The sequence below is a fragment of the Ornithodoros turicata genome, chromosome 4, assembly GCF_037126465.1.
Source record: "Ornithodoros turicata isolate Travis chromosome 4, ASM3712646v1, whole genome shotgun sequence".
NCBI classification, from domain to species: Eukaryota; Metazoa; Arthropoda; class Arachnida; order Ixodida; family Argasidae; genus Ornithodoros; species Ornithodoros turicata.
The window spans coordinates 40,586,323-40,874,680 of NC_088204.1; the positions used below are offsets into that span (position 1 = coordinate 40,586,323).

General features: G+C 45.4%; 5 protein-coding genes, 6 long non-coding RNA genes and 1 other non-coding gene across 16 annotated transcripts; 5 read left to right on the forward strand and 7 right to left on the reverse strand.

The window, feature by feature from the left end:
- Positions 1-18,110: 18,110 nt before the first annotated feature.
- LOC135392371 (uncharacterized) lies at positions 18,111-29,211 on the reverse strand. The gene is made up of 12 exons (XM_064623087.1): positions 29,138-29,211; positions 25,185-25,388; positions 24,946-25,104; positions 24,765-24,848; positions 24,597-24,653; positions 22,505-22,576; positions 20,990-21,076; positions 20,154-20,276; positions 19,990-20,052; positions 19,458-19,660; positions 18,652-18,811; positions 18,111-18,331 (listed from the first exon to the last, which is right to left on the reverse strand). Exons 2-12 carry the CDS (start codon positions 25,339-25,341, stop codon positions 18,111-18,113), a joined length of 1,386 nt encoding a protein of 461 aa, XP_064479157.1. The 5' UTR covers positions 25,342-25,388; positions 29,138-29,211.
- A 4,071-nt stretch (positions 29,212-33,282) lies between these two features.
- Trnaa-ggc (transfer RNA alanine (anticodon GGC)) lies at positions 33,283-33,355 on the reverse strand. The gene has a single exon. It is a non-coding gene; the product is annotated as a tRNA-Ala (tRNA).
- Positions 33,356-50,135: 16,780 nt separating this feature from the next.
- LOC135392372 (uncharacterized) lies at positions 50,136-50,821 on the forward strand. Its single transcript, XM_064623088.1, has 2 exons — positions 50,136-50,375; positions 50,531-50,821. Exons 1-2 carry the CDS (start codon positions 50,136-50,138, stop codon positions 50,819-50,821), a joined length of 531 nt encoding a protein of 176 aa, XP_064479158.1.
- A 5,442-nt stretch (positions 50,822-56,263) lies between these two features.
- LOC135393037 (uncharacterized) lies at positions 56,264-57,199 on the reverse strand. Its single transcript, XR_010422394.1, has 3 exons — positions 57,080-57,199; positions 56,465-56,622; positions 56,264-56,387 (listed from the first exon to the last, which is right to left on the reverse strand). It is a non-coding gene; the product is annotated as an uncharacterized LOC135393037 (long non-coding RNA).
- Positions 57,200-62,879: 5,680 nt separating this feature from the next.
- Positions 62,880-138,023, forward strand: LOC135393039 (probable peptidoglycan muropeptide transporter SLC46). 4 transcript variants are annotated; one of them, XM_064623625.1, is made up of 8 exons: positions 62,880-63,023; positions 94,599-94,744; positions 94,859-94,976; positions 112,765-113,296; positions 114,014-114,250; positions 114,843-114,926; positions 118,621-118,777; positions 137,599-138,023. In XM_064623625.1, exons 2-8 carry the CDS (start codon positions 94,599-94,601, stop codon positions 137,951-137,953), a joined length of 1,629 nt encoding a protein of 542 aa, XP_064479695.1. In that variant the 5' UTR covers positions 62,880-63,023; the 3' UTR covers positions 137,954-138,023. The 4 variants fall into 4 exon arrangements, with proteins under 4 accessions (XP_064479695.1, XP_064479694.1, XP_064479697.1 ...); XM_064623624.1 differs by having other exon boundaries at positions 62,880-63,019; XM_064623627.1 differs by having other exon boundaries at positions 62,880-63,019; positions 114,014-114,217.
- Positions 67,351-74,733, reverse strand: LOC135391452 (uncharacterized). Its single transcript, XR_010421952.1, has 2 exons — positions 74,687-74,733; positions 67,351-68,162 (listed from the first exon to the last, which is right to left on the reverse strand). It is a non-coding gene; the product is annotated as an uncharacterized LOC135391452 (long non-coding RNA).
- Positions 122,851-125,461, forward strand: LOC135393038 (uncharacterized). The gene is made up of 4 exons (XR_010422395.1): positions 122,851-123,001; positions 124,447-124,580; positions 124,675-124,739; positions 124,798-125,461. It is a non-coding gene; the product is annotated as an uncharacterized LOC135393038 (long non-coding RNA).
- A 14,990-nt stretch (positions 138,024-153,013) lies between the features above and the next one.
- On the reverse strand, positions 153,014-155,438 carry LOC135393040 (uncharacterized). Its single transcript, XR_010422396.1, has 3 exons — positions 155,013-155,438; positions 154,067-154,808; positions 153,014-153,225 (listed from the first exon to the last, which is right to left on the reverse strand). It is a non-coding gene; the product is annotated as an uncharacterized LOC135393040 (long non-coding RNA).
- Positions 155,439-186,692: 31,254 nt separating this feature from the next.
- On the reverse strand, positions 186,693-187,462 carry LOC135393041 (uncharacterized). The gene is made up of 2 exons (XR_010422397.1): positions 187,213-187,462; positions 186,693-186,868 (listed from the first exon to the last, which is right to left on the reverse strand). It is a non-coding gene; the product is annotated as an uncharacterized LOC135393041 (long non-coding RNA).
- Positions 187,463-192,365: 4,903 nt separating this feature from the next.
- LOC135392373 (uncharacterized) lies at positions 192,366-193,885 on the reverse strand. Its single transcript, XM_064623089.1, has 3 exons — positions 193,703-193,885; positions 192,448-193,437; positions 192,366-192,374 (listed from the first exon to the last, which is right to left on the reverse strand). The coding sequence occupies exons 1-3, from the start codon at positions 193,883-193,885 to the stop codon at positions 192,366-192,368; spliced, it is 1,182 nt and encodes a 393-aa protein (XP_064479159.1).
- A 46,326-nt stretch (positions 193,886-240,211) lies between these two features.
- LOC135392374 (uncharacterized) lies at positions 240,212-241,568 on the forward strand. Its single transcript, XM_064623090.1, has 2 exons — positions 240,212-240,298; positions 240,888-241,568. Exons 1-2 carry the CDS (start codon positions 240,212-240,214, stop codon positions 241,566-241,568), a joined length of 768 nt encoding a protein of 255 aa, XP_064479160.1.
- Positions 241,569-261,263: 19,695 nt separating this feature from the next.
- LOC135393042 (uncharacterized) lies at positions 261,264-262,080 on the forward strand. Of its 2 annotated transcripts, XR_010422399.1 has the most exons (6): positions 261,264-261,488; positions 261,600-261,624; positions 261,690-261,732; positions 261,801-261,849; positions 261,908-261,934; positions 262,029-262,080. It is a non-coding gene; the product is annotated as an uncharacterized LOC135393042 (long non-coding RNA). The 2 variants fall into 2 exon arrangements; XR_010422398.1 differs by having other exon boundaries at positions 261,908-262,074.
- The last annotated feature ends 26,278 nt before the right edge of the window (positions 262,081-288,358 follow it).

A 288,358-nucleotide genomic window follows, 5' to 3' on the forward strand; every position in this document is an offset into this window, starting at 1 on the left:
CAAAGGGTGCGGAGCACGACGGGGTGAAGTTGACGAGAAGTAGTGCGCTTTTATCTCTATTGATCTGTGCTTTAGAAACCCTACCGTAGCTTTCAATTACCTGGAGAACATTCCCGATAGCTTCCTCGTCGGTCAGAATGAGAGATAGGTCGTCTGCATACGCAAAGAGCGTGTACGCGGATTTCAAGAGATACCAGAGCGAGCATATACTGAAATACATATACCTGGAGTACGTCCGTCACGTGTAGCGTGGCGTATCACATTTGCAACGGTGACAACGTCTTTACAGTTAATTTGTGAGTCTGGAAACCACGTCAGCGTATATCTGCGAACGTTCCTGACACCCCATCCTAGCAACTATCGTGTTTTTAACTCAAGCTGCCGTCTATAATGTGATTACATGGTAAATAATGTAGTAAACCCCAAAATTTTCCCCGTTTGCTTACGTCATGCCACTAACGGTCACGTGGCCGGGATGTCTCCGAAAAATAACGCGCGATTGCTCCCTTCTTTTTACATCTACCAGATGCCCCAGGGATATACAAAGTAGGGCACTTTTCGAAGTCACATTGTGGACGTACAGGTAACGTCACATAGACGTGGCGGATTTGTGCGACGTGTGCGACCTTTGTGGGACGTACCTAGAATATTTCTGGTTTACTGGGCTGGTTGACATCTACTGTCCTGAACTGGAATCGCCTCGACATCAACCTCCTCCTAACCAACAAGAAGGAAACGACATACGAAGCCCTTTGCGAGGAACGTGCGAGCCACCCTACGAAGTCTATGAGGACATTAGTAGTGACAGTGATCATCAACCCCATGAACGGAGAAGTCCAATCGCAACGGTACGGCAGACACGTATACCGACTGTCACGGTACGGGGTTGAGTAATAAGTGAGCGTAGTGCGTGAGCACCGAGACATGCTTGACTTTTTTTAGTTTGCACAAATAACTCGAGTGCTTTTGAAATAATGAAATGTCGTTATTGAGTTAATATTGTGAAATACAATGTGCGTTTGCAATGCTTTGAAAGTGGTCGAGATACCGACCCTTCTACCCAGTAAACCAGAAATATCCCAGGTACGTCCCACAAAGGTCGCACACGTCGCATATGTCCGCCACGTCTATGCCACGTTATTTGTACGTCCACAATGGGACGTCGAAAAGTGTTTTACTTTCTATATCCCTGGGACATCTGATAGATGTAAAAAGAAAGGCGCAAGCGCGCTTTATTTTTCCGACACATTTAGGACACATCTTTAGTGGCGTGACGTAAGCAAACGGAGAAAAAATGTAGGTTTACTGCTTCATCTACCAAGTAATCACATTATAGACTGTAGCTTGAGTTAAAAACACTATGCTTGCCCGGATGGGGTGTAAGGAACGCTCGCAGCTATACGCTGACGTCGTTTGCAGACTCTCAAGTTAACTGCAAAGACGTTGTCACCGTTGCAAACGTGATACGCCACGATACACTTGATGAACCTACTCCAACAATTTATATTTCAGTATATGCTCGCTCTGGTATCTCTTGAAATCCGCGTACGCGCGGTCTGCATTGGTGTTGAATTATGGCCGAAAGTTGACCCCGCCCCAGGGTGTGCTGCCAAAAGTAGATGCCTTTTTGTTTAATTAGTGTGTGCAGCAGTCATGAGCTATAGCAATCAATCACTATCAATTTCAAATTCATTCAACACAAGAATAGCATAAATTTTTAAATATCCCAGGAAAATCCAAATATCCAAAATAGATGTCGGTTCTGGGATGCGAAAACAGTAGGAATCTGGCAGTCGCATGGATGTACTTTCTACGTAAACGGGCTCTCTGTGAAGCTCCCATGGATATCCTAATATCCAATTTGCGATATCGCCAGGATGTACCTGGGATGTATATGGTTTGCTGGGTAGGTGTTGCAGTGAGGCTTTGAGTGTGCAAACTTATTTTGTTCTCGCAAACTGTTCGGGAAGTGTAAGAATTTGATGAGGCATTGTAGATGATCAAGTGTTTGATGAAGCATTTGTATCAAGTATAATTCCTGCCTTCTTTAACTCTGGCTTCCTTAATTCTATTTGAAGGGGGATGTCGTGTTATGGCTTATCATGCATGTGTTTAATCACTATCAACGTGTGCTATATGTTGTCGTCGCACGTGGTTAGCTTTGAAGTTGTTTACTTGGGCGTGCTATACTTAAGCGGTGTATCACGGAAATAAAGGACTCCTTCCCCTGCTCACAGCTGGCAGTTACTCAGCCGGACACGCTGGCAGACACACACGCTACACCTGGGAGATACGACAGGACCATGACAATAATCATCTAGCAGTAAAATGCTAGTCTTTATGGAAACTGCAGCTGCTGTCTCAAATAATAAACAACACCACTGACGCTGAGAAGAAATACTATCTGAGCCAGATGCACCGAAAGTCATTCATAAGTGCGCCAAAACCGTCTTTTCATTTTCTGATTTTGGACTTAGATTACTACAAATCGAGCGCTCCAAGTTTTTCTCACTTCCCATTTCTGCCTGCGAGATACCGCGTCCTGTCATGTAGTGAAGCAGACTCATAGCCATAATAATTAATCAATTTAAAAATACTACTGAGTGAAAAGATGGAGACATGCTTTATAGGAATTTCTACCTTTATGTTAAGCACTCAGTTACCAACATTTCTTCTCAAATAGCAAAATAGCTATGACTGCAAACATTAAGCACCATCATCAACATAATAGTTGCACTGCATGGCATACCTCCGAGTAAAGTGCATACTGTCAAGCATGAAAAAACACTCTAAGAAACACACCATTTTCTACTGTCAGAAAATTATTGAACTACATTATACGGCAGACAAACGCAGATGCTATCAAACAACATCAATAACTGGCGATCAACTGGCAAACACACCTTTCATTTCTACTGATTGAATTGAATTTGCGCTAAAGGCATGAGCAACTCGATAAGACCCCAAGAACACTGTCGGTCCTCAGGATGTTCTCAAAGTGTCATCATGTCCTTGTCTGTGATGGGATGAACAGAGGAGGTCCATAGACTGTCATCATGGGAGCTTTCAGTGATTGTCATTGTGACCCTGCGGTCGTCAACTGGGAGACAAGCACAGAAGAAGAAAATTGTTTTAGTACTACGTTCCGCATTTTAATACCTGCTTACAGTAGTAAAGTCCCCGGCTTATTTCTGATTACCAAATGCAACCAAAGAAGGAGTGCTCATGCATAAATTGCACAACATTTACAAACAGAAAATATCAAATAAAAACAGATCTAGGGGTGCAAATACAGATTGTCGGATTGCAAAGGAATTGTACTGGGTACCATGTACTGGGTTTGATGTGCAGTAAAATGTAATTTGCTGGACCCTTCACTGCGGTGTTGTCGCATGAACGTCCACGAAGGGTCCCTGGCGGTACGTTGCATGGGACATTTGATTTCTGAAGAGACAAAAAGTGATAATGTTTCACTGCCCACACTTCACAAAGCACTTCACACACTTCACACACACTTCAAAGCATTCCTCAACCTGAATCTGTAACAAACACGAACACTACCATGATAGCGATTTCATCGTCCAAGAAATTCCTCACTTCATTGTTGGTTATGTGCAAAATAAAATTAAACCTAGATACCTCACCCTTCATTTTTACTGAGATGCGAAGAGGACTCCTGAATTTGCGGAAGCTCGAAAGACAAGTAATAAGTTGTATCTCTTCTGTTGTGGAAAGGAAATGCTGCTGCGCAGCATATGCCTTTCTAAGTGGGCTCACTGGTCTTAGTGGCCTAGGGACCTTTTATATACATCTATTTTTTGCTTTTAAACTGTTACACTCATTGTTCGTGAGGAGAAATACTCTGAACGAATAAAGATGAGAAACCATGAATGAGAAGCTGGTGACCGAGGTTGAAAATGTATTGGTTGAAAATATATTAACACACACACGCACATACTGGCTGGGTCTGCAAATGTGTGCTCCCTTGTCAAAATATATAAGTACTTCACGATAATGTATCCGGTTGTGCTCCTGAAACAACGCTAGCAGTGCCTTGGGAGATTTGCCGGGAAAGTACTGAGGATGATACGCGGAGTGTCATTCTAACACTTTTCTGACAAATTGAGGACCATTCGGAGACGTCCTAGGGATACCATTCCTATCCCTGAGATATGCCTGGGATAACTTGGTGGGGTCAGTGTGTTCTTGGGACAACAAAGCAGCCATGCGACACATCGTTTGCAGAAAGCCTAATAAGTGCAGCTCAATGCAGCCTCGCCGCAATAACCGCTTGGAGGGCCGCACGATCCACAAAAATCGCCTTTTCTTTCTGCTTTTGCTTTTAAAACGTTGCTTGCTAGCAATAAAGAGCTCCAAGTTTCTCACACTTCCTATTTTTTCCTGCAACATTCCGCGTCCTGTCATGCAGTGAAGCAGGGCAAGAATTACTAAATTTAGCAAATGAAACGCACTTTTAGCAAAGCGCCCAGATACCTGCATTTCTGCTCGAATAGAAAAATAGCTCGGACTGCAAAAGTTTAAGACAGCTTACCTCATCAACATAATAGTTACAATGCGTACCTTATCAAGCAAACTGCATGATGACACTGAACACGACAAAACACGCTGACAAACAACAGCTGTCGGGGGTTCGAAGACACACGCTTTATTGTAAGGACGATGGGGATGACGACGATGATGATGAAATCTGTCTCTAACAAACACATCCATTTCTACTGTTAGAAAATTATTAAAAGCGTATTATACGACATACTCTTAGTTTTACCGAGCCAACTAAGCTTGAACACAAGCACAACAAACGCACAAGAAGCAAAAACAATAAGTGATGGTTAACAAACAAACACACCCATTCACTTATACTCATATTATTGAAATCGCGCTCAAGGCGTGAGTGATTCGATAAGAACAAAGCGCAAATCTTGAGGAAAGCATATCAAGTGTAGCTAAACAAGAGTTGTGTCGAAAGCTCATAAAATAGCTACAAATCCCGGTATATTAGCGTGCCGAAAACAATGACTTCACCTTATCCGCATGGTACTCCACCACCAACTGTGTTAAAAACGCGACGAACTCTGTTTCTAAACGAGTATTTCACGCAAGCATTGTGCTGTGTCCTTACCGAATCGCTCATGCTCTTAGCGCGAGCTCAATTCCATCAGTAGAAGTGAATGAGTGTGTTTAACCGTCAGTTATAAACTGTTGTCGTTGTTGCTTGACAGAGTGTGCGCTTGTCGTGCTTGTATCTGTGTTCAAGCTTAGTTTTCCTGGTAAAGTTCGGGGTATGTAGTGTTATGCTGTTGGATAATTTTCTAGCAGTCGAAATGTGATTGTTTTTTGTTGTTTGTTTGCGTGTGTTTTGTCAGGCTCAATGTCAGTATGAACTTTGCTCCACATAGCATTACACGTATTATAACTATTATGTTGATCAAGCAAGCTGTGCCTATAATTTTTCCAGTCATAGCTATCTCGCACTTCAAGCAGAAATGCAGGCAAATGAATGCTTAACGCAGAGGGTAGAAACTCCCATCTCCCAGAGACGAATATGCATATGACTGGAATTTGTTTCATTTAAGTAGTATTATTGAAATTTCATAGCCAATGTGAACAAAAAAGGGACGGTTGGGTGCATGCTCACTGACGCAAATTGCAAAACGATATGGTAAAATTGCTTTTCATTTGCTGAATTGATTATTTTTCCCCCTGCTTCACTGCATGACAGGACACAGAATGCTGCTGGAGGCAATGAGATGTGTGAAATACTTGGAGCGCTTGATTGCTATTAAGCAACATTTTAAAAGCAAAAGCAGAAAGCAAACGGGATTTTTTGTGGATCGTTCGGTCCTCCACGCGGTTATTGTGGCGAGAGCTGCATTGAGCTACAATTGCTAGGCTTTCTTGAAGTGGTGTGCCACGTGGCTGCTTTGTTCATATCAAATCGCTCACACCTTTAGCGTGAATTCAATTCTATCAGTAGAAATGAATGGTATGTTTGTTAGTCGATCGCCACTTATTGTTCTTGTTGTTTGATAGCGTGTGCATTTGTCGTGCTTTTAGCTGTGTTCAAGCTTAGATTTCTCAGTGAAATTCAGAGCACCTGTGGTATGCTGTTCAATAATTTTCTGACAGTAAAAAAGGGTACGTTTCTTAGCGTGTGTTTTGTCATGCTTGTCGGTATGCACTTTGCTATTCAAGCAGAAATGTGGGTAATTTCTTATTTTTCACTGCTCACTGCATGTATGAGCCTTTGTTTTTCGCTTACTCTATGCAAAGTAAATCAGTGCTACTTGGTGCTGCTCAATACTGTAATGTCGGGAGAAAAGGCTTGTTTGTCAGTCGCTAGTTGTTGTTATTGTTGTGTTTTGTGATGCGTGTCAGTATGAGAAATACTTCACTTTGCTCGATAACTATGTAAACTGTGCTTAATTTTTGTAGTGATGGGTATTTGCTATTTGAGCGAAAATGCTGGTATCTGAGTGTAGGGTAGAAATTTCTAGAAGTAGTTCTAGTAGTAGAATTTCTAGTTCTAGTAGAAACATCTTTTCACCCTGTATTTGGTAACATGATTAATTTTTCTGGGTGTGAGTCTGCTTCACTGCATGACAGGATGCGGTATGTAGCTGGTGGAAATCAGAAGTGAGAAGAACTTGGGTGCTTGATTGCTAGTAATCTATGTAATAGCACAATTATTTTATAGAGTAGAGGCAGCAGTTTCCATAAAGAGTAGAATTTCACTGTTCCCAAAATTATAGTTGTGCTTCATAACGGTTGAGAGTAGTTCGGGCTTTTTATAATAGCTTTTCTGACCTGGAATGCAAGAATCGAAATCATTAATAGTAGGATAAATAAATTAATTCAACCGCATCATAAAGTGGATAGCAATCTATTCCTTTAAAGGCATTCTGTCTAGAGCGCATTCCTCGATCGTGCGAGACCTTTGGAATGACGACCGTCAGCTGGAAGCAGAGGTGCAGCCTCACACAATGAGAATGTGAGCAAAGAAAAGGTTGTGTCTTGCGCATTACGTAAGCCTAGTGATGACGCTTAGTGTTTCAGGGCCTCACTTATTATTTTTCTTCTATATTCTTGAGAGCAGTGGTAGCAGTTTTCATAAGGATTGAGGATTTTACTGCTAAATTATTGTTGTGGTTCTAACGATTGAAAGTAGCAAGGGTGCTTTTTTAAGTAGTAATAACAAGGTAAAAATGCCTAATTGCTAGAGTCAGTTGTTATTTTTCTCAGCTTTTATACATAGTGTTTTCTATAATGAGTGAATATAATATGTAGCCACTAAAATTATACTTACATATCCTAATGTCTTCAATAAAAGTGGCAACACTTTTTATAAATTTTAATGGAAGAGTGAATAATATTAATAGTAGAATAAAGGAAATGATCTTGTGATAGTGCTCAATAAATTATAGGAGGGTTTGTAAGACCTGCTGTCCAGTCCTACGCAACCTTGAACCATGCAGGTGCATCCTCAGACAGGAAGTTATGACGTCATGCAGTGGCGGCCACTGATCTCTATAGTAATAGGCTGGATAGCGGATTGAGGGTGCAACCGTACGGTCACCGGCCGCCATCTTGCGAAGCTCAAAACGTTGCCGTCCGCGACTCAGCTGCATATTCTGCATGCCCTTTTGCGTAGCATTTTTGTGGTGTCAGGCCCGCCTGCTGTGGTTATGGGTGTACTGCCCGTACTAGCAAGGCACCGGGGACGACACTTCACAAGTAAGTGACTTTGTTTTACAAATAAATGTGATTTATTTGTCCACGAGCGGGGCGACAAAACGGTACTGTTGAAGCATGTGCGCGGCATTTTGTGACTCGTATCTCAAGATGTAGACGTTAAACTTTATGCAGTACGTTATCTGGATAGAGTCATTGTGATAGTCCGGACTTCCTGCAGTTGGTCTCGGCACGCAACAGGCGTTCAAGTGCGCTTGTCAGGTGTGGGATCTACGGCTCAGTTTGTTGGTCACGGTATCGACGATTGCTTGCTTGGATCAGCCTGGTCATCCCTGCCGTAATTGATGGCATAAATTGTTCAATGCAGGTTCTCTCACAGCCGCCCGCAACATTTAAAGTGTGTGGTGAATGTCAGGCGAAAGGACTGGACGTCGTCGAGGACATCTCTCGTCTGCAGCGAACATTTTAAAGACAGGTGCTTCGACAGAACGGGGCAAACCGTTCGACTGAGGTCTGACGCTGTGACCAACAAGTTCGACTTCCCAGAACACCTCCAGAAAGTAATAATGCATACGCCATATGTAGGGGCCGGATTTATATGCACTAAAAGCTAGTTGAACACACATACATGAAAAATTCATTAATCTTGCTCAAAATATGCACCTCTAGAAATCCACTTGCATGCATTTAAAACACGCAACAAATTCACTGGGGCAAAAGTATCACACTTTATGCAGTGTACAAAAAGCATGCAGAGTTGAAAGCATAGATAGAGAAGTTACCCGTCAAAAGGAACTTTTTACGAAGTTACCGTGTCAGAAATGTAACTAAGTTAATAACGAAGTTATTCAGCCCGAAACGTCTCGCAGTTACAGAGTTACTTAAAAAAAGAACGAGTTACTCCAAAGTTTCTTCGGACACAAAATAGCACTACACAGGTGCAGCGCGTGTGAGCAGTTCAGTTCGCCTCTGGGTTGCCTGCGTTCAGTTTTCGTTTATGTCCAACAATGCGAACGCTTTGCATCTTATTCCCTATGGGCACACAATGGTTCAGCTTCATTTCAATAGCAGTGGTTCTTACTTCCTGAACAGAATACTGTCATTGACTGAACGTTTTATGACATAAAATGTCATGAAAGAACCGGAGAGAAAGCAAGAAAACAAGTGGACGTGAGTGAAAAGCGAATTAAAAGTAACTTGGAACTTAGCTTAAGTTACTTTGGCAAAGTTGCCTGAAAAAGAAACGAGTTCCTCTGAAAGTTACCACGGCGCAAAAGTAGCGAGTTAAGTTACCAAAAAAAGGAACTTAGTTACAGTAACGAGTTTCCTCGAACTCTGGTTGAAAGTGTGTACTTGCATGACAATCTAGCCTCTATGAATCATGTTCCCTAGTTAAGAGTTCCAAGCGATGGTTGATGATTGGAATCAGTACTGCATGAAGGGCTCCTTAAAGCGGCAACTAGTCCAATATATGAAAACACTCCTTAATTATGCATTCATATGCAGTTAAAAGTCACTCCAAATTGGATAGGACAGTACTAAGATGGGCAAAAGCATATAAAGAAAAAAGTATTGCGTGAAAAATTTGCCTAGCGTACAAACTCGTATTAGTGGGACATACAAACACACCGGCCACAAGTCCCTTTGGTGCGTTCCAGCATGTTTACTTTACTTAGACAATAAATAATTTTTCAACCTCGAATGTCTACTCTTTATTCTCCCTGCTTAAGTTTGCGACAACATATGTTTGAATGCAGCCCAAATGAAAACAATGTGATCCGTCTGGTCAAAGAAGTTTCCAGTGCTACTGCAGTATCGGACTGTACCACCTCGCCAAGGTATATACAGAAAAGGTGACAGCCAGGCCTCATCTCTGAAAGAAATTGTCAAGGTTGATCATATTCAACAACCAGTAATACACTCTGCCCACTTACCTGGTTGACTGCTTCAAACTTGCTGTTGCAACTGGTCTTGTGATACTTTGATGTTGAAGCTTTCACCACAAGACCTTGGTACTTAGCCTTTTTATGACATATTCACTCTACCACTAGTCATTTTGAACTGTCTTTACCACTTACCTCCCCAGTGCACATAGTTCTAGGGGATATATGTTTTTACCGTCATATAGCCTTTATATCACATACTTAATATCATTCTAGTGCTTTGGAAGTGCTTTAGTGCCATTCGGCATTTCGTGTCATAACTAGTCATATCTAAACTTCCTGTGGAAAGCATAATGTTTATACCCAAGCATATTAAGGTTGTTACATAAACAAACGTGCCAAACATTGCACAATGCCGAGAGTCAATTCTGAGAATACTACTCCCTGGCATTCCACACCCCCGAGCCGAAAGGAAATGGGAGAAACACGAGAAGCAACACGCTGACAGACGACAACGGAAACGTAACACAACAAATACAACACCACACAAAACCAGAAATCACATAATCGAAGTTCAAAGTACAAAATTGGAACTACACGATCTCACACGAGTAATGTAAGGAACCAGGTCACGACGGATTTCTGCAGCGATCCGTGGCGTCCGAATTCAATCCCCCAGCAATCCTAAAAACGTGCGAATGCAACACCGAAGTACACCACAGAGACGTTCAGCGGACGTAACTGCGCGATGCCGTTCGGACGTGTTTCAGCTCTCCATGGGACATATGCCGGGAAGCTCCTCCCACTTCCTTTTTTTTGTGTGTGTGCCTTCATCCATGTTATAGGGTGATTTCACGCCAAATCATGTAGGCTGGTCCGGTCCAACTCTCTATTTTTCTCTTTACAAACATACATTGCAGCCTCGCCCCTATGAAGCATATTGGCGCTGAAAGTAGTTGAAAATAATTGGTGGTTATTTTTTACTGAACTATCAATTCATTCAGATTTTGGCATTTCGACCATTGCGCTTCCTACGAAGTTTGACGCACCGTAACTTCATAACTATTTAACATATTCAGCTGATTTTTTATGTATTGTTAGTTCTGAGGATTCTAAGGTTTGCATTTTAGGAGATAAAAAGTCGCAAAGTTGGCTCATTTGTAAAATATGGTACGTTTTGGGAACCTCGCTAATCGTTTCGCAGTCGTCATGCCAGAAAGTTATCTGCACCGAAGAGAAATCGAATGCCCGAATCGAAGAATCTCGAAATGCCCCTTCTTCTCATAGCGAGTACATCGTATTGTGATTTGGGGCAACGCGCCCAACAGTCTTTTTATGAGGGGTGTCTACCGAAAATGCATAAATTCGACAGCGCGCACTCCACATCTTCCCACTCGTGACATGGTTCATTTTACCCACAAACGTTCTTCATGAAGACTCAAAACAGCAAATAAAAAAATTGCTTCAGAGATGGTCGAAGTTAAGTTGCGAATGACTTTGCGTTACGAACGTAACTTCGTCCATCTCTGAAGCAAATTTTTTAATGTGACATTTTGATCGTCATGAAGAACGTTTTTGAGTAATATGAAAGTTGTCACGAGTGGGGATGTATGGGATGCGCGCTGTCGAATTTACGCATTTTCGGTAGACATCCCTCACAAAAAAACAGTTGGAGGCGTTGCCCCAAATTACAATACAATGTACTCGCTATGAGAAGAAAGGGCATTTCGAGACGAACACAATCATGTAGATTAATATCGGGTATCACAATTGGGAGACGACTATAGTGAGGTTCCAAAACGTACCATATTTTACAAATGAGGCAACTTTGCGATTTTTATCTCGACAAAGGCAAAGCTTAGAATCTTCAGAAAGGATGCAAATCTACCCACCCCTGACAATATCTAAAAAGCAAATAAGCTGAATATGTTGAATAGCTATGAAGATACGCGGCGTCAAACTTCGTAGGAAGCGCAGTGCTCAAAATGCCCACATCTGAATCATAATTCAGCAAAAAATAACCACCAATTATTTTAAACTACTTTCAGTGCCAATCTGCCTCCTCGGGACAAGGCTTCAATATATGTTTGAAAGAAAAATATTGGAGAGGTCGACCGGGCCACCCTGCCTGATTCGGCATGAAATCACCCTACAGCACTTTACAGTAAAAAGACGAAAGCTCCCTAAATGCAGTTTGCGTTTTTGAGTTACCCGGTCTTATGCTGAACTTGTGCGAGAGTAGCGGCAGTAGCTTGCTTAGTCATTTAGAAAATAGATATCAGATCTGTAAGCCACCTTCTACGCCCATTCTGCACTTCAGAAATCATTGAGTACAATTCTGCACTGAATATAATTAACCTTCAATTATATTGCACAACAAAATTAAAAATAAACAAAGATTTATTCAATTCCAATTTACATATATCTCATCCACCAGTAAAACAGGGGGCTGTTGCTCTACTGTGACAGTACTTTGCAAAGAAGTTGCATTCAAAACTAAAGGCACGTTTCTGCATGAATGAAATGTGTACCATTTTACAATAAATGGCAATACTTTCGATCTCCCATTTGCTCTACTCCAGAAGCAGCACGGGGAGTTCGTGGCAGGTCCTAGCACACACTGGAACCTCACAAAGACAGGGAACCGTCCGTAATGGTTTCAAAAGTTTAGTTAAGTCCAAATGTGTAACGGTCGATTCGAGCGCCCAGGCTTTCAGTTGTTCTTCGAAGCTTGGGAGCGAACCAACGCTAGCTACTGCACAACTTTCCTCGCCCTCTTGAAATGAGAAAAGCCCAATTCCACTGCAATATCAAATGCAGAGCGATTGCCGCGGAAAGGTAAGGGCAGTAGCGTTCACACTCCAGAACCATACTGAGACGAAGCAATAGTGTCAACATCATCTATGGACGCAGGACGAGGTTCATCTTGAAGAGGTACACTGAGGGTGAAATCGTGTGGAAGACTTGATGACTGGTGAATACGAGATAGGCTTTCTTAAACTGCCCGCTTTACTTGACGATGAACTGTTTGCCTACACTTCTTGATGGCACTTATAGCAACTTCTTCTGGAGGAACGCGTGGGTGGTGTGTGGCACAGCCCACTTCAAGAAAAAACGTGTTGTATTCGCTTCATTTGAAGTGGCCAGTGTTCAACAATACAACGGTGTACAACGTAACGTATAGCAAAGGGCTCAACATATACACTTACTGCACATAGCTGGAACTTGCTGCACTTGCACATTGCTGAAACACAACCTCATGAGTCACGATAGCTCTCCGGTTCAAACGACTGGCGCGGAGCTAAGCAGCGTTTCCTTGCATACATATGCACAGCTCCACATAGATGGTGCTACCACCGCTTCACTCTCTCTCACACCCCCTCCTCCAAAAACCATTCCCGTACTCCCGTTTACGTGCCTACGGGGCCGCGTGCAGGACGGCTTACGAAGGCACGTCCGATGGGTGTGCTTTGAATGTCCCCAGTGGAACGAAGGACGCAGGGACGTTTTTGGGACATCCGTGCGACGATACGTGTTGCCTGAGAGGTAGGCACCTCTCACCCCAGGCAGAAATCTGGAATGGGACCATTTCAAAATGGTTTAACGAACTGGTCCCACTCTGGCCCCAGTGTGGTAATGGTCCCACTCTGGTAATAGTCCCACTCTGGTCCCACCCTGGTAATGGTCCCATTCTGGGTCCCACTTGCAAAGTGCTCCCATGGGGGACCAGTGCGTTAAACCACTTCAGAATGGGACCACTCCGGAGTGGGACCACTTCAAAGTGGTTTATTGGACAGGTCCCACTTTGAGTGTGTCCCACATAGTGACTGGGACCAGTTGAAAGTGGAACCAGCTTCACAATGGCTCCACTTGAAGTGGAACCAGTTGAATTGATCCAGTGGTCCCCTCTGCTAAGCGGTCCGGGATCCGGTCACTTAGCAGCTGGGACCACTGAATGCATGCCCGAAAATAATGTGTAGAAATGCACATATTGCTCAAGTAAATACCGTTTATTCTGCTAAAAGCATACACTGAGCAGAAAGAAATAATCAATACATCTCTACATGTTCATACTACGTAGTATAAGTCTGATCACTCACTGGGTCTCTAGACAAAGCATATTCCTGACTGTGCGATGCACTCACGGACCACAGGGAGCTTTCGTTCGTTGGCCATCTCACATCTTGTATTTTCTTAGAGAAGGTGACACATGACACTCTAGTTTTCCATGCAGGTCGCGACACCCCCTTGCTCTTCACCGTACGTTCGAAATCATCGAAGTTCCTCCTAAGTTTCTAAAATGAAACATCTATTTAATAGTAATCAAAACATCACGGTCATCACTCATACCTGCAAACATTCGCGACGTGCAGTCCGATTGGCGTTTCACAGTGCGTTTTGCCCCTACGCCATTTACGTCTCCTTGGCGTCAAAACTCTTCCGGGAAATCGACAATGTGTTGCACAGGAACCATTGTCATCGCATTGTCTTACAAAGCCCACTAAAACACACGTAAATACTGCACAAGAGATACACCATCCTTGCGACGGCAACTGAAGACAAAACCAACTTGCTGCGACGCGTCCAAGTTCCAACTGCCATGCCACCTGCCACTCTCGCCCTCTCGGCTCCCTCTCGGCTCTCGCCGTTTGAAGTTTGAATTTGTAGCCGCCGTAGCGTCTTCACATTGCATCAGCCTCTGCAGTTACCCCAAGAACACACTGACCTCCAGAGAGTATCCGAAGGATGTCCCCGCAGGACAGTGAGGACAGCCTTGGGATGTCCCGAAAAGATCCTCAATTAGTCAGAAAAGTGCTAGAATGAGACTCCGCAGTCAATCCTCCAGTGGTCCCTAGGATGTCCACTAGGTACTCGGCCAGTACGGTGTCAGGAGCAAAAGAGGATATCCTTATCCACCCTATTCAGCACTTTTATATGGACACCCATGCAGCTTTACGAGGCTGTATAGAAGCTGTGCTTGTATGCAGACCCATTCAATGAGATAGTACTCTCATGAACAGTATTTTATTGCATGTGAAACAGACGGAATCCTTACAAAGTAATGAAAGCTCTTCAGGAGGCAGGCAGTATCCAACACCAACCTGTATCACAGACATGCGGAGTATATATAGTACTGCAATTCAGCAATCTATTATATAAGTAGAATATCAACATATCAAAGAGCAGGATATGTCAAAGTTATCACAAGTAAAAATGAGCTACAGTTGCAGCACAGTGACTGAAATGCTTAAGAAGGCTAAAAATACAACGTAAGCCTATACAATGGGCACTTGCATGGTCGTCAGAAAACCCAAACAATGCAATGAAAGCTCTTCAAGAGGCAGGCGCTATAAACCAACAACCTGTATCACAAACATGTGCAGAATATATAGCACTGCAATTTAGCAATATATCATATTAGGAGAATATCGACACATACAAGGGCAGGACATGTTCCGCTATCAAAGTTATCACAGGTAAAAAAATGACCTAGTTACAGCTCAGTGACTGAAACGCTTAAAAAGCTAAAAATACAGCATAAGCTTATGCAATAGGCACTTGCATGTCCATCAGAAAACACACGACAATGCTTTTGTCTGAACAAACTGGGTGGGACACGATAAACAGTACCTATTTCTGTGAAAACACCTAGTAAAATCCAAAGATTTCTAACGTATCAAGAGCAATACCACCCATAGCAACTCACGATGAAAGCACTAATGCTGTGAAATGATACATGTGTTGCATTGAACTGTTGCAGACTCGTGACTGCCACTTGCGAAGAAAACAATGATCCATGCTCCCCGTAGTACTTGTGTTATTTCACATTTGCAGCAGTGTAACAAAACACTTTTGCTGTGCTGCAGCAAACATACTGACTAGATATGCAGTGTATGTCCTGTACTGCACTTGCCACTGTTAAACCAACGCTCTAATTCTGTGGCCTTTCTCCGAAAAGCAGCCGACTAGCAGGTGGCAGTATAAAGGACACATAAATTGTCCCATTGGGGTTGGAAAATGTTCTAGCACTGTAGAATTCCTTACTAATATAGCAAGAGAGGCTCGCACTAGCACAGAGAATTGAGTATCTTGCACCTCTCCTACACTGTACCAGCTCGCTGCCTGTACTAACACCTATTCTCAGAGTATGCCACATACAGTGGTGGACAAAAGTTTATGGAACACGCTCCAGCGCATTCCTTCCTCAGAGTGACATGCTAGGAGCAAATGGTACCCCTCAGACTTGCAGACATGTGCCTGGGTAACCCAGTCACCTGTTTGCAAGTCCATATACGATAGCATCAGCTGCTAGCGTGTCACTCTGAGGAAGGAATGCGCCTGAGCGTGTTCCATAAACTTTTGTCCACCGCTTTACAAGGAGATGCTCCAGATAGGAAGATCGCTGCACTTGTGCCAGCTAGGTTTTTTACGTGTGCCTGAAAAAAGCAGTACCGTGGCAGCACTTGTCTACCCCGACAGTGACAATCTAACTGTACACCCAGTTTCCAGTGTCGTATAGCAGTTGGATACTTTTTTGAAAAGAGGCCATAGAAATGACAGGTTGGTTAACAGTGGTAAGCACAGTACAGTCACCAAGAAATATTTAGGCTCTCAAACACCCTTCAAAACACTCGCCAACATTTAATAAATACTGAGTTGGTTGCGTTAGGTGAAAACCACATAATGTTGCTCAGAGTTGAGCAGCTTGACCATCAGTTTAACATAGCTCAGCATTTCAGGCCTCAACACTCATGATAACGATCATCTGGTAAGGCGGGAGTTCGACCACGGCTACGAACTCATGTGAAGGTCGATATGGCGTATCGATGACCTTGATGATACCACATATTAGTGCACTCACTGGATAACACCACAATTATAAACAGAGCGGGTGTATTTCTATGCGTGCCGTTGGTGTCTTTCTTTGGGACTGACTGTTACAGCAGTAATCTCACATTACTTACTTAGTTGGACAATATAGGTCAGCATTTCAGGCCCCATGATCACGATCATCTAATGAGGCGCGAGTTCAGCCACGGCTACAAACTCACATGAAGGTCGACATGGCGCATCGGTGAGCTCGATCATACCGCGTGTTAAATCACTCATCAGATGTCACACCCGCTCTGTTTATGATTTAACATGCGGTAGGATCGAGCTCACCGATGCGCCATGTCGACCTTCATGTGAGTTTGTAGCCGTGGCTGAACTCGCGCCTCATTAGATGATCGTGATCATGAGGCCTGAAATGCTGACCTGTATTGTCCAACTAAGTAAGTAATATGAAATTACTGCTGTAACAGTGAGTCCCAAAGAAAGACACCAACGGCACGCATAGAAATGCCCCTTGGAAGTACCTCTCAAGTGACCTGCATGTCGCCTCTCATGTAAAAAGTCTTAATGCACAATGTGACTGGTGACCTGCATGTCGCCTCTCATGTAAAAAGTCTAAATGCACAATGTGACTGGTGACCTGCATGTCGCCTCTCATGTAAAAAGTCTAAATGCACAATGTGACTGTTTCCCAATGGGGTCCTGCAGGAGAAAACATGAGCAGTCACCCACATGGAAATGGCCGTTGCATTGAATCCTTGGCTGCCTTGGCTGTGTGATTTCCTGTGGTTGACCTTTCACTCAAGGTCTACTGGCAGCTTGGCTGCTTTTTTCTGAAGTCTTTCTTGCCCATGTCGAAGCCAGGTTTGCACGACTTTCTCCACCTCGGCCGCCGTTGAAGTGCTAGGAGGGCTGGTAATAACACCCGTTCAACACAAGAACACAGACTTAGGAGCATGTATTAGGGGACTCACATAAGCCACGCAGCTCATAAAGTTAAACGCAAAAGCTGGAATCACACGTGTTTCTTGAGGAGGCGGCGCTGCACGCTCTGAGACTGTGAGACAGCAGTCGCGAAGTACTCCGTGCTGCATCTTACCAGCGCTGTTCCACAAACGCTTTTCAATCCAGCCAATCAGAGCGCTTGGATGGATGGAAGTGACTTAGTTTTGGCGCCGGCGTGCTTCCCGATACCGCGGTGGGATCTTTTGTCATGTGTGTGTGTGTTTGGTGCCACCGTGTGAGTACAGCCTTTGTCACTAATACCTGTTTGTGGTCTGAACTGTCAACGATGAGCTGGGAATTTGCGAAAACCATGGAATAGACAAAAATGAATGCAACTTCTATGTTTTTTTTTATCCGTTACAGAAGCTTTACAAATTAAGCATGAGAGCAGCTTAGATGTCATTTTTGCAATTGAATTCTATGGCCAGGCTGACATCCTCTCGAAGAAAGTATGCAACTACAAGATGACTAATTACCTAAAATTTATTAGTCTCTAGACTTTAAATCTTGCTTTCTATGTGACCGTAAATCTTCTATGTAAATCTTCTATGTGACCGTGTGTTTGTACTATGGCATAGTTAAGGTCCTTCCTTTTCTGCGATGCTGCAAAAGTTCGCAGAATGGTGGGACAGCTGCGGAATATGAGGCTCTGTGCAGAATTTTGCAGAAACCGCGTGCTTAACTCAGTTTATGCACGAGATGAACGGAGTTTGCTCGCACTGGGTCGGCTTCCGTTACAGCGTAGGTGTGCCAACCGGATAAGGCCACCAGGCCGTGGTATGGCCCCATCTGTGTGCTGGAACAGCCCTCTAACGTATTGGGATTCTGGAGTGGAATGCCAACACTGACCCCTGCTTTGGTCTCCATAGATGTCAAGTACCTCTGTGTGACAGTAAACTCTGTACATGCAGAGAGGTCACTTAGTACAATTTGACAGTCAGTGACAAATGTCACTCCCTCTCAGAAGAAAGTACAGTGTATCTTGTTATGCTAGGTCACAACAGTTTTTGGAGTTGTAACCGTGTTGCTCAGAACTAACAGAGGGTATTCTCTGTCTGAATTAGGGCTATTTTCCTTTTACCGTGGAAAAATGCAGAATTCATAGTTCCCTGCTGCGGAATTCAGGATTTGCCGCAGCAGAAAAAGAAGGGTCTAGGCATAGTAGTACAGTAAAATGCCTGCTGGCGTCACAAACATAGGTGTGACTGAACCAACTTACCCAGCATGACATTTGTGAATTCAAGGGTCTTGAATTTGCGTTTTCCTCCTGTTCCTGTCCAGTTGAAGCATACGGATACCTCATCGGGGATCAGGTGGTAAAGAATTCTTCGAACTCTGTCCCCTAGGTTGTTGCCTTCCAGTGAAGCCATGTATTTCCGCTGCAAATAAGTTGGTGAAGCCACATTCATTAGCGAAATACAGTGCATCAGTGTGATGATGGGTAACAATTCATACTTAAGGAACCAAAGAATGAACAAGACAAGACACAATGTCACAGTTACAACCCCACTGACCATTCAAGAAGCATATGATGTCAATCCTTTTTTTCTTCTTCCTGACTAAGCCAAGTACTGTTATCTATCTGAATTTCCACCACCCAGCCCAAGCTATACTATAGTCTTCTATCGACGGATAAAAATCCGCACTAAAAATTCACTGGTGCATTGCCTGATGACTGACGCCACCTAACAAAGCAGCCTCCCATGTCTCCCTCTTTAACCATGTCTTTATGTACTGATTGCTGCGGCCCCAGTACGGCAGCATTAATACTCAAAACAGAGGCTGCTCTAAAATGACCCATTCCTTAGCTCATAACCGTGTTAGTGATGCAACCCCTAACCAATTAATATCATGCGGCAGTGATAAGGCAGGCACCAGGATGAAGAACTTTCTCAGTCCCTGACGTATCTTATCCTGAAGGCACTCGTTCTTACTGACTACCTTTTAGTTTATTACGTGCAACCCATTGTACAGCACCAGCTATACCATGCTGTCATCATACAATGCATATGGTAACATACCAACATTTTTTTTTTCTGGTGACTGTTTGAGTTCCTCACTGAAGTTGACAAAACTTTCCAAGTCGGGAAACTGTCGTATGACCACACGCCCTTCTGAAGACTCCTCTCGCTGCTGCAGAGATGTAGAGATTGAATCGAGTTGCTCAGAGTGCTCTGAGAGGCGGAGTTGTATTAAGTTGAGGGAACGTAGGACTTTCTTCTCAAGTGCTGCGGTAAAAGGAGAAATAGTGGGAGTTGTAATTCACAACACAGAAGTAAGTACAAAGAGCTACAACCAGCTTTTAACCAGATGGCTCCAAAAATACAGCCTGGTGCAAAATGGCACACGAGTGGGCATTGCTGTGATTATTAGGTTAAAAATGTGCTATCACAACAGTAGAGGATGAAGCATGCAATATGATATTCCAATTTTACATGCCTACTTCTTGTGAGTGACATTTTATACCGTTACTAGTTACTTAATAGAATTATGATGCTCTCTGCCTTGAAAACATTGGCATTGTTCCAAAAATCAGGAACAGCGGGAAGCAACATACCACTGTTGAGCTGTATGCTTGCCAAATTGACAGGCTTCTTTGACTGTTTCTGTTGCCCCTCAGCTGTAAAAAAGCAGTAGCAGTCGGTCGTAATTAAAGAAACAAAACAAGTGACGAACGAAACGAATATGCGCTTGCCATAAAGCCACTGAATAAAACAATACCTGTAGTAATGCTTGGTTCGATCCCTTCTTCGTTATGACGAGTCTGCTGAGTGTTCCGCTGAAGTAAGGGTGCTGATGTCTCATAACAGTTGCCTGGCCAATAGCTGGTTCTTGATGGTAGTGCTAAATTAAATCATTCTTTATACATATTAGTTAGTCCATGAGATACGATTGGTGAGCTAAGAACAGCGGAAATCTGGTCAAGTTGGTATATACTTCAAAAGCAACACATTTACGTACACAGACGGGACAGGTACAGGAGGCACACACACCAAGCCTTGGTGTGTGTGCCTCATTTACATGTCCTGTCTATATGTGCATATTCCTTTTGTAATTGATATGCTGCCAGTCACTATACCAGCATTTGATTAATGTTACTCTATAGTTTGTAGCAATCACTGGCGCAACGCCATTTCACATTCTGTGACAAATTATACATCACGTATGTCATCATGCGTCATGTAACACTATTACATTCACCTATTCCTGTGCAAGATCTGAAGCATGCAACCACTGAGAGTTGCCCAAACTTATAAAATTATTCTTGCCTTCTTACCGGAGAGGCATCTGTTTGAGATAATGTGTTGCCTACCTTCAAGGAGGAAGTAGCACTAAATACAATCAAGTAGTCTGTGGCATGATCTCAAATTCTGATACAAATATGACAACCGTGCATGAATGTTTCATCATTGACTACAAAACTCCATAACTGTAACCTCCTGCATGTTGCTTGCACAGTATCACATTTGGAAACAGTGTGCATCTTTAAAAGTTCATTTGCAACTACACTGAATACAGCCTGTAATTGCAGTTGTACCATCAACCAGTGAACATACCGAGATGTGTTTCAGTTGCTGAAGGCGATGGCACTGAAACCGATGGCACTGAATGTGCATAATCCGAAGCTGAATGATGGAACGACTCTGAAATATGAGAGCCGTGACCACAAGAATCAGTACCCCTTGCTACGGCACCTATTTTACCTTATCATGCAGCAGTAAAATGTTGAATTAGGCTACATTAAAGATAACATACACTCTGTGTTTGGACATGACTACATTACTACTAATGACTACAAAACTCCACAATGGTCATGCCAGATGAGCGCAAAAAACGAGAACAAGAACAGACAAGGATGAGCACTTACGTCCAGTTCTCTCTCCGATAGTGCTACTTACGGGGTGCTGACATATGTGGGGTCCAATCTACTGATTTCTTGAGCCTCGGTAATTTCTCTGGTGCGTGTGTCATGATGCCTCCCTACTATACAGTTATCAGGCAGCACAGGTTGGCATTTCCATGCACTACAATGATGAGCCAGCCATCCCCGTTTTTGTTAACATTGTTTTGATGCTCACGTAATCTGTCATTGATGCATCTTCCTGTCTGTCAAATGTACATCTTGCCACACAAAAGAGGAATTTTATAAATGATGTCTTTGCACCGTATAGTCATTGAAAACATGACTCATACACTTGACCCCGCGCCCACACAAGAATTTTTCTCCGTGCACGAATGTAGTGCGACGTTGCCAAGTGGCGACTGGGGGCAGAGAGAGAGCCAGCACTACATCATGAAGCGGGGGTGTCCTGTAAAGGCTGATAGCTAATCACAGGAGCCTTCCACGGATTATTGAGTGTTACGAAAGCAAAAGTAAGCAATGCCTGATTTCACCAGTTTTGAGTGGCTAGAGCGATACGGGGGAAGAGGCTGGTTAGCTCGACGCAGGTACTCCCAACTGGTGTATTCCCTATGAAAGGTGAGTTGGCATCCAGAAATTCTATGCGACAGTCCTCCGGTGCTTCATGAGTCACCATTAGTGTTCCAAGGCAAGCATTAACCATGTCTAGGACATGGTTCACTTGTGGCTGCACACCATCACCCTTAAGAAAATTCTGTAATCATTGACAAAACGAAATGTCTTAACGACCCGACAAGTGACAAGTTTCTATCCAATCTGACCAATAAGAGACCACTTCTCTGGTGCGTGACACACAGTCAGAGAAGTTATCGAAGCTGAGGAAATTGGTAAACTGGTCACACATGTGTCAGCCCAAGTCAATAGTGCTATCGACTGGCTTTCGAATTTCTAATAAATGTTCAGTTGGAAGATAGCTCTCATCCTTTACTGGTTTTGTCCTCATCTCTTTGCATTCATCTGGTATAAATGTGTGCCAACTAGGCCAGTGATCCACCTTGCTATAATGGTAACTCCCTTCATGTTACTTGTTCAGTATCACGTTTGGAGACAGCAATGATGTAGTTGAAGAGCATCTTTAAAAGGTCAGATGCAACTACCCGAAAGTACAGCCTGCAGTAATAGTCATACAACCATCAACCCATGAACATACCGAGATGTCTTTCAGTTGCTGAAGGCCATGGCACTGAAGGCGCACAATCCGAAGCCGAATGACGGAATGAGCCTGAAATATAGGAGCAGCGACCACAACAATCAGGATTTCTTAGCCACAGCATCTATTTTACCTCATTATGTAGGAGTAAAATGATCAAGAATTGGGCAACATTAAAAATAATATACTCAGTGTTTCAACGTGACATTACTAGCCTTGTGACTAAAAAAAACTCCATAACTGTAACCCCTGAATGTTGCTTGTTCAGTATCACGTTTGGGAACAGCAATGATGTAGTTGAAGAGCATCTTTAAAAGGTCAGATGCAACTACCCTAAAGTACAGAGTGGGTGCTATAACCCTGTATTCACACGAGTAGTTTTCTGCCGGCTGACGCTCAGGCGGCAGGGAACGTCACCGCTCTTTGGTGCCACGTGACCGGCGTTCTTCGCCACGTCACCACTTTCTGATCTCCGGAGCGGCAGTCGGAGGCAGCCGGATATCTTGTCCTCCCGGCACAGATTCTGACGACCGACGGCGTCTGCTGCCGGAGTCTCTGCTGCCGGCGTCTGCTGAAGGAGAAGGTGACGCAACGGATGCTTATCGCGCTTGCTTTTTATTTCATCAGGATTGTTCTGTACGTGTCCCATACAACGGCATTCACTGTACTATGGCCAATTCTGAATTGGAACGCCAACGATGCTTGGCTTTACCGCGAAAGTGGTGCAACGACACACCGGCGCAGCAGCTTTGGAACAATTATGCAACGCATAGATAGATGCCTACAATGTAGTGTTGCATAGGAAGCTTTTTCTCTACGTCAGACGAAACAGACACGAAATACAAAGCATGCATTTTATAAACGTGGATATTTCTTTCGCTGGACAGACGTTGACTACACATAATCGTTCGCTTGCACCTTTCCAATACATGTATAAAAACATAATAATTGGAAGCTAGTCGTCCTACCGAAAATAAAATAAAAATTGATTTGATTTAATTTAATTTAATTAATTATTGACTACCTGTAGCTCGACATTACAGCTTCATCGCCAGTCCATCACTTGTCGGCACGCTGTAGCGCCTATATTCATGCTCAGTATCGAGATACGCCTCATTAGTGGAAAATAAAACCGAATGTGACAACCTCTATATCAAAATACTCCGACAGGCGTTTGGGTCGTCCACGCGGAGATTTGGGTTAATGCTGTTTTACATTCCATAGCGCTTCTTCGGAACTTATTCTTTGGCCCATATCTTGTCCCGTTTCTCACGTTAATGCACTGTGAACCATCCACAAGGAGCCCAAGCGCAAGAAGTTTTTTCTTTCATTGGTCCGTCCTACGCTAGACACGAAATTCAAGCGCGAATACAGAAGGGATCGGAAAACTGACAGCCGCCGGGAAAATGACTCATGCGAATGCTTGAGAACGAGCGGGCGTCTTCAGACGCGTAGTGACCTCGTTTATCTCGGATATCCTCTCACTCCTTCCCGACTTGCTGCCGGCAGAAAACTGACTCGTGTGAATACAGGGTAAAAGGGCAGTCACATTTTCACGCGCGGCGCGATACCTACTTCGTGGACAGACTTCCGCTACCACAGAGTGCATAGTTTGTGCCAGAAAAGCCCCCGAAAAAATCGTGGTTACCAGGCACTGCATAACAAATTAAATACGACCACGCAAACTTTTCCTCCTCATGTATTTCCTATGCGCTATACCGATGTAATTACAGCGGTCTGCCACTAGTTGAGTGCAGCTTCTGCCTAGGGGCGCAAAAGCGAAAACAAACTCTTGTCGGCTAGCGCCCTTAGGCGGATGCTCTACGCAACAATTTGCAGACCGCAGTGTTCACATCGGTATAGCGCATAGAAAATGTATGATGACGAAAGTTTGCGTGGTCGTATTTAATTTGTCATGCAGTGCCATGTAACCACGATTTTTTCGGATGCTTTTCTGGCACAAATTATGCACTGAAGTCTGTCCGTCAAGTAGGTATCGCGCCACGTGCGAAAATGTGACTGACCCTTTATAGCACCCACCCTGTATACAGCCTGCAATTGCAGTCCTACAACCACCAACTAGTGAGCATACCGAAATGTCTTTCAGTTGCTGAAGGCGCATAATCCGAAGCTGAATGACGGAACGAGCCTGAAATATAAGTGACCACAACAATCTGGACTCCTTGGCCATGGCATCTATTTTAACTAATTATGTACACGTAAAATATTAATGAATTGGGCTGCATTAAAAATAACATACGCTCTATGTTCGAACCTACAAAGATGGTGTCATCGTCCAGGGTGTGTGCAGTTGGCTGGCTGAAAGAACGATTCTTGACAGGCCCTAACAGAGAAAGAAAGCAAGCAACAGTATATGGAACAGTGTTGTGCTTTTGCACACAATCTATCTCTCCATAAAAATTCTGAGTCACTTAGCTTACGTTTTGCTTTGCGCATTAGGGGAGACGCTGGTGGAGAGGAGTCGTCGCTGTTCGACACGATAATCCACTTTCGCTTGCCCCGCCCATATTCGTCTTCTGCATTCAGATCGGATGTCTTCTCCGCTAGAGGGAGCATCTCCCTTGCTTCGCTGTATGTTTCTAAAAGAAAAAAAAAAGAAGAACAAGCAGCACATGTATTTGTTAGGTACTTCTTTGTCAGCACAAAATTACGTCCATACCATATTCAGCCACCTTGATGCAGGGTAAGTTCTGCCAGCCATACGTGGGGGTTTTCCGTTTGCGTATATACAAGCTGGCTTTTTTCTCGTCTTTGGATGGTGGCCAGTAGCACCTGTCATCGCCGGCCATCCAGTTACTTGGCACAACGGCAACCATGTTTTCCTCATCCGGAAACTTTACAGTGAAGAATGGGTGGGCCTCCGCTACATATTAGTTACAAACAAAATATTTGCATAAACCAAAAAAGCTAGAGAACATAATGTTTTGTCATTTCCTGTCACATTCATGTGATATGCAAGCAAACATTTTTACATAGACTGCCGTCTAACAGTCCAGACAAAAACTAGCATCTCTGTAACGGACTAAAGACTACAACATAATTTACAACTCTTCTGTATGTGCCAACGGAAAAACAGCATAGCTGTTGCTTCCATGAGGGAAACGGACGCATTTTAGATGAACGTCGGAAAGTGGGCACACAGTCACACGTCCCATTTGTGAAACAACATGAATATCTATTGCTGAGGAGCTGACAGGGTACACATAGAGGTCATCAATTTGTCTGAATTTTTTGCCTATGATACAGATTTGTCGTGTGGTGGAATTGCAGGCCACTCCTGTAACCCCAACAACACACTGTCATCCCAGGGATATCCTAAGACCGTCATGCATGGACGGGGTTGACATCCCCAGGACGGTGCATCTGATCCTCAAATCATCCTCAACATGTCATTTTGGCACTATATAGTATCCCCATAGTATTCTCAGATCATCCATAGATCCTACGTGAGGACAACTTGAGAACAGTGCTTGAGCATTTCTAGGATGAACCATTTTTTTAATATTCATATCCTTTTTTCCGCGTGCACACATATGAATAGCCCCAACTCGTCAGAGAACCCATATCAATGGTTTTTATTGCACACAAAACAGTTGCATACTGATTCCATACATCTTGGTTAACTGCCGCAATAAAGTCTTGCTGTTCGTTTCCAGCACATTCCATAACCGACAATAAGCACAGCGGTTTAAAAAGAAAGCAGAGAGAAATATAAAAGACACAGAAAAAGTCCGAGGAACCCACTCCGAAAGGTACTAGACTTCTCTTCCGAAGCACAAACAGTATTTATTGCTTATTACGCGACCTCTTCCCAAGAAACGTCATCATGACGTTGGTAGACACACCGAAACCAAAACAGATCGGAAGGGGAGAGCTGGGTTCCACTTCCACGAATGGGCAATAGACGAGTTCAGAAAATCCCAGTGCTCTTTTCGCACGCATTGCATCCTGGGCGCTTGCTGAGCGGGGGAAAGAAGAATAATCCTTTCACATTTCGCTTTCGCTGACCTTGACACGTCGTGGACAATGGACCGGTAGGGGAGAAATCGGAACAGTTTGGAGGCCCCTGTGGGAGTTTCGTATTAGCACGTGGTATTAGTAAACTCCCACTGTTCAAAGCGACGCTAAGCACTCTGGGATTTTCTGAACTCGTCTATTGTTCGCTAGCTGCCTCCTATTGAAAGAAAAGTAGGACCGAAGGTCGCGTCCCTTTCAGGGACCATCGGAATCCCCTCAAGACCGTGGCTTTCGGGCGCGACCTTGTTCGCCACTAGCATTGAACCACGACCTACTAGATCTAGTAGGTCGTGCATTGAACGTAGTTCAACTCTACCAAACTCGTGGCGCTGTCGAACATTATGACGTCATTTGTTTACAAACAGGTAGAGGTCTATTCGATAGCCATGCCCGTCTACGACACAAAACAAAGGGTGAGCTGTCGATGTTTCCTACGCTTACGCAAAGAAAAAAAATACTAAAAGCGAGTAATTGATTGAAGTATTAGTTCTGTATCACTGCAAAGTCTATGTTTCTTACTCCTTTTGGTTTGAGATATTCAGGTAGGACTTTTGAAAGTCAAAAGCAGTGCGACAGAATCGCGCGTTCCTGTCCTTTCCACAATGAAATTCTCCATGTATCATAGACAGTCATCCTTTTCGGAGGCAGATAATTTTACGTTGGAGCACCCTTTATATGAGAAAAATGTCAATTGGGTCCAAGGATGGGCCCAAAAACACAAAACAATATATTTAGGGAGTCTGAGCAGGTAAACTAAACAAAGTAATATTTCTCGTCCCGCTGTCTACCCACAGGGACGGGCACAGGACGTACTTGAATGACACTTCACGGACAGTCCTCCAGTGTCATCCTCAGGACGTTCTCGGATACACCTCGAAGGACGAGGACACGATGACACTGTGGGGACATCCTGAGGACCGTGTGTGTTCTTGGGGAACCTCCATAAAGGTGCCGTCATGCAACATACATGTACTGTCCCGTGAATTTGCCTGTATAGAGAGAAACGCCGTGGAATAGTTATTTTCCTGTACAGGGGTGGAACACACTGAGCAGGCAGAGCAGAGTTTCGGGTTTCCAAAGACAGTGTCGGTTCACTGGACGGAGATGCAGGCTTTAGTGGAACACACCGCTGTTCAAAGATGCGATTATATAACTGTTCGAGGGGCTTCTCCGGCTTGCGTAAGTACCGCTTCAACGTGCTCATAAAGTTCTCAAAAGGGAATGCGCTCCACAAATCAAGTGGTCCATGATTACGCGCATCGTTTGTTAAATGAAGCAGGGAATGCACATTATGTGACACAGACTCAGGCCCATATATTGCGATGTATTTAACAACAAACTTATGCAGAAGCGTTTCTGCAAGGTTGGTGTGCTGCCTTAAGAGACTGGGGCTCACTAGAATAGAAATTGCAACATGTAGTTGCAAGTAGTGCTTGTACATCGCACGTGGGAGAGCAGATGCCAGCACCAGGGGCCCAGTGTACAAGACGAACAGGCGGAACTCGGTGGCTTTCCACCTGTCAAGCTCAGATAACGACCTGGGCTTTCGGGAGAAGTCACTGGGCGCAAACGCCTCCAAAGAAACATACTTCACAGACACACTTTCACGCATACCCGGACCTAGTCTGTGTCCTCTTGCACCCTTAAACCAGGTAGAAAGCATTTTTTTCTGAACACCAAGGCACACGAGGTGCATGTAGTCCAGAGGCACCTGTTTGATAATGTCTATAGGAATTCTTTCTAAGATAGAAGTTCCTGTATGGTGGTCCTCTTGGTGACGATTTCGGAATGCCTCATCAGTGCGCTCAGCTGCGTCAGTTTCAGGAAAGCATACTCGATCCTTGATATAGTCACCTTCGGTTACACATTTCATGCAGCTGAAATATCCAGAATGCCCCTTCACTGCAAGGACATAGGACTTGGCTGGCGCGTCGCACACAATCGCCGATATTTGCACTTGTACATGTTTTTCATGAATTTCTATGCCAGTATCAAGGATGTCCAAAAGCTCAACAACAAATGCTTCAAGAAAAGTGTTCGCACACAAAGCTTTTGACGTGCCATAATAGACCCCAATCGGAAAGGAGGCAACGCATCTCCACAATTGATTACCTTGCAAAGTATTGGCCAAAATTGATTCTTTGTACTTTTACTTAGTGGAAGGCCATCAATGTTTATATTTACACGAACAATATCTGGCACTTCAGCACAGGCCCCAAGTGTATACTCGAGTCCACTCTCGAGTCCAAAGTGGCAATACTGCCCTTCGCACATCGGTGTTATGCCTTTCGTATTTCTAGGTGTGTTCAACAGCGTGTGTGCGCAGCCTGGCAGGTAAGCGTAACACGGTTGCGACTTAAGAATTTTCAAAATGCCGGTGACGTGCTTGTGTTTTACACCAGACAGTGCCCAGACCTTAAGCTGCTCCATGAATGAATCTGAACTGTCCATGTGGCTCCCAGCGCTCTCATGATATGCTGTCTCAACTTGTGCAAAACGATCTCCAACCGCATCATCAGAGAGCTCCTGCGAACTACCTGTGCTGCTGCGACCCTCAGCATAATAAACCTCATGCTGTAGGACACTCTCACTCACGTCTTGTTCGGGTTGTGGACTGACATTCGCTTCTCCATGAGCAGCTGATGCCCCAGAAATTATTCCCCTTCTGACTGCTCTGTCACCACAATGATACACTTCAGACGAGACCAGCTCCCAATTATGTAGAGCGTTGCGGCTGCAGCGTCTGTACAAAGTAGCCTTCGGTAACTTGGGCAGCGGCATTAGACTTCAGTAACGTCACACTTCCAAAACACACTATCAAAATGCTGAAGAAACTGCTGTCTTACGTGAGTCATCCATCGCTTCTGAAGCACGTTGAACGCACAAAACACACTGAAGCACACAAACGAGAACGAAGCGAGAACCGCCAGCGGCACAACAAAAGAAAATGGCCAGTTATACCGCGGGATCCGTTGATCGGAAGCGGAAGTTGGCGACTTCCTACAAAAATGTTTGTCGTATTGCATTTTTACACGTGCGAAGGCAAAGAAGGTGAATTTTTCGTTTCCTGTTTTCCTGGACAGTACAAGTCACTTGCACGCACACTTTTACTGCTTTTACCTTTGTAAACAACAATGCACCTAACTTGTCTTGTGACAACTTGTAACAAAGCGAAGAAGATGGCGGCAGTCAGTGCGTAGTGTGTTCAGTGTAGGTTCACGTTGGTTGTTTCTCGATTTCCCGTGTGTTTCCTAGCGGGTGGAGCTTTCGAACTTGGTGCACATGCATTCTTCATGTCGTGCGCTTGGCGCGTAGTGCGTTTTATGCAGCTCGCCTAAAATGCTATGTATTCTGGAGCAAAACTTGTATCGGGCACATGGCGTTTCGTTCACACAGGATTGCGGAGCTGTAATATTGTTATGTATATATTCACAGAAGATATGGGGTGTGTTATACAACTGCGAAAACTAAACTTGCATATATTGGTTCACGCGAACCTCTTCCAAGTCAAGTCGAATGCGAAAACGGCGGCGCAAATGCAATTTGTGCTTACCCATATGCTGTTTACATCTTGTAGTTTGTTCCTGGGGGAGTCGTGTTTCCCGTGCATTGTGTTTAGTACATATGCTTTCCTCAACTGAGGCTCTTGGTGACAGGTGAAGAAGGGACATAATGTATACCTTTCTTGAGGTGAGCCATCAGTACGCTGATCGGAGTGGCTTTCCCGTGCATACAACATAAAAGTCACTTGTCTTCTTCAGTTTGTATTTGGGATGCAAAATACTAACCACCACACCAAATAAAAGTCAGCGTTCTTGAAACCAACAAGAGTGAGACGAAAAAAGGTTAAAACAATTTTCTTGTCCTTCACGCATCCTCTCAGGATATCCGGAGGAAGTACGGAAATGACAACTTGGGGAAAGTCCCACACCAACGTCCTGTGGAAATCCTCAGGACGTCACTGTATGGACGAGGACGTGAGGACACTTTGAGGATGTCCTGAGGATCGCGTGTGTTCTTGGGGTACCTTTTCTTTTTTTTTTCGTTGTCTTTCTTCTGGTTATTTAGCTTAATTTTTGTTGTTGTTGAGATGTATTTTTTATATTTCTTTGGTACTTAATATGTTATGATATTCACCTTCAGATGAGGATATGTGCTCCAATTGGAGTTACAGGGATACAGCATATATTTGATCGCAGACGCGTGCACCTGGATAAACAGCAATAAAAAGAGATCATGCATGTGCTAAAATAGATCAGGGTAATAGATCAAACAAAACCAGAAGGATATATGGCAAGTGTGGACAAGATGAAACCTCAAAGTGGAAGCTGGGAAGCTGCCGAGCTTAGGGTCTGAAGTGACCATTCTGAGAAGAAAATGGTACCTGTGAGGCTCCAGCCGGAACTTCTGCAACCATCTGAGCCCAGAATGGAACCCGCTTAGAGCCAGAGTGCGACACACACACCTCTTTGGCACCCATCTGGTCCCAGAACGGAACCCACTTAAAGCCAGAGTGGGAACCACACACCACTTTGGCACCCATCTGGGCCCAGAATGGAACCCACTTAAAGCCAGAATGGGAACACTGCACCACTTTGGGACCCATCTGGGTCCAGAATGGAACCCGCTTAAAGCCAGAATGGGACCACTAACGCCACTTGGGGACCCATCTGGGACCAGAATGGAACCCGCTTAAAGCCAGAGTGGGACCATTAATACCACTTGGGGATCCATCTGAGACCATTCAACTGCAAATGCAAATGCAACTGCGGTCCGGACCGCTTTCTTCGAGGTCGCATCTTTGATTTTGAATTAAGTTATCTGTCTCCACGCTCTTTCTCTCATTTTTATGACCTCTAGTAGCCGGCAACATGCAGAGTGGTCTCGACACGTGTTAGAAGCTCCCCATTTAGTGTAGTGACTCATTGGATGGTCCCAATTACTGGAAGTCCTAATTTCTTCTAATTGCTAATTAATGGTGTCCAGACCATTTTATGTGTTTCCGGCTAGTCGAGGTCAGTAAGTACTACTTGTAACGCCCTATTTAGCTACTTCATTTAAAATGATGTTTTTGTGAGCACCGCTGCTCTGCAAGTCGAGGCCCGTTCTTACTTTGGATTAGGAGCTTCGTATGATACTGTGCTGCTGCAACAACAATGTGTGTTTTGGTGCCACTCTATGCCTGTTGTATTTAGCCTTTGTGTAACTTAGGATTTTTACTGCAGCTTGTCGTACTTATTTTCTGTTGTTACTGAATGAATATCATGAACCTTTATTCATTTCTGTTTGCGCACATGTTTCACAAAGTTTTCGTTGTGCGGTATACTATATAGCGGGTGTTTCACGAATACCCGTACTAGTACAAGCACGCGCCGCAAAAAGGGACGCAAACGCCAGGAAGGAGTGACAAACAACGGAAACTTCTATCCGTTGCAACGCAGTTTTCTTTTTTGCGTCACTTTCAGCTGCCATCGAATAACTTTCTTTTCGGTGAAGAAAGTTTCTTCTTCCTTGGGACATGGGACATGAACAAAGTGAGCAGCTCATTTGCATACGCTCACTAATTAAACGCATATCCTAGCTTTCAAATTTTACTTCACACGCTTATGGAACCACTGTTTTACGTAAGTTTCAACACCTAATGTTTTTTTCGAGTAATGTATCGGTTTTGGTTTCCATATTTCTTGCGCGGAGCAGCGCATCAATTGGCTCTTTAGATCAGCTATCCGGCTGTCAATTCGTGTTCATTCGCCTGGTGCACGCATTGTGGCGACGGAAGATTATGAACAGCTTTGAGACGCTTGGTATCCCTTCTCAGCGCGACGGGTAAACAGCGCTGGCGGTTCTCTCGTTCCGTTGGGAGATAGCGTGGTGTTATCATGAATGATGACGAATGCACGAGAGCGCTGTGTATTAGTTGAGTATAGGGTGCCTCAATACCAGCTCACTCTGCATAAACAGAGAAGGAGCTAGTATTCAGTCACCCTAGAGTAGTGATAGATATAGCACTTGTTAACAATGGGCCGCTCAGGTTACATGCGACACGCACACGCACGATAAGATATATCAGAAAACAATGGAAATCATGTATCGATAGTGTGAACAATGGGTTCCCAGGTTTCAATAACATGCGCCGCCACGATAAGGTATCGGTTAACTCAGGTAAACAATGGGAACTCACGTGTCGATAGTGTTTGATGGGCACCTGGATGCACGTTTAATGACATTTAATAACACGCAATGACATGTAATAACGCACAATGACATGTAATAACACGCAAATGACATGTAATAACACACAAATGACATTTAATAACAGGCAATAACATCTGATGACATTTAATAGTATTTTTCCGATCGGGTTGACGTCAGTCCGTCACGTAGTTTGGCTGCCGCGCCAGAGCGCTAGGTAGTTTCGGTTCCCACCAAGCGCCCTCTAGTTTTCAAGCTTTGGCCGTCTGTAGTTTCGGTTTCGGTTTGAAATGAATGGACGCCAAGCTTGGTTGCTCCACGTGTAGTTCTGGTTTCAGTTTCGAATTCCTAGGTGTTGCCAGATGTCCTCTGGTTTCAAGCTATTGACCGACTGTAATTTCGGTTTCAAACCGCAGCACGCTAGTTTCGCTGTGACAACGTCAACGCATTTTCTGGCGATATAAATTAAGCGTACGCGTAGAAATTTCATCAGAAAAAGAAAAAAAAAACATGGTTGACCATGAAAGATGAAAGTCACTGAAAAGGTTAGCCAGCTGTAGGGATCGAACCCACATCTTCTGGATTGCCGGTCCAGGGCTCTACCAATTGAGCTAAGCTAGCACGCCTCTCCAGCGACTTTCGGGGTGCGTCATCTGAAGGGACGACAAACCAGCCACTCACTCTCACTCACTCTCCTTTCACTCTTACATTTTTGCTCACTCATACACACATTCATACGACGGAAATCGACGCAAGCGGCACCTGTTGAACAAGAGATAAACTGATGTTCTGAGGCTGGAACAACATAGAGGGGACAGATACAAACAAGCCTCAAATTGCCTAAGAAATCAACGATGAAAGATGAAAGTCACTGAAAAGGTTAGCCAGCTGTAGGGATCGAACCCACATCTTCTGGATTGCCGGTCAGGGCTCTACCAATTGAGCTAAGCTAACACGCCTCTCCAGCGACTTTCGGGGTGCGTCATCTGAAGGGACGACAAACCAGCCACTCACTCTCACTCACTCTCCTTTCACTCTTACATTTTTGCTCACTCATACACACATTCATACGACGGAAATCGACGCAAGCGGCACCTGTTGAACAAGAGATAAACTGATGTTCTGAGGCTGCAACAACATAGAGGGGACAGATACAAACAAGCCTCAAATTGCCTAAAAAATCAACGATGAAAGATGAAAGTCACTGAAAAGGTTAGCCAGCTGTAGGGATCGAACCCGTGAGTGAGAGTGAGTGGCTGGTTTGTCGTCCCTTCAGATGACGCACCCCGAAAGTCGCTGGAGAGGCGTGTTAGCTTAGCTCAATTGGTAGAGCCCTGGACCGGCAATCCAGAAGATGTGGGTTCGATCCCTACAGCTGGCTAACCTTTTCAGTGACTTTCATCTTTCATCGTTGATTTCTTAGGCAATTTGAGGCTTGTTTGTATCTGTCCCCTCTATGTTGTTCCAGCCTCAGAACATCAGTTTATCTCTTGTTCAACAGGTGCCGCTTGCGTCGATTTCCGTCGTATGAATGTGTGTATGAGTGAGCAAAAATGTAAGAGTGAAAGGAGAGTGAGTGGCTGGTTTGTCGTCCCTTCAGATGACGCACCCCGAAAGTCGCTGGAGAGGCGTGTGAGCTTAGCTCAATTGGTAGAGCCCTGGACCGGCAATCCAGAAGATGTGGGTTCGATCCCTACAGCTGGCTAACCTTTTCAGTGACTTTCATCTTTCATCGTTGATTTCTTAGGCAATTTGAGGCTTGTTTGTATCTGTCCCCTCTATGTTGTTCCAGCCTCAGAACATCAGTTTATCTCATGGTTGACCAGTTCTATGTGAACCTGCTCTCAAATGCATCTTTGGATGTGTTTCCCGACAACACAATGAGCAAGTTCCGAGTAAAGCTAGCCCATCCACAGACGTTGGAGGGTAGGTGGGAGGCCGCTTTAACAGAAATCAACATCCCTTTTCCGATTAAAAATGTAACTGACACAGTCAATAGTATATCGGAAACGACATTCCTTGGTTCTACGATTGAAGCAACAGAGAAGGTCAAGTTCAACGCTAATGAAAACATTCTCTTGTCTTTGAGACAATTTTTAGCAAAACATTTGCAGTATAAGACAAGAATTATACGTGGTAGCGGTCATTATGAGATACAAGTTCCTCTGAACTATGGTTTGGAAATTAGCGCAACTCTTGCCGCTAAGCTTGGCATGGCTGAAAAGATAATCGGCTGTGGAGAGTTGGACAGAGGGTCACCCGTGAAGCTACTCAAATACCAGGTGGATACAGAAGAAACGATTAACATAGTTACCTATCGTTCACGAACGGTAAAGTATAAAGTTCCAGAAGGCTACTACGAATCGGGGAAGGACCTCGTTAATTCCATTAACCATGCCTATCGAACAAAACTTCATTTGTCGCAAGATGCTCGTCTCCTCGTATGTAACCCATACAACGGAATTTGTCACCTGGAACGCATGAACGATGGCTATGTGACCTTTCATCCTTATTTGGCTTTGATGTTGGGCTTCGGAAAGAGGGCAACTTTCTCAAGTTATGCAGTCGCTGAACGAGACGTTTGTCTATTCCCTGCTCAAAACTATATTTTCATATACTGCGATGTCATCGAGAACGAATTTGTGGGTGACGTGACAGCACCACTTCTTCTATCGATACCGTTCAGAGTCCAGGGTAGGAATGATGTGATGTCTTATTTATTCACAAACCTGTACTATAAATATGTATCTGCGAAGGAATTGACAACCATTCAAATCGAGTTGGCAAACGAGATAGGTGATTTCATTCTATTCATTTCTGGCTCTGGACGTGTCGGGTTGACGATCCACATACGTAAATGTATATAACAAACCCACAATGTTGCATAGCACATTTTGGTGCAGGAAAGCGAGAGCATCTACCACACTATACTGCTCCCGAGCTTTATCAGATTGGAGGAGGCATATTTGGTGACGTATTGAGGGGTTTCTTGCCCATACTGACCAAGAAGGTAGCGCCATACGTTGGAAGAAAGCTCCTTGATACTGGAAGACACATAGCCGAGGAAGTCCAGCAAGGAGCATCATTTCGAGAAGCCGTCAAGAAAGGAGTAGACCGCACAGTGCATAAAACTCGTGAGGAGTTACTTCAGAGACTCACAGGGAAAGGAAGAAAACGCAAGGCCGTTAAAAAAGCTCGACCTGCGGAGAAGCGGAGGAAATCTGACTTCTTTACTTGACAGAAAAAAAAATGTCTATTGCAGTAGTGCATAAAGATTCCTGTCTGTGTACTACAAACCAGCTGGAACTCTTCTCTCTTCCACCTACAAACTTTGCTTTGGAGAAGTCTGAATACGTCGAGTTTTTCCCAGTATCTGCTCCGACATCAAGCGGAGTGATCGAGTACAATGTTCCGGGACTCGGTGGGGGCTTCTTTGATCTTCAATCGAGCTTTTTGCATATTCAGTGCAAGATCATTCGAAAGAATGGAGATCCAGCGGTAACTACAACAAGCACTTCAACAACACCTGATGCAGTCATACCTGTCCAAGCGTTTGGTTCATCATTGTTTCAACACGTACATATCTACCTGAATTCAACCTTGGTTTCGAGTTTCGAACATTATGGCTACCGTTCCTACTTGGACATCATTACGAATGCCAACAATGTAACTCAGACACACACCCTTTCAGCAATGTTATACGAGCCAGACCCTTTAGGCACGAGTGAGGTATATGCTCCCACATCTGATTCAAAAGGAGTTTTCGCTCGTTACAAGCGAACCAAAGGATCGGCACTGTGTGACATGTACAGCCCAATCTTCAGCGACATATGTCAACAACAGAAGCTCATTCTTAACGGAACCGACATACGAGTTGTGTTACGTCAAGCGTCGGATGATTTTCGTCTCTTGCAAGCTCATGGTGCAACAGAAAAGCACACTGTGGAATTTTCACGTATCGTGCTCTATCTCTGACGTGTTCAGTTATCGCCGAGTATACTTGTTGGTATAGAACGAAGACTTCAAACAACACCTGCAGTATACCTTCTCCGAGGACTGGAAATTAAGAAACAGAACCATCGCCCCTAACCAATCTCAGGTGATATTTGACGACTTGTACAGCGAGCGAGTTCCCTCCAAGTTAACAGTATTGATGGTCAGGAGCGATGCCTACCAAGGTAGCAGACCACGAAACTCATTCAAGCTTGAGAACTTCAAACTAAAACGAGCACTACTGGACGTTGGTGGACAACAGTACACGGATGAGTTCGACTTCCAACGAGACATCTATTCCAAAGCCTATATACACCTGCTTCACAAACTAAAATGCAAGGATATACCAATAGCTCCAGCTGCGTATGCAAAAGAGACATTTATGCTTTATTACCATCTGACTCCAGATGCAGAAGTGAATGCTCTTTGTCCTGTTGTTCAAGCCAACGTTCGTCTGACCCTAACGTTTGCTGCCAATCTAACAGAAGCAGTTACGGTGTTGTTTGTATCCGAAACACCACGTGTGCTAGAAATCAACAAAGACAGACGAGTGAAATTTGTCTGAAAAATAAACATGGAGGAGTGGCAGTTCTATGCAGCATTCAGTAGACACTACTGCACCAGAGAACTGTTTCGGGGAACCTTTGCATGCAATGAAATCGCAAGACAGGAAGCCATACCCGGGATTTATGTGATTAACACAGCTCCAAGGAGCAGTAACGGTGAACACTGGACCTTGACTTATGTTTCCGGTGACAATGTGGTTACGTATTTTGATAGTTACGGCATTCAGCCCGTCTACAAAGAATTCTACCAATTCATTCATCCTACCAGGTCATTTTACTATAACAAGAAAAGAATTCAGGGCTATGGATCAGCTACATGTGGCCTCTACTGCCTGTATGTAGGCAGCATGCTCGCTTGTGGATTCTCGCTCCGAGAGTGCACTCAGAGATTTTCGTCAACGAACTTCACACTGAACGACAAGCTGGTACCCGTCCTTGTACGGAAGCAATTCCCAAGAAAGACAGACAACATGTCATGTTGCAGTGTACTTTGACACAATAAAATTGTATTTATTTCCATGTCGTTACAGGCACAATCTTCACACACACAATCACAAATGAAACGCTTTGTGTCTAGGGGATTTAAAGCTACTTTCGTAACACATACACTTTTATTTATATTTTCCTTGTGCACAATGAGGTTCTGACAAACTTTGTACCATTCACCAAGCTTAAGAGAGTCTATGTACATTGAATAATGCAACTTCTGGGCTTCACATTGTTTCACCCCCTTAGCACGATTGTATCGTCTTTTACTATGGAGGTCTAGTGCATAGAGCTTTGGTTTCAGGCAACAGAACCCTAGGATGTGGTCGTGGGGCATTTCGTTCTTAAATTTTCCTAGCACCATCTTGTTTTTCGTAGAATACATCGAGTCATCACAAGAATGACCAGATGTATCAAGGTGGGTATCGGCGAGCTCCGCAAGGGCCTTCTTATCGCTCAGCATCACGATATAAGAATCTGTGTCCATATACAAGAGCCTTGTGTCCGGGGCTACCCGAAGCAAGTTGTTATAATAAAAGTCATACATCATGACTTTAGACAGCTCGAGAATAGTGAACCCCAGGTACAGAGGCTGTCGCATACGGACTATCGATTGAGGAACTGAAACAAGACTACGTTAGAGCTTAGAGCCCTGAATTGTTTGAGGTTCGGTTTACACAAGAATCTCAACACTTGCTCCTCGGAAGTTGCTAAGCGACAGTCGACGAACTTTCGTACATTCATACATGTTTTCCCATATACGGAGTTAATTAAACACTTGTACAGGTTACGTTCGAAGGTATTGGTTGCCTGCTTGCGTAGTTCATGATGGAAGTCAACATAGGATCGCAGGAATGGTTTTTGTTTGAACCTGAGCACCCGGTGAATTTTCTCGAGCCGAAGACCCAACTGTAGGTACAACTTTGGACTGCGATAATGAAGAAAATACTTCTTCTTGTCAAGCAATGTAAGGAGTAATTTCGGTTCTATATCATGCTGTGGGAGGTTAAATTTTTTCATCAGGTCTTTCTGATAATTCGAAAGCAACTCATACGGGACGCTCATTTTTTCGGGCGCGAGCGGTTAGGCCAGGTCTACCTCTAAAAAATAACCAACGTCTGCATAATCTGCAACAAGGGTTACATCTAAACCTGCAACCTCTTCGGGTGACAGCCATTCAAAGTCTCCGAATGGGAGTGGTTCACGCATCACTGTGCCATAGAGTCCATTTATGTCCACGTAATGAATTATGGTCGTTGGTTTTTCGGGATCGTACTGATCTGTCCCTGGGACATTTGCAGTGGCCATTCGCGTTGAACACTGGGTCATACCACCACGCAGGCCCCGTTCAATTAACAGATAGCCATCGGGATCGTGGATTAAATCCAGATTAATCCGGCTCATTTTTAGTGCGCAAGACATGCTTAGTCCCGGGAGTGACACGAAATGAAGTGGTTCAATTTTGTGCGTCTCCAACGCCCATATTCGGAAGTTTTGAAACACGTCTGCCAGAAGCAATGCGTCCGTCAGAAGGTACAAATCCGAGTACTCGCCCAGGCTCTTCAGTTGAAATTTTTCAAACACATTTTGCGCATGGTGGTAATCTTCCTCGCTCACTTCTGATCCGTTCAGTTGGTTAAAGAACTGGTCACGTGATGGCAAACAGGGCTCGTCGTAACGTTCAAAAGAGGTAACGTAGTTATAACAGAAAATCCCTTTACGTACAACCAACCTGAAGTAGTCCTCCTCTGCGAAAAACTGACGCGGACACCTGAAGTTAGATTCACCTTTGTCACATAGATTTTTCGTCAATGTGTCGAGACTAGCATTGAGGAAGCTTAACGAGTCTATGAAGCGGAACACACCAATGTCTATAGCCTTAAACTTTTGACAACTGGAGGCTATCACTCTGATGTCTGTCTTCCGAAGCAGGTGCAGATGAGCTACTATGAATCCGAGGTCATAATTGGCATTATGTGCAATGATGGGCACTTTCCGTGGTATCCGCAGTTTCAGATTACATCCCTGACACAATGATTGGCGAAATTCTCCACTTACGTGATCATGGTCTCGCACTTTCTGCTTCTTAGCGAATGGTTCTTTACAGATGTTACAGTGAGTGGCTTCAGAATGTTCGAGTTCGTCTCCTGGGGTCATTTGCAAGGGCACAGTCTCGTGCAACATCGTATACAGCTCATCATGCAAATTACGCAATAGTTCCATGAAAACGGAAACGCAGTCTGCATCACGGTAAAATGTTTCTTCAAGACATACGAATCGCACGAGCGTATGACGAGGAGACAGAAGGATGAAGGGATGAGTTCCTCGTAGACATTCCCGCCTCCCGAACACAGTGATAGTACACTCTCAAAGTCGTATACACAGTAGAAGGGAACTTCCGACATCAAATCCTCTCCGGCAAACGACAGTGTCTCACCCTTCTTTGGCAAAATAGTCTTGGACACTTTTTGTTGTTTACACATTAGTAGATGATCGGCGAGTACACCCGGGGTGGTGAAACCCATCGTACACCGTTTGCAGTGAAAATAACCAGGTGGTGTGAACAAAGCATTGAAATTAGTAATGAGTACAAAATGGAAGTCAATCAGCAGTAGGTCGACATGCTTCCTACACTGGTCGTCGACAACCTTAATCGGGTAAACATATTTTTCATCTTTGTCATAACTGTACACGTTAATGCTCACATCGTTCTGCTTCTCAAACATTTCTACATCTTTCGGGAACACTACAGGAAACGTCTCTGGAAATACATATTGAGACAGGTATGACCTGTAGGATGAAGCTCTGCGTCTGTAAGAACCCTTTGCAGGATGTAGACCAGCAAGTATGCAAAATGCGAAACACATGTTCTGTTCACTATCCTCGTGAAGGTCGACACTCAGAAGACACCGACACTTTTTTTTCAATTCGTTTGGCAATTCAAAGTCGGTACATCCAATGAGCTGTGGTGCGAGACGACCGACATGAAGAATGCAGGCGTGAATTCGAAATAAGAAAAATCCCGATCCTTGCATTTCAAGCTTTTCTAAATTGTTGGTGACTTCAGTGCCTACTTCAATGACAGCACGTTCTACGTCTCGTTCCGACCACAGCGTATGCACACTCGAAGGAATAAATTGAGTGACAAATATGATCTCATCCTCAGGCGTATGTCGACCGAGTTCCGCCTTCAGCAAAACATAAAAGCGTAACGGAAATCCGAAATGTCGAAGTACACTGGCAAGGTAGCGTCCGTTTTCATGAAAGAATGTGCTGACATCCTGCCCGTCGTCGTCTCTGTCATGTAGATGAAGCTCATAGCGGTTGGTATAGTTGCGGAGCGTACAGAGTGTCTCACAAAATGGGATACAGGGTGTTGCAAGGTTATGAACGTTAGCCAGATGAACTTGAAGTCCCAGCGCTGTTGTGTAGTGCTGCCGATCGGCCGGAGGACAAAGGTGGCATGTCACCATTTATTTTTATTTTTTTACTCGGATTGACCGAACACGATGTCTGGCGAAAGAAGACGTTTCCCATCTTTTCCAACTCTCTCTTTCTTCTCCATCCAGAGTCCGCTCGTGTTCCTCATGTCATCGATGTCTTGAGTGCTTAGTTTATGAAACCGAGCTGGAAGGAACACCTTTACGTGCTCGTGATCCTTCATAATTTCTACGTAGACCGCCTCGCCATACCTCGTTTCAATTTTGTTAACATCAACCACCTCATACTTGATGTTTTTAGGAATTGTCGCCATTTTTTGAAACTCTCCACATATTTCTTTAACTTGTCAAGTTTATGCAAGATCGACGAAGACATGATGCTTACTTGTGCACTGATGCAATGATGACGACGATGATCCTTCAGACACGTTGGACCGGCTGAAAACAAAAGGAGCACATGTTAGAACACTGCAAAATATTTCATCATTCTGAACACCATACCTCCTCAGAAGGAGGTTCGAGAGTGAAGGAGCTGAGCGTCAGACAGTTCTTATATAAGAAGTTGCCAGCATGGCGACCTTGAGGAGTCTTTTTTTTACATCGTCAACTCTGCAGTCGAACCTACCTTTGCAGTTTGCTTTTTTTCCCTGCAGTTTGCAAGCACGGACTTGTTTATCTAACGAAACGTATCTTGACCAGACTTCATTCCCTTGCACGAAATGACAGTGATAGCACCTCTTAGGTTCGTGACGCCTGCCTCGGTGTCAATTTCAGGGGCTAGTCAAAGTGGGAAATCCACCTTCGTGGCACGACTAATTAATCACAGAGCTGTCCTCTTTGACAAACCGTTCAAGCAAATATGGTATATCTATCTTTATAAGCAGCCGGTATTCGATACTCTTCCTGAAGTAAATTTCAGTCAAGACATCCCTGCAGATCCGGAGAATTATAGCCGCTCATTATTTATATTTGACGACTGTTTAGCCGACCGGCAAAGACTCAAAGAAATCTGCAAATTTTATATCGCTGGGTGTCACCACCTGTCAATCACGGCTGTGTTCATCTCGCAATACCTGTTCGTCAACGACCCTTTGTATCGCACAATACAATTCAATAGCATGGCTCTCGTTTTATTTCGTTCACCACGCACTACAGACCAGCTGCGTATGCTGTCCAGGCAGATTTTCGGGCGAAATGATTTGTTGCCCACGATATATAAAGATGCCTGTCAGAAACCATACTCATACTTAGTTATCGACTTGTCTCAACAGAGCAACGATCACTATAAGGTGTGGACCAACATTTTCCCGGATAATCACAGACAGATCGTATACAGGTCATGAAAAGGCGTAACAAACACATTCGTTTCCTTCGTATGATTGCTGAAGCAAAGACAGGGGAAGATCGTTACAACCTGATTCAACATGCCAGCAGGGAACAGCTACGAACAATCAGGGAGATTTGTATGAACCTCTGCAAAGGAAACATCGACGTACCGCCGAAAGTTAAAAAGCAATTGAAGCCTTTTGCGACACCCATTAGGACACTGGCTTCCAGGCAAGACCGTGCAGATGTGAAGAAAGTTAAACGGATTCTTCATCAGTCCGGCGGGTTTTTGCAATTTTTGTTGCCCCCCTTGTTAGGTCTCGTTTCAAGTTTAGCGGGCAAAAGCATCGCAAAAGCAATCGGCATTTAAATAATGCAGAAATACGAGCTTGTTCCCTATCGGGAGAGCACTATTCCGGCGATATTGAATAAACAGGAGCCTGGTGATATCAAGGCCAAGGAGATCATCCAGTACTTGCACAAGCTATTGCATCCTCCCGCGAACACATTAAGACAGCCTAGTGCAGCAGGTGAGGAGACAAATCCTGTGGCGTCGACAAGAGAGCAGACACAGATTCAAGCGGACGAGGAGGAAGATGCCATCGTTAATTTTATGAGCAGCGGCTACAAGATGAGAGCAAGCCAATTACTGCGTTTACTAAAACCCGTGCTCAGCTGGAATAGTAAAACGTTTGAGCTCATTGTCAATGGTGAACAAATACCAACGTTGTAGACCTTGTTTATTATTTGGTCACAAGAGCGCGAAATGTGTGGCGACCCGCGTATTTCGAGAGGATCCTACCACTATTGGTCAAGCTAAATATACCGACACTTATCGTACATCCATCTCGACTTGAAAAGGAGACTGCAGAGCCATCAGCCAGTAGTCCTACGTTCACACCTGAGACACCTCGTCGACGCATTTCTCCGGTTATCACAAGAGCGGCTAAGAGACTTCGAGAATGGAACCAGTATTGAGCACGTTGGAACCGCAACAGGAATACTGTGGTTACCTTCGGGACGAAAACATTCTGGCGCATTTTCCTGCACGACACAGGAAGAAGGCCCTCGCCATTCTGCAGATGCTAAAGACCGTATTTGCGATAGATGAAGAGGGAAGGATTATCTGCCATTCTCGCGTTGTTCCAAGTAGTTCCGTCATCGAGCTTATAAAATACGAACTGCACAATCGATCGCCCTTTTGGTACAAAGGTGACGTTGCAGCCATTATAAATGCCTATCATTCGACGGACTTCGTGTTCGTGGAAGAAAATTGTGCTAATGGCTGCTTACGTGGACGTATACCATCCTGGTGCTCTAGGTGGTGATCAACGACTCGCACGAGCGATCGGTGAAAAGCCGGCGAAGGTTGCCAAGTTCCTGGAAACCAATGATGTGTACTCTCTCTTCAGAGAACTTAAGCGACCACGTCAGTTCCGGAAGACCATCGTTTTGGGTGTGAAGGATATATTCCAAATAGATTTGAAAGACCTTCAGAAACTGTCGAGATACAACAAGGGTTTTCGCTATCTTTTGTTTTGTATCGACGCATTTTCCCGTATGCTTGCTGTAGTGCCTGTGCAGAATAAACGAGCAGCGGAAATTATACGTGGACTGAGACTCGCTTTTAGACGTATTGGGACTCCGAGACTGATTCATTCAGACAGAGGTACAGAGTTCACCAATAAGTCAGTCGGAGCATTTTTAAAATCAAAAGGGATATCTCTCTTCCACTCTAATTCAAATACGAAAGCAAGTATTGCAGAACGATCTATTCGAAGTCTTATGACGCCACTTTATCGTGCTTTTGAATATCAGGGACATAAATCGTACTTGAAAATTTTACAACCTCTGGTCAAAGCATATAATCATCGTGTTCATAGAACTCTGTCGGCACGGCCTGTGGATGTCAACAAAGAAAATGAACATTTATTTAGGCAAAAGCTCTATCCTACTCCGAGCAAACCCCCAGAGAAGCCACGTTTTCGCGTTGGCCAGCTTGTAAGAATAGCAAAGTCTAGACACCAGTTAGTCAAAAGTTATCTTGGTTCGTTTACGCGTGAAATTTTTGTGGTGAGAGCAGTCAAGATTGGTTACCCGAATACCTATCTCTTACGTGACCGGCAGGAAGAACCTATTGAAGGTCAATTTTAAGCAAGCGAATTAACACGTGTGCAGCCTGGAAAGGGCCACCGCATTATAAACAGACGCGTTCGGAACGGAAAGGTGCAGTACCTGTTGCAACCTTCTGGAAGTCGTAGAAGGACTTGGGTTCCGGAGAACTACCTGCCACCACCGACGACGAAATGACTGGCGATCACTGGTCCGATGTCGAACAGCCAGCCAACGCTGGCGATTCCTGGTCCCAACCGGGTGATGATGTGTGTGGCATGCGGGACGTTACCCAGGATCATCAACTCCAAGGAAAATGTCGCCGTCCTCATACCTGTTGGAATGACATGTTAGAATGTGGTTCATCGAAGTCAACGGACGACACAGTGCTCGTCGCAGCATTTAAGATAACCAGAGACATTTTCTTGTTCCAGTCCCTGCCTCTGAACCTTCCCGCGAAAAAGACTGTGTGGGAGTCTTCAAAAACAATGTATGCCAGGGTACACAGGAAGTGTGAGCACCTATCCGACCACCCGTTCGACCTGGTCTCCGAATGGGGAAAACAGATGAGCTCAATATTCAGCTATTACGGTGATCGTGACGTCGACGTGATGCAACTGGTGGCCGAAAGTCTATGTATCATGTACTACGCAATGAAGACCGGCTACCATTACCTGGCTGTGTACATAAACGACATGACAATTGACCTGTTGCAAAATAGGTTGTCACCGAAAGACGCTTACCAATAAATATTGAAATCCATGACGAGTTGTCTCATTTTACTGTAGGTCGTCATGGTAAATAGATGTCCGGAGATGTTCTGCTACACCTTGTCCTTTCTGAGTGTTGTTTCCCTGTTCGTTTTCGTAGCTACAACAGAATTTACAAAACCAACACGGAAACAGGGAAAATGCACTACCGTGACTCAGATTGACCATAACATCTACGTCCATCGATGTCCAGCTGCAGTAACTGCCGTACGCCTTTGGCTCAGCAATGGTCATCCGACGAGATACGGAGTAAATCTGTCGCAAAATGATACACGTCAACTATGGCATTGCTTGAAAGAAGCAAATGTCGCGCACAATTATTATAACTTCGAGTGCTCGAAGCTATGTGAAATAAGCTTCGAACCCAGGCAAGTAATAGAACGATGTCCCGGCAATGTGTACAATATTGCAAGACTCATTGGGAATGGAAAGCACAGCGGTTACGGTATCACTCTTTCGAAATCGGCTACCATGTCTCTGCTGTCTCATCTGAGCGAAACAATAAAAAGAATTTAAAACAAATACATGCCTGCATTTCATTTAGCTATAAGATACACTGTAACACAAGAATGGTTTGAAATACTCACATCACTTGGCTCTTACGTGCCACACTCACTGCTGGAAGCTCGTACGTGGCAGACAGCCTATACCACCAGTCGAAAATGCATCTTGCGTGGAGTGGGCGATAACGGTTTCTTTTTGTGTGTGTGTGTGGTTGATGTTCCCAAAGAGCGTTTGGAAAAAGCCAGACGGGTGTTTCGCGGTTGTGTTATCATACCAAAAGAAGAAGAAAAAAGAGCGCGTCGGCAAGAGGTATCGCATTTCACATGCTGCTCCTGCGAAAGGAGAAGCTGTCCACGATGCATTCACGTGATCCTTCCTTCCCTTGAAATAAAACAAAAATGAAGGGTCTTATAAGCTAGCTGTCGACGACTGAGACCGATCAGACCTTCATCGACGACGCAACTTTGAAAGGATGTGAGTATACCTCTTGTCTTTATGCCTTTTTTTTGTTATTTTTATTTCGAAACCATCACAGCTGGTAACCGCAATACGTAGTCATGCAATGCTTCTCGATTCGTTGTATGCTGTTGTCGCAATGCGCAACACAAGTTTGGAAATGTGTGTGTATAGAACACCTCTATTTTATTGTGATTGTTGTCACTGGGTTATTTACTTCCAAACGTCGTACTCCAATGCAAATGCATGACACAGTAACAGAGGCATATCGGAAAGTGGAAAACGTTAACCGATTCTTTGATAATGCTGCTTGTTGTTGTTGCGTGACACCTGATCGAGATTTGAGTCGTCCTAGACTTTGTCCTGATTGAGAAGAGCATTCACAGGATGTTTCGTTTTCCCTTTGTTTTTGCAGATTGCTTCTGTACAAGGATGAAGTCAAGCAAGACTCTAACTGTAACATATCTTTCGTTAGTTGAATAAAAGAGTAGTAAAAAAATGTGCTGAAATAAAAAAGGAATATATACAGTGTTGTCTGGTCTCTGATATACATCATTATTTGAGTGTACTTATCAAATGGGGGGAAAAATCATGCTGTGACGCGGCATTTATTTTTTGTCAAATGAAACCGTAAGTACAGACGGTCAAAAGCTTGAAACTAGAGGGACATCTGGTAACCATTCAAAAACCTGCGTTGACGTTGTCACAGCGAAACTAGCGTGCTGCGGTTTGAAACCGAAATTACAGTCGGTCAATAGCTTGAAACCAGAGGACATCTGGCAACACCTAGGAATTCGAAACTGAAACCAGAACTACACGTGGAGCAACCAAGCTTGGCGTCCATTCATTTCAAACCGAAACCGAAACTACAGACGGCCAAAGCTTGAAAACTAGAGGGCGCTTGGTGGGAACCGAAACTACCTGGCGCTCTGGCGCGGCAGCCAAACTAGGTGACGGACTGACGTCAACCCGATCGGAAAAATACTATTAAATGTCATCAGATGTTATTGCCTGTTATTAAATGTCATTTGTGTGTTATTACATGTCATTTGCGTGTTATTACATGTCATTGTGCGTTATTACATGTCATTGCGTGTTATTAAATGTCATTAAACGTGCATCCAGGTGCCCATCAAACACTATCGACAGGTGAGTTCCCATTGTTTACCTGAGTTAACCGTTACCTTATCCTGGCGGCGCATGTTATTGAAACCTGGGAACCCATTGTTCACACTATCGATACATGATTTCCATTGATTTCTGATATATCTTATCGTGCGTGTGCGTGTCGCATGTAACCTGAGCGGCCGATTGTTAACAAGTGCTATATCTATCACTACTCCCTAGTCGTGTAGAGAAGGAACACGTAAGATGTCTCTTGCGGTCTTGGGGTTGCTCCATATCATTCGTCACCACCGGGTGCCAACCAGGCGGATGAACACGAAATTGATAGCCGGATAGCTGATCCAAAGAGCGCATTGGTGCTAGAACACCGCAAAGGCCTTCCCAGAAAATCCGAGCCCGGCACGGCCCGCTTGCCGAAATCGGGCCTCAAAGTCATTTTGACTGAGGGTTTGGGCCTTGCCCTGGTCCAGTCCGAGAGTTCTCGGGCCTGAGTCGTTGCCGAGCTTTTGTGACTCATTTTTCTGCATTATTTAATCCTCAACTATACCTCAACATTTCTTATGAAAACAATGTGTTGCTACATATGTTCCTACAGGAACAAACCGCATGAAAGGCTGCGCTTCCACGCTCCAGCTACGTGTGTGTGGTTTATGCTCTATTATGAGTCTCTATCATATGGACTGTATGCACCTGTCGAACGGATCGCGTTCAAATATGCCTATGCTACTGCGGGCCGGGCCTAGGTCGGGACAAGTATTCGACAACCGGGTCGGGCTAAGGTCGTGTAAAGGCAGGGCAGGGCCCAGTTTTCGGCAGCCTGATCGGGCAGGGGACGGGTTTAGGCTATCCATGGCTTTGAGTAAGGGGCCAGTAAATTCAGACCCGTGCAGAGCTCTAATTGGTGCACTGCTCCGCGCAAGAAATATGTGAACCGAAACCGATTAATTACTCGAAAAAAAAAATCACTAACTGTTCAGGCATTTTTTCTCTTAGAGCACAGTTTTCGCTGAAGGTTCCGATTCGTGAAACAGGGGTTCCGAAAGCGTGCGAAGTAAAATTTCAGAGTGGATGTTAGTGTGACCGTATGCAAATGAGCCGCTCGCACTCAGTTCATGGCCGATTCACCATGATCTTTACCAAAAACGAACGTTCTTCGATAGCGCCACCTGCTTACGAATTATTCAGCCGGGGGACCTTCGTGAAACAACTGGTGTACGGCTTGATGGGTACAACGAGAAGAATGGGAACACTGTAGCTGCATCAATGTGATATACTCTTCGCTGAAAATCTTTTTAAGCCTTAAAGGAGTACAGAAGGCCATCCAAAAAAATTCAGATTAAGAAGTCTGGTGAAAGCGTGTCTGTCAATCTACCGCATAGCACGAAAGCTTTTGATGTGTGCAATTTGTTTCCCAGGAAAAAAACTCACATGAACATAGCTCCGACTGTTGACCCTTAACTCGACAGTTCGGACATAAAGAGGGGGATACGCATGGTGCCACGTCACCGGTGACGTTACAGGGTCCACGCAGTCTGGTTAGCTGGTCAGTAGGGATCAGCGCCTTGTCCCTTTCACGCCGTAAACAAGTTTTGCCGGTTCCCCAAGAGAATTGGGGAATTCGGGAAGTAGCGAACGAATCATGACCAAACCAGGAGCGACATGAATCCGCCATCTTTGTAATTACCCTCAAGCGGGTGCTTCGTGCAAAACCGCCACCTTGTCCTGGTCGCACGTCATAGAAAACGTCATGATGAGGTCATGTGACTTTGTTTACATGTCGTTTTGCCACTTTCCGACATACTTCCCTCGTCATAAAGATGAACGTATTTTGCCAGCGTAAAGTATGCAGTAAGTATGCTTCCGCAACATGGTAGCTCATTTCTCCTTAGTGTAAAGGTACTGTAAAGTGAAGTGCAACCCAGGGTAACCTTATCTTATAACCTATAGTAACCTTATAGTACATCTCAGGCACAAAATATTTCGTTTGGAATCCCTTTTTACTTTGAGTAATCGAATTTCAAAGATTGCATTCGAATGTAAGGCTGAGTACTCCGAAAGCCACAACACTGTGTCGGCTCGTGTCGGCTATGGCTAGTCGAGCCTCTCTCATCCGCGTGCCGGTCTGTGGCGAAATCGTCATGGCCGAAATGAAATGTTTTGGGGTACAAGCCGTGTGATGTCGAATTTACCAAACCTGAATACCCTCGAGCTTCGGATAGTCCAGCAGTCAGGCCGGCAAAACTTTCGTTCTTAGGAGAGCACGCCAGGGACACAGCAGGACACGATGTCATCCGCAGCATGATCGACGGAGGATGAATTGCCGTCATCGCAGTCTCCTGGTAGCGTGGGAAACTGGCTTTATGTGTAATGAAAATGTTGAGAGCCTTACAGCGGAAATGCGGTATTGCTCCTTCAGTTCAGGTGTACTTACTGCAAACGCGTGCCGATGCCGACGGCAGGGGAATACCTTTGTTGCCGCAAAATGAGGAGCTACTGAAGCAGCGCAGCGGTTGCATGACAAGAAATTAGTACTTTGGAATACTGTGCCTGGACACTGAGGTGCTCCAGGTGTCCTACTGCTACGTGAGAGATTTTTTGTCCCCCAGTCTCGGGTTTTTAAGGTATGGACGCTAACTTGGTTGTGGACACAGGAGCAGACGTCTCAGTCGTCCCCGACACTGTGTATCGCGATGTTCTGCGACAGCCAGAGCGGGACAAGTCTCGACGTGTGCTCAAGGGCCCAAACCAACAAGAACTAGGAGTACTCGGGGTACTGCATGACGAACTGACATTCCAAGGAAGGAAAGTGAATGCAGAGCTGCATGTTGTGAAAGATCTGGAATGGCCACTGCTCTCCAGGAAGGTCAGTGAGGATTGGGCCTGGTCAAACGGCTGTTGACAGTGATTACCAACACACCAGGAACCCGAGAAAGGAGGGACATTGATCCAAAAACGGAATTCCCAGCGCCGTTCAGGGGATTGGGACATGTCAAGCAGGTGTAGACGATCACCTTGCAGCCGGACACGGTCCCGTTTGCATTGACTTCAGCTAGAAGAGTGCCAGTGGCACTACTCCCTAAGGTGAAGGCGAAGCTCCAAGCTGTGTCCAATGATGAGGTCATCGAACGAGGGGAGGAACCTACAGACTGGTGTTCGGGAATGGTCGTAGTTCCAAAAACAAATGGACATATACGCATATGCGTGGACTTAACTGAGCTGAACAAATACGTCAAGAGAGAAGTCCACCCACACCCGATCAATGAACACGTCTTCGCACAGATGTCAGGAGCGAAAGTGTTCAACAAATAGGAAGCCGACTCGGGTTTCTGGCAGTTTGAGCTGGCAGAAGAGTCTCAAACATTGACAACGTTCACCACACCATTTGGAAAGTACAAGTTTAAGCGTCTTCCTTGTGGAATTACGTCTGCGCCAGAATTTTTCAGCGAAAAATGTGTCAGCTACTACGCGACCAAGATGGTGTCGTGTGTAACATGGATGACATTCTGGTCTTCGGGTCTACTCACGACGCACACAATAGGCGTCTACGGGAAGTGTTAGAGAGACGCCAGAAGCACGGCCTCACACTCAACGATGGAAAGTGCAGGTTTGGAGTACGCACGGTAAAGTTTCTGGGTCACGTGTTACATGAGCAAGGGATAAGACCTGATGAAAGCAAGGTACTCGCTATTAAAGAGTTCAAGTGCCCTACATATGTACATGAATTGAGGATGTTCCTTGGCATTGTGAACTATTTGGGCAAATCTGTGCCTTATCTCGCACATGTGGCTCATCCTTTGAACACACTGTTAAGTTCGAAAAGTGAATGGTTATGGGGACATGAGTAGGGCAGAGCGTTTAAACAACTGAAGGCGATTTTGATGTGCAGTCCAGTGCTAGCTTTGTTCGACCCCAGGAATCCCTCCGTGTTGGACTCTGAGGCCTCATCTTTCGAGCTCGGAGCCGTTCTATGCCAGGAGCAAGATGAGGGACTGTACAGACCAGCATATGCCTAATGAACTCTTACAGAGGCTGAAAAACGGTACTGTCAAACAGAAAAGGAAGGACTAGCAATAGTTTGAGCATGTGACCGTTTCAAGGACTTCATCACGGGTATCAAGATCGGAATCGAGACTCACCACAGACCTATCATTACAATTTTTTTGTCAACATGCCTGGACGACCTTACATCGCAGTTGTAGCGCTTCAAGATAAGAATGACGAGGTATACCTCCGACATTCAGTATGCCCATGGCAAACTTCTCATAGCGGCACATGCGCTTTCAAGGCAACCACTTGCGCAGCAAGGCAGTGGCGATTTTGAGCAAGAGATAGCAGCATTTTTGCGAGCAATTATTGCAGGACTACCAACGTCAGACGGACGATTGGCAAAAATCAAAGAAGAGCAACAAAATGACCCAACTTGTCAGTTACTGACCAAATATTGTGAGCAAAGATGGCCAACAAAAGGCAGACTCAACGAACCGTGCGGGGATTACTGGCCAGGTCGTGCTGACATTACAGTAGAGGATGGTCTCCTTCTAAAAGGCTCAAAGATAATCATTCCTGGGGCCATGAGACTAGAAATACTGCAAAAGATCCACCAAGGTCATTAGGGAATACTTAAATGCAGAGCACGGCCAAAAGAATCGGTCTGGTGGCCGGGACTGGAAGAACGAATGGAAGTCCTGTAAGCAGAGTATCCAAGAAGCTGCAAACCGACACTAGCCACTAATGCCCTCTGCTTCCCCGCAGAGTGGTAAGTAAGGTAAGTAAGTAAGGCAAGTGGTACTCACTGGTAACTGACTACTTTTCAAGGTACCCGGAGCTAGCATATCTGAAGGACTTCTCAACGAAAAGTACTATTAGACACCTGAAGGCAATGTTTGCACGCCATGGTACACGAGAAATTGTGTTTAGTGACAATGGCCCTCAGTTTCAGAACATGGATGGGTCAGATTTCAACAGGTTTGCAAATGAATGAGGCTTCATGCATAAGACATCAAGCCAAAAGTTTCCCCAGAGTAACGGCTTTGTCGAGTCAGGAGTGCGTATCATAAAGAGCAGCTTGAAAAAGTCTAAAGACGTCTGCCAGGCTCTTCTGAGCTACCGCGCGACGCCACTCAGCAATGGATACAGCGCAGCTGAACTTTTGATGGGAAGGAGGATTAGTTCATCAGTGCGAGTGGTAGACCATCTACTAGAACCAAAAACTCCGAGCCGCAATGAACTACTCGACCAGGAACAAAAGAGGTGCGACCTGCAGAAGCAAAATTGTGACAGACGACACAGAGCACAAGCTCTAACAGAACTCAGTGTAGGAACAAAGGTATGGCTCACAGATCAAAGGGTAAGTGGTGTTGTAAAGGAAAAAGATAGCAGCCGAGGTTCGTACTGGGTGGAAAGCAACAAAGGCGCGGTGAGGCGCAATCGGTACCACCTGATACCGATAGAGAAAGCTATCACTACAGCTGCTCAGGCTGTTGAGTGTACGGACTTCCCTGACATTCGGCCGGCCGACGTGCCAGGAAAAACGGGCGACAGAGCCGTCTCAGTAGGATATTTGGAGTCACACCACGCCAAACATCCAAGTAACCAACTGACTCCCCAGGTGGAACACACAACGACACGGTTTGAAAAAGTTATGAAACCAGTACATCGTCTAGACCTTTGATGAAACAATAATGTCAGAGAGTTAAGAAGTGTGTTATGAAAAAAAAAACAGAAGGGGGAGATGTGTTGTAAGCCCTTTATGAGATGGCGCTGTATGTATCTGATTGCGCAAGAGTGTAAACGAATAAGGCACTACTAGAGCGCGATACACGGGTTCGACCGCTTCTTGATTGTCGCCATCCGAAACTATAGGCACATCTGCCACAACACAGAGGGCTCTCTGGTTCTGGCATTCGATCATTATACAGGGCGGAACTAACTTGTTCACAACACATTCTTTTGGGTTGGAGATATCAGAGATCCGATCAGATATATCACAAGGATGTCCCTCGTTAGGCAGGGGTCTGAAGGGTCTTTCCCTGCATACAGTTCAGAGCAATGTTGGTTCAGAACGCCTGGTCAACGGCGAACACTCAACACGAGTGGGATAGACCAAACCTTATCTCCCTTTATTTCTTCTAAGCGTCGCTAGGGTATCTGTCGCTCCACTTCGCATTAGCAGCTTTGAAGGGACTGTAAAGCGAAAAGTAACCACTATATTTTTGCCCAACATTCTGCACAACATCTTGTTTGAACACAGTGAGTCTCGGTCCATTTTTTGCGTATAAATATTTTGAAGATTGCCGGAACCTGGACGGTGCTGCCAACGAACGACAAAAAAAGTGCAAATAATGGTACCGTGATGTTACACGTAAGGTTTGTCTGCGGAGTGTGGCGACATGTTGCACGTGCCGCAGGGTAGGACTGCGGATAATTTGGACCACCTGGGGTTCTTTTGACGTGCGCCGAAATCTCCTACACACGGTGCTGGAAGCAATGCTTACAACGCTGCAGGTATGTACATGCATCACACATGTATAATATGATATAGCGATGACGTATCCCATTTGAATTATTGTGTTATCCTACCCCATTCTCCTCTATCATTGTCCACCATGTCGTAATAGCTGTAACTGCACCCTTCTTTATATCATGTTTCACATTGTGATTCCAGTGTTGTAGTTCTTTTTTTTTTTCAGTTGCAAGCCTTCGCACAGGACCCGAACCGCAGATTATGACAAGATGGCGTAGTCCAGGGCATAAAGAGGGACAAGCACAGAAGATTTTTTATATTTTTTTCGCTAAAGAAGGACACTTGGAACAAGGATATCATTGGCAAGAACGTGTATGTTCTGTCCGAAAGGCAAACCTGTGCATTGAGACGGCTACTTGCATCAATGTGAACCTGCATGGCAAATTCTCACTGCACAAATTTGACCTTCAATGGACATACTCAATGTCTCAAACAGAAAGCAGTTACAAACACATGCGTTATTTTGGTCGTAAGTTAATACTCCAAGCAATTCCTCACTTCAGTGTTTGATATGTGTGTAATCGAATTATGCTGAGGCACCTCACCCTTCATTCTGACTCAGAGGCAAGCAGGACACTCGAGTTTGCGGAAGCTCGCAAGAGAAGTAGCTACTATATCGTATAGTAGCTACTTTCTCGTGGTACGTGTGCCAATGACGGCTATGTGTTGCTTCTCAAAACTGGTAAAAAAAACATCAATACAGTTTCACACAATAGGAACTCAACAGAATTCGAAGACTTACGCGGTGGCCACTTTTCAACATCTGTCAATAATTTGCGAAAGCTCCGGCAATAGAAAATGTGTACCCTATATTAAGACATTCCTAAGAGGAGAGAAAAGGAAAATATTCGATAGATTTTCTTTCGAACAGATGTCTACGGAAAGTGGGTGCTGTGGGAGTAATCAAAAGAAAAGCCAATAACTGTCAATGGATGTTCACAAGGCACTACAAATGTGTGTCTGTGTGAAACAACGCTTCCCGATAGCCCACCATAAGAAGTATGTGATATAGGATAGCAGCCAAACTATAAATGACAGGTGACTTGAACGAAAATTAATCGCATAGGGTCAAATGGTAATAGTCTATAGCATTTCCAAAGACAACGTGTCTACAGCCGGTCAACAGAAAAAAGTATATACATTGTCTGCACCAAATAGCTAAAGGGAGGAAAAAGAAAAGAAAAACGTCTATCCAAATAAAGTCTATGGCCTGTTTGGACTTTTTGCTATAGAAATTCAATAGCACGTTCATAGATTTTACCATGAGGGTATGAAGGGTTATGAACTCAGTTCACCTGAATTACATTGATGAAATTACCTTATCTACTCTCCATTGTATAAGACAACATGTATATGTATTGTAAGACAATACGTAGAAATATACATAGATTGAGAAGTTACCCGTCAAAAAGAACTCGTTACAAGTTAAGTTACCGTGTGAAAAATGTAACTAAGTTAATAACAAAGTTCTTCAGCCTGAAATGTAACTCGCAGTTACTGAGTTACTTAAAAAAAGAACGAGTTACTTCCAAGTTACTTCGGACACAAAATAGCATTACGCAGGTGCAGCGCGCGTGAGCAGTTGAGTTAGACCTTGAGTTGCCTGCGGAGGGGTGCAACATGCTTAGATCCTTTTCGTTTATGTCCAACAATAGACCTCTCCCTCTTCGTAAACAAATGACGTCATAGTGTTCGACAGCGCCACAAATTTGGTAGAACTGAACTACGCTCGAAGCTAGAGGTGAACAAGGTCCCCCCCGAAAGCCACGGTCTTGAGGGGATTGCGATATGGCCGCTACCCTCGGTCCTGCTTCAATGGGAGGCAGCGAACAAGTGCCCGTTCGTGGAACCCAGCCCTCTCCTTCCGATTTGTTTCGGTTTCAGTCTGTCTACCAATGTCATGATAACGTTTCTCTGGTAGAGCTCTATTCGAACGCTAAGCATCTTACTTCCTGTGGGCGTACAATGGTTCAGCTTCATTTCAATGGCAGCAGTTCTTACTTCCTGAATAAAATACTGTCATTGATTGAATATCATGTTTTATGGAAAAAAAAATGCCACGACGGAACCGGAGAGAAAGCAAGAAAATATGAGGATGTGAGTGAAAAGCGAGTTAAAAGTAACTTGTACCTTAACTTAAGTTACTTTGGCAAAGTTACCTGAAAAAGGAACGAGTTCCTCTGAAAGTTACCACGGCGCAAAAGTACCGAGTTAAGTTACAAGTTACCAAAAAACAGGAACTTAGTTAAAGTAACGAGTTACCTCGAACTCTGCAAATATACAGATACATCTATGCCCCTACTTAACCGTCCAGGCGCAAAGTAATAACAATTTAAAATATTGTCTGACTATCTGAAAGGAAAAAGCAATGAGAAAATAAATTTGCAGCAATCAGGAATTAAAATCTGCTGGCATCAATATGTACTTACATTTCTTCACGTCTGGAGGTACAAAGCCCTTGCAGACATCTGATGGGAATGCATCCCTAATTGCATGACACAGGCAGGGGAGAATCTTTCTATGGTGTTTTCCCAGAGCACCCCATATCCATCTTGTGAATTGCCGATAGCAGATGTCACGGAATTTCCTGCAGAAGTAAGGTTTTCCCGTCAGCTTGCCTTTCAAAGAATCACTTGTTCACGGCGCTGCCACGTATGTTGTTATGCACCTCGGTTTCTCCGATATATGTGAACGACACATGCATGACTTCGGTGTCAAGTCAGAATATTTCGAAACATTTGTTGTTCGTGATGCAGTTGTCTGTCTGCTTTTTAAACGCATTCTCTACCTCCTGGCAGCACCAACATTGGTCCGCAGTACATTAGTTTGCATTTCCCGCATGAACACCTGCACGACGGAAAGACATTAAGGCGAGTTCCCACATATAGCGCTCCGCTCTATAGGGCTAGAAAATAGCGCTCGAAACCTAGCGCTGTTTTTCCGTTTGCCGTTCTCACATACAACCGAGCACATAGCGCTATCCTGCTGGGGTCACGGGATATCTCTTTGCGACGTGATGCACCGGTGCTACCGTGATTGCTTACTGTCGGCGTAGGGTATCCGCAGCATCAAGGGGGATGACACTTTCGATGCTGTGATCGCGATTCCAGACTTAGTAACCAAACACCCATGCATTGGCAGTTAAAGCTCGTGGCCATTTTCACGTCGTCGTCGTCGTCATCGCCTTCCCGCCTTGCTGTTTCGAGTGATCGGAAGCAAAACAAACCCCAGCTTACGCGACGTCACGGCTGAAAGAAGCTCACGATTGGTTAACGCAGACTCACCGCTCAGTATAGCGCTAGAAAAGTTGACCGGGGCTCTACTTCGGCAAGAGCGGTTTTATAGCGGTTCGTAGCAATGCGAGGAGGAAAATATAGCGCAATTTCCTAGTGCTATGTAGCAAAGCGCTATATGTGGGAACTGGCCTAAGTGCTTCTCTTCGATACATGTACGTTTCACTAACCAGTCCATGTTCCCGGCACGGTCAGCTCCTAGTGAGGACGGCGTTGACCCCGGTAATTCCGCGGAGGAATCTTCTGTTGCGACGCACACACTTTCTGGCATGCTATGTACGAACAGAAGTTCTGTGCGCGCGATAATTCCAGAATGCGGAGTTCTAGAGCACTCAGGTTCGGAAGGTTCGATATTCTCTACGCAGAAAGTGGTCGCAGGTGCCCTACCACTTTGGTTTCTCCCGATTAGCGAACGGAAGCGCGCGTATTCAGGTTCAGATTAAGATTCAGATTCGCTTAATCCCTGATTCTCTCAGACTTGCTTATTCAAGTTTAGGTTCACTTTCACCTGGTCCCTTTTTAACAAGGCAGGTGTACAGGGGACACCACAGGCGAAAGAAACTAGGCAGCTTGCCTAGTGTATAGGCACTAGGCAGTTATGTCCGTGATTGCCCGAGAGACTGTGTTCACTGTTCGCTTCTCACTTCACGAACTTCACCAACTTCACGTCACGAGGTGCCCACAAGGTATATTTAAACAGGTAGCGTAACTCCCATAGGCCCCTGTGTCTTCAGAATGACGCCATGATAGAGACGGTCAGCGCCATCCATCCGTTGCGCGGACTACTACGATTGTAAATAAATGACGTCAGAGACGACGTCACTAGTATGAATAATAAGTAGTGCATAATTATTCATGCACGTTTACATTGGCCCGGCCCACTTCGCTTGCCTTGTATTCCCTTTTCCGCGCCCAGTCAACAATACCAGACGGGAACACAGAAAAATAAAGCATATCAGATTTAATGAATCATATCAATTCCAAATACATAGTTATCGCAGATTTTGACAACTCCAAACAGAAACGCGTCGTGATGACCATAGGAAGGCTCAGGAAATTAGGAAGGCTCACATAAGGCCCATTTCTCACCTAGAGCTATACGTATACCTAGTGATTAGACGTTTGCATTTATTCAATAAGTGGCCGTTATAGGTCCATTGCAACAAAACACGACATCGTTGGTACACAGTTGGTTCCTGCTAACACTCACACCATAATGGCCGCTCGTCCCATGACGAAATCTTTCTTTCGCGGGCCCAGCAACATGGGATCATTGTATTCATCTGTTCACTCGTGTTAATCTTGGTTTACAGCACGGAGATGTGAACGTCGCTTCCTGCTTAATCCAAAGAGTGTACGAACTCCATATTACAATGCACGGACACACGGTACGGATACAGAGACGCACAGACCAAACAGACCAAACTGTGACACATGCGCAAAGGAGCAGGATACGGAAATGTACTGGAGTGGTAGATGATCTCGTATATGTGCACAAGCGGGGCAACAGAAAGCTTTTTCTACATTGAAATTATGAATAACCTATTAGTACACACACAAGCCACGCCCATGTTGTAAAGTTTTTCTATTTACAACCGTACCTCTACTGTCAACACCCAGGATCGCTCGCGCCTCTTGCTGGTGGCCTTGCCGATGGGTCTGATTTGGTATTTTCGCTACCAGTTTAGATATACCTTGGTGCCCATGCCCTGTTGGGTGTTCTTGTCTCGGTATCCGGAAGTGGGAGCCAGGCCGCTAGCAGTCTCTTGACTTACTTGATGGCTACTCTTGGCTGCTAGCTTCGCCGCGGCTTCGCGATGTCGTGGCGGCGTCTTAGCTTAGCCAAGGTATATCTAAACTGGTAGCGAAAACAAGCGAGAATACAAAATCAAACCCATCGACAAGGCTATTATCATAAGGCGCGAGCGATCCTGGATGTTGGTAGTAGAGGTACGATCGTAAACAAAAAACTTTACAACACGGGCATGCGGTGCGTGTGTACTAATAAGTTATTCATAATTTCAAATGTAGAAAAAAACTATCTAGCCTATGTAGCCCCACTCGTGCACATATACGAAATCATCTACCACCCGAGTACGTTTGCGTACCCTGCTCTCCCGCGCATGTGTCACAGTGGGCTTGTTTATTCGTGCATCCCTGTATCCGTGCCGTGTGCCCGTGCATTGTAATATGAAGTTACAATTTTTGGGTTAAACAGGAAGCGACGTTCACATCTCGGAGCTGTAGACCAAGATTAACACGTGTGAGCAGATAAATACAATGCATCGCCTGTTGCTGGCACCGCGAAAAAAAGAAGGATTTCGTCATGGCGCGACCGGCCATGGTGGCGTGAGTGCTAGCAGGAATCGGCTGTGCACCAACGATGTCATGTTCTGTTTTGTTTTTGTTTTGTTTTTTTTTGCAATGGACTCATTATGGCCACTCATTGAAGGAATCCAAACGTCTAATCACTACGTCTACATATTGCTCTACGTGAGAAATGGACCTTAAGTGAACCTTCCTAATTTCTGTGTGGTCATCACGATGCCCTTCTGCTTGGAGTTGTCAAAACCTATGATAACTATATGTATTTCGAATTGATATGTGTCATTAAACCTGATATGATTTATTTTTCTCTGTTCTCGTCTGGTATTGTTACCCTGTGTGACTAGTATGGTTCGGTCACGGAAAGGGAATACAACGCAATCGAAGTGCGCGGATGTACACGTGCTGTGTACATTATTCATACTGCTGACGTCATTCCTGACGTCATTTATTTACAATCGTAGTAGTCCGCGCAGCGGATGGATGGCGCTAACGGTCTCTACCATGGCGTCATTCTGAAGACGTAGGGGCCTATGGGAGTTACGCTACCTGTTTAGCTATACCTTGGCTTGGCCCTGAGGTTGGCGACCATTGCAGTTTGACTCGTTTGGTAGTTCGATGTCGGTTTGTAGCGCTCGCAGGGCGTTCTTCGTCTGCTTTTTCCAGTTGATCAGGTGGTAAGCACTGTGGCAATGGGGCAACAATAAAATTTGCCCTATGAAGCGGGCTGACCTCAATTTTACTTGCTCATTATTACATGCGTACACGACAGATGGAGCGTTTGTGACGAATCAAGGAAAAACCGCAATATCCAATTCAATCCAATTCAATCCATGCAATCGTTGCCAGACTGTCGGTTTCCTGCTACGAGTGTGGAAGAAACAGAAATTTGCCACCGACCTAAAACGGGACCCCGCAACACAATCACCACACGGGTTGTGGTATATCTGTAACCTGTGGGATATCGGGTACATGTGTACGAAATATCTCTGAACAAAACTGCGCAGATTTTACTCAAACGAATTATTTCGAAGCGAGCGCTTCACCTTTGTGAAGTGAGAGTGCGCTGAAAGCAACACACCGCTGACGTCCTCCGGCATCCGGCAAGGGAAATATAATGCAGGCTTGGAAGCAGACGACAATGCTGGGTGACGTCACGGAATCCTCCTCCGGACGAACCGCTGTAGTATGGAGCTCTGTTTTCTGCTCTTCGCATGTCGGTTTCGGTTTGTTTTTGTTATCATTTACGAATTCATTACTGGCGCAAAATGAATGCAAAGTTGTATTCGGCATCGAGGGGGTGGTTCGTGTTCGGTATGATGCTCACCTAGTTTGTTTCGGATCCTTCCGAAGTCTTCCTTTAACACGACATAGAATAGCAACATTTAACGGGAAGTTTCAGCTCGTATACAGGAGACATAATCAGTCCGCGGCATGGGACAGGAATGGGAAACGCACTGATTCCCGTCCCCATTCCGCTCCCTATTCCTGTTCCATTCCGCGGACTGATGATGTCTCTTGTATAGGAGAAGAAACGTCACATTAAATGTTGTTATTCTATTCTGTTTGTTGGTGGCAATTTTTTTTTCCTTCCGTGTAATGACGCCCGGCTTTTGGAACATCTTTACATGAGTAGGTCACTGGACATGCAATGTTCGAAAGTCGACTGAAGAAAAACTATAGCGATTTCAGCAGAGCTTTTTCTTTTCTTTTTACATTTGAACTTTAGAAGATTCAAACTTTCCGCTGAATATAAAGTTGTTATAGGTACGTTGCAGCAAGCTGTACATGTGCTGCGTGTGTATCCGGTTTATACGTCTATTCGCTTTGTGTTCGACTCGGTTTTCTATCTATCCGCTTCGTATTCGCTCAGACATGTAGGTCTTATGAAGCATTGCATGACAAGCATCCTGATAAAATATTTACGCCCAAAGTTTTTTCACTGCGACGCGATTTCATTTAAAAAATCGCTGCTGCGACGGGTGCGTCGAGCGCTCGAACTGTAGACCACACCCCTCTTGTTTGACATTTGTGACTGAGAGCCCTCTCATTCGTTGGTAAAAAAAAGTCGTCCGCTACGAGCTGCTTTACGAGCATGGCGAGTTGTTCCTTGTTCACTGCTATTCATTTCGTCACGTTTTCTAAAAAAACGAAGCATACATGCAGCCGGACAAAATTAGTAGTACGATCACTACAGTAATTTTCGTGGCTTCTGTGCAATCATTCGTTGCACATCTCAAACTTGGGAGCGACGTACGCGTCAATCGTGTGATACGGCGTTGAAAGCGAGAATGCTTCCGAGGCGTTTGCTATGGTGCGTCTCTCCGTCTTGTTCGCTAAACCAGTCACGGCGAAATCTGTCCCCACATCAGCTAAGTGTGTCTGATTACCGCTTGCACAAGGTTCCGCCGAACGAGCCAGGGAGAAACGAGACGCTGGCTTTATTCATTCGATGTCGGGATACCAAGCCTGATACAAACCTTCGAATATGCAGTCTGCACTTCCGCGTGAGCAATAATCAATCACCACCGAGCGTTTTTGTCGTACGTCAACGATGGAACAGCAGCAGATATTTTCCCGCTCGGTCGGCAAAGACTTCCTCTTACAGTTTGCCTCATATGTCGATGTCTACACCAGTTGTCACGTCCCTGTTCCCGGTGGCGTCACCGAAAACCTTTCTGATGTGATAACTCCCACTCTATAGAGCCGCACACTGTCGAGAAGAACTGGGGTGTCGCTGTACAAAGCACAGTTCGAATTCGTGCTGCACTATTCGTTCCTCCCATAGTGTCAGCGGTCCCAAAAAGTCCAAAATGTCGAGGTCGTTGGCGGCCTTCAAGTCCTTCATTTCGGACATCACGTAACCGAAGAACGTCTAGAGTCTCCGAAACGGTAATAGATGCTCCGGTCTGAATGGCGTTCCTGGCCGATGGTGGCCTGACGTCACCGCGATCATGTGATCCCAGATCCAAAGAGGAGCATCCCCTCCCGGCGCTCATCACGTGTGTATCGTGAAGGCGAAGGAGGGTATTCCGCGCACGGGAGATTCGGGGGCTGCTGTAGGCGTCGCAAGTTCACCACGGTTCTAATAATTGTGCAAAAACGGTTTCGGGCGCCTAGCATTGCATACCGACCGGAAACAGAAACAAAGTTGTGTGCCTTTAGACTGCTCCTTTAACCACTGAAGAAGAAGAAGCAGTATTCTTCTGAAACATTCACAGAAACCAGGCAGGTAGTACTGGCCATTCTCCCTTGCGGGTACGGAGGCGGAAGAAGAAGAAACCAGGCACGTATCACACGTTCACCTTCTGAACCCTGCAGCGCAACTTTAGTACAGTCATGACTCGGCTGATTTTCACATGCACGGCAAGTATGGACATCGTTGAATGCTAACGACAGTTTTAGTAAATATGCAGAGTGCTCAATATCAAAAGTTAGACATTATCGCGATGCATATTATCCAATGATCTCACGCTGTGTTAGGGCAGTCTTGTGAAAGTCTATATCGGAGCACGTGTATGGAAGAACAAATCGCGTATCGTCTGTGTTATCTGTGTTCTAGTATAGCATAGGGGGTGGGGCAAGGCTGCCTCCCGCACCGCTTGAAGTGAGGGTGGCCGCCACTTTGCGTGTCTTAGAATATTTTTTTTTCAGCTGGTTGCCAGTGGAACGTGTCTTCGAATGGGTTGGGGTATTTCCTATACATGGGCTCTCTATTTGTGCCAAGGAAATGTTGCCTTCACTTCGCAAACTTTCGAGTTCTATTCTAGAAATTAAACTTCCCACAGAAAAAGCTAATCAAAACCGACGCAAGTCGTGGCAAATGCTTCCAGAAAATGAATACTGTTGACCACATATTTTTCGGACAAGTAAATTGTTTCACAGGAATTAATAACACGAAGTGAAACACCCTGTATATTCCATGCTGGCGTACCAACGAGCATTTCGCAGCAAAATGCGCCTCTTCTTGTGTCGTCCGACCACCCTGTTGCGGGTTAACAACGCACCCGGCGTAACAGTGGTTGACGTTCAACAACCTCTACCACAAACAACCTGTGTGTAACAGATCCAACTATCGACCTGCTTCTCTAGGATACCATGGGCTTAGGTGGCACACATGAGTTAGTTATGAATGGAACATGCCAGCAACCAAAGCTGCATTACAAATTGAACTGCGCAGGCGATGCTTGAAGGTACACTATTTGTGTTGCGTTTAAATTATAGCATTGACAGTTGACACATATCGACAGCATAGTATCTGTTATACTACAAGTCCGGGCCCAGTGGTGCAAGCTTTCGATTGAAAGGTCCAGTAATTTAGCGTATATAATGCGCATAATAACGACTTCATCAGGCATTTTCTAGCCTAAGAACAAAGCTCGCCAAACACAAACACACACACACGCACGCACGCACGCACGCACGCACGCGCGCACACACATACACACACACCCACACCCACACCCACACCCACACCCACACACACACACACGAGGGAGCTTTAGTATAGCGCCTATAGACTATCGCATATGCTGAGCGTTAGCAGTTAGCGCCAGACTGCACTTTCGTGGCGCATGCGCAGTTTTAGTACGGTGCAGTGCACAGTCACGCCAACCTTTGTGGCACCATCTATCGTATAAACTAGAACATATACAACGTCGTTATTGGAGAACGGAGCAAGTGTTTACGTCCTATATCGCATGCCGCAGGAGCAGAACGCAAGCGGCCCTGTGTCTGCACACTAAATTCAAGAAATAGTGTACACACGCTGGGCGCAAATTTGCGTTGCTTTTGACACAAGCACAGTGTAAATAAACCTATTTCCTTGCGTACGCAAGGCCTTTGCGTATGGTTGCGTACGCCAAAGGAGCCAATGCAGCATTGTCACGTCGCATTTATTCGTTTCGCCGACTTTCCTTTTAAAGGGATAGTTCGCTTCCCAAGTTAACTAAAAGAAATGCATGTGGCAGGAGCATTTGACTCCAAACGACTCTCCAGCTAGGCATTTCGGTCACAATGGTTGTATTTCCATAGTTATCTGTATTTTGCCGTGAGAGCTTGTAGCGCGGACAGATCCACAGGCAGGAGAAAACTAGATGTCTACTCGCGTCACGTTCATGACGTTCACTCTGCGGTTGTCGGGCGAGAGCGACGTTGACTGCCAGCAGGAGGCCGATATGCCGGCCCTGACATAACCTGGCCTTGCCATTGGTGGGAACGCCCTCGTCACATCACATTGATGTCACATCACGTCGCGCAGGAATTTCAAATCACCTGGATTGCAGTGCTTTGCGATACCGATACTGAATTGTACCGTACAACTTCACCCAAAGTAACGCAGAAACTTGGTACGTAGTAGTAGGAAATCCACCTGTGCAACAAAAATGTACGATTTGATCCGTCACGAGCTAACTATCGCTCTAAGCAGAAAAAAGCCGCACAAAATGCAACACCTCCGGTGGGTGTTATTAGTTTCCTCTTACGGCATCGTGAGTACTGAAGTAACAGGACTATGTAGGTACACTGTGTATTACACGGAGGCCAGAACCCGAATGCCAGCTGCCGAGCAGCTGCTCACGACACTTGCCCTTCTTGATTCTCAATATCACTCCCGGTGGAACAGCAGCGCCACTACAATTCCCCCCTCTTTAGAATATCCGTAGCGCTCCGGTTTACAACGCGTGCGCGTCGGATATCGAGCTCCGAAACTCCTTAGAGGAACAGTAGAGTCTTCTAGAGAAACTGCAGAGTCTGCTGTCGCTGGATCAGGGCACTGGTCGCTGTCAGACACTGTCGCTTCAGGTTCAGTCGCCTCAGGAAGCCTTCAGAAATGCTTTTTTTTTTCTTTTTTTCTGGAGACTGCAATGGAGCTCTGTCGTCTTGTGGGCCCTGCGAAAGCCATGTAGTCGTAGATGCTCGTCGTTTCAAATGATCCCTCTGGACTCTCTGTTCTTTGCCGAACTCGTCTTTCGCAATATAGATTGTGGATCATTGCTTGTTGACGATTCTCCCAATTTTACAATGGCCTTTTTTTTATTCGGTCGATCATTCACACTTTCTGGCCGATTACGAAGCTGCGGTCGCAGGTTCGGACGTCGTGGTTCCTCTTCTGTCTAGCACGGGCTTTCCTAGATGAGTGCGACGTGCTCAAGTCCTGAGCCTTCTCAGGACACACCAGATCCAGCACCCATCGGTAGTGTCTGCCATTTAGAAGATCACATGGTGAACGACCAGCCGTTGCATGAGGAGTAACGCGATACTTGAAGACGAAATCGCGAACTCGATCGCGTTCTCCTCCCTCCGACGTAGAACGACGAACGGTTGTCTTGAACATGCGTACAAAGTCTTCCGTGAGGCCATTCGATTTTGTGTGGTATGGAGGAGCGAACACATGACGGATCCCCTTTGCTCGTAGATTGTTTTCGAGAACCTCGCAGGTAAACGGAGCTCCGTTATCGGTAACAAGGGCGTGAGGAAACCCGTTCTGGGCAAATACATCAGCAAATGCGTCCACTGTCTAGCTGGATCTTGGATGTGCAGTTAACGTCAGGCCATTTGCTAAATCCGTCGATGACGACTAGGTACTGGACTCCTTGCAGTTCAGCAAAATCCGCGTGAAGCCGGTCCCAAGGCCTGTCTGGAGGTTTCCATTGGTGTAAGTGTACCGGTGCTTCTTGAGCGCCCACTGCTGCACACGAATCGCAGTGCTTCACCTTAATCTCGATAGCCTTGTCCAACCCACGCCACCAGACGTAAGAACGTGCTAGCACCTTCATCTTAGTCTGTCCAACGTGACAATCATGGAGATGTCTAGCATCGCTTCTCTGAATGTAGAAGAATAACAGTACGGAAGCCTCATACGACACAACTATTGTGCACTACCAGTTCTTTTTTGCCGCTGAAAGTATGGAACCAACTCAGCAGGAACGCTTGCGCGCCAACCCTTCTCGATGTTGTCTACCACCAAGGAGGGGGACAAATCGCTGACCGTAGCTTTTGCGATGTCTTCAGCGGAATATGGGAAGGATAGACATGCTCTCATCGAGGATGGCATCGATATATTTACAATGAACGTTGAAGATTTCCTGGTGTCCTGAATGATCGAATTCTGCATCCGGGCCTTCCAAAAGACGAGATAGACCATCTGCATTAGCGATGTCTTTCGTTCCTTTGAATACGATATTGTAGGTGTAGCTCATCATAATAAATGCCCAGCACTGTAGACCACTCGCTGTTGAGACTGATATCTCTTTTCTTAACCCGAAAATGGTGGTCAAGGGCTTGTGGTCGATGTAGAGGACAAATTTCCTCCCCCATGGGTATTTATGAAATTTTCTCACACCCAAAGATGAGGGCAAGTGCCTCTCGCTCTATCTGAGCGTACTTCGTCTCTACTGACGTGAGGGTCTTTGATGCGCGAGCTACCGGTCTGTCTTTGCCGTTGATACGATGCTAGATGACTGCGCCGAGTCCTTTTGAAGAAGCATCAACCGCTAAAAAGATGGGCTTCCCCGGGTCGTAGTGACTCAGGACCACCGCGCATGTCAACATTCTCTTCACCGTCTCGAAAACTTCCACACATGCGGATGACCACTTCCACGCCATACCTTGTAGGATTCTGCCCCCCTGAATCCCACGCGGGGTTGAGTCCAACCCGTCTTTTGCCAAACCGCCACACCGGAAGACACGAACAGAAGTAGAACGAACATACTCTTTATTGCCTGACAAAGAGTTACACAAATTGGGCACTCACATCGTGTACAAGCTGAAGTCCAAGGCCCAACAGGAATTCCGTGTTGTCTCCTCTTGTCTCCCCCGCGAAATGCCACTTATCTTCCTTTTATCGCGGTAATCCTTCCGCGGATCCACCCTCTACCCCGGTGCGGCCTGTCTGTCTCGACAGTAGCGCCACCCCACATTCTTCCCCCCCTTAACACAGGCACCACCACTGAGTCAAAGTTCCGGGAGGTCCGGCAGGTCCAGTATGCGTTCATCTGCAGGGCGAACGGGGGTGTGGCGACCAACCAATAGCTGCGGTTGGTACCTTTGTATCAGCTCCAGGGCAGCCCGGACGTCCGACGGGCCCAGGAACGCTGGGGCAGGAGTAGCAAGCTGGTGTTGAACACGGGCGAGGTGTAGTGCGCCGGCACGATGAGTTTCCTGGTGAAGCTGGAGGGTGCCACAGATGGGGCACAGCTGTGACCTCTCCTCTGGCGTGTAGACGGCAGGAGGTTCAATCGGGTGTCGGTCGGCTAGTGTTAGACCTCTGAAGGGTTCAGGGAGCGAGGATGATGGGTCGGTTCGTAGAGGGCGAGTCTGGTCTCGCCAACGGCGTCGAGACACGAACCCGACGCTTGTGTCGCCGGACAACACCGTCCAGGTTGCCACATGCTGGGCTGGGCGCGAGGGCAGCCATCTTGGGTTAGGCAGGGAACGATCGTCACGTCCGGGGGGTTGCCCTTGCCATGTCGTGGAGGGGCCCCTGGGGGTCCGGGACCTCGGTCGAGGCCTGCATTGAAAAAAAATGGGAAAACGTCACCTCGGTTGCTTTCGTGGGCGAAGGTCATAGCGGGTACTCCCGGGAACCCCGCCCTGGGCAGTAGTCTCTTGGGGGGATGGTTGACCGGCCCTAGGGGGACTTGAGGGAGAGCGGGCTTGCGATGCTAGATCGTGGTCCTCCTCCCACCTGCCGCTGTCCGAGATGCGCTGGCTGAAGGTCTTGAGGTCTTGTACGTGGACGGGGCCAGTTTCCTCGTTGTCGCTGCAACGCTCGAGCCTGTAAGTGACCGGAGTTAGCTGTGCGCTTACCCGATAAGGACCGTCCCATCGACCAGCGAGAGAGGCAGCAAAGCCTTTCGCTGCATCGCTAAGGGGATGTGTTCGCCTTAGTACCAGATCTCCAACGCGGTAAATGACCTGGCGCCGACCTTTATTGTACTGGAGAGACTGCTCCAGTCTTGCGACCTCAAGACTCTCTCGTGCCAAACGAATGGCAGTCGAAATTCTATCGCGAAGATCATTAGCATACTTCGCGTACGAACGACTAGGCTGTGTGTGCCGTGTTCGCAACGTGTTTTCGAGGGGGAACACAATTTCCCGTCCGAAATTCAAATAAGCCGGGGTAAATCCTGTCGACCTATTTTCCGTAGTACGGGTGGCAAAGCCAAGCTCCGTAAGACGGGCGTTCCAATCTTTATGCCTTTCGGTAAAAGATACCAACATCATCTTGATGTTGCGATTAACCCGCTCAGTTATGTTCGCCTGAGGGTGATAAGGGGACGTCTTTACGTGACGTATGCTCAATGCAGAGCAACTATCGACAAACACCTTACTTGTAAAGTACGAGGCGTTATCCGTGATGAGCTGGTCCGGCAATCCAAACCGGGAAAAAACGTCCAGCAGTCTGTCCCAGATCCGAGCGGACACCAACTTCCGCAGCGGGTAAAGCTCAACCCACTTCGTGAAGTGATCTGTAACAACCCACAGAACCAGTAACCGCCCCTGGACAGCCGACAAGGGTCCGAGCATCCGCAGCCTAAAATGAACATCCATTGAACGTCTCCTGGACGCGTTAGTTGGGATGCTCCAATGAATATACAGCAGCAGACGTCCCACATATCTCACCCTGTGGACACCGTGCGCACCCCATCCGCACTGTGTCCACAAAGAGCCGTTCGAGCACTCCTTTTCGCTCTTGACCCTCCGCCTCCTTCTTCTCTCCCGCTCTGTCGTCTGACTGCGTCGCCGCCAAAGGAGAAATCTGCGCAGAAGGCTTTTTGTTTCGCAACGCGCAGAAGATAGAGTCACGTGATGTCATAGCCCGTTGTGCGGATGATTTCAAACGCCGCTGGAGAGGCTGGAGAAACATGGCGGCGTCTGCAATGACTTGGAGTGATATGCTAATTTTCAACGCGAACAGCACCAGTACAGCTTGAATTTTGTGAAGAGTTAGGTGCATATGCCTTGTAGGCAACGGATTTTCCATTGGATGCCACTGTCTATGACCGAAATACAGGTAAACGTCCGTTGTGTCTTCGTTTGTTAGCGCTGGCGTTTTGGACTTATTTGTTCTTCAAGTTGCTGTAGCCCACTGCCTAGTGAAAAAAAATGCAATCGATCCTGGCTGAGCTTGTAATAGAGGCATATTAGGACGTGTCTGATATTTTATTTTGCGTTCCACTCACTGTGTTCTTGATGTTCTTTCAGGCATAAACGGCTATACCGCTCAGCATCAGCCATTCATTGCTGTGTGTGTTTCAGCGTCTCCCAGAGAGTGTGGGATGTTTTCTCTATGAGCAGTCTTGGAATTACTGACTGTCTTATGCGTTACAGGTAAGAATACTAGGTAAACGGGAAGCATGGCCAAACGCTGGTATGCGTATGTGCCATAGGCAGAGACGGATGATGCCCGTATTATGTCTGTGGTTTTTATCAGTGTGCCTCGGCGGCAGAACTTGGCCAGTGAATTCCAGAGGCCGGAAGACACAGAAAGGAACAATATAGAGAGACTGGTAGTCATTGATAAGGCGTGAAGGAGCGTGAAGATACACTTGCGTCGATTCCATACAAGATGCCAACTAATTATACGGCAAGTAATATGGATGTTTTTTTTTCTTGTGTACATAACTTTGCGATGTTGTGATCACGATCTGTATGAACGGGAATGATCTGGATATAGCACCTTGTCACGTTCTTTCATTATTTGTACTGCTCATGGGCCGGCAGGCATGTACGAATGCATATGTAAATAAAGTATACATAGAATAAAGTATTTTGGGTGCACACTTGCGTCGTTGTGTTTATCTCATGATTAAAGTTACGATATTTTCATAGGCGCGCGATACCTATGGACCCGGAATACAGAACCCCCACAGGTCCCTCGACGATCCGCATCGGCGGTCCTACGACGTCCATTTCGCATAATTTTCTCTTGATTAGCACGGTAGTACGGGCGTAGTTAAAACGTAGCCGGGAGCAAATGTGTACGTTCGTGAGACGTACCCAGCATCCACAACTCGACGTTCGCTGGATGTTGATGGGCGGTTACTGGTTCTGTGGGAACTAACAGATACTGGTTACCACGGGGACTTCTGGGATAAGGACCGATTACGTCACATGCGACTATCTGCCAAGGTTTCTGGCTAACAATCGGTTGCAGCAAGCCGGGAGGCTGCCCTCCACGCGGCTTAGACATCTGACATATCGAACAGCTGCGTGTATACCGCAAAACATCCTGTCTCATGCCTGGCCAAGTCGCGATACGACACAACTTAGAATAAGTCTTGCTGCCGCTACCGTGACCCGACAATGCAGAATCATGGAAGTATTTGAGGAATGACTTACGTAACTTCCTTGGAACTACGATCCGAAAGGGGCTATCACCAACCTCCTCGTCGTCCGCCTGGGGAATGTACCGGACCAGGAGACCATCCTCGCTCAGCCGATAGGAGTCGTACCTCTCCTCAGCGTCTTCCGTGCCTTGCAGGTTTGCTGTTTCCAGCCACCTTGACACACGCTGACAAAGGCCGTCGGTCCTCTGCGCTTCCAGGATGTCGTTCCTGCTTACAATCTGTCCCCACGAGAGCTCCTCCTCCGTGACGGTCTGGTTAACCGCGGCCACAAGCTCCTGCGGAATAACGACGTCCTCAAGGGGCAACGGTGCTCGAGATAGCGCGTCTGCCACCTTATTTGAGGTTCCCTTCCGGTATTCCACCGAGAAGTCATATCGCTGCAACGTTAAACTCCAACGTGCGAGCCGTGCGGCTGGGTTTTTCAACCGCTTTAACCAGGACAGTGGCTGATGGTCAGTTTGAATAGTGAATTTCGCACCATCCAAATACATGTCGAACTTATGTAGTGCGAACATGATTGCTAGGCACTCCTTCCCCGTCACGCTATAATTGCGTTCGGGAGGCGTCAGCGTACGGCTTGCAAATGCTACGGGCTGGAGTTCACGGTGATGCTCTTGTAACAAGACTGCACCAAGGCCGTAATCGCTCGCATCTGTTTGAAGTACAAATGGGCGATTGAGGTCCGGGAGATACAAGCGGGTAGTGTCCGCAATCGCTTTAGCGAGAGAGGTAAACGCCTGTTCCTGCGCTTGTCCCCACGACCATCGTGCTCCCGTCCGCAAAAGCCAAGTTAGCGGTTACGTTAGGTCTGCGCATCGCGGTATAAACTGTCTATAAAAGCCAATCATACCGAGGAAGCGCTGCAAGCTTTTCACATCCGTCGGGCGGGGGTACTCAAGGATAGCCTTCAGCTTGTCCTCGTTCGGCCTGACCGTGCCGGACTCCACCTTGAACCCGAGGAGATCGATGCTGTTGGTAGCCAACTGCATCTTCCGGGGATTGACAGTCAATCCTGCAGCTTGCATGCGTTCTAACACCACTTTCAAATGAGAAAGGTGTTCCTGGAATGTACGTGAAAAAATTACTACGTCATCCATGTACGCCATAGCGAAATTGTATTTCGCATCGCCAAGCACCTCGTCCATCACTCGCTGAAAACTAGCGGGAGAATTAGACAGTCCAAAGGGCAGTCGTACAAATTCAAATAATCCCCTGTGACAGGTAAATGCTGTTTTCTCAACATCATCCGGTGCTATCGGAATCTGCAGGAATCCTCTACTGCAGTCCAAAGTTGTAAACACGTGGGCGGATTCCAACGAATACATGATCGAGTCTATCGAGGGAAAAGGGTATGAATCTCTTACCGTCACCTCGTTCAGTCGGCGGTAATCCACGCACAACCTTGCGGTTCCATCCTTTTTCGGCGCAAGAACCACCGGAAAAGCCCAAGGCTGCGAGAAGGTCTCACAGCACCGGTCTCGATCATTTCTTCCAGCGCAGCGTCGAGGAGCTTGCGCTTATGCACACTCAAAGGCCGAGGATTACATCGCCAGGGCCTTGCGTCGCCGGTTTCTATCCGGTGCTCCAATGCATGGGTTAGACCTGGTCTCTCTGTGAACATACAGGAGAATGGGCGCAATGCTTTAGCGAGCATGCGTCGCTGGTCTGGGCTTCCTGGAAATCGTTTCAGAACGTCCTCGAAAACAGCGGGTACGACCGTCGCTGTTAGGTGTTCTGCTCCGGAAAATAGCTCAACGGACGTAGATTGTCCAGCTCCGGGATCCTGGGTCTCCTCACCAGTCCGGTTCTGCTCAGTTTCCGGCGTCGTCCACTCCATGAAGGGGTAGAAGGTAGTACCGCTTGCATGCTGGTAGCCTCCGCGACGTAAGTCCAGGACGAGTCCCATCCGGATAATGAAGTCGCGTCCCAGGATCATCAGTCCCGCCAATCCGGGCAGGTAGATGAAGCGTTGTCTGACACGTTGTCCGTCGACGGTCAAAGTGAGACGTACTGCTCCTCCGGCTGGTACCACTGCATCTGATGCGAGCCGTAGGCAGGTCCTGGTCGTCCGTACGGAAATGTTCCGCTCCCGGCACCAATCGTGGATGGTGTCACCTATCAGGGATACAGCCGCTCCAGTGTCCACCAAAGCCGCAACGTCCTTACTCAGAACGCGCGCCACGATAAACGGTCCGATGTTGCATATGTCATCCTGCGCTCGACATGCGAGCGGGACCAAGGCCACTACGTTATCAGACAAGATAGCATGGTTAGAATTGGCTTGCTTCTTATCGACATTTTCAGCAGCCGACGACAGAACTGAGTCATTCCCAATTACCGCCGCCGGCGTCCCGGGTTTCCCTGCGGGGGTTGTCTGGGGGTAGTAGTGGTCTGCTGCGGGCAGTTACGACGAAAATGACCGCGTTCACCGCAACCGTAACAACGGGGTTGTGTTCCTGCGTTATTACTTGCTCTAGAGTCGCGCCTGTCCTGCCGTGGTGCATGACGTGCATCACCGACTTCGCGCTCGCGCGGCTCTGCTCGTGCCGACCTCGCTCGGTTCCTTTGCTCATATGCAAAGGGATCCAAAGAACGGTAAACTGGCTCGGCGGACGAACCGCCGTGTGTTCCAACAGTCCCACGGGGGTTTAATTCCGCGTCTAACGACTGTCTCGGCCCGTTCCATGCGCAGCTAGGCTCCAGCGTTTGTTCCGGCCTAGGCGGTGGGCGGTACTGTAATTCCGCCAACAAATCTGCTTGGATGACGCGGGCTTCTTTAGCAAGGTCATCGAGCGAAGAAAAGCTTCGCCCCCGCAAATAAGGCTTAAAACGAGGGTGACATTGGCGAATAGCGCGGGCCACCTTCTCGCTTTCCGTCGCGAGCGGTTCAGCTCTGCGGTACAGCTCTTGGATTGCCCGGGTATATTCCAACAGGCTCTCCTCCGCGTGCTGCGTTCGAGTCATGAGTTCCTCGCGCATACGCATTGCATAATCCGGGGGCAAAAATTCCTCCCGAAACAGCCGCTGAAATTCGGTCATAGACGGAAATGCGGGTTGAGACCGGCGCCACAAAGCAGCTGAGCTTACCAATGCAGCGGGTAGTATCCGGCGCAGGACGGCTTCGTCGGTTGCTCCAACGGCTGTCTGGTAAGCCTCCAGGTCCGCGAGAAAATCTTCGACGGACTTGGCGTCGCTGTAGCCCGAAAATGTCGGTATCGTCAGGTTCAGGCGTAGCGGGGGTTCAGAGGACGGCTGGGCGGCGGACGTGCTACTGGGGAGCTGCTGCGACAATAAAGCGCAGAGAGCTGTCATCTGCCGAAGCAGGTCCTCCGCTACTGGCGGGTCGTCCTCGTAGACGGGCTCGAGAGGGTGCTTCTTGGGCGGCATGGCCAGCAAATGCAAACTCCCGAACTACGAATATACAGCAAAAGCGACAGCGAGCGAAGGGCACGGGCGACAAATGCTACTAACTACACTCGCTGTCAGTGCCTCCCGGGCGTGCGGCAAGACGGGTCGGGCCCCACGTTCGGCGCCAATTTGTAGGATTCTGCCCCCCTGAATCCCACGCGGGGTTGAGTCCAACCCGTCCTTTGCCAAACCGCCACACCGGAAGACACGAACAGAAGTAGAACGAACATACTCTTTATTGCCTGACAAAGAGTTACACAAATTGGGCACTCACATCGTGTACAAGCTGAAGTCCAAGGCCCAACAGGAATTCCGTGTTGTCTCCTCTTGTCTCCCCCGCGAAATGCCACTTATCTTCCTTTTATCGCGGTAATCCTTCCGCGGATCCACCCTCTACCCCGGTGCGGCCTGTCTGTCCCGACAGTAGCGCCACCCCACAACCTTTTTCATTCATCGGTGCGCAAACATCGGACAAGCCCCTCAAATACTTGCCATTCCTACATCAAATAAATACCATTCCTAAGAATGAACTCTGTTATATGAGTGGGCGGAGGTATATTAAGGATTGCTGAAACCTTCTTGGGTGATGGTCTAAAACCCTCAGCATCCACAGTAAGGCCTAAGTACTCCACCTGCGGCTGTAGGAACGCGCACCTCTCTTTTTTCAGAGTGAAGCCGAATTCCTGTAGTCGAACGAAGACCTTGTTCACGTTTGTGAGGTGATCTGCATCATTTGCTAAACGCGACGAGTTTCTGTACAAGGCAAGGAGGATACAGCTAACAACTGTAGAACTTGGTCATAGTGTACGACATCCTGTATTCATAAATGAGCATTTATGTCCAACCTTGAAAAAGCTGTTGGGCCAAACTGTCGCAAAGAAGAAGGAAATTAACTGGAAATATGTTTGGAGCCGGGAAGGCAAAATATTTGCCCGAAAGGAGGACGGATCCCCCGTAATACAAATAAGGGACGAACTGGATCTTGCTAGAGTCTGTTAGCATGTCTCTGTGATGCCTGCGTTTTTCTGCGACCATGACACGGCTTGTGCCACCTGCCCGCCTTTCTTATCATCTGCAGAGCCTTAAAACTCCCCATCTAAACTGCCTCCATCTAAACGCCAGGTCTCTTTTAAACAAGAAAGATGAATTAGATTGCCTCTTTGACTACTTCCTAGACCAGCTAGATGTCATTATGTTCACAGAGACCTGGTGTTCTGGTGAGGATCACTATCTCTTGCAAGGATACACCCTATTCCCTCTTAACAGGATCGGAAGGAAAGGAGGAGGTGTCGCAATTCTTGTCAGAAACTCGTTTCATTGCCAAATTGTAGATGACTTTACCTGTTCTACAAGCGATTTTGAAATATTGACAGTACAAAGTGACAAACATTTATTCACAGTTACATATAGACCGCCGGATGGCCATATTCAACCTATGTTAGATTTTCTTGAGCGACTGTTTTCCTTTGTGACTCACAGTAATTATACCCTTGTCATGGGAGGCGATTTCAACATTGACATGCTCACTAAAACCACTCATCAGTTACGCTTTCAAACACTTTTGGATGCAAATGGTTTCAGTAATGTCATTGAGATTGCTACCCGGGTCACCAGTGTCTCGGCGACATCACTAGACCTGTTCATTACAAACGAACTCGATCCCACAGCCTTTGTCATCAGCGCGGATATAAGCGATCATATGCCTATTTTTGTAGCAATACCGTCACTTAGCAAACGACCAAAGGTTCAGACATATGTGTCACACCGATCCATTCAGCAGTCGTCGCTTGAGGCATTTCGGAATGACCTGTTACTAACATCCTGGGAACACATTTTTAAAGAGAAGGATTCGGAGAGAGCGTATGAAAGCTTCCTTGATGAGTTTCGTAAACTATACGATAAGCATTTTCCGGTTAAGGTTTTCAGGGTTTCCGCAAAAATTCGTAAGTAGTAGTGTATCAGCTCAACTGGCCCACAACTCACACAGTGGCCTGGACGCCATTAATGAGCAATTAGAGCTAATTGGGACCCCCCACATTAATCAGGATCATTCAGGGAGTCATTACACTAATTGGGGCGCATCTAGGACGTGTCCAGACCACTGTGTGAGTTGTGGGCTAGTTGAGCTGATAAAAAATAAAAAAATAGGTAGAAAATAAAATAAAAAGATAGAGATAGAGTGGAGAGAAGGAGTTTAGTTGAAGATCAACGACGTCATCTTGAAGAAAGCGGCCCGGAACGGCCGCTGACCGTCGCTGGGCGACGGAGCACAGAGGCAGGTTGCAAAGCATCGCAGCACCAGTTCCGCACATCCTGTGACTTCATCATGGCATGTCTGGGCAAGTTAGGACAGCTCTGGACATGCAAGGAGAAAAACAGAGGCTGGGAAAGCAAGAGTATGCAAACCATCAATAGCTATCAAGAAAAAACAATTAGTTACACAACAAATGAGCCCACCAGAACAGGAGCGCAGAACCATGCGACTGCTCCATCCGAGAGGCAGGCAGAAACTGACTCGTAATGCTTTTTTGTCCTGTATAAAGCCCCGCAGCTGCACCCCCTAGCGGTTACTTTCTCAACTAATCTCACAACAAAAGTATTAAGAATCACGCCAGCGCTACTCCCGGTCCCAAGGCAGAAGATGATAGAAAATGGCGGGAATGCCCGGACAACAGCAACCAGCACCCGACGTGCACGGGCACGAAAATCGCAAACAAAGCGGGAACAAAGTTGGCGAAATCATTAGTTACACAACAAATCACCTCACCACAGTAGGAGCGCAGACCGATGCGACTGCTCTCGTCGACAGCCAGGGATCAAGTGACGACGGAGCGAACGACCGCACGTCTTCTCCCAACGAGAGCCAGAGCTGGACTGACGTAAGCGCCACTCTACGGGTGCTACGCATGCGCGCGCTCGTAGCGCCCTCTGCGCGCTCCTACCGCCACCTGCGAGAGGCTAAGAGAGAAGAGCATTCCTGCGCCCCCTGCTGGCCGTTCTCATTGGTCGTGAGGCTAAGTGAGAAGAGCATTCCTGCGCCCCCTGCTGGCAGTTCTCATTGGTCCAGACATCATCCTATTGTCTCAGGGCTACACTGTTTTTTTCCACTAATGCTCCTTTGGTCAATCTGCAGTGAAGCCACGGTATGACGTCATCATGCACCTGCGTGGCTCAAGGACGCGTGCGCTCTAGGCAGGGGACCTATTATTTATTGAATCACTATCCCAAGATTATTTCCTTTATTCTTCTATAACGATTGCATAGGAAACTATTGCAGAAGAGCACCATGCATGAAAACTGATCGTAGGAATTCCAAAGTCTTACTAAATGAGACTTGCAAAAGAACAAAACATCCTAACATGTAACTCCATCAATGGCTAATAAGAGGACTAGGCACTCAACAAATCAACGCGCGCAGAACTCGGGGCAGCACTATCGTCAAGACGACAATGTTCCTTGTCAAAAAAGAAAAAAATACTAAGCGTCAACAAAGGAAAGCATGCATATCGGGGCATATCAGGACACGTCAGGACAAATCGTACGACTGCTGGGCAACAGAGGAAAACAAACACTTGAACAGAGTGAAAAAGGCACTCACCATCATTTTTCCCGTTCACAGCATTCCCCCATTTTAAATCCGCTCGTCACAAAATCCACCTGCATCGTCGAACACCATTCACCAGTGACGAACCACACATCCGCACCCCATCAGAGGCAGACAGAACCCCACCGAAGCTACGCTCTTCCACTGACGGCCAACGCCAGGAGCAGAATTTGCGTGTCGAGACCCGTCAGTGTCCAAGAGAGAAGTGAATCCTTGCGCCCCCTGCAGGCCGTTCTCATTGGTCGTAACGTCATCCTATTGTCTCAGGGCTACACAGTTTTTTTCCACTAATGCTCCTCTAGACAAGGTCAACCTGAAACAATAGTCTCTCGGTATGCGGTCATCATGCAGGTGCGTGGCTCAAGGACGCGTACGCTCTAGACAGGGCACCTGTTATTTATTGAATCACTATCCCTAGATTATTTCCTTTATTCTACTATAATGATTGCGTAGGGAACTATTGCAGAAAAACACCATAGACAAGAGGAGATTGTAGCATTTCATTCCCAAAGTCTTACTGTACAGGAAAAAAAAAAAAAAGGTTCAGCAAGACATAAACTCCCACACCTGTCCCCCTCGCGGTTACTCTCTGAACTAAATGAATCGCAAAATTATTAAGAATAGCTCTACTCCCATTCAAGGCAGCACTATCGTCAAGAATATGCCTTGTACAAAAAGAAAAAAACTACATGCAGAAGGAAAGCATGTCAGAACAAGCCCAGGCATGTCAGCACATGTTTGTCAGACAAGGGGGGAAAAAGCGAAAAGAAACAAAGAAGGAAACCAGCATCAAACTATTTCTAAGCACACGCACTCCTCTTATTCAAAAACAGTGCTCATCATAAATCTGTCCAGGGGAATACACACCATTTTGCTACACTTTTTTCAGTAACAGTCAACGCATTGCTACAGACTGCGTGACGTCACCTCATCCTGTCTGAAGAAGAAGACACCGGCAAAGACTCCTATTATTTATTGAATCGCAAGATTATTTCCTTTGTCCTACTCTTAATGACATTGATTCTCTCATTAAAATACAACAAAAAAGCACCCCGCATATTAACGATTTTCACCCCAAAGGCTCATCATGGTCATTAGAATTACAGTAAACTGCCACTGCTCTTTTAAAATAATAAGTGAGACCACTCAACGTCACCTCCAGGCTTATGTAATACATGACCCTTTCTATGCTCATACATTCGTTGTCTGAGGCTACACCTGCGAGCAAAAAAGGCGCGGAAGCCGGGTGGGCAAAGTTCCATTCGCGCATTGCGAGCATAAAGGCGGGAAAGCCTGGGAGCAAAGTTCTATTCGCGCATTCCAAAGCACAAGACAGAACGCCTTTACGGGAACACGATAGCATTCCTATACTATATTAATGATTATTGCATTGCAGTTTAGAAAAACTACAACTAAACTATAATTTTAGGAGCCCATTAAAATTCTACTTTCTATGAAAACTATAATTGCCCTATTACTTGGATCGCTACTAATGAAGCGCTCCAATTTTTTTCTCTCTTCCCATTTCAGCCTTGTCATGCAGGGAAGCAGACTCATATCCAAAATAATTAATTTACACTGAGGGTGCCGTGCTTCAGGAATTCCTATCCTGCGCTGAGATGCAAGCATTTCTTCACGGATACCTTTAACAGCTGACTTCCTCAACATATCGAACACCCAACAAAATCAAACAAACAATCAGAGAAACCCTCTTCTCAGCTGTACCATGCGACTGTCTTCTTCGTAAAATCGGTGATCTGAGGAAGAGAGCAGCGAAAAATTGCGCGCACTTGTGCTTGATTTAAAAAGCCTGAAGCATATGCCAATAAACCAAGAAAAAGAAACTCATGTCTGGTATCTGATAGTGCCACATACACAGACGCATTGTCGCAAAGAAAGCACAGGATAGGGATACACAAATTTCCTTAGGTGAGCAGGGAAAAGGCTTAAGACCTCAGGAATAATAGCAGAGTCACCGGACATCGCTACGCGGCTAACACAAGATAACAACAAAATTGCAACACTGCTAAACAAGCCCCAACATGCCATCATGACGTCGCAAACCAGGAAAAAGAAGCACGCGCGCACACACACAGCAGCTCAGGAATGCACAAGGAGAGGTGCTTTATAGGAATTTCTACTCCACACTCAGATACCAGCATTTCTGCACAAATGCCTATAACGGCTGACTTCCTCAACATATCGAGGAAAGCGAATACCGACACTCAACATATAACAAAAAACAAACAAATTCCATTCTCATGAACTCTCTCCTCTGCCGAGCGGCTTTCTCCTGCTCTACCTGGATGCTGACTGTTTCCCCTCATCTACATTCATTCTGAGTAAAAGCCGTGAAAGGAGAAAAGAACCGCGAAAAATTACACGCATTTGTGGTCCAATAGCTGTAACCGCAAGAAACCGTAGCGCACACCAATACACTGAGAAAAAGACACCCGTTTCTGCCACCAGATAATTCTTGCATAAAGCCACATACGCAGCCGCATTGCCCTTGCGTAAAGAAAGCACAGGACAGGGATACACAAATTTCCTTAGGTGAGCAGGGAAAAGGCTGAAGACCTCAGGTCACCACACATCGCCACGCGGCTAGCACAACATGACAGCAACAACATACTAGCAGCGGGAAGAACTGCAACACTGCTAAACAAGTCCAGACATGCCACGATGACGTCACAAATCAGGGGAAAAAAAGCACACGCATGCACGCACAGAGGACAACGCATTAAACACACGGAGCGCTCAGGAATAATCGTAGCGTTACCGCACATCGCTACGAAGCTCAACGTCTAACGCAAGACGGCAGCAACAAGATATTAGCGAAGGGTAAAAATTGCAACACTACTGAACAAGTCTAGACATGCGGCATCGAATGCGAAAACACTGGTGATCGGGGAAAAGGCCTAAGCCTGCGGCGGATCATCATAGAGCATACACAACTTCATTTTTCTATTTTGCGTAAACTAAACGCGGTCTGCTTCGAAAACGACGTACAAATTTTCTTAGGGAGCAGAGAAATATAGAAATTTGTACTCCGTGCTCAGATACCAGCATTTCTGCTCAAAAACCTGCAAAATTAAGCTCTGCTTACTTCGTTAAGATATCGAACACCCAACAAAATCAAACAAACAACCCCACTTCCACTGGTAGAACACTATTCAGCTTTTACGCAGGAGGCTTTCTTCTACATAAAAAGTAGAGAAAATAAGAAAAGAGCAGCGAAATATTACACGCACTTTTGCTCGCATAGCTATAAGAGAAAAAAATAAATAAAATAACGACGCACACGCTAATAAACTGTGACAAAGACACCCATTTCTGCTATCAGATAATTATTGCATAATGCTAAATACTCATTTGCTTTGGCCCTGCGTGAAGAAACCACAGGACAGGGATACACAATCTATCTTAAGCGAGCACGGAAAGTCACTTCTACTCGAACAGCTTAATACCATAAAGTCTGAATTTTTGCAAAGAAAATAAAGCCTGAACAGCGCTACGAAGGTGACAGACACATACTAACAAACAAACAAACACTTCTTCGAGTCTGTATTATCTTTTAAAAAATAACGAAAGCTTTCGTTATTTTTAAAAAAATCAAATCGGCTAGGTAGCCTACCAGACGTTGTGCCTTAAAGTTGGCTGCACGCAATGTGCGGAAGCATGCTGTGAAGCCAACTTGCGGTTTTGCTGGATGCACATGAAGTCCGATTCCAATTGGAAATCGCGCTAAGGACGTGCCAAACGTGGAATTTTCGCAAGATTAATCCCAATACCTGGAATTCTGTTCATTTTAGCGGGAATGCTGGCGCTTGTGCTCCATTATTCGAAATTTTCGAATATTCGAATTTCTCGATTATCAAATTTTCGAATACGAATAGGGTTCGAATATCAACAATATTCGAACAATATTCGAAATTTCGAATATTCGCACACCTCTAGTGAATACTGACACTCAACGATATATAACAAAAAACAAACAAATTCCATTCTCATGAACTCTCCTCTGCCGAGCGGCTTTCTCCTGCTCTACCTGGATGCTGACTTTTTCCCCCCTCACCTACATTCTGAGTAAAAACAGTGACAGAAGAAAAGAACCGCGAAAAATTACACGCATTTGTGTCACAGGACAGGGATACACAAATTTCCTTAAGTGAGCAGGGAAAAGGCTTAAGTCGGTACCGCTCAGGAATAATCGGAGAATCACCGCGTATCGCTACGCGGCTAGCGCTTGAACAGCGCTACGAACGTGACAGATACATACTAACAAACAAACAACAGCAGGACCGGCGTCGGGCACTCATAAAATACCCTGGCCAAAACAAAGACTTCGCCAGGTTCGCGAGGCAATTCCATTAAAAACGCTCGTCCTATCCTACAGATAGCAATGCAAACGCGACTGCCCTTATTTTTTAAACCACTATTTCACGCAATAGTACATAAATGTATCACTCGTGCCACACGAAAAGGCAAACACTTACTTGTCAAGTGGGGTCCCAGCGCGTGCGCGCGCGCACACACACAGGCACACACACACACACACTAACATTTTCACACTCACAAACACAAAGTCTATTTTCACAACCACATAAATCCATATTATTCCTCAGGTCAATAATTATCCTGCCATCGTCAAAAGACGGCACAGACATGTATGCTTACGCAAGACAATCGGTCCTCGTTCCGGATGTAATGGGATATCGTCACTCGGCCGGCGCGAACCAATAAAGAAAGAAAGGAATGCATGTTCGCTATACGAAGAAAACGGTGCCGTGCTTCTACGCAGCGATCATTATACAGACGCGTAAATGTGAACATCATTCGCTACACACTGTAGCTCTTATCATTTTTAAACCAAACCGTGTTCATAGGTCTTCACTAAATTGGTGAGCCGATAATGACTCCAAATAAAATAAAATAAAATAATCATTCCAGCATCGCTGGCTGCAAGCTTGGGTACCCAACAGAGCAGCGCGCTCCTATCAACACGCCTTGGGCTGACCTTACACACCCGAAGCCTTTTCTGAATGCATTCTGCCGGCGCTGGAATAAAAGATTTATCGCGAGGGTACTACGATGTCAGCTCTGTTGCTGTTTAAGTGATAAAACAGTGCGCTTACTCGGGCAATCGCGCGCGTCCAAACCGCGAGAACGGGTCCGCGTTGCGCTCGCGCCGCGGGGAATCGCACGCGTCGCGAGTCCAAACCGCGAGATCGGGTCCGCGCGCGCGCTTCGCGGTTCGGGCGCACTGTTTTATCACTTAAACAGCAACAGAGCTGACATCGTAGTACCCTCGCGATAAATCTTTTATTCCAGCGCCGGCAGAATGCATTCAGAAAAGGCTTCGGGTGTGTAAGGTCAGCCCAAGGCGTGTTGATAGGAGCGCGCTGCTCTGTTGGGTACCCAAGCTTGCAGCCAGCGATGCTGGAATGATTATTTTATTTTATTTTATTTGGAGTCATTATCGGCTCACCAATTTAGTGAAGACCTATGAACACGGTTTGGTTTAAAAATGATAAGAGCTACAGTGTGTAGCGAATGATGTTCACATTTACGCGTCTGTATAATGATCGCTGCGTAGAAGCACGGCACCGTTTTCTTCGTATAGCGAACATGCATTCCTTTCTTTCTTTATTGGTTCGCGCCGGCCGAGTGACGATATCCTATTACATCCGGAACGAGGACCGATTGTCTTGCGTAAGCATACATGTCTGTGCCGTCTTTTGACGATGGCAGGATAATTATTGACCTGAGGAATAATATGGATTTATGTGGTTGTGAAAATAGACTTTGTGTTTGTGAGTGTGAAAATGTTAGTGTGTGTGTGTGTGTGCCTGTGTGTGTGCGCGCGCGCACGCGCTGGGACCCCACTTGACAAGTAAGTGTTTGCCTTTTCGTGTGGCACGAGTGATACATTTATGTACTATTGCGTGAAATAGTGGTTTAAAAAATAAGGGCAGTCGCGTTTGCATTGCTATCTGTAGGATAGGACGAGCGTTTTTAATGGAATTGCCTCGCGAACCTGGCGAAGTCTTTGTTTTGGCCAGGGTATTTTATGAGTGCCCGACGCCGGTCCTGCTGTTGTTTGTTTGTTAGTATGTATCTGTCACGTTCGTAGCGCTGTTCAAGCGCTAGCCGCGTAGCGATACGCGGTGATTCTCCGATTATCCCTGAGCGGTACCGACTTAAGCCTTTTCCCTGCTCACTTAAGGAAATTTGTGTATCCCTGTCCTGTGACACAAATGCGTGTAATTTTTCGCGGTTCTTTTCTTCTGTCACTGTTTTTACTCAGAATGTAGGTGAGGGGGGAAAAAGTCAGCATCCAGGTAGAGCAGGAGAAAGCCGCTCGGCAGAGGAGAGTTCATGAGAATGGAATTTGTTTGTTTTTTGTTATATATCGTTGAGTGTCAGTATTCACTAGAGGTGTGCGAATATTCGAAATTTCGAATATTGTTCGAATATTGTTGATATTCGAACCCTATTCGTATTCGAAAATTTGATAATCGAGAAATTCGAATATTCGAAAATTTCGAATAATGGAGCACAAGCGCCAGCATTCCCGCTAAAATGAACAGAATTCCAGGTATTGGGATTAATCTTGCGAAAATTCCACGTTTGGCACGTCCTTAGCGCGATTTCCAATTGGAATCGGACTTCATGTGCATCCAGCAAAACCGCAAGTTGGCTTCACAGCATGCTTCCGCACATTGCGTGCAGCCAACTTTAAGGCACAACGTCTGGTAGGCTACCTAGCCGATTTGATTTTTTTAAAAATAACGAAAGCTTTCGTTATTTTTTAAAAGATAATACAGACTCGAAGAAGTGTTTGTTTGTTTGTTAGTATGTGTCTGTCACCTTCGTAGCGCTGTTCAGGCTTTATTTTCTTTGCAAAAATTCAGACTTTATGGTATTAAGCTGTTCGAGTAGAAGTGACTTTCCGTGCTCGCTTAAGATAGATTGTGTATCCCTGTCCTGTGGTTTCTTCACGCAGGGCCAAAGCAAATGAGTATTTAGCATTATGCAATAATTATCTGATAGCAGAAATGGGTGTCTTTGTCACAGTTTATTAGCGTGTGCGTCGTTATTTTATTTATTTTTTTCTCTTATAGCTATGCGAGCAAAAGTGCGTGTAATATTTCGCTGCTCTTTTCTTATTTTCTCTACTTTTTATGTAGAAGAAAGCCTCCTGCGTAAAAGCTGAATAGTGTTCTACCAGTGGAAGTGGGGTTGTTTGTTTGATTTTGTTGGGTGTTCGATATCTTAACGAAGTAAGCAGAGCTTAATTTTGCAGGTTTTTGAGCAGAAATGCTGGTATCTGAGCACGGAGTACAAATTTCTATATTTCTCTGCTCCCTAAGAAAATTTGTACGTCGTTTTCGAAGCAGACCGCGTTTAGTTTACGCAAAATAGAAAAATGAAGTTGTGTATGCTCTATGATGATCCGCCGCAGGCTTAGGCCTTTTCCCCGATCACCAGTGTTTTCGCATTCGATGCCGCATGTCTAGACTTGTTCAGTAGTGTTGCAATTTTTACCCTTCGCTAATATCTTGTTGCTGCCGTCTTGCGTTAGACGTTGAGCTTCGTAGCGATGTGCGGTAACGCTACGATTATTCCTGAGCGCTCCGTGTGTTTAATGCGTTGTCCTCTGTGCGTGCATGCGTGTGCTTTTTCCCCTGATTTGTGACGTCATCGTGGCATGTCTGGACTTGTTTAGCAGTGTTGCAGTTCTTCCCGCTGCTAGTATGTTGTTGCTGTCATGTTGTGCTAGCCGCGTGGCGATGTGTGGTGACCTGAGGTCTTCAGCCTTTTCCCTGCTCACCTAAGGAAATTTGTGTATCCCTGTCCTGTGCTTTCTTTACGCAAGGGCAATGCGGCTGCGTATGTGGCTTTATGCAAGAATTATCTGGTGGCAGAAACGGGTGTCTTTTTCTCAGTGTATTGGTGTGCGCTACGGTTTCTTGCGGTTACAGCTATTGGACCACAAATGCGTGTAATTTTTCGCGGTTCTTTTCTCCTTTCACGGCTTTTACTCAGAATGAATGTAGATGAGGGGAAACAGTCAGCATCCAGGTAGAGCAGGAGAAAGCCGCTCGGCAGAGGAGAGAGTTCATGAGAATGGAATTTGTTTGTTTTTTGTTATATGTTGAGTGTCGGTATTCGCTTTCCTCGATATGTTGAGGAAGTCAGCCGTTATAGGTATTTGTGCAGAAATGCTGGTATCTGAGTGTGGAGTAGAAATTCCTATAAAGCACCTCTCCTTGTGCATTCCTGAGCTGCTGTGTGTGTGCGCGCGTGCTTCTTTTTCCTGGTTTGCGACGTCATGATGGCATGTTGGGGCTTGTTTAGCAGTGTTGCAATTTTGTTGTTATCTTGTGTTAGCCGCGTAGCGATGTCCGGTGACTCTGCTATTATTCCTGAGGTCTTAAGCCTTTTCCCTGCTCACCTAAGGAAATTTGTGTATCCCTATCCTGTGCTTTCTTTGCGACAATGCGTCTGTGTATGTGGCACTATCAGATACCAGACATGAGTTTCTTTTTCTTGGTTTATTGGCATATGCTTCAGGCTTTTTAAATCAAGCACAAGTGCGCGCAATTTTTCGCTGCTCTCTTCCTCAGATCACCGATTTTACGAAGAAGACAGTCGCATGGTACAGCTGAGAAGAGGGTTTCTCTGATTGTTTGTTTGATTTTGTTGGGTGTTCGATATGTTGAGGAAGTCAGCTGTTAAAGGTATCCGTGAAGAAATGCTTGCATCTCAGCGCAGGATAGGAATTCCTGAAGCACGGCACCCTCAGTGTAAATTAATTATTTTGGATATGAGTCTGCTTCCCTGCATGACAAGGCTGAAATGGGAAGAGAGAAAAAAATTGGAGCGCTTCATTAGTAGCGATCCAAGTAATAGGGCAATTATAGTTTTCATAGAAAGTAGAATTTTAATGGGCTCCTAAAATTATAGTTTAGTTGTAGTTTTTCTAAACTGCAATGCAATAATCATTAATATAGTATAGGAATGCTATCGTGTTCCCGTAAAGGCGTTCTGTCTTGTGCTTTGGAATGCGCGAATAGAACTTTGCTCCCAGGCTTTCCCGCCTTTATGCTCGCAATGCGCGAATGGAACTTTGCCCACCCGGCTTCCGCGCCTTTTTTGCTCGCAGGTGTAGCCTCAGACAACGAATGTATGAGCATAGAAAGGGTCATGTATTACATAAGCCTGGAGGTGACGTTGAGTGGTCTCACTTATTATTTTAAAAGAGCAGTGGCAGTTTACTGTAATTCTAATGACCATGATGAGCCTTTGGGGTGAAAATCGTTAATATGCGGGGTGCTTTTTTGTTGTATTTTAATGAGAGAATCAATGTCATTAAGAGTAGGACAAAGGAAATAATCTTGCGATTCAATAAATAATAGGAGTCTTTGCCGGTGTCTTCTTCTTCAGACAGGATGAGGTGACGTCACGCAGTCTGTAGCAATGCGTTGACTGTTACTGAAAAAAGTGTAGCAAAATGGTGTGTATTCCCCTGGACAGATTTATGATGAGCACTGTTTTTGAATAAGAGGAGTGCGTGTGCTTAGAAATAGTTTGATGCTGGTTTCCTTCTTTGTTTCTTTTCGCTTTTTCCCCCCTTGTCTGACAAACATGTGCTGACATGCCTGGGCTTGTTCTGACATGCTTTCCTTCTGCATGTAGTTTTTTTCTTTTTGTACAAGGCATATTCTTGACGATAGTGCTGCCTTGAATGGGAGTAGAGCTATTCTTAATAATTTTGCGATTCATTTAGTTCAGAGAGTAACCGCGAGGGGGACAGGTGTGGGACTTTATGTCTTGCTGAACCTTTTTTTTTTTTCCTGTACAGTAAGACTTTGGGAATGAAATGCTACAATCTCCTCTTGTCTATGGTGTTTTTCTGCAATAGTTCCCTACGCAATCATTATAGTAGAATAAAGGAAATAATCTAGGGATAGTGATTCAATAAATAACAGGTGCCCTGTCTAGAGCGTACGCGTCCTTGAGCCACGCACCTGCATGATGACCGCATACCGAGAGACTATTGTTTCAGGTTGACCTTGTCTAGAGGAGCATTAGTGGAAAAAAACTGTGTAGCCCTGAGACAATAGGATGACGTTACGACCAATGAGAACGGCCTGCAGGGGGCGCAAGGATTCACTTCTCTCTTGGACACTGACGGGTCTCGACACGCAAATTCTGCTCCTGGCGTTGGCCGTCAGTGGAAGAGCGTAGCTTCGGTGGGGTTCTGTCTGCCTCTGATGGGGTGCGGATGTGTGGTTCGTCACTGGTGAATGGTGTTCGACGATGCAGGTGGATTTTGTGACGAGCGGATTTAAAATGAGGGAATGCTGTGAACGGGAAAAATGATGGTGAGTGCCTTTTTCACTCTGTTCAAGTGTTTGTTTTCCTCTGTTGCCCAGCAGTCGTACGATTTGTCCTGACGTGTCCTGATATGCCGCGATATGCATGCTTTCCTTTGTTGACGCTTAGTATTTTTTTCTTTTTTGACAAGGAACATTGTCGTCTTGACGATAGTGCTGCCCCGAGTTCTGCGCGCGTTGATTTGTTGAGTGCCTAGTCCTCTTATTAGCCATTGATGGAGTTACATGTTAGGATGTTTTGTTCTTTTGCAAGTCTCATTTAGTAAGACTTTGGAATTCCTACGATCAGTTTTCATGCATGGTGCTCTTCTGCAATAGTTTCCTATGCAATCGTTATAGAAGAATAAAGGAAATAATCTTGGGATAGTGATTCAATAAATAATAGGTCCCCTGTCTAGAGCGCACGCGTCCTTGAGCCACGCAGGTGCATGATGACGTCATACCGTGGCTTCACTGCAGATTGACCAAAGGAGCATTAGTGGAAAAAAACAGTGTAGCCCTGAGACAATAGGATGATGTCTGGACCAATGAGAACTGCCAGCAGGGGGCGCAGGAATGCTCTTCTCACTTAGCCTCACGACCAATGAGAACGGCCAGCAGGGGGCGCAGGAATGCTCTTCTCTCTTAGCCTCTCGCAGGTGGCGGTAGGAGCGCGCAGAGGGCGCTACGAGCGCGCGCATGCGTAGCACCCGTAGAGTGGCGCTTACGTCAGTCCAGCTCTGGCTCTCGTTGGGAGAAGACGTGCGGTCGTTCGCTCCGTCGTCACTTGATCCCTGGCTGTCGACGAGAGCAGTCGCATCGGTCTGCGCTCCTACTGTGGTGAGGTGATTTGTTGTGTAACTAATGATTTCGCCAACTTTGTTCCCGCTTTGTTTGCGATTTTCGTGCCCGTGCACGTCGGGTGCTGGTTGCTGTTGTCCGGGCATTCCCACCATTTTCTATCATCTTCTGCCTTGGGACCGGGAGTAGCGCTGGCGTGATTCTTAATACTTTTGTTGTGAGATTAGTTGAGAAAGTAACCGCTAGGGGGGGGCAGCTGCGGGGCTTTATACAGGACAAAAAAGCATTACGAGTCAGTTTCTGCCTGCCTCTCGGATGGAGCAGTCGCATGGTTCTGCGCTCCTGTTCTGGTGGGCTCATTTGTTGTGTAACTAATTGTTTTTTCTTGTTAGCTAATGATGGTTTGCATACTCTTGCTTTCCCAGCCTCTGTTTTTCTCCTTGCATGTCCAGAGCTGTCCTAACTTGCCCAGACATGCCATGATGACGTCACAGGATGTGCGGAACTGGTGCTGCGATGCTTTGCAACCTGCCTCTGTGCTCCGTCGCCCAGCGACGGTCAGCGGCCGTTCCGGGCCGCTTTCTTCAAGATGACGTCGTTGATCTTCAACTAAACTCCTTCTCTCCACTCTATCTCTATCTTTTTATTTTATTTTCTACCTATTTTTTTTATTTTTTATCAGCTCAACTAGCCCACAACTCACACAGTGGTCTGGACACGTCCTAGATGCGCCCCAATTAGTGTAATGACTCCCTGAATGATCCTGATTAATGTGGGGGGTCCCAATTAGCTCTAATTGCTCATTAATGGCGTCCAGGCCACTGTGTGAGTTGTGGGCCAGTTGAGCTGATACACTACTACTTTCGTAAACCTTGGGTAACAAAGGAACTGAGACAAATGTTAAATATTAGAAATAAGCTCTATAGAAAGTTCATAAAAAATAGGTCACCCGAAGATCTAATTATTTTTAAAAAATACCGAAACAATGTAAACTCGAAGTTACGTCGCGCAAAAAAGCTGTACTACAATTCAGTTTTCGAGAATGTTTCTGCTAAGCCAAATATTGCATGGAAGCGTCTTAAATCAATTTACAGTCGGGAAAACAGCCCTGTCGAGGAGTTGGCCGTAGGTGGAACGGTTCTAACTGGTGCACGGTTAGCTGGAGAGTTTAACACTTTTTTTGCATCCCTGTCAAACTCACACAATTCCGCAGGTACAAGTTCACATTATCCTGGCATACACTCCGTTCCACGCCAAGACCACGGTTTATTTCTGTTTCCAACAGATTCACAGGAGGTCATTTCAATTTTTAAAAACTTCAAGAATACTAGTAGTTGTGATAAAGACGGGTTTCAGATCCGCCCAATTAAATTTGTTCTCGATATAATTGCTCCTGTATTAGCTTTTATTTTTAACGAAATGATTTATTCCGGTGTGTTTCCGAAGGACATGCAAATTGCAAAAGTGGTCGTTTTACATAAAGGTGGGGACCCTATGTTCTCAGTAACTATAGGCCCATATCAATCCTACCAGTGTTTTCAAAGGGTTTAGAGAAATTAATCCATAGCCGTCTTTTATCATTTTTAACAAAGAACTCCATACTTTCCGATTCTCAGTTTGGATTTAAAAAGCAACGCTCCGCAGAACTAGCTCTTCTATCCCAGAAAGAATATATCCTTTCCGGGTTCGAAGAAAAACTCATTACTCTAGGTCTATTCATCGATTTCACCAAGGCTTTCGACTTACTGAATCACGGTGTTCTCTTCTTAAAGCTTGAGCACTACGGTATCCGTGGTGTTCCATTAAATTTAATACGCACTTATCTTCAGCATCGCAAACAGTTTGTTGATATTCAAGGGCAGTGTTCGGGAATACACCACATCACAACCGGTGTACCACAAGGGAGCATTCTTGGGCCACTGCTTTTCATTATCTATGTGAATGACATGTTTGCCTTATCAAACCACATTAAGATAGTAGCTTATGCTGATGACACCGCCCTATTCCTGCAAGGAAAGTGTCTCACAGATTTAACAACAAAGATGAACAACTTCTTATCAACCTTCTACACCTGGTCTACTAAAAATTATTTGATAATTAACCCCCTTAAAACCAAGGCTGTTGTTTTCCACCCACCGCATACGGCTACTTCCTGTTCCGAATCTATTGTTGTCGGTACAAGCACGATATCTTTTGTCAAGGACCCAAGCAGCACAATGTACTGAAAGTCGAGTGCAATAGGGGTGGACGGTATGTGTCTTATCAATGTTCCTTGGTGTCACGAGTCCGTTCAAGGCCTTCCACCTACCCGTCCACCCCTATTGCACTCGACTTTCAGTACATTTTGCTGCTTGGGGAGGTGAAGTCACTGGGCGTCTGGTTCACTGATACGATGTCCTGGGATAAGCACGTCGGTTACATCACTAACAAAATATCGCGCGTGATCGGCATTCTAGGTCGACACAGAAACGTCCTTCCAACTAAGGCAAAAATTATGACCTATAACGCACTGGTTTACCCTCACCTCACATACTGTCACCTAGTTTGGGGAACCACAACGCAAACAAATCTTGAAAGGTTAGTTTTGTGTCAGAAGAAGGTACTTCGTCACATAGCAAACGTTCCCTTTTTACATCCAACAGGATCCCTCTTCGGGAAATTTAGCATAATCAGAATTATGAATCTCTATAAGTACCGTATGTCCATTACATATGCAAGTTCAGTAAAGCAAAATAATCACATCTTTCTAGCCCTAGCCAATTTAACCAAACCATAAAACTGACCTCTTATTCACTACGCTACAATGAGCCCTACTTCACACCGTGTGCACGAACTAACTATGGCATACAGTTGGTTTCATATAATCTTCCACGACATATTAATTCCCATATCCAAAACAACATTAACATCAGCTGTCTTTCAATTCGCTCAATAAAGGCCATGTATGTTCACTAGGATAGTCATATTATTTCGTGTGTTCTCATAGCTTTTTGTTTTTATGCATCTTAATGCATTGTGTTCATTACCATTGTCTAACTCCGTGATTCATCTGGTTTGCTATTTGTCATTGCTGTTCCCTTTGCATTGTCTGGTTTGCTGTTTTGTCATTGCTTTATATGTCGAGTGTACAAAGGGGGGTCAGACCTCGTCAAGCTGCAGTTTTTGCAGCTTTTTGTCTGCATCCCCCCACCAAGTGTCATTGGTGAAATAAAATTATTATTATTATTATATTATTATTTCTTCCGGTAATGATAATGTCGTCAAGATAGCAAGCCACCGATTACAGTCCAGCAATGACCTGTTCCATCGTGCGTTGAGAAACAGCTGGCGCTGAGGCGATACCGAAGGGCATCCTGTTGAACTGGAACAGCCCTCTGTGTGTGTTTATGACAAGCATCTTCTTGGCCTCTTCATCAAGTTCCGCTTGTACATAAGCCTCAGACAGATCTTACTTCGTAAACTTCTGACCACCGCTGAGGACTGTCAGTAGCTCTTCTGGTCGTGGCAGTGGATACCGTGTAATTGCCAGTTGCGGGTTGACGGTAGCGCTCAAGTCGCCCCATACCCTTACGGCTCCATTTGGCTTAGGCACTACAACGATAGGCGTCGGCCATTCCGAGACCTCAATTGGTTGCAGTACTCCATTATCCACTTGCTTCTGCGGATCCTTCTCAACGGCTGACCTTGTAGCGAACCAAATGGGGCGAGGCTTGAAAGATTTCGGTTGTGCCCCTTCCTTGATGTGCAAGTGAACCAAACTTTTCGTACACCTTCCCAGGTCTGGACAAACAAATCTTCGTACTTCTCTAGGATATCGGTCAGAGACGCTTCCGTAGAGCATACAGTTCCAGCAAAGAGCGAATTCATGTCGATGCGAAGCGCTGGAATCCAGACCCTTCCTAATGTTTTGTGTGCTTCGTTCTTGTGAACAAAACTTTCAGCTTCTCGTTGCGTTCTCCCAAGCATATCTGATGATGTGTCTGTCCGAAGTTGGCCTTGTTGAAGCAACGGAAGTGGTATCTTGGAGGACGTAACTTAGGACTTCCCAGTTTGAGAAAAGTCCGCTCATCAAGCAGGGTTGCGCGAGATCCAGTATCAACTCTAAGTAGGACATCTTCTCCTTGGATCCGGCAAGTCAAAAACTATCCATCTTGTTCTTCCTCTATGTATACATCAGTCACGAGCTTGACCTTGCGGGAGCGCCTTCCTCTCCTCGAACGGCCTCCTGACGTCGCTGAGGAGTTTCCACTGCGGCACATCTTCGCTATGTGGCCCTTCTTCCTGCAAGAACGGCAGTCTTCGGATCGGAAACGGCAGTCGTCTGCACTATGGTTGGTGTTTCCACATCGAAAGCACCGAATGTTTCTGTCAGGCCTCAGTAGGTACACCGCGTTCTTTGAGCACAGCTGCTGAGATTCAGTCGCCCCAGCCAAACAACTTTCCGCCAACCGGAGTGCAGAATCCAAGGTAAGGTCCTTTTCAAGCACAAGCCGTTCCCGGAGTCGTTCGTCTCGCAGTCCAACGATGAACGCTGTTAGCAACGAGCAGGTCTGAAGATCCGTGTCGGCTTCGTACTCTCAGCGACCGAGGATAGCAGATAGACGTTTCATGTAGTCCCTCACTGTTTCTTGCTCGTCTTGACGGGGGGAGAACAACTTGAGCCACTCGAATTCTTTGAATTTCTTCGGCGTATAGTGCTCTGACATCTTGTTCAGCGAGCTTCTCGCAGGCTCGCAGCCTGCAACTTGGCAGGCATCTTCTCTCTCACATCTGAAGCTCTGCTGATGTTCCTTTCTGCGCTCATTGCCATCTTAGCTGGGCCATGGTGCGACACGTGTGGACACAAGGGACCTGGGCAACGTTGCCTGGCTGCAATGAATGGTATAGTCGCTTGAAGACTTCTGAACTCAATGACGATATAAGTAGGCTGCTCTTGTCTTGGTCGGTAGAAATCCTGGCCACACGCAAGGCAGCTTCGAACCTCACGTGGTAGAGGTTCCATCCCTCTTTGGCTTGGTCTAAGGTTCCCGGACTCCGCAAATGACGTATGCCCTCATCGGGCCTCGCGGCAGCAGTTGGCGGAGGCGCCTCCGGGAGAGACATCACTGTAACAGCTCGTCGCCAGTTGAACTGACCGGACTACATGGGTACACTGTTTATTACAGAACCCGAACCAGAACCCGAATGCCAGCTGCCACTGCAGCTGTAGCTACTCACGAGACTCTCCAGTCTTCATTTTCAACATCGCTGCCGGTGGAACTGCAGCGGCACTACAAGGACTAGCAATTAAAAAAAATCTAATTAAAGCCCAATCTGCGTTACACCCGAATTGGTATCATTCATTGCTCTGACTGAGAGAGTTTCCTCTTCTCGTAATTTACAGATATTTTCGCCCACAGATGGAGCTCTTGTTCCTGTTCTACATGTTTAGCACATCCCTTCCACAACCGGGCATCCTTTCGGCGTTACGAGCCAAGGCTTGCCTCCATCATCTGCGATATGGTCCGGTCGTATGCAGCCGACTCAGGGAGCTTCCAGAACCAAGGTAACGTAAAATTAAAGAAGTGGAGACCAGGGGAGCTTGAAAAATCAACAGATGTGCAAGTGAAACGCTGACCTTCGGTTCGTTACTGTATGCTTGAAACACATTATACTGCAGGAACGCTGTATACCGCTTGGCAGGCATCTTCTCTCTCACATCTGAAGCTCTGCTGATATTCCTTTCTGCGCTCATTGCCATCTTAGCTGGGCCGTGGTGCGATACGTATGGACACAAGGTATGTCTTATTATGATGTAGTGAATGCCTGCTGATACGAGAGGCGCGTAAGGGACGAAGTTGAATATTAGGGTTTGATCTCCATGCGATTAGTCCGTGTACTACTCAGCGATACACTCACAGTTGAGCTCTATTTCGAGACGTACGTATTGAAACACGTAATTTTCTTTTGTATTTCTATTCTTGTGTTGCATGTATTTTTTTTTTCATTTCCTAGACATTGAAATGAGGGGCCCACACGCAAAATACGTGAGCCCGATGACGCGCCTAAATCTGCTACAGTTCGCGGGGTTTTCAAATTACGAGAAATTCAATTCGCAACCAAACCACAGAGAATATTCACGTACGTGCATAATTTTATGCTAGAAATATACCAATACAGGCTGTGAATCACGTCGTACACAAAAGAAAATATAGACAGACAAATTTCAGTCAGACTGGTTAACTAATGTTACCAATATGTGGAAAAAGTGTTTTCTTGAAATTGTTGTCGAAGCATTCCTTATGAAGGCACCAAGGTTGTTCAGAAATGATGAAACAATGAATGCTGTTGACAGAGCTCCATAGTTGGTGCTTATTAACGCCATTTTGAAGTTTGCGTTATTTCTGATCATGCTTTATAACAGACTATTTGCAGTAACATCTAGTGGGCCAGATTTCATAAGATTGTATACCTAAAAATCTAAATTCAAAGGGAATGTTTTATAAATTTTTAGTATTTGGGTGTCCTGAAAGAGACTAAATGTGTGTGCATTTGCGCTTGCTTTGGTGATAATGCGAACAACCTTTTTTTTTTTTGAACACACGAATCTTAGCATAATTTCTGTGCGTATAGTGTTACCCGAGATCAGCCAGCAGTAGTACAGTTTGAGATAAATGTCACCTCTGCAGAACGCCGCAAAAACACTTAAATCACAAAAGGGGCTGCCAGAACAACTTCATAACGCTGATGGTAGGTCGCGCGTCCTGTAACTCATGTTCCGGGAGCCACACTCCGTCCCGCATTACTTACATTGGGTAGGACGAGCACAGAACGATCATTTACCGTTGTAAAGTATTTAGCAAGGTATGCAATCAATCAGATGTGCTAGTGCATACTATTTCTAAACTTTTCCATGTTGCTAGTGCACATCACTGGGTGGAAGCCCCTGGAAATAATTTGACCCAAGAAGGCACACTTGAAACAAACGGCGACCGAAGGCAAGGGATCGAGATTGTGCATTTCCCTGCACTTCGCAGTGCCTTGACACATCACAGGCTTTGCACAACAAGAATGAAATGGTCCTGTGTTTTGTGTCTTCGTTGTGTGTGTGTTGTGTCAATGTTTAGCAATATCAAAAAGGTTAAACGTAAAAACCTGGAATGACGCACGTGAGGCTTCCAGTCGCTCCCCAAACACTACATCGTGAAATAGTAGGATACTTGCAGCGAAAACTGAAAGGAACACTGTAACAGAGCAATAAAATCATATCACCTGATCACATCCAAACAGTTTGTCCCGCTGCGTCTTGCAGTGCCAGACGTGTATGGGTAATTTCGAGATTGATATTTCAAGTATCGGTGTATATAAGAGTAGTTCAGGCTTAACAACATTCGGACAGCAGTGCAGTTCGTACAGTATCATATCTTTCAGACACGAAAGCTTTTTTACTGATGTGTCATTTTTTTCTTTCCCATTACAAATTGGATGCTTAATGGAGAAATGCTGAAACGCACTTGCAGTACACTACAAAGCACGCAATTTCAAATGTACTTGTAGTAGTACAGGGTGTGTGCAGGCAGAGTACTCCCACGTTTGCGCACGTAACGCGTTGTCTGCTTACCGGATGAACTTCCTGGAGTGAGCGCCTACGACGATCAAAACTACCGAAGAAATTATGTTTACCGAACTCTGCGTAAGAAGTCACGTAGACTTTGCAAACTCTCCGTGCATGTCGAATGACCTATATCGATGTCAAAATCGCAATTGTCGGATAGTTGTGTGCTAGTACGGCTAGAAGCACTAACGGTACATAAACCGAATAACAGAAATAACTGTGAGACTGCAAAAGGGCGCTGGCGAGCTGGTACATGGCAAAGGCGAGTCACCCGAGACAGGGAGGGAAGAAAGAGGACACGTTCTCAAACACTGATAAACATTCCATGACGGAAACCTACACTCCCAACAACCTCCTCACAGGCAACAAGGAGGGCATCGAGGGAACACTAACACCATTCCCCCTGTATATTATCTCCCTGAACTCCACCAGAAGCCGGGCAACTAGGTCACGCATCATGTCGAGCACAATGGTTTCTTCCAACAGTGAAACACAATTGTTCCGGGCCTTTTTGGTTGGCCACCATTTCGGTACCCCGTTATATAGGGAATGAGCATTGCTCCTGTGCTCTTGATGTCTGGTATTCAAGCATCGGCCTGTTTGCCCAACATGACTGCACGCCAGAGGAATACGGTACACAACACCAGTAACAAAGCAATATTGTGGAATATATTGCATCCACAACTTTTTGAAAGAAAAAGCAGCTTGACCGTGCTACGTAACAAAAGAATACCTGAATTAGAAACCTTTTTGTAGCTGCTAAGATATTATGCAAAACTGTATGAAACTATGGAATAGAGATTCGCGTGCTATTTTCCTTGGAGCTACGTAATTCTGCACTTCCCAGAATACTGACACGCCCTAACAACTTCGTGTACATAAGGTTTAAGGTGTGGGACTTCATTTTGGTTCCTGCGCCGGTGGCACACTTAGCGGTAGCTGGACGCTACTGGATCCGTTGGAAATGCACCGAGAGCAAAGATGTTGGGCTATAATTTTTCTTACGCACATTTTGGTTATCGTGATTTTTTTGCTGCAGGGGTCGGCTGAAAAGTGCACAATTGCACGTGGCGCGAGACCAAAATATGAGCGGCGCGTGCTGTAATCTTAAACCTGCACGCACCCTCTACAAACATACCAGGAATAGTCCTTCAAATATTCTTTATCACCAGCTGCGAAGGGGCCGAGTGTGCCTGCTATGTTACCCCGTTGAAGACAAATCCCGGTGATTGTATTTCTGACGGCTGAAAAGAGAATCCTAGTGCCGTTAATCGTCATTTAGGAGCTGTTTAGGCAGATGAAACTGTCGATCGAAGCTCTGCCCATAGGTGGGCAATGAAATTTGGTGCATCGGAAGCACATGAAGCACATGAAAGCACATGAAAATCTTATCTGCACTGATATGCGTCGGTTGTTCCGTCCACGTTTTTTCTGCGAACTGCTGCTATAAAAAGACGAGCCAGCTCCTTTACCACCGCAGTCTTGTGGGGCTATTACACGACGCTAACGTTTGCTCTGCTCGTTAGGTGAGAAGTGTTTTGTAAAACCATTGTTGTTGTTGCTTTTGCTGTCTACATTCCCCACGAGACTGCACTTTTGGTAATTTTGTTACATTTCATGATGTCGTCCTCAAAAGATACGAGTTTATGTCTCGCTTGCCATCAACCTGTTATTGAGACTGATACCGCTATTCTGTGTAATAGCTGTGATAATCTTTATCATGCTCTCCCAAAATGTTGCGGAACATCTGCAAGGTCCATGCCTTCGGCTGAAAAGCAGTCCTGGACCTGCAGTACATGTATTGCGTATAAGAAACAGAGTAAAGGTCAGAATCAGGAACCGTCACTTGCTACTGTGCTGAAGGAAATCAGGAAGAATGGCAAACAGAATGAGGAACTTCGGTGTAAAATGTCCAAACTGCTTTCTGAAATGACTTCCTTGAAAGAGACTATAGAGAAGTTAAGCACCCGCTGTCGCGACCTTGACATTAGAGCTGAGAGGAATGAACAGCAAATAACAAAATTGCAGATTAGCAATGCCGAATTTCAGAAAGAGGTACTTTCGAAGGATAAGAAAATCGCTGATTTAGCTACTGAGGTTGACAAATGGGAGAAGTACTCTCGACGCACTAATTTAGAGATACGGGAAATACCGCACAAACATGGTGAGGATCGGGTTACCGTCATGAATAACTTTGCAAGTAAACTTAATGTTCCTGTATTAAACGAAGGTAACATGGAATTTTTGCATAGACTTCCCGCAGCATCTGGCAAAGTCCCAGCAGTTTTGATACGCTTTAAGGACAGAAACACACGTGATTTGTGGTTGAGATCTCAGACCAGTGTTAAGCAACTTGCAACTACTGAGTACCCCGGTCTGTTCGTTTGCGAAAATCTTACAGCGAGAACCAAATCCTTTTTGTGGGAGACTAGAGTTGTTGCTAAACAGATGGCGTATGCGCACGTGTGGGTTAGTAATCACAGAATTTACGTAAAGAAAACTGACGAAGCGAAACCGGTGTGCATTGACTCGAAAAATGATTTAGGCAGACTGTGATTGTGAGCTGCTGACTCATTCCTTTTGCATCTTTGTATTTAATTTTCTCTGTGTGTTTTCCTTTGAATATCATTTTTGTTCATGGCAGGAGAACGCGTACTATTATCAAACTCGCGTACATCCTTTGTACACCTTAAAGGGACACTGACCAGAAACTGTGGGAGCTCTTTCTTACTTGTAGTCGATAAAGCACCCAACAAGGACTCTCCATGCGAAAATTCACGCATTAAAACCCCACAGTTTCTCTAAACTCGAATTTTAAACATTCGGCTTCATCCGAGTGCAGCACGCCTAGCGTCAAACCGAGAAAACATACGTTTATATAGAATATCCACCCCGGCCCACCATCAAGATGACGTCAACACGGGGGCCACTCGCAACACCCACAATTGGCTCAAACGCGTCACGTGGTCACGCAATATCTGTCAATTTCCTTCATAAAATGGCATTTCTACGTTAATATGTTTTTGTTACAGAGCCTCAAAAAGAAAAATATACCCTGCGTTTATCACCTGCAACAGTTTCTACGATTTTCTTTTCAATCTGTACACGGCGTTCGATATATGCTTCCGTATCCGGTCAGCTGTAATGGATGCCGTATGCCGAGCTTGCGAACTGCGAACTTGTGTGACTCCCGGTTCATCCTTTTTATTCGGGTCATTGGGTTGGTGTTGGAGTTGGTCACCATATTCTGAACGTTTCACCTATCGTTGCGGTGTACTGTTCTTGATTTGCTGCGAAGCTACGAACCGCAACGGCAGTCACTCGCCTCAGCGAACTTCTGTCTGCTGCATCTCAAAGGAGCATGGGGACCTGATGATAACTTCAACTAAAGAAACCAAATGTGCTCTCGTGTGGTCCTGACGGAAAAGTAGTATCAACAAGGTTAGCACATTTATTTTTCAGTTCCAAGTCTAGGTACTGACAACGATGCAGGTGCAGTCGATCATTCTCGTAGCTGTTGTGTAACGCGTATGCTTTCTTACATATCCCACAGAACCCTCCACTTTTTCAACCAAGTTATCTTTATGAGATCCTTCTGATGGCTTCTTACTAGGCTATGCCGCTCCGAAGCATTGAGATGACGAAGCGTCGTGGTAGCTGCACCTCTGCCTTCGAAAGATGAATCAGTTATTCCACACTGTGCTTACTGGCCTTGTATAGAGTCTGGCAAATCCGACAGACTTGGACTGCCTTTTTCAAGAAAGTTTGAAATGTAAGTATGTGTATATTGGTTTCACATATCCACCACATATTGAGCGTGTGTATGATTGTACTTTATATGCTACAGCGTATCAGCATACATTATTATTCAACACGTAGTGTGGCAAACTCGACATCAGTCACACAAAGCCAACAATTGCCTTTTCTACAATTGCTTATTTGTATCATATCATGTTTTTGTCTATATCTCAATTGACCAACCAACAAAGTATATTATTTTAGTATAATCGTCTTGATATTTAACACGTCACAGTTTTATCATGGTTTTGGCGCACTATAGCCCGAGTTGCTTATGCGTCATTAAATTGAATCATCATCATCTTCAACTGCCATTATTCAATTGAAGTGCCAGGTGGATATAATGATATGGCGAGATATATTTTTTGCTGTCATCCTGGAATTGCTCATTTCATAGTCACCGTGAAGTTTGTTTTCGTTTTCAGAAACATTAAGAGGACTAAAACCAAACACTTTTCTTTCAGAGCATCCCTTATGCACCTGCATTTCAATTCCAATCTGTATTACAAGAATGACAGACCACTCAACAGAGATGAACATCTGAAAGTGAAATAGCTGGAATGAAGATACGTTAATCTGTGTCAAAGGTTCTTAGTATGTGTACTAGTCGAGGACATTAATTCTCAAGCTTATTCCTGTCTTCAGAAGAGGTGACAACTATGCTCCTTCTATCTATTAACCAGCTCCACTTTTTAGGGTTCCCTGTAAACTAATGGAGGACATCATGTACTACCATGTCGATTCCTTTTTTAAAATTCCAGCATGGCTTTAGAAAAGGGTATTCAGGCAAAACTAACGTAGTGGAATTCGTTCACATCATTTCAAACTGTCTTGATTTCTGGGTCCACGTAGATGTAGTATTCTTTTTATTTTGTAAGGGCTTTTGACACTATGCTCTATGCTCGCGTGTTCGCCAAAGTAGCCTAATTAAAATTTGATCCTGCTACCTGGATATGCAGTTTCTAACCGTAACCGTGGCGACAACTCGTGAGGAGAACCTATCATATCGCCACCATGCAGCATTTGTTATGTTACAATCGCTTCACATTTTAATCTAGTCAAAAGCAAGGACTTTTGGTGATCGGTCTTGCATGATTACGTGCCCCTCCGTTATGTAACACTGGGTTCATCAACCTATGACAGATAAATAAATATATTGCCAAGTAAATTGTCTACAAGGCTCGTTATTCCATTTCGCCACACTACCACAAGCAATTGTTAGAGTAGTGGCCCAGGGTATGAAGCTCGCCACTAATCATCATTCAAACAAAGTTCATAATGTAAAATCCTTTAATCAGAACACTGGCTTAACACAACAATTAAGAATAAAGAGAGTAAACATTTCATTGCCTATCCAGGTGGCATCATCCCTCCAACAGAGAACAATCAAAAACAACATCAAAGGAGTCAAATCGGTGGTCCGCATTCCTTTCATCCAACGTATTTCATACGCTATTTGGAGGGCACTGTGCCCATCAGGCATTTTGACTGTGCATATCAAGTTGAGTGCATAGAACGTGATGCAACCTACATTGGCGAGATAGACAAAAGACGTGGGACAAGACTAAAAGAGCCAGTTGCCAGGGCTACTAATGCTTAGCTTAACTAAACAGGACCGAATCAGTGTACCACTGCTGTCCTAAGGGACATATATTTTGATAGTGCAGTAACCTTTGCTCATGACTAGCGATGGGGCCCTAGAAAGTTCTTAGAATCCTGCTTTATCAGGTGTGATGCTTCAGCCTGTAATACATACCGTGGCCCCCTATCGGATGTGTAAGATTCCCTCTTAGATAGGCTGATGTGCTCATCTTTGGCCTCTGTTGTACTGATGATGCCACCCGGATAGGTGACAAAACGTTTACGCTCTGTTTTTATTCGTTGTGTTGAGCGGTGTTTGCGGTAAAGGACGCTACATTATGAGGTTGTCACCCGGCTTTTGGAATATATTTTCAAATAAAGTTGTTGTTTTCAAAGCTCAATACATTGCAGAAATCATTCTTGCTGCCTATTGTTTTGGGGGTGACATACTTGCAGTCACATGAAGCACTGAAGGGCCAACTTAAAAAGTAAAGGCAATCTGATTTATGTTCTTGCCGACATGGCACAGCGTATGTACGAGGTAGCTCCATTTCAGAAGCCTGAGAACACTCAAAGCAATTAGTGTGCTAGCATCAGATATGGTGTACAGCATTACATATTTGCTTTTGCTAGGGCAACTAAGAAGGGTGGATAGAAAGGCAGTTACAACCTGTTTCCACAAAAGACACTCAGATTCATTAGCAATTTCCTCCAAGAGAGCCAAGGCTTTTTCTAGATTACTAGAACATGGGTACCTGGTTATAAATAACAAGCATTCATCTACCAGAAGTCAGTGTTTCACACACCCTGCTTTCCATCAACACTATTAAAAGCTGTGTCCCTCAAACCTGCACAAAATTCCTGGAGAGTCTTTACTGGACACTGTTGCTGTCCCTCTCACCAGGTGCTCTCTATGAACCCGATTCACAGTTCTGGATGCACTGCCTGAGCTAACTTCAGCATGCTTTCCCAACACAAATGGTAACTGCTATGAGTTGTACTTACTGAAAGCAACATAAAATGCTGTACCTTGACAGGTAATGTTGATATCCTTCTTAAGACCGTAGAGAGATGTTCCTTGCTCCCTTTCTTCCAAATCTTACTATCAGACGCAAGCCCACTTGCCACCAAGCCAATGAGTTGTGCCTCACAGTCAGTGCAATCAAGGGAATCTATCACTGAGGCTCAGAAAAGCTGTTTTCCATCGGGATCTGATCCAGCACTGAGCCGTGAGTAGCCCCGTGAAAGTACCAGGGTTTCTTCGAATTTTAGATGTGCCAGCGTTTGTTTTCCTCCCCTCCTTCTTTTTATGTAGTAGCTGATTACTTTAGCCTTGTACTGCTTTGGAGATTGAAGATGTGGAGATGATGTAAGAGGTGGAACTAGGCTTTATGCAAAATGAGGCAAAGTGTGACTACGTACAAATCTTATGAGAATGTTTATCTATCATTCACACAAAGAGAGGATACGTGTTACATCTTTTCCCGGTTTTTGATATTTATTTATTTATGAATATATCTCAAAGACCATTGCAGGCATTACATGAGGGGGGAACATCAACATGGGTCACTTAACAAATACGGAAGTTACAAGGAACATACATATTTGGAAGACAAGACTATTTTTCGTTCGTTCATCAGTCTTGCTCAAGAAATTGTTCACAGTAGCAATGGTACACAATGTCACGAAAGGAGTGCTCATCTATCGTTCCGCAAGACTCATTAAAAAGCACTAGTGCTGTGTTTCAACACAAGATGTTGAACTCATGGACCATGCATCATCCTGAGAGCTATAGATCATCCTAAATACAGATGCTGAATTATTTTAAATGTGATAGACGAGCTGTGCGAAGAGGTACCCCCAGTTAGGATCTTGGGTACTTGAAGCCTGTGGCATTTACTGTGGGAAAGGCTTGCCAGACCCTCTTCACTGCACAGGCTGGGATGACCATGATCTTGTTTTTCCCAAGCTTGTGCCATACTCACCTTGCAAACTGGCGATGCGCAGTGTATCTGCATGTACACAGATGTACATAAAATATAGTTTAGGCAAATAGGTAACCGGTTACAGTACAGTGTGTGTGCAATGTCATTTCTAAATGTACCTGAGAGCAACTGCAGTTTACCTGCCCACACCTTGTACATTACTACACATGCTGTGTTCTTTTAGAACCCAACATTGTTTTACTTTTCACTGAATCGACAATCAAGAACACTCAATATCGCAAAAAACCTACGCTAAAACCTTATGTACAGGGCAATACATAAAAACGTGACTCAGGACACAGCACAGTGACAATTACAAAATTGCCTACATTGGTTTTCTCCAGTTCAGAGTCGTGTACTGTATAGCCTTTTTATGTGCTGCGCCCTGTACTGGAGTTTTTAACGACTTTATTGCAGGACCAAACCAGTTTTGGGCGCCCAAATTTTAACATCGTTCGCAAAGGACACATGTGACTTACTTGTGAATATAGTCGCTCATAGGTTCGCGCTGCCCACGGAGTTCAATATGCGACCTTCAGGACAGTCATATTGAAGAATAGAAGTTGGAAATCTTTGTGGGTTGTAATGCACTCATACTGCAGTCATTCGGCAGTGTTTTCGAGCTCCTTGCAGCACAAGCATTCGATCTCCTTCGGCATTATGACACACCAGCCACACCGGCACCATGAACAGCAAGTGCGCATTAGATATCAGAACACGAAATTTCTGAGAACGTTTACATGTTCGATCACAGTGTGCGTTAAAAAGCTCATCGCTTACCTGAAGACAGGCGACTCATGCTGTTTGCTTCATCTGTGACTGATGTTCGTAGAGCTCTAACTTCGTCTCGCATTCGCGGCATCGGCGACGTTTCGAAAGCCTACCGAGCTGTTCAGCACGCAGAATTTTCCTCTCGATCGCAGAAAAGTCAGAAAGAAGTTCCGGGCTCGAAGTCTCCGCATTTCTTCCTTCGACGTCCATATTGAAGATCGCTTTCCGGACGGATGCCGGCGCTCTCACAAACTCACTAACAACAGAACTTCCGGTCCGGGCGCCCAATGAAACGTGGCCCTCGTGATTTCGTCACGCACACGGAAATTGGCGGATGTCCACTGCAAAGAGGCTAGATTTCGGCCCCGATTACGCGCGTTGAGGGGGAAAAGCGAAGCCAATTTTCAGCTCCCCGTTTGGCAAACTTTGCCTCCGCGCACAGCCAAAATATTTCGCGTGTGGCTTGGAGGCATATTATACCTTCGTAATAGATGCAAACGAAATATTTGTCGAACTTCTGGTCAGAGTCCCTTTAATATTCGGAGTATTAATAAACATTTTGATGAGTTAACACATATAATCTTGGCGATAGTGTCTCAATTGTTGCACTGTCGGAAACATGGTTGCAGGACGGCCGAGAAAGTCATTTTCATGTTAATGGCTATAATGCGGAATTTTCGCACAGAGACGTTGGTATTCATGGTGGTGTTTCTATTTACATTAATGACGGTGTGTCGTACTCTGTTAGACGTGATGTTTCTTTTCATACCCCATTCTGTGAGAGCTTGTTCCTTGAGGTACCTCATGGTAATCTGCAATCAGCTTATTCCAATGCTAGGAAACCTCTTATTATTATTAAACATATAAATCATACCGGAACATGGTTACTCGTGAACTAAGAAGCGCAAAATCCTGCTATTATAATAAATTATTCGAGAATGCGCTAGCGAAATCACAACGGGAAGTATGGAGATCAATAAATGAAATCATTAAGCCTTCTCCGCAGAGCTCTATTAAAGAGCTATGTATAGGCGGGAACTCTATATCAGGACGAGAACTTGCAGATAAATTTAATGAGCATTTTATATCGGTGGGTGCCATAACACAACCGTTGGAAATGCCACAAATAAATATCGCCAGAAATGTACATTCTATATTTTTGACGCCTACTAGTGAAGCCGAGATAATAAATATATTTGCCGGTTTAAGAAATAATAAGAGTAGAGGCATTAATAGTATGAATGTAAAGCTAATTAAATTTGTGATTGATCTCCTCGCCCATGCCTAGAATTTATTTTCAATATGTCACTCTCACAGGGAAAATTTCCGGAACTGATGAAGTGTACTAAGGTGTCTGTTATCTTTAAATGGGGAGATATGAATGAAATGACGAATTATAGACCAATATCAGTATTGCCAGTGTTCTCGAAGGGCCTAGAAAATATTATAGAAACTAGACTAATGAGCTTTCTGTCTATGCATAATATAATCACAACATGGTTTCTGCAAAGGGAAGTCGACGGAAAGTGCTCTGCTTGTGCAAAAGGAAACAATTCTGCATAATTTAGAAAACAGAATACTCACACTTGCAGTGTACGTAGATTTTTCCAAGGCTTTCGATACCTTATGCCATGACATTCTTCTGTACAAATTGGACCACTATGGATTCAGGGGCGTTTGTCAATCTCTTATAACATCATATCTTTTGAACCAGACACAGTCAGTAATCATTGATGGCCACTTGTCTCTCCCACTGCAATTAATTTCCGGTGTACCACAAGGTAGTATTCTAGGTCCTCTACTATTTAACGTTTACATCAACGATATAACGACTATTGGCATAGAACCAACATGTTACTTATGCTGATGACACAACACTGCTCTTCAGCTCCACGGACGCAGATGAACTGATCTCTGTAGCTAACTCAGTTTTAAATAACCTTGCTAACTGGACATCCGCAAACAAGTTAACTATAAATTGCTCCAAGACTAAGGCAGTTCTGTTTCATCCCAAAAATAAAAACGTGAATACTACCATACAGCTGACGCTATGTGGCACGGTTTTGCCATTGTCCCATCGTTCAAAACGCTGGGAGTTCATTTTTCAGAAAATGACATGGAACGCACATGTCGATCATCTCACGTCACAGTTATCAAAAATCGTTGGTATTGTCGCAAGAACTCACTCGTTCCTGCCGACTCACATTAAAAAGCAAACATACTACGCCTTATTTCACTCACATCTTACATATTGCGTGCTAGTCTGGGGAACCACAACTAAAAGTAACCTAGGAAAGATTTTACTTTTGCAAAAGAAAACAGTTCGCCATGTACCGTACCATACCGTACTTACACACAACGGATAGGAAAAAAATAGCCGAAGCTCTTTGGCTGCACGTATAGCATATGTCTGTAACTCAAACATCGCCATGCCAGTACTGGACAGCTGTTTCGGCCTTCTTGGACCTCATCAGCAGTACGCAGGCAGGCAACGTTTGAGTGCCTCAAACTCAAACGTTGCCTGCCTGCGTACTGCTGATGAGGTCCAAGAAGACCGAAACAGCTGTCCAGTACTGGCATGGCGATGTTTGAGTTACAGACTTACACACAACTGAAGGTGTTTTTGAGGAACTTGGTATAACCAAAGCGCACAACGTTTTCCCTTACATGTTACTTTGTGCATACAAATTTAGAAATGACACATACAAGAAGTTCCTCGAAACACTATCAGAGATCCAACAAAACTGTTCTAGTGGCCTCATCTGCCTCCGTGATGCTAATCAACGGAAAGTCTCCTTTTGCCGTACAAACTACGGCAAGCAAACACTGCGTTTCAATCTGCCATCTGTTCTCAACACATACTTAAATATTGCACATGATCAGAACGCAACAACAAACACACTAAACAAAAGCTATTTTCGAACCTTCTTCGTCAATCATTAGTGCACTGATATGGTTAATTCTCTTCTTCACATTTTGTGTCAGCCACTAAAGGTTTTTAAGTACCTGCAAGTAGCGCCATTCTATTGTGGTTTAGTGTTGTACAAGGACGTTTGTGGGTTTTTAATTATTTCAAGTGTTGGTAGTTTGTTGAACAATGTCTGTATAAACACATGCTGCTGGTGCTGAAACTAGGGCGTCGGGGCCTTGCCAAGTTGCTTAAGCAACTTTTTGCCCTGCCGCCTTCCATGTACATAATAGTTCATGGGAAATAAAATTTCCATTCAATTCAATTGGGGTAATTTATCGCTCCTCTCAAAGCACAGTATACGACTTCATTGATGAATTTAATGCAAAACTTCAAGGGTTTATGAATGAAGGGATAAATATTGTTATGTTAGGTGATATAAATATTGATTTGCTTCAGAATGAGAGAGTAACTGTTTCCTATATCGAATCAATTTATGGAAATGGCTGCAAGCAGTTAATCTAGAAACCTACTCGTACTGCGGAGGGCCATGAGTCTCTTCTTGATCATGTTATTACAAATCTTTGTGATTCGTCAGTTCTATGTGGTACCATACCCCGTGATATGAGTGACCATGATATTATATATATTGCTGAAAAACATTTGAGGGAAAGCAGCCCTTCTAGCACCACAGTGTCGCGAATTGAATATGCTACATTTGTGCAGGCTCTGTCCGAGATAGACTGGTCTTGTTTAGATAGAGTAGAAGGTGCGCTACAGAAGTACACGTTATTTTCAAATATGTTATACCTGATCCTGGAGCGCTCTAGACAAGTTAAGGCTGTTACCAGAAGGAATACAGCAAGGCAACCCTGGGTTACAAGAGGACTTTTGAGGAGTATATTGCATAAAGTGAATCTTTACAAAAAGTGTCGTCATAGTCCAGGAAATGATGCTTTAAAAGCTCGCTACAACAAATATAAGAATATTTTGAAGGACCTGTTACGCAAAGCCAAAGCTAATCATTACGAGGAGCAAGTTTTGGCTTCTAATGGCAATACACAAAAGCTGTGGAAAGTTGTGGACATTGCTCTGAACAAAAAGGGTAAAAGAAATCGGATTGATGCCATGAGGGACTCCCAGGGTAACATTTTAACTGATAAGTCCAGGATTGCCGAAAACTTTAACAACTACTTTATAGAGGTTGCTGGAAGTGTCAGTCGTTTTGCTACTGTAGATGAACCTGTAGCAATGCCCCCTTTTAATTCCAGTACTTTTTTTCTAGCGCCTACATGTCCAGAGGAGATTGATGGTATCATTCGTGGTTGAAAAAATTCGAATAGTTGCGGATGTGATGGTATATCTACGTCCTTACTAAAAAAATGTAGTAACGGTCTATCACACCCGCTTAATTGTGTTATCAATGCGATATTTGAAGATGGTGTGTTTCCTGCGGAACTGAAGATGGCAAAAATTGTTCCTGTTTTTAAGAAAGGGGACAGGCTTGAAGTACAAAATTATCGACCTATAGCAATTTTGTCGGTTTTTAGCAAGGTTATTGAAAAGCTTCTATTAAAGAGACTGGAACATTTCTTTAACTCATCTAGGCTACTTTCGCCTGTGGCTCAGTATCGTTATACGAAGGGAAAGTCTACTGCACTTGCCCTTGCTGATATACCTGAGCAAATAAGAAATGATATTGAACGCAATATCTTAACTATGGGCATCTTTGTTGACCTGTCAAAGGCATTTGACATTGTTGATCATGAGATTTTATTGAGTAAACTCGGAAGATACGGGGTTAGAGGACTACCGTTAAAGTTAATTAGGAGCTATTTAACTGATAGGCAGCAGTATGTTTCTATTGATGGCTCATGCTCTAGTATAAAACAGAACATAGTCGGAGTACCACAGGGCTCTGCGTTGGGACCTTTTTTTTAGCATTTATAAACGATTTGCCAATTCTTTGTCTGGGAAAAGCATTCTTGATGCAGATGATATAAACATATTTGTTTCTGCAACAAATGAGGTTGATTTATACATAAGGGCAAATTCATACATTGGAATTCTTGGAAACTGGTTAGCATCCAACAAGCTTATTCCAACTATAAATAAGTCATCCTATATTGTGTTTCACTCTGCACAACGAAGATTTGTCATCCCAAACGAGGAATTGGTATTCTGTGGCGTAACTTTACGTGAGGCAACTTCTACCAAGTTCCTTGGTCTAGTATTTGACAAGCACTTAAAGTGGGATCTACATGTGCTTGCTGTAAGGAAAAAGATGTCACTGGGAATTTTTGCGCTCACTAAAATTAGGAACTTATTGCCACTAAACACATTACTGTCCGTTTATTATGCGCTAGTTCATTCCCACCTCACGTATGCTGTTGAGGTGTATGGATTAGCTTATGGTAGAACCCTGACCCCTGTCTACTTGTTGCAAAAAAGAGCCCTTAGGATTATATTGCATCTGCCTCAGAGAGATTCTGTCACATTTGCATTTACGCACCAACGTGGCTTGTTGGCAACCATATTGGCTTGAGTTTGACTAGCCAAAGTTAGGCCTAATAAATGGCCTAAGCAAGGCCAGAGAGTTTGGTTCCTTTTGCCAAAAGGGCCAAACTCTTGGCATGTATTTGGTTGGCCAACAACTGCCCAAAACACTGCTTTCTTATTGCTTTTTGTTCTTATTACGCTATTTACTTTCCTTGACGTGGGAAGCCAGGTGAGTGGTTGACTACAAGCACTTACGCGCCACTGGCACTGGCACCCGTCTTTAGCTGTGTGGCCAGCATGAGTGTAAAGCTGCCTCACATATAGGCAGCGAGGGTGAGGGGTATATGTGCCTCAGCATCCCACATGGCCACAGTTCGCGAACTGGATGGAACGTATACTGAAACAAACTGTGGGGGCACGTTTATCAAGTGTATAGCAGTGCTGCGTATGCCAAAGGGAGTACCCTGAATACCTGAGGCTCCACCCACTTTTTGAGGTATCTAGCCAATCACAGGTGGAAATACAGTTGTCTATTATTACATCCATCCAGTACTTATACCTCACCGTTATTTATTGGGTGCCACCATTTTGGAGAAACTCGATTGATTCGGATTGAAACGGATATCACTGGTGAGAGACCGAAACGACGGATTTTGCGCCCACTGAAGTGGACGCCCAAGTGAATCTTAGCAACTGCTCACCAGGTGTTTTTTCTTCATCAGATATATTTTAGGAATTGGTACGAGTTTGGCCACTGTATGCCTACCATACATGGTTGCCAAGCTTTTACAATCATTGGCTGGCAAAAGGTTGATAAATCGAAAAAGCTGTTTTGTTGGCCAAGCAACCTGCTGCTACACATTTGCCATACGCTTGCCAAGCAATGGCCATTGGTGAGTGTGGGACATTGCCCTGTATTTCTCAACTTTCATTTACTTTTATTTACTATTTCAATTTAATTTAATTTTAATGTTATATTTTCCACTGAATGTCGACGTTGTTTGCCAACCACAGCAAATGCATTTCTCACGATGCGTTATGCACCTTTGAAAACTTCAAGGTGCACTTTGTCCGAGAACATCAACTTGAATTACTTAAACATAGGCAGAAATATGGCCAACCTGTTTGTACCATACATGGCATCGAATCATTTCCCAAAATTTGGTGCACCAATCTTTGGCCAACCCCAAATTTTACTTTGTTGGCCGAAGAACCTGTCGGCCAAAGTCCTGCCACGCCCCGGCCAACCTCTGGCCATTGGCCACTGTTTGCTTGGGATATTGTACCGGTGTCACCAATGCCCAGCCAATATTGGTCCAATATTGTGTGCTGCCTGGGCAACCTCTTTCTGCGTGAGACGGAGAACTTACGGGACGTCCGTCACATATTTTTCTCTATTAGGCTTCATTGCTCCTTCCCACCCCAATTGCTATACAGGGTATTCACCTAAATTGATAAAAAATTCCAACTGACGACGTGCTCGCCGGAGGATTGTGGGACTTTCGAAAATTACCTTCTGGAAACTTTTGCGACCATTGGGGAAGGCTTTGGACAATTTTTAAATGCGAGATTTTTTTTTTTTCAATTCTGCTTTGAAAATTACCAAGCGAAGCTCACATTTTTTACAGAGATATGAAGTCTCCACGGATAATCGCAGGCCCAAGAAAAACTATGCACGGTATCGTAAGAGAAATAGTCGAAGAAAAATTAGTAAAAATTACTCTTTAGCCCGGCCTGAAGAAGCGTGCGCGACATGTGCGTCTAGGGGAGGAAGTGTCCCCGCCTTTTTTTGTTTTACCTTCTTTGTGATAAGACGGTTGTCACCAGCATCAAGGTCAAAGCGGGGGAAAGAATGGTAAACCAAGAGGCGGGAACACTTCCTGCTGTCCCCGCAAGCGGGATGGGCTAAAGCAGAATTTTTACTAATTTTTTAGACTATTTCTCTTGCGACATTGTGCATAGTTTTTGTTGGGTCTGCGGTTAACGGTGGAGGACTTCATATTTCTGCAAAAAAGAGAGATAGGTTCGTTTGGCAATTTCAAAGTTCAACTGAAAAAATAAATTTCCCTAAATTAAAACTTGTCCAAAGCCTTCCTAAATGGCGGCAAAAGTTCTCAGGAGGTAATTGCCGAAAGTCTCAGAATCCTCCACCGAGTACGTCAACAGTTTGAATTTCTTATCAGTTCAGGTGAAACACCCTGCATAAGTGATGCTGCATGCACACACTCTCGAATTGTAGCACATCGTCACTTTCACATTTCCATAATTCCGAATTCGCTTCACGACTCGTTCTTTCTTTTTAGCAATAGTGCCATAGTTCGAACTATTTTTGTTTTTGTTTTTTCCGCGGCAGAAGAGGTTGCAGCCTGGCAAGGCCTTTCATCCACAAAGCAGAGTGAAATAAAATTAAAATAAAGTTACAAACGCAGGGACCACTCGTCATCACGGTAGTGGGTGCATTTATGACCACGCTATGCAGTCTCCTAGTTGCCTTCATGAGTTCGGACTCGTCCATGTGGTTCAACGTCCTGTCCGTCCTTCCACAAGGTTTCAGTGGCGGCGCTGTGCTGATGCGTGCATGTTGCTATCACTCGATCACGAAAGCGGTGGACCTCCAGTTGCTTCGCACAATGCGATTCTTTGCCCTGGACATGTTTGGTATGCTGGGCAAGTTCGGCGGCATCGTCCTAGGCTGGCTTCTAAGCCACTCAATAGGTTCCGTAGTGACGCTCGCAACCGCTGGACTGTGTCAAGCCGCGCTCTTGATTTTCGTTGGCCATAAGACGTACGTGACGGACTCAACAGCGTTTGACAGGGGAATCCTTAGGAGGCTTCCGCACTTGTTCTCCAAGGCGAACGTTATTGCTGCCTGTGACATCTTCAGCGGAAGCAGAGAAAATGTCGCAGCAACACTCAAGAGGTTGTTCTGGTTGCTTGCCCTGATTACCATCATGAATACGGGTAAGAAATATCGATTGTTCCTTAGCAAATGAAGCACCCTCTGTATGTGATGCATTTCCATGATTCCGAGTAGAAAACATGCAGTGCCTTCTAGACTTTCGTAAATGACGCTGGAAATACTGCAGCTTTGTATCGGAGGTGAAATGTACATGTCATTGGAACACATCGCCATTTTCTTCATGAATACGAGGCACCAAAAAGCAAGCACGAAAACAGATGACAGTACAGCACCTCATCTGTTGAGCATATTATTTGTCCTTTGTCTTCATCCTTCTTTTTGGCGACCCTTATGTAAGATGTATTTTACCAGCTACCCCGATTGTTATGAAACGGAGCTCACGGTACGGTTCACTAACCAGAACCGCCAATTCTTCGGAGCCCACATAATATTTGTCTAAAGCTGAGCCATCTCAGAAAAGCTTGATACACCGCATGCACATAGTTGTCTCTGCTGATTTCTTGAATGAGTTTTGTGAGACTTTGCATTTATGTTAAGGGTCACAAAGGAGACGTTCTTCCACTCTCTCTCTTGAAATAAAAAAAAATTTACAACCATTGAGTGCAGTTCTTTTGCCCTGAGCGTGTTATGTGGTGAAACTCTCTTCTTACATGTGTGCAGTTTCCAACAGAGTACGGAACAACGTGATGTGCTTGGATATGTTTCAATCCTACGGAAAAGCCTATTATGTACGTCTTCGTGTTTGTGCTTCTGTTCAGGTCCGGAGGATATATTGCAGCGGTATACGAAAATCCGGTTCGGCTGGTCGTTTTCTACGTATATTTGGATATCGGGATTCTCCAACATGGTCACAGCTGTAGGAGGCATCCTGGTGGTAATCTGCTTTAAGTTGGTCTGCTGTTCCGCGATCCAACTCATATGGATCGGAGTAACTTCAGCTGCGCTCCGGAATATCATCATCGGTGTGTCTACTTTTCCAGCACTGTTTTTCATTAGTAAGTCGTTGTTTTTCTATCGAAGGGCTGGAATGCGATGTGTGCTGCCTCGGCAAATGTTAACTGTCCATACTCTTGTCTTGTAACCTAGTCTACACACCGAGTAAAATAGCCCGAATTTAACTCTTCTGCCAATGTCGAATTATCATAACGGCAGTCACTCTGTACAGATTATGCAGGCTCTCCAGGGATCAACGTTGCAGTTTGTTTACGTGTTTGTTTTTTCGCACTTATTGCAATTTTTGCGCCCTACTAGTTTGTAAGTTAGGATGCACGCCGAGTCTGGGAGGTGACGCGGGTTCCAATTACCGCACCGGCTGTGCTGTCTGGGGTTTTCCCTAGGTTTTCCGGCAGACTATATATGGCGAATGTCGGCACAGTTCCCCCTGAAGTCGGCCCGGAACGCATACTAACGCATATAAGCTTATATCCCGCATTTTTTTTTATATTGTTTGCCTGTGTTGACACGAAATGTAAGTGGATTTTGCCTGATAAACCTGAATGGTGTGAACAAACGTTATGTGCGTTGCTTGCAGTGATGCCGTCAACGAACTCTAAACGGACGTCATCACATTTATCTATCTGTACGCAGATTACCTGCCTGCCATACCACAGGGTGTTGGACCTGCTGGAGTAAAAGCATCTTTCGCTAAATTGGCACCTGCGGACGAAACTGGTGAGTAAAGAGGGTTTTTCAACCGTTCGCTCGACAAGGATGGATAACTGTCATAACTAGAGTCCTAATTTTTAGGCACGAAAAAACCTTGTTTTAGGCGCGTATATAAGGCTCGAAAAATCCCGATTTAGGCACTAAAAACGGCATTATAGGCACTGTCAATTGTCTTTTTTTCTTCATCTCCAGTACTGAAAGTGCAAAAACAAAGTGAATAAATCATTTCCATCCGTAAGAATAATACCGTAAATGGGAGTCGTGACTGTTTCGCTAATCTCTTTGCTGCACGAAATACAAATCTTAACCACCCTACTACGGCCGCAAGGCTTCTAGCCATTGCCACCGCTCCACGACACTTCTCAGAAGAACTTGTCGCGCCAACATACTCGCGATATGCGAGATATGGGCTTCGAGCATGGAAAGCTTGGAAAATTTCTTAATTTGAATTTTTTAAGCGCCGGCTTCTTGATTTCGTTTTCGGCATTACCACAAGGCTCGCAACATTTACCAAATATGGGTGATCAAGTCTCCTCGCACTGTATGGGATGTCATTTTCCCTCGTGTGCCTTGCTGGCACTGACTGCACGAAAGAGGGGCAGCATCCCTAAAGGTTGCCAAACTGCAGGGATTGTACCTACCTGCGTACGTCACATCAACAACACGTCAACAAACGAAAGGGAAGGATATCATTTTGAACGACGGTTGCTTCTTATCACATTCTGCGGTGAAATATCTGTTTTCATGTTTAGCGAATAAGGGCGAACCACCCCGCCCTGTGTTGAATAACGTGAATAACCCTTGGAAATGAAGACAGGGGTGTTTGACTCGCCAACGCCGAACCTTCGCGGTAGGCGGAGAGAAGAACTTTGTGAACTTCAAGAGAAAGGCGTTCTTTCTCGTTTCCTTTTTGTCTGGGTACAAAGTTGACCTTCTCGTGATAAAATATAATAATGACAATTTTGATAAAATCTTGAAAAAAAAACATTGATAAAACTTCGCGCTCGCAGCCCGCCCACTGATAGAATGAAAGACATGAAAAAATGCGCATTTCCTGCGCGGGGCGAGACTGAGGCAGCTAACGACGAGAATGGCGGAACATTCGCAATGTCTTCCGGAAAAGCGCAGGAAGGCTTTGGGTCCGCGCGCCTCCAGCGCTCGGTTAGAGCTGCTGCTGAGTTACATGGAACACCACCATTGCCTTGCTACACCCTGCTCCGAGCACGGTTCCCTCTTCACACGGGAGCAGAAATGTGCTCTGTGGGAGCAGCTAGTGAGTTTAGTGAACGCTGCTGGGCAGGCACTAAAGAGTAAAGATGAGTGGCAGCACCTTTTGAATGGTACGGTCCGAAAAGCAAGACAGAAGACGGCCAAAATCTGTAGTGACCGCCTAGGGACAGGCGGGCGTCCCTCGGGGAATCAGTACACGGGTTGTCACCTATAATAAGCATGAATAGACAATAGCGTTTGTTGAATTATGTATTAATGCTACTTCTGCATCTACTCACTACGAACTAACGGATCTCCGGCTACTGTGAAACCAACAGCCGGGCCATCGACTGACCTGGAATATCTGTATTTGATTCATTCCATGTGGCTGCTCCGATGCGACCTGAGGGCCTGAGCCAGTGGCAGGATATCTGGAAAATTTTAATCCAAGTGATACGAACATTCAGTACTGTACAGCTGAGCTGGCTTCATTCGCACAATCGTGTACAAGCAAAAAGTGGCTGATTGCAAGCTCTAATTGCTCATTTACATTCCCACTAATGGCCATAATGATTCTGTACTTACTAATCATAGCGTGTGAAACTGGCGAGTGGCCGCAGTATTGGCACCACCCTCGAGGGAACGGTCCGAAACGCCACACCTCTACACTCCTGGTGAATTCTGAACACTCGCACGTCGAACATGGCCCTCGGAGGGTGCCCTGCCTTGTTTGGGCTTAACTGTGCTCACATGGGACGCTTGCAACCGAATGCGCGCCCCGTGCAGTTGGCGAAAAGTGATCCTACTTTGCGAGACACGAAAACGAGAAAGCGTTTAGAATTCAGAAATAATGATATACTTACCTTACAATCTTACTCGAGCAAGAATTTCATTGTACCAGCAAATGTGAAGATAAGCGGACCGTCAGAACGCCGTAGAACCAAAACAGCCATCGACAGGCATAACATGTGCGTCAGAATGTGCGGGGAAAGCTGGTGCATGCTGTATTAACTCAACTGAAGCACGTATAACGCTAGGAAAATACAAAAATGACGCCAAACTTTTTGTGTGTATAAAGGGTAACACTAAAAGTTAGACATTTCGAGGCCAGGACCGCAGTCGTTGCATCATTGCATTCATGCGAAACGAAACCGAAAACTTTTGTTTTGTTATGTTTTGTTCTTCGCGGCCACCGAATGACGAGCTGATAATAAAAATTAATAGGTTTCGCCAGCAGGTACACCAAATCGATTTGTGCGGAACCGATGGTGTTACTGTAATTCCTCCGAAATGTAACTTGACGTCTCCAATTTGCGTTCCATTGCGGATACAAAAGCATAAGGAACGAGCACGGCTTGTGCCGAATGTCGAGAACGCCACAGTGACCGAAAGATCTCGACGAGCATACATAACACAGCCCTAATACATCGTTGCCTGTAATGTGTGCTCTTCGTTTTAAAATTGCGCAGTGACATCGTTTGCCGAAAGTATCCTGCATGATGGCTCGTGGTGGGCCGGTGAATGAATGAAGGAAGGAGGCAACGCTAAATGTCATCTGATTGTTTCTTTAATCGGCACAGAAAGCTTTGTGCAGATAATTTCCCACGTGGAATGAGCGTATTGTTGTGCTAAGCTTAACCACCAGTACCTTATTATTCTTCTCTCCTTCCTAGAATTACTACCACTTTGTGTTGATGGGCTTCTTACGTAACGATCTGGAGAACGACATGAGCTTATTCACATTTCACCTTTCCTTTGTTTACGGTGCCGTCAACGTTGCTTTTAGCTGGATTATGAAGTTGTCTGATTCATACACTTTATGTACTTTTACGTCTTTGTTTGCGATATGGCGATGATCACGATGTAAGAACAGAGAGCTGTCCGAACGCACCGCATACTCCGCACGCCGACGGTGTCGAGTCTTTCGCATGGTTCGGAGAGAGCCCACTAGGCGCAGCACCCGTCTTGGGGCTACTCCTCGTTGTGACCGTCAAACAACAACAACAACTTTATTTGTGATCATGAATGTGGAGTTTCATCGCCCGAGACGATACTTTACCCATTGTTGGTGGTGATGTCGGGAATGAAATAATGAGCCCCTTCACAATAAGGATCGAAGTCCTATGGTGACCGTGAATATGTACGTAGCGGTTCGGCACGTTTCGTGGCTGTTGCATATGATTTGCGAAAAATGAGGTGCAATAGAGTTGCCTGTCTAATCGCAATTAAATCCCGCTGCGCGTTGGCCCCCTTTCGCTCAGCGCCATCTATCGGCTAGATGCAGAAGCTCGAGCAGTAATTCGACCGACGGAGAGGCGCGGTTCGGACACCTCTTTCTTCTCAAACGGTGATTTTGATCGGTAGGCAAAGACAACACACAGCGACACACACGAACAGCATCTGAACAAATTACATCTTCATCCGCACCATCGTCGCATCAATGTTCAATGATGGTTTGGCCATAACTTGTTCCACGGCCTTTTTCGTCCAGGAAAATTTTTGGTGCTTGTGACGTCATGTGAATCTATGATGGAAGCGGTAACTCGAGTCGTCGGCTCCAGCATGTACGAAACAAGTGCGGCAATTTACCCAGGACTTATGTTCATCGTCTTCGCATTCTTTGCATTTCCGGCATTTGCCATCATAAGGTAGGTGTTATCACATTTGAATCGAGTGATCATATCAAATTGAGTTGAATTCGCATCTAAGGCGAACCTATCCCGAATCATTCGTTGCTTAGAAACTACGAATTCGCACCGTTCTGCAAACGAGAGTAGATTCGTCATGTAGTAGTCAACAGTTTCATTGGGTTGCTGTTTGCAAAGGCTAAATCTCGCTGTTTCATGCACACCGTTATTCGTATGAACGAAGTGTGCCTGGAAGTTCACTTTTAAACTTCGTATTTCTTGGCCGCTTCTTCGGTTAAAGTGAACGACCGAAAGATTTCGAGCTTTCCCGCCGGTTGAATAGAGTAGAGTTCTAACTTGCGTGTCCTCCTCCTCTCAACTAGTCCCTGAAGAGTGCATACAGTCATCGAACTCATCGTACGTTATCAAAGTTGAACGGCGTAATTTGCTTCAAGTTCGCCACGACTCACAAACGCTGTCATGCAGTGAGGGCTCGTTTCTGTTGAGGGCTTTCGCGGGCGTTTTCTTCTGCTTTAGGGAATCCCTCAAGGAGTATGGGCGTAATCCAAACTAAGGCGCAAACTCCTGACACCATGTCTTGTTATTCATGGAAGAGGCCACAATCTGAAGTAATTGTCTGATGACTGTCAGGCTTAAGGCAAAAGAAAAACGTTTATTTCTGCCAGTCTTATCGGTATCAGATGAGAGAATGCCACGTGTGCGGCTAACACTACACTTAGGATCAGTAGTAGAGCACGCTACCAACTGAGCCACCGAGGCTGGTCTCACACAAAAAGTGCATGAGTACCCGCAGGTGTTGTGACTTCCCTCTCCAATTGCTCTCCCTACTGGAGATGCGAAACAGGTTCGTGTGAAGGGCCGAGAGTCTGAAGCACTGAGGCGTCTACATGGTCATATAATGCGTTCTGAATATGAGACGTTAGTCAGTAGTAGTAGTAAAGGAGCGCCGGTATTTATACCTGGGTACTAGCTTGAATGCAGGGCCGCAGCATTAAAATTTTACTTAACTGCATCACTTAGGCAAAGACATCAAGGCCTATTAGAAAAAACCATATGAAAGCCCGTTCTCAGAAGAACGCCGTAAGCTTGTTGTGGTGGATGGTGAGCCCCTTCTTACAACAGCTGAGCTGTCGGTCTACAGTGTGTTTCAATAACCATGCAAAAAATAAAGAAAAGTAATAGAAAAAGCACACTGCAGAAACTGTAGGGAACTTTTGGCACCTACTACAATGAGTTTATCAAAGATTAATTTAATCAAATAAAAATACATTTAGTGTCTCGTATTGAACTATGAAATTTGCCGAACCAGCGACACATTGTTTTGTGAGAAAGCGCATGTCACATTTACCCCAGCTCCACTACAAAATAGATTCCATACTAGTATGATAATAGCCGTTAAAAAATCCCGAAAACCATCGTTTTCGGCCGGAAAACGTCTGCGCATGGTGACTCGCCTATTCCCGTTTCCCTTTCATTGTTTCTTCATATAACTGTGGCGTTCTGACCTTGCTGTTGCAATCAGCAGAATCATTGAAAAGGAATCGATAGGGGACAGCCCGTGTCGTCACCTGGCTTCTTGAAAGGGAAGTGAAAGCCGCCGACAATTTGCGCGTCTGGAAATGATGGCTTTCGCAACTGTAGCCGCGTTTAGATGAATACGACGCAAGCGTATCGAATCGAGTCGAAGCCGGGGAGAAGATGATACGCCACCATTTACATGGATGTGCATGGAGTCCAGACCGAAGACGGCGCCACGCCGTGTCATATCGGAAAGTTAGAAGAGTACTTTCCACAAATACTGCCGTATCCTGTGTCCCGCTACCTTCGTACCGAACTTGAAAACGTCGAAAACGTAGCATCTACGCTCCGTTTCCAAGCGTACATCAGAATGAACTCAACTCAACTGGCTGCAAGCCCTGCTGCCTCTCTCTGAGTGTAGTCTAACCTACATAACCCAAATGAAGCGTGGCTAAGAACTCCCTAATATCACCATCTTATCATTCAGTCTAGGAGTAGCAGACGACGCAACTAGCCCGCAGCCGAACTTTGCTTCCCATAATCCTCTCTTCTTCCGTCGATGCGCATCGTCTGTTTACATACACAATCTGAATTTGCATCGTGTGTCACGATTGTCACGTGTGTCACGATTGTGTCGTGTAAACGCAGTTTGTTTTAGCTATTCAGCAGTTTAGTACACCGTTAATAAAGTTATCGTGCTTATCGGAGCCAATCTCAGTCGTGTGTGACTCAGGAGGCCGGGAGAGGGGGCGGAGTCACGGGAGGGGGGCGTGGTCGCTCCAAAATGAGCCAATGAGAGCGCGCCATGGGGAGCGGGCGTTCCGGCGGCGGCTAGAGGAGGAAAACGATGTAGTGGGCGAAGTCTCGCGCGGGGCTTTGGACACTTGACTTCCGGAAGTGTGGTGGCGCTGGGGGATGATATGCAATGCCAAGAGAAGTCGCGGTGGCGCTGTAGGCGAGCGTGGTGTTGAACGAAGGATCGTGGTTGATTTACCTGTCAAGATCGCGTGCGCCTGCTTGGTGTCGCCATCGGAGAGGTCGTTTCTCTGGATCGTTTTGACCGTGCGCGTAATTTACTAATTTACGGACTACTGTGACTTGTTTTTGACTTTTCCCCTTTGACCGTGATATCCGTGCCTGTAATTCACGAGGGTACGGTTTCATGAAGTGAAGACTGCTGGTCGTTGTGATTTGTGATTACATTTTTTATTTCTTTGACCGTGATATCCGCGCGTGTTTTTTGCGGAAGCACGCGTCATGAAATCAAGCGTTTGACGACTTTTTCGCGTTGTTCATAGTTACACAAAGAGATGCAATGTCGTTGCGGAACTTGTGCTATTTGCTCGCGCGAAGGTGTAGCAGAGTGCAGTGCAGTGTAACTATGCAAGCAAGGACAAAGAAACAGGCTCGAAGTGTATCAAACGGTTTATTGGGAGTCAAATACGGAGATTCCGTAAAGTTGGTGTCATCTCTCAAAACATCTTCTTTACTTATGAACCCCTCAATACCTCCAGTCTTTCAACCTAGTACCTGCATATACTTGTTGAGGAAGATATAGATATATTTAATAAACATGATCACGCCGTAAGAACATAAGGCACCGTAATTCGAACTTTATTTCTGGTTTTCATCTGAATCACCTTGGAGACCAAAGAAAACGATTTTTGACCCCAGCCACGTGTGCGCCTTGGAGTCTGGGATAATCTTATTGTCCCGCCTGTCTCTTTGGTGTACTCTTGAGTGACCTTGCCCTTTGTGGTGTGGGGTTCTGTAGCACAGATATACCAAAGTTCATTGTAAGGAAGAGCTCCAGAATCTGCGCTGGCACAATCTCCCTTCCTCCCCCCTTTTTTTTTTCTTTTGCCTGCAAAACGCACGATAAGGCAATGGGCATGCCTTGTGAAATTGAGTACTAAATTTATTCTTCGGTTATCTCGGAACGGCCGTTAATAGGATTTTTTTTTAAATTTCGATTTGTTCCAGATGTATTCACATTACCCCCTAAAAACAGTCTCGAAGCAAATTTCCACTTTTAGCAAAGGAAACACCATTAGTGACCATCATTAAGCAGGCTCTCCGTTCCTTGGCCTATCCGCTATAGGCACCGCACGCTAGCTTGAGGGCGCCCTGTTCGTTTGCCTGAGCGCGCCCTCTGTGGTGACTCCGCGCATTTTGACTTTGTACCAACGAGCCAGCCATTGCTTTGAGAAGGCTTTCAGAGCGTGCGGACCGATGGCCACGCGAGTTTTATACGGTGGGTTTCCTCCCATTGATCCCGGAATCCACCTCCGTGGAAGTAATGTCAAGAAAGGAAATCTGCGGAACGCAAACCACGTGAAAGCTGTACGCGAGGAAGTGTTTAGCGACGGAAGGTCGACACTGACGGCTCAATGCCTGGCGCAAACGAGTACACGTACGTACGGCGTTACGCTTCAGGTGAGTTGCCGTTGCATGCGTTAAATGCAGCACATTAACGTTAAATTATTATTATCCAGCTTCAACCCTCTACTCCTCGTGTGATCGACTCCGCGCATTGCACGTGCAAGGGTGGTGTTGACGGCCGCTGCAAACATGTTGCGGCTGTTGTTGCGACGGTGAACTGCCCTGAAGATGATTCGTGCACTGGACTACCGCAGGCGTGGGGTCGACCTGGGTACAGGGCAGCGGACAGCGGCTTGCGGCGACCATTTGAAGAGGTTTACCCGAGTAAGTTTCTCCGCACTTTGGAATGAGCTGCTTTGTAAACTTAGCTAAACGTCAAATGCGAAACACAGATATCATGCAGCATGCTTTAATTTAATGCCCACGGAAAGCAGTGTCTACGTGAACTAGTTTACATGTGGAGCTCTCAGGGCCATTAAGCCAGGTGTATTATGTTCCAGTACTTTCATCTGTTTCAAGAGCCTACCCTGTGATTGCATGTTGTAAGATTTAATCTATTCTCTCAACGTTCAAGAACCACCTGGATCATCCAAAGCAAGCTGCAGACCAGTGTCCCCAACGTACGTCCTCATGGCGATTTCGGGTGATGCACCTGGTAATCCGAGCGAGAGCGCCCAGGTCCAGTGCACGCTCTACACGAGAGTCGCTCTGGGGCAGTCATCACCCGAATTTGTCGGACGCTCTACCGCTCTTCTACGAGGGTCGCTGCGCTCGCTAGCATTGTGCGTTCGTCGTGTTCGTGAACTTCCGGCAGCGTCGTTGGCGTCGTCGCGCACTTTCACCTGAGCACAAGCATAGCTTGCGAGAAGCAGGTCACATCATCCTCTTTGTCATTCACATTATCGGTGTCAATTGAACTTTCATCGCTACTACTTTCGTAAAGATCCGTGCCGTCAATGGTGAACGCAACAAAGAGACAGATGACAAGACATGTGACAGGCAGACAGCCGCAGGAGCAATACGTAGCAGACGACACTCGTGAGGCGCATATATGCGCATGCTCGCCGTCGAGAGCGGAAGAAGAGAGTTGAGGGCGGTTTTGGCTCGGCCTCTCGCAGCAAGAGCCAAAAAAGTGCTCTTGGGGCGAGCAAACTGCTCCGTAGTGCATCACCCGAACACGCGGCTCTTGCTCGGACCGCACCGCCCGAATTTACCGCTCGGGTTCGGGGCAGAAAAAAGTGCCCCCAATGCATCACCCGAAATCGCCATCAGGCACTTTCCAGGCATGTGCACTTCAGTGAGCCAAAACGCGGAATTCGAGTACCAAGATCCAGACGAAAAGGCGTGCAGAAGCGTTTTAGCTTCCCTTGTTGACAGTGCTGTTGACATGCATGACGGGGGGCTATTGACCGAGCTGCTTTCGAGCAGTAATGCAGGGAGACCACAGTTCCATGCAATGACGGCTGTAAGGCTTTACCCGGAAAACAAGTTCCTCTTTGTGAGGAAAAATTGGTTGGAAGAAATATCTAGAGAGAGAGCCATATTTTACAGAGGTATTGTAGCCGCTGATAACCCAGTTACTGTGGGCATGAACACACGTGGGCAGAGGACAAATGGAAGGTGAACTATGTGTGCATGATGTCGTCTTTTCATGTATTTGCTGCTCATCTCTGATGAAGTACAGTGATATTGCTGTGTACGTGTTAGGTTTAGTGTATACAGCTGTACAGCCTCAAATTACACTAAGGGAGCAACGCTTACATGCGCAGGTGGTTTCAGGAGAGGTTGACACGTCTCACCAGCACGGAATGCCATAGGGTCCGCACAAGAGTAGCAGATTTCGAGAAACTTGCCGCAAGCTTGAAAACTGCTCGGCCACTGAAAACGGCAGCCACTGCGTACGGTAAGTGAATCCGACTGTGGACATTGGGTACTTGAATGGATAGTATTGATGGTGACTGTCATTGTGACTACCTTGTGTTTGGAATCTTTTAAAGGCACGCAGATGGAAAGCAGTGCAGTGAGAGAATTTCAGAAGAAGTTTCCTGCAATTGTATATCAGGTATGAACGTCACGCACCTTAATAATGGAGAGTACATAAGATTCATCAAATATTTCAGGCTGGGCTTCTGATTCATCCTGGACAGCAATGGCTCTGCGCAAGCCCAGATGGCGTAGTGCGACTGGACGACGGGCTGTACCTTCTGGAAGTGAAATGCCCGTTTGGTCGGAAGGGACAGTCAATTATCGACCACACGAGTGCCACCAGCTACGTCCAGTATCTGTACTACGATGATGGCAAGCTCTGCTTGAAGAAGTCTCATCAGTATTACACCCAGATACAGATAGGAATGTATGTCATGAATGTAGCAGAAACTTTCTTTTTTGTATATTCCGAGGCACAGTCCATTAACGTGATGGTTGAACGAGATGATGAATTCCTCAGTGAACTGATTCCCAAGCTAGAGACATTCTACTTCACATATATGTTACCACAGATTGTGCAGAGGTGTAAAAACAAAATTTAGCTGTATCAGGCATTTGTCTGTGCACACAAGTTACTCCTGTATATCCCTGAATCTGTTTTCCTGAATTTTCACAGACTGTTGTACATAGTAGAATGTGAATAGACTTGTCGTCTGATCATGTAAATATACTGTTCCCTGCATAATTTGTTAGCGTCAACTGAAACTCCTTTCAAACTTCTTGAGTGCAGTCATTAATGAACACTGATAACAAGAACTTTTACTTCACAACACCAGTACACAGACTGTACAACCTTCAGCAAAGTTAACAATACCACACGTCACCACTGTCTTGTCCCTGAGCAGGATCACAACTATCCCAGCATTCTTTGGTAACTGTTCACCTCGATCCGATCACAAAGCAACCACCATTAAAATTTTCACGAGCTTACATGTCAAATATGGAAATGGTAATGCTAATTGCTTTCATGTTTAAAAACTGGTGGCTGCAAATTAACAAGCACCGCACAGATGCGGAAAATGTCAGGCATGTACGGGACAAGGTCTGCAGGCACAGTACGGTTAAGAATATTGTAAATTTTTAACCTCTGAATAACACGCTCCACATGGACTCTGACTTGGGCAATGTGATATGTGGTATCCATTTCCGAGCTACTGAACTGTGCACTTCCCGATGAGAATGGGGGCATTACAAGAATTGCACCTTTATCACCTAGGTGTGAGTTTATGCCAGGGAATCCCTTGTCAGCTAGAACGAGGTCCCCTGATTCAATAAGGTCCGGAAAGCCAGACTGCACGGTTATTGTATTTCACGTCCTCCGTATGCCCCCGAAACAAATGCGATTTGTCCATTGGGAACAATAGCAACAAGAAACTTGAGAGTCATGCCCCCCTTGTAGTTGGAGTAGAGGGTTCGCTGTTTTTCTACTGAAGCTGGAGTCTCGGTCCTGACTTCTGTGCAGTCAATAATGTACCTACACGTATGATAGTGTTCCAAGAAGCACTGGGGAAGCGTTGCTCGGATCGTGTCTCTTGAAGGTGCAAATATCAGTTTCCTTGTAGCTTCTACCAAGTTTGCCAGGATGAGGAAAAATATCCTTGCTGCTGTGTAGCGTCGGACACCAAGCAGTGCACCAAGGCTGGTAAATGTTATCCCCAGCTTCAGTTTCATAAGAAATAGCAGCAGCTTGTTGGGTACAGTCACGTCAACTTCCCTTACACGGAGGTTGCTGAGGAGACTGAGGAGCAGGGCGAATGCCTGTGGGCTTGTGCCACATAAGTCCTGCAGTGTAGTGGAGTCCTCATGAACTGTCTCATAGCCCTGAAATAGGCAAGTGCGCTGAGAGGGTCCAGCGAAACTTGACTTCATGTCGGGGACAGCTTGAACTTCTTTGTCAGTCTGGGTACGGTGGCTGATCTGTGTGCAGCTGGTGCCGTTGCTAGTTGTACAGATGAAAACTGTGAAGTCACTCCTGGCATCATCACTGGCCACCTCTGTCTGTGTTCCCTGCAAAACATAAGAAAAAAAAATCTTTATTGTTGTTCCTGTTACTCTTGCAAAATAAAAAATAAAGATGTCATCTCTCTGTTAAATCGATTAGGGAGCATACTTACCACTGATAATATGCCAGACATCCATCACCATCGGGCAACAGAGGAGCAGTGTCACCACTGCTGTTATCTTGCATGCTATCGGACAGATCATCACAGCCAAAGTCACCCGTGTTCGCGTACACCGCATTTCTATCCATGTGCTGTGACCGCCTCTTGGACCTGTAATTTATGGCTAACATCAGGGCACTACAAGGTGACAAGTGACAGCGAAAGCAAACGCAACGAACCCCAGTTAATACGGCGACAGCTGCCTACCTATCGTAGCGGTCGACGGACGTTGAGCACACAGCCATTGACTGCTTCTTGTAGACGGCAGGAAATATTGTGGGAATGTACGATGGGTGAGCTTGTTCAGAACTTTTGGCATTTCCCACGAAGTGCGCGCTGCATATGACCGTGCTGGATGTCGGCTCCCACGGGGTGCCATCTTCGCTGCACAAATATGTCATTTGATGAGACGAGCAGCAAAACGAAAAGGAAGGGAATGACATGTAATTGGAAATTTCACTTACTTCACCCGACGTACAGCAGCTATCCACAACCGACGGCGTTCTTGTTCATACCACTTCGTAGGGAAAGTATAAAACTTCAAGGCAGGTTGCTTTCCCTTGGCGGCAGCCCAGTTGTTGTGGCAGCCTACTACGCAGCAATAACTGCCGTTCTTCCGTTTTCGCCTAGAATCCACTCACAGTATGTGAAGACAAAACTCCCTGGGCCACCTGACTGTTATTGCGTCCTGCCTTGGTATCGCAACCAGCTTTAAGCGTTTCGTGCAACGATCCAAATGGCTGCAGCTGTACAAGCCTGCACAGCAGGTACCGGGAGATTACGCCACTTTCCGCCTGGTGGGGGCGTGGGCGTCGGCCGAAAACTTTAGCGTGCGGTGCCTATAAGAATTTGGAGATGTGAAAGTAATCGCAAATGCTATGAGCTCGATAGAGAGAATGTGCCACGAAATGAAAGCAAGATATGTATAGAGGATAGCTGAAGTTTTTCAGATGCATGTAGACTGTGACTTTCGTGTGATTCGTTCAGAGTAACCATGTAACGCATGTGACATGCGACTGCTACATTCTTGTCATTTTCCCTCCTCAGCCATCGTTTTCTTTAGTTCACTGGATAGGTAATTGCACTGGAACAGCTGGGTCTATTCATGGAGCGCCGTATTATCCATTTTATTTCCCCCTATACTTTAACAGAAGTGTCATTGGAAGTGTGCGGGCAATTGATCACGTTCAAAGCGCTGCAACTTTCACAAATGCAAGTCTTTTACGGGTCACATGGTGACGTGTTGAGTGAAGCAGCATGTGATGAAACGGCACTCGATGAAACTGTGTTCGATGAGATGGACGGACACCAAAGTAATTCGCTCAGGTGGGCAGGGATCGGAACCGTTATTTTTTCGGTTCGGGTATATTGGTTCGGTTCAGGTTGAGTTCCGCAATAGCGCAAGGTACAGATTCGAATCGATTCAGGAAAGTGCATTTTGAGCAGATCGCCAAGGGTAACTGGGTCTTAAAAGCAGGCACATCCTACGGTTCTGAAACAACACAAGTGTGCTTTTTTGTTGCCGACACAGCACTCGTTCACCTCAACACTGCGCGTTTCAGATCTGCATTTCAGGTGCAACGTTACGGTACATACTGTTCTCCCTATGTTCACTCATCGTATGCACCCTGTTACAACCTGCTCAGCGACTGACCGTTATTTTCAGGTTTTCGGGGCGACAAAATTCGCGTAAATAGTGATGGTGATGATGACGGAACGAAGCCTACAACTGCCAAAAAAAAAAAAAAAAAGAAAGACGCAACTAAAGTCACCAACTCGTCCTTTTGTCTCAGTGTCGAGTTCAGCCATTTCATTGAACAGTCATTCTTTTTTTTCTGTCTCATATGCTTTTGGAATTTGGTTTGGTAAACGTCTGCTAGTCAGCTTAATATAGCTAAAGCAGTGAAGGAAGAGAGAGAGGAAAGAAAGAGAGGCCAGATTCATAATCGAGATCACGCACCTGAAATGCGATTTTACTTTGCGGAGAATTATATCTAACGTCTGCAGATGCAATTATGAGAGCCGTGAATCTGAGAACACAAATATACATAATAAACATATGACTCTGAGAACATAAATCGGAGCAGTTGCGAGATAGGAAAGTGTATTTCACTTTTTAATTAGTAACTAACTTGAACAAGTGAAAGGGACAGCATATGAGTCATTATTTTGTAAGGCCTGCATCACTGGATATCGAAACCGATACTTCAGCCATTGCGCTCCACTGACCCATCGCCACTGCTATCAGGCTGCTCACGTATTCGATGGGGCCTGTTTCCGCCGGGTGGAGTCTGTCGCCTTTCAGTGTGTGTATGAAATGTGCGCCAAGATTTATATTCACAACGCTACAAAGCGGTAGAAAGCGTGTCGCTTTAAGTCACAAAATTGTTTCCACAAAGTATCAACCACATATGGCTGCTTCCAATCATCATGCCCTGTTTTGCACTGAGTCTGTCGCTTTTCAGTGTGTGTATCTAATGTGTGCCAAGATTTATATTCGCAACGGCACACCGCGGTAGACAGCGTATCGCATTCACTGAAAGCCACAAAATTGTTTCAACAAAGTCTCAACCACATATATGACTGCTTCCAATCATCATGTCCTGTTGTGCACTGAGTCTGTCGCTTTTCAATGTGTTTATCAAATGCGTGCCAAGATTTATCGCAACAGCATACAGCGGTAGAAAACGTATCGCTTACACCCACAAGGCAGGGTTTTACGCAGGAGCAGAGTGTATGTACATACACACGGAAATGAGTAGAATGAAATGAAAGATGACTCCTGAGTGGCACTCAACACGATTCATTCATGATTTCCAACAGTGCATTTGGTTTATTTACCTGTAGGCAGTTTTGGTTATTGTTGTTATATACAGTGTCGACTTATTGTGCTTGCATTCTCTGCCTTGCCATAAATCATGTTACCTGTACATAAGCAAAAACTCACAATCACTGACACTTCGTTCATGCCTGCTTATTGTCGAGCGGTCAGAGAGCTCATGAATATTACAATATAAACAAGGCGAAAAAGTCGCCACAACACGTCATACGCTTTTTGTGAATGCGTTCGCCCGTAGAGTAAATTACACGCGCCGATATCGTGGTTAAAAAAGAGAGAGAAATCACAACGACCAACAGTCGTCACTTCATGGAACCGTACCTCCGTGAATTACAGGCACGGATATCACGGTCAAAGGGGAAAAGTCATCACAAGTCACAGCAGTTTTCACATCAGCAGTCATCGCAACGACATCGTATCTCTTTGTGTAACTATGAACAACGCGAAAAAGTCGTCAAACGCTTGATTTCATGAAGGCGTGCTTCCGTAAAATACACGCGCGGATATCACGGTTAAAAATGTAATCACAAATCACAACGACCAGCAGTCTTCACTTCATGAAACCGTACCCTCGTGAATTACAGGCACGGATATCACGGTCAAAGGGGAAAAGTCAAAAACAAGTCACAGCAGTCCGTAAATTAGTAAATTACGCGCACGGTCAAAACGATCCAGAGAAACGACCTCTCCGATGGCGACACCGAGCAGGCGCACGCGATCTTGACAGGTAAATCAACCACGATCCTTCGTTCAACACCACGCTCGCCTACAGCGCGAGGGGAAGAGGGGGGGGGGGGAAGAGGAGTGTCGTTGGGAGGAACCGAGAGGTCTGCCTGCCTGATTAGGCGGCATGTTTCTCGGGAAGGGAAAGGTGGTGGAGAGGAGGAGAGGAAAGGGTGAAGTGGAAGACCGAGCGGAATCCGCTCGGGGGGAGGATAGCTGCGTCCATGGGCCGACTTCAGGGGAACTGTGCCGGCATACGCCTATTACACATCTGAGGGAAACCCAGGAAAAACCCCAGACGGCACAGCCGGCCCGCGGATTCGAACCGCGGACCTCCCAGTCTCCAAGCGCACGCGTTACCGCTGCGCCACCGGAGCTGGTCCCCTACAGCGGCGTCGGGAAAGTGGCGCCCCCATCGCCCGGCAGTAGCCGCAGTAGCCCCCTCCCGCATTACGGTTGGGTCGCCGCGGGAGGGAGACCCCCACGCCTAGCTGTGCGTGGCTCTCCCGTGTCTGGGGAAAAGGGGACCCTGGCGGTTGAGTGGCCCCGGAGGATGTTTAGGACCCTTAAGGCCCCTCCGGGAAAGCAACACACCGCTTTGGCCCCAGCTTCCCATAGTCGGGTGGTCCTGGAAGGCCCGACCAGGGCTATCCAGCTTAGTCGCTGCGGCGGCAAGGGTCAACCTCGTGCAGAGCTACGCGCCTGCGCCTGGGTATAGTGTGAGGGCACGTGCCACCGTGCGGAGCACGGTCCCCTGGTTGGGCTCGGTGGTGGGCGGCACGGCCTCCGCACTGAATCACACACACAACACATATGGCGAACAAACCCCTTAAAAACCCCCATGATCGGCGCCTGAAGAGGCGCTGCACCGAAGATAATCCAGCAACCGAGTTTTCCTACCAGAAACAGCCAGCATGGTTCCCTAGAATCCTTGTCATACACGCAGATGAATCGATCAAGTCACTGTCAAAGCTGTCTCCATTTGCAACTGCTAAAGTTCTGGAACAGACGATAGGCAAAAATTACACTGCTCGAAAGCTCCGCTCTGGTGACATCCAGGTGGAGGTCCAAGAAAAGGAACAGAGCGTATCCCTCCAATCCCTGAAGGCAATTGCCGACATACCTGTCACGGTCACTCCGCACAAGACACTCAACATCGTAAAAGGCGTCATTTCAGAGGAAGAGCTCCTGATGTGCTCTGACTCTGAAATTGAGGAGGGTCTCAGAGAGCATGGAGTGGTCAGTGCACGGAGAATAATTATGCGTAGAGACGGCAACGAAATACCAACAAAACATGTCGTACTATCATTCCAACTTCACACTCTTCCATCTACAATACATGCTGGCTACCTCAACTGTAATGTACGGCACTACGTTCCAAACCCAAGGCGCTGTTTTAAATGCCAGCGCTTTGGGCATGGCTCACAGACATGCCGTGGACAAACAACATGTGCAAAGTGTGCGGGAAAAGACCATGAGTCGCCAACATGTGAAAATACCGTGAAATGCATCAACTGTAGTGGCAGCCACCCAGCATACTCCAGGTCCTGCCCACAGTGGAAGGACGAAAAGGAAATCCTGAAAGTTAAAGTTGAGCAGAATCTTTCTTATACTGCAGCGAAGGCACAGGTGGCATTTTCTAGAAAGGGCTCGTACTCCGAGGTTATGCGCAGGGGAGTGGCGCCACCTCGGAAATCTGTGGAGACTCAGACTGAGTCCCCACACAACACTCCCAACACAAACGTTGGGGACACAGCTCATGTGTCTCCCAAGGGAAACGTGGCCTGCCCAAGGGCTGGCCACAAGGAGGTCGCCAGCCCCAATCAGGCTGGCAATACCTCTTCCGAAGGGAATGGGGGCGGTGAGGGCTCGGTCCAAACCGTACCCCAGTCGATGGATGTCGATGACTGCTGCACGCCGCAGAAGTCATCGCCAACCCCTCAGAATTCCCCAGATCAACAGAAGGGGAAACAGCCGGGTCGAGGTAGAGGACATTTGCAGAAGGTGTCACCGAAGGCACCTCCAGCCAGGGTGCAAGCGCCCTAAGTACACCAAGCATGCTGAATACGCAAAAGATTTTCATGCAGTGGAACTGCAGGGGAGTGCTTCCAAATGTTGATGATGTGCATGACCTCCTGGAGGCGCACAGGCCAATTGGCGTCTGCCTCCAAGAGACGTATTTGAACTCTGGACACACAAATCCGTTCCAACAATACCAAATGTTTAGAAGGGATCGCCCGGTGGTTACGCGATCCTCAGGTGGAGTGGCGATTCTAGCATCCCGGTCTGTTGCTGCAGTTGAGGTGCCGTTGATAACAACATTGGAAGCTGTGACTGTTCGATTGAATCTCTCTACACCACTTACGCTCTGCTCAATATATCTTCCTCCTGCAGCAGATGTGCAGCGACAGGATATCGAAGATCTCTTGGACCAGCTGGCAGCCCCATTCCTCATTATGGGGGATTTTAATGCACACAGCCGTTTGTGGGGATGTTCAGATTTGGACTCGAGGGGCAGACTTCTTGAGGATTTACTCCTCCGCCACTCCATCACACTCCTGAACACAACACAACCAACATACTGCAGCACATCAACACGGACATTCTCTGCATTGGACCTTTCCATCTGTAGTGCGACCATTGCACAAGATCTGCAGTGGCACGTGATCCAAAACCCCTATGGCAGTGACCATTTTCCAACTTGGGTCGAGTATCAGTGTGATGATGCTGTGCTGTGTACGCGAAAACCCCGCTGGAGGCTGCAGGATGCGAACTGGGCGGTGTTCAGCGTGCTGGCTGACCTGACCCTACACAACACTGACAACATGAGTATCGACGAGGCCAACGAATTCATAACAAACACGATAATACATGCTGCTACACAATCCATATCCAAGACGTCGTCCTCTCTGCCCAAGCGTTCAAAGCCTTGGTGGAACGACGACTGTAAACGGACGCGCAAGGAACAACAAAAGGCGTGGGCTCGTTTGCGTCGATACCCGACAGTTGACAACATGATCCAATACAAAAGGAAGCGTGCTGCAGCCAAACGCACAAGGGAGGAGGCCAAGCACAACTCGTGGAAGGAGTTTGTGGGTACATTGAACTCGCGAACTCCAGCCAAGGTTGTGTGGGACCGTATCAATAAGATCTCCGGGAAATACAAAGGGTTTACAGTGCCTTGTCTTTCGCAGAATGGCGTTCCCTGTACGTCCTTGGAGGAACAGGCTAACGTACTTGGCGGACACTTTGAACACGTGTCTAGCTCCTCGCATTACAGCCAGCGTTTCCTGTCACACAAAACCGCTGCTGAAAAACGCATCATTAAACAACCTAAACAAGATACAGCACCTTACAATGTACCCTTCAACGCACATGAACTTCAGAGAGCCCTACAGGCAAGAAAGAACACTGCACCTGGCCCTGACGGCATACACTATGACATGTTGCGGCATTTAACACCCCAGTCGCAACAAATCTTACTCCACTTTTTTAACCGTGTGTGGAGAGAAGGAACTCTTCCGTTGTCCTGGAAGCTAGCCGAAGTGGTTCCGGTTCTCAAGCCAGGGAAAGACCCGTCTGCTGCTATTAGTTATCGCCCCATCGCATTAACCAGCTGCCTTGGGAAGACTTTCGAGCGCATGGTAAATGCAAGGCTCGTATATGTTTTGGAAGAGGCAGGCATCTTTGACAAACACCAAAGCGGTTTTCGTTCCGGCCGGAGCACCCAGGACAACCTACTCCACCTAGAATCACAAATCAGAGAGGCTTTTGTTCGAGGGCAGTTCTGCGTATCCGTGTTTTTTGATCTCGAAAAGGCGTACGATACCACATGGCGCTTCGGGATTCTGCAAGATCTACACGCATGTGGTATCACAGGGTGCATGTACAGGTGCATCGATAATTTCCTCAGAGATAGAAAGTTTCGTGTCAGTCTGGGCTCAACTTTATCTAACGTCTTTGTACAAGAGAACGGGGTTCCACAGGGGTCTGTGCTGAGCGTTACGCTATTCGTTGTGAAAATGAACTCGATAGCCAGAGCCATCCCACCTGGCGTCCAGTACTCCCTGTACGTAGACGATGTCCAGGTTTCCTACTCGGCATCAAATCTTTCAACAGCTGAGAGGCAGGTGCAGCTCACGATCAACCGTCTATCTAAGTGGGCTGATGAAAACGGCTTCAGGTTTTCCGCGCAAAAGACAGCGTGTGTTGTCTTTACTAGGAAGCGAGGCACATTTGCTGAGCCCTCGCTGCTCCTCGGTGGCAACACACTACCAGTTTCTGATGAGCAAAAATTTCTGGGGGTGGTGTTTGACAAGAAGCTGTCTTTTGTGCCACACATAAACTATATAAAACAGAAGTGCCTGAAATCCTCCAACATACTCAAAGTTTTATCCCATCGATCGTGGGGAGCCGACAAAGTCACACTGTTGCGGGTCTATGACTCGGTTGTGCGATCAGTAATTGAGTACGGGAGTGTCGTGTATGGCTCGGCGCGGCCTTCGGCATTGAAGGTGTTGGACCCCATCCACCACGAAGGCATCCGACTCGCCACCGGTGCCTTCCGGACGTCCCCTGTGAAGAGTTTGTATGTTGAGGGCAATGAATGGTCGCTCGAGAGACGGAGACAATTTGAACATGTGAAGGCTGCGCTAAGGTACAGATGCCAGGGCGATGACCCAGTTGTACACTCTAGTGTGAACCCCGCTCTGGAGCGACTCTTCCTTGCAAAGCCCTCTGTTGTACCCTCGTTCCCGCTTCGTGTGGAGGCGGCGAGTTCCCGTGTGGGATTCAGCCCCTCTGGCGTTCCCTTGCAGCCGGCAGTCCTCGATGCTGCGCCTTGGCAGAGACATCTAATACAATCCAATTTAAAAATGACACAGTTTGACAAACAATCCACTGCACACACTGTCATTCTCCAGGAATTCCTGGAGATTCACCATAACTTCGGGAACCACCATGCAATCTACACTGATGGGACTAAAGTAAGCAATGGTGTGGCGGCCGTTGCCCTTGAAGGTGATTCTATTATGACGGCACGCCTGAACCGCAGAGCTTTACGCGATTCTCCTGGCTCTGCGGCACATTCAACAAAACGACCTTCAAAATTCAGTGATTTATTCCGATTCGCTAAGCTCTGTGCGTGCGCTGCTTTCATGCTATGACAGCAAGAATCACCTCGTCAAGCGAGTACGAGCGCTTGCGACCCAACTTTGTTCCCGAGGCTTTTCAATCTGTCTCTGCTGGGTCCCCAGCCACACTGGGATCCCGGGGAATGAACGAGCCGACCGTGAGGCTTGGCGAGCGTTGGCACAAGAGGAGTCAGCTCTAGGACTACCCTACCAAGACATCCTGCCAGTGTTAAAGAGAGCTGTCTGCACACAGTGGTAGCAGGAGTGGGACATGGAAGAAAATAACAAGCTACACCTCACACAGCCACACGTTTCTCCCCCGCATCGGACTGAACACATCAACAGATCATCCGAAGTTCTTTACGCGAGATTGAGGATTGGACACACATGGCTCACGCATCACCACCTACTCAGAGGTCAGGATCCGCCAGCTTGTGCGCACTGCGGTGACAGCTTGACTGTCTTGCACGTACTGGCATCCTGCCCTCACTTCGAACACCAACGCCAACAGTATTTCACCGCATTCTACAGATACCATGTCCCACTCCACCCAGCCCTTCTACTGGGTGACACCCCTCTTGTGCCGTTTGATAACGTAATCAAATTTTTGACCACGTGTGGGTTTCTTAGTCAGATGTAGATGATAAGCATTGCTCCGCTTTTATCCATTATCACCGAACTCCTCATGTAAATATCTCATTGTCACACTTGTAGATAGCTTTTAACTGCCATGCTCGCTTGCTATCGTCATCCCCCTCTCTCTTATCCTGGTCAATCAATCATCGCTCATACCTGTAGATAGGTTTTAACTACCACACTCTCTCTCACATCATCTTTCCCATAATCGTCTCCGACACACTCAGCATAGTTTTGGCGCTCTATGGCCTTTGTTGCCTTTGTGCCATTAAACACATAATCAATCAATCAATCAATCAACCCCTACAGCGCCACCGCGACTTCTCTTGGCATTGCATATCATCCCCCAGCGCCACCACACTTCCGGAAGTCAAGTGTCCAAAGCCCCGCGCGAGACTTCGCCCACTACATCGTTTTCCTCCTCTAGCTGCCGCCGGAACGCCCGCTCCCCATAGCGCGCTCTCATTGGCTCATTTTGGAGCGACCACGCCCCCCTCCCGTGACTCGCCCCCCTCTCCCGTGACTCGCCCCCTCTCCCGTGACTCGCCCCCTCTCCCGGCCCCGCCCCCCTTGGGTGCCGCGCGCCTTCACGCCCAAATCTAACATGGGCTCTCTGTTTCTGGCAAAATAACAATTTTACGTTGACTGTATAGGCAGATTTCGGAGTTGAGTTCAGGAAGTTAGACTCATTAAAATGTGATGAAATTACATGCAGTGTGTTGCCAAAGTTCCCTACAGATAAAATGACGTATTTTTTTCGTAGCGTGCTTTTTTCATTCAAATTTTTCGACGTGGTTACTGAACACCCTCTATGTAATATTATGAAATCTACTTAATTATACTTTATATACACCTTGGCTACAAGGTTAAAGGCAAAGTTCGTTCCCGTTGAGATTAATATATCTTGGAGGAGGGTTCCACTCTCCTGAGAACCCTTTCGCTCGAATTGGACGTATTTACATAGTTATTCACATTTTGTCGTGACAGTCCGCAGCAGTTACGAGGAGGAACAAACGGTGAACCTCCTAATGGACGCGCGCGACCTTTTCGTCAGCGTTCCTCTTCCACAATTCCTCACGTGACGGGAAGGAAGTGACGCAAGAATGCCGCTGGCCAGCAACGGGACGACGGGCATACCTCCTTCTGCGCGAATGTTGAACCGTGTGCACTGGACTGCAATGATTTAAAATGCGGACAATAATTTATAGAGCTTGAGTCGGCGAAAAATGAAGCAGCGATTCGTTATATCAGGGAATACGCTGCCTGTGGAAACATATATCATTGATGCTTATAGAGTGAATTATCCCTTTAACGGAAACGGAATATTGTTGCAATGCACTGACCTCCTTGCACAACCGAGCCATAAATTACCTAAATATGTACACTAAGTAAGTGTACGGACTGGCTAGGGCTTAATCACATTAAATGTACTCGCCGTTGCAGACTTGTCACGCCAGAAGCGGAGAGTGAAGAGGATGAAACACACGACGGCTCCAGCTCGAGTTCGCGCGGTAGTTCGGTATCTGTTCAACGAGATATCGACGCGGACGAGGGCGTCGTCGGACAACCACCTGCCGAGCAAGGCCATACCGTACAGAAGCTAGAAGAAAGAAATTCTGCTAGTAACGTCGTAAAATCAGCATTGGCCTTGCTTGCACCCCTCGGCCAAACGTCCACATCCTTTTCGCCCGACAAGCCAGCGTCTGCCAATAAGTCTTCAGTACTCGGGATTACACCAAGCCTCCCATCAGCTGAGCACAGCGAAGAACACCCTGCTGGCGGTGCAGTACCCGTATGATGCACGAGAAAGATAACGCGAATTATAATGTCAGTTCTGCCTCATATAATATATGCTATATGGATATATGACATAACTTGTATGTTTTTGAAGTAGCAAATTGGTTTTCTACCGCATTTAAGCTGTTACGCCGAAGTATTTGGAATGCCAGGCGTTATGTTCGTGTGTGATGAAAGTGTGCTCTCTCTCCCTCAAAGTAGGAGCTCAAACTTCGGTATTGCACACCTGATGATTATGTGCCCGTTCTCGACAGTGTGGACTCCACTTACAGCAAGTCCCTATGAAAAAAAGCGACGTTAGGTCTGATGCGATTTGGGACATTGTCTTGACGCTAACATCAGCTGATGTTAACATCAAAGCTGCTCTGATGCTGACGTTAACATCAGAGCTGTCCGCGCTGATGCTAACATCAGAGCTGCTTTGATGCTGATGTTAACATTAGAGCTGCTCTGATGCTGATGCTAACGTCAGAGCTGCCCTGGCTGATACCTACATCAGAGCTGCCTTGGTGCTGATGTTGACATGAGAGCTGCATTGATGATGGTTATGACAATCTTGAAAATGCTGTAGTCCATTGCCCGTATTCACCAGTCCCACTTAGCCACTGGTTTAGTGACATCTGGTTTAAGTTGATCACGCGAGTACTTCGTCCGCCAATCACGAACAACCACCTCGCTGGTCTAACCCGGCTGCCGTGAGGCCCATGGCGGCCTCCGTGGAGTTTATGTGCCCAGCGCATAGGCCTAATCTACGCTTCGCCGGAAATTTTTCGGCGAAATACAGGTAAGTTTTGACTTGTAAAGCTACTAGAAGCGTTCGTGAGGCGAATGTTGTTGCACTCCAATCAATATTTGCCCTCAACGTCTCATTTCGTTCGCCGTTCACAGGACGTAAACCCGGCGCTCTAGCGATGGTCTAACTCCCATGTATTTCCATAGGACTAATTTAAACTAGGGGTGGGGGTAGTTTAAAGCCGGTCTACCGCGGAGCAGCTGTGAATGAGCGCCTTTCGAGAAACAATCCAGAAAGAGTTTTTGCTGGACGCTGTTGCCTAGTTTTCAAGTCGAAATTTCACAAATTAAGCAAAAACAACGTTGTGAGGAACCGGTGAGCGAAGTAAGAAGTAATAAACCCGCCGCCGATAAAAAGTTAACGATCGGTATGAAGTGGAATTTTGAAAACCGCTCTCCTAATTTAGGACCAACATCGTTGAAGTTAGTGATGTCAACATTGGCAGATAGACACAAGTCACTTTCCGATCCAAAGCTGACAGGAGGTCGTGCACAAACAGCTGTTACCTCCAGCAACAAAAACGACACTGATTATGCGCGGTACTTTTAATACAGCCCCTAGTGCCTCTGTTATACATCACTAACAATAGTTTGTGCTGTGCTGCCGTTGCTCGTTCTGATTGATAGATTGATACATTTAACGACTTGCTGCACACTACAGTGATCACCGGTACTTAATTGTGAACGAGCTTTGTGTTCCTATATAGATTACTGTTAAGTGTTTCCTGTTAAAAAATGCATCCGTCGTGTTTGTCTTCTAAGCTAAACGGAGGTCACAAGAGGGAGGGTAGGTTCAATGGAGCTGTTATACCTCCATGTGCTGTACAGTTGTACAGCGGAGTATGGTACATGTTACCCAGCATGTGAAGGCACAAGTATCAAGCACGTAGCTCGCTTTTGAAATGCTATGAGTGACATTCCAAAATAGTAGCATTGAGAGGGTACCTGGACTTATATGTTGGATGTCCCAGTGCATTAACAAGGTACAATATTTCAGATCTGACTATGGAAAGGGCACCATATGGAGGATGCTCTTGATCCCCTTGGAAGCTTAATTTGTTGCCCAGAAAGAAGCAAGCCCCATAGGAAAGCACTATTGTGTTCTGTCATTATGAAAGCACTAATGTTTTTTGGAAATCGTTATGAGCATGTTTCTTGGCACAATTTTGTGCTGGTGAGATCCGGCTATGCTTATCGGCTTCAATGCAGGGTGCTGCCGTATATGTCGACTAGGAGGATTTTGACAAAAAAGCGTGTCTTATCAGACTTGGTTATTCGATAAAAGTACAGGTAGAAATATCCCGCAGAGGCTACAAGGAAATATTGCGAGCAGTGTTTTGTGCCAACGAATTTGTATGGACAAATGAGAGCCTTCACGATGGCATATAAACACAACACTAGAGTGTCAAGCAGCCCATGTAGTCATGATGTCAATACCACTGTCAGGAGTGTGCAGATGCTGCGTGCAAAATTGTGAGCAGGTTTCGCGTTGCCGGTTCAGGAGAAAATCCACAGAGAAGTGAAGGTCTCAAAAATTTTATAAGGACGCACATGTAAGTACATGTGTAGCTAAAATGTGTGCTCTATTGCTTCCAGCACACCACACCAGAAGGGGAGGGCAAATATGCCAACAACCAACATTTCTGCAATGATGATGTACCGTAATATTAGAAAATATTCAAGGTGACAGCTACTTGCTTTTATGCTCATTTATCATCTGCTGACAGTAGATGTGGCTTTGTAGACTGCCACCGCAAGAGACAAAACACAAGGAACCTGGCTGCAGACTTTATCAAAGCAACATATTTCTGGGATGCGATTACTGCCAATACAAGCCCACACTCTAAACTCTGTACCTCTTAAAACCTCCTGTTATGAGGCACATTTTTGCAGAAACGTATCCTTTATTTTATGCGGTACGAAAGCGCCTAAAAGGTACAGCACTTTTAAGGTACTGCCGTCTAGCAGGTACCCCCGTATAAAGGGTACAGTCGTCTAACAGGTACACGCGTATAAGAGATACAGCCCTGTAAGAGGTAGTGCCGTCTAACAGGTGCGTGCGGCCAAGAGGTACTGCCGTCTAACAGGTACAGCCATTTTAGAGGTATCGTCGTCTAAAGGGTACAACCGTCTAAGAGGTACAGCAGTCTAACAGGTACGCCCGTCTAAGAGGTACGCCCGTCTAAGGGGTACAGTTGTCCAAGAAGTATACAGTCCACACAGAACGGAGAGGAACATGTTTGTGGTGACATAATCTGTACGTGACGTATCGCACGCACAGCAAAATGCACATCATGTATTGCGCGTTTACGCTTTGGTATCAGTAGTGGTAATACACACACACACTCGCCGAAGTGTGCATCTGTAACATACGCGAAGGTGACCAACGTGTTGCAAGCACATGCGGGACAAAGACAAAAGGCGATCTAAATACTGAACCGCTCTTCATTTGACCTTCAGCGATTTTAGCAGCTGCGAAAGCCGTGACTTTCTGTACGGCTTCGAGAATTCGTTGTCGCTCACAATATATATTTGCAGAAGGCCTAACAACTGGCCAAAAGCAGCAGGGATGTCACGTTTTTTTACGTAGTAAACTGTCAAGCAGCAGAGCAGCGCAAACTCAAGCATGCCTGACGGTTCCGGCTGCACAGCCTCTGCATCACTACACCAAACAAGGCTTTCCTGTCCGAAAAAGAGTTCGGTCACGGAGAGACTACCTCTTCGAGGACGATCTGGAGAGGAACGCCGCAATTAGTTCGTGTTTGTGCCTTCCAAAAGGATTGTCTCAAACAAAGGAAGCAGTCCACATACCGTTGATATCAGGTCATACTTCGAACTTTTTTGGACGTAAGAATACGTCCACATCGACGAACGTCGGTGATTCTTTTACCTTCATGGCTGAAAAAGCCGCCAGGATGTTGGTCATCTCCGCCATTGCTTGATCAAAGCTTTTGCGGAATCTGACGTCGAATTCCAGTAATAGCTGAGATACAAATGAAGTGCAGATGTTAGAGATAAAACTGCACTGTCGGCTTGACCACTAACAGCACAGCAAAGCCGATCACTTCGCTTGATTTATTTCGATCCTATGAATAATTAGTGTTGACAAACTACATTACTAACATGACAACCTACATCGCTACACCGTTAGGTGAAGACGTCATTCTGACCCATGGGTGTCTTGCCGACTGGCTACTCTTGGTGCCTGACGTTCCAGCAAAGCAATGTATCAAGGCGATCAGATTTCGCTCCAGTACAGAATTATAATTTTATTCCTTAGCCGGAGCGCTGGATTCGAAAGAATTCATTGGAGGTGGTCATGCCATGGGGTAGTAGTGTTCGTTAATTGACTGACGGGAGGTACAGTGCCGCGCTGACTTGTCTTAACCAGCGGAGCGCATGTCATTGGGCGCTGATAGGTAGCTGGAAGAGAGGTTGGAGTGATCAACTATCCCCTTGAAGGGAGGGTCGGTACGCACAGCGGATGAGTTCGCGTTTCGACATCTCCGTTGTGCGTACCGACCCTCCCTTCAACGGGATAGTGAATCATCCCAATTTTGTTTCCAGCTGTCTATCAGCGCCCGATGACACGCGCTCCGCTGGTTAAGGCAAGTGTACACCCCCCCACCCCCACTGTACCTACATCGAAAAATACTTCGGCGCTACAGCTGGGACGATAACCTTCAACACTAGACAAGCCAGAAATAATACACTGACGTAGAACGCTTCTAGGTTGTTACAACCCTCAATACAATCGCATACGCAGTCTGACAAACTACCGTTCACTACGCTCATCCCACACATGCACGTTTTGGGAAACGGCATGCACGTAGTTGTTCCCTTCCCAGCCTTTCCATGTCCCTTAACCGGTCAACTTAACAAGACGAGCGAAGACGGCGGCTTCCTGATCACAAATAACCTTCACACGCGGACGCAGCTGCACTTATAACGCATGTTTCTTCCGTAGGTATAAAAGGTTCGATTCGCTAGATATCAGGTAAGATAAACAAAAAATAAGAAACTGACCCGCCTGACCTCATGAAACCACTGGAAGGTGTGGCTTATCGGTTCGTCGACAGCTTATCTGTTCCGGAATCTTCTTTTTCTTTTAGTTTTCATGTTGGCCAAAAGAAAACCTGCCTCCTTCACGAACACGGAGAGAGTTCAATCTCTATTCTATCCCAATAAGCAATAAACATCACATATACAGAACGGCATTTCCCTTGCTCACTGTCTAGCCTGTGTGCGTCATATACTTGAAACAAACGCAGACAATTTAAACAAAAGTTCCAGGGTTGAGGCTCTTCAGCTGACGACATTGACAGGAAATGTTTTATCATCTGCCGTGAATGAAACAATCATACACTCTTAACTTGGTACTCTTTATTGTAACTTTTAGCAATGTGTAACCTTTATATAGACGTAGATTTCCAAATATCGTAGAGGTTACACGTTCGATACCTCTATTTAGAGGTTAAACACGACTTGTAACGTGACACTGGAGGAGCAATAGAGGTTACTTCAGTGTTCAACAGAAATTCAATCGTCGTAACTTATAAATGTACCCTTTATAGGAATGTTGTAACTTCTAAACGAATTCCGCGTTTGAATTTCCTTCGTTTGTTTTTCTTGTTTCTTTGCAAGGTAACCTGTATAAAAGGTACTGCTCAAAAGTCACTGCGTTCTCGTTCAAGCCGCACATTCAATCATTCAGTACGAGAGTGTCGGATCAGTGTGCGTTACGTTATTGTGTCTCTGCGTCTGTGCGAACTGCGGATCGTGTTCAGAATTGTGAAGAATGCAAATGCGTCAAGTGACGGGAATTGATCAGGGTATCTCTACGGTATGTTCACTACAAAGTTTACGTGGTTACGTGTTTGCTGGACAATCTAGGAACTCTAATCACAGCACAGTCTGTCTCTCTAACACGGTTCAACGGTTCCACACAGTGTGTACGTGTGTGTCTTACGTCCGTCATTTGCTTAGTCCTTTGACATCCTTGTGTTTTAGTTCTTCGTGTGCTTCTGATAAACCATAGCCGCGTCGCTGATGTGTCATTCAGACGTACCAGAAAGGAATAGAAATGTTTTCGGCGTACTGGAGAGGACGTTGCAACAACGTGAGGACTGCAAAGAGTATACACTCCTTGAAACTGAATGTCGTTCATCACAGCTGAAGTATTGGTATTGTGACGTCCTCGCGCCCTTGCCTCAGCTGTAGTTCCAGGTTTGCCAATTATATAATACATATGCTCCAGTTGCAATTATTTCTTTCTTTCATTTGTTGTGCATGTGAATCTGTACATGTAGTGATCACTCACTTTTCGTCACTGAAAGCCCTTAGATGAATTACGTATATTATAACTATATGTTCCGAATGATAGTACGCGTTCTGCACTGATTTTCTCCTCGGTGCGACACCCTGGCGGCGTGCGGAAGCGGGCTCGTTCATTCGTTCAGAGGGAGGAAAGGAGTGCGCCGGTAGCGACACCAATCCAAAACACTTCGCCAGCACGTGTTCAAGTGATACCGAAACTACCGCAGTCTGTCGCAACCAGCGCACTCGCCCATTCCTCTGAACGAGTGAACTGGCCCGCTTCCAGCACTGTACATGCACTATGTGACTGCATCGAACTCTTTGGGGCGTTACTTGAACGCAAGAAGTGCTGAAAGCAGCGGAAAGCACAATAGAGAGTTTTAGCAGACCGTTGATAAGGTGGCTTGCGTCGAACCGTATCAACCGGAACGAGTCAGTGGATAACATTCTGAGTCATGCACGACTGCGATTGGTTCCGATAGGCACGATAACTTTGTCCACGGTTTACTAAACTCACTAATAAGATTTTGCGCAAGAGGTACTGCTTTACACGGTACAAGTCACGGTACGTCATAAACTGACCGTGTACCCCATAAATATGCTTGTACCTCATACATACAAAGCGAGATCCTTTGTCTAGCCCAGTACCTCTTAAGGCAACTGCGGAAAAGCACTGATGTACCTGATATTTACCAGGTACAGCTCGATATAAGGTACGTTATAAGGTACCGATTTTAGAGTGCATGACCATGATTCACACAGTGTTCTCCTTCATTGTGTGAGCAGCTGTTTCTTTTCTTCCAAATTATCTGTTATGGGCACAGCTGTGCTTGTACCTCATGCTTTTGAGTTGTTTCTTTGCATTAAATCAATAAAACTTGTTACGCATTTCGACAAGCATTATTATTATTAAGGATCAACTATTAGTTGTGAAGGGCAGATGTTTGTCCCATGCCACATGCTATGGAAAAAAGAAATATTTACTACATTCTGCATGGAGACACAACTCCAATGCATTGATAGTGCAACAGAGCGGAATTCTATTGGGCAGTTTAGCATGAAAAGCAGAACCCCTAGCTGACACTCTTACTGGCACGGGAAGTACCAACAATGAACAGTTGAAATTACTGCTGTACATTGGACATGAAGAGTGATTGAAGACCGGAAATGCTATCTGTTACACATAACGAACAAATAGAGATCATGAAAAAGGGAACTGTGACGGAAGGACATGTAGGGTGTGTCTGAGCCGGTGCAAAGAGAACCAGTAACACAGTTACCAGTACCGTAAAATATATGTAGATCAAAGGGACCTGTTGTTATTGGTAATGCTGTTTTTCCACCTTGTACTGCGGCGCACAAGTACATCGATCTGTCTGAAACGCAGACACTATGCTGAGGACAGTCACCACGTGGCAGATTGACATTTGTATCGTCTGTGCTAAATCATGGCTATCATTACGATGTGACTGCAGATGTATGACAGATTACGTGGTCTGAGAACACAGGCATGCTCATTTTTTGCAAGATTTCCTGGCAAATCTCACATGCTATGCATTGTTGACAGCTGTCATGCCACTGATGTCATGACATGGTGGCGACACAGATGTCAACGACACTCCAGCTTTACACTGGTGTGATCTGTGCACTTCTTGTGTAGTCTCATATGCTGTAAGGCAAATCTTAATAATAGAAAAACACGCCTCTGTGTAATCAGGTCACAAGATTTATTATATACATCTGCATTCACATTCACATTGCAACCATGCCTCTATTTATCATGAATACCCAAATGCCTGTAATTTCGTTCTGTTGTGTCTGTCCTCAATGTGTTCTAAATAGCTGGTTTCGAGCAATAAGTATAGAATAGTAGAAATTGTAGTAATACTGCATGGACCAAACCAATGGCCACTTCTAATACACACTTCCCTTCACTGTACTTTCAATTATGTTACAACTTCGTTCTCCTTACACCAGTACAGGTACGTGCTAAGTGCTCACAGTTCTTCCTTTTTCACATGTCCTGTATATTACCTGATAGGAACAGGTACTCCCATTTCGCACTAGCTCACCTCTGCCTTGACTCCCACTCCACCCCTAAATGAACAGCAGTGAATGAAGGATGAACGCAATATGGGCATACTACCGTCACAAAATTCTGATGTAATTAAGAGTGTTGTTATCCACATCATTACAAATGATTCTAATATTTATGAATCTGTTACTCGAAACCCGACAGGAAAGGGTGCCTAGATGCTGTTACAATGCAAGACATCACGACACTCATTTACATTTCGAAAGATTAAAGCTTCCTTCCTTCACATCATCACCAGGAGAATATGTGGCGCCTCAAGCGTACCAGTTTTACTGCAGAACCGGCACAAAATGCCTGTGACATATGTTACACCTTCTTATTTAGTTTGTTTCAGGAAAGCAGTTCTTCAATGCAATACGTGAAGAAAACTAATTGTTGTACAGATATGTGGCCGGAATGTGACTAACCCTGCTTAAATGCATGAAAAACGTGTCATTGTAAGAGTAGAAGCCATTGCTTCAAGAATATTGTGGTTGTGTGTGTGGAATTTTTTCTTTCTTTTAAAGAGGAGTTTTTCACTACCTCTACCTCTGTTTCTTTTTGCAACCCTGCCCCCTCCCACTTTTCTTTTTTTTTTTTTTTTGTAATGCACCCTTATGGGTGCATAAAGTCCAATGAAGTGGAATGAAATAACTATATGCCCTTCATGGGTGTGCCAACATAGATGTGTTTGCCCAAAATCTGTGAAACTGCTGTTGCTGTTGGGTGCTGTTAACTTGCAAACCATCGCCCCACCCCATACATCACCTATTAGTTTCCAGAATACACCAGCTGAACACATCGCATGTTCATCACTGGCTATTGAAGTTAGGTGGTCAGCCATGCAAAGGCATCAATGTTATTTTGCTGCATATTAAACAATGTCCCACATTTCTGCTCCCAGACTTTGTCCTTGATGATGCAGTACACCGCGTTCAGTACACTAATATACTGTTTGGTTGTGCAGCTTTGTGCTGACACAGCTGAATGAATATGTCGGCTTTTGCAAAGTTACAACTGCCAAAGTGTCTCAAAGGATAACAGAAAATGTGGAAGAAAGGTATACAATCCTGTATTTCCTAAAAAATCATAGCAGCACATTGTAGATAAGACGCATCTGATTTCAAGTTTCATTCTTTTCTTTATATGAGCTTATTTGCATTGCATTCATTTGTCCATTGCAGACTTCCACTTACTGTCCATTACATATCAATACAGAAAGCTAGACAATGATCAGTGCTGCTGTTTGCTGTGACACCGAGAATTCATGCTATAGAATGAGCACCTCTAGGTGTGCCTTGCTTTGATATTCAGCGGTGTTGTTTCTCAAGAAATAGCACAATCTCTCAGCACACAGCTGTGCAGTTTATAACTGCATAACTACGCAGTGCACAAATGCATGAGGCACATGCACACATTTTTCAGAGCTTTACCATCTGTATTTCAGGTTGTCTGCAATACAAGACAGTGTAGAAAACTGGGAACAGTCAGAGCACTATAGCATGACTGAAAAGCTAAAAAAGAAAATTCTCAAGAACGCTGTATAGAGCTGCTGATGTAATCATGCAATAACTTAATTTGCACAATTGGACAGTGACAGTTCTCAGAGTAGCCTTGCCAAAGGAGAAGCAGAGGTCACACGGACCTCTCATGTGATTTTACTGTCAGAGTTGAGCTATTTGTGTCAGAGTGAAGTGGTAACTACAACTGCATCACCATAGAAATTCTTTCTGAACAAGAAGCCTAAGGTAAAAGCCTCCGCTGGCATATTATAGCATGGCATCAGTTGTGGGGAGTTTTTAGGCATTGGTGGTGGTGATTGTTTGGCATGAATGGTGCAATGATAATGTAAGTGAGATTGTTTACAATTGCCAGTATGAAGTACGAAGTGAAAAATACATAAGTCCCTGCCCATGCAGGTATGTAAAAGTGTTTCCTCAATAATATATGACTCTGAACAAGCAAGCACAATGCAAATAGCAGCACGGACCTGCCTGTACCTGATGTTGCAGCTGTTGCTGTATGTGTTTGCCATTGTCCATTGTATGTTTGCTCCACCCTTGAAACACCATTACTGAGACAATTAAGACCTTCGTTACGAGATATTCGATCCATTTTAACAGCAAAGAGAAGATTGTTTCTATTTTGTGTATGTGGTCTCAATAGACAACAAACCCTGAATGGCTCGGATATATTGTAACAACACAAAGTGTGCCCTTTTATTTTTGCAGTTATGGCGAGTGTGATATCAAGTGTGCTCAGTATATGACTGTAGGACAAGTGTATACATTGCCATTATATTAAGTTCCAGCAAGTGACAGTCACAGCACAGCCAGTCTTTTTTAGCTGAACAGAATAAATCAATTCAGTGCTTGATGATTTGTATAAGAATGTTATATGCAGTGATACGCAGATAAAGGAGGTCATAATTCACCATAGCACCGCACTGATAGAACGACAGGAGGTCATGAAACTGGCAACTTCCACAGAACTCACAGGCAGGGGCACCCTGGGTAACATAACGAAAACAGCGCTAGTACACACACACACACAGGACGCGGATGTAAACAGGACTACACAGTTCGTTTTCCGTCGTGCGCCCGAACAAACGCAGCCAGCGAAGCGATGCTTTAACCCAGGGAACACATGGTAGTCAACTAGACGTCCAGACCTGTTCTAGCCCTAGACTTTAGGGATAGTGCCCAAACTAGAAGTTGACTAGACGTCTAAAAGTCTTACCATTATTTAGATGTCTAAAATTAGTGATTTACTAGACATCTTGTAGACATTTAGTAATTGACGTCTAATTGTAGACGTCTTGTAGCTGGCCTTGTATATACCACATATTAGAAATCATCAAGATTTTGTTTTATTAGCATTTTAAGAGGTGTGAACACATTCACACATCAAATACAGTCACTATATTTTAAGAGGTGGTTCTAAGCTTAGCTTTCAGGCTTACAAAACTGAAGTTCAATTGCTACGAAACATATGCAGGAAACTGAATTACTTGATGGCAGAGTTAACATAATTGTGGTGTTCAAGTTGTCCGTGAACCGGCCCTGGTGACTGAGTCTGTTCGCCTTCTGATCCCGAGATCGCTGGTTCGAACCCGGCCAAAAACACCAGCAACTTAGTGCCAGGATACAGGTTGCTTGGACATGCCATCTTCCACAAGGGACATTAAATACGGTGTGTTGTGTGGTGAGCTTTCATTGCGTGGGCAATCCACAGACCGACTGCTGTGGCGTCGCTCATGATCTCAGTTGTCTCGCAATGTAAACCCCAATCGTTATTAAGTCTTCCATGCTGGTATCTGTCCACAAGAGTCGTCACAAGAAGTCTAAAAAATGTAGCCAAATGCAGAAAGGGAACTGGAATTAGGAGGGTCATCCAAAAATAAGTTTCCCCGATATTTGTTATTCAAAGGAAACACCACTAGGACAAACTGAATGGTGTAGTAGTTGGGTGTGACATCCCGGCACTGCAGATGTTGGTTAATGGAGTGCCGTTCACCTATGTGTCAGGCATTCAAGCATGGATGTAATATTTCCGAGTACGTCTGACTATCCTAGTAAGGAAGAGTTATCCTATTTTTCGTTAAAGAAAAAAAGAGTGCTTTAGAGAATATCCACTGACAGTTAACACCTGTTTATACAAAACACTTTACAGGCATTGAAATGGTGTGTCCTCTATATAGGGTCGTGAAAATCTGCACAATGAACAGTACAGTGGGAGATCAGCTATAACACCACGAAACGACGTTTCTTTTCTGAAATTCCGAGAATTGTTAACGGAGACTCGCGGGTCACTGGTACTGCACTCTGATACTAATGGGAACAAATTTCCTTCAGCTTGGTCAACGAAAATTATGCGCGATGGGGGCCACATTTGCTCGGTAACGTTCGTAAAGAGCAACGAATGAATGCAGCTTGCATTTTCCTTCAATGGTATCAAGACGGTCAAGATGAATTTCTTGGAACAATTATCATTAATGAAATGTGGGTGCATTATGCAAGTGCTGAGACAGAATACCATAGGAAGCCATGATGGGTGCCCGGTGAAAGCATTCTGAAGGAGGTCAAACTCGCGTTTTCGTCTGGAAAGGCTATGCCGACAGTGTTTTAGGACTATCGTTGTCTGCAACTTGTAGATTACCTCACGTGCAAAACCACAGTAAATGCAAAGATGTACTGCGAGATCCTGGGAAAGCGTCAAACTACAATGAAAGAAAAACGCACAGGACTTGGAAGGGTGTAGTACAACCACGTCAACGCTGTCTGCACTCGTCTTGAAAGACTCGGGATTTGTTCCAGAAATTCATTTGGAAATTTGCCAAAGAGAGAAAAAGTACACAAGCGAGCTGGTACAACGTTGAAGTAGGAAGCATCACCTTGAGCATGAGGAGAATGAAGTATACAGGAGACACACAAACGTGAGTTTCCTTTTCGTGAGCTTCCTGTATACTTCGTTCTCCTCGTGCTCAAGGTGATGATTCCTACTTCAATGAAAATTTGCCCAATCTGCTGTTCCATCTTCCTCTCAAAGCACCCCTCGGCAGTCACCAATTCGCAAGTGATCATGAAACACAAATTGATCAGGTGAAATGCAAAGTGAATGCCTCACTTTGTAAACAGGGCATAGCATGGCACAGACAACGTATTGAATACTTGGTATCACAGTATCAAAAATGTTCAGCTAAATAAGGTGACTATATTAGGGAGTAACGTTGAGCTCTAATCTGTACATAAATTTTTTCAATGTTGTGCTATAGGTTTATTATTTTGTTCACAGCAGAGGAACTTTTGTTGGATGATCCTCATACATGAAGGAAATTCCTTATTTTCTTACTTTCCATCACACGTGTGTGGAGCAGCAAGTACAATCTGTTTGCAAATGATCATACTGAGGTAATAAAACTGGACTCTGCAACAACCTTCAGAAACTATGCATGAATGGACCACATTAACTTTGTCCAATTATATTATGACCAAATGGATAGTATGTATGCTATGTGAGTTGTATGCCCATATATTGTAACAAAAGATCAGTCAGATGAAGGCAGTCTGACTGAGGTACGTAGATAATTTAAATAATGTCCATACATATGATGATCCGAGTGTTTTTGGCTCACTGACATGCATATACACTGACAGCATCCACAACTAGAAGACATTACCAGAATCTAAGTGCTGTGAAGTAATATTTTATTTTTCTGAATGTATATCTTTTTTTCTTAACGAAAGCCCGCATTTGTTCGGGGCAATGTCTCTTGAACTAGCGTTCCTGATGGCGTTACCGTTGCTGGTAAATGTAAATTTTGTACGTTAGTGATTCCCATGCACAATACTACGTTACACCAATTTAAAGAAATCAGCAACTAAATTATTGAATCACTGAAACGTCAATAAAAAAAGTCGACGACTCCGACGAATCGTGCAGCTAAGCACTATAAACCATAGCTCCACAAACACAGAAGCACTTTGCACGTACTGTGGGCAGCAGATAGCTGATGTTTGTTTACTGCACATAACATTTTCCCACAAGCTACACAGCAGCAGTAAAATGGAATCTGACGTGACTCAGGGATTTCAGGACACTTCAAAAAATCTTGAAACTGCCCATGGTATCTCTTTGAAACCGCTGAACAGGCAATGCGCTACATATTAGGCACACCTGTAGCTCAGTAGCAAAGGCACTGATAAAATGTTTGCAAAAAGAACAGCGATTTTCAACACACACATCACAAAATACGACACTCGTCGCTGCAACAACGATGGCGATGGCATGATGATGATGATGTTGGTGTCACTTCCGCTGGATTGGCATATGTGCTATTTAACATTTAACCTCCACCACCCAATTATAATGAACGGCCACGGAAATTAAAGTATTACAAAAAATAAGTATTCAAAAAGCACGAGCTAAAGCAATGGCAATGACGTCTGCCCGTCTACCCAATCACCATCCATCATCCATCCATCCAACCAGTTCGAACCAGTTCAGTTTCAACGGTTGAAACATCAAACTTTCCGGACGCGCAACGGGTAGCAGTTGGGGTCTTCGCGGCTGCATTCCACTGGTTGTTATACGAAAATCTTTCGAAGTTCTAATCTCCCGCGCGTTTTGTCTTGCAATTTTTGAGCATAGCGAGAACGTACGCCGTGCTGTCCAGTGATAAAAGCTGTTGAGCGCAGCAGAGCTCGCAGAGTACTGTGGTGGACAACGTTTCTTTGTTCTCTGGCTTTCAAGTTTAAGGGGTGAGTTTACTCTTCATTAAAGTATGTGCCTGTTTCTGTACACCAAATCGCATGTAGTAGATATGCGTGGCATAATATCGGAATATCGTTTCCTCTATTTCGGCTTCGTATCACCGATTGAAGCATACTGGAAGTGTGGGTTGACCTGACTGCACTTGCATTCAATTAGTGATTAACGTTGTATGTTCCCAGGGAGCACATGGTGGGCTAGTAAACGTCTAAATGACGTCTAAAAAAAGAGATAAGGAATGTCTATAGAATGTCTACGCAATTAGACCAAATGTCTAGTATCCCTCCACTAGACGTCAAATAACACGTCTAACGTTACGCCACCTAGCCATCTAGCCCTAGACATCCGATGTCTATGTACCTAGCCATGATTTAGACACTCTTTTGACCTGGATGTCTGGAACAGGGTCAGACACTTAACCATGTATTAGACATGAAGTCTACAGCTAGACCAATTTTATCCCTCCATTCAGGCGACAGGTCTAGGGTTATACATTTCCTGTACCCTACTTTAGCCACCTTTAGACCTACTTTAGACCATGACTAGTCCTGCTACCGTCCTGGCATGCATTCATGCAGAAATATGATATAATTGATAGCAACACGGATCTCAGCATAAACATTTATTCGCAGTAAGCCACACACGAAGTCTACGGTACAAAACTCTTGTCTAAAACTGGATTGACTTTGCCGCCAAGCAGGCGTCTTGTGTTTTGACTGAGGAGTGTTGAACTGGCAGCAGGGTGTTGATGGCCACCTCATTCCTTTCTTCCAACGAGTGATTGTTGGTGCTGTAGCACTGCCTCCAATGACTCACTGTGGCTAGAAAATAGAACAAAACATGTCAGAAAGCATTATGTAGCCTGCTAGTTCTAACTAGTTTGTTTAGTGGCTATGCACACTCTTTCACGGGATGCTTGTCTGGCCACATAAGAGCAAAAGCTGTATCAACACTGATCTGAGAGACACAAAGAAAAGAAGCCGCACGTACAAAAATCACAGAACTGTTACAGCTACACAACACAAATTACAGCAACAGCTGAAAATCTGTTTGCGCGTCACTACCTGATGTGGACGCTAGAGCCCTGCACCATCCGCGGATGGAAGCAGATATCCGTAAGATACTTGCGGATTCGGATGAGAATTTATCACTTTCTGCGGTGTGCGGATCGGATGGCTCGAGGTCGGATGCAGATATACCGCATGCTATAATTTTTCTACTAGCAATTTATTTGCATTGCGCACCGACAGCGAGCGCATGTCCGGGTTCACCTTTGACCATGCACGGCCAAGACGGGAGAGAAGGCATTTTGGCGTCCACACGAGCACCGGTGAGGAAGCGTTCCAGAAGTCTCTCCATATCGCGTTTGTTGAAAGGTTTACCTTTGCTTGTCGCCATGAGTCCTTCCATGAGAGCATGGAGGCATCCGAAATTATACCAACATTCTTCCGGCTGTGTTTACGCGTCCTTCGAAACTTGCGGATCTAAACGGTTGTGTATGCAATGGTGCGGATCGGATAACGTGTACGCGGATGCTAAAAATCTTATCTGCACAGGGCTCTAGCGGACGCTGCCAGGATCTCAGGGAAATGAGGATGTAACAGCTTTCGCTGTGAAAGTACATCAATGTGACAGGCGTTTTCTCGTGACACACGACCTTACCTGGTCGAGCAGGCGACTGCTAAGCACTCCATGATTGGTGCAGCACTTCCATCACTCCATTACGCTAAAACAACATCTGTGCTGCTCTCATAACTTTGGTGCAAAGCTTCTGTACAGGATAAAAATAAACACTGTGTATATTATAAAAGACAATACAAAGCAAGGGCTGTATCACCACGTCAAATATTATAAGTACGTACAAGTAGTATACAAGTTTATTCACATGACGTCATCCGCAGGAGACCGCCACTGTCGCTAGCAGGCAGATTTGCTGCCATCGGCCCTATTGTAGATTTCAGTCAAGCTGTTACCCATATTATACTCACCGTATATCTGGTGTTTAAAACTTGTTGCTCTGTGATTTGTAGAATGTCTGAGCAATTTCCATATTTTTGGTGTTAATAGTCACCTAAAAAGCATAATGCAGCAAACAAATGCAAGGACTAAACATTGCGGGACCTATAGTATGGCGCTGAGGTGACTTCAGTGAATAAACCTTTTAGGAACTCAAATCTTGCACTACTACCAGATAGCTGTTTGGGTGAAGTAAGACGGAATGACATAGTCACGCTGTTCTCCATACAATACCAAGGATGTCTCAAAACGACAAAGCACAAAAATACTAGTTTTGTACCGTTTGATGAATATTTTGTCTGCTGCCCACACAGGTTGTGCGGTTCCTTAGCAAGCTTCTGGCAGTCGTTTCTTCTACATCGCACTTCCCTGCTGACTTTCACAGCATCTGAAAAAAAGTTCGATTTCGTTAACCACAAGACAACCATGTAAATGGAAAGCAGTTAGAGTCTTCCACCAACTATATTTGCAATACTTTGTTGTCAAAAAATTTAAAGAGGCACCCTCCAGAGTAAGATTAGGGGGCACATCGAACATCAGGAACATTGGAGGACAACACAGTCACACGTCAGTGACAACTGCTTCCCCTCACCTCACAGGGAACTGTTAAGCTTATGTGCAAACAGCTGTTTCGTAGGGTAGGTTACCACTATTTTCATATCCACCGATGCAAGATAGTCCAAGCACCTATAAAAAGAAAAACCCAGTTGCTATGAAACCATGATATGCAAACAAAAGTACTTGCGCAAAATTTTCGGTGTGTAGTTTCACTACCAGCGAAAAATGCAACAACCGAAGTCGGGCTGACATGACAATGAACTAACCAGCATTTATGTTCCGGCATGTCCGCCCTGCAAACCGTAACTGTCGACTTTCGTTTACTCAAGACTTCAACAGTCATCGAAAACTCGTTAATCTCGATGGTTAATTAGTGATACCGTATTTGTTTTAGCACAAAGACGAACCAAGGCACTTAATGAAACGTTGTACTGCCGAACATACAACGTTAATCACTACTTTGAATGCAAGTGTGAAGTTACACCAACATCATCATCATTATGCAATCGCCATCGTTGTTGCAGCGACGAGTGTCGTATTTTGTGATGTATGTGTTGAAAATCGCTGTTCTTTTTGCAAACATTTTATCAGTGCCTTTGCTACTGAGCTACAGGTGTGCCTAATATGTAGCGCATTGCTTGTTCAGTGGTTTCAAAGAGATACCATGGGCAGTTTCAAGATTTTTTGAAGGGTTCTGAAATCCCTGAGTCACGTCAGATTCCATTTTACTGCTGCAGCTGTGTAGCTTGTGGGAAAATGTTGTGTGCAGTAAACAAACATCAGCTATCTGCTGCCCACAGTACGTGCAAAGTGCTTCTGTGTTTATGGAGCTATGGTTTATAGTGCTGCGCTGCACGATTCGTCGGCGTCGTCGACTTTTTTATTGACGTTTCAGTGATTCAATAATTTAGTTGCTGATTTCTTTAAGTTGGTGTAGCAGTTGGTGCTAAGGCGTTGGTGCAGGGGAGTTACGTCTTACAAAATTTACATTTACCAGCAACGGTAACGCCATCAGGAACGCTAGTTCAAAAAACATTGCCCCGAACAAATGCGGGCTTCCGTTTAGAAAAAAAGATATATATTCAGTAAAATAAAATATTACTTCACAGCACTTAGATTCTGGTAATGTCTTCTAGTTGTGGATGCTGTCAGTGTATATGCATGTCAGTGAGCCAAAAACACAAATATTTAAATTATCTACGTACCTCAGTCAGACTGCCTTCATTTGACTGATCTTTTGTTACAATATATGGGCATACAACTCACATAACATGAAAGACTACATACTATCCATTTGGTCATAATATAATTGGACAAAGTTAATGTGGTCCATTCCTTGCATAGTTTCTGAAGGTTGTTGCAGAGTCCAGTTTTATTACCTCAGTATGATCATTTGCAAACAGATTGTACTTGCTGCTCCACACACGTGTGATGGAAAGTAAGAGAATAAGGAATTTCATTCATGTATGAGGATCATCCAACAAAAGTTCCTCTGCTGTGATCAAAATAATAAACCTATAGCACAACATTGAAAAAATTTATGTACAGATTAGAGCTCAACGTTACTCCCTAACACAGTCACCTTATTTAGCTGAACATTTTTGATACTGTGATACCAAGTATTCAATACGTTGTCTGTGCCATGCTATGCCCTGTTTACAAAGTGAGGCATTCACTTTGCATTTCACCTGATCAATTTGTGTTTCATGATCACTTGCGAATTGGTGACTGCCGAGGGGTGCTTTGAGAGGAAGATGGAACAGCAGATTGGGCAAATTTTCATTGAAGTAGGAATCATCACCTTGAGCACGAGGAGAACGAAGTATACAGGAAGCCCACGAAAAGGAAACTCACGTTTGTGTGTCTCCTGTATACTTCATTCTCCTCATGCTCAAGGTGATGCTTCCTATTTCAACGTTGTACCAGCTCGCTTGTGTACTTTTTCTCTCTTTGGCAAATTTCCAGATGAATTTCTGGAACAAATCCCGAGTCTTTCAAGACAGGTGCAGACAGCGTTGACATGGTTGTACTACACCCTTCCAAGTCCTGTGCGTTTTGGTTTCATCGTAGTTTGACGCTTTCCCAGGATCTCGCAGTACATCTGCATTTACTGTCATTGTGCATGTGAGATAATCTACAAGTTGCACACAATGATAGTCCTAAAACATTGTCGGCATAGCCTTTCCAGACGAAAATGCGAGTTTGACCTCCTTCAGAATGCTTTCACCGGGCACCCACCATGACTTCCTATGGTATTTTGTCTCAGCACTTGCATAATGCATCCAGGTTTCATTAATAAAAATTGTCATTGCATCCAGGTTTCATTAAGTAAAATTGTCTTGATACCATTGAAGGAAAATGCAAGCTGCATTCATTCGTTGCTGTTTACAAACGTTACCGAGCAAATGTGGCCCCCATCTCGCATAGCTTTCGTTGACCATGCTGAAGGAAATTTGTTCTCATTAGTATCAGAGTGCAGTACCAGTGACCCGCCAGTCTCCGTTAACAATTCTCGGAATTTCAGAAAAGAAACGTCGTTTCGTGGTGTTATAGCTGATCTCCCACTGTACTGTTCATTGTGCAGATTTTCACGACCCTGTATAGAGGACACACCATTTCAATGCCTGTAAAGTGTTTTATATAAACAGGTGTTAACTGTCAGTGGATATTCTCTAAAGTACTCTTTCACTCTTTTATTCTTTAACGAAAAATAGGATAACTCTTCCGTACTAGGATAGTCAGACGTACTCGGAAATATTACATCCATGCTTGAATGCCTGACACATTAGGTGAACGGCACTTCATTAACCAACATCTGCAGTGCCGGGATGTCACACCCAACTACTACACCATTCAGTTTGTCCTAGTGGTGTTTTCTTTGAATAACAAATATCGGGAAACTTATTTTTGGATGGCCCTCCTAATTCCAGTTCTCTTTCTGCATTTGGCTACATTTTTTAGATTTCTTGTGACGACTCTTGTGGACAAATAGCAGCATGGAAGACTTAATAACAATTGGGGTTTACATTGCGCGACAACTGAGATCATGAGCGGCACCACAGCAGTCGGTCTGTGGATTGCCCACCTGAGTGTCCTTAAATGTGCAATGAAAGCTCACCACACAACACACCGTATTTAATGTCCCTTGTGGAAGATGGCATGTCTAAGCAACCTGTATCCTGGCACTAAGTTGCTGCTGTTTTTGGCCGGGTTCGAACCAGCGATCTCGGGATCAGAAGGCGAACAGACTCACTCACCAGGGCCGGTTCACGGACAACTTGAACACCACAATTATGTTAACTCTGCCATCAAGTAATTCAGTTTCCTGCATATGTTTTGTAACAATTGAACTTCAGTTTTGTAAGCCTGAAAGCTAAGCTTAGAACCACCTCTTATAATATAGTGACTGTATTTGATGTGTGAATGTGTTCACACCTCTTAAAAAGCTAATAAAACAAAAATCTTGATGATTTCTAATATGTGGTACATACAAGGCCAGCTACAAGACGTCTACAATTAGACGTCAATTACTAAATGTCTACAAGATGTCTAGTAAATCACTAATTTTAGACGTCTAAATAATGGTAAGACTTTTAGACGTCTAGTCAACGTCTAGTTTGGGCACTATCCCTAAAGTCTAGGGCTAGAACAGGTCTGGACGTCTAGTTGACTACCATGTGTTCCCTGGGTTCGGCAGTACAACGTTTCATTAAGTGCCTTGGTTCGTCTTGGTGCTAAAACAAATGCGGTATCACTAATTAATCATCGAGATTCACGAGTTTTCGATGACTGTTGAAGTCTTGAGTAAACGAAAGTCGACAGTTACGGTTTGCAGGGCGGACATGCCGGAACATAAATGTTGGTTAGTTCATTGTCATGTCAACCCGACTTCGGTTGTTGCATTTTTCGCTGGTAGTGAAACTACACACTGAAAATTTTGCGCAAGTACTTTTGTTTGCATATCATGGTTTCATAGCAACTGAATTTTTCTCTTTATAGGTGCTTGGACTATCTTGCATCGGTGGATATAAAAATAGTGGTAACCTACCCTACGAAACAGCTATTTGCACATAAGCTTAACAGTTCCCTGCGAGGTGAGGGGAAGCAGTTGTCTCTGACGTGTGACTGGTGTTGTCCTCCAATGTTCCTGATGTTCGATGTGCCCCCGAATCTTACTCTGGAGGGAGCCTCTTTAAATTTTTTGCAAATACAGTTGGTGGAAGACTCTAACTGCTTTCCATTCACATGGTTTCGAACTTTTTTTCAGATGCTGTGAAAGTCAGCAGGGAAGTGCGATGTAGAAGAAACGACTGCCAGAAGCTTGCTAAAGAACCGCACAACATGTGTGAGCAGCAGACAAAATATTCATCAAACGGTACAAAATAGTATTTTTGTGCTTTGTCGTTTTGAGACATCCTTGGTATTGTATGGAGAACAGCGTGACTATGTCATTCCGTCTTACTTCACCCTAACAGCTATCTGGTAGTAGTGCAAGATTTGAGTTCCTAAAAGGTTTATTCACTGAAGTCACCTCAGCGCCATACTATAGGTCCCTCAATGTTTAGTCCTTGCATTTGTTCGCTGCATTATGCTTTTTAGGTGACTATTAACACCAAAAAATATGGAAATTGCTTGGATATTCTACAAATCACAGAGCAACAAGTTTTAAACACCAGATATGCGGTGAGTATAATATGGGTAACAACTTGACTGAAATCTACAATAGGGCCGAGATCTACCAAGGCCGATGGCAGCAAATCTGCCTGCTAGCGACAGTGGCGGTCTCCTACAGGTTGACGTCATGTGAATAAACTTGTATACTACTTGTACGTACTTATAATATTTGACATGGTGATACAGGTTTTGCTTTGTATTGTCTTTTATAATATACACAGTGTTTATTTTTATCCTGTACAGAATTTTTGCACCAAAGTTGTGAGAGCAGCACAGATGTTGTTTTAGCGTAATGCAGTGATGGAAGTGCTGCGCCAATCATGGAGTGCTTAGCAGTCGCCTGCTCGACCAGGTAAGGTTGTGTGTCACGAGAAAACGCCTGTCACATTGATGTACTTTAACAGCGATAGCTGTTACATCCTCATTTCCCTGAGATCCTGGCAGCGTCCGCTAGAGCCCTGCGCAGATAAGATTTTTAGCATCTGCGTGCACATTATCCGATCCGCACCGTTGCATACGCAACCGTTTAGATCCGCAAGTTTCGAAGGACGCGTAAACACAGCCGGAAGAATGTTGGTATAATTTCGGATGCCTCCATGCTCTCATGGAAGGACTCACGCCAAAATGCCTTCTCTCCTGTCTTAGCCGTGCATGGTCAAAGGTGAACCCGGGCATGCGCTCGCTGTCGGTGCGCAATACAAATAAATTGCTAGTAGAAAAATTACAGCATGCGGTATATCCGCATCTGACCTCGAGCCATCCGATCCGCACACTGCAGAAAGTGATAAATTCTTGTCCGAATCCGCAAGTATCTTACGGATATCCGCTTCCATCCGCAGATGGTGCAGGGCTCTAGCGTCCACATCAGGTAGTGACGCGCAAACGGATTTTCAGCTGTTGCTGCAATTTGTGTTGTGTAGCTGTAACAGTTCTGTGATTTTTGTACGTGCAGTTTCTTTTCTTTGTGTCTCTCAGATCAGTGTTGATACAGCTTTTGCTCTTATGTGGCCAGACAAGCATCCCGTGAAAGAGTGTGCATAGCCACTAAACAAACTAGTTAGAACTAGCAGGCTACATGATGCTTTCTGACATGTTTTGTTCTATTTTCTAGCCACAGTGAGTCATTGGAGGCAGTGCTGCAGCGCCAACAATCACTCATTGGAAGAAAGGAATGAGGTGGCCATCAATACCCTGCTGCCAGTTCAACACTCCTCAGTCAAAACACAAGACGCCTGCTTGGCGGCAAAGTCAATCCAGTTTTAGACAGAGTTTTGTACCGTAGATTTCGTGTGCGGTTTACTGCAAATAAATGTTTATGCTGAGATCCGTGTTGCTATCAATTATATCACATTTCTGCATGAATGCATGCCAAGACGGTAGCAGGACTAGTCATGGTCTAAAATAGGTCTAAAGGTGGCTAAAGTAAGGTACAGGAAATGTATAACCCTAGACCTGTCGCCTGAATGGAGGGATAAAATTGGTCTAGCTGTAGACTTCATGTCCAATACATGGTTAAGTGTCTGACCCTGTTCCAGACATCCAGGTCAAAAGAATGTCTAAATCACGGCTAGGTACATAGACATCGGATGTCTAGGGCTAGATGGCTAGGTGGCGTAACGTTAGACGTGTTATTTGACGTCTAGTGGACGGATACTAGACATTTGGTCTAATTGCCTAGACATTCTATAGACATTCCTTATCTCTCTTTTTAGACGTCATTTAGACGTTTACTAGCCCACCATGTGCTCCCTGGGAAGCGTTGCAGATTTGTGGCACCTTGTGAAGTACCACGTCAATTTCTTGAAACCATAAAACTATAAAAGTTATGCGTGTGGGAGTCCGATATGGCCACCCTTGCATCAATGCTATTTCTGTTTACTTACAGACAGCCTATCGTGATGATGCGCCTGCCCACACGCTGCGCACATGACACCAGACTTGAAAGCGTAAAAACACGCTGCTGACATGCTCCAGCGATCGAAAGGTTATCTTGATCGCTGCAATTCACCACACAGACCGCACAACAAACGATAAACAAGCGATGGTCTATGGAGGTGCAGTTATTATACGCAACCACAATCGACGACCGAACACTGACAAAAGCACAACGATCGCCTCTACGAGAATATGTACTGCTGCCTCTTCAATAACATGGCAAACGCGCTCTTTGTACATTGCTTTAGCGATCATATTAACAAACACGAAGGCAGGTTTAGCCACCGGCTACCCACACACCATCCCGCAACCACCTGTAGCAGCGCCAGCGCCGCCTGAACTTTTCTTTATCAACCTCACAACAAAAAAAAAAAAAAAAAAAAAAACGAGAGACTTCTCTTTCGCGGTCTTTCCGTCGTCTGCTGCTTTCTCCCTCCCCTCAACCATCTCGTGACAATGTTAATAATGCGCATGCGTTGTGGTCAAAGGGCTTCAGAGCCGGAGAGATAACGTGATCAACTTAAACCGGACGTCACTAAACCAGTGGCTAAGTGAGACTGGTGAATACGGGCACATGTTTTACAAAAAAAGCCCCTCATGTCTGCGGTAGTTGAGTACCCGCAAGCACCAAAACAAAACAGTAAATAGCAGCACCAAATCACTTTATTCACCACTCACGAGTACGTACCTTTCAAAGAATATCTATTTATCACCAACACACCTCAGCGTTGAGCTCATGGGGCAAAAAACAACAAAAAGCACACCTAGGTCCTCATTTCCAGTCCAACTTGTCTTTCTTGTCATGCGACGTGCATGAGTCTACACTACATTGAACACGATGCTTGCGTCTCTCTTGCTGGTGGCCGCTGCGTCATACACGCTTAATCGCAAGAAGTATCATTTCAGAAGCAGCATACCCATGCAGAGTAGTGTCTAGACATATGACATACTGTCTGCACAGAGCATACAGTCGCTAACGGTTTCCTCTGGCGTTGTTCAGACTGCCTGCAAATAGAGTAAAATGGACAATGAGAATGCAATTACACACATGAAACGACAAAAATCCTGAAGAGCGAAGAACGATTTGGCTTCAGATCCAGGGCCGCGTCCTCACCCTGACATTTCAAACGAGACTGAATGGTCTGCTGGTGGTTGGAGGAAACGATTCCACTTACGGACAGTTGCAATGTCAGTCGGGTTGCTAGAACGACAGCATCAAGTGAGAACAACAGTACAATGCCTCTAATACGCTGCAGACTTAGTGGAACAAGGATTTAACGCTCGAAACTATGCGGCGACAAGAAACGTTCGTTGCAGCCAAAACGAACCGCACGAAACCGCGCATGCACGGCACCGCTGGCTGGTGGCATGGCGAACAAGCAGGGACGCGCGCGCGAGCCTGTTTTGGCATGCAGGCATCGTGGCACAATGGCTGGGCGGACGAAATACTATCGGAACGAAAAACAGGATGTTTCGGGAAATTCTGTTTTCATCAGAACCACTGAATGTTGTGTTTGAAGCGTAACTGGAACTCGTCTGTCGCTTGCGCAATTCGGTCCCCCTTCCATATGCGCTATACTAAAGCGCTACACGATTCAGAGTAGTATAAGGTGTTTTCACATGACGTCAAACGAACCCGTTTGGCTGCCATGGTGGTGGTCACTTTTTCGGCGCAGCTGCCGAGATTATCTAGCATATGCTCGAAAACGAAGCTGTGAATGGTGTTTTGAAATCCGGTCGCGTCCGTACCCTTCGTTTATCCCGAAGACAATTAGTCATTGTCGTTGTCACATTTTCTTTTATGAAAACTGTGGAACTGTGGTTGTGGCATTGAAAAAAAAAAAGCGCAGTTTATCATCTTTCAAGGCCGCTAGCATGAAAGGTGACCACCAATGGGGGGAGCTTACGAGCGTGCCACGTCACAATGTGACGTAGGTGAAAACTTCTTATAGCACTTGCACATCAGCACGAGGATATAAACCATAACAGCATGTATATGCGTGAGATATATACACGGACACGCCGTGACACGGACCTTCATGCAGGCAGCACTCACTTCTTCCACCTCAGACGCTGGCCGTTACCCACCAATGGAAATTGGCCAAGGATAAGCTATTAGTTACTAGCTATGATGAATTTGTGTCAACAGAACGGCAGTGCAATGTGAGAGCGAGATACCGATGGAATACAAAAAAGAGCACTCACTGTGTTGCAGATGCTTTCATTGTCGTTTTCTCTTTTTTTATGTTCAAAGAAAGCTGGGTTAACTGCAAAATTGTTTCTAGACGTGTGCGATCGTGTACATCGCATATTCCTAATGTACCATCAAGCTATTTAAAACCTGCTGATGCTGTTAATGGGCATCACATCTTGCTGATGTGACATCACAGGACATGGTTTTCGCCTGATGCTGGCATCAGAACATATCTGAGACACCTGATGACACTAAGAGCATGAAGAAATCTTGATGTGACACGAGAAACTTCAGATTCTTCTTGATGTCACATCAAGAAACATCAGAATTATCTTATGTTCATTTTCAATAGGGGTGTCAGAAATAGCTTGCGAACGTTGGCAGTGAGCCTGTTGACGTTTTGTTGACGTTCGTTGAGAAAAAGAGTTTTTCTCCACAACACTGAAGATTTCGTGTTAGTTACACGCTCAGCGTTGTGAACACGCCTTGCCTACGTACTATGTTCATTTTCACTTAACGTCTGCTTCTGAGGGCTTTCCTTTCATTTGCACGTGAAAATGATAAGTGCATATGACGTAAACCGGACGATACCCCATTTCATTTGAAACATCCATTTGAAAGGTTGCGGCAGTCTGCAGTGTACTCTGTTTTTGTTTCCTATATACGACCGATGAAAGGAGAATAATGGAAAACGCGCGTGTGGGAAAGTACTTGATTTGTGCAAATAGCAAAAAAAAGAACAATGAAAACAAGCCGCTTGTCATGACACTCAAGACGACCGTTAGTTTGCGAGAACGAAAACCAGAATGTGTCTCGTGCTATGCTAACATCATGCGCCAGCCCTCACGTCGAAGCAAGGACAGTATAAGAACTTTCGGTTTTATTTACTTTTTGTACCTTACAGCGGTGACGAACCTTAAGCCGAATCACCCCCTCTTACTCAACGGCCACCCACACTCTTAAAACAGAGCTTCACCGCATAGCAAGATCCCAGCCAACCGTCATCCCGAATGACATCGTTCTCTTCCCTGGTTTGTTGAAAACGAGGGATGTACGCCTTTTTGTGACAATTATCACGCCGTATTATTTATTATTTATTTATTTATTTACCCTCAGGGCTTCGAGCATTGAGGAGGGGAGGGACAGAAGTTACAGTGTAAAGTAGCTATGACATAAATATTCATTAACAGTGCAGTTTATAAACGCGATAAAAATACACACGGCGTACACAACGAACTAAAATTAACAACAGACATTGACGTTTCGGAGCCTATGCAGACCCCCTCATCGGAATGAAGCAGGAGACGGTTACCCGGTAGTGCTTATGTAGCAAGGGGGCGTAGCAGTCGGGTAGTGGTCTGGGGTGCTTGTTCAAAACATTATTAGTTCTTTCGGTGAACCAGGATTCAAGTTGTTTGCGCACTCCCCAACGACTTTCACGTGCCAAAATAACAGGGTTGTCTAAATTCACGTGGTGGCCTGTCTTGTGGGCATGTTCACATAGTTTGGTGTGTGTATCCGTGGTCCTGTAGATATCAGCGTAGTGTTCCTTCATCCTCGTGCCCGTCTTCCTCCCCGACTCGCCTACATACACGTTCTGGCAATCGCTGCACAAGACCTGATATACGACGCCACGTTCGTCGCCAATTGTGGTCCTGTCTTTGAGGTGACATAAAAGATTTCTAATTGTAGACTGGAGGCGGAAGGCTGTTCGTATTCCAACTTGTATCAAGGCCGCCTTATCTGTTCCGAGATACCTTTGATGTACGGAAGTGTCACAAACGGTTGTTCCTGATATCTTTGAGTCGCTTCCCAAGCAGCACAATGTACTGAAAGTCGAGTGCAATAGGGGTGGACGGGTGGGTGGAAGACCTTGAACGAACTGGTGAAACTAAAGACCATTGATAAGACACATACCGTCCACCCCTATTGCACTCGACTTTCGGTACATTGTGCTGCTTGGGAATTGTTTCTTCGTCCTCATACGGCGGCAAGTGTCATCAATAAAGTTCTGCGGATACGATCTGGCCATCAGACGCTTCCTGGTAATATCCGTCTCCTTCTGTCTCGAGCTGGGGCTTAAAGGAATGTCAAGCGAACGTGACGCTAAGGAACGAACCACTGCCCTTTTGTGCTCCGTAGAGAGTGCGCTCCGTGCGCTGAGTCGAAATGCAGCACCTGTCCAGTTTCGCATGACTTCCCATAGACCGATGTCGATACGACTCCACTGGCGTCCCTCTTGACCAGAACGTCGAGAAATGGGATTTCACCGCAGGACTCTTCTTCCGATGTGTAGCGGATGTTCTGATGGACACTGTTTAGGATATCTGAGAGAGTCTCTGCACAATCCCTCCTTATAACCACAAAGGTATCATCGACATATCTCCTATAGAAAGATGCAGGTGATCCAATTCGTTGAAGGGCATGGTCTTCTGCGTACTCCATTACCAAAGTGGCTACGGCCATGGAGATTGGACTGCCCATCGGACAACCGTCGATCTGTTTGTACGCTTTTTCCTTGAATAGAAAGAAGAATTGTTCCAAACACATTTTGAGTAGGCTAATAATGTTGTCCACGGAAAGAGCAGTACGTTCTTCCAGAGTGCAGTCTTCTTCAAGTTTCCTTCGGGCGATGGTAAAGTGAGTTCGATAGGCACAATGGTAAGTAGGGACACCATGTCGTATGATACCATAATTTCGTTGTCTGATATCTACAAGAGCAGCGAAACACACCGAACTGTGTCGACATGCCCACAAGACAGACCGCCACGTGGATTTAGACAGCCCTGTTATTTTGGCACGTGAAAGTCGTTGAGGAGTGCGCAAACAACTTGAATCCTGGTTCATCAAAAGAACTAATAATGTTTTGAACAAACACCCCGGACCACTATCCGACTGCTACGCCCCCTTGGTACATAAATAGCACCGGGTAACCGCCTCATGCTTCATTCCGATGAGGGGGTCTGCATAGGCTCCGAAACGTCAATATCTGTTGTTAATTTTAGTTCGTTGTGTACGCCGTGTATATTTTTATCGCTTTCATAAACATGTGTGTTCCCGGCGTTTGGTCAGTCTTCAGTCACAGTGCAGTTGTAAGTGAAGAACTATACAAGCCTACAAACAACATGTATAAGTGATTTGGTATTATCAGCATGTTAATATATATAGATGTAACCAAAGTATGACCATGACATTAATTAACAACGACGTGAATGATTATTGCAAGTGAAGGTGATCATATAAGGCCTTTTTGAAGTTAGAGCTCTCTGAAATCGAGGTTATAGAATCGGGGAGGCCGTTCCATTTTTGGGAAGTTTTAGCAAGAAGAAGTCAAAACATGATTTGGGACGACAAAATGGAACTTGCACCTTCTGCCTATGGTCAACTCGAGACGAGATGTAAGATGAGCGTGATAATAAAGAAGAATGCAGTACTTGATTATGGTAGTAAATTTTATGAAACAAGGAGAGCCGTGCTGCCTTGCGGCACAGTGATAAAGGCGGTAACTTAAAGGTCAGCTACGCCGATATCTCGATGTGTTGAAACGGTTGTGATATTCAGAACGAGCCAATCCAACTGCCCCCGAAACGCACCTTCGTTTCTCAATTTTGTCTTCGTATTACGAAAATTAATTCATCAAAGAAACCAAAACAAGCCATGGGCGCAGCCATTTTTGTGACGTAGATGGGATAAATCTGCTCTGTCTACGTAGGTAGAGACTCGTGCATCTGATTGGATGAAAGCTGAGGCTTTCTCTGACTTCCCTGGCGTCTTCTCCCGTTTGCGAGGAAATCCAGTTATGGCCGCCGGCTACGATGAGCGTTTCGTCCGAGGTAATCCCGAGAACTATTGAACGATGGAAACAACAACCGCGAACTCACCTCAACATCATTTTCGGCGTCAAATTGTGATTATGTGCTCGAGAACTTCGCAGTTCAACCGTTCAGCTGCCATTCACGTCAACCCGTTTGCTGCTTTTACTACAAGTGCAGGAATGGGAGCGATTGAGCCACAAACGTGACACGTCGGTTATATGAAAGTGCTCACTAGAGTTGCCCCGCACAAAAAGTGTTGGATGTAGTTTTGTAGTGTGTTGTTTATCTCGTAGAGCGCATCGCGGCATGTAGGTCGAGAGCTCTTATGCGTATTTTTTGCATGTTTACTTGAGTGTGCGCATTGTTCTATACCACAAAGGCCATATTTCATTCATAATAGTTTCGCAAATAAACACGTACGGGTCGATCTCATATTGCTTTTGAGTTAAGCATAGTGTCTTCAGATCAGGGTATGTGTATCCTGTTTGCTGGGCCCAACATATGTTATTAAGGGTAGTGCAACATTTCCCACTTCTTGAACCATGCTAACATTGCCACAATAAGGAACATTATACTGTGCTGTGTATTCCACACACAGTTGTCTCGCGACGTAAACCCCCAATTATTATATTGGGTACTTCACATGTTCAACCAGTCAGCACTATCTTTTTTTAAACATGTGCTTAAAATTGCACAACTGCCACTCAAGTAACTTTGCCACCAAATTAGTCAGTGACAAAAGGTATATGTACTTTATCACAAATTTAATAACCTTCGTGGAAATGTCTGATGGTGTCCTCTGCCTTGTACGGTGCACTTCATAGCAAAATACACAATAGTCCAAATGTTTTCCTTGTCCACAAATGCCCTGCCAAAGCTGAAAGACTCTGATCAAAATGGGGAAGCGGGCTTGCTTGTCCAGCAAAACAAATATGAAACCGCAGTGCTCACCGTAAATAACTGCATTCTCAGCAACTGAGGCTGGTGATGCCGAAGACCTAATATTTCTAGGTTAAAAGGAGAAAAGACCACTGCAGTGTATTAATGTTGTTTCAAAAGTATAACACCACAAAATTTGTGAGAGTCAGTTGGTGTATTTAGTTATGTTGGTCACCTCCTGCACCAATTTTTAATAAGATTCAAATGCGTTGCTACCAACCAGGACCTAAGCCTGACCTATGATCTAATAATAATAATAGTATCTATCTATGACCTATATGAACCTTCACCACTAGTTTGGTCTAGGTTTCACACGTGGCTTCTAGTGAAATTCGAAGCTGCTCTGTAGAGCTGACAGGAGACTTGCAGAGTAGAGAAATTTTTTATTTATATTTTCCAAAAAACAATGTGCTGTACCAACTGTATTCAAAGAAATACAAATATACTTTGTTTTAGCTATGTGCATATTAGCAGATTACAGGTGACCGATGACACACAATGGGTGTCAAGGGTGAGAACACAAGAATACTACCACCGCAGGCACTGTCCTGAAATTCTAAGTCACCATTTGTCAGAAAGCAATGACCACGCACAGCCTAAGGATCATATTGAGCTCCTTCCATTATTCTTTTTATTGACAGCACGTTGGCTGCCATCCAGTCCATGAAAGTGACCCTTATCGTTGAAAGAACGGTTCAACAGCAAGCGAGCTGGTGATAGTGTCCATGATGGCGAGACCTGAAGAGGAGATACAAGAAGGGACATAAACACGCTATGTTGAGACATTGTGTATGTCCTTTCCTATCCCTTGTCTCAGGGTTTTTCGCTATGGACCTTCATGATGTTTCCTTCGGCAAACTTTACATATTTTTATGTAGAATTGTGAAGGCACAGCCAGGCGCTGTTAGCAAATCACACAGTACTTTTCTTGAATCAAGAATCCATAGAAGGTACACAGTCATCTTCAGCATTGCACACATCTATGGGACATGTTAATCACTTTGGAATGTCACAGACATGTCATGGAGGCCGGCACATGATTAGTGGTGCTGAACAGACAACTATTTGTCATAGTTTAGGCATAAAAAGCAGTTTTGTCACCTGCATGTTGAGACAGATGTATCTCTACATACTTTGCCATGACACCTACACTCTTCAAAATAACCTTCACACACGACACATTGTAGGTCAACGAGACTCCTGAATGATGTCCTCTCCCTCCCCATTAGCTGAAAACATTTTTCTACAACCTTGCATAAGGGGAAGTTAGTACAAGAGACGCACACATTCCTTTTTTGAGCAAATCAGTAGTAGAGCGTTACCATACTGTGGTAGGCCTGCAGTGCATTACGTGGACAGCACACACTGTAAAAAATTTCACCGTAGAACATGTCCCCCATTCTAATGACAGTCTTCTCCAGTTTTTCAAACTGCCATTTCCCATAGTGCTTTATGGTATGACACAGTATTTCTAAATCTTTACTGTAGTTTACTGGTTGTAGCAGAAAAAAGACACCACTGTTTAAGATCACAGGACGCAAGCCATAAGTGCTATACGGAAACAGTACATGCTGCTCTCTAGCAGTTGTTCGTGTTTGGACATGGTATGGTGCATGCAAGGTAAATTCTATGGTTAAAATATCCAAACGTGAACAACTGTTAGATTACATGATGTAGAATGCTCTATAGTACAGTAAAACCTCCAAAGTTGGACACCTCCCTACCTCGGACAACTCCCCATGATTTCATTGCACGGGCAGGCTCCCATTGAAACTACATGGGGACGAAATTCTCTATGTCGGACAGCTCCCTATCTTGGAAGTAGGATAGGGTTTTCCCTGCAAAGTCGGACAAAGCCCTGGCCAAATTACCTCAATATCGGCCCACCTAAAGACCCAAAATGAGCCAGTGGCCTTGAATTTTGCCCCTTTTTTCCCCTATACTGGTCTCAGCATTTTGTTGCTTTAGTTTTTAGAGTCCAAAAACAAGTGCTGTCAGTCTACATTGTAATTCTTTATGTGAGCACTTGTCTTCAGTTTGTCTAGAGCCTTTGAACGAGCACTGCACCAAAGCTATGAGAAGTGGGCTGACGCTTCAGAGACAAGTCCTTGCTGCTCGAAAAGCTCCAGAGGTAATGCCATTGAGTAGAATCTGAACGGAATTGAATATACTAAAATCAGTAATAATTATCAGTGAAGAGTGGGTAGAGGTACCACTACCAGGCACCACCACCAGGTACCACTAAGGACCTTAAATTGAAGAAGGGGGACATTTCTCACAGCTGTGATCTCCTCCATTTTTTGTTGCCGTCATGTTCTGTACCTCGGACACCTATATAAGTAGGAGACGCTTCGGCTGCACCGCGGGTGTCCAACATAGGAAAGTTTCACTGTATTTATGTTCCGTGTCATGTGACCACAAACAATACATGCTTTTGCTCATGCTGCACAGGACAGGCGAATTGAGCTGCACGTGAGGATTATAACATGAAACCCGAGGCGCGGAGGAAAAGGCATGATTTTACGGTCTCGGTGTCAGTTGTTTCATGTTGTAATTGCGTACCAGCTGGCCTGTACCTGAGAATAGGTTTGATGCATTGCTCGGATATGTTCTGCAGGAATTTCTCTGTACTCACAATATTAGTACAGCAGCTACAGAAAGGCATAAAACATGTTTTTGTATACATGATACCACTTGAATGCAACACAAGCTTCTGCTGCACTGCCAGAACACCACAGCGGACAGATTTACCTTACTTCACCTGAGAAAAAGTATGTACTGTTGCACACATGATGCTGTTTGAATGCCTCGAAACACATAATTTATGACTGAAAGACATCAACTGGAAGATTTCGATTTACCTTAGTCAAAACTGAGAAAAAGTATGTGCTGTTGCACACATGAAACTGCTTGAACTGCCCTTGAGCGCTCTGGAAGAACACCTTATTTGTGACAAAATACAACGGCTGAGCCAACATTGAATTTATACCTTACTCAAAATACACAAGATGTGCTGCCGTGCATATGATACGATGATACTGCTTAAATGTACTCTGAAAGCGCTGGCACCTCAGGCATGGTTGCTCTAAGCTAGCGAGCAACAGCAAGGGTATACGAACACAAGAAGTCGAGCACAAGTGATGGAATGCACTTGATTAATCAGAAAATGAAATGTCTCAGTACCAGGTGTCACTGTTCCGTCAACAAAAACAGATGAACTTTGAAGGGGCGTCAGGTTGGCACTGGTGACAGCCTTCAGCTTGAAACCCTGACGGTGATAGTTGAGACGTGAAGTGCAAGCGTTTCGGTGGTGCCAGAATGCCTGCGAAATCATTTAGCAAATAAGGCAATTACAAATCTGTACTGAGAATACACCCGCTGGGGCGTAATCTCTAAAAATGAAGCAGTAACTGACAGATAGCGTATTTTTCTCTTCTACGTGATGCAATTTGCACCGCATGACTGACTTGTCTAACAGTACGCATCTTACCTTTATCTGCTGCCTAGTCCTGCCCCTGCAATCCCCTGCTGCAGATAAGGTTGGCACAGCATCCCGGACGAGACATCTTCGGCTTCTTGTGAAACAAGTTGCGCATTGCTTCCGTAACATTCGTATGAGCCAGATGAACGGATCAAATCGCTGCTTTCGAAGGTGGCACCCAGTCGGAGTTGTAACCGATTGTTGCAGTCAATAGATTTCTCTTTCGCCTTTCGGAAGATTGTGGTTTGACACATTGGAACTGCATGCTGAATTGTTCTTGCAGACGGGAGCAAAATGCTCACGCATTCTCGGCACGCAGCACAGAACACGAATCACAACAGGAAGTCTGTACTGGCCTAGCAAATGCTTTGCAGTCGAAGGAAGCAAAACTCACGTTCCTCGCGGGTTTAGTGAAGTCCTGAAATATAATGGCTCCCTAATAGCGAACTGTTTATCACTTCCCCAATGTGAATCGGTGAATCTGCGCAGCAGACGGCTCGGCAGAAGAAACTGGCCGGCTTGGCGGAAGAAACCAAGCCAAAAGTCATGCCAAGCCGGAGCGCGGGCAGACCACGAATGTGTCGTCGACACAGGGTTTGCAGGCCACAAGACGGGATGTCAGTGAAACTAAAAATTCACTTTTTCGGGAAACCGCGAGGAGTTTGGGATAACTATTTTGCATACATAATCAGTGTTCCCTTATGAATACATCGTGTGAGTACCATTCCATTCTGTAACACTCGAAAATCGGCGTAGCTGAGCTTTGAAGGGACAGTCCGGGAAAACCGGAAGTTGATTTTTTCCAACTGTCACGGAAGCTTACATGCTGGGTGGAAAGTTTCAGCTCACAAAACTGCGTGGTTTTCGAGATATCGAATAAAAAAGACTCCTCTGAAGACATCCGGTTTCGTTTTTCTCCCTTGCATACTCCTTGCCCCAAGGATCCTCTATGTACGTCAGCCGTCACGTGAGTATGACGTCCCCAATGGACGGAGTGGAGCGGAGGACTGCGCCGTTGCTGGGAATGCAGAGAGGTGTTTTTGTCTATGAGTGTACTGAACAGAATGCTACGTCGTGATACCTGTGTTTACATTGACGCTACTGTGCATTTTAGTCTACATAACGCGTGATTGCTACTCAAAAACATCATAATGGACAAATGCTAGCACGCAACAATCAACTATCGCGCAAACAGGCATGCGCAAGTCACGTGCGGCATTGCTCTTATGCACGTCACGCGAGAGCTCGCTGCGGCCTTTACTCGGGACCAACTGCGGCATAGAAAAATGTCGATTATAAATCGTGCGATACGATTTCTTCTGAAATATTTTGCACAGTTGTTGTGAGGAGTATTAGAAATCATAAGGCGGTGTTTCCAAGACCTATGTTTTCGACCGGACTGTCACTTTAAGGGCCGATTTCATAGATGTTACTCTTGCTATACGATTATAATTACCCAAAGTGAAGCGAGCGGCGCAGTTCTGAATACTTTCAAGATTCCGAATAAGTGACTAATGTCCCGGGTCTCATATAGAAGCTGCGTACTCAAGCGTTGGTATTACAAGTGGTCGTTATAGCGTGACTTTGAGATTGACTGGCGAAAGACCAAAGTTACGCCTAATGTAACCTAGGGTGCGTGTAGCATTGTTAGAGATGTACTCGATGTGTGGGCACCAGGAAATGTTAGAGGATATGTAAACACTAAGATAGTTATGCACTGGAACTGTTTCAAGCTCCGTATTGCCCATCAGATAGCAAGTGCTTGTACCGTTATTGCGTGATATCCTCATGCGTTTTCATTTAGATAGATTTACCTCCATGCGCCACGTTGAGCACCAGGTTAATAATGAATGCAGATCTAACTGAAGGGCGTCAATGTTGGATGCATTGGTTATTTCGCGGTAAATTAAACAATCATCAGCATATAAACGAACATTACTGGAAAGAGTGCTAGGAAGATCGTTAATATAGATTAGGAAAAGTAAAGGCCCAAGAACAGATCCCTGTGGAACACCCGACAAAACAGACGCGGTGCGTGACCCGATGCTGTTAGCGATGACAAACTTAGAGCGATTAGATAAGAACGATTCGATCCCCAAGCAGCACAATGTACTGAAAGTCGAGTGCAATAGGGGTGGACGGTATGTGTCTTATCGATGTTCCTTAGTTTCACGAGTCTGTTCAAGGCCTTCCACCTACCCGCCCACCCCTATTGCACCCGACTTTCAGTACATTTTGCTGCTTGGGTCCAAGCGAAAACGTTTTTATCAGTATGGAGCATGTTTATAGTTTGTGTAATAAAAGGGTGTGATCGACCTTATTAAATGCTTTAGATGAGTCGATAAATATACAGTAAGTTTCGGTACCGCGATCAAGAGACACGTGAAGGACATTCACAAAGGAGACAAGTTGAGTTTCGCACGAAAAGTGCTTTCTGAACGCATCTTGACTGTTATGAAAGAACGAGTGAAATTTAGGATGTTGGACAAACTTAGACAAATTGAGAAATTTGGAGTTGATGTTGTCATGCCCAGCACTGGATGAAAGTTTAAGATTGTCAATCTTTATGACGCCAAAAGGGTCAATGGTGATGGGATTTATCACAGAATAATCGTATGGTATTAGTCCGGGCAATGTACTGGATGAAGTGGGGGAAAAGGTTTTAACAAATACAGCATTTATAACATCGGCACACTCAGCTGCTGGAATAACATCACCATCCGCAGTACATAACGAAATTGAAGGGTCGTGCTTGGGTTTGGCAGTATTCCAAAACTGTTTTGGATTTCTTTTTAGCATGTCAGGGAGGGTCTTATTATAAAAGGTATTCTTTGCATCACTCAAGGCTGATTTGTACACTTATGACGCCTACGAAAGGCCTCAAGTCTTGATGGGCTAGGCGATAACGTTGTCGCTCTGAATAACCGTTTTTTACGATTACGTAATCTTTTAAGTGTATTATTAAACCATGGTGATTGTGCCCGAACAGAAACAACAGCCTTAGGAATGTGTTTCTCAATGAGCTGTATTACTGTACGCTTGTAAACGTTCCAGTAATCGCAAGTGATCGCGACGAGAAGTCGGTTAGGAACTGGTCAAGGTGTGCACAAAGCTCGCTGCTTATTGTTGCGAAGTTTGCCTTGTTGTAACTTGTAATTATTTTCTTGGTTTCACAGCGTTCTGTAGCAACGTTAATGTAGTAGTGGAGCACAGAATGATCGTTCAGCCCTTCGAAAATTGAGAGATTACTGACAAGGTCAGCGGCATTGGTTATTAATAAATCCAGTACGTTAGAAGTACTTCGGGTAACTCTGGTTGGACATTTCACGAACTGTGACAAATTGAACGTTTTACACACATCTAAAAAGCAATGCATTCGCCGGAGGATGATATCGCATGAATGTCGAGGGCAAGCCAGTTTATCGAGGGGTAATTAAAGTCTCCAGTGAGAAAAATAGGCATACCAGGGAAAAGGAGTACAACAAAATTCAGCGCGTCATGCAATTGAGTAACGAACGTAGTGCTACATGAAGGCGTAGTGCTACATTATCATCCTTGTGCTTACATTTCACAACAACCCAAGACATTTCTAACGAACACTGGACATCAATGAGCTGAGACTGCATATGGCTGGACACAGCAATGAGTACACCGCCTCCTGTTCGTTGCACACAATCACTTCGATAGATGGCATAATTCTTGGAACAGTGAAACAATTCTTAATTACTGATTTTAGATGACAGCCAAGTTTCCGTCCAAACAACTATGTCAGCATCACATGAGTCAACAAGAGTACATAGCTCATCGCGATGCCTTATAAAGCTACGGATGTTAGTATAAAAAACAGACACACATTGTTGAACTGTGCTTGATTGCTATGCATGTGTGCGCCAGGTGCCGCGGATGCTGACATCTCAACGTTTGAGCTCTGGCTCTCAGTCGTGTCTGAACCAGGTAATTTTGAACCCTGAGACTGAAGTTCACTAACCGTACCGGAAGAAGTGTCATAAGCGTAACACTTCCTGTTTACATGAAGTTTATTATGACGTAACTTAAAGGGCGAATTTAGTCTTTCCGAACTCGATTAATTTTTTACGGGCAGTACGCGTAGCCGTTGGAAAGTCAGCTCCGACAGACACTCCTCCCATGTCTGATTGCGGCTTAGTTTGAAGAATAAGGTCACGCGACTTAAATGAAGCAAATTTGGCTACAATAGGTCGAACCCTGTTCGAACGAAATGGACCGATCCTGTGCGCGCGTTCAATAGCGTCACTTGTCAGACTTATGCCTTAGCTATTCTGAATAATGGTGAGCACCTATTTCTCCGATTCAGCCCAGGTCTCGCTATTACTATCTTCGATACCGTGGAACATTAAATTATTTCTTCTTGACCGGTCTTCAAAGTCAGTGAGACTTTGACAGCGACAGATCGCATTATTCTCCGAACGAAGGCGAACTATTTCTGACCTAAGATTGACAATGTCAGAAGTACTGGACTCAACAACGTTTAGCCTTGAGCTAATGCTCCAGGTCTAACCCGCACCCCTAAAAATTAGCGAAAATTGAAAAAAAAGTGTGGTGTATAACGCGAACCGATGGATAACGCGCACCACACTCCTAAAAATGAACTTCATCGCATAGCACGCCAAGCCAAGCATAATCTCAAATGATATCGTTATCTACCCTGATTTGTTGAAAACGACAGACGTACGCCTTTTTCGTGACACTTATGTTGTTCATAATTGTCACAAAAAACGCGTACGCCTCCCGTTTTCAACAAATCAGGCGTCTTAATCGTTTCACACGTTCAACTTAACGGCACGAGACAGCTAACGAAACGAGCAACTTTATCGATGCTTTGCTGTGGTCACAATCTGTGCTCGTCGTGAAGCTTCTTGTATGTGTGTATGTATGTATGTGTGTATGTGCGTGTGTATGTGCGTATGTATGTATGTATGTATGTATGTATGTATGTATGTATGTATGTATGTATGTATGTATGTATGTATGTATGTATGTATGTATGTATGTATGTATGTATGTATGTATGTATGTATGTATGTATGTATGTATGTATGTATGTATGTATGTATGTATGTATGTATGTATGTATGTATGTATGTATGTATGTATGTATGTATGTATGTATGTATGTATGTATGTATGTATGTATGTATGTGTGTGTGTGTGTGTGTGTGTGTGTATGTATGTATGTATGTATGTATGTATGTATGTCTTTTATTTCATTTCAATTGGAAACGAGGATCAGGTACAAAAGGGAGAAACCCTGGCGAGGTACATGACCCTATACAGAGCAGTCATGGCGGCATTTACAGTAATACAATATACACAACAGATTCAATAGATGGTATCGAGTTACATATTATATCATTATCCCAGTTATATTTCTAACATGATAATGTCAACATAAAATAAAATACACCCTCAGTCATTGATCGACGATACTGATAAGCAGCTCATTCGTTAACTTTTTCTTATAGGCACGTGGATTCAAAAGGCCGCAAAAAGGTGCCTCCAGTTATTTAGAAAGCTTGGGACAAGGTACCTAGTAGTCTGTGAGCCATAATTTGTTCTGCTGAATAGAAGAGTAAACGGATACGGATTTCGGAGTGAATATCGGCTACTTAGAGATTGCACTGATACATTACCTGAGTAAAACGTTGTATATGTATGTACGCCCAGCTTTAATGTGAATAACTGTTGTATTGGTAAAATAGCTAATTGCTGAAAAGTTGCTGGTACAACATCTGAAGTGTTCGTGACGAGGCTCTGTAGAAGCGAGTACTAAACTCGCTTCTACAGAGCATAAATTCTGTTATAGTTACTGGAACTGGTTAGGCCCCATACTAATAGACAATAGTACAGGGACGGGTAAATTAGGGCGAAATAGAGTGATCTCTTTAACCAGGCAGGTAGTAAATCCCTGATGCGGTACAATGCTCCTATTTTCCTGGCAACTTCTGATGTGATACTGCTAACGTGAACATTCCATATTCTCTTGGAACCAAACACCCAGGAACTTAATGTGAGGTACTCTTTCAATTCCATTCTGATCAATGCATAAATTCAGAGAGTCGTCAGTGGTCGGCTTATTCTTTGCAGTGAATACCATATATTTAGTTTTCTTCACGTTCAACTTCAATCTGTTTTTTCTAGCCAAACAGATAGTTCATCGAGATACTTGTTTACTACGCTATTTAAGTGTAACAAAGAATTGTGACTGAAAAACACGCTAGCGTCATCCGCATAGAGCACCGTATCGTTTGCGCCGGGAACTGCAATGATATCGTTGATGTAGATAAGGAACAGAGTAGGACCGAGGATCGAACCTTGAGGAACACCATATTTTATCAACTGCTTTGAGGAATTGTGACCGTGGGTTGAAACGTACTGATATCTAGATGTAAGGTAACTGGAAAATAGGTTATGGGCTATTCCGCGAAAACCGCAAAGTTTGCCTAACAGGATATTATGGCTAATGCTGTCGAAAGCTTTTCTGAGATCTAGAAACAATCCGACTGTGTAAAGACGGTTCTCGATATTCTCGATGATTTGATCTTTTATTCCCAGTAATGCAGTTTCTATAGATTTTCCTTTCTGAAAGCCAAATTGGGATTCTGTAATTAGTTTATTTTCCTGTAGAAAGGAAGATAGCCTGTTATTTAAAAGCTTCTTGACTACTTTAAAGAATACAGGTAAAATAGAGATTGGTGTATAGTTATCTATATCATTTTTATTTCCACCTTTGCTTAAGAGGACGTACCACCCCCTGTTTTCTATGTGAACTTCACATAGGTTTTGTCGCCGAACTATGAGACAGATCGGAATGCGGAAACTTTAATTGGAAAGGTGACGTCAAGATCTCTTAACTCTGGGAACTGAAATATCGCTCTAGCGTTGTAAGTTTTTTTAAAAAAGAAAAAGAAACAAATTTTGTCGCTACAGCTTCAAAAAATCCAAATAAACAAATGAAAGCAAATAAAAACAATCCGCTTCTGAGGTTAACCGGGGACATGTTTCAGGATTCAAATGACCCGTCTTTTGTGTGTTTTTAGCATTCTGTTTTTCCGAAAAAGAATTAAAAGTGAGTACAGGCATGCATCCAAGGCGCGTTTACCACTGATTCCGGAAGATGGCGCCGTCCGCTCGCAGCGCCCGAACGTACTCCGCTTGTAAACCTCCGCGTATTGCGCAGCAGCTGATCGGCGTCCGTGGTTTTTCTGTTCGTCCTGAAGTAACCAATTCGTGGCTAAGTTACGCGTTTTTTTCACTTTCTTGTCCTGTTCATTTGCTCTCTGTCCTTGTGTGTTTTCTGCGTGTTCATAGTATTTACCCATTATGGCTCGAAGTCACGTCTACGGACAACGGAAACGTAAGAAGAAGTGCTTTGCGAATTTACGTGGTAGAGGCAGGCATGTGACGGAACCTGCGGATTTGAGAGATTTTGGTAATGCAGGATGCTCCAGCCGTGCTGTTCCGAGTGATCGTTGCACTTCGACGACTCCACATCGCGCAGATACCCTTGTAGGCTCAACCTTTGGTGGTAGTGTTGTTCCTCAAACTGTAAGTGATGCGGGTCGGAATGCTTGTTTCGCTTCGAGCACAAGCGAAATTCGTCCTTCAAATTCGCCATTTGCTGATTCAGCTGGGGTAGATAATGTAGTCCCCTGCAGTTCAGGTTGTGACGAGCTTGCCGGTTCCAGAGCAACTCCCGTTCCAACCACTGCCGCTGTTACACCCAGTCGATCTCCATCTTTCTATACTGGCAATGTTCATCAGACACAGAGTCAGCGCACAAGCAGTGTGAATGGTCGGCGTATAGTGGAGATTGATCACTTCTTCTCGTCTTTGCAAAGTTTGTCGGTACATAGTCCGTTTGGTTGCGGCCTGGCTGACATGGAAATTGTATCAGAACATCGGCATAGGTCTGTGTAGCTCTTTCAGTTTGAAGTGCAGGATGTGTCTGAGGAAAGATGTAGTCACAACGGAGGCACCAGTTGATCAACTTGTTCAACAACGCATGGACGTCTATTCCTCAGCAGTGAACGGTATCGTGTCTATAGGTTCTGGTTTCTCAGGCCTTCTCGAGCTCCTAGGTGCTCTGGACATACCCGGCATGGCTAGTAGCACGTACAGTAAGTATCAGGATATTGTTGCTAAAGGAATCGACAAAACAGCTTCGGAAGAAATAAGAAAAGCAGGCATTGAGGAAGCTTGGTTAGCTAGGGAGGCTGGGGACGTCGATGCTGACGGTTTTCCTATAATTACGGTCGTTGCCGATGGTGCTTGGTGCAAACGTTCATACAAGAACAAGCACGACGCTCTTTCTGGCTTGGTAAGTAAATATTGTTATCTACACTAAATAAAGGTGCCCGAAAAAGAAGGATTTATCTTGCACACCGCTTGGCAGACGGGATATACAGGAAGTATGTGCCCACCATTTGCGGAAAGAACACTATGAGCATTTATTTGGAGGAAAAAGTTGACCCCTCTGGTGCTATTAGTGGCACTGCTGTCTTTTGGTAAACACACTTACTAGAGTGGTATACATCCTGTGGCATGAGTTTGTACGATACGCATTCAGATGCTTAATTCCTGGAAACATTGTCATTGCGGGTAGAGTTTTGTGGAATACAATCCTGACATTTTTTCGTTTTTGCAGGCTGTAATTGTTGGGTACTGCACAAAGAAAGTACTGTTCCTAGGCGTCCGGGACAAATTTTGTACACTGTGCGCAAATTGCAAGGCAGGGTCGTGCCAAAAAAAAGCATCTGTGCTTAGAGAACTGGGACAGCAGCTCTACCAGTATGGAGAAGGATATCGTCGTTGAAGGCTTCAGGCGAAGCATTGAGTTGCACGGGGTAAAGTACTTGCAGTTAATCGCTGACGGTGATTCGAGCACATACAAGTCAATTCTTGAAGCTGCACCGTACCAGCATCAGGTAGTTCAGAAGATAGAATGTCGCAACCACCTTCTTCGAAACTATGTATGTCGTCTTCGAGATATTGCTTTGGCAAAGAGAACAACCCCCATTCCCCCATCGCTGAAGAAGCTACTTCTGGATAATGCTGTTCGGCTAAGAGTTGGAGTTGCTAGGGCTATTCACTATCGCAAAGAGCTGGCTGAGTTCAGCAAACAAGATCAGATTCGGAACCTGGTGGCTGATATCCGTAATGGGCCACTCCATGTGTTAGGCGACCACGCAAAATGTGCGGGTTACTTTTGCAGTGGTCCAAAAGAAGGGGATGTCAATCACGTCCCAGAGCTCAGGAAACGCGGGCTTTTCAATGAAATCCTTGTAGCGATGAGTCGTTTGGCAAACAATGGTAGCAGCTTGATCCTTGACGTTAACAATAATGCTGCAGAACATTTCAATTCTCTCGTTGCAAAGTTTTCTGGCGGGAAAAGTATAAACTTCTCCCAGAGGGGATCATTCGGAATTCGGGCTTCAGGGGCTCTCGTGTCTTTCAACTCTAAGCAGTACCATCGTGCTGTACATAAGGCAGTGTACAACACCAGCCCTGGGAAGTGTGCAAAAATTATGCTGAAGCGTAAAGCAGCTGTTCGTGCTGCTTGCATAAGGCATCGGAGTTCTGGGGCTGCTCGCTGTAAGCGTTCACTTGAAGGTGCGCCGTGCAAGCGTGCTTCCAGCGACAACCGCTATCGTTCCATAGTGGATGCCCCAGACATGAACCACGATGACTATGTTGAAGCTGCTGCGGCGTACAAGGGTTCCCTTATGCTCTCCCAACCAGATGCAGAGCAGCTCGAGGCTGATACTCGAGGTCAAGAAGGGAGAACAGTGGATGCAGGAGAGGCGAAAGCGACCCACCGCTTCTAATTTTGGCAAGGTATGCAAGATGCGAGATGCAACGAGCAGTGCAAGTACTGTTTGTTCCTTGCTCTATGGTCATTTTAACACTGAGGCTCTCCGATATGGTCGCGACACTGAGCCCATTGCAATTGCTAACCTGCAGGATGAGTTAGGGGTGACTGTTTCACCATGCGGCCTTGTTGTTGATCGGGAGTTTGCATACCTTGCTGCAACACCTGATGGGCTTGTCGCTGACGACACTGCCGTGGAAGTGAAGTCCCCTTATTCGGCTCTGTCCCTTACCCCTGTGTAGGGAGTGCGGGCAAAAAAAAAATCACCTTTTGCACTATTGATAACTCTGGTAATATTTCGTTGAAGGAAAACCATGACTACCACTATCAGGTGCAGGGACAGCTCCACATCACTCGACGTCAGTTTTGTCTTTTTGTGGTATATTCTGGTGAGGAAATTTTTGTCCAGAAGATCGAGAGAAATGATGGCTTCTGGAGCAAAGTGATTGGCCACCTTCAACTGTTCTACACGCATAGCCTTCTACCGGAATTGGTTGACCCTCGTCAGTCCTGCGGGCTGCAGCTCAGAGATAACAAGAAGAGTGACCATCAGGTTGCCTCGCTCTGTGATGTCGCCAAAACAACTTCTAATCAGGGCGATTCATCCAGAAAGAGACGGAAGACTGGTACAAATAACTAACTTGCCGCTGTTCTGTAATTATGGCTAGACTGTGGATTTACGTGTCATTCAGTTTGTGCGGCTCCACCTTTGCCAAGTGTTTCAGTGCATGTTCATCCATTTTGCTTCATAAATTACTGAGTGTTTTTCCATATACATATCTTCGACTTTTGCTCAGGCTGCATATCTTCACGTTTGTGTTTCATATTTACCTTTACATAACCTTTTAAGTTACCTTTTTCCATTTTTACTGTACATATCTGTGCATATTTTTCAATTTTCCTAAATATTTATATTCATATATTAATATATATGTATAAATCCACAGACTAGTCGTGGGATGCTTGTCATATTTTAAACATGGCGTAAGAGTGTGAAATCTGAATCCAGCCATCAGCACGTGAGGATCTAAGTATGAGAATGGTGCACAATCGCCCAACCGTAGAACCGTCTTCCCCGGCTTTGTTGAAACACGTCCACACGTTGATGCTATATGTGTGAGGCCATCATGGTATTCTACCTTGGCTTGAGTGTATGAAAATATAGCAAAGCTGTCCCCAAACCGTCGTTCTTCCCAGGCATGGTTGAAACACGTCCACACCTTGATGCTATATGTGTGAGGCCGTCATGGTATTCTACCTTGGCTTGAGTGTATGAAAATATTGCAAAGCTGTCCCCAAACCGTCGTTCTTCCCAGGCATTGTTGAAACACGTTAATACGTTGATGCTATATGTGTGAGGCCATCATGGTATTCTACCTTGGCTTGAGTGTATGAAAATATTGCAAAGCTGTCCCCAAACCGTCGCTCTTCCCAGGCATTGTTGAAACACGTCCACACGTTGATGCTATATGTGTGAGGCCATCATAGTATTCTACCTTGGCTTGAGTGTATGAAAATTGTGGAAAGAAACATGAATGTGTGTCCTGATGTTCATGATGGTGTTCCTAGCACTTTTGAAGCTCCACCAGCCTGTTCAGATGTCGACATCCTGAGTATGAATCCATTTTGATATTTTGACAAGGTCGGTAAGTATCATAATTGTGCAGAGCTGTCTCCCAACTGTCGCCAGTTCCCCGCATTGTTGAGCACGAGCAACATCCCAACATGTCGCTCTGCGTTACGTCCTCTTGCCATCTTGCCTTTACTTGGGTGTCATTTCAACATATGAAAATTGCCTTTTCAGATTCAGGTTTCCAGTACTTCTGTAGATATGATGGCCAGACGTCCAAAGGTCAAACTTCCTAAGTGTTACTGTCTTTATCTGTCATTTGAAATTTTCCCACTCTCTCCCTGATTATGAAGCACCTGCCCTTGCCAGTGTTGTACCTGGTTCAGCATTATGTGGCCAATGATGAATGGTGCCCTGTTGGACTTTTTTTTTTCATAAACACATACTCTGAGGCCTTAGCTGCCAACTGACAAGCATGGCAAAAGCAACTATCAGTTGCTACTTCATTGCTCAAAAAGGAAACTCGTTGCTGAGTAACACGTTCCAAGCTTTTACTATTCCCTTATTATGAATCTGGCTCTGTCCACCAGCATGCTATATGTTGATGCCGTATGTGCGAGACCTTCATGTCCAAGTGCGCCTACATGCAGCGGACTGTATGGTACTTCATTATGTGTTTATGCCACATCGCCAATGATGAAATGTGCTCTGTTGGATACTGTATCCACGAATGAACATTCTGAGGCTACAAGCATGAGCTGATACGCATAAGTAATGCAGAAAACGTGACGATGTATACATGCTGCGTTCTTCAATAAAATATCTCCAATCTACCAATAGTGAGCACATGCTACTGATTTCTTTTTAATCTTTCGGGTGCTGGCTGTCTAGGATTTTCTGCTTGCAGGAATATGTGAACCAGTGGTTACTAACAATGGCTATTGGTCACCTTGACCAGATTTCATCTGAAGAAAAAATTGCGTCCGGGGGAACACTGCAAACACATCTGTACGGACCACAATACGAATTTGAGGAGAAATACATTTTTTCCATTGAAAAGCTTGCTATGAAGCATAATATATTTTATTAACCAAAACATATCGCACGAGTTGCACCCGTAGGAAAATACCCAGCCATCTCATTCAGGCTACAGTGGGCATCAGTGACTCGCACTCATAGTGGCAAGCAACGCAGTTGTCTTTCAATTTCAAATTTCACACGCATTATCATGCACCACCTCGCTGTGTTTAGAGTTTCTGCTCCAGGAAATATCACGGGGAGGGGGGCATATGTGCCCTGGACCAACTTCTAAGGCAACTACTGGTCTCAGGGTGCCTAGGGTAACGAGCAGACAGCCCAGCCGGAAGCTGGCAGACGGCATGGAGCCATTACAAAATCGCCATTGGAATGATGATAGTTGTTTACAAAATTTTATCGGGCAGGTCTTGCGTAAGATGTGGGCCATTTGTACACTAATCATGGGGCAAAGCTTTGGCTACGTTGCTGCTGCTGACAGAAGTGAGCATAGGATTGGGGATCAGATGAGGTGGTTGTTATAATACAGCAGGTAATGGTGGTAACATCGTTCTGTGTCGTCATGACATGGCGGCTAAAATGGTGAGCCTTCACCACGGTGAGCGCACAGGCTTCACACGACTCCATTGGCTTAAGTACGATGCCACGACGCGGACCCGGTGCTTTCAGCCATGGTCCATAGCGTTTCCACGTGCCTGCTAGGCACGATAACCCCCGTCCCCTCGAAATGTGATAGCCATCTTGTGAAAGCATCCCCTCTTTCACCTCCTTGTTCCTGGTAAAGACCTTGAGCTGGAAAAGATATTTGAACATATATACGGAATGTTTTTGCAAACATCACTTCACAAAGACAGCAATACAAATAAACCGGAATTCCTGGTAGGCATGTGCCCGTACTTCGTACGCATTTTATTTTCGGAAAAATTGCGCGATAAAAAGCAACTGGAAACTAGCTTTGTGATACTTGAATTACAAACAGGTACCGCATCAAGACCAGCACCTGTTTGTAATTCAAGCACCACAAAGGTAGCCCCAGTTACTTTTTGTTGCACTGTTTTTTCAAAACTAACGAGCATACTGTATAAAATACCTGCCATGACCACCAGGAAGTTCCAGAGTTAGCATTCGAGACGCGACTACTCACGTCAATGTTCAACACCGTAGCGCCACCGGCACGGACAGCTGGAATCGTGCGCAGCATCGCGTTATATCCCTGAATTGTGCCAGAAAGTTCAGGCCGCCTTGTCTGTGGCATCAGCTTATACAGGAATATATGCTCCGCGTAGCCTTTCGCCACCTCAACGGTATCCTGTGAAAGAAGACAATTCATGGAAATGAATCTTCCCTGGCGTGTCAGAGGAAATGGGTTTTAGCAGCACAGAGATTGAAATAGTTGCAATCTGTACTTACTGAGACTTCCCGCAAAACAGCTGCGGCACTCTTCCCATCCTGGATATCGTTGCTACCGATATATATGACGATCCAGTCTAGTGCTAGGTGCAGTCAATGGATTTTTTCTCTCAGACGGGCCGCTGTAGCTCCGGGATAGCTAAAAGTGACGATTTCCACGTCAGCGTCCACGAACAACCTGTCGCGCGTCATAAACTTCACCTAGCTACTGCCAACCAACGCGCCTTTCATCGTTTACGTTTCTCTGGGATCACAATGCGTGATGCGGCGAACTGCAAAGTCAGCTGAACGCTAAACAAGTAAATCTCCGAAGAAGCTGCAAGGGAGAACCATGCGTGCGTCTGTGCCGTGCGCGAGACGCAGTTGGCGCCGTTGCGCAGTCCTCCTCTCCACGGCTGTCTGGTCGTCTGCTCGCTGAGGTCGACGCGACGACCAAACCTTTGGCCATCCGCCGGAAGCTGCCGTTTACACAATGGTCCAGGGAAAATGGCGGGCGCCCAAACCACGTGATCTCGAGGAGCCACTCACAGCGTCCCCGAGCTGCAGCGCGGGAAAAAAGTTGGGGCCCAGTGCGCATGAGCAGACCGACCTCCTTTCCTAACCTCCTTCCCCTTCTCTCCTCGGGTTTTTCGTCTCTCCTCTCGTCCCCCCTACCCCCCCCCCCCCCAGACTCGTCCGTTTGTCTTCGGCGCTTGTTGTCTTGCTGTAGAGCAACGATCATGCTGTCCCGAAGCAGACAATCAAAAAGCAATGGTGTATGACAAATCAACTTTATTTGTCCTCGGGAACTGCCTCGAAAAAGCTACAGTACATATCTTTTTACGTCTTGTAACAGGCTTCACTGGAGCTTTAGGTACTTCGACATCCAAGGGCCGTTCAAAAGCCAATGCTGAGCTATGTGCGTCGTTGTTGCCGATGGTTGCGGGAGAACTAAAACAAAACAAAAAATATATTGATGATCAGTAACTCTGCACGAAAATCACTGCTATGATAGGCAATCTATCTTGATTTCGTATTTGAACACCAAGGCATTTGTCACGAATGTTCGGAGATCACAGTGAATGAACGGCTGAGACGCGCATGAGGGGCAACTAGCATAACCACACATATTTTGATTAACGGCATATCAGAAACGTACAAGTTACGGCAATGCACTGCACAATGAAACGCCGCTAACGTACCGAGTGACTCGTAAATGCTGTACGTAATACACTTAACGTGATAAACCTGCATTACTTCCTTCAGTCACAAAAAAGTAATCAAACTTGTCTTACCGTTCACCTGCAGTACGTCGGAAGGAGTGCAGACTTCCTCTCTGACGATTTCTGCGTCCTTTGGATGTGCAGGCGGATTCCATGTCATGTTCGTCTTCCCGCTGTTGTGATGATGGGGTGGATGTGCCATTCCGTTCTCACATTAGCAGTTCGCCACAATCTAAATCTAAAGCATTCAAAGCCCTCAAACTACCCCGTAGCGTCAGCATGCACAACGGTTGCAGTCCAAGAGAACACGCATGGCCGGACAGACGCGGTGTCTCCCTCTGTCTTCTCCTTTATTCTTTCTCCTCCGTTCGACTGCTTCCGTTGAGCGGTTCGCGCGTTCGGATGCTCGCTCCTCAGTCAAATGATTCTCGCCCAATCAGCGCGAAGGAAACTGACGCCAGTTTTTTAGACCAATGAGCATCCAAATATTTATACATATAATGCGCAGCCATTGAGAGATCTTCCGAGGTGGCACGCCGGTGGCGGTAATATTGTCGAAACCGGCGCCGGTAATATTGTCGCCACCGGCGCCAGCCGGTAATATTGTCGAAATATTGTCGAAAATATTGTCGCTTTAGAGCCGGCGGCTGCTTTGGCAGCCCGCTCGTGCAGACGCGGATGTTCTGTGACGGGGCCCACACAACAAACCCACCGCATGTAAAAATATAAATAAAATCAAATGCGTTTGTGGTGTTTTGCACATTGGTTTAGGGCCTTATGGACCAACCAAACCAAATATATTGCGATGACCGTGAGGGTGGGGACGTTTGCCACAAGATTTTGCGGCACGCTACCCAAACACGGATTTATTTGTCATGAGCATTCTGCATTTATTCCAAAGAATCCTTCATTGTAGTAGGACGATCATATGTTTAAACACTAAAAACAACAAATTATTTATTGAGTGGTCAAAAGCTTCCTTTTATGAACTGTATATGCACCGCGGAAAGGATGGAAATTCGTCTGCAATATCTGACGGTGAAAATGAAATCGTAGTTCGACTGCCGCGGAAATAAACACTTTCTTTTATTTTTGAATCGGATAGTCCGCAATTGATGCAAACTACACTATGATAAACAGTCGCGTCCGAAATATCGAATATTCAGACAAACAATTAAACACGGCAGCCTGAACAGACTGGAAGACAGGTTGCTTTATCTTGGAATTATGAAATTTTTATCGTGGTTGAGGTCGGCCCGGCTAGCATTAAACCCCATAAAAAAGTAACAATAATACAGTGAAGGAAGTAACAAATTGACACCTGCCGTCTGCACGCACACTGTACCACGAAATTGGCCAAATCCGGCGGCCATTTACTCAAAATCGCCGCCAAAATTTTGGCACGATTTTCGGGTACCTTATGGAGCTATCCTTCCCGAGAACACAGAAAGAAAATTGGAATGGACAAATGGGACTGGCCATCGGGCCCGCTGCGAGCCTGGGTAACACTTAGAGCAGAGGTGGGTTTGGATAGGGCCTCAGTATGGAAATATTGGAGTATGGGCAGGGCACGGGCCTGAAAATCCGGCCCATGCAGTGCTCTACCCCTTGTCAAGAGGCGACTACAGTGCCAAAATGCGGATGACCTGTGCATACGTGCACTGTTTGGTTTGTTTGATAGCTGAAGAAACTCGGGACGGGGGACAAGACAGCGGTTTCTATAGAAAAGCGCTATCACGCATTTTGTTTTCCCAAATGTTCGCGTAAGCCAGACGGACACTTGGTAGTTGGACAAAATGGGCATTTGGACCGTATGACGTGCAACCCATTATTTGACGGTGAAATCCATACCCGACCCCTACCTCCTCTGACAAGACCCGCCACCCGCACTCTACCAGAAAATGAAATCCGCACCCAACCGGACTCGACCAGCAGGGGCTGCGGCGCCTTTGTTTACTTATTATTTGGTATTATCTTTTCTCTTCGTTGTTGCTGCTGTAGCCGTTGCTTGTTCGTGGCCGACCCGCCAGCAGTGCTTGTGCCAAAAACGCTGCCCGCAGCAGTCTCGCAACCCGCGCGGGTGTCAATAATATCACCCGCAACCGACCCCCTACCCGCGGGAAATTCCAAACCGGTATCCGCACCGCAGGATAGAGCGGGTCCTGCAGAACCCTGCACTACGCCTGAAAACTCCGCACTTCGGCTTTCCTCTTGATCAGCGTCTCACTCTGCTTCACGGAGAGAGCGGTGTCGTGTGTACGCGGTTGCTCCTCTCTGGCTTTGTTGAAGGACGCTCCTTCTGCTGTCCAAACGCGCCCACCACGCCTGTGGGCCCCAACGTGTGTGAGTGCATGTGTGTGGAATCTGGAGTAGCAAGCCGTAGCCATCTGGCTGACATCTCCTAACCCCTATGAAGAAGAAGAACCGAGACCCGTTACACGAAATAGGCATGGAAATGGACACAAAAATTCAGCTGTCGAGTCTCATGAAATCTGTTGACGTACATGCCCTTACGAAAATGAAAATTGACTTTTAATGTATAATTGATTGATTTTTTATTTACTCTATTGACTTTCTGTATTCTTTGACTTCTGATTGACAGTGGTCGATTAAAGTCAATTGACTTATGGTTGATAATATTTTGACAGCATTTCTGTTGACAAATGTCAGTAAACTGTAAATAGAATTTTATATGCATATTTATGTTCTTTTTCCACACTGTTCAATTTGGGACCCAATTAATTTGACACAAAATGTTTCCTATTAGGTTGCATTGGCTCAACTTTACCAGCACAGTTACCTTTATTTCTATTCATTCATGCAGAGAAAGAACAACAATTTCATGTCCTATTTTTAGCAACTCTTTCGTTGTGTTAATTTCTCAAACATGACATATAATAGGAACTGTAGTGTTCCAGTGAAAAGCATTAGCTGGGTGAAAGCGTTTAAAGAATATTAAACCTAAGATGACATAGAACATGCAAGGAAGACAAGAATTCTTCTTAATCTGTTAGCAGCAATCAAACCATCTTGAAGCGCAAGCAGACGAAGTAATATGATCAATAACACGGCATAACCAGATATTTTAATGTCAGTTATCTCTAGCAATAACCGTGCACTGACCATGACATGTAAGGCATCCATGCCATGATACATTGCAGTTATAGTGTTCTGAAGGCTGCACTGTCATCACCCAGCACAAAGCATCTTTTTTATAGAAAGATACAAAATTGTTTTGCAAGCATACAAGATTTGCTGAAGAACAGAAAGCTTTGTTATGTGTGACATGGTATGTGCACATTTTTTACAAGAACCGTGCACTCATCATGACATGTAAGGCATGTGTGCTGTAATATATTGTGGTTATTTTTGAAGACTGCACTGTCAAACATTTTTCATGGAAAGATGTAAACACTTTTTGCAAGAAAACAAGGTTTGCTAAAGAACAGAAAGTTTTGTTAAGGACATGGAATGTATACATTTAGCACAGCAGCAGTGCCACACCCACAAATGTCTGGTAGCAACAGAACAATGGAAAAGTCACTTACGTGTGCATAAAATATATGTAACAGTGTTATTTACAGTGTGAAATGAAGTGGCCCATTCTATGTAGCAAGATTTTTGAAGCTACAACTAAGCAAAGGACACCGGACAAATTTCCCTCCTCCTGAGAGTTCCCGGTATTTTACCCGGAAGCACTGATAGATGCGCACTGGTAATCCTCTCTAGACTCAGTGAAAATACTGATACACTAATAATCATCAAAATGAGTACTGGCTCGCTGGATTTCTACCCGTCTTAATTCATAGAGGCTTTTACATGAATTAACCTCTGCACTCCAAATGTGTGCGATAAATAGGAAGAACCCCAATGGATGGAAAATGAGTAGTAGTAGTCAATAATAACAGCTAAAGAAACAAAAATGTAAAATAATGTACACATGTTGAAACCAAAAACGTAGAAAAAACAACTCCTTAGTGCAAAATCAGAATTTTCTGTGGCATCGAATCAGTCAACTGTGCAATGACCACAACACTTTTCCTATGTTCACTATAGCCTGTTCTTGTTCTTCACACATGATGAATGTCAGCATCTCAGCACTTGTGTTAACACATGAAAGAAATGAAAGAACAACCTCTATGAACACTCAAGCACGCAGTGTGGATGCAGCGTACAAAGATACAGTTTCCCGTTGGACTGAAGCGCAAGACACTTCTTTGCTCCACTTGCTGAAATGCGCACAATATTATTTGTGGCTTCAACATGCACAAAACTCTTGACCATTTGTGACAGATCCGCACCACAAAACACAGAGCTTTTCGCTTCATGTTGGACAACATCAAAGAACAAAGGTTTTGGGCAATTGCAACTTGTCGTTTCACAATCCATGCAAATACTAGCAGCAAATATAGCTTTTATCTGCCCAAAGACACCTGCTGAGGATCGAACATATGAATTCGTCCTCTTTGACTTGTCAGAGGTGCTTACACAAAATGCAATAGATATCTTCCTGTACAGCACACCCCCATCTGCACTTAGCGCTTTGCCATGGAATACTACGCCGACATCTAAAGATCCTGACTTCACCCTGAGCTTATACCCCTTCAGAAGTGTGTTCATGTGTGTGGCCACAGGATCGTGCAATGTTCGGGATGCAGAGTGTACGTGCCAAAGCTGTGGCATTCTTGAAAACAGGGAATATTTGAAAACTATCTGTGTCTGGATGTACCTTGTGCCATTAATGAGCTTTAGAAGCTGTCCATTGAGATTCTCGAAAGGGTATGCAGAATAGCTCCACAAGGGACCCCATTCCTTTACACAGTCAACAATGTGGGTAAGCATGTGGGAATTGTACGTCATATGTTCATGGCCATATAATTGTTCGTACTCGAAAAGAAATGAAGACATTTGTTCTTTGAGCATACTAAGTGAGTCGAGTGGTACACACTCCCCCACAAGAACATGCATGACTTTAACAAACTTCAGCCAGTTCACAAAATACTTCTTTCTCAAAATTCCCTTCAATACAATGGGTGAGTAGTAGAGAAGCCAATTGCGCCACTCTGAGGACTTCCAGTATTCTCGCTGGTGTAAGGAACGTGGCAGCCTTGACATCTCCCGGACTGGCTGAAACCCTGTCAATAGAACATCTATGTCGTCTATCCTGTCCCCCAAGCTGTATGGATATGATTGTTTCTGCTTGAACCACATGCATGCTGTGTACTTTACAAAACCTGAACAAACAGCATGCATGTAGTCCACTACAAAGCTTACAGGAAATGTGAAGAAGGACAATAAAAAGAGTACGCTGGGACCCTTTACACCACGGCACGGTTCGCCAGACACCTGGGCTCTTTGTGCATATTTCCTGAACGTCTTATCTGTTCGACACTTTGCAGGTGCAGCTTGATGAGGGTACACGCGTGCAGAGCCTCTCCCCTTTTCCACAACAATCCCCTCGTGTTCGCACCATACACATCCAAATGCACCATTGAACTGTGTGGTGTTCGTGACGGCACAACGGGCGACGGTGTCCACACAGCAGGCACCAGGAAATACTCTACATGTATGTTCTCTGCCGCTAGCATCCACCCAAGTCATTCCGTCAGATGACAGCATATTCATTTCCTTCACAAAAGGACGCAGAAAACAGTTCATCTCAGGCTTTGATGAACTAAACCAGAGGCCACCTAGAATAATGTTGTCAAAGCGTTGTCTCTGTGGCAACTCGTTCACCATCAGTTGCAGTGGCCAAATGGAGAACTTTGACGATACGAACACTGGTACTCCATCCGTGTTCCAGGTCAGTGACAAGTCTCCATCCTCCAATGGTAGCGTATGGTATGCTTTGCTCTCTGTGATATCCTTCACATCAAGTGACATCCTACGGTCTGTAAACTTGAAGTTCAAGTCTGGTCGCTGAAGGAGATGTTGCAGCTGCTGTTTGATGTCGAGCATAACGAAGTATGAGCCAGTTTTCACGAGCGTATCTGTGCTATGTGATGTCTCGCAGTTTGTGCAGTAGCAGTCAGGTGTAACGTGATTTATTTCTCCTATGTAGGAGTGACAGGAGGGGCAGTACATGTGAAGACATGTAGCACAACTTGATCCACAAAACTCCTTGAAGAATAAGTATTTTGAAACAGGAAAGTTTGTATCCTTCGGTAGGTGGGCTTCAATCACCTTGAGAAGGCTTTCTGTTGCCTCTTTCGTAGAGTGGTGTCGCAGACTGTGCCCCATTATTAGCAAAAGGCTTTCTGCTCGGCTAATTCTGCAGCCTGGATATAGTTTCTCACTCTGAAATCAGAAACAAAGGTGTATATTACTTGTAAAGTTCCTGAAACAACTGTAATATGCATGAGGAAATAGCAGTTTGCAAAGGTTCCAGAGAAACCCCATGATGCTGCAAGTAATTAATTGGAAAACCACACCACCAATCTATGTTCTTAATACTAGGCAATAGTACCTAATAACAATTTGATTTAACAATAACAGAAAATGCAACACTACCCCTTGATACTTAAAACACTAGCCCAGTAGGAAGAAAAAATAAATTAATTACCAGCTCTTGACTTGAATCATTCGTCCCAGTTTGTAGGTGCCGTTGCGGACTTCCTGGTTGCGTTGGATCTTGTGCGGAAGAGTGCAAAAGTGTACCTGCTTCACCTTCAGAAGCTGTATCATCACTCTGTTCCCCATCGCTTTCGCTACTTTCACATTCACTTATAACCGAACTACTCGTCATCGCTTGTGCTGGCGTATTTCGATCTTCATGAGAAGGCCCTTCATCCACATCAGAATCGTTCGTTTCGACATTATTCACGATTTTCGTTCCAGAACGAAGTAGCTCGGTGTCCCGCAAATCGCCGTCAGGTGGGGAATCGGAACTGGAAGAATCAAATCTTGCCCTCTTCCTGGCTCTGTGGCGACTTCGCGTCGGCATAGGGCAACTTGAATCCCACCGAAAACGACCGTACTCGCCTCGCAACATGCTTTAAGTCAATCCACCCGACTTTCAGTTCAGTCAGTACTTTCGTTACCCTAGCGCACGACTACCCACGTTGCTCTGATACTTCCGGGCATTCGCTGAAGAGCACCACACAGTTCCCGTTGCATGTGCTAACTCACGAGGACTACATCTTCACTGTAGTGCTTCCAACGGCTCAGAAAACTAGAGAAATTCACACTAATACTGAACGTTCAGTGCTTGCACAAGAAAGAATGAATAGCGCATTACATAACACAAAGCAAAATGTCAACAGAGATGGCGATGACGGTAGAAATGACGTTCGTATAGTAAACAAATTGTACCAGAGGCATACACGAGCTTTTTGCTATGCGTTATCTCTCTGAACTTTGCAACTCAATAAATAGTGTTGATGGGATAAAAGCATACAGTGTCACGATGCACGATGTTGTGCACGATGGGCTGTACACACCAATACACACATCACACTTCTTTAGGGACGAAACAGAAACTAAAAATTGCGCAGTTCCACAAGACGATAAATAGCTAATAAGTTTGCAGACATGCTTTTATAGATTATGTGGTATATATGAATAGTTTTGCGCCCCCGTAATTCATTATATAAGTGGTAAATTTTGCGATGAGGTAGTTTTAGTGAAATCGAAGCCCGGCTGTACCGATAACAAGAATATTGAAATAAAATATGTGAATGTAAGGCTCAAGATGACGAAGCCACAACTCACTCTATGGAATTTATTTATAGGTATTCTGATTAATTGTAGGTTATTCTTCAGAACTAGTGAAAATGAAGTGAACAAACGGCGTGTAGCTAATAAGTTTGCAGACATGCTTTTATGCTACCTCATGCATTATGCGAAATTTTTCAATAGTTTTCCGTACCCGTAATTTATTATATAGGTGATAAATTTTGCGATGAGCTAATTTTAGTGAAATCGAAGCCTGGCTGTACCGATAACAAGAACATTGAAATAAAATATGTAAATGTAAGGCTCAAGATGACAAAGCCACAACTCACTGTATGGAATTTATTTATAGGTATTCCGATTAATTAGGTTATTCTCCGGAACTAGTGAAAATGAAGTGAACAAACGGGGTATAGTTAATAAGTTTGCAGACATACTTTTATACTACTTTATGCATTATGCGAAATTTTTCAATAGTTTTCCGTACCCGTAATTTATTATATAGGTGATAAATTTTGCGATGAGCTCATTTTAGTGAAATCGAAGCTTGGCTGTACCGATAACAAGAACATTGAAATAAAATATGTAAATGTAAGGCTCAAGATGACAAAGCCACAACTCACTGTATGGAATTTATTTATAGGTATTCCGATTAATTAGGTTATTCTCCGGAACTAGTGAAAATGAAGTGAACAAACGGGGTATAGTTAATAAGTTTGCAGACATACTTTTATACTACTTTATGCATTATGCGGAATATTTCAATAGTTTTGCGCACCCGTAATTCGTTATATAGGTGGTAAATTTTGCGATGACGTAATTTTAGTGAAATCGAAGCCTGGCTGTACCGATAACAAAAATATTGAAATAAAATATGTAAATGTAAGGCTCAAGATGACGAAGCCATAACTCACTGTATGGAATTTATTTAGGTATTCCGATTAATTTTGTTCTCCTGAGCCAGTAAAAATGAAGTGAACAAATGAGGTATTTGGCTTTATTTGAATATTCCTCGCGTATCTCAGCCTCGCGTTATTCGAGTATAAAATACTTTTGTGCGGGCGTTAACGGACCTGAAATAGAGTGATAAATATTCAACACCCGAAATTTATCGCCAATACGGCACTTAGTTTTTCTACACGGTATGACGTATGACTTAGTTTCTACACGGTAAAGCGTCCTTGTCACGATGTCAACTTTCCCCATTTCTGGCCCCCGACCCGTGACCTTCAACAAAAGGGTTTGTCTGCTGCCCACAGTGGCGCAAAAATAGGTCGCACCGGTGGGGACGAACCACGTGATCTCAACTTTGTGGTACTTAGCCATTGCAGTTACTCGATTCACTTGTCTAACGCTGTAATAAGGGAGGACAGCCGATTCCCGTTCAAGTGACGACTCTCTTCATACGTGCTCAGGATGTCTCATATTTTGGTGAAGTGGGCGATAGAGGAAAAATGGGATGTCTACTCTATTCGCGCAATTAAGGACGGCAGTGTGGCCGCAAGGCTATCTGCAGATCCGACATTCCTGGACCTCCTACATGGGAAAGCATTGCCAATACAGTGGGAAGACGGCAAAGAAGATGGAGGGTTCGTTGTGGCTGTGGGTAAGTTTCATTGCACACAGATTTCTTGCAAGTATAGCAGCGTTTATTCTGAATTAATTTACATTTGTAACATAGGTTCTGAAAAAGCCATGGAAAAGAAAAGGAACACCATCGTTCACAAGCACATGGAGCTGGGTTCAGTTGAATCGGTAAGGAAGTTGCTTTACTCAATCATTGTGTATGAGAGCCGCATTGCGGATGATCCAAACTGATTGATATAGCCGGATGCAGCAGTCTCACTTAAAACGCTTCATGTCAATCTCAGTTTCCCAACAAAGGGCCACCGCCATTACATATCATCATGGCTAATGAGGGGAATATTAATGGCTGCCATGTTTCGCCTTGCCAGTTCAGTATTTCTGGTATGTATTCTAATTCAGACATGTTTTCTACCTCATAGATATCGCAATGTTGCGAGCATCGGAGGGAGCTGAAAAGACTGCAAAAGCGCGTGAAGCGGCAAGATGCCGCGATAGGGCAGCTCGAAAAGGAGCTCACAGAATCTCGTTCTTTGTTAGGTGGGTTCTAGCAAAACTTCAGACGAGAAGGTTACGGGACATAAGATGCCGTGCACGATGAACAGAACAGTCGTGCGCTTGGCACTTAGACATGTTCTATTTCTTTTTTCGTTTTCAAATTTTTTGCAGTAATTTTGCATTACCTTGCAGATGCTGGTCGTATGGCGAAAGATCTTCGCAAGCTCCTGTCAAAGGGAACATGCTCAGCGGCTCCACAAGAAGAACAGGTAATTAGCACAGGTTATTCCATATTCTGCTCTGCCATATTGTGACTTACGTCAGATGGGTCAGTACTTCGCCTTTTTGTCAGTCTAAGCTATATGGGCTGCAACAGCCTTTTTATGTTGGCACACTCTTGATTTTTATTTCATTTTCCCTCGTGTCCTTACTCTACTGTATCCCGTTCATAAAGTATTGGTTTTCCCTTCATCACTGTATACTGGTTCTTAGCCGTCGCCTCCCACCCAATAGTTTTGTGCAACGTTTGGGGTGTAGCTTATTTGTGTCTCTGCTGGTCCCTTGACGTGACATAATTGGCAAGACACGCACAAGTCGGTGATATATTATTTTGTTTTGTTCAGGTCAATATCGGCGGTGGTGTGTTGGTGGAGACCAGCACGCTAGCGCGCCTCGGAGTTCACCACAACGGGAACCCACGTCGGTTTGCCAGAGACCTGCTAAGGACAGTTTTCAGCGAGGATGAGCTGCGGGGCAGGTCCTTAACTGGGCGAAAAAGCAACGCCCATGCTGGAAGGGAGGCAAAGGAGGCCCTGGACCCCCTCAAACTGAATGCTGTAATTGGTACGGCGCCCATTTTCCTTCTGTCTCTTTTGATTTTAGAACAATAATACCCAGGGTACAGTATACAACTTAATCAAAGTTTTCTGCAGCGGCATAATATTGTTTCGTCTCTGTATTCCTTTCTAGGCTACACCTGCACCAAGTTCCAGGTGCCGCCAAGCGCCATTAAAAACAGCCTCAGTAACATGCTGATTAAGAAATACCAATAATGTACATCTGGTGTGTATTTATTCAATAAAAGCTTCCTTCTTAGTTTTATGCGTTCGGCCAGTTATATGATGCAGGAGGGGGTATAGTGATACGATGGAAATAATGCCTTCTCATACGCAGAAGGTCGAACATCAACCTGCTATGGGCAATAGCCGACCAATAAAAAAAACATTGTCAGCAATGAAAAGTCATATGCGAGGCGTTAAAAGTCAATCTTTTGAGGTCAATAGAAAGCACAGCCTTCCACGGAAACCAGTGAAAAATCCACAAAAAGGAAGTCAAAAGTCAATCTCCTGAGGTCAATAGCCGGTCAATTAAAAAGCACCGGCCAAATTTCAATAGAAATTTAGTGAAAAGTCAATCATTGCTCAATTGACTCTCGATTGACCCCTCACCGTCTATGATTGACTGTAGTCAATTGAATTTCAATTGACTGCACATATATATTTTTGCAAGGGTGCCGCACCATTATATGTGTTGTCGAGTCCGAACCTGGCACGGGCACGTGCGAAAAACGTAAAGCCCGGCCCGACAAGGCCCGCGCAATGCTCTAAAGGGGAGTGCGAAACCCTATCGAAATTTGCTAGCAGTCCTGTGCGAGCGCGCCGGCCTTGAGTTCTACTATGAAATAATGCGAGCCGATTGAGGGAGCGCTTTCACGACACCAATCGACAGCAACGAACGTCATGGTTCAACAGCGTAAATGTCACTGGCAAGAAAAGCAGGTGTTTTGCAACGGGATGTTGCACTGTCATATGACCGTCGACAACCCCGCGTCCTTTCTGGATACCGTTGCCTCTGACAAAAATCGCTATTCAGCTCAACTGGAGTCCCCCGATACTCTCAGGGACACGTGATCCTGTGACACCACGAAAACTGAAAACTACGATCACCATATCACGAATAGACACCTCCACGGACAGTCTCTGCGTATCGGGTGAAAAGTTTTAGCCCGCTGCTACCGGTCAGAGCAATCTTCATCCACGAGGGCATCTTCATCCACGAGCAATCTTCATCCACGAGGGCAAGCTCACGCTTGTCCCATCCTACAGTTGGCGATACAATCTTCATCCACGAGAAAGCGAGGTGGTAACGGCGGTACGCGACAGGCACACGGCATGTTCGAGAAATGCCAGTAAAATGTACACACCAAACAGCAAACGCGAGACAACCAAAATCCACCGCGCAAAAGCAAATCGGTGAAAGGAGGAAATCTAAAAATAAAGGAAACACAACCCAGCTCATAGGTCTTCGCCTCTCACGTGGGCTTGTCGTGTCCTCCAATCAGAGACGCGATGGACTTCTTACAAAATCGGAGGAGTAAGAAGGCCGCGCGTGTGGCGCCATCTATCGCAGAAAAAAGTTCATTTTTGAGTTGAGACCTATGTGATACGTCTTCTTAACAGCAACCCTAAAAGCTTTTTTTCTCTTGAGGGGACCAGTTGCGCATTTCCTCTTCTGTGTCCATCCCCACTTCGGGAACTTGCTTCAGGCCCTCCGCTGCTCCAACATCAAGCTGTTTAAGTTCTGCACCAGTCATTGTAGCGTACACCTCATGCCTTATGAAGCGGCTCAGCAGCTTCTTGGTTAGGCAAAGCGATTCTGAGTGCACGATGTGGATGAGCGGTTTTTGTTTCTGGAAGAGTGCCTGGAACAAAGCAAACAGTTCAGCTGTGTTCCTAAGGAAGAGCATCTTGGCTAGCATCGTCTTGCCTGCAAGTGCAGTTGCCAACCGCTTTTGAAGAGCAGAGCTTGTTGGTCGGGCATCCACGTCGGTATGAAAGTAAGCTTTCAGGGCAGTGTACTGCTCTAGCACTCGCTCGAGGCTGTCTTGAAAGGTTAGCCACCTGTTGCTAACGTGCCGAAGAAAGGCATGCTCCGGGATACCAAGAATCTTCTGCTGCTCCTGCAGATGGGATGATCGAACAGCATACTTGAAAAAGTAATAAATGTCGATGACTAGTTGCTCAACATAACTGCCAAATCCATACGCCCATCACTGCTCAATGCCACAGTGTTCCACTCGATCCATGAGTATCTGTTTCTCTACGTGCAGCCATAGAAGCCATCTTAATCTGTAAGTTTGAATTTCAAACGCGTCTAGCGTCATTTATTTATTTTTAATGGCTTTTCCCCTCTTTATAATTCACTGGCTTGCACTGTGGCATTGAGGAGTGCTCAGTCACCCTCCCAGGTGTATATCGCTCGCAGAGTGACCCCTGGTTTGCCAATCCCGAACGATGCGCAGCTACCCAGGGCTGACGAGCCGCAAACACGGCGAAACACGTGTCCTCTGGTGCTGTCGCATCGTTCCATCAGTATCTGTCTCTCTACGTGCAGCCATAGAAGCCATCTTAATCTGTAAGTTTGAATTTCAAACACGTCTAGCTTCATTTATTTATTTCGTTAATGGCTTTTCCCCCTGTTTATATATATATATATATATATATTGTGGGGTGGCCCTACTGTCGAGACGGACAGGCCGCACCGGGGTGGAGGGGATCCGCGGAAGGATTACCGCGATAAAAGGAATATAAGAGGCATTTCGCGGGAAAGGCAAGAGGACACAACACGGAATTGCTGTTTGGCCTTGGGCTTGCGATTGTACGCGATGTGAGTGCCCGTTTTCCCAATTTGTTGAACTCTTTATCAGGTAATAAAGAGAGTCTGTTCCTTCCACTTCTGTTGGTGTCTTCCGGTGTGGCGGTTTGGCCAAAGACGGGTTGGACTCAACCCCGCATGGGATTTAAGGGGCAGAATCCTACAATATATATATACAGCGAACCCTCGATTTATGAATTCCCTCGTTTTATGGACAGTAGCAAGAGGAAGCAAACATTTTACATGAATTTTTCCTTCGTTTTATGAACCTCGAATCCGAATAATGAATGGAATTTCTGGGAGCCAACTAGGAGTTGCCCAGCGTTTCTCTGGCTTTTTAACCCCTCGAAGGTCCGAACAACAAACGGGTTTTTCAGGGACGCATTAGGGGCGACCAAGTGTTTCTGACCTCAATTTATGAATAAGGTGGCCGCAGTGACCCGGAGTTTAACAAAGCCAGCCCAGCAGCGAAACCATGGGGTCAGAAGAACTTCAGAGCATACAAATGACGTGTTCCTCGTCTGTGTCAGCTATTGTGCGAAGCGTTCAAGGGTGGCTCAGCTCTTCACTGGACAGAATGTCCGGGAGGAACACATGGTGTCAATGAAGACCACAGCTATCAGTTTTCCTCGAGACTTCGAAATGGAAGCATCGCGAGCCCGATAGAAGCGAGCAGGCCTTACACACTTCACACACGCATTGGATAATAAACAGAGTGTGAATGCGCTAACGTCTCTTCTTTGTAAGATTGATACAGCAGAAGGCATTGTCGAAAGCAAAATCACACAATATATTGCATTATAAACACAATCCCAACTCGCAAATGCTTCATGTTTCATCTGCTTGACAGCACTCACGTAAAGGAATTTTCCATTGATGAATCCCTCGATTTATGAACGATTTTTCGGGGAACGGAGGGTGTTCATAAATCGAGGCCTTTTTCTGTCAATACACCGCGGTTGGCTTTGCGGAATCATTACGTTTGCAAAATGTTCTAGTGTGAGAACTTAGCGCCAAAGAAAAATCAGCAGGTCAATATAAATAAGCGCGGGCGAACGAAATATAACATTTGGACTTTGCGCGGTTTCGAGAAAGTCACACAAGCTAAGATAACATAACCCAAAAAGTCACCACATGCAGTCCACAAAGGGACAAAAAGGAAGAATTCGCCTTCGTCGAGACCTCCTTCTTTCGTTCCTTCTGTTTCTATTGACCTTGGCAACCCAAATAGGACGGGGCGGGAGGTCCCTGCATCTCAATAGTCAAGGAGGTCACACGTGTTTATGGGACTACATAATCCCGCGGAGGTGGTGGTGGATGGTGAAAGGGTTCACCGTTGTCGGCCTCACAGAGGTGGGCAACGTCACGACTGACGCCCCGCGGAGGAGTGAGTTACTTGTACCAAGGGCAATGGTTACAGCTTGCAGCAGGCTGAGACCCGTATGTTCGTGTGGCGCCATCTACACGCGAAAAAATTGTGAGTCGGAGATACCGCTTCACTCGTATCCCCTTTTAATCCAAGCAACACAAGTAAATGTGTTAAGTCTTATTCCGTCATGGAAATTGTTATGACTGAGGCTTTCATGATTACGCCAATGGACCATTTCCATATTCTCGTCGCCCCTGGCGATGGAATGTCGAACGTCGTGTCTTTCCCCCCAATAATGGTGACGCGCTTTGGGACTAATGGGACTGGCACATTGCGTGGGAAAGTAGCAAGAGAAGATTGGAAGAAGAATGCGGAAAGAGTGAAAGCGCACTGCACTCGTTACCAGACCTCAAACGTCCGCGTAACCTTGAAACCTATTGTCTCCCCACAATGAACATGACAGTCTCCCGCGGGTGGGTCCATAGCGATGTTTTCCACTCAAAGATGGCAGACTCAGAGGCTTGGCATGCGCCTACGCGTTGTCGGAAATGCTCCATTTCCATCATGAGTTTATGACTACTCATCCAAGAACCCCTGGTTTTCGGAGTGTCATGCGGTGTCTTATGACTGCCTTCTGTCATCATGACATTTCATGACCATTTTCATGAAATGTGCCTTGAATTGCTTTTATGGGACTACCGCTGCTTCAAGCAGTGGCATACACCGTTTTGTGATCAGCGAGGTCATTATGATATTCAGTGATTATTTCCATGATATGTGCCATGAATCGATTTTCTGGGATTACAGCTGTTTCAAACCATGGAGGTAAGAAACTAAGGAGAGGGCTATAAGATCGGAGGGCCGTGGGACCCCTCTAGCGGTCGCTCCTGGCAATACCACGCCCATCTAGTTGCCCGGTCAAGTGATCCCCACATGTTTCGGCGTTATGGCGGTCTGCTCGGAGGATTGGAAGTTTAGCAAACCTCATCTTCAGCAAACGTCTTACCTTCAAGGAGTCCATTCGCACAATACTTTGAAGGTTATGGGTTGTTTCAACATTTGCCGCGTGATAAATCACAACAAAAGTTGAGCAAAACAGAAGAGAAGCCAGGCAATGTCACGATGACGTACGTACGTCTTCTAGCGATTTGTGATCCATTGCTTCGACACTGAGATGATCTATCTTGTGTTTCAACGGGTGTGATAACTTCTAAGATGTTATGAAAGCGGAAACAAGTTATTCGGCCGCAGCTCGTCTCTGTATTCAGGTAAGATACGCCGCGGACAGTAGTAAGTACTGACCACGCTTATCCGGAAACGCTACAAGGCTTCTGGACGCCATTAATTAGCAATTAGAGCTAATTGGGACCCCCCACATTAATCAGCATCATCCAATGAGTCATCACACTAAATGGGGAGCGTCTAACTAGTGTCCAGACCACCCTGTGCGTTTCCGGATAAACGTGGTCATAAAAAATAAAAAAATAGATAGAGATAGAGTGGAGAGAAGGAGTTTAGTTGAAGATCAACGACGCCATCTTGAAGAAAGCGGCCCGGAAAGGCCGCTGACCGTCGCTGGGCGACGGAGCACAGAGGCAGGTTGCAAAGCATCTCAGCTATGACCACAAGTTCCGGACATCCTGTGACGTCAGCTGTGACGTCATCATGGCATGTCTGGGCAAGTTAGGACAGCTCTGGACATGCAAGGAGAAAAACACTCGTAATACAGAGGCTGGGAAAGCAAGAGTATGCAAACCATCAATAGCTAACAACAAAGAGAATTAATTACACAACAAATGAGCCCACCAGAACAGGAGCGCAGAACCATGCGACTGCTCCATCCGAGAGGCAGGCAGAGAACTGACTCGTAATGGTTTTTTTCTCCTGTATAAAGCCCCGCAGCTGCACCCCCTAGCGGTTACTTTCTCAACTAATCTCACAACAAAATTATTAAGAATCACGCCAGCGCTACTGCCGTTCCCAAGGCAGAAGAAGATAGACACCTAGACCACCTCCGAGAGGCTAAGAGTGAAGAGCATTCCTGCGCCCCCTGCTGGCCGTTCTCATTGGTCGTGAGGCTAAGAGAGAAGAGCATTCCTGCGCCCCCTGCTGGCCGTTCTCATTGGTCGTGACGTCATCCTATTGTCTCAGGGCTACCCTGTTTTTTTCCACTAATGCTCCTTTGGTCAATCTACAATGAAGCCACAGTATGACGTCATCATGCACCTGCGTGGCTCAAGGACGCGTACGCTCTAGACAGGGGACCTATTATTTATTGAATCACTATCCCAAGATTATTTCCTTTATTCTTCTATAACGATTGAATAGAAAACTATTGCAGAAGAGCACTATGCATGAAAGCTGATCGTAGGAATTCCAAAGTCTTACTAAATGAGACTTGCAAAAGAACAAAATATCCTAACACGTAACTCCATCAACGACAAATAAGAGGACTAGGCACTCAACAAATCAGCACAGAGTACGGGTAACCAGGAGCACAAAACTCAGGGCAGCACTATCGTCAAGACAACAATGTTCCTTGTCAAAAGAGAAAAAAATACTAAGCGTCAACAAAGGAAAGCATGCATATCGGGGCATGTCAGGACACGTCAGGACAAATCGTACGACTGCTGGGCAACAGAGCAAAACAAACACTTGAACAGAGTGAAAAAGGCACTCACCATCATTTTTCCCGTTCACAGCATTCCCTCATTGTAAATCCGCTCGTCACAAAATCCACCTGCATCGTCGAACACCATTCACCAGTGACGAACCACACATCCGCACCCCATCAGAGGCAGACAGAAACCCACCGAAGCTACGCTCTTCCACTGACGGCCAACACCAGGAGCAGAATTTGCGTGTCGAGACCCGTCAGTGTCCAAGAGAGAAGTGAATCCTTGCGCCCCCTGCTGGCCGTTCTCATTGGTCGTGACGTCATCCTATTGTCTCAGGGCTACCCTGTTTTTTTCCACTAATGCTCCTTTGGTCAATCTACAATGAAGCCACAGTATGACGTCATCATGCACCTGCGTGGCTCAAGGACGCGTACGCTCTAGACAGGGCACCTGTTATTTATTGAATCACTATCCCTAGATTATTTCCTTTATTCTACTATAATGATTGCGTAGGGAACTATTGCAGAAAAACACCATAGACAAGAGGAGATTGTAGCATTTCATTCCCAAAGTCTTACAGTACAGGAAAAAAAAAATGGTTCTGCAAAACATAAAGTCACACACCTGTCCCCCTCGCGGTTACTCTCTGAACTAAATGAATCGCAAAATTATTAAGAATAGCTCTACTCCCATTGAAGGCAGCACTATCGTCAAGAATATGCCTTGTACAAAAAGAAAAAAACTACATGTAGAAGGGAAAAATGTCAGAACAAGCCCAGGCATGTCAGCACATGTTTGTCAGACAAGGGGGGAAAAAAGCGAAAAGAAACAAAGAAGGAAACCAGCATCAAACTATTTCTAAGCACACGCACTCCTCTTATTCAAAAACAGTGCTCATCATAAATCTGCCCAGGACAATACACACTATTTTTCTATTGCGACACTTTTTTCCAGTAACGGTCAATGCATTGCTACAGACTGTGTGACGTCATCACATCCTGTCTGAAAAAGAAGAAGACACCGGCAAAGACTCCTATTATTTATTGAATCGCAAGATTATTTCCTTTGTCCTACTCTTAATGACATTCATTCTCTCATTAAAATTCAACAAAAAAGCACCCTACATATTAACGATTTTCACCCCAAAGGCTCATCATGGTCATTAGAATTACAGTAAACTACCACTGCTCTTTTAAAATAATAATAAGTGAAACCACTCAACATCACCTCCAGGCTTATGTAATACATGACCCTTTCTATGCTCACACATTCGTTGTCTGAGGCTACACCTGCGAGCAAAAAAGGCGCGGAAGCCGGGTGGGCAAAGTTCCATTCGCGCATTGCGAGCATAAAGGCGGGAAAAGCCTGGGAGCAAAGTTCTATTCGCGCATTCCAAAGCACAAGACAGAACGCCTTTACGGGAACACGATAGCATTCCTATACTATATTAATGATTATTGCATTGCAGTTTAGAAAAACTACAACTAAACTATAATTTTAGGAGCCCAACTTTCTATGGAAACTATAATTGCCCTATTACTTGGATCGCTACTAATGAAGCGCTCCAATTTTTTCTCTCTTCCCATTTCAGCCTTGTCATGCAGGGAAGCAGACTCATATCCAAAATAATTAATTTACACTGAGGGTGCCGTGCTTCAGGAATTCCTATCCTGCGCTCAGATGCAAGCATTTCTTCACGGATACCTTTAACAGCTGACTTCCTCAACATATCGAACACCCAACAAAATCAAACAAACAACCCCACTTCCACTGGTAGAACACTATTTAGCTTTTACGCAGGAGGCTTTCTTCTACATAAAAAGTAGAGAAAATAAGAAAAGAGCAGCAAAAAATTGCGTGCACTTTTGCTTGACTTAAAAAACCTGAAGCATATGCCAATAAACCAAGAAAAAGACACTCATGTCTGGTATCTGATAGTGCCACATACACAGACGCATTGCCCTTGCGTAAAGAAAGCACAGGACAGGGATACACAAATATCCTTAGGTGAGCAGGGAAAAGGCTTAAGACCTCAGGTCACCTCACATCGCCACGCGGCTAGCACAACATGACACCAACAACATACTAGCGGCGGGAAGAACTGCAACACTGCTAAACAAGTCCAGACATGCCACGATGACGTCACAAATCAGGGGGAAAAAAAGCACACGCACGCACGCACAGAGTACAACGCATTAAACACACGGTGCGCTCAGGAATAATCGTAGCGTTACCGCACGTCGCTACGAAGCTCAACGTCTAACACAAGACGACACCAACAAGATATTAAAGGGTAAAAATTGCAACACTACTGAACAAGTCCAGACATGCGACATCGCATACAAAACACTGCTCATCGGGGAAAAGGGCTAAGCCTGCGGCGGATCATCATAGAGCATACACAACTTCATTTTTCTATTTCGCGTAAACTAAACGCGGTCTGCTCGGAAAACGACGTACAAATTTTCTTAAGGAGCAGAGAAATATATCTACTCCGTGCTCAGATACCAGCATTTCTGCTCAAAAACCTGCAAAATTAAGCACTGCTTACTTCGTCAAGATATCGAACACCCAACAAAATCAAACAAACAACCCCACTTCCACTGATAGAACACTATTCAGCTTTTACGCAGGAGGCTTTCTTCTACATAAAAGTAGAGAAAATAAGAAAAGAGCAGCGAAAAATTACACGCACTTTTGCTCGCATAGCTATAAGAGAGAAAAATAAAATAAAATAACGAGGCACACGCTAATAAACTGTGACAAAGACACCAATTTCTGCTATCAGATAACTATTGCATAATGCTAAATAGTCACTTGCATTGAAATTACACGCATTTGTGTCATAGGACAGGGATACACAAATTTCCTTAAGTGAGCAGGGAAAAGGCTTAAGTCGGTACCGCTCAGGAATAATCGGAGAATCACCGCGTACCGCTACGCGGCTAGCGCTTGAACAGCGCTACGAACGTGACAGATACATACTAACAAACAAACAAACAACAGCAGGACCGGCGTCGGGCACTCATAAAATACCCTGCCCAAAACAAAGACTTCGCCAGGTTCGCGAGGCAATTCCATCAAAAACGCTCGTCCTATCCTACAGATAGCAATGCAAACGCGACTGCCCTTATTTTTTAAACCACTATTTCACGCAATAGTACATAAATGTATCACTCGTGCCACACGAAAAGGCAAACACTTACTTGTCAAGTGGGGTCCCAGCGCGTGCGCGCGCGCACACACACAGGCACACACACACTAACATTTTCACACTCACAAACACGAAGTCTATTTTCACAACCACATAAATCCATATTATTCCTCAGGTCAATAATTATCCTGCCATCGTCAAAAGACGGCACAGACATGTATGCTTACGCAAGACAATCGGTCCTCGTTCCGGATGTAATAGGATATCGTCACTCGGCCGGCGCGAACCAATAAAGAAAGAAAGGAATGCATGTTCGCTATACGAAGAAAACGGTGCCGTGCTTCTACGCAGCGATCATTATACAGACGCGTAAATGTGAACATCATTCGCTACACACTGTAGCTCTCATCATTTTTAAACCAAACCGTGTTCATAGGTCTTCACTAAATAGGTGAGCCGATAATGACTCCAAATAAAATAAAATAAAATAATCATTCCAGCATCGCTGGCTGCAAGCTTGGGTACCCAACAGAGGAGCGCGCTCCTATCAACACGCCTTGGGCTGACCCTACACACCCGAAGCCTTTTCTGAATACATTCTGCCGGCGCTGGAATAAAAGATTTATCGCGAGGGTACTACGATGTCAGCTCTGTTGCTGTTTAAGTGATAAAACAGTGCGCACGAACCGCGAAGCGCGCGCGATTGCCCGAGTAAGCGCACTGTTTTATCACTTAAACAGCAACAGAGCTGACATCGTAGTACCCTCGCGATAAATCTTTTATTCCAGCGCCGGCAGGATGTATTCAGAAAAGGCTTCGGGTGTGTAGGGTCAGCCCAAGGCGTGTTGATAGGAGCGCGCTCCTCTGTTGGGTACCCAAGCTTGCAGCCAGCGATGCTGGAATGATTATTTTATTTTATTTTATTTGGAGTCATTATCGGCTCACCTATTTAGTGAAGACCTATGAACACGGTTTGGTTTAAAAATGATGAGAGCTACAGTGTGTAGCGAATGATGTTCACATTTACGCGTCTGTATAATGATCGCTGCGTAGAAGCACGGCACCGTTTCCTTCGTATAGCGAACATGCATTCCTTTCTTTCTTTATTGGTTCGCGCCGGCCGAGTGACGATATCCTATTACATCCGGAACGAGGACCGATTGTCTTGCGTAAGCATACATGTCTGTGCCGTCTTTTGACGATGGCAGGATAATTATTGACCTGAGGAATAATATGGATTTATGTGGTTGTGAAAATAGACTTTGTGTTTGTGAGTGTGAAAATGTTAGTGTGCGTGTGCCTGTGTGTGTGCGCGCGCGCACGCGCTGGGACCCCACTTGACAAGTAAGTGTTTGCCTTTTCGTGTGGCACGAGTGATACATTTATGTACTATTGCGTGAAATAGTGGTTTAAAAAATAAGGGCAGTCGCGTTTGCATTGCTATCTGTAGGATAGGACGAGCGTTTTTGATGGAATTGCCTCGCGAACCTGGCGAAGTCTTTGTTTTGGGCAGGGTATTTTATGAGTGCCCGACGCCGGTCCTGCTGTTGTTTGTTTGTTTGTTAGTATGTATCTGTCACGTTCGTAGCGCTGTTCAAGCGCTAGCCGCGTAGCGGTACGCGGTGATTCTCCGATTATTCCTGAGCGGTACCGACTTAAGCCTTTTCCCTGCTCACCTAAGGAAATTTGTGTATCCTGTTATGACTTGGCGACTGGCGCCATACCGGACGACACCAGATCAGCTGCATACGCGAAAACACGCTGCGGCGAAACCAGAGATCCACTTGAGATCCACCAGTACCTTCGCCGTCAAAGATCAATTGTTTGCCGCCAGTTGAAGATGAAAGGAACCGAACTGTGCGGTGCGTGAGAACCACGTCGACTTTGCGCGCCAAAGACTTTATATAGCATTGGGCACTACAGCCCATCGCTCTCATTCCTACTCTGACATCATGTGAATAAACTGCTACGTCTCTATCTTCCCTCGCTGAGTCTCCTTCGGCCTGCTACCACACCCGGAGTCGCAACAACTGGTTGGCAGCGTCGGGATGAACCTCGTCGGGTCATGACTTTTGGTGCGGGTGAGTGTTTGGTTTTGTCCATTGGTTTGCCAGACTATTAGCTTCACAGCGCTTAGTGAAACTGTAGCGATAGTTGGAGACCTGTTGATTTCTTTGAAGCGTATAAGTGTCAACTTCAGGAAAAACAGTACAGTTTGGAGTATAGCCGGCACTAAATGAGCGTCATGGATCTAAGTAAGTTGCGCGTGCCAGATCTTTTTGCTCTGTGTGAGGAATTAGGGATCAGCGTAGGGAAGGCGAAAAGAAAGCCACATATCATAGAGCTCATTCGTGAAACAGACACGGAAGATAGTGAGCTACTAGAATGCTGGGAACTGATTGTGGAAAAGCGTGATGCAGAGAAGAAGGAACGGGAAGAGAGACAGTTAATTGAACGTGAGGAAAAACAGAAAGCACATGAATTGGAAGTCAAAAGGCTAGAGTTAGAGATAAAACGACTAGAGGTTGAACGTTCCAATCGTGCTTCCGTCCCGCCTAATGAGAGGGGGACTGAAACTTTCAAAATGAAGGATCTTATGCAGCCTTTTAAGATAGGAGAGGACATAGGTCTCTTTCTCGTGAATTTTGAAAGGACATGTGAGAAGGTCGGATTTTCGAAAGAATCTTGGTCACAAAAGTTGTTGACACTTCTCCCTTGTGAGGCAGCTGATGTAATTGCCAGGCTGAACAAGGAGGACGCAGAAGATTATGACAAGGCCAAGTCTGCACTCTTAAAGAAGTATCGCTTGTCTACGGAAGCTTTCAAACAAAGATTCCGTAGCGCATCGAAAAAAGCAAACGAGTCGCATCCTGAGTTTGCGTACCAGCTGAAAGCTAACTTAGTTGAGTGGCTTAAAAGCGCCGGAGCTTACGAGGATCGCGGGAAAGTCATTGAATGCTTCGCGGTAGAACAGTTTTACCGATGCATTCCCGAACAGGCCAAATTTTGGATTCAGGACAGGTTAGAGAAACCTGATATTCAAAGGGCGGCAGAGTTAGCAGAAGAGTACTCAACACGGAGAGGTCTAAGAGAAGACCAAGTCGGTAGGCCAAAAACTAGCAGGGACACCCGGGCAGAATTTGTAACGAAAGCAGAACGAGGTAAAGAAGAGCCACGAAGGGCATCAAGCAAAGAAGGGTTGGCAGATGGGGTGACGACCCCGAAAAAGGAAAGTGCGGACGTGCCAAGCAGGGCGAACGCTAGGGCATTCGAGGCTAAAAAGCCAACGGTTTGCTACAATTGTAATAAGCCAGGTCACATTGCGGCACAATGCGGCAAGAAGGTGGTGTTTTCCTACGTTAGTGAAAGTGAAGATAACCGGAAGCTCTTGGAGCCATACATGACAAACCTAAAAGTGAATGGAAAAGAGTGTAGGGTACTCCGTGACTCGGCAGCGACGATGGACGTAGTTCACCCCTCGTACGTTAGGCCTGGAGACCTCACAGGTGACTGTGCCTGGATTAGGCAAGTCGTAGAAGAAAACAGTGTTTGTCTTCCAGTGGCCAAAGTGTCAATAGAAGGACCTTTCGGCATACTCATTACAGAAGCAGCGGTTTCCGCGAATCTTCCGTTACACTATCCATATCTGTTTTCGAATAAGTCGGATCAGCTCCTGCGTGAAAGGGGGCAATGTTTTTCAGTAGAAACGGTACAGGCGCTGACACGCTCGAAGGCGCGCGAACTTGCTGTACAGATGAGGCTTGACCGTAAGGAAAATACCGCTGAGCCAGATAGCGATTCTGTGGCGTCAGGCGGATTAGAAGATCAAAAGGGTACAAGTGATCAGAGCGAAAGAGAAGAAAGTAACCGTGCTGATGATGATACCGCATCGTGGTCAGGCACAGGAAGTGCTGATGATCCGGACGAGGGTTGTGCGATTTTAACGCCGGTATCGAGCAGCTTCCAAACTTTAGCAAAAGTTGATCGCGCAACACTCATAGCGGAGCAGAGAAGGGATCCGTCACTGATAAATCTCTGCGACAGTATTAGAGAGGGCATCTCCAAGGATAATGTCACGTTCTATGAAAAGTCGGGTTTGTTGTATCGGCAGTACAGGGACAAGAAGGGTAGCGTGCATACGCAGCGTGTTGTTCCAAAAAGGTACAGAGAGGACCTTTTGCATTTGTCACACGGTAGCTCGTGGTCAGGACACCTCGGGGTTCGAAAAACGAAAGCTCGCTTGACGACCGAGTACTACTGGCCGGGTTGCTGGAAAGACGTCAAAAATTGGGTGATGTCTTGCGACACTTGCCAGCGTGTAGGGAAGCCGAATGACAAACTCAAAGCACCGATGTGTCTAGTACCAATCATCACTGAGCCCTTTCGAAGGCTGGTGATAGATATTGTTGGGCCGTTACCCGCGACACAGCAAGGACATCGTTATGTGTTAACAGCGCTGTGTCCGGCAACAAAATTCCCAGAAGCGGTGCCACTCAAGGAACTCAGTTCAGCTCAAGTAGTTGACGCACTACTTTCGATCTTTGCCAGGGTGGGTTTTCCCTCGGAAATCAGAGTGACAACGGCAGCGTGTTCACAAGCAATCTTACAACTACTTTTCTAGAAAAGTGTGGAATGAAAATAATTCACAGCTCTACCTACCATCCTCAGTCAAACAGTGTGGAAAGAATGCACTCAGTCCTAAAGCGGATACTAAGAGCTTTGTGCTTTGAACACAAGACCAATTGGGAGTCTTGTCTCCCAGCCGCGATGTTTGCTCTTCGTTCGGTTGCCCACGAGACTACAGGTTTTAGTCCCGCCGAACTAGTGTATGGGCGTACGTTGCGTACACCCTTGCGCATGTTAAAAGAATCTTGGGAAGGGCAAGGAGAGGATCCCACTGTGGTGCAATACGTCCTGGATCTCCTTAACCGTCTACATAACGCTAGGGAAATAGTGGAAAGTAACATGAAGGCCGCCCAAGAGAAAGGTAAATCCTACTACGACAAAACGGCAAAAACAAGGACATTTAAAGCAGGTGATAGAGTCATGCTCTTAAAGTCGTCCAAGCAGAACAAGCTAGATGTGCGTTGGGAAGGTCCCGCGCGAGTTGTACATAAGTTTTCGGAAGCAAACTATGCCGTCAAAATGGAAGGTAGGCGCAAAGAGGTTACGATATATCATTGCAATCTCATGAAACCTTACAGGGAACGAGAGGCTATCGTGAACCTAACCCTCAACGTACCGGAAGAGATGTCCCAGGATATACCTACTGTGGGGGATAACCCAGAGTTCACAATTGACGAACTGCTCACCAAGATGGGAGATTTTAACTCGTTACCCCAACATCAGTTGTCCGATGTGAAGGAGGCGCTTGAGGAATTTCGGGATGTTTTCTCGAGCACACCGGGTAAAACTACATTGGTGGAGCATGACATCGAGCTCATTAGTGACGAGCCGATCCGTTCCAAACCATACAGGGTATCCCCCCGACAAAGACAAATCATGGAGGCGGAAATCAAACGCATGTTAGATCTGGGGATAATCGAACCTGGAGAGAGTGACTATACTTCGCCACTAATACTGGTAGAAGTGCCAGGGAAGGACCCTAGACACTGCATAGATTATAGGAAGCTGAACGCTATTACTCGCGATCAGATGTATCCTATACCAAACATCGAAGAAAGGGTGGAGAGTATAAGTAAAGCAAAGTTTATTTCAACTTTGGATCTAGTTCGAGGCTACTGGCAGGTGCCTCTAACGGAGCGCGCTAGTCGGTTCGCCGCTTTCGTTTCCCCAGTGGGGACATTTCGCCCACGAATGCTCAGTTTTGGGCTCAAGAACGCCCCGTTTTGTTTTTCGAGTCTCATGGATCGCGTCCTAAACGGACTGGGAGAATTCGCACTCCCATACTTGGACGACATCGCCATTTTCTCAGACAGTTGGGAAGATCACATTCGCCATTTGCGGGTCGTTCTAAAAAGGCTTCGTGAAGCAGGGCTGACAGTGCGAGCCGAAAAATGCCAAATAGGGAAGGCTGAAGTGAGCTACCTGGGGCACATAGTTGGGCAAGGGTATCGCCGCCCGGCTGATGTAAAGATTGCTGCAGTAGCAGATTATCCACTACCCACCACAAAAACGGAGGTAAGAGCGTTTCTGGGTCTCGCTGGATATTATCACCACTACATTAAGAACTACTCGAACATAGCCAGTCCTCTCACCGATGCACTCCGAAAGACAGAACCGAGTGTAGTCAATTGGGATGACTCGAAAGAAAAAGCCTTCAGAACACTCAAAGACGCGCTTACTCATAAGCCCGTGCTAAAGGCACCTGACTATAATCGTACATTCATTGTCCAGTGCGACGCCAGCGACCGCGGAATCGGAGCAGTTCTTTGTCAACTAGACGAAGGAGGACGAGAACGGCCGATCTTGTACATAAGTCGAAAACTTACTGGCCGGGAAGAGGCTTATTGTGCGTCCGAAAAAGAATGTGCATGTTTGATTTGGGCAGTGCAGAAGCTGTCGTGTTACCTTTCGGGATCGAGATTCGTAATTGAAACCGACCACTGCCCATTAACTTGGCTGCAAAACATGTCATCAAAGAACGGACGTCTGCTCCGTTGGAGCCTAGCATTACAGCCCTATAACTTTGAAATCAGGTATAAAAAAGGAAGCGAAAATGGGAATGCATGGGCTCAGCCGTTGTTACTAGTTGCATAAATGAGCTCCTCAGATGCTTCTATACTTGTAAGTAGCAGTACTGTAATCAATTGCTTGATTTCTTTAGTTATGTTTGTTTTGTTGTAGAAAGGCCTGGCTCGAGCAACCACGAAGGTGAAATACCTGACTTGAAGAGTTGGCTAGAACTCATACAAAAGGGGCTAATTATTGATTTTGGGATAGCTCGGGCGAGAACAAGAATTGCCCTATAGAATGGAAGTCTGGCACACTATATGGGAGAGCCAGCACTTGTCTGTGCCGGGGTTGTGTCTCGGGGTTGTTTGTTCTGTCACTGTGCTTCCTTTGTTATCACGTTGAGCCACAGATTGGAAGACAGGGCCATTTGCCTGGCAGAGGTCTCATCAACACCAGCGAGGGTATTACTGCAGACCAGGCGCAGCACGGCAGAGCTTTTCGCACAAGAGAGCTTCAGATCTTCAGCTTCACAGCTCGACTTCTTGAAGCATAGTCATCTTCGAAGGAAATGTGCTCCTGAAATCCTGACTCATCAATTCAGCAGAGCAACTTCAGGGATTGCTCCCCCTTTTGATGATCTACCCAGCGGGGGGTGCTGTTATGACTTGGCGACTGGCGCCATACCGGACGACACCAGATCAGTTGCATACGCGAAAACACGCTGCGGCGAAACCAGAGATCCACTTGAGATCCACCAGTACCTTCGCCGTCAAAGATCAATTGTTTGCCGCCAGTTGAAGATGAAAGGAACCGAACTGTGCGGTGCGTGAGAACCACGTCGACTTTGCGCGCCAAAGACTTTATATAGCATTGGGCACTACAGCCCATCGCTCTCATTCCTACTCTGACATCATGTGAATAAACTGCTACGTCTCTATCTTCCCTCGCTGAGTCTCCTTCGGCCTGCTACCACACCCGGAGTCGCAACAATCCCTGTCCTATGACACAAATGCGTGTAATTTCAATGCAAGTGACTATTTAGCATTATGCAATAGTTATCTGATAGCAGAAATTGGTGTCTTTGTCACAGTTTATTAGCGTGTGCCTCGTTATTTTATTTTATTTTTCTCTCTTATAGCTATGCGAGCAAAAGTGCGTGTAATTTTTCGCTGCTCTTTTCTTATTTTCTCTACTTTTATGTAGAAGAAAGCCTCCTGCGTAAAAGCTGAATAGTGTTCTATCAGTGGAAGTGGGGTTGTTTGTTTGATTTTGTTGGGTGTTCGATATCTTGACGAAGTAAGCAGTGCTTAATTTTGCAGGTTTTTGAGCAGAAATGCTGGTATCTGAGCACGGAGTAGATATATTTCTCTGCTCCTTAAGAAAATTTGTACGTCGTTTTCCAAGCAGACCGCGTTTAGTTTACGCGAAATAGAAAAATGAAGTTGTGTATGCTCTATGATGATCCGCCGCAGGCTTAGCCCTTTTCCCCGATGAGCAGTGTTTTGTATGCGATGTCGCATGTCTGGACTTGTTCAGTAGTGTTGCAATTTTTACCCTTTAATATCTTGTTGGTGTCGTCTTGTGTTAGACGTTGAGCTTCGTAGCGACGTGCGGTAACGCTACGATTATTCCTGAGCGCACCGTGTGTTTAATGCGTTGTACTCTGTGCGTGCGTGCGTGTGCTTTTTTTTCCCCTGATTTGTGACGTCATCGTGGCATGTCTGGACTTGTTCAGTGTTGCAATTTTTACCCTTCGTTAATATCTTGTTGTTGTTGTCGTCTTGTGTTAGACGTTGAGCTTCGTAGCGACGTGCGGTAACGCTACGATTATTCCTGAGCGCACCGTGTGTTTAATGCGTTGTACTCTGTGCGTGCGTGCGTGTGCTTTTTTTTCCCCTGATTTGTGACGTCATCGTGGCATGTCTGGACTTGTTTAGCAGTGTTGCAGTTCTTCCCGCCGCTAGTATGTTGTTGGTGTCATGTTGTGCTAGCCGCGTGGCGATGTGAGGTGACCTGAGGTCTTAAGCCTTTTCCCTGCTCACCTAAGGAAATTTGTGTATCCCTGTCCTGTGCTTTCTTTACGCAAGGGTAATGCGGCTGTGTATGTGGCACTATCACATACCAGACATGAGTGTCTTTTTCTCAGTTTATTGGCGTGCGCTACGGTTTCTTGCAGTTACAGCTATTGGAGCGCAAATGCGTGTAATTTTTCGCTGCTCTTTTCTTATTTTCTCTACTTTTTATGTAGAACAAAGCCTCCTGCGTAAAAGCTGAATAGTGTTGTACCAGTGGAAGTGCGGTTGTTTGTTTGATTTTGTTCGATATCTTGACGAAGTAAGCAGTGCTTAATTTTGCAGATTTTTGAGCAGAAATGCTGGTATCTGAGCACGGAGTAGATATATTTCTCTGCTCCTTAAGAAAATTTGTACGTCGTTTTCCAAGCAGACCGCGTTTAGTTTACGCGAAATAGAAAAATGAAGTTGTGTATGCTCTATGATGATCCGCCGTGGGCTTAGGCCTTTTCCCCGATGAGCAGTGTTTTGTATGCGATGTCGCATGTCTGGACTTGTTCAGTAGTGTTGCAATTTTTATCCTTTAATATCTTGTTGCTGCCGTCTTGTGTTAGACGTTGAGCTTCGTAGCAATGTGCGGTAACGCTACGATTATTCCTGAGCGCTCCGTGTGTTTAATGCGTTGTCCTCTGTGCGTGCATGCGTGTGCTTTTTTTTCCCCTGATTTGTGACGTCATCGTGGCATGTCTGGACTTGTTTAGCAGTGTTGCAGTTCTTCCCGCCGCTAGTATGTTGTTGGTGTCATGTCGTGTTAGCCGCGTGGCGATGTGTGGTGACCTGGGGTCTTAAGCCTTTTCCCTGCTCACCTAAGGATATTTGTGTATCCCTGTCCTGTGCTTTCTTTACGCAAGGGCAATGCGTCTGTGTATGTGGCACTATCAGATACCAGACATGAGTGTCTTTTTCTTGGTTTATTGGCATATGCTTCAGGTTTTTTAAGTCAAGCAAAAGTGCGCGCAATTTTTTGCTGCTCTTTTCTTATTTTCTCTACTTTTTATGTAGAAGAAAGCCTCCTGCGTAAAAGCTAAATAGTGTTCTACCAGTGGAAGTGGGGTTGTTTGTTTGATTTTGTTGGGTGTTCGATATGTTGAGGAAGTCAGCTGTTAAAGGTATCCGTGAAGAAATGCTTGCATCTGAGCGCAGGATAGGAATTCCTGAAGCACGGCACCCTCAGTGTAAATTAATTATTTTGGATATGAGTCTGCTTCCCTGCATGACAAGGCTGAAATGGGAAGAGAGAAAAAATTGGAGCGCTGTGGTATCGTTGGAAGTACGCATCCACCACCCGTTCCTCATTCCACACTTTATTCTCTTCTCTGCCCCATGACGATGAGGCTGTCCCAAAACTCTCGTGCACAGTATATCACATATCCCCCCCCCTGTTAAGAAAAATAGTCACAGTTAAGCAAAATGTTCCATGTAAAGAAAAATAGTTCCCGCTGTAGGGAAAAATTAGTGCACTCTGTCGTCGGCAATGTCCTGTGGTGCGTCGTTCTCGTTTGCCGGGTAACGGACAGGAGCGGAACGTTGTCGTGTACTTCTGCGTAGAGGCGGGTCCTGCTGTTCGAGAGATGGCAGCGGATGTACTGTTGCGCCTTTGTGCGGAGATTGGTCTTGAGGGGAGACACATGCACTGTCCGAAAATTATGCCGTTCGGCGATTGCGTTTGTCGCGACATCATAGTGCACGTCCAACGTGTGCAAAGCCTTTGCGAAAATATCCGGTTGCCCAGTAGAGTCTCCCGAACCTGATGATGTAGTTGAAGAATCACCCGATGGTAGCAAATCGAAGATCCGTTGACCTTCGCTTCCCAAGCAGTGGTAAAGAATCGCCTTGCGACGCGTTGCGGATTCACTGTCCAGTCCAGTTGCGATGAGGTAATTCTGGAACGATTTCCGCCATGACAGCCAGGTTTGCGGAGGCTTACCAGGATTTTGAAGAAAGAATGGTGGCGGCGGAAGACCAGACATTGTAGCAAGTCGTAAGTAGTTCCCGTCTTGTAAGTAGTTCCCGCTCGTCGCCAAATTAGGTAGCCTGTGGTATCGTTGGAAGTACGCATCCACCACCCGTTCCTCATTCCACACTTTATTCTCTTCTCTGCCCCATGACGATGAGGCTGTCCCAAAACATACGTGCACAGTATATCACAAGCGCTTCATTAGTAGCGATCCAAGTAATAGGGCAATTATAGTTTCCATAGAAAGTTGGGCTCCTAAAATTATAGTTTAGTTGTAGTTTTTCTAAACTGCAATGCAATAATCATTAATATAGTATAGGAATGCTATCGTCTTCCCGTAAAGGCGTTCTGTCTTGTGCTTTGGAATGCGCGAATAGAACTTTGCTCCCAGGCTTTTCCCGCCTTTATGCTCGCAATGCGCGAATGGAACTTTGCCCACCCGGCTTCCGCGCCTTTTTTGCTCGCAGGTGTAGCCTCAGACAACGAATGTGTGAGCATAGAAAGGGTCATGTATTACATAAGCCTGGAGGTGATGTTGAGTGGTTTCACTTATTATTATTTTAAAAGAGCAGTGGTAGTCTACTGTAATTCTAATGACCATGATGAGCCTTTGGGGTGAAAATCGTTAATATGTAGGGTGCTTTTTTGTTGAATCTTAATGAGAGAATGAATGTCATTAAGAGTAGGACAAAGGAAATAATCTTGCGATTCAATAAATAATAGGAGTCTTTGCCGGTGTCTTCTTCTTTTTCAGACAGGATGTGATGACGTCACAGTCTGTAGCAATGCATTGACCGTTACTGGAAAAAAGTGTGGCAATAGAAAAATAGTGTGTATTGTCCTGGGCAGATTTATGATGAGCACTGTTTTTGAATAAGAGGAGTGCGTGTGCTTAGAAATAGTTTGATGCTGGTTTCCTTCTTTGTTTCTTTTCGCTTTTTTCCCCCCTTGTCTGACAAACATGTGCTGACATGCCTGGGCTTGTTCTGACATTTTTCCCTTCTACATGTAGTTTTTTTCTTTTTGTACAAGGCATATTCTTGACGATAGTGCTGCCTTCAATGGGAGTAGAGCTATTCTTAATAATTTTGCGATTCATTTAGTTCAGAGAGTAACCGCGAGGGGGACAGGTGTGTGACTTTATGTCTTGCTGAACCATTTTTTTTTTTTTCCTGTACTGTAAGACTTTGGGAATGAAATGCTACAATCTCCTCTTGTCTATGGTGTTTTTCTGCAATAGTTCCCTACGCAATCATTATAGTAGAATAAAGGAAATAATCTAGGGATAGTGATTCAATAAATAACAGGTGCCCTGTCTAGAGCGTACGCGTCCTTGAGCCACGCAGGTGCATGATGACGTCATACTGTGGCTTCATTGTAAATTGACCAAAGGAGCATTAGTGGAAAAAAACAGGGTAGCCCTGAGACAATAGGATGACGTCACGACCAATGAGAACGGCCAGCAGGGGGCGCAAGGATTCACTTCTCTCTTGGACACTGACGGGTCTCGACACGCAAATTCTGCTCCTGGCGTTGGCCGTCAGTGGAAGAGCGTAGCTTCGGTGGGGTTCTGTCTGCCTCTGATGGGGTGCGGATGTGTGGTTCGTCACTGGTGAATGGTGTTCGACGATGCAGGTGGATTTTGTGACGAGCGGATTTACAATGAGGGAATGCTGTGAACGGGAAAAATGATGGTGAGTGCCTTTTTCACTCTGTTCAAGTGTTTGTTTTGCTCTGTTGCCCAGCAGTCGTACGATTTGTCCTGACGTGTCCTGACATGCCCCGATATGCATGCTTTCCTTTGTTGACGCTTAGTATTTTTTTCTCTTTTGACAAGGAACATTGTTGTCTTGACGATAGTGCTGCCCTGAGTTTTGTGCTCCTGGTTACCCGTACTCTGTGCTGATTTGTTGAGTGCCTAGTCCTCTTATTTGTCGTTGATGGAGTTACGTGTTAGGATATTTTGTTCTTTTGCAAGTCTCATTTAGTAAGACTTTGGAATTCCTACGATCAGCTTTCATGCATAGTGCTCTTCTGCAATAGTTTTCTATTCAATCGTTATAGAAGAATAAAGGAAATAATCTTGGGATAGTGATTCAATAAATAATAGGTCCCCTGTCTAGAGCGTACGCGTCCTTGAGCCACGCAGGTGCATGATGACGTCATACTGTGGCTTCATTGTAGATTGACCAAAGGAGCATTAGTGGAAAAAAACAGGGTAGCCCTGAGACAATAGGATGACGTCACGACCAATGAGAACGGCCAGCAGGGGGCGCAGGAATGCTCTTCTCTCTTAGCCTCACGACCAATGAACCAGCTTCGGTGGCGCAGCGGTAACGCGTGCGCTTGGAGACTGGGAGGTCCGCGGTTCGAATCCGCGGGCCGGCTGTGCCGTCTGGGGTTTTTCCTGGGTTTCCCTCAGATGTGTAATAGGCGTATGCCGGCACAGTTCCCCTGAAGTCGGCCCATGGACGCAGCTATCCTCCCCCCGAGTGGATTCCGCTCGGTCTTCCACTTCACCCTTTCCTCCTCTCCACCATCTTTCCCTTCCCGAGAAACATGCCGCCTAATCAGGCAGGCAGACCTCTCGGGTTCCTCCCAACGACACTCCTCCTCCCCTCCTCCTCCTCCTCCACGACCAATGAGAACGGCCAGCAGGGGGCGCAGGAAAGCTCTTCACTCTTAGCCTCTCGGAGGTGGTCACCCCAGAGGGCCCTAGGAGCGCGTATGCGTAGCGGCCGCGGAGCGGCGCCCCAGTCAGTTTCTCTCCGACTGTCGCGGAAAGCAGACGTGCGCTCCCCGCGCTCGCTCAGTTTCTGGCTGGCTGGCGTAGAGAGCAGTCGCATCGGTCTGTGCTCCTGCTGTGGTGATGTGATTTGTTGTGTAATTAATGCTTTCGCCAACTTTGTTCCCGCTTTGTTTGCGATTTTCGTGCCCGTGCACGTCGGGTGCTGGTTGCTGTTGTCCGGGCATTCCCGCCATTTTCTATCTTCTTCTGCCTTGGGAACGGCAGTAGCGCTGGCGTGATTCTTAATAATTTTGTTGTGAGATTAGTTGAGAAAGTAACCGCTAGGGGGTGCAGCTGCGGGGCTTTATACAGGAGAAAAAAAACATTACGAGTCAGTTCTCTGCCTGCCTCTCGGATGGAGCAGTCGCATGGTTCTGCGCTCCTGTTCTGGTGGGCTCATTTGTTGTGTAATTAATTCTCTTTGTTGTTAGCTATTGATGGTTTGCATACTCTTGCTTTCCCAGCCTCTGTATTACGAGTGTTTTTCTCCTTGCATGTCCAGAGCTGTCCTAACTTGCCCAGACATGCCATGATGACGTCACAGCTGACGTCACAGGATGTCCGGAACTTGTGGTCATAGCTGAGATGCTTTGCAACCTGCCTCTGTGCTCCGTCGCCCAGCGACGGTCAGCGGCCTTTCCGGGCCGCTTTCTTCAAGATGGCGTCGTTGATCTTCAACTAAACTCCTTCTCTCCACTCTATCTCTATCTATTTTTTTATTTTTTATGACCACGTTTATCCGGAAACGCACAGGGTGGTCTGGACACTAGTTAGACGCTCCCCATTTAGTGTGATGACTCATTGGATGATGCTGATTAATGTGGGGGGTCCCAATTAGCTCTAATTGCTAATTAATGGCGTCCAGAAGCCTTGTAGCGTTTCCGGATAAGCGTGGTCAGTACTTACTACTGCGGACATGGAGGACGCCATGTTTTATGACGTCTTGCCGTGACGTTTATGGGTCACGTGTGTGGGCAACTAACCACAATGCCATGCGCGGGTTACAGCACGCTCGCTTGCATTGGGAGTGGCGCTTAGGGCATCTCCTTAGTTTCTTACCTCCATGTTTCAAACAGTGTTTTGTGACTGCCGGCGGTCATTGCGACATTTCATGATATGTGTCACGAATCAATTTTATGAGACTGCTGCTGCTTCATTCAGTGTTATACAGTGTTTTATGACTACCGACGGTCATTATGACATTCCATAACCATTTTCATGATATGTGCCATGAATCGATTTTGTGGGACTACCACTGCCTCAAACAGTGTCAACACAGTGTTTTGTGATTACCGACGGTCATTATGACGTTCAGTGAATACTTCCATGATATGTGCCATGAATCGATTTTATAGGACTACTGCTGCTTCAAACAGTGTCATACAGTGTTTTATGACTAACGAAGGTCATTATGACATTCCATGACTTTTTCATGGTATGTGCCACGAATGAATTCTACAGTTTCTTCAAGCACTGTCATATTGACATTCTATGACTATTTTCATGATAGGGGTCATGACTCGGCTTTATGCAGCTCCGGCTGCTTCACACAGTGTCATGCAGTTTTATGAATGCCAATGGTCACTCAGGTATTAGTAGATAGTCATAAAACACTATAACACGATGTGAAGCAGCTCAGTTGGATCGAGTCAGCCACGGCAGATGTCACGCAAATATCATGGAATGTCATAATGAGCGTTAGTAATAATAAAACACTATATGACACTGTGTGACGCAGCTGTAGTCCCGTAACACCTTGGTAGGTCAAAATTCTAAAACTCAGCCGGTATGTGGAGCCCTTATCAGGGATATTTGTGTGACAGGCCAGAGCATGTTCAGAACAATGCTATTGGTTCATTTTTAATATACGTGATCGCACAGCAAGTATGTCAGAGATTAAAAGGTGGTATAAAATTCCGTTATTGGCAGTGAGACTTAAAGTACCTAGAACCTGATTAAGAACGCGGAGGGACAGGGACAAACACACACGGAGGCGTTCAACAACAACTAATATTTATTTGGACACAACACTAGTCTGGAAAGTCCCGGGCAACAAAGGCGACCTCCAGCGGTGACAGGTTGACTGACCTCTGACTCACGTTATTGGATGTATGTTACGTTACGTTATGTGATGATACGATGTATGAACGTCGCTTCTACAATCTCACGTCGAGCCTAGAATGGTGCCTGTGAAGAACAGTGGCATTGTGGTAGAGAGCAGTGCATGTGGGGCAGGAGCGTAAGTGATGTTTTAGCCTTAAAGGCATGTCATCTGACTGAGATCGACTTTTTGCCCTGTGTTGGAGGAGCCGAACGTTTAGACATTGTGACGTTTGGCCGATATATTGTTCTCCGCAAGATAACGGAAGGGAGTATATGGCGCCCCTTTTGCATGGAACAAATGTGTTTCGGTGATTGACTTGACATCCCTCGATGGTTCTAGTTCTGTTTACCGTGAGGATCATTCTGGCCAATTTAAAGGGGCAGCGAAAAACAACTTCTACGGAAAAGGAGGACGCTACTTTTTTGACCCTGTGGGCAAATCCGTGGGAGTAGGGAATGCTCACAACCCGCTGCTTTTCCTCGTGAGAAGGCAGTGTCCTACCCACAGAAAGAAAAATACTTTTTGCCAGCGTTTGAACCTTCGACGGTGGGTACCCCGCCGAAAACAATCTCTCCGTCTGAAACTTAAGGCTATTGTAACAGAGATGAGCGTATGACTTATTGAGAGCGGCTTTCAGAGCCGATTTAACTACAGAATCCTTTACCGTCTTCGAATGCTAGCTGGAGAAAGGTAGCAACGGTTATTTGCTTCTTTGTTGGTAGGACCAACAGGTACCAGTTTGGGAGAAAAGGAGCGAAAGATCAAGGAACTGGAGCTTGTCCTTCTCTGGAAGCTTCTGGGTGAACTGCAAGCCCAGGCTATGTTGTTTGAAAACAGAGACGATTTTTGTCTTCTTGATTGTTCTGTGGTGAATGACTAGGTAATCATCCACATAGCGAAAGATGTGAATGAGGCTGTCATTTAGGGGATTTGCAAGGCTTTCAGCAATAGCACGACCAACAAAAAGCAGGTAAATTTCGCTCAACACAGAGGCAACACTAGAGCCAATGCACACTCCGGCCTTTTAAGTGAAGATGTGGTCGTTAAATTCGACGAGGAGGGAGCTGAGGTACACCTTTAAAAGACTCAGGAATGTGTCCACAGTCCAACCACAGGCGTTTTGGAAGTTCACGACTCCATATTCCATGATGATATTCTCCACGTTCTTCATTGACATTATGGGCTGTAGAGAATAATAGAGATCGGCGACAACAAGGGAAAAGGCTTGTCGGTGTACGTCATGGAGTTGGTCCAGAACAGCGATGCACTCATAGGAATTCCTTATACGAAAGGGTTGGTTGAGCGACACATTTTGCAGCTGCTTTTGAAGAAAACGTCCACGAGGTTGCTGCCATGAGGATATTCCGGAAACAATGCTGCGGAAAGGATGGCCGGCTTTGTGGGTTTTTACAGTGAAGAAAACTTGGAGATGGAGGTTAGGGACTTGTTTGATCTGTTTCACAAGCGATGTCCTACTCTGGGAAGTTAGGAGCTCGATGGCCCGTTTTCGGAGGATTTCCGCAGAATCCGAACGCTTGCGGAGGGAGATTTCTTTATGGCTTCCAAGGCACATTCCCCGTAGTGGTCACCGTCCATCAAAACAAACACACCTCTTTGTCGGCCTCCAGGAGTTTTAGACCTCTATCCTTGATCTCTTTTACAGCGAATGTGTGCGACTTGTCAGGACGAACCACGAAGCGATCTTAGCAGGCCGATCTTGTGCACGAGCTGATAAAGCTGTCTGCCAAATCTTCAGGTAGATTTGAGGCGATATGCTGGATCTGCTCTACCATATCTGTTCTTGACTGCCTTACCACGGGATAAAACCTGGGGCCAAGGTTCAACACTTTGACACATTTCTGGGACACAGTTTGAGATAAATTTACGAACTCTGGAGGCGGTTTGATTTTTACAGAGGAGCGTGAGTGGATTTGGGAGCGGATGAAGAATTCCCAAGCAGAGTCGAGGAGCGAAGCGGATTTTGCTTGAAGAAACTTGAACTCATTGGAGGAACAAAAATTCGCCCCTTTGAAAGCACTGAACACAATGGGGATCGTCTTGTCCAGGAGATTGACTTGCTTTGAAATTTCTCTTCGGGCGAGCTGAGCGAGTCTGTAGTTAACATTCCAATCTTCATTGCGGAAGCCCAGTAGAAGTTGCACCTCGGGAGATGGAATTAGTTTTCGTAGATGAAATCCTGTTCTTGTATATAAATTATATCATTCTGGTTCTTATGTTACCCCTGTCCATTTTTCCTCTCGTCGTGTAGAGCATCCTTACAAGCTATAATCAAAACTAAGTTACACAGATGTACATAATGCTCGGCACTGCAGTTGGATATTAGCGAACGGAACGACTTGCCAGCAGATGTTGTCGCACTGCCAGGTCTTTGTAGCTTTCAGATAGACTGCGAGAGAATGTTGTTTTGATTGTAACACTCAAACTTGTGCAAAAATTTATATTTCTGTTCCTTTTTCTCCCTCTTATGTAACGCCCTTACGTAAAGAGTCTTTAAAGGGACTCTGACTAGAAACTGTGGGAGCTCTTTCGTACTTGCAGTCGATAAAGCGCCCAACAAGGACACTCCATGCGGAAATTCATGCATTAAAACTCCACGGTTTCTTTAAACTCGAATTTTGAACATTCGACTTCATCCGAGTGCAGCACGCCTAGCGTGAAACCGAGAAAACAGACGTTTATATAGAACGTCCACCTCGGTCCACCATCAAGATGACGTCAACACGAGGGCTACTGCCAACACCCATAACTGCCTCAAACGCGTCACGCGGTCACGCAATACCTGTTAATTTCCTTCATGAAATGGTGTTTATATGTTAATGTTTTTGTTACAGAGCCTCAAATATACCCTACATTTATCACCTGCAATAGGTTCTACGATTTGCTTTTCAATCTGTGCACGGCGTTCCATATGCTTTCGTATCCGGTCAGCTGTAATGGATGCCGTATGACAACAAGCTTGCGAACTGCGAACTTGTGTTACTCCCGGCTCATCCTGCTTTTTTCGGGTCATTGGGTTGGTGTTGGAGTTGTTCGCCATACTCTGAACGGTTCATCTGTCATCTGTCAGTCAACTACAGCTCACGATCAACCGTCTTTCTAAGTGGGCTGATGAAAACGGCTTCAGGTTTTCGGCGCAAAAGACAGCGTGTGTTGTCTTTACGAGGAGGCGAGGCACATTTGCTGAGCCCTCGCTGCTCCTCGCTGGCAACACACTACCAGTTTCTGATGAGCAAAAATTTCTAGGGGTGGTGTTTGACAAGAAGCTGTCTTTTGTGCCACACATAAACTACATAAAGCAGAAGTGTCTGAAATCCTCCAACATACTCAAAGTTTTATCCCATCGATCGTGGGGAGCCGACAAAGTCACACTGTTGCGGGTCTACGACTCGGTCTACGATCAGTAATTGAGTACGGGAGTGTCGTGTACGGCTCGGCGCGGCCTTCGGCATTGAAGGTTTTGGACCCCATCCACCACGAAGGCATCCGACTCGCCACCGGTGCCTTCCGGACGTCCCCTGTGAAGAGTTTATATGCTGAGGGCAATGAATGGTCGCTCGAGAGACGGAGACAATTTGAACATGTGAAGGCTGCGCTAAAGTACAGATGCCAGAGCAATGACCCAGTTGTACACTGTATTGTGAACCCCGCTCTGGAGCGACTCTTCCTTGCAAAGCCCTCTGTTGTACCCCCGTTTCCGCTTCGCGTGCAGGCGGCGAGTTCCCGTCTGGGATTCAGTCCCTTTGGCGTTCCCCTGCAGGAAGCAGTCCTCGGTGCTGCCCCTTGGCAGAGACATCTAATGCAATCCAATTTGAAAATGACACAGTTTGACAAACAATCCACTACACACACTGTCATTCTCCAGGAATTCCTGGAGATTCACCATAACTTCTGGAACCGCCATGCAATCTACACTGATGGGACCAAAGTAAGCAATGGTGTGGCGGCCGTTGCCCTTGAAGGTGATTCTGTTATGACGGCACGCCTGAACACGAACGCCACAGTTTTCACCGCAGAGCTTTACGCGATTCTCCTGGCCCTGCGGCACATTCAACAAAACGACCTTCAAAATTCAGTAATTTATTCCGATTCGCTAAGCGCGCGTGCGCTGCTTTCATGCTATGAAAGCAAGAATCACCTCGTGAAGCGAGTACGAGCGCTTGCGACTGAACTTTGTTCCCGAGGCCTTTCAATCTGTCTCTGCTGGGTCCCCAGCCACACTGGGATCCCAGGGAATGGACGAGCCGACCGTAAGGCTCAGCGAGCGTTGGCACAAGAGGAGTCAGCTCTAGGACTACACTACCAAGACATCCTGCCAGTGTTAAAGGAAGCTGTCTACACACAGTGGCAGCAGGAGTGGGACATGGAAGAAAATAACAAGCTACACCTCACAGAGCCACATGTTTCGCCCCCGCATCGGACTGACCACATCAATAGATCCTCCGAAGTTATTTACGCGAGACTGAGGATTGGGCACACATGGCTCACGCATCACCGCCTACTCAGAGGTTAGGATCCGCCAGCTTGTGCGCACTGCGGTGACAGCTTGACTGTCTTGCACGTACTGGCATCCTGCCCTCACCAGCATTTCACCGCATTTTACAGATACCATGTCCCACTCCACCCAGCCCTTCTACTGGGTGACACTCCTCTTGTGACGTTTAATAATGTCATCCAATTTTTGACCATGTGTGGGTTAGTTTGTCAGATGTAGATGTTAAGCATTGCTCCGCTTTTATCCAATATCACCGAACTCCTCATGTAAATATCTCATCCTGGATCACCTGATCGCTCACACTTTTAGATAGCTTTTAACTGCCATACTGCCGTCATCCTCCTCTCTCTTATCCTGGTCCATCTCATCGCTCATACCTGTAGATAGCTTTTACTCTACCACACACACTCTCTCTCTCACATCATCATCTCTCCCATAATCATCTCTCACATACTCACCGTAGTTTTGGCGCTCTATGGCCTTTGTTGCCTTTGCGCCAATAAACCCGTAATCTCTCTCTCTCATCTGTCATTGCGGTGTACTATTTTTGATCTGTTGCGAAGCAACGAACTGCAACGGCAGTCACTGCCTCAGCGAAATTCTGTCTGCTGCATCTCAAAGGAGCATCGGGACCTCATGATACCGTCACTTAAACCTTCATCTAAAGAAGCCAAGTGTGCTCTCGTGTGGTCCTGACGGAAAAGTCGTTTCAACAAGGTTAGCACATCTATTTTTTAGTCCCAAGTCTACGAACTGAAAACCATGCAAGTGCAGCCGATCATTCTCGTAGCTGTTGCGTAACGCGTATGCTTCCTTACGCATCCCGCAGAACCTTCCGCTTTTTCAACCCAGTTATCTTTGTGTGATCCTTCTGATGGCTTCTTACTAGGCTATGCCGGTCTGAAGCATTGAGCTGACGAAGCGTCGTGGTGGCTGTCCCTCTGCTTTCGAAAGATGAAACAGTTATTCCACACTGTGCTTACTGGCTTTGTATCGAGTCTGACAAGTCTGCCTGACTTGGACTGCCTTGTTCGAGAAAGTTTGAAATGTAAGTATGTGTATATTGGTTTGACATACCCACCACATATTGAGTGTGTGTATCATTGTACTTTATATGCTACAGCATATTATCGTACGTTATTATACAACACCTGGTGTGGCAAACTCGACATCAGTCACACAATGCCACAATTGTTTCTGCCTTTTCTTCAACTGCTTATTTTTATCATGTTGCATGATATCATCATCATGTTTTGTCTATATTTTAATTTACCAACCAACCAAGTATAATATTTTAGTATAATAGTCTGATTTTTAACTAGTCAGTTTTACTATGGTTTTGGCGCACTATAGCCTGAGTTGCTTATGTGCCACTAAATTGTATCGTCATCATCTTCAACCGCCATTATTCAATTCAGTGCCAGGTCTCCGTTGGATACAATGATATGGCGATATATATTTTTCGCTTTCATTCTGGAATTGCTCATTTCAGAAGAACAGTCACCGTGAAGTTTGTTTTCGTTTTCGGAAACATTAAGAGGACTAAAACCAAACACTTTTCTTTCAGCACATCCCTTATCCACCAGCATTTCAATTCCAATCTGCATTACGAGAATGACAGACCACTCAACAGCGATGAACATTTGAAGGTGAAAGAGCAGGAACGAAGATGCGTTAATCTGTGTGAAAGGTGCTTTGTATGTGTCTCAGTCGAGGACATAGGTCTCAAGCTAATTCCTGTCTTCAGAAGAGGTGACAACTATGCTCCTTCTATCTATTAACCAGCTCCACTTTTTAGGGTTCCCTGTAAACTAATGGAGCACATCATGTACTACCACGTTGTCAACCAAGTTGAGTCTATCATTTTTTTCTTTTTTTTTAATTCTAGCGTGGTTTAAGAAAAGGGTATTCAGGTAAAACTGACGTAGTGGAATTCGTTCACAGCATTTTAAACTGTCTTGCTTTCTGGGTCCACGTAGATGCAGTATTTTTTTTTATTTTGTAAGGGTTTTTGACACTGTGCTTTATGCTCGCGTGGGCCAAACTAGCCTAATTAAAATTTGATCCTGCTACCATTAACTGGATATGCAGTTTCTCAGCTAACCGCAACCTTGGCAACAACTCGTGAGGAGAACCTATCATATCGCCACCTTGCAGCATTTGTTACGTTACAATCGCTTCACATTTAAATCTAGTCAAAAGCAAGGCCTTTTGGTGATCGGTCTTGTATGACTACATGCCCCTCCGTTATGTAACGCCACACTGGGTTCCTCAGCCTATGAGAGATAAATAAATATATTGCCAAGTAAATTGTTTACAAGGCCCGTTATTCCATTTCGCCACACTACCACAAGCAATTGTTAGAGTAGTGGCCCAGGGTATGAAGCTCGCCACTAATCATCATTCAAACAAAGTTCATTATGTAAAATTCTTTACTGAGATTACCGGCTTAACACAACAATTAAGAACAAAGAGAGTAAACGTTTCCTTACCTATCCAGGTGGCATCATCCCTATAACAAAGAACAATCAAAAACAACACCACAGGAGTCGAATCGGTGGTGCGCATTCCTTTCATTCAACGTGTTTCATATGCCATTTGAAGGGCACTGTGCCCATCAGGCATTTTGACTGTGCATATCAAGTTGAGTGCATAGAATGTGATTCAACCGACATTGGCGAGGTAGACAAGAGACGTGGGACAAGACTAAAAAAGCACACAAGAGACGTTGCCAGGGCTACTAATGCTTAGCTTAACTAACCAGGACCGAATTAGTCTACACTGCTGGCCTAAGAAATATATATTTAATTTTGATGGTGCAGTAACCTTTGCACATGACTAGCGAAGGGGCCCTAGAAAGTTCTTAGAGTCCGGCTTTATCAGGCGTGATGCTTCAGCCTGCACTACAAACCGTGGCCCCTTATTGGATGCGTATGATGCCCTCTTAGATAGGCTGATGTGCTAATGTAATCGGTGGTGCGCATTCCTTTCATTCAACGTGTTTCATATGCCATTTGAAGGGCACTGTGCCCATCAGGCATTTTGACTGTGCATATCAAGTTGAGTGCATAGCATGTGATTCAACCTACATTGGCGAGGTAGACAAAAGATGTGGGACAAGACTAAAAAAGCACACAAGAGACGTTGCCAGTGCTACTAATGCTTAGCTTAACTAACCAGGACCGAATTAGTCTACACTGCTGGCCTAAGAAATATATATTTAATTTTGATGGTGCAGTAACCTTTGCACATGACTAGCGAAGGGGCCCTAGAAAGTTCTTAGAGTCCGGCTTTATCAGGCGTGATGCTTCAGCCTGCACTACAAACCGTGGCCCCCTATTGGATGCGTATGATGCCCTCTTAGATAGGCTGATGTGCTAATGTAATCGGTGGTGCGCATTCCTTTCATTCAACGTGTTTCATATGCCATTTGAAGGGCACTGTGCCCATTAGGAATTTTGACTGTGCATATCAAGTTGAGTGCATAGAATGTGATTCAACCGACATTGGCGAGGTAGACAAGAGACGTGGGACAAGACTAAAAAAGCACACAAGAGACGTTGCCAGGGCTACTAATGCTTAGCTTAACTAACCAGGACCGAATTAGTCTACACTGCTGGCCTAAGAAATATATATTTAATTTTGATGGTGCAGTAACCTTTGCACATGACTAGCGAAGGGGCCCTAGAAAGTTCTTAGAGTCCGGCTTTATCAGGCGTGATGCTTCAGCCTGCACTACAAACCGTGGCCCCTTATTGGATGCGTATGATGCCCTCTTAGATAGGCTGATGTGCTAATGTAATCGGTGGTGCGCATTCCTTTCATTCAACGTGTTTCATATGCCATTTGAAGGGCACTGTGCCCATCAGGCATTTTGACTGTGCATATCAAGTTGAGTGCATAGAATGTGATTCAACCGACATTGGCGAGGTAGACAAGAGACGTGGGACAAGACTAAAAAAGCACACAAGAGACGTTGCCAGGGCTACTAATGCTTAGCTTAACTAACCAGGACCGAATTAGTCTACACTGCTGGCCTAAGAAATATATATTTAATTTTGATGGTGCAGTAACCTTTGCACATGACTAGCGAAGGGGCCCTAGAAAGTTCTTAGAGTCCGGCTTTATCAGGCGTGATGCTTCAGCCTGCACTACAAACCGTGGCCCCTTATTGGATGCGTATGATGCCCTCTTAGATAGGCTGATGTGCTAATGTAATCGGTGGTGCGCATTCCTTTCATTCAACGTGTTTCATATGCCATTTGAAGGGCACTGTGCCCATCAGGCATTTTGACTGTGCATATCAAGTTGAGTGCATAGAATGTGATTCAACCTACATTGGCGAGGTAGACAAAAGATGTGGGACAAGACTAAAAAAGCACACAAGAGACGTTGCCAGTGCTACTAATGCTTAGCTTAACTAACCAGGACCGAATTAGTCTACACTGCTGGCCTAAGAAATATATATTTAATTTTGATGGTGCAGTAACCTTTGCACATGACTAGCGAAGGGGCCCTAGAAAGTTCTTAGAGTCCGGCTTTATCAGGCGTGATGCTTCAGCCTGCACTACAAACCGTGGCCCCCTATTGGATGCGTATGATGCCCTCTTAGATAGGCTGATGTGCTAATGTAATCGGTGGTGCGCATTCCTTTCATTCAACGTGTTTCATATGCCATTTGAAGGGCACTGTGCCCATTAGGAATTTTGACTGTGCATATCAAGTTGAGTGCACAGAATGTGATTCAACCGACATTGGCGAGGTAGACAAGAGACGTGGGACAAGACTAAAAAAGCACACAAGAGACGTTGCCAGGGCTACTAATGCTTAGCTTAACTAACCAGGACCGAATTAGTCTACACTGCTGGCCTAAGAAATATATATTTAATTTTGATGGTGCAGTAACCTTTGCACATGACTAGCGAAGGGGCCCTAGAAAGTTCTTAGAGTCCGGCTTTATCAGGCGTGATGCTTCAGCCTGCACTACAAACCGTGGCCCCTTATTGGATGCGTATGATGCCCTCTTAGATAGGCTGATGTGCTAATGTAATCGGTGGTGCGCATTCCTTTCATTCAACGTGTTTCATATGCCATTTGAAGGGCACTGTGCCCATCAGGCATTTTGACTGTGCATATCAAGTTGAGTGCATAGAATGTGATTCAACCGACATTGGCGAGGTAGACAAGAGACGTGGGACAAGACTAAAAAAGCACACAAGAGACGTTGCCAGGGCTACTAATGCTTAGCTTAACTAACCAGGACCGAATTAGTCTACACTGCTGGCCTAAGAAATATATATTTAATTTTGATGGTGCAGTAACCTTTGCACATGACTAGCGAAGGGGCCCTAGAAAGTTCTTAGAGTCCGGCTTTATCAGGCGTGATGCTTCAGCCTGCACTACAAACCGTGGCCCCTTATTGGATGCGTATGATGCCCTCTTAGATAGGCTGATGTGCTAATGTAATCGGTGGTGCGCATTCCTTTCATTCAACGTGTTTCATATGCCATTTGAAGGGCACTGTGCCCATCAGGCATTTTGACTGTGCATATCAAGTTGAGTGCATAGAATGTGATTCAACCTACATTGGCGAGGTAGACAAAAGATGTGGGACAAGACTAAAAAAGCACACAAGAGACGTTGCCAGTGCTACTAATGCTTAGCTTAACTAACCAGGACCGAATTAGTCTACACTGCTGGCCTAAGAAATATATATTTAATTTTGATGGTGCAGTAACCTTTGCACATGACTAGCGAAGGGGCCCTAGAAAGTTCTTAGAGTCCGGCTTTATCAGGCGTGATGCTTCAGCCTGCACTACAAACCGTGGCCCCCTATTGGATGCGTATGATGCCCTCTTAGATAGGCTGATGTGCTAATGTAATCGGTGGTGCGCATTCCTTTCATTCAACGTGTTTCATATGCCATTTGAAGGGCACTGTGCCCATCAGGAATTTTGACTGTGCATATCAAGTTGAGTGCATAGAATGTGATTCAACCGACATTGGCGAGGTAGACAAGAGACGTGGGACAAGACTAAAAAAGCACACAAGAGACGTTGCCAGGGCTACTAATGCTTAGCTTAACTAACCAGGACCGAATTAGTCTACACTGCTGGCCTAAGAAATATATATTTAATTTTGATGGTGCAGTAACCTTTGCACATGACTAGCGAAGGGGCCCTAGAAAGTTCTTAGAGTCCGGCTTTATCAGGCGTGATGCTTCAGCCTGCACTACAAACCGTGGCCCTTTATTGGATGCGTATGATGCCCTCTTAGATAGGCTGATGTGCTCGTCTTTGGCCTCTGTTGTACTGATGATGCCACCCGGAAAGGCGGCAAAAGATTAACGCTCTGTTTTAATCGTTGTGTTCAGCGGTGTTTGCAGTAAAGGACGTTACATTATGAGGTCGTCACCCGGCTTTTGGAATATATTTTCAAATAAAGTTGTTGTTTTACAAAGCTCAATACATTGCAGAAATCGTTCTTATTGCCTATTGTTTAGGGGACACCATTCTTGCAGTCACATGAATCACTGAAGGGTCAATTTTAAAAATAAAAAAAATATTTAAGAAATCTGATTTATGTTCTTGCCGACATGGCACAGCGTATGCACGAGGTAGCTCCATTTCAGAAGCCTGGTAAGACTAAAAGCAATTAGTATGCTAGCATTAGATATGGTGTACACCATTACATTTTTGCTTTTGCTAGGGCAACTAAGAAGTGTGGATAGAAAGGCAGTTAAAACCTGTTTCCACAAAAGGCACTCAGATTCATTAGCAATTTCCTGCAAGAGAGCTAAGGCTTTTCTAGATTACTAGAACATGGGTACCTGGTTATAAATAACAAGAATTCATCCACCAGAGGTCAGTGTTTCACACACCCTGCTTTCCATCAAAACTATTAAAGGTGTGACACCCAAACCTGCGCAAAATTCCTGGAGAGTCTTCAGTATACACTGTTGCTGTCCCTCTCACCAGGTGCTGTCTATGAACATGACTCGCAGTTCTGGATGCACTGCCTGAGCTAACTTCAGCATGTTTTCCCAACATGAATGGTAACTGCTATGGGAGTGTTGTACTTACTGAAAGCAATATGAAATGCTGTGCCTTGACAGGTAATGGTGATATCCTTCTTAAGACCGTAAAGAGATGCACCAGCGTTTCTTCGAATTTTAGATATGCCAGCTTTTATTTTCCTCCCCCTCCTTTTTTTGATGTAGTAGCTGATTACTTTAGCCTTGTGCTGCTTTGGAGATTGAAGATGTGGAGATGATGTAAGAGGTGGAACCAGGCTTTAGGCACAATGAGGCAAAGTGTGACTACATATCTTCTGAGAATGTTTATGTATCATTCACATAAAGAGATGACAGGTTACATTACATTAGTGGGGAAATCAACATGGGTCAGTTTGCAATATGGAAGTTACAAGGAACATACATACTTGGAAGACAGACTCTGTTTTTCGTTTGTTCATCAGTCTTGCAAAAGAAATTGTTCACTATAGCAACGGTACAGAATGTCACGAAAGGAGTGCTAGTAGTATGTAGGGGTTGCGAGAGAAACCAGATGAGAGTTAGCTCTATGGGTGTCTGGTTCGAACCCCACAGCGTCTGGGACACCGTCGCGTATTTTCCCTGCGCGGCGCGTGTGCGCAGGGTTGTCCGCGCGCTTATAACATGCAGAGACATGCAAAGAAGGGTCATACACAAAAAAGTACAAGTGAAAATATATTTATTAATGCCAATTGTAATGCCAATCAAGTTGAGATATATTTATTAAAGCCAATTGTGCTGGGAATTGTGCCAATTGTGATGCCAGAATACACCAGCTGAAGACATCGCATGTTCATCACTGGCTATTGAAGTTAGGTGGTCAGCCATGCAAAAATATCTATGTTATTTTTCTGCATATTAAGCAATGTCCCACATTTCTGCTCCCAGACTTTGTCCTTGATGATGCAGTACACCGCGTTCACTACACTAGTATACTGTCTGGTTGTGTAGCTTTGTGCTGACACAGCTGAATGAATATGTCGGCTTTTGCAAAGTTACAACTGCCAAAGTGTCTAAAAAAATAACAGAAAATGTGGAAGAAAGATATACAATCCTGTATTTCCTAAAAAATAAAAGCAGCACATTGTAGATAAGGTGCATCTGATTTCAAGTTTCATTATTTTCTTTATGTGAGCTTATTTGCATTGCATTCATTTGTCCATTGCAGCCTTCCACTTACTGTCCATTACATATCAATACAGAAAGCTAGCAGGCAATTATCAGTGCTTCTGTTTGCTTTGATATTCCACAGTCTTGTTTCTCAAGAAATAGCACAATCTCTCAGCACACAGCTGTGCAGCTTATAACTGCGTACACAGTAAACTTTTTTACACTTTTTTGGTGTAAATGGCTTGTCCCATGGCGCACACCTTTTTGGTGTTGCCTTTACACTCAAATGATTGGTGTTTTCTAATACACCATTTAGTTAAGTGTATTCCTAATAAAACACGTTTTAAATGGGCGTCCAAAAACAAAAACACCCTTAAAAGGGGAGTATTCTATCGAAAACACCTTTTATGATGGAATTATTTGCTAGCAAATATTCCCTCGGAAATAGTGTAATAGAAGCTTCCGCGGCAGCATGCCGAGACCAGTGGCCGAGACATACAATTCGACGTTCTTGCTTCTGTGGGAAGCAGCACCGTGAACACGGCAGACTTCCAGCCGTGGTTCCATCGTAGAACCTAAACCGGAGCGCAATGCGTCGCTGGCACGCCTCATTAGCTTGGTAACACTGTGGGACCAACGTGAGTGCCGAGGCTTGAAGAGACATCGGGCACCCTCAGTAGCCTATATTGGCGTGTCGGATGGATCATATACTGAAATACAATTTGTTGGGGCACGTTCGTTACATGTGGTGGGGCGGGAAACGTTCGTAACGGTGACGGGAATGCGTTTTTGCAACTAACACCGACGTTTGCAACGAGTCAAAGATATAAGCTAAATTTCTAACGTCCCTCCCTGTCAAATACTGTGTTTTTAACTCAGGTTATCGTCTATAATGTGATTACTTGCTGAGCGGAGCTGTGAAACAGCATAATTTTTCTCTCACGAAATAAAACACCATTTTTAACACCATATTCCCAATCCAAATGGGGTGTAAAAAATGTGTATTAGATGGTAAACACCTGTTTCAACACCCCACTTTACACCCTTAATGATCGACATTGGATAAGACGTGGTGTATGTCGATATTACACCTTTAGTAATGCTCTTCTTGCACCCTTTGCGGAATAGAAAATGGTGTTTTTATAAGAATACACCTTTTTTTAGCAAATAAAGGTGTAAAATGATTTACTGTGTAATTACGCAGTGCACAAATGCATGGGGCACATGCACAAATTTTTAATAGCTTTACCATCTGTATTTCAGGTTGTCTTCAATACAGGACAGTGTAGAAAACTGGGAACAGTCAGAGAACTATAGCATGACTTAAAAGGTAAAAAAAAAAATTCTCAAGAACGCTGCATAGAGCTGCTGATGTAATCATGCAATATCATAATTTGCACAATTGAACAGTGGCAGTTCTCAGAGCAGCCTTGCCAAAGGAGAAGCAGAGGTCACACGGGCCTCTCATGTGATTTTCAACTCAAGTTCAGCTATATGTGTCACAGTGAAGTGGTAACTGCAACAGCATCACCATACAAATTCTTTGTGAACAGAAAGCCTAAATTAAAAGCCTCAGCTGGCATATTATAGCATGGCATCAGCTGTGGGGAGTTTTTAGGCATTGGTGGTAGTGAGTGTTTGGTATGTAATGGTGCAATGATAATGGAAGTGAGGCTGTTTACAATGCCAGTATGAAGTCAAGAGAGGAGCTTATAAGGAATGAGCGCAGAAAAATACATGTCCCTGACCAGGTATGTAAGAGTGTTTCCTCAATAATATATGACTCTGAACAAGCAAGCACAATGCAAATAGCAGCACGGATTTGCTTGTAGCTGATGTTGCAGCTGTTGGTGTATGTGTTTGCCTTTGTTCATTGTATCTTTGCTCCGACCTTGAAACACCATTATTGAGACAAATAAGACCTTTATTTTTGAATATTTGATCCATTTTAATAACAAAGAGAAGATTGTTTGTATTTTGTGTATGTGGTCTCAATAAACAACACACTCTGAATGGCTCGGATCTATTGAAACGACACTAAAGTGTGCCCTTTTATTTTTGCAGATATGGCATCTGTGATGTCAAGTGCGCTCAATATATGACTGTAGGACAAGTGTGTACATTCCCATTATATTAAGTTCCAGCAAGTGACAGTCACAGCACAGCCAGTCTTTGTTAGCTGAACAGAATAAATCAATTCAGTGCTTGATGATTTGTACAAGAATGTTATATGCAGAGATACGCAGATAAAGGAGTTCACAATTAACCATAGCACCGCAACGACAGGAGGTCACGACAATGGCAACTTCCACACAACTGTCAGGTAGGGCCACCCTGGGTAACATAACAAAAACAGCGCTAACACACACACACAGGACGCGGATGGAAACAGGACTGCACAGTTAGTTTTCCGTCGTGCGCCCGAACAAACGCAGCCAGCGAAGCGATGCTTTAACGCGTTGCAGATTTGTGACACCTTGTAAAGTACCACGTCAATTTCTTGAAACCATAACACTATAAAAGTTATGCGTGTGGGAGTCCGATGTAGGATATGGCCACCCTTGCATCAATGTTATTGCTGTTTACTTACAGGCAGCCTACCGTGATGATGCGCCTGCACACACGCTACGCACATGACACCAGACTTGAAAGCGTAAAGACACGCTGCTCACATGCCCCAGCGATCGAAAGGCTATCTGGATCGTTGCAATTCACCACACAGGCCGCACAACAGACGATAAACAAGCGATGGTCCATGGAGGTGCAGTTATTACACGCAACCACAATCAACGACCGAACACTGACAAAAGTACAACGATCGCCTCCACTAAAATCCATACTCCTGTCTGTTCAATAACATGGCAAACGCGCTCTTTGTACGTTGTCTTAGCGATCATATTAACAAACACAAAGGCAGGCTTAACCGCCGGCTACCCACACACCATCCCGCAACCACCTGTAGCAGCGCCGCCTGAACTTTTCTTTATCAACCTCGTAACAAAAAACAAATGAAAACAAAAAAAACGGGCGTCTTCCCCTTCGCGGCCGTCCGTCGTCTGCTAATTTCTCCCTTCCCTCAACCATCTCGTGACATGTGAATAATGCGCATGCGTTGTGGTCAAAGGGCCTGAGAGCTGGAGAGATCACGTGATCAACTTAAACCAGACGTCACTAAACCAGTGGCTAAGTGGGACTGGTGAATACGGGCAATCGACTTTTAACCTTATTCAGTGCAACGGGGGCGCAGTTACCAGACAAAAATAGTGTAGCGCCCTCTGTGGACGCCATCATGATGACGACGACGCAATAAACGCGCCGGCCAGTTGTCACCTGGCAGGTGCACACCACGGACCTATGTTCCTTATTATATGCTAGCTATCCACAAACTTGGTGACCCGACTCATGGACACCGCCGGGACACAGAGCGGCATAAGCGGTCAGGGCGAAGCCTCCGACGTATCGTCAGGCCCAGCTGTCCTACAAACCGTCCAGCAAGTCCGCCTCCCGCCTTTTTGGACCAAAAACCCCAAAACTTGGTTCCGTCAAGTCGAGGCACTCTTCCACGCCCGCCGGATCCAAAGTCAAATGACTAAATACTGTGAGGTACTCCCCTTGATTCCTCCTGACCTGGTCGTCGACGTCGACGACGTACTCTCCTCGGTGCAGGCAGATAAAGCTTACGACACCCTGAAATCCGCTATCCTATCTCGCACTGAGATATCGGAGCGCGCCAGGATCCAGCAGCTCCTAACATCTGAGGAGCTAGGAGACCGTCGCCCGTAGCAGCTTCTCCACCGGATGAAGCAGCTGCTTGGACACTCCGCAGACGACCATGCACCGATATTACGCGAATTATTCCTGAACAGGCTTCCACACGAGGTCAGGATGATCCTTGCTGGCAATGAAGACGTGTCGTTGGATCGACTCGCCGAACTTGCGGATCGAATTACAGATTATGCTTCCGCAAGCCTTGCCTCCGTCCGTTCGCCCGCGGTTCCAGACAGCCCCTCGACGTCGGACTTGCAAGCGGCAGTGGCCCGCCTGACTGACGAGATGTCTAGGATGTCATCGCAGATGGCCGACTTGCGCAGAGCGTTGAACCACCGGTCCCGAGATCGAGGACAATCAAGAAACCGGTCTGCGAGTCGTCGACGCGCCTCGAGCCCAACGCAAGCGTCACAGCATACTCCAAGAAGCCCTCGGTACTGCTGGTACCACCGTTGTTTTCGCCACCGATCAACGCGCTGCGAGTCGCCCTGCGACTGGCAGGAAAACACTCAGGCCGGTCGATAATGGCGGCAACCGACCACGGCCTACGTCCTGCCCGCCTACAGGATCGTATCGTGAAGCAGCGTTTCCTTATTGATACAGGGGCCCAGGTGAGCGTTATACCGGCGACGCCTTCCGATCGGAAAATTCGTCAATGCCTCACACCCCTTCTTCAAGCTGCGAACAAATCTACGATCCGCACATATGGACTGCGTTCACTAACTTTGGACATCGGCTTGCGCAGGACGTTTCGTTGGCTCTTCGTTGTGGCAGAAGTCGACCGGGCCATCATTGGAGCGGACTTTTTACATAATTTTCACCTCGATGTCAGCATTAGGCAACGAAAGTTGAAAGACAACATCACCAAATTAACCACTGGAGCTGGCATCTCGACGATCAAATCAACCGGCATATGTGCATTTATTCCCGGTTCGCGCTACGAGAACGTCTTAGCTTCCTTTCCCAAGCTGCTCAAGCCCTGCAATCTTTCGGCGCCAGCCTCGCATCATGTTACGCACCGCATTGGGACCTCAGGCCCTCCTCTAAATCCCGACTACTAATTTCTCCCTTCCTTCAACCATCTCCTGACATGTGAATAATGCGCATGCGTTGTGGTCAACGGGCTACAGAGCCGGAGAGATCGCGTGATCAACTTAAACCAGACGTCACTAAACCAGTGGCTAAGTGGGACTGGTGCAGCTGCTCGGAACTCGCCATATCCACACGACTGCCTATCACCCCGCGGCGAATGGGCTAGTCGAGCGACTACACCGGCAGCTGAAGGTGGCACTCACTGCTCACGCTAACCCCGCGCACTGGAGCCAACACCTTCCCTTCGCACTGCTGGGCATCAGATCCTCCGTCAAGGAAGACCTTAGCTGCAGTTCAGCAGAGTTGGTGTACGGCTCCCGCTCCCAGGTGATTTTCTCACCCCCAGCCCCGCCAAGCCCCATCCATCCCACACCGCCTACATCGACAAGCTCCATGACTTGTTCCGCTCCATCACCCCGGTTGCGCCGCGCATGCCGACGCAGCAAACCGTTTTCGTCATCCAGGACCTCAAGAACGCTTCGCACGTGTTCATCAGAACCGACCGCGCAAGCCACCCCTTACGCCACACTACTCCGGACCGTACCCTGTGCTCTCCCGCACCCCCAGACCGTCGTCGTCGACCTCAGTGGCAAACACGACACGGTAGCCCTGGATCGCGTGAAGCCAGCGTACGTCTCCTCCGTCATCCCCTCTAACACCTACTTGGACCTTTCCGCCTCTTCAGCCACACTGAAGCCCGAAGCCCACACAGCCCGAAGGACTGTTACATGGTCCCTTTCTTCCGACCGTCTCCAGCCGGACGACGCTCTAGAGGGGGGAGCCCTGTAGCGCCCTCTGTGGGCGCCATCATGATGACGACGACGCAATAAACGCGCCGGTCAGTTGTCACCTGGCACGTGCACAGCACGGACCTATGTTCCTTATTATATGCTAGCTATCCACAATAGCAGGGTGTGACCGCTGGATATATGCCTTCGAAGTGGGCTTACGTCATTGCCATCCAATCCTCTCAGCCAACTGTGAACGACAAGGAGGACACACCCAGCCGGACCACGTGGGTGCATGGTTTCGGTTTGGACAACAACGACGTTGTATATCTCCCGTCGAAATCACTTGAAATGTGGCGAAAGGCACATTATCACCAATGGAGGAAGAGGTTATGCGACACACACAGCGTCTATGGATCGTTTACAAGAAACCACACGAAACAGTAACCAATTACAACACAAACTTGATTCAGCACTTACATGTCTTTGAAAGCGTACCGTTGATCACCAACACACGCCGTAATCAACAAAGCTTGAACTCATGGGGCACGTATCCGCAGTGTTCAACCAACGAATAACGACGACCAAACATTTTACTTCAAGCAGTCATCTCCTCGGCGTTGGTGTTCTTCTGTCTTTTCGTAGGCTAGGGGACTTCCCGTCCAGTTTGCCTTTCTTGATCCAACGTCGGCGAGAAAGACTTCCATTACCAGCACGCGACGACTCCATCCATTGGCTGCCGCTTCGTACGGGCTTAACCTGCAAGAAAGACCATTTCAAAATACATTGCTAGAACTGCATGTCAGTGCGAAGGAGTCACGAAAATATGTAACATACTGTTTGCACAGAGAACGGTTAGTAACAGTCACACCGCATTGCATCTTGGGATCTGCGTATCAGCGCTCACAATGCCTGCAATAAGAGGTAAAACCAGAAAAAAGAACGGGAATGCCTCTCATTCACAAAAGTACATCCGATACATAGTCTGCTTACCTGAAAAATGGCTGAAATCCTGTAAACGGACCTGGGAATAGCTTTAGATTCGGAACTAGCATCCAAGACAACCGCGAACTTCGACGTTCCACAACCGACAGATTAAACAGATTAAACCGCCAGCGACCGGGCTGAAACGCTTTCACGAACATGCGGTACAATGTTGCACAGATTGCAAAAACGATAGCTAGAAGTAAGAGCTTCAGTATGAAGTTACAACAACACCCGTACCATGAAGGAATTGCTCACAAACATTTGAAATCACGCGGACTTTTTGCAACGCGAACGAGGTGGCTCTCCGCGCGAACACCGCTGTGCACAGACTTGCAAATTCAAAAGGAGAAGGTCACGTGGTGCAGAAGTTAAGTGGCGCTGCGCTAGTCGAAAGAGAGGATGAGAGGATAAACCAGAAAGGAGAGGTGGGAGAGGCACGAAGTCAGAGAGGAGTTCGGCTTTTTTCTTCTGTTCTGTGTCGAAGCTCGGAAGAACGCTCGGAGCATCCGCGGAAGCTCCCGTTTACGCAGTGGTCCAGGTAAAATGGCGGGCGCCCAAACCACGTGATCTCCAGGAGCCACTCACAGCGTCCCCGAGCTGCAGCGCGGGAAAAAAGCTGGGGCCCAGTGCGCATGCGCAGACCGACCTCCTTTGTCAACCTCCCCCCCCCCTCTCTTCTCTGGTTTTTCGTCTCTCCTCTCGTCCCCCCTACCCCCCAGCCTCGTCCGTTTGTCTTCGGCGATTGCTGTAGAGCAACGATCATGCTGTCCCAAAGCAGACAATCAGAAAGGGGACTCCTCGGGAACTGCCTCGAAAAGGCAACAGTACATACCTTTTTACGTCTTATAACAGGCTTCACTGGAGCTTTAGGTGCTTCGACATCGAAGGGCAGTTCAGAAGCCAATGCTGAGCTATGTGCGTCGTTGTTGCCCATGGCTGCGGGAGAACTAAAACAGAACAAAAAAATATATTGATGATCCCTAATTCTGCGCCAAAATCACTGCTATGATAGGCAATCGATCTTGATTTCGTATTTGAACACCAAAGCGCACTTGTCACAAATGTTCGTAGATCACAGTGAATGAACGGCTGCGACGTGCATGAGGGGCAACTAGCATAACCACACATAATTTGATTTGCGGCATACCAGAAACGCACAAGTTACAGCAATGCAGTGCACAATGAAACGCCGCTAACGTACCGGTCACAAAAAGTAAACTTTTCTTACCGTTCACCTGCGATACTTCGGAATGAGTGCAGACTTCCTCTCTGACGATTTCTGCCTCCTTTGGAGGTGCAGGGATTCCCTGTCATGTTCGTCTTCCCGCTGTTGTGATGATCAGGTGGATGTGCCATTCCGTTCTCACATTAGCAGTTCGCCACAATCTAAATCTAAAGCATTCAAAACCCTCAAACTACCCGCTAGCGTCTGCGTGCACAACGGTTGCAGTCCGAGAGAACACGCGCGGCCGGACAGACGTGATGTCTCCTCCGTCGTTTTTCTTTCCCATCCGTTCGACCGACCGTTTGGATACTCGCCCCTCAATCAAATGACTCTCGCCCAATCAGCGCGAAGGAAACTGACGACAGTTCTTGGAGATCAATGAGCATCCAAATATATACTTATATAATGTGCAGCCAACCAGAGATCCCCCGAGCGGGGCGCCGGTGGCGACAGTATTTTGGAGGCGGTGCGTTTCGCTTTAGAGCCGGCGGCTGCTCGGAGCCTCGGACTGTAGAGGAAAGATTTCTGGTTGTGGGCGGTTAATTTTAAAGGCATCCTTGACGATTGTAATTTAAATTGTAGTGCAGCTACACTATTATTTCATTGACCACCTTCAGATGCTACTAGTGCATCGAAAGCTGTGGATGTGCTCGTGTAACACACAGCAAATGTGTGTGTTTTGTCTTCTTTCAGCTACCTCCTCCTCCTTCAAATAACTGGATGGTTTCATGGCACCTGCAGCTCCATTTCTTGTAAACTTCTGCGTAATTGTGAAGACGTGATTTGAACGTGCGACGGTCTGACATGAGCGTTACGATGATTTCCTTCGGTCTCTCATGTGTACTTTGTGCTCACCGTTTATATTTAAAAAGCTGGAGACCACAAGAACGGCTCACAAGCTAATTATGTTGCGTATTGCTCCAAAATCGTCTCCTCTTTCGTCTCCACCTCCTCTGCAGATACTTCGCTTTGTGTGAAAACATGCTTTTTTTGCGTATGCTCATGCAATGCTACCTGAAACACTTGCTTTCTTTAAAAAAGGTAAAGTTTCTTCTACAATTATTACGCGTCGCATTTCCGAGCTCCATGATGGAACTGGCTTTCCTGAGATCCCATGCGCGGGAGGGGGATGGGGAAGAGGAGGAGAGAAGGCTGCAAAAAATCGAGCTCATACACGGCTCTGGTCGAGCTTGTCTGCTGACTCCATCCCCCGTGGAGGGGGTAATTCATTGACATAAAAAAAACAACAGAAAAACAGAAAGGGAAGCAGCCGTGGGATCAGTGTAGCTTGGAGACAGAAGTAGCCAAACAGAGTAGAACAATATAAACGTTAACTCCAAATTCCAATATCCTTCTAGGGCTCTGGAACAATCCACCATCCTAACGCTTTGCGGCAGACGCCCTGCAACGATTTCTGACAGAGACAGGCTGGGCTCGACATTGACTGTCACTTTGACTCTGACTACTCTACACTCTAAAATCTGTACCTCTTAAAACACCCTTTTATAAGGTACATTTTTGCAAAAACGTACCCTTTATTTTATGCGGTACGAATGCGCCTAAGAGGTACAGCACTTTTAAGGTACTGCCGTCTAACAGGTACCCCCGTATAAAGGGTACAGCCGTCTATCAGGTACAGCCATTTTAGAGGTACCGTCGTCTAAAAGGTACAACCGTCTAACTGGTACGCCAGTCTAAGAAGTACTACCGTCTAAAAGGTACGCCCGTCTAAGAGGTACAGCCGTCTAAGAGGTACAGCCGTCTAAGAGGAACAGCTGTCTAAGAGGAACAGCCGTCTAAGAGGTACAGCCGTCTAAGAGGTACAGCCGTCTAAGAGGTACTGTCGTCTAAGAGGTACTGCCGTCTAAGAGGTACTGCCGTCTAAGAGGTACTGCCGTCTAAGAGGTACTGCCGTCTAAGAGCTACAGCCGTCTAAGAGCTACAGCCGTCTAAGAGCTACAGCCGTCTAAGAGCTACAGCCGTCTAAGAGCTACAGCCGTCTAAGAGCTACAGCCGTCTAAGAGCTACAGCCGTCTAAGAGCTACAGCCGTCTAAGACGTACAGCCGTCTATGAGGTACGCCCGTCTAAGGGGTACAGTTGTCCAAGAAGTATATAGTCCACACACAACGGAGAGGAACATGTTTGTGGTGACATAATCCGTAAGTGACGTATCGCATACGATAGTGATATCGCATTACGCTTTGGTATCAGTAGTGGTAATACACACTTGCCGAAGTGTGCATCTGTAACATACGCGAAAGTGACCAACGTGTTGCAAGTACATGCGGGACAAACACAAAAGGCGATCTAAATACTGAACCGCTCTTTATTTGACCTTCAGGGATTTCAGCAGCTCCGAAAGCCGTGGCTTTCTGTACGGCTTCGAGAATTCGTTGTCACCCACAACATATATTTGCAGGAGGCCTAACAACTGGCCAAAAGCAGCTGGGTATGTCACGTTTTTTTACGTAGTAAACTGTCAAGCAGCAGAGCAGCGGAAACTCAAGCATGCCCAACGGTTCCAGCTGCACAGACTCTCCGTCACTACACCAAACAAGGCTCTCCTGTCCGAAAAAGAGTTTCGGTCCCGGAGAGACTACCTCTTCGGGGACGATCTGGAGAGGAACGCCGCAATTAGTTCGTGTTTGTGCCTTCCAAAAGGATTGTCTCAAACAAAGGAAGCAGTCCACATACCGTTGATATCAGGACATACATCGATTTTTTTGGACATAAGAATACGTCCACACCATGGAGGCAAGAAACTAAGGAGATGCCCTAAGGCGCCTCTCCCAATGCAAGCGAGCGTGCTGTGACCCGCGCATGGCATTGTGGTTAGTTGCCCACACACGTGACCCATAAACGTCACGGCAAGACGTCATAAAACATGGCGTCCTCCATGTCCGCGGCGTATCTTACCTGAATACAGAGACGAGCTGCGGCCGAATAACTTGTTTCCGCTTTCATAACATCTTAGAAGTTATCACACCAGTTGAAACACAAGATAGATCATCTCAGTGTGGAAGCAATGAATCACAAATCGCTAGAAGACGTACGTACGTCATCGCGACATTGCCTGGCTTCTCTTCTGTTTTGCTCAACTTTTATTGTGATTTATCACGCGGCAAATGTTGAAACAACCCATAACCTTCAAAGTATTGTGCGAATGGACTCCTTGAAGGTAAGACGTTTGCTGAAGATGAGGTTTGCTAAACTTCCAATCCTCCGAGCAGACCGCCATAACGCCGAAACATGTGGGGATCACGTGACCGGGCAACTAGATGGGCGTGGTATTGCCAGGAGCGACCGCTAGAGGGGTCCCACGGCCCTCCGATCTTATAGCCCTCTCCTTAGTTTCTTACCTCCATGGTCCACACCGACGAACGTCAGCGATCCTTTTTCGTTCGTGGCTGAAAAAGCCGCCAGGGTGTTGGTCATCTCCACCATTGCTTGATCAAAGCTTTTGCGGAATCTTACGTCGAATTCCAGTATCAGCTGAGAAACAAATGAAGTTTAGATATTAGAGATAAAACTACACTGTCGACTTGAGCAGTAACAGCACAGCAAAACTGATCATTTCGCTTGATTTATTTCGATCGTATGAATAATTAGTGTTCACAAACCACATTACTAACATGACAAACTACATCGCTACGCCGTTAAGTGAAGACGTCATTCTGGCCCATGGGGTGTTTTGCCGACTGGCTACTCTTGGTGCCTGACTTTCCAGCAAAGCAATGTATCAAGGCGATCAGATTTCGCCTCCATTATAGAATTATAATTTTATTCCTTACCCGGAGAGCAGGATTCGAAAGGATCTATTGCAGGTGGCCAGGCCATGGGGTAGTAGTGTTCGTTAATTGACTGACGGGAGGTACATTGGCGCGCGGACTTGTCTTAACCAGCGGAGCGCGTATCATCGGGCACTGATAGGCAGCTGGAAGGAGATTGGGATGATCCACTATCGTGAGTTCGCGTTTCGACATCTCCGTTGTGGATCACCCAATCTCGTTTCCAGCTGTCTATCAGCGCCCGATGACACGCGCTCCGCTTGTTAAGGCAAGTGTAGCGCCACTGTATCTACATCGAATCCATATTTCAGCGCTACAGCTGTGACGGTAACCTTCTGCACTAGACAAGCCTGAAATAATACACTGACGTGGAACACTTCTAGGTTGTTACAAACCTCAATACAATCGCATACGTAATCTGGCAAGCTACCGTTCACTACGCTCACCCTACACATGCACGTTTTTTGGAAACGGCATGGACGTAGTTGTAGCGGAAATGAACAACGTTAAAGAGCAACTTACCATGAGCAGGTACACCTTCCCGGCATTTCCATGTCCCTTAACCGGTCACTTAACCGTGCGAAGACGGTGGCTTCCTGATCACAAATAACCTTCACACGCGGACGCGGCTGCACTTATAACGCATGTTTCTTCCGTATCAAATGTTCGATTCGCTAGATATCAGACAAGATAAAGAAAAAACAAGAAACTAACCCGCCTGACCTCATGAAATCACTGGAAGGTGTGGCTTGTCGGTTCGTCGACAGCTTATCTGTTCCTGAATGTTCTTTTTCTTTTAGTTTTCATATTGGCCAAAAGAAAACCTGCCTCCTTCACGAACACACGGAGAGAGTTCAATCTTTATTTTATCAATGTAAATACCCAATAAGCGATAAAGATCACATATACAGAACGGCATTTTCCTTGCTCACTGTCTAGCCTGTCTTCGTAATATACTTGAAACAAAGGCAGACAATTTAAACGAAAGTACCACAGTTGAGGCTCTTTAGCTGACGACATACACAGGAAACATTTAACCACCTGCCGTGAATGAAACCATCATAGTTGTAAATCAACAGCTAATCTTTATCTCCGTGTCCGTGCGATGTCCATGCATTACCTGACTGCATCGAACCCTTTGGGGCGTTACTTGAACGCAAGAAGTGCTCAAAGCAGTGGAAAGCGCAATAAGATTTTGCGCAAGAGGTACTGCTTTCTACGGTACAAGACACAGTACCTCATAAACTGACCGTGTACCCCATAAATATGCTTGTACCTCATACATACAAAGGAAATCCTTTGTCTAGCCCAGTACCTCTTAAAGCAACCGCGGAAAAGCACTGATGTACCTGATATTTACCTGGTACAGCTCGATATAAGGTACGTTATAAGGTACCGATTTTAGAGTGTAGTGTCCCAGTGACCACGTATTTCAGTGTGCACTGCCTACAACCAGGACGGCGAGCGAAATGACAGGCCCTGGGGATGGGTCATGCCCGGGATCCCCTCCTCACGATACATTCGTGATAACACAGTTCAGTACTTCTTCTTTGTATGATTACGACAGGCCTTGGTTCTGCGCCCCCCCCCCCATCTCACCGGCCTTGCCTGCAGCCTCAGCAAACGAATGCGGATCAGCAGGTCCTCGTAGCTCTCACCAACCAGGCAACCTTTCCGCGTATTTTACCTCTGCATATCGCCCCTGCACACGCAAAAAAGGCACGACACTGGGAGTTTTTAAGTGTGGTCAACAATTCATACGAGCTGCTATACGACTCGAAAGGGAGATTTTTAGCTTGGAACGCGTCGGTGGTGTCTCGTGAGCCATTTTTAGTACATGTCTAAATAACATCTAAAACTCTGGAGGTCTAGTACACTTCCAAATTGGGATGTCTACTAAATGTATAACCCCGAGGTCTAGTAGACTTCCAAATTGAGATGTCTACTAAATATATAACCCCGTAGAGGTCTAGTAGATGTCTACTTTTAGAGCTAGCCCTAAAGTCTCAACTTATCCCTGGGTTAGACGTCTATTATCCCACCATGTGCTACATGGGAAGTTCTGACGAAGAAGAAGTTCAAAGAGGAAAACGTGCTCCGGTAACCATGCTGAAAGACCACACACATGCAGGACGCATTAGCGAATCAAAGACCCACATGAGTACACGATTCTCACCGCATTGTTCTCAGACAGTTGATCTAGACACATAGCGTCACGGAGGACAGAGGGAAAGAATCGCGCAACGCCATGCGAAAGTAAAGGAACTGTAGTAAAAGGTATAGAAATAGTAGTAAAAAGTAAAGAAATTGGGGTTCAGCCATATGACGTCATCGCTAGTCCCCGGCTTATTATTATTATTATTGTTGGCATAGTCGCGTTGACGTTAGATCTGTAAGTCTGTAGGACACAAACTCGGTTCATACGTCAAATACCGCAAGAATTCCAGTCTCTGCCTCTTAGGCAACGCCATCTGCACTAAGTAAACCTACTAGGTTCCCCTTCACCTAATTTTGCACGGTAGCATATAAAGCTACCTTCTCGTCCCCTTCACCCAATCGCCACACACTATTTCAGGCACGGGAAGTCTTTCACTGCCTCTGCGACTGGAATCCTCTCGTTCCCATAGGTTTGGCGGCTAAGAGTGGGGATGTGATAGGAGGTAGACCGAAGAATAATGTCACGATGACCAGCCATAACTCCTTGTCTGGCTCAGAGGGGTCGCCTTCAGGGTACTTCCTTCTACAAACGTGAGCTGGTTTTGTCCTCCTCTTTGTTCCCGAATATCACCGCTTCAGGTGGAATGTGTTTCTTCCTGTTATGTGCGTAATACTCTCGCGGGAGTCGTATTGGAACCCGTTAAAAATACCGCACCCAAATCTGGAATCGACGTAGGACTGTTTGTATTCATTGTGTTCCGAAATTGGCGCACAGCCAACCGTGATGTATTGGAACTCCGATCCAAGTCCTGTGGGAACCATGTGGGAAGTTTCCATGCCACGAAGTGGAAAACACAACCCAAACTTATTGCAGCCACTCGAAATCACTGGGGAGATCATCAAGCCTGCGTCTGAACCGGTCCGTTTCTGGTGGCATTGAAGGTAAAAATCGGCCATGTAGGGTTTGCTCAGAAATTTTGGTAGGAATGTACTAGTAATATTAATCACGTAAACATCAGACGCACGGAGAAGTTTAGAGACTCATCAGCGAAGACGACGAAAGCAACACAGAGACAGACAGGGAACTTTCAACCTATTATCATATGATTAAAGGCCGAAAGTTTGACGTTCCGTGACTGTCTTATGTTACATTTGTCGTCTTGGCTGTTGTCATGTGCCACCCTACCCCGCTCGTCTCTTGTAGTTAGAGAGTCATCAGCTGTTACAGGTCAGTGGCAACAGTTTTCTATCACTAATTAACGCAAGATAAACTGCATGAGTAGAGCCGAGTGATAACGCCACGACCGTTGATGAAGCTTCAGCATAATTTTTATTTATTTATTTTTGCTCGGGGGCCACGGGGGCCCATGACAACCCCAGGCGGGCCGCCACTTCGGCACCCCTGGCGTAGAGGTTGAGATCGTTCACATATTCAAAAGCGCAACGTCAGTATTGCCTTCCACCGCTCAGAAGCGAACCATAGCCAAAGGGGTCATGTACCATTCTACTACAGATTATATTAAATGTCAAAAGACAAACAACAAGACAGTATGGCTGAACAGCGGGCCGTATGCCGAGGTTCTTCGCATATGCTTTCGCCAAGAGGGTGAGGAAACGGTAAGTTCACGCCTCCGTGTGTGGAGGAGGAGGAGGAGGAGGAGTGTCGTTGGGAGGAACCCGAGAGGTCTGCCTGCCTGATTAGGCGGCATGTTTCTCGGGAAGGGAAAGGTGGTGGAGAGGAAAGGGTGAAGTGGAAGACCGAGCGGAATCCGCTCGGGGGGAGGATAGCTGCGTCCATGGGCCGACTTCAGGGGAACTGTGCCGGCATACGCCTATTACACATCTGAGGGAAACCCAGGAAAAACCCCAGACGGCACAGCCGGCCCGCGGATTCGAACCGCGGACCTCCCAGTCTCCAAGCGCACGCGTTACCGCTGCGCCACCGGAGCTGGTCCTCCGTGTGTGTAGGTTTTGTCCATGCGCATTATAAATCATATTTGGTAAGTTCAGTGACACTTTTGGAATGCAACAGCGTTCGGAACACACGTAACAGTACGCTACAGTGAATAGGAGTATGTTCACCTGAAGTGCCGGCATGTAGATATATGCGCATGACACTAAATGAAGAGTTTGTGGTGACCAAGTTGCCAAACAAGGTTCTGAGTGATGATTACTGTCGTGAACTACTGTTTTTCCTTTCTTGGTAAAATTGCTTTCACTACATGTAAGTATCATTTGTGTTTTTAATTGCATTAGTAGTGCGACAAGCTTCAGATAACCAGTGACGTCTATTTTAGCAGTTACTTTTTTCTAAGATAGTGTAAGATAGTAACATCAATCTTTCTTACACGATGTCCTTTACTCTGTTTTTGCGATTTTCTTGTTTGGAGTATACTTACAGATGTCACATACAAGTGTACATCATTTGTATATTTATTTATTTATTGTTCCAAAACCCAAGGGACCACTAAAGGTCCTTACATGGGTAAACGATAAAGAAAACTTTACACCAGCCTTTGCACACTATTAGTTTAGAAGGAGAACAAACAATAATTATAACAATAATAACAATAGTAATTCAAAGCAATAACGATGTTACACTGGCCACAGTAGACTGGCAAGCAAATCTATGTGACAACAAAGTTATTAATGAAACAAATGGGAAAGTAAATGCCTGCGGAAAGTTAGGGGATCTGTGATGTCAACAATGTTCTGTGAGAGTGAGTTCCACTCGGTTTCGGCGAGCGGTATGAAAGAGTGTCTGAAGGACTCGGTGCGAGAGATAGTACGTGATACTTTCTGACTGTGATCGGTGCGATGACAAATATAGCGGGCCCGAATGATGTATAGCTGACTCAGGGATGTAGTGTAGAAGAATTTATGGACTAGGCAGATCCGAAGGAACTTCGTCGTTAATGTCAAAGTGGGAAGACCTAGATTAAGTTTCATTAAGGACACAGTTGATTGAATGGAATAGTCCGATAAGATGAAACAGACGCACCGGTTCTGGACTGACTCAACAAGTGTTTCCAAATATGACTGATGGGGATCCCATATCGAGGCTGCATACTCCAACTGAGGTCGAACCAGAAAATTATATGCAATTATTCTAACATTTGAGGGCGCTTGTCTTATGTTGCGTCGAAGGAAAGCAAGCGAGCAATTGACCCTCTTACAGATGGCTAAGATGTGGTCCTTCCATGAAAGGTTAGATGAAAAGATAAGGCCCAGGTACTTACATGATGCGGAAGGGAAATAGAGGTAAATAGAGGGAAATAGAGTAGGTAACTGTTACAGGTTGTGACGAACGGGTGAAACGAACAAATACGCACTTCGGCAAGCTGAGTTCCATTTGCCAGACTTTGGACCATTCACCAATTAAGTTAAGATCGCGTTGTAATATGATCTGGTCTGATATACTCGATATTGCTCGGTACACCACACAGTCGTCTGCGAAAAGCCGAACTTTTGAAGTGATGTTGGTGGGGAGGTCGTTAATGTATATGAGAAATAATATAGGGCCGAGAACGGTGCCCTGAGGGACGCCCGACGTGAGAGGCTTGTGTGGCTTGTTTACGGCGGGATAGGAACTGTTCGATCCAAGTTAAGAGAGATGGGGGAAGGTTTAGACGAGATAATTTATAAAGAAGACCCGTGTGGAGATACCTTATCGAACGCCTTTTTAGGGTCGAGGAAGATAGGGTCTGTCTCCAGCTCCACCCCCTTATCCAGTCCAGTTTATCGGTCATGAGCGAAGCTGGCAAGTTGAGTTTCACAAGAGTATTTCTTACGGAATCCGTGTTGGTGTTGATAAAAGAAAGAATGGGCTTCCAAGAACGAAGAAGGAGTAGATTGTGTGTTCGAGAATTTTTGAAGGAACACTTGTCAAAGAAATGGGTCTTGAATTCAATGGTTCACTACGGTCCCCTGCTTTAAAAATTGGGACAACTCTCCCCAAGAGCCAGTCGAGAGGGACTATGCCGGATAAGAGAGATTGCGAAAAAATAACTGCCAGAAACTCGCTAGATATCTATTTTGTACTTTTGAGTACTTTGGCGTTTATACCGTCAAATCCACAAGCCGAATATATTTTGAGACCGTCAATTATCTTAGCGATCCCGTTTGCTGAGATTCAGATTTCGTTCATTGGCGGTAGGATAATTTCTAGAGCAGGACGATTTTCACGGATATTATTTGAGATAAACACAGTTGCGAAACTTTTGTTAAAGCTTTCACAGGTGGTATTCTCGGGAAGGCTGTTGCCTTCATCTTCACTTAACCGAATTGTTTGAGTGGTAGCAGACTTTAACACGTTCCAAAACTTCCATGGATTTTGTGTCATCATTCTGGGTAAGGTGTCCGCGTAAAAGTCATTTTTTCGCTTTCTTAATCGGGAAGGAGCATATTCCAAGCAGCACAAAGGACCGGGGCGAAGCCGGTCCAGCATCGGGAAAGAATCCTACAAAGTCGGCGGCACGCCACCAGCCGATACCGGTCCCTCCTCCAGTTTGCAACACCGGGATGATTAAGGACCGACATCGGCAACAAGTATTCGGTCCCAGCAGGTCCCCGACGGATCCCCGATAATGCTGGCAGGGGCTCCCCCATGCATATTTACCCCCATGCATATTTTAGCATTAATTTGCTTATTTTTAAGAATTACAATAATTTCGAGTGTAAGCAGTGTGTGTAGAGCCCAACATTTTATTTTCGGAAAGGAAATAGACTGACACAACACTTGTAGCACCTCAATAGACTAAACGACGAGTGGTGCATACTAAATAAGCAGTCTGCCTGCATCACCAAATGCATGCCAATTGTGTCTGAAATGAAAAACAAAAAAGAAGGGTATACAGAAATATGCAGCCTGTCCGCATAACTACTGTCATTGGCAACGTAGCCTGAAAAGAAAAAGGTGGAAATGGTCTACAGTAATATCCAGCCTGCCTGCATAACCACTGGCCCTTCAATGGTGTCTCAAAAGGGGGGAAAACGTACACAGTAAGAGATGGCCTCTCAAAGGAAACAAAAAAGGTATGCAGTAGAAGGCAGTCTGCACTGTAAACAAAACTACCGTAAAATTTACGTATATTTTAATGGCAGCTATGTTGCTGGACTTTTCCCGTTAAAATGACGGCCACTTCGGGAGAAGTACTGCCATTAAATTTACGGTAATTTTCATGTAACCAGAATGCTGGTTTTTCCACGTGAAAATTACGGTGTCTTACAAAAAATGTAGCCGTAAAATTTACAGGGATTTTAATGGCAGCCATGTTGCCGGCTTTTTCCCATAATTTTCACGGCCACCTAAGAGAGTCGGCTTTTGGTTGAAGTGTGGAGTGCATTGATTCCCACAAATGTGGGAACAGCACCGTAGGATGTGTAATTGTGTGTGTCTTCCTTTAATGGAATTGCAAGTCATGCAGTAATGTGTGACACAAGTTATAGAGTAGAGGATCGAGCATTTATTGTACATACAGAGAAAGGGTGGAAAAATCCGCGAAGTGTGGTTGAATCTGCAGTGATCAAAACAACATCTTACAGTTGCAAAGTACATTAAGTGTATCTGCAGATACACTTAATGTACTTTGCAACTCTAAGATGGGAACGTTTTACTTGGTAACCATGGTTACCAAGTAAAACATTCCCTTACACTTCTGCTGTTTTCGAAACAATCCCCAGAACTTATTCGTAGGTTGTGGCTCGGTTCATCAGCTTGCTGCCCTTGCTGGGCTGATACACGGTATACTCCTGTAAGAAAGAAAATGCAGGATATGTAGTACGACAGCTGCTACCATTGGAATACAGCTCCACATGCACACACCTCTGCACCTTACACATTCAGTATGGTGGCACTACAGGTTTTCCCGTCCATTTTAGTCAAAGTGCCATCTGAAATAATCCCAGAGCCATACAATTTAATCCGGGCGCCGTCTGAAAAAATCCAGATGCTATTCAATTGAATCCGGGTGCCATCTGAATTAATCCATGGTGTTTTATGCACTATAACCGTGTGTTCACACGAGGGACATCTTCGTAGAGTATTTTAGTGAAAGAAAAAGTAAAAAAAAACTGCTGATGGAACTGAAGCTGTGCCGTGTCTTATGTGGAACATTCGCACGACGCTGAGATATTGGGAGTTGGAGCGGAAGTATAGCAAACGACGGCACTGGTGCTGTCGTCTGCAACAGAATATCTTCTGACGGAACTGTTGGATATTCCGCGCAGTTAGAAGAGCGCGAAAAGGCATGAATCACATAGCAGACGACATAACTGGTGCTGTCGTCTGCTACAGAATATCTTCTTTCTGAACTGCAGGATATTCCACATGGTTAGAACACGAGAAGCCACCACTCACATAGCAGATGACACCATTGGTGCTGTCTTCTGCAACAGAATATCTTCTGACTGAACTGCAGGATATTCCGCGCAGTTAGAAGAGCGCTAAAAGGCATGACTCGCATAGCAGACGACACTACTGGTGCTGTCGCCTGCTACAGAACGTCTTCTGACTGAACTGCAAGATATTCCACTGGGTTAGCAGAACGCGAAAAGGCATGATGCTCATAGCAGACGACACCAGTGTTCCTGTCGTCTGCAAAGGAATATCTTGTGACTCTGCCGCAGGATATTCTCTGCGGTTTGAACAGCACGGAAGGACATCCCGCAGCTTAGTCACAAGATATTCCGTAGCAGACGACAGGACCAATGGTGTCGTCTGCTATGTAAGTCATGGATTTCGTGCTCTTCTAACCACGTGGAATATCCTGCAGCTCAGTGTGAAGACCGTCTGTAGCAGACGACAGCACCAGTGGTGTCGTCTGCTATGGGAGTCATGCCTTTTAGTGCTCTTCTAACCATGTGGAACATAGAAATCATAAGGAGAGGCTAGAAGCAAAGGCCTGAGGAGGAAAATGGGAGAGAGCAAAGGAGTTGAACGGAGGAACTTTCCTCCTCAACGGCAAAGCCCGGGCTTCGCCGTATTGCAGTAGCCGAAGCCGACCGGAAGTGCATGAGCGCCAGATAACCAAGCCAATCCACAAAAAACAACAACAAAAATGGCAGCTGGTGCAGGTACGTATTCGTTTTTCTGCCTCCCGAATGTGCCTCTCCAAATATTGTACGCTGCAACGTCATGCTAGCCTTTTATGTCAGGTCTCGTATGCCTGTTTCAACTGCAGGTTGTGCTAGCATGACAAATAATATCTGTAAACGTGTACGCTGCGTAATTCCTTACGGGGATGGAACGTCAATACTCAAATTTTCAGTGCGTGTTACCGATATAGCTTGGTCTGTGCAAGAAGTTTGATATTGGAAGCTACTCTGTCATATTGAAAAATGCATGAACGGTGATCTGGGTTGATATGTGACCTCCATTGAGCTCGGCGTTCTTGACTAAGCAGACACACAAACACAGGAAAATGGGAGTCCTTAAAGGGGCCGTAAACAGGCTACCAAACATTTCTGAAATAATGATACCCCATGAAAGAACGCAGCTCATAATACCCAAACATACATTTCGTTCGGCTCGTGCCAGCTCATTGACCCATATAACTGCTATCAAAGATGAGTAACCAGCGAGCCTCTCTCCACCACGCATACGTCACATGGCTACGTAGCGTTTTGCCGTCCAATCGGGCGGCCTAGCTGCGCTCATGACGTTTCAAATTACCAGCCAATAAACATATTTCGTTATCTGCTGTGAGTCGGAGCGCTCAGTTTGTTTGTGTGAAACGACGTTTTGCGCTCCGTGGTTGCGAAATTCAACGTCATGACATCTTCAACATCTCCGACTGGCGCAAACGTCAACAGCTGGGTGCTATCACATGACGCGATTCGAACCCGGGTTCCTCCCAGTCACGACGTGACATGGCCAGCACGTTATCCACTGTACCACGCGAGCTGGTGACGCGATGCCGCGTGGATCAAACCAAAGTACGGCAGCCCAGTTGTCGGAACCATTCGAAGATGACGAAGATGTTCCATCGCGCACCTATAGGCCTCCGGCACTAAAGTTTCCCGGCCCCCCAGCGGAGGGAGACCGCAACTCTCGATAGAAAGCTAGTAGACGACGCACATGTTTGTGGCTGTACGTGTGGCTGTTTTGGCGTTTGATTTGACCGACTGATCGACTGTATCGAGACCTTTCGTGTGCCAGTGTTTAGATATTGTAACGTTGACATAAACAGCGAAATCACACCTCACATCCGCCCATCATTGGCTCAGCGCGATTCGATGGATGCTACGGTTCAGTGTGACGCCTCGAACGTAAAGAGGAAAAGATGGACTGGTGCTGGCTGTTGTGTCGTGGGATGCACGATGAACTATAAAAAAGCAGTCGGAGATTTGGCTCATGTGCGCTTCCATTCCTTTCCCTCGAGACCACACGAAGTGGAGCGACGACAAAAGTGGATCTTAGCTGTCCGCCGAATAGGGTAAATATGCATGGTTGTCCCTTTCGTTTCTTTGTTATCTCATCGTAGAACTAGTGATCGTCAAGCAATGCATGCAAGTGAAGTAAGTTTTTTACAATCGACAGGGAAGACGGAAAGCCGTGGGAGCCAAGCAAGAATTCACGGATCTGTAGCCTGCACTTTGTCTCAGGCAAGCCATCTAATATCGAGAGCAGTCCGGCCTATGTCCCAACGATATTCCCTGACGTGTACAAGAGGAGTCAGTCTTCAGCAGGGGCAGTGGATAATTTCAACAGGTAATGTGTGACCATAATTATAGCCGGAAAAGAGATGACCAAACTGTAGAAAGGTGCCTGCATGCGTGTTTTTCTCCGTTTTAGGTATCACGCACGGAACCTGAAAAAGGTTAAGGTTTCTAGCAGCACGGTTCACACGGATAGCCTGCATGCTGTAAGTTTGCTATCTGAGTTTGGTAATTTAATAATTGACTTTACTAATAGCAATTTTTGCAGTTCTCTGCTGACAATGTTACGTCGAGCCCTGAACCTCCTGTGTATGAAGACGATGAATGGATGGAAGATTGTGACAAAAAGACAGTAGGCATTTCATTCGTTTGAACATAGTAATAGAAGGCAAGCAAGTTGCTTGCGTGCTTGTCCTTCATCTTTTCCTCAAGTTCAAGGAAATGTATAACCCATCTTGGTTTGTTTAGTAAGAGCATGGACTAGGCTTGACACCACAGCGTGAAAGTTTGCTCAGTGGATGCTTTATTTACTTTTGGAGAGAACGTTTGCATTCTCTTTGAACCTGTTATTTCCTAGATTTCACTATTACACTCTGGTGCGACATCTAGCACACTATAATAGACTACCATTTCACTCTCTTGTGGCATGCCATGTGTTGGTGCAGGTTTCCACCGAAACGGATGCAGTCGATGAGTGTCATGGCCAACTTCACTTGTTCCTTTCTACTACAAGCAGCAACAACGCAGAGTGCCAGGTGACGCATTCCGAGGAGGCTCAAAAGGTGTCAAGGCATGTCGGACCAGATTCACGAACATGCGCCTTCCTTGGTTTCGAATCTGCGGAAAGGAATGAAGATGCGTTGCAGGAACTTTGTTCAGTCAGCAACAACATGTTCGCACTTCTCCTCAGTCTGATGCCAGAGTTAAGGGTGAGACAACAGACATGACTGTTCAAAATAAGCTGCTGTGCTTCCTCATGAAGCTAAAGCTTGGTCTCAGCTTTGTAGCGCTCAGTGTACTGTTCAGTGTTGACCAACGCACCATTTCACGTACATTTTATGATGTCCTCAACATCATTTATGCCCGTACTAAAAACTGGATTTCCCCCCCGTCCATGTTGGCTGTAAAAGAGACAATGCCACAGTGCTTTAAGGATCACTACCCGAACTGTCGGTTTATTATAGACTGCACAGAAATCAAGACTGAAACGCCGCCAAAGCTTGACCAACGTAATCTTATGTACTCAAACTACAAACTGAAGTTCCTAGTTGGTATTTCCCCAAATGGTGCTGTGACATTCCTTTCCAAGGCCTTTGGAGGACGGACATCCGATAGCAGTATCACAGTTGAGTCTGGATTCCTAGATCTTCTTCAGCCTGGTGACTGCGTTTTAGCAGACAAAGGTTTCCCAAGCATCAGAACAGTCCTGGCAGAAAAAAATGCTGTACTTGTGATGCCACCATTCTCCAAAGGTGACGGTCAGTTCAGTTCTGCTGAAATGAATGAAACGTATGCAATTGCCAAGTGTCGTATCCACGTAGAACGTGTGATTCAAAGGATCAAAATATTTAACATATTGAATTATAGGGTGCCAGTGACGCTAATACCTTATATGCAGAAAGTTGTCCATGTTTGTTGTGTGATTGCAAACTACCAGCCACACATTATAAGGCCTCAAGAAGCGTAGGGCACCGCTGACAGGGATCGGAACCAAGAATGAACCTGAACCCAGAACTGGGAAAAGTGTTATTTTCTGTCAAAACCGAACTGAGACGGAATAAATTTTTGGCTGCCCTCCTCTGAACCGCAACAAGTTGATATGGTTACCGGTTCAGAGCTGAAATAATTGTACTACCGTCCTTTTTTAATTTGTTCATTTATGTGTCATTTATTTATTAATCTTGTTTCTCAGCGCTCAAGCACATTCTCTCCGACCAGTGCGCCCGCCTTTCTTCTGATATGTTCTCGAAGACATCCTTACTATTCGTTCAGCATTGTCATTTGGAAAGCAGGAGCAGCACGTCAATAATAAACGTTTCTGTTACTTTTATTGCGTTTTTACCTGCTACGGTAATTTCACACCTTTCTCTTGCAACTGTGTACGGCGACTGTAGGCCCGATTTCATGTAGCAAAATTACTGTGGGTGAACCGGTTAAAGCAGACTGAAAAAACAGTTCCAATTCATTGTCCCACAATTGTGTCCCAACTGCTGACCACGTTTCTCTTTTTTTTTTTTTTCATCTCTCCGAGCCGAACCGATATACCTCACCTGGTTCAAGCTGATACCCTTATGAAAATGCATTTTGTCTTTCTGCAGACTTCTTGTGGACTTCTTGTTTCCTGTCTTGACAGTGTGTTGACTTCGACTTCTTGTTGATCAAGTCAACAGGAATTGCTGTTGACATCATGTTGACAGTCTTTTGAAATACCTTATGTGTACCTTGTGTGGACAATGTACATAGGTGTCGTTGTTGACGCTTTGTGGACTTTCTGTGCACCTGTGTAATGAGTATTTATTTCGACCGTTTTATTTTATAGATGTATTTTGTATTATTAATTACTGCATTATCGGCCAGTAATGTCCCAGAGGTCGACCTCTGGGGGTACCGAGCATTTCCTAACGGGGTGGGGGGTGGCGGTATATATGTATAGAGGCATATTTGTGAATCTATTCATTGGGAGACAGGCTGTATGGGTAATATTAGCAATTTCAGGGTGAGTTAAAAAAAAAAAAAAAAACTCCCGGGAGGTAGACAGATCAGTCTTTCCACTAAACAAAGCGGTATTTGAATCTGAACTTATGATCAAATGTAGCTTAAATGACACTTTGCCACATTTTAAACCACACTAAACCACACTAAAGCTCTAAATACATTTTCGTTGGCTTTGGGAGGCGCTTCCTCGTATTATTTATATTTCAGTTTATTATGCCATATATTTCCAACTTATACGACCACATGAGGATCATGCGCATGCGACAAGTTTGCTCCACATTTTGACTCTGCGCCGCCGTGCTTCACCCTCGCCCCTCGCCTCGTCACGAAGGAGTCATCGCCATTAGCATCATCGGAATGTCGTTGGAACCGTTGCAAGACGTTTGAACGGTCTCCGCGCTCGCTCGTCCATTTGTGAACAAAGGAGGCCGTGATTTTGCGTCGTATGGGGTAGGCTGTGTGATCGAAGTGTGTGATTAAGCTTCACTTGTATTCACACCATGACGATGATGATGATGATGATGATCGTGACTGTTGGCTTTTGTTGTTTGTTTGGAGCAGCGGCTGCAGTGTTGCGTCCCGTCAGGTAAGTGTACAAGTATCAGTTCGTGGCCGGTGTTGCTTCTGCTAATTTCCTTCTCGTTGTTGCAGGCCATGAAAGAAGGAAGGAGGATATGATTTTGCGTCGTAATGGGTAAGCTGTGTGATCGGAGTGTGTGATTAAGCTTCGCATGTATTCACACCATGACTGTTGTGCTGTAGGTTTTTGTTGTTTGTTCGGAGCAGCGGCTGCAGTGTTGCGTCCCGTCAGGTAAGTGTACACTTCGTGGCTGGTGTTGATTCTCCTAATTTCATTTTCCTTCTTGCAGGCTCTACTTTGTTGAACACTAAGCTGGGTGAACCAACTTTGTTGTTGCTATGACCGTATTACTCAGTTTTACTCACTTGTGTTTGAACGTTACTAATTTGCGATTGCACGCCCTATTTCAGACACATATCTCTCCAGCGCTTCAGAGACGTCGCTGGCGCCGAAATTCTAGCTCTTTCACCGTGGGTCGCCAGAAGAACAGCAGATCATTGACTGTCAATTGTGCGACGCGACACTATGTGGCACGAAGGATGTGTACGTGTGAAATACGTAACTACTGTGTGCGCGGGATGTTTTGTATGATTGTGTCGACACTGGATACCACTTTCAAGGTATGCATTTTCGGAATAAAGTAGATACATATATAATTTTGCAGTACTTCATTTCGTGTATTTTATGCGTGTTGCGAGTAAGTGAACATATGCACTCTTAAAAATGAACTTCACCGCATAGCATGCTCCTAGCCGACCATCAACTCGAATGATATCGCTATGTGACCTGATTTGTTCAAAACGGTAGGCGCACGGCTTTTTTGTGATACTTACGCTGTTCATAATTGTCACAAAAATGGCGTACACCTCCCGTTTTCAGGCAGATAACGATATTCGAGATGATGATTGTCCAGGAGTGTGCTATGCGGTGAAGTTCATTTCTAAGAGAGTGGAGTCACAGGAAGTCTACAAAAAGTCTTCACATCATACGCGGGATGGTGTTACCAGAATTATGTTGACAGTACACAGAAAGAGAACAAAAAATTCCACAGCTATTCTGTAGCCAAATGTCTACAGAAAGTTGAGGGCCATAAGTCAACAAGAAGTAAACATATGATGTAAACATGAAAGCAACACAAACTCTGAAGAATGTTTGTTTTCCATGTTGACCTTGGTCTGTAGAAAGTAAACAGAAACTAAACACCCATTTTCATAAGGGTAATTTCTGTTCAGCGGAGCTGAACCCGAACTGAACCAGTATGCGTGAACCAGGACCGAAAAAAAATATTGGTTCCGATTCCTGCTGGCTGATATGCCTGACGTTAGTGCCTGTTGGAGTGTGATTAATCGAACTGTATGATCATGTGTCTTCTATTGCATTGTCCCTTTTATTGCCTTGTAAATAAACTTTAATAGTACAGTACTAGTCTAGCAGCCAATATCACCAACTTGTGAATAAAACTGTTTCAATAATCTGAAGTAACTCTATAATACAGACATATGTAACATTTGGGATGGGGATAATATGTACAGCAGTGGGATGGTATATATAATAAAGAAACATTGCTGGTTTATGTACACGCACAGTAGGAGGATGCCATCTGCAGGACAGCATCTCAAGACTGCTGGAGCAGGGCTGGCAAGAAGCTATTAAAATAAAAAGTTGCTAGCTTTGGAACGGCATTTTGCAGCATCTCACTGTCCCTTTCGACGATCACCAAAACTTGTTGCCTTGATGAGTAAACAAAAAAGTAGCAGAACTCCACATTCAACACGTACATCGATATTTGAATTTGCGTGTAATATTGATGGCTTTTCTTCAGATTCAGTCCATCATCAAAAATAAGGTAGTTCACATGACTGGTTCGCGTTTCGTAATCTACAATAGGGAGGTCCTTTCTCGAGTAGGGACATTTAATTTCAAGCAACACCGGATCCTCACCAAACATGAAAATGCCATCGGGGCTACTGCACAACCAGGGCTGGTCTAGGCAGACAACAAGGCCACAGCATGTTACGTGAACGCTCAATATTTCCTGGAAACATAGCCGCGCAGCTTCTTCCATTTTGCTGCCATACTGCACAGAAGGGACAAGCAGGGGCTTCGACTTTTTCCTTAGTCTTTCTAATATTGTAGTTGCATTTTGGGCCCTGCTCTTCAAAATGACGTGAGCCTGAGTGCTAGAAATTCTGCAAGCTCTTTCGCGGTGCCATTCCTCCGACAAGTGCTGCTGTGCAGTTTGGCAGCAAATTTCAATTAAATGCGACTTGTCTTTGGCTACATTTGCCGTGTAGTGCTTGATACTCAGATCAGAGCACGTGTGATGCATAACTTCGCAGCACTGCCTCTCCCTGCTGTAAATTACGTGCAACAAAGTTTCTATCTGATGATGTTGAACATTCTGCGACACTGCATTCAACAGGTCGTCCAGCACACTGCACACTTGAAGATCAACTTCTTTTTTAGCTTCCGCTTGCAACAGGTCACGAATAGAGCACTTGATGTCTGGAAACTTCTCCTGTACAGCCTCCTGGGAAGCCGGCTCAAGTGACCGTTGAGTTGGAAATGTTTCACCACCTTATGTAATAGAGATGAGAGTTTGTGTGAGATTGTCGCTGGTTCGAACATTCGAACACGTAAGCTTTGATATCGTTACTGCACCATCGATAACTGCAAGTATGTAGGGCTTAGATTTATCCGTCCGTCGCAAAAGTACGTCACTTGCCTGGGAAAAGCTCCTCGGTTGTCGCAGATTTTTTCAGGGCGTTTTTTGCTGGCCTACCCCAACGCTGTGGCAAGCTGGTGCAAGTGGCGTCATCAGCTCCATTCATGCGGAAAACCACTGCAGCTACGTGCTTGCAGCGTCCGTCAATCCCCGCCTTGCAGGTGCATCGGGCTTCCTTGATTTGGCGAGATTCCGACAGCTTTTACGGAATTGACAATGTTAAACTTCATATGGCAATCTATTATCCGACGAAAAAAAGCAATTTTCACGTCCTTACTTCTATCAGGACGTCGTAGGAGCAGTTGAGTTTCGTTTCTGCCGTACATCTTGCAATGACGTCTGAGGAACTCCCCCACAGCCTCTCCTCAACGCCATATACATGTCGTGCATCTGCCAAAGCGCTTCCTTTCTTAATGGTACTGTTCCTAAAAAATCCATTGCAATCAACTTCTTTAAATCCCGCGCGCAAAACGACAACATCCATCCTCCATAAGTAACGGGATGCGAGCGTCTGCTAGGCATCTATCAAGATTTGCAGCGACCGGCCGATAGGGGACAAAAACGGTGGCGCCGCCTGGTTAGTCCCGGAGGCCTATAGCGCACCTACCTAAGATTCCAGAACTGTAGTCCCGGATATTCATTCGCGCAGGTGGTGTGGTGCGTGCTACTACCCAGAAAACGTAGTGCGCGTATGATACCTAAATTAAACGCATTTCTTTCTCAGTTTGAGGCTGTAGCTGTTTAGATTTTGAATAGAAGAGGATTCACGTTCATCTAGTCCAATTTCGCATTTGAAATAAAATCATACGTGGAACACTCAATCGTAATTGGTGGGGAAAGCGCTACGTCAAAATGACGTAAATTGAGAGCGCGGGGCGGAGCTAAAATGCGAAAGAGTGCAGTGAATATTTCATCCGTATACAAGCACCTTTTGTTTTTAAGCGTTAGTAATTCCAAGGAGTTTTCACTGACTAAGTTCCAATAATATAACACAAAGAAATATGCACCTTTTGTACCTGTTTACGGCCCCTTTAAAGGTGATAGGCGCTGTCATAGTTGTAGCATAAATTTTGAGTAAACGTAGGACGCTTGGCGCCTAAATATTAAAGGAGAATTTGCACATGTAACGAACATGACTGGTTGTACTCGTTTATTGGTCTTGTCGTGACCTCCGCCTCACTGGTTCATGAAGAGCACTTGTTTTGTCAGCTTGCTCATGATGTAGGCCTTCTGGGATTTCTCTGTTATCTTGCGGGACAGTTCGTACAGCCTCAACAGCAGGAACCGCTTCATGATCACTTTCACCAGTGAGATTATATGTTCGGGCTCAGAGCTGTAGTGGTCCAATAGATGTTCTTGATATATGTAGCTGACTTTATGGTAGAGTTATGCTACATTGTTCATGACAATGTGATTAACAAAACAGACTTCTGCTCAATTCATTTTGACTTGAAGGAATTTCACCGCACGTATATGCACGAATATGTTGAGACTGTGTTTTCAAATCTGTTGCTTGAGCGCTCTCATTTTCACAATTTTTTAAACCCTAATTTCACGGGCTGTGGACACTGCAGTCATCTGCTCTGGAATGACATGAATGTGGCACCGTGCCTCGCAAACAGGTGGAAGCGCTTCATCACCTTCAGAAGAAGGTATCGCAAGAGTGTGAAGCCAAGCAATAATAGTAAAGCTTTGTACCACAGTACAACTAAACAGTTTTCAGTATTTGCTTGTTCATTGTAACACCTATTTCTTAGGTGCACTTTACTGTGTGCTACAGTAAACATTTAGTACCTGCAACAGCCAGTATCCAGCACTTCTTGTTTGAGCAAAGCAGTAATTCGACTAGTGGACTGCACTCTACAACAGAGTGAATATCCCTGTGCACCATGGTGTGTTTGAGTTGACCATAAGTTTTAGCTAATAGGACGTTTGACTGAAAGAGCATTCACTGTATAATGCTCGAAATTGAGGTATTGATTTTGAACTTGCACGTTAGTTACACCTCAGTCATAGCTATTGCATATCTCTGACATTAGTACTTTCTGGAACTGTTACTTACTTGTACTATAATAAAAATCTTGATTATTACTGCTTACTCCTGCCAGAGTTGACAAGATGTAATTATGCAAGTAAGTAAGAAAACAAATGTAAGTAATTATTTTCTTGACAGGCATTTCAGGCTGTCAAGCTTTCATAAGAGGCTGTCCTGTTATTCAAAGGCCATACCATTTTTTGCATATGAAATAAATTGTAATGTACCACATCTTGTTCGAGTGTCATTCTTGCATACTTCGTGGACAAGTGTAGAATGAACATCATGGGCCCCCGACCAGTTGCAAACGCTGCCAATACCCCGAAAGTGTGTATTGAACTCTCTGCATCACAAAATGAAATTAATATACTACCGTGCTGCTGTCCTGTTTCCAGGAGAAAATAGTGGGGATAGCACCTGGCTTCAGCCATTTCTTGTTGTGGCTAAAGTAAAAGCATGGGGGCTCAAAGTGTTTGGAACATATCCTTTGAGTCTGAGAAGGCTGAAAAGACTGCTCAGATACACTTTGAAACCACTGTCTCAAAAGTATGGGGTCATGGTGGGGAAACTTGTAATATTGACAGAAGTACGACCTATGGCGCCTCAACAATTCCCATCGCCTATGAATAGAAATAATGATTTGATTATTTCTATGTCTCCAATAAAGGTGTTAGGGAATGTTAGTGAATAGTGACACTTACTCGTAGAAAGATACTCCAGATATGGCAGAATGTCTTGTGTGACACCTTGGAAGCGCGCATGACATGGGCATGACTTGTGCCCGAAGCACAAACACAATTCGGGAAGCAAAACTCCAGATACAGTGCAGCAAGATTCGCAAGTCCACCAGCCAACACCAAACACCTTATTACAAATGAAGAAAGCTGACGTGACAACAACAGTGGGAATAGTGGGTATTGCCGGTGTACATTGAAGAACAATATTCACGATCCTGCGGCCTGGAAGTTTCGTTGCACTGGCTTCAAAACTGTAATCCCCGTCTCCAGGAAGCAGGCCATTACATTAAAAAGAAAGAAAGTCAGAGCCCCGAAGAATTATCGGCGAGCTTGTGCTGTGAGGTACCACCTCTTCCCCGGGGGCGCCGAGCCCGTAAATCAATCCAATTCACATTATGTAATCTTTCTGCTGTCTTTGCTATTCCAGTGACACTCCCCTTTTCATATGTTGTTTTTTCAATGTGTATTAATTGTGTAAAAAGAAAAGAAAACAAGTCGTCGCACCCAAAAGTTTAACGTAAGAGTGAGGGGCATAGAAATCATGAGGAATCATCCTCATGATTTCTATGGTGTCAGGGCCCCATGACGACAGAAGGATGTCTGGTCAGTTGTTTCAGCCGCATTGTTTCTTGTGATACAGCGAGCGTCAAAGTCGCACTCCGCGTAATTAGCTTTAGCCGATAACCGCTGTCAGCAATTCCGGAACCGAAACTCTGCTAGCTTCCCCTTGCACTCAAGGCCGCCTTTTCTTTCTAGAACAGGTGATTACAGCACGGGAAGGCCGCTGTATTACTTACTTCATGTTTATTTTATGCTTACTGCACATTTATTTCCTCGTAAATTGATTACAGCAACAACATTTACCATTGAAACCGAGCTGCCAAGGACAGCGCACAGACAGCACTGGCACATGGCAACACTGGCCGCCACAATATGGCGCATCCCTCGTTTTGACGCAGAGCCAGCGCCACCTTTGCTTCTAGCCTCTCCTTATGATTTCTATGATGTGGAATATCCCGCCGCTCACTCAGAAGATATTCTGTAGCAGACGACATGACCAATGGTGTCGTCTGCTATGCTTCCGCTTTAACGTTCGATATCTCGGCGCCGTGCGAATGCTCAACATAAGACGCAGCAGAATTTAAGTCCCATCAGCAGCATTTTACTTTTCCTTGCACTACATGTCTGTAGAATATTCTGCGTGGATGTCCCTCATGTGAGTACACGGGGCTTAAAAACACCATGGATTAATTCAGATGGCACCTGGATTAAATTAAATAGCATCTGGATTTTTTCAGATGGTGCCCGGATTAAATTGAATGGAGCTCGGATTATTTCAGGTGGCACCTGGACTAATTCAGATGGCAGTTGGACTAAAATGAACGGGAAAACCTGTAGTACAGACACCATAGTTTTGGCGCTCTATGGCCTTTGTTGCCTTTGTGCCATTAAACGCATAATCTCTCTCTCTCTCACCTTTATGGTGCTGGCTGAGTACTTTCCAATACAGGTGAAGAAATATCTTAAGGTCTTATAGTGGTCATAAAGACCTTAAATCACTCATATTTGGGTAGTACATATATTGATTTAAATCTTGTTAGATATTGATGATTTTGTGTGGAGTGACTGTATGAAGATGTAATGCTGTTAGAGTGTTTGTCATTACAGATGTGGTCTAAAATTGTTGTAAAGAAGAATATGTTTTGTTACAAAATAACCATGCTTCAGTCACAAATGTCACTGAGATTATCCCAGGAAATACATGCCAAGCAATTGAACAGGTAGTTCCAATCACAAGTTATGTGTTAAATGAAATAATCAGCAATGCCATTGGTGAAGCAAGTATATATTTTCACTTTTGATTACTAGTGCCACGGGTGATGTATGCAGGAATGAGATGGTTAGTTTATAGCAAATCACTGCACAAATCTCCCCATGCAGCAGAGCAGTGTTTTTTTTTCATGAAATATGTACCACATAAATTCGCTGCACCCTAATGTCATTCATACTGCCACATGCACGTCCCACACCTGTACTACTCATCACCGAAAAAAAAAAGGGAGAGAAAGCACACAAGTTCGATGTTGAAGCTAACACTGATTTCTTTGTTCCGTGCACAAATCATGATTGGAACCACCTCCCCATTTGCCTCGCATCCATTTTACCCACAAATCATTTTAAAACAGCACACTGCAATTACGTCACACCAGTATAACATTTTGTGACCAATGCGGACTTTCTTTACTACTGAGTTTTTAGACTATAGTCATAACAAAGGAACAACTCTGTAATGCTTCTTGCATTCTGGAGGAATAAATACTATGGCTAGAGAAAATAAGCCAGAATAATATCAGTTTTAAGTTGAAATGTGCTGCTGCAGAGCGAAGGAGCGAAACGATAAAGTGATGAAGACTGATTGATGATAAAAATTGAAATACCCACTCAGTGTCACGAGAAACCATGCAAAAGAGATGCCCCCTCCTGGGTCTTCTTTCAGCAAGTGACCCAAGGCCAAGCGTGTCTTGGATGCCTTTCCACAGGACTTGGCCAGGAAGGATGGTGTGCCCAGAAGTGACCATCTCTGCTGGAACTGTTTGGAACCGAACAAATGAGGCAGGGGTCAAGAACACGTAAAACATGTTCAACAATCACGACATCGTACAAGTAACACCGCATCGACAAGTACATACGCATATGAAGCACGTGATATGTCCTATACGCATGTTCTTAGATCTTTTCACCTAGAATACAAAATACAGCCGAACGGTTTAGCATTCAGTATCTTCAAGCACTGAAGTGGGACCAAGAAGTAAATCCAACACATCAGCAACTTAATTTACCTCCAGGCTACATCAGTGGGCATATGCGCACGGAGCCTGCTCAGTTTCTTCTAGCCGGCAGCAGCTTCAAGAAAAGGTACCTGGAAATAATACACGGGATCATTTTCCTTTTCCTGTGCAATAAGGCGAAAGTACGCGCCTTCTGGGAGTACAGTACGTTTATTTTTGCTCCGCCAGCGGGATTTGAACTTATCTGCTCCGTGAGGCGCCTCCGTTGTCACTAGTAAGGAAGTAAGGAAGACGTAATCGTGCAATAATTAACCGTGCGCTGCGGATACACCTTTCGGCCATGTGAAATATGATCACAGCGCAATGTGAGGTGAGTTTTGAGAAACAATAACACTTTATACATACCTGAAACCCACTGTATTTAGACACATGGAACTTACACCGACTTCCCCGTCGCCATTTGCAAACGCCGTCTGTCAATTTGAAAGTGACGTTGGCGATGACGATGTGTGCGCCCTTCGCCATCATTGGTTCTGCAAATGCCGCCGACGCGGCTGCACTGCTCCCGGCAGCACTGAGCCAATTGCGAGCTGCAGCCCTGTTCTGTTTGTTTTTGGCACGTATTTTTCTGTCGGTTTATGTAATCTCTGTATATGTTAGAAATCCGTCATCCTGTTCCCAGCGTAAGTAGCCTTTGTAGTGAAGGAGCTCGCAGTACCCAGACAACACAGTGACGTCCAGTGGATGTCCAATGGATATCCATGCGGGAAGTGTGGGATATCCAGAGGATATCCCACCATGTCCCGCGGAGATCCAGGGCACATCCCGGTGACTACCAGAAGACGTCCCACGGCAATCCTATGGACTTTGTGTGGGACGTGTCACGGACATGTTATGGACCTGCCAGGATATGCGTACTATATCGTAGGTGTTCAGCAACGTTCAATATGTTGGCATTGAAGCGTGCCGAGATGGTTTCCTGATTGTGGGAAACGAGACATTATGACGCAAGACGGTTGCGTAATTCAAATTGTAATGACACTTCTTTATTGCAAATAACAGATGTAGCATGCAACATGTACAATATGACTAGACGCACGAGTAAAGCATCCTTATTTAAAGTGAAAACTTGTAATGTGAGGACGGGTGCTTGCACAGCTTGCCAATTCACCAAGCCATTTACCCACTTACACAAATGGCAATTGCATTCTGAAGTACATAACCTAAAACCAGAATCCTTACGTATTTACATATTCTCTCTAGTTAAGTATGAAGTCGCGTTATGCTTTATATAGGTTTGAAAAATATCACATCAATGAGCATAGCATCTAGTGCATCATGAGCATTTTACACATAAAGCAACTGAAAACAAACATCGAAAACTACAAACCCCATGAACAACTGCTGCATGAAAGAACTACACGTGAGTCCTTGCATTAGAAATGATGAATATCCCAAACTGTGGAAGAACATTGAATGGAAAGTTTAAAAGAAAGGGTTGTTGGTTAAAATGATTTGTAAACGTGAAATGAACAAGCTAATGCAATCTCAATCATGGTCAGCTGATGTAGAAAAAAAAACACACAGTGAGCTGGCTCACAAAAACAGTTGAAGCAAAAACACAGAATTTCACATGAGTAAATAGATCTGAAACATGACTGTCCCTTTAGAGCACTATAACTGTGTTCAAAGCAAAACGGTAGAAGCAAAATTTGGGGTACATTATTATTCCAACAAAAAATTGTGTTTGCCAAACGGGAAATAATTTTACTATAAAAAGAGAAGGAGAACAGTTACGATGAAAAGAGAACAGTTTTCCAAGTATTCACACTGCTGTTACATGTAAGAATGGCCGTGAAGTTTTACTTGAGGTTCAAAGGCGACTGAAAAGCATGGTAGCTCCACAACGTAGCAGCAGGGTGCGAAAAAGCGGAGCGATGTTCTCTTACCATATCTTAAAAACTAAGTATACAACCGAGTGTTGGTTATAGTCAAGCATGATGAAGGCATGCTAACAGGAACACTATAACGGACAAGCACGCACATACGCCATTCAACTTTAACTGACATGTGTTAGCCTACGCCTCTTCCAAGCTCTTTGAAAAGATTACCTGACTTGGAATCAGGATTAGTGAGTGGTGGCTAACGATATTACCGCCACATCAACACGGAAGAGCGTAATGGCCTCCCCTCTGCATCATGTCATGGAACGGGCTATTCTGTATTGGGATGGCTGCGAGTAACGTTAGCCACTATACAAGGTGTTTCACCTAAAATGACAAATTCCAGCTTGCGACGTACTCGCCGGAGGATTGTGGGACTTTTGACAATTACCTTCTGGAAACCGTTGCCTGCATTTAGGAAGGCTTTGGACAATTTTTAATTATGCAACTTTTTTTTCAATCGAACTTTGAAAATTGCTAAGGGAACCTCACTTCTTTTTTTTTTTACAGAAATGTGAAGTCTTCCATGGATAACCACATACCCAACAAAAACTGCACAGTATTGCAACAGAAATAGTATAAGAAAATTAGTAAATATTCCACTTTAGCCGTGCCTGCTCGATTGCCACTAAGAAGAGCGTACGGAAGATGTGGGGAGATGAGGAAGGGTTCCCGCCTCTTGCTTTATTATTATTTCCCCTGCTGTGACCTTGACGGTGGTGACAAGGCAAAACAAATGAAGGTAGGGACACTTCCTCCTCAAGGCATACATTTCGCACACATTCCTTTGAGAAAATCATGCAAGCAGGGCTGAAGCCTTATTTTCACTAATTTTTGTCGACTATTTCTGTTGCGATATTGTGCAGTTTTTGTTGGGTCTGCGGTTATCCGTGGAGGACTTCATATTTCTGTTTAAGAAAGTTTCGCGTGGCGATTTTTGTAGTTCAATTGACAAAATAAATTTCCCACAATTAAAAATTGGCCAAAGACTTCCTCAATGGTGCCAAAATTTCGAGGAGGTAATTGCCGAAAGTCCCACAATCCTGCAGCAGGTACATCGCCAGTTAGAATGTTTTGTGACTTTTGGTGAAACACCCTGTATAGGCCTACCTCGCTGTGAAAATCATCTTTTGAAAGAACTCAGGAGAGACATGGCCTAAGTTAGCCACATTAAGCTGTTTGTGCGTGCTTGTCCGTCCTAGTGTTACACTCCGCATTATTTCATCATGTTCACCCTTTGAAGCATTTTGTAGTTGTACAAAACCAGCATAACTGATGCATCAAGGCAGTTAAGACACTGTGAAGGCATTCCACGTTTGCACGCAAGAAAACTGTACATAGCTGCCACTTTTGCTGTGATTTAGTCCTTCCACTCTTGCCACTTATTTAGACGTCATGTCGTGGCGCTCTTTGGCGTGCCTCAGCCACGATTTTATGTTGTGCCCCACTTCGCTGGCAGGTGGCGTGTGGCATTCTTAAGCAGCCGGTTGGACATCACGATGCCTAGAAGAATTATGACACAGCTGTTAGAAAAATGACACGTCACCTGCGCATGTACTGTTTAACCTGATTACAGACAAATTTTCTAGCAAAAACATTGCGTAATACTTACCGCAAATTTGCTGAAAAATATAACTCTGCCTGACTTTTTCGGGTTATATTTTTTTACCAAATTCAGAGATAACAGTTATAACTTTCTTCAAAAATACAGCACGTGACTAAACCCAGATTGGGTTCAATCGTGTTGAGTCAGGTGTGGACTTTCAGTTTAGTCGTCATGATGTTTTTATTTTGACGCTCCTCATAATCATACTTATGTATATTTACAATAAGGGTTTCTTTCACTGCTTTTCTTCGGTTATTGGGAATTTGGTATCCCCTGGTCCAGCAGTTCTCGAGGAAACAGCCCTACCTGATAGTCGCTCATTTGCTTCAGGGTGTATTGAGCGTAATCGGGTATAACTGTAAAAAGCCAGGGCTCGGTCATGTTTTCAAACGGATTATCCCACATGTTTGGAACGTTTTTAAATGAGCAGAGACAATAACCTCTTGTGTGTTCTATGTATATTCTGTGACATCACACAACAAGCACTATGTTATCACGACCTTTTCCTACCATTCTTCGCGACATTCTCAAAATAATGGCGTGACATACCTTTCGAACTCATGGTCAGTCAAAAGTGAACGCCGGCACTGGGTGAACGCTCCAGTCACCGATGCCAGGGAAACGCTACGATGACACACTGCAACCAAATGTTTTCCGTATTAATATTTCACCTTTCATATCCCCGCGATCAACAGACGAAGAGACACTGCCCACATACGTTGACTTTATGACTCAGACTTGGTGGGAATTATACGCTGTACCATATGCGAACTGGGGGAGACGCCACATCTTAATATGTTACACATTGACGCGAAAACAAGACATTTTTATCGCAACCTTTGAAGTAATCGAATTATGGTTGTCCAAGCTTTCGAATCCGACACATTTAACAAATCAATGTTGTTACATGCGTTCACTGTCGGCAATGAAATTCCCTACAAACCACGCTTCTAAATTGACGAATTCTCATATTGCTTACATATTCCGCCGATGCTGTGTCGCTTCTGACGGCGACCCCTCCGAGATCCTCGTACCCTTGGCGTCGCTATAGAGACGAATAAACAACATATTAATAGAGAAACATTAACTTAAATGGTGAGCTTACCTGACAAAACGCGTCCTCTACGCGCTTCGCGTTCAACAGAACTATGCTGGATTGGATTGGATTGGCCAAGCGGGTGAACGCCAAGTACGACGACAAGGTTGTTGGACTGTGTGCAGCTAAACGCTCCGAAAGCGTAGTACGCGCTGCAAGCAAATTTACGCTGCGGAAACAGTCGGCACAATTAAGTACGCTTAGCCAATGCCTGTTCATGAAAGATAAGTTCTTCTCTGTTTCTTTTTTCTTCAACCGGATTGGCCCGCCTGATTCAGGTTATACCTCTGGAGTCTGGACACATCGTTTCACCGCATACACGTCAGCTGCGCGGCGTGACGGTGACGGTGACCGCACACTGAATGCTTTATCGCAGACATGTGGATATTGCAAAGTGAAGATCGCACCACATGATGCATCTCTTGTCCCCAGCATTTCCGATGCGGGCGGGACGTGTATAGGGACTGTGCGACAAACTGGTGGCGCCGCAATGCGGCCTCCGAAGAAAGTACCTTGCGTGATAGCCGCCGGGTAGCCAGCTTTGTTTACATGTGAAGTGCGGGCATCTTTTTTTGCCACAGCATCGCTAACTGTGCCAGCACCTAAAAGAACTCTTCGTTAGGGGCCAGATGCTTAATTTCTCGTGATTTCTACGCTTCCAATACCAGCGTTTGTGACGCGCCATAATAGCGTTTGTGTGACGCGTGACGCCATAATAGCGTTTGTGACGCGCGTTCGGCCATTGCATGAGGTGCGCACAACCTGAGCGAATATATTCTATTTCTTTTGTTCTAGTTTCAATGAAACTGAATGAGGACCTGCAAAATGATCAATGATTTACAGTTGCCACTTTCGTGACGGTGAAACGCCGCTGGATATCACCGTCAAATGCACCGACCAAACGGCAACCTATTTCGAGATAATGATTGAGGGTTTTCATCGACAGTGCCCAGAGCCGATATTGCTCCCGGTATGACGAGTCTCACAGTGAGAACAGAAGTTCTACGTTGTCCAAAAGGTTTAGTATTTACTCACCGACCATTTCACAGCTGTCGTCCCGCAAGCCTACGGCGGTAGCCGAGGTAAAAACTCATACTTTCTTCTTTGAGGATATCTTTAGCGTTATTGTATCTGAAGATACTGGAAAAACTGCAGTACAAGTTCAGGCAATAAGTTGTGACCCCACGTGTTTATTTGTATGGATAAAACGGACGCACGATGTAAATTTCAGTGACAAAGCTATGTGCTATGGTGCAAAGACGACAAAAGGAATACAAGAACAAGACTCAGTCAAAAACATATATGGATATTACAAATGGCTGGAGTCAGAGGAATACACGTATATGCCTTCGCTAGCAAGCCAGGATTTTGTGAGGAGTCAAGTAACCATCCTCTCGACGTATCACTTACAGGTGTTTTGACCGGACAGACACGAGTGGCTGTTCTCCTTCCGTACTGTTAGATGCATTATAAATATGGTGGTTGCTTCTGTGCAGTTTGTCTCCATTCACTTCGTTCGCGCCCCAGAAAGGTTTCACATTATTTGCACTTCGAAAATTAGCCCTTCTAATTACGGCGGTCGCCACCCAAGCTACGGTTCCACTTGAGAATGCATAGAACGGGCGGCATGGTATCACGTCGGATACGTCCAAGACCGCCACTGGCGGCGCTGTCGCGACGGAGCAGCGCGCCCCCTTTAGGTGTCGCACGGTCCCTATAGGATGTACCATATGCGCTTTCGCTGAGATGTCCACTGGACATCCATACAAAGTTTCAGCGGGACGTCTTGTCGTTTCGGACATGATGGGAATGCGAGGATATCCTAAGGACGATGTGTGTTGTCTGGGTATAGGCTGGGCCCCAGTGTCGTTGCGTCTTCTGTCGCTAGTACACGCTGCACAACTGTATACTTTGTCATATTAAATATCCTGTAAACAGTAAACGCTCCCGTCTGTTCGTGTGTGTTTTTCGTGTGTTTTTGTCTTTAGAGCACACGGTATGCTAAACAATGATGTCCAGTGTCTGTACGACATGCCGAGGTGTGTACGTACAGCAGCAGATATGAAAGTCATTGAAGTATGGACTTGGCATCTAATGAAATACAATGCATAGCAACGCTGTGCCACCATATGCATGTATACATGTACAGTAATCAACCATTTATTAAAATTCACTGTTCCCAGCACGCGTAGCACAATGTGAGATACTGGAAGCCAATGTGAAAGTACCGTAAGATCTACAGCCATTTGACCGTAATCAAAATTACGGACACACTACCGTCTTATTTACGGTGATAACCGTCATAGTTACGGTATATTTCATTGGTGCCGTATTAATTACACTGCTTGGACCGTATTTCCAATTAGGGTAGCATACCTGTTCGTTTTACGGTAAAAAATGGATTTTGACCGTAAATTTTAGAGCAGTTTTTTACAGTGTGCCTAACCACTTGCACTTCGGTAGTGGCCCAGGAAGAAATGAACGGCTTGTAGCATTAATATTAGACGTAACGGTAAAATTGTTCCATGGGGGAAATGGTATACAGTAATATGTAACCTGCCTGCGTAACCACTGGCACGTCAACGGTAGTAGTATTGGATAAACACGACTTAACGAGCAACATGACACCTTCCTCCTCTCTCACCCCCCCTGTTACCCCCAATTTTGCAATTTGCACCCCCACCAAATTTCTTTTTAAATTTTTTTTCGATTTTTTCACTTAAAATCGCTCATACACGCATAAGAATGTGATAATAGAGCGTAGAATATAATTTTCAATTAATAAATTCAATTACTATTCATTCCAACGAGAGAGAGAGAGGAGGAAAATATCAAATTATCGTTAAGTCGTGTTATTCTATAACGAGACACACGAAAAGAAGCGCACATACGCATAAATGCACTTTCTAAACTCATTTAATAATTCAAGTCATTACTATACACATTCAATTCATTAATCTGTCAGTCCAGGTTCGGTAACAGCATCAGCCCATGGGCGCCGCCATTTGCAAAGCGCCACACCAGGCAGGTCGGAAAGCATCACGTCAGGTGGCAGCACCGCTGTCATCATGGGGACTTCCGTGGAATGCAGAAAGAAACAAAACAAAAAAAGTGCTAACGAGGGGAAAACACGCGCAAAAACAAGCACACACAAAATTTTCACCATCGCGAATATGTGCGGGCATGCACCGACGAGAATAGCAACAAGGGTCATTGACAGAATGGCGTACAAGGGAATTGCGAACATGTTTGGGCATGCACGGACAAGAATAATAACAACAAGGGGAAGACTTTCTGCTAATCGCAACAAGGTAAATCGACAAACATACACTACTCCAATACACGCTGACAAGTAATCGCAGTTAGGGGGTAGGTAAACGCGTCAACAGAAGAAGAAGTATTAAAACGACAACTCACCGACATCCAAGCATATCTGTGTGCACACACACCGCCCTCCATCTTCTTTACATGACTAAAGAGTTCACCAGCACATCAACGGTCACGATACGAGCGACGCGCCAGACGTCCGCACACGACGAGAGGCAAACAGAAAACTGAATCTGGCGCCCTCTCCGCGGAGCATACGTCACACGCGCGCGCGCGCGCGCTCGCAGCGCCACCACGTCTGCCGTCGGACGTTTCGGTTTTGGTCTCGTCGCCCTTCACGTCTCGCGCGCTCGCAGCGCCACCACGTCTGCCGTCGGACGTTTCGGTTTTGGTCTCGTCGCCCTTCACGTCTCGCGCATGCGCTTCGAGCACGGTGGTGGTGGTGGAGGATTCGCTTTCGTTCTGACGCCCATTTCTTTACGTTTTTTATTTGGAAGCGCCGTATAAAGGGAGAGCGCGCTATCCGCGCGTTATCATTCAGACCAATACTTGGAAAACACCATGTGTGGTTTATTCTCCTGCGTTTCTCGCCGTCGCCAGGAAAAGACAAAAAACGAAGAACTTCGCGAATTTATTCGCGGCATCGTGGAGGAAGCTTTTCAAGTCCACCGCCTGGAATGGTTGCAAGCACGTCAAGAAATGTGTCAGGACAAGATGAAGACGCTCGACCGCATCTTAGCGGCGGACAGACTGACGAGAAAAAAGTCCACCTTTAGTCTGGATAATCTGTATTGGGAACGCAGTTCGGACCTAGAGGACGACGACGACGACGTGTAAATAAAAGAGATGTATTTCTCTACGAGTCTCAGTCTCTTCTTTTTCTTCACGCAACGTGTGCACACACGTCATGTCTAACCCCGAACCTTTTCGTTTCCGCCATCCTTTTCGTTGTATTTTAAGTGGCCCCTCCGTGTGCGGTAAATCCACATTCGTAACGAACGTGTTGAGGAACCTGAACAACGTCGTGGACAAGCCTCCCTCGCAAATATTCTACGTGCAGAAATATGCGTCACCGAGCATGCAGGACGAATTTGGGGACTCCGTAAAATTTACCAAGGAGCTACCTCGCGAGTGGGATACGTCGCGCGCCACGCTCATCATCGTCGACGATCATATGACCGACGCCAATTCCTTGAAGGAGGTGACCGATCTTTTCATTCGGGGTTCTCACCACGCCAACGCGTCGATCTTCTTACTCGTACAAAACATCTTTTTCAACAGTAGCCATTTTAGAACTATATCCTACAACGCCAGTTACGTTGTCCTGTGGCGCACCGTGCGCAGCGTGCACCAGATGGAACATTTCGGCCAACAGCTATTCGGTAGAAAAAGATTAGAGTATTTTCTGGACGCATATAAACAAGCGATGTCGTCACCCCACGCTTATTTACTCGTGGATCTTCACAACTATACGCACGAGGACCACAGGTTGCGTAGCAATATTTTTCCGGGAGAACGTCAATATATCTACGCTTCGAAATGAATCTCCGTCCTCATCTCACTTTACTCAAAGTACTTTCCACTTTACCCCCTCCGCGCCGTCGTCACGTCTTGAGACGTTCTTCCTCCTCCGACATGAAACACCTCTCCGAAATTTGTCTCAATGTATTGAACGGAAAAGTGTCGTTGGCTCCAGATACGTTCGCGCGTCTGAAGAAGCACAAACGCTTCTTACGCCGGCTCGCATACAAAAAGATCCACAAGAATCCGCAACGTTTGAAGCACTATCTGTCTCAGCAGCGAGGGCAGGGCGTTCTTTCGTCGGTGGTTCCTCTCCTGCTTTCCGCCGTGTTGAACCTTTTCGACAATGGCCAAGAGAATTGAAGTAACCAGTTCTATCGGAAATATTCTTTCTTCTAAGGAGAGTGACGACGTCAAAGTGAAACTCATACTGCAGGCACTGTACCGCATACTCAAGCAGTACGGATTCGATCCCTACGACAATAAAAACAAGACGTCCGACGCTACAAATGACTTTGACTATTCGCTCCTCTCTCCAGAGGTTGACGAAGAGGAAGCGGAAAGAGTCGTCTCGGAATTAAAAAAAGTTATTTCCTGGGATAGCGAGGGTTGTGTCTCCGTGTCGGGCAAGCCCATCAGGCACTCCTCCGTTTACGAACTCGTTAATTATTTGTTACAACGTAAGACGGGGAAGAAACCTTCCTGGTTCCCCAAAGTCTCGAAACTATTGCGCCTGATTTCCCTTCCCAAACCTCGCGAGTCTCAGCAGCAGCAGCAGCAAGCCTCAATTGCGTGGACGACTTATGGAGGGATATGAGAAACCAGAGGGTGGTTTGGGGGGCGTGGACCGCTATAGAAAAGCGCATCACTTGAGCAAAAAGAAGGCTCTTGCCATTCTCAGAAAGCTGGATGCCTACACCCTTCACCATCCGGTGAGAAGAAAGTTTAATAGGAGACGCATCATCGCGCTCAAGATCAACGACGTGTGGCAAATGGATCTCGCCGACTTTTCAAAATACAAGAGATTCAACGGTGGCTACCGCTACATTCTCGTGGCGATTGATTCCCTCTCCCGTTTCCTGCGCACCCTCCCGCTAAAGACGAAACGCCCCGCCGAAATGAAAAAGGCCATGATGCGACTTTTTCGGGGTGGTAACGTACCTACACGCATCTTTTGCGACAGAGGCGGGGAATTCTACAACAAGACCGTCAAGGAGTATCTCTCACGAAAGAAGGTACACATGTATTCTACCTTCTCTCCAGTAATCAAAGCATCGCAGGCAGAACGCGTCATACGCACTTTACGCGACAGAATATTCCGTTATTTTAGAGTAACGGGAAAATACCACTTCGTTTCCGCGCTTCCCAAGATCGTGCGCGACTACAACACCACCAAACACAGGACTTTGGGCATCAGCCCGTCCGAAGTCACACCCGAAAACGAATTGGAGCTGTTCAATAAGATAAATGGGAAGCCCGTCGTACCCTCCGTGAAAAAGAAGCTCAAACTGGGGGATAAAGTGAGGGTCCTACTACATAGAAAAGGTTTTCATAAGAGCTCGGAAGGGAGTTGGTCGCCTCAGATTTTCACCGTCTCCCGCCTGAGAGACACCTCTCCTCCCGTCGTACACCTGGAAGATTACCGGGGTAAGGAAGTGGACGGATCTTTCTACCCGGAGGAGGTACTCGTCGTAACCCGCGACGCCAATCAGCCTTGGCCAGTAACGAAAGTGCTGAGAAAGAAGCAAGTGAACGGTCAGAGCTTCTCCTTGGTTCGCTGGTTCGGTTACGACAAAGAACACGACGGTTGGGTTCCGAGCAGCGACGTGGTCAAGATTGGGGAATGACGTCAGACATCTACGTCCACCTCCTCTCGAACGCCAGCATGGATAAGTTTCCTTCGAATAAACTCAATGCCTTCACGGTAGCTTTCGATACTCCCCTTCAACTCTCGAATCGCTATAAAGTCGGCCTGATGGATCTCAGCATAAGTAACGATTTTTTAAATATCGGATACGAAAAGCAAGATGCAAAAATCGAGGTTTCTTTCGAGGACACGGTCGAAGCCGGGAGAACTTTTCGCGTCACCTCGGATCTCGAGAGGGATTTGGGAAAAGCCCTTTCGGAATTTAGCGTTTCTTTCGTGTACAATAAATCGCGATACGACTTTGTATTACCCGAAGACGTGAAAGCCGTGGAATTGGACCCTGGGCTCGCACAGGCGCTCGACTCGTTACTGGCATCACGCGAATCAGGTCGTGCGGTGAAGCCTCTTAAAATGAGCGAGCGCGAAGCCACCTCCATCTTATTGGAGCACGCCGCACCCGTCGCTTTCGGCGACGTCACTTTGAATTCGCAAACCACGTCCCTTCGTAACACACTCAACAAGTATTTCCAGACGCACAAGATGGAAGCAACGCTAGAATTCGCGGATAACGTCTACTCTCTGAAAACACCGAAAGAGTTCAACATTCCAGAACCTTTTTTAAAGCTGCTACAGTTCACACCCGTCGAGGGGCAAGAAGGAACTCTGCGCACCTCGCTCCCTGTAACGCGTCAATTTTCTTTCGTGATCAAGACGAAAATTCCTCGATCATTGCAAGTACATCTACCTCCCGGCTATTATGCTACGCCCCAAGCACTTCTGGATGCGATTAACCAACGCGTTGGTGAACGCGTGCACTTCAGCTTCGATCGAGCCGAACAGAAATGTAAAATTCGGCTTTCTGAGGGAACCACCACATTGAGACTTTCCGAGTACCTGGCCGTGCTTTTGGGTTTCGAATCGCGTACCCTGTTCACATGGGAGGAGGAGGAGGATGCCACGAGCTCAGTCGAGGTACTCCTGGAACCTCCATTTCACAACATAATCGTCTACACGGATATCGTAGAACCCACCTACGTGGGGAGCGGAAAAAAAACTGATATTAAAAATACTACCCTTTTATTACGAGAAAGACAAGCACGTCGTTACCTACACGTTAGATAACATCCAGTATTTTAACCTGTCTCAATTCGAAATTCCCTCAGTGACAATCGTTCTCGCAGACGAAACGGGAAGACGTTTACCGTTGCGATCTAAAGGTAGAACCAATCTAACGTTGCATTTCAAATATGTACCGTAATTCTTCAAAAATAATCCCCGTGTATACGGGTCCCCTTTTTCAACGCGGTGGTGGTGTGTTGAGCAACATATCCAAATTTATTGTACCCATCTGGCAACAAATAAAACCTATCGCCAAGAAAACGTTGAAGCGCTTGGCGCGAAATTTGGCCGACGGCGAAGGAATATCGCGAGCAGTAAAAAAAACAGCAATTGCGACGGGGAGAGACGTGTTGGATTCCATGCAGGGCTCGGGGAAGAACAATGGGAGGATACGACGCAAAAGACAACAAAACTCGACGGCTCCATGTCACGCAACAAGTGCGTCACACTTTCGAAACGCCTCATCGCGAATTTCGGATGGACGTTTCGAAGGAAGACTAACTGGTTGACTGACTGACTGAGTGCATGTTGGGTAGGTTGCTCCCACATATTCACTTGTCATGCTCAGGTTGCACGGTTTCGTATTCCTCTATTGAGCAGGGTTCTCACGAACGATTAGCTAGCGCGCGCGCGAGAGAGAGAGAGAGAGAGAGAATGAAGACAGGGAAAATTTTTATTCGGTATATACAGTTATTCGACCTCGTCGACGTCTCCTCCTTGCTCCTCCTCCTCCTCGTCATGTTCATCGAGGATCCAAGGGTCGTGCCTATAGAAATAAACAAAAAGAATGAAACATCGAACAAGAAAGATCTCTCGGAAAACTTACGGGATTTGCGTTCGCATCCACCGTTCGAGGATGTCTCTCCATCCCGCACTGCGCACTTGGTTCCACTGAGTGGTGAGGGACGGGAGGAGGCGCTCTGCGGCCTCAAAACTTAGGGGAAGATTACCTTCAAGACAGAGCTCTCCCTCTAAGTTTCGGGGGAGTCTAAAAAATAGCTCTCCGTCCAGTCCCCGACGCATAGCAATCTGCGTCCACTCAGTCACGTAGTAGCCCATGAAAACTGCCACCGTTGCGTCCTGAATTTCAACGTCCTCACTGAACGTGAAGCACTGAAAGAAGGCCTCCACGTCCATGCGGGGGACGTGGCACCCCGTCGCCGGTATCAGTTGGAAGAATGCTTCTACCACTGCGATTACTGTAAACCCTACAGAAATGCATGAAATAAAATAAATAAATAAATAAACAAGACGCTATACAATGTCGAACAGACTTACCAAAGAGGGGACGGATGTGGACAAGGAGGTCGAAGATGGATTGGAAACGACGAGCCATATCGCTTGGTCGGTTGGTTGGTTGGTTGATGATAGGCAGGGAATAGAAGATGAGGTGGCAAGAGGAACGGTGCATCTTATAACCGTGCTTTCTCACGCTCGCATGCATCCGGCGTAATAGTATCGCTTACGGGAAACCGCCATTTTCTCGTTCAATATGACGCGCGCGCGCGCGCGCGCAAATTCAAATGTTAATAAAACAGTTGTTATCGTTGCTTCCAAATGATGGTTCTGACCGCTGTTTCCAAACATGTCCCAACACGTTCAAGGACGATAGAGAGAGAGAGGGAATAAACGTTAGTATAAATTTCGAAGCAGTAGCGACAGTTTGAGCAATCGTATAGAAAACCATGCTCAGCTTGGAAGATCCTCGTAAGTGATGCCCGTTTTGAGAAAAAAAGTTTGTTTGAAGTGTTTCGTTTTCAGTTTTCAACAACTTTGCGGCTCGTGAAGTCGGTTTCTTCCCACCTCACGTGTTTCGGGAGATTGGCAGCGCACGCTTCTTCTGCACCAACTGCGGTGGTTTGTGGTCCAAAGGTACGCTTCCTCGTTATTTTTTTTTTAATGCGTTCTATAACCAGTCACATTTTTTCAGAGCAAAAGCACTGGACGGACCGATTGATTCGACCGTTTCTCGGCTGTCGGACGGTACCGTTCGACGTGCATTGTAAAGGAATTCGTCTCGTAAAGCAACAAGAACAAGAAGAAGAAGAAGATGGAGGAGATGGATCATCAGTGTCACTCTGTGACTGAAGAAGACTGTGCGTGTATCTGTTTTTTTTTTTTTTTTAAATACGTGCTTCTTACACTCCTTTCGTGCAGATTACGAATGGCTACTGACGGGAGATCTGCCCTTGGTCCTAACCTTCAAGCCTCCTCCGAAGACGTTCTTTTTGCGGATTGGTGATCAGCTGAGAACCTGTCGTTGCGGTGGACTTTGGTCGAGAAACCCCAGCCATTGGTTAGACTCGAGCCTTCGCCCGTATTTGGGCTGTCTTCCCGGCTACGAAACCAAAGCTGAAGGCTAACTCTCTCTCTCTCTCATGTAACCTCTCACGATAAATAAATAGAAAAAAACGGTTGCCTACTCTCATTCATGTCTCAGTCATGACGCCTGAGCAGCGGTTTGCAACCTTTGTGCAAATGCGAATGTATCGGGACTTGCTACGATTACGCGATTATATTCACGGTGATGGCTGCGAGGGTGACTTTCGCTCGATTCTCAAGACGATACCCTTACGTCTGTTCAGCACCAGTGGGAGGATTACAAAGAAAATGAAGCGATTCGTAGATTACAAGCCCGAGCTGTTGGAAAAGTATAAACGAGGACTGTCAATTGACCCGTGTCTCATCAACGCGGGTTTCAACCGACCTATCGTCCGTCGCTACTGGCTTCTCCACACATCCCTCGACGTCACGGTGACCGGCAACGACGAGCGTCGGGTCAGCACGTTGGAAGATCGTCTCGCAAGGGTCTTGTGTATGTCGTGAATAAATAGACTATTTTTTACGAAACGAGTTCGCTCACGAGGAGACGTTTTATTGTTTCGTCATTCTCTTCGAGGTTACAGGAAAATATGGATACACAATTTTTCAAACTGTAGCGTTTCGACATGCGCGTGGCTACGTAGATACAAAAAAGCCCGCAGTAAGGCGAAAAGGGTGATTGAATACACTGGTCGTTATACTCGTCCACTAGTAAAGTCCTTCGAAGGTTTGCTTCGATAGGGGGAAGTCCGTAGCTGTCGAAAAACACTGCAGACCCGTCGTAGTTTTTCATGTAAAGCACCCAGTGCTGGCCGCGATTTCTTCGCTCTTCGGTATTGATGATTAAATAGCCGGGCTTGCGTAAAACGAAGGCTTCGTCGGAAGCGCAAATGCCTCTCAGCATGGAGGAAGCGAGGGGGTTCAGGGACACGAGTTCCAAGATGTCGCTCTCGTACATTTGTTCTATGGGAAGGTGACCGTGCGGTCCTTGTCGACGCACATGAGCTTGGGACACTCGGAAATCAAGAGGACGGTGACCGCGTGTGGAAGGGCTTTAGCGAAACGTAATTGCAGGCGAACGTTTCCTTTTCGCCACTCGTTCAAATGCGAAGGAGAAGAACACTTGTCCACGTCCAAGTTGAAGTAGAGAAGGAACCCGTTCGTTTTAAATCGGTCGTAGCTATACTTCAAATGTTTCTCTCCCAGTTCTTGCAAGAAGTTAAAGTAGGGAATTTTGACGAGGTCGTTCTTAAAGTCGTACTCGCCTCGCACTTGCTGACCGTCCACGGAGAGCATCGAATGAGACAGGTCGTAATGGCGGAATTTGTAGGGGTTCGACTGGATGTCACCGAGAAAGTCGGACGTGGCGAGCAGGACGACGCATAATTTGGAAGGCACCCTTTCGGGATAAACGTTTTCAAAGTGAGCGTCCAAGCTCCCGGCACTCAAACTCCGCACTTTGGTTTCCAATCCGCGTAAGACGTAGATAGCAGGTGTGCTCTGAAGGCGCCGCTCGTATTCCAAAAAGAGGGAAGGTGCCAGCGTCACCTTTTTCAAGTGTAACGTCATCTCTTTGATGTCCACCTCGTAATTGTACGTCTTCTTGTCGTTGGGCGCCGACATGAGTTTAAATTCGTCGTTGTTTAACAGGAAAATGATGCGAATTTCGACGGCAGGTAGCATCAGTCGCGGCTGTTGGAACAGGTCGGTATTGATCTGACCGACCAGGTTAAAGTATTTTCCACCCTTCGTCGCTTCGTAACGTTGTTTCGGACCGCGAGACGAGACGTCGTAATCGTTCTTTAAATGCTCGTCGTCCTCGACATAGAGTCCAGCCGCGTGCACTGTTTCTTGAGCCATAGGCGTGGAATGTAGCACAACGTCCAAAATACTCCTGTAGGCGTACAACTCGTTGGAACTGACGAGCTTGTTGTTCACATAAACGGTGACCGTCTTAAACATGCCGCTCAACAGATGGTTTATTGGGAAAACGACATCTTTCTCGTCCATTTCTTCCCCGTCGTCGCGAACAATGCGCGCGGTCAAAGACACAAAGCTACCGTAGAGATCCAAGTGTGCCCTTTGTAAATTTTGAATACAAAACTCGATCACGGAATTATTTACTCCGTTGACCGGATAAAAAAGTTGGTACGAAGTATCTTCCACTCCGTATTGAACAGAAGGGGGGTCGAATATCATCACGTCACTCGTAAGACAATGCGGTGACCGTTGAGTCTGTATTTTTCCTTTCGTTGACGTCATGACGGGAGCGAAGTGGATATGTGACCCTCTCGCTCAAAAAGAACCAAAGATGTCTGCAGGTGCTTCGACAGGTGTGGCTTTTTGTTGTCTTTTGCGTCGTATCCTCCCATTGTTCTTCCCCGAGCCCTGCATGGAATCCAACACGTCTCTCCCCGTCGCAATTGCTGTTTTTTTTACTGCTCGCGATATTCCTTCGCCGTCGGCCAAATTTCGCGCCAAGCGCTTCAACGTTTTCTTGGCGATAGGTTTTATTTGTTGCCAGATGGGTACAATAAATTTGGATATGTTGCTCAACACACCACCACCGCGTTGAAAAAGGGGACCCGTATACACGGGGATTATTTTTGAAGAATTACGGTACATATTTGAAATGCAACGTTAGATTGGTTCTACCTTTAGATCGCAACGGTAAACGTCTTCCCGTTTCGTCTGCGAGAACGATTGTCACTGAGGGAATTTCGAATTGAGACAGGTTAAAATACTGAATGTTATCTAACGTGTAGGTAACGACGTGCTTGCCTTTCTCGTAATAAAAGGGTAGTATTTTTAATATCGTTTTTTTTTCCGCTCCCCACGTAGGTGGGTTCTACGATATCCGTGTAGACGATTATGTTGTGAAATGGAGGTTCCAGGAGTACCTCGACTGAGCTCGTGGCATCCTCCTCCTCCTCCCATGTGAACAGGGTACGCGATTCGAAACCCAAAAGCACGGCCAGGTACTCGGAAAGTCTCAATGTGGTGGTTCCCTCGGAAAGCCGAATTTTACATTTCTGTTCGGCTCGATCGAAGCTGAAGTGCACGCGTTCACCAACGCGTTGGTTAATCGCATCCAGAAGTGCTTGGGGCGTAGCATAATAGCCGGGAGGTAGATGTACTTGCAATGATCGAGGAATTTTCGTCTTGATCACGAAAGAAAATTGACGCGTTACAGGGAGCGAGGTGCGCAGAGTTCCTTCTTGCCCCTCGATGGGTGTGAACTGTAGCAGCTTTAAAAAAGGTTCTGGAATGTTGAACTCTTTCGGTGTTTTCAGAGAGTAGACGTTATCCGCGAATTCTAGCGTTGCTTCCATCTTGTGCGTCTGGAAATACTTGTTGAGTGTGTTACGAAGGGACGTGGTTTGCGAATTCAAAGTGACGTCGCCGAAAGCGACGGGTGCGGCGTGCTCCAATAAGATGGAGGTGGCTTCGCGCTCGCTCATTTTAAGAGGCTTCACCGCACGACCTGATTCGCGTGATGCCAGTAACGAGTCGAGCGCCTGTGCGAGCCGAGGGTCCAATTCCACGGCTTTCACGTCTTCGGGTAATACAAAGTCGTATCGCGATTTATTGTACACGAAAGAAACGCTAAATTCCGAAAGGGCTTTTCCCAAATCCCTCTCGAGATCCGAGGT

Bases quoted from the DNA above. Each gene is read 5' to 3' on its own strand.
- LOC135392374 (XM_064623090.1), top strand. From the start codon at position 240,212: ATGGCGGCAACCGACCACGGCCTACGTCCTGCCCGCCTACAGGATCGT. The intron at 240,299-240,887 runs GTGAGCGTTATA...GGACTGGTGCAG, and splicing joins TTATTGATACAGGGGCCCAG to CTGCTCGGAACTCGCCATAT.
- LOC135392373 (XM_064623089.1), bottom strand. From the start codon at position 193,885: ATGACGAGTAGTTCGGTTATAAGTGAATGTGAAAGTAGCGAAAGCGAT. The intron at 193,438-193,702 runs GTAATTAATTTA...TTCTGATTTCAG, and splicing joins ATGATTCAAGTCAAGAGCTG to AGTGAGAAACTATATCCAGG.
- LOC135392372 (XM_064623088.1), top strand. From the start codon at position 50,136: ATGGACGCTAACTTGGTTGTGGACACAGGAGCAGACGTCTCAGTCGTC. The intron at 50,376-50,530 runs GTCAGTGAGGAT...ATCACCTTGCAG, and splicing joins GGCCACTGCTCTCCAGGAAG to CCGGACACGGTCCCGTTTGC.
- LOC135392371 (XM_064623087.1), bottom strand. From the start codon at position 25,341: ATGGTTGCCGTTGTGCCAAGTAACTGGATGGCCGGCGATGACAGGTGC. The intron at 25,105-25,184 runs GTATGGACGTAA...TTTTTCTTTTAG, and splicing joins CATCAAGGTGGCTGAATATG to AAACATACAGCGAAGCAAGG. The intron at 18,812-19,457 runs GTTGGTATGTTA...ACTTATTTGCAG, and splicing joins AGTCACCAGAAAAAAAAAAT to CGGAAATACATGGCTTCACT.
- LOC135393039 (XM_064623624.1), top strand. From the start codon at position 62,993: ATGACTCGGCTGATTTTCACATGCACG. The intron at 114,927-118,620 runs GTGAGTAAAGAG...TTTTTCGTCCAG, and splicing joins GGCACCTGCGGACGAAACTG to GAAAATTTTTGGTGCTTGTG. The intron at 118,778-137,598 runs GTAGGTGTTATC...TCGCCGTTGCAG, and splicing joins CCGGCATTTGCCATCATAAG to ACTTGTCACGCCAGAAGCGG.